This window comes from Delphinus delphis, chromosome 5 (assembly GCF_949987515.2).
Source record: "Delphinus delphis chromosome 5, mDelDel1.2, whole genome shotgun sequence".
NCBI classification, from domain to species: domain Eukaryota; kingdom Metazoa; phylum Chordata; class Mammalia; order Artiodactyla; family Delphinidae; genus Delphinus; species Delphinus delphis.
The window spans coordinates 86,836,562-87,124,919 of NC_082687.1; the positions used below are offsets into that span (position 1 = coordinate 86,836,562).

The 288,358-nt window shown below is 41.0% G+C and overlaps 1 protein-coding gene and 2 pseudogenes across 2 annotated transcripts; all 3 read right to left on the reverse strand.

The window, feature by feature from the left end:
- Positions 1-2,822: 2,822 nt before the first annotated feature.
- LOC132426038 (recombining binding protein suppressor of hairless) lies at positions 2,823-120,185 on the reverse strand. Of its 2 annotated transcripts, XM_060012731.1 has the most exons (12): positions 120,136-120,171; positions 77,704-77,886; positions 47,681-47,719; positions 31,210-31,305; positions 24,102-24,267; positions 19,697-19,871; positions 15,721-15,858; positions 15,453-15,565; positions 9,281-9,421; positions 8,062-8,217; positions 7,572-7,675; positions 2,823-7,411 (listed from the first exon to the last, which is right to left on the reverse strand). In XM_060012731.1, exons 2-12 carry the CDS (start codon positions 77,718-77,720, stop codon positions 7,096-7,098), a joined length of 1,461 nt encoding a protein of 486 aa, XP_059868714.1. In that variant the 5' UTR covers positions 77,721-77,886; positions 120,136-120,171; the 3' UTR covers positions 2,823-7,095. The 2 variants fall into 2 exon arrangements, with proteins under 2 accessions (XP_059868714.1, XP_059868713.1); XM_060012730.1 differs by lacking the exon at positions 77,704-77,886 and having other exon boundaries at positions 120,136-120,185.
- On the reverse strand, positions 39,013-41,987 carry LOC132425656 (large ribosomal subunit protein uL6 pseudogene; annotated as a pseudogene).
- Positions 120,186-120,364: 179 nt separating the features above from the next.
- On the reverse strand, positions 120,365-121,488 carry LOC132426301 (recombining binding protein suppressor of hairless-like; annotated as a pseudogene).
- Positions 121,489-288,358: the final 166,870 nt, after the last annotated feature.

A 288,358-nucleotide genomic window follows, 5' to 3' on the forward strand; every position in this document is an offset into this window, starting at 1 on the left:
TCTACTCTTCCTTGCGGTGCGTGGGCTTCTCATTGCGGTGGCTTCTCTTGTTGTGGATCATGGGATCTAGGCACACAGACTTCAGTAGTTGTGGCACACGGGCTCAGTAGTTGTGGCTCGTGGGCTCTAGAGCGCAGGCTCAGTTGTGGTGCACGGGCTTAGTTGCTCCGCGGCATCATAAATATCTATTTTGAAAGCACCCAGTGAATGTCTAGCATGTGTTTGAAAAAAAAAAGTGTACAGCAACATATATGTCAGTGTACAATTTTAGAAACGAAGGATTGACAAAAATCCTAGGGCTTCCCTGGTGCCGCAGTGGTTGAGAGTCCGCCTGCCGATGCAGGGGACACGGGTTCGTGCCCCGGTCCAGGAAGATCCCACATGCCGCGGAGCGGCTGGGCCCATGAGACGTGGCCGCTGAGCCTGCGCATCCGGAGCCTGTGCTCCGCAACGGGAGAGGCAGCAACAGTGAGAGGCCCGCGTACCGCAAAAAAAAAAAAACAAAAAAAAAACTCAGTTGTGAAGGTTTAAGCAGGGGAAAACCACGATCACCGATTTTGTGTTGTGTTGTGAGCAAGGACAAAGAGCAGCCTTGTGGGGAGAAAACTTCGTTTCACGATAAAAGAACAGCTGCCAAAAACGGCCCAAGAGGCTGCTGGGAATGTCCTCGTCACACTCTTTCCTCCTTTATATGAAGAAGATGGGGCGGGGGCGGCGTTCTGGATTGAGAGTCTGGGATTTCAGCACCAGTGGAAATGATCGACCAGGCAGAGGTGCCAGAAATGGCGGACCTGCATGTTGACTGTACTCAATGCGCAGGGTAGTAGAATACAAGGAGGTGAAAAGCAGGGACTACAATCAATCATGCACACCTAAGCCTCATACTTCCCTTTTAAAAAACTTGTCATAGAATTCCACATTTTCAAGTGCTACTTCCAAGATTGCTCTAGGTCCTGTTGGGATAAGTTCCTGGACTTGGCCCTATTCAGAATTGGCTGGGAGCGGTAGGACACGGAGATCAAGCCGTGGTGGATGGTGCCTGAAAACTTTACCTTTCCTTTAGAATTTTACATAGAAGAGGACCAGGAGGAGCCCCTCTTTGGCCACCTGGACTCGCACCTGGCCCGCGTCGAGGCGCACAACCAGACCCTCATCCAGCTGGAGACGCGCCTCACGGCCACGAGCCTGACGCACGTCCTCACGTGGGGCTGGTTGAGTTGAGGCAGTGGCTGTTCCACATGATCTGGAGCCTTGGGACTGGGACCCCCAAAGCCGGGCTGGAGGGTGCAGGATGCTGCGGCTGGTGTGGCGCCAGCCCCTGACCAGAACCACCTGGCCGAGCCCCCAACCCCATCCATCGTGCTGGACCCGCCTGGCCTGTTTTCATCCCACAGGAAGGGGAGGACCATCCCTCTTCGGCCTTCTCAGGCTTGCCCTTACCGCATGCTTGGTTCTAGATACCTTTAGATTTCACTGTGTCAGTAAAAGGATTTTGCTCTCCCCTGGGCAGTCGAGACTTGAGGGGGGTTTTGGCTCGGGCATATGGGTAAAAACACCTGAAGGGCACTGACACGAGGCTGCATTTGTAGCCCAGTCTTGTCCCTCAAAGGCCTAAGTCCCCTGGGTGTAAGAAAGTGGTCCACCAGCAAAGATCCAGTAAAACAAGTGGCCCAATGTAAAAAAACAATAAGAATAAAAATTTAAAAAATAAAGTGCTACTTCCGCAAAGCAAAACATTCTATAAATTCCATTATAAAACCACCTAGCTGTGTTCATCATGAATGTTTTTTGTTATAGAGTTAAAACCTTGTTCCTTTTCTGTATTAGATAATACTTACCTGCCTTTTCTTTAAACCAAGATGAGTCATGAGTTCTTACATATGTGTGCAGGACACCTTACACTATTTATTGAACATCTGCGTGCCAGGCACACAAAAAACCTTATCCTTAACACAAAGAACTGTGGATAACTGTCCAGTCTTGCAGGTCCTATGGGAGCTGTGGCACCAGTTCTATCCCCCAGCCGTAAGCTTTAGGGTCTAACCTGTAGGTCAGGACGAAGCACCGCATTTGTACTTTACATACATCAACTTAATTTGTCATCCTCATTGCTGTCTAGCGCTAAACTAGGGTTTTTCAGGGGTTTTTGGTACTGTATCTTTCTAGATTTTTGTTTGTTTAAGGAGAGGACTTGCTTCTGTGATCCCTCACCACTAGCACCTGATGCAGCTTGCCCTCTGCATGTTTTTAACTGGCAACCATCTATGGGTTCAAGGACAAAAAATATACACATATATATACTTAATTGGACCTTTCATTAGGTTGCTTAGAAAGTGATCATATACTATTTATAACAAGGGGTAGAAAACATATTATTCCCATCTAAATTCTAAACCAAGAAGCTATTACCCAATCTATACGTAGACTGGGAGTTTGGAACTGACATGCACACACAGCTATATTTAAAACAGATAACTAACAAAGACCTACTGTAAAATAAATAAATAAATTGGTTTTTTTTTTTAAAAAAGAAGCTATTACCAATCCTAGCCATTAAAGCCTCACAACTCAAATTCCAACTATATTGTTTCTAAATTATTTAACGATCACTATTTTTAGATGTATTTAGCAAAAATCCTGATAACTTTGCTTATATTTTTTTCTTCTGGGGGAGATCAGATAAATGAACTTGTTATGACTGAAAAAATACGTAACAACTTCCCCCCTTTACTTTGTTTCCCTATTAAACAAAGTACGCTTTCTCTCCAACGAGGAGCTCCCACCAAAAAGGAAAAAACATTCTATGTTCTTTCATACACCAAACCAAATGACAACCTTACACTGGAAAAGCAAGCTACTGTTAAATAATGCTCTCCAATCTTGTTGAGATTAGCTCGAAAAGTTCCTGAATTGGGAGACAACCCTTGAGTGGCGAAGCCCATTTCCCCGTGAAGAAGAAAGAACCACCCCCCACAAAAAAAACTTTCTCTTTTTAAAGCACTGTGTAGTTTAAAACATTAAAAAAAAAAAATCAGCACAGCCATCACTTTGATGTGATGTAGATTAGACAGCAAGGTAAGACTGTAAATGTACCAACTGTAATATGGAATTTAATTTTATCTCTATGAAGTATTCTGAAATCAAAGACGATAATACATGCATCAGGCACATCCAACAGAAGACTTTTACAATGGTTTACATTTCCTTTTTATTTATTTCTTGAAACTGCCCATATTGCAGGTTTCTCATGGATGAAATATGGAACTGAGCAGATTCTTTTTTCTACAAAATTATGGTATAAACTTGCTCAATTTTCTATCTTATTGCTAATAAACCTTACAGGTGCACAGTTTGTAAAATAAACCCCTTAAGGACTGAATGCATAGAGCATGCTGCAAGGTACAAGAAATAAGCTAAAAATGAGCATATAAACCTACATCTGGACCAACACAGTACTGAATGCTGGCAAACATTTATCACAACACATGGAAAAATTAATAAAAGGAAATACAGTTCAGTCCTGAAAGGGTTAAATAGAAACCCTAATATATTATTGTTTCTAACCATCATCCCACATTACAGTGCTTGAAAACAAAGTCGAAAGTCTGGCACAGAAAATTACACACATTTGTTCAGTACTCATCAGAAACACAGCTGCTTTTGAAATCAAAAATAAGTAACTTGGTTAATAATTGAATAACATTTTGTTTCAAAAAGGAACACCCCCCCACCCCCTGCATGGATTATCTGATTAAACATGACTAGTTAGTTTAGTTCTTAAAACCTGTGTTGGAAATTGAGGGCACAGATGGTACTCGTTTCATTAAAAAAAAACAAAAACAAAAAACCCCCCAAAAACAAAAAACTAACCAGTTACAACTGCAAATAAGTCTGTGCAGTACGAGTGACAAATATTTCACTAATTAATATATATATGAGGATGCCTTTAGTTGCCACAGTTTAAGAAAAGTCAGCAGCAGGGTAAATTTTATACTAGTGTTCAACTCTGAAATCATTTAAAATAAAAAGGGCATTTTATATTTAAAGCCTTTAGCTTGCCATCCCAATCTACGTGATCAAATTCAACAGAATAAAAACATATTGGATAACAGACTCAGCTTCTATGCATATTTTCAGAAACTGCATAGAATCATAAGAGCATAGCCTACACTTCTAATACAGAATTAAAAAAAAAAAAGCTTGGATGTACTATACTTTAACTGAAGTGGTTACCATTCTGAGAGTCTTTATAAGGGATAATGACCAGCATCTCTAACAATGCCACCATTGGAGGAGGGGTCGTGTTCTACCATAACCAGAGGACAAGGCTCCTGAAAATTAAACACTGAAAATAATTCACAAAAAAATTTTAATCAGCTGATAAAAGAACTACTAGTAAACAATAAGCCACAACAGACAAATCATTTCAGTCTTTAGTTTGTGGTATGTAGAATGTCATAAAATAGTGGGGGGGAGAATGCCTGTATAAGCATATTCTTGGACTTTTCAAAAATAAAGAGGAAAAGGGTTTACAGTCTAATATTTCAATTATCTTATTAAAATAAACAAAGAGCCAAAATTAGATATAGCTAAACAGTAAAAAAGCAAAAGTTAATTTTAATAAAGCCATAAACTTGAAAAAATTATTTTGAGTTGCAATGCTGGGTAGGAATAGTTTGTTCTTCAAAAGCATCTCATCTGTTATCAGTTAATTTAATATAATTTGGTAACTAAATACCAAACCTGGGAAGTGGAGGAAACTTGTGGCCCATTCAAAGTAAGGCAGCACTGAAAACATTTCGGCGCTCTGAACAAAAAGCACTGTGTAAAGACTACTTCCAGACTCAACAGAGAGAAGAATAAATACTACTCATAAACAAGCAAGTTTGCAAGAAAAAGCCAGTAAACAGTTAAAACAAAGAAAGATAAGGCCACAATGAATTCTGCCCTTGGTCACTGAAACAGATTTAAAGTGTGAGGCAGGATTAGCTTACAAGAGAAGCTAGTGACGGGAGCAGACTTAAAGAGAGAAAGGCTATATATAGTATAATGCAGCCTGTGAGTAATTAAAAAGGCTTGCAGTAAAGAGAAGACCACAATAACTTTTATTTAACCACTAACATGTTTTACAAATGACTTCCCCCTTGAAAACTGAGGAAAAAGTGATGTAAAGATGTTAGGAATTGTATTTACAATGGCAGAGTCTGAGCAGAAGAATGAGTAATGAAGATATCAAAGCTGGGGGTGGAGGGGAGTGGGGGGAAGCTACTAACAATGATGCTTTAAAAAGTCTACTGACGGAAACTTTTCAAAATAGCCCAGGACACCAGAAAGACAATTTCTGTATGGAAACTGCAGGAAGTTAGTTTTGCATTCTTAAGGTACTTGTGGCTCCTGTTTTATGGGACAGTAAAAGCTTACCACAATCTAGAGGTAGTTTTTACTCAAAGAAAGATGACTGTATTACTAGACCATGTCCTGTAACATCACACACATAGTTCCTGTAGAAAACGTAGCCCAATGAGGCTGCTGCAATTTCTAAGACACCGAACATAGGCGTGCCCAAAGTGCAGGAACAAAACCAACGTGAAACCGGTGAGCCCAGCACACACAGCCAGCACACAACCCTGAATGCAGCCAAATCTTAACTGAATGGAGAAGAAATGCTTTCCGAGTAGGAGACATTTGTGAAGATGCTCAGTACTGGGGAAGAGAAAACAAAAAAAGGCAGGGAGAGAAATGGAAAGATAAAGTACATTTGCATTTTTATAATCTTACAGCTATCTGTTCCTAAAGTACTGTCTTCCAGCTATTTTAGTTGGTCATCTAGTAAAAGCATCTTGTTTCAAGGTTACAATGATATTTTGGCCTAGGCTACCCCCCACAAAAGAAAGTAAGTAAAAACATGCTTTTGCTGAGATTTTCCTCATTATACAATAAGGGCACCATCTACCAACTGGTAGCAAATACTTCTGATGATATTTTTTTGTCATATGCCAACAAGGCAGAAAAACACCCTGCTGAATGAAATCACTGGGAATATTCTAGCTTCAAAATAAAATGTTTAACTTACACATAATACAAGTTATGTACAAGATTAGGAGGAGGGAAAACCTGAACAAATCCTGGACCGCATAGATACATTTCTGCACAGGAAAAGGGAAGGGAACACTGTAAAAACCAACATGTTCCACGCCATTAACTCATTAATGGCTAAATGGCCACATTTAATTCCAGGTAAATGTTAGGACCTCTTGGATTACAACTATAAATACATTTTTTTAAAAAAAGGAACACAGAAATAACTATCAACGGTGTCTGAGAATAGAGACTAAGTCAACGTACGTTGCATGTATTGCAGGCAAGGCAGAGGCATTTTTTTTAAAGCTTTTGCACAGACTTCAAATAATCTTAAAAGAAATATGCAGGCCTTTACAAGATTTGACTTGCTGAAATCAAAACACCTTCCACTCATGAAAAGTCATAAGACTTCAGCTTTTAAAGAAAATAATAAAATAAAAAGAACAGTTCCAGCCTTAGACCAAAAAGACCTGGAGGAGTATGGTAATTAGATTAAACAAGCATGGTCAGGCTTGGAACCTGAATGTACTTAAGAGCAAAAGCTCAAAGGGCGTGGGGAGGAGAACAACCTATTTGGTAACAAAGGTGTACTATATATACTGCGATATAAAAAAGGTATGGTGAAAATGTACCTTTTACTAAAGCTTATACAAGTTCCTTGGTCCATAAAAACTATGTTAGATTTTCGTCTTCTAGTTTGATTACCTTTTACTCCAGCCACATCTCTATTTCTTGCCCATTTAAACAAAACCAAACAAAAACCAACCAAACAAAAATAACAGCTGAAAAAAATCAATTTCCAAAAGTTTGCACATTTTGATGTTTTTTTGTTTGTTTTACTGTGGCTTCTGCACTTCAAATCAGCACTTGCAGGTAATGGGGTTTTTGAATAGTATCACCGGGTACGAAAAGTTTTCCCAAGAAACCACAAAAGATTGTTCATTTTTTTCTTTCTTTTTTTGTCAACATTTTGCCGCACTCAAGTCAGTGTAAGTCCTAGCAAAAAGACGGTAGTTAGGACACAACTGTTGCTGTAGATGACGTGACATTGGTTGAATTTGTGCTGACATTTGTGTAACTCCCCTCGCTGTTTGTGTTTGACTCATTAGGGGGCACTTGGCTAGAGTTGGCTCGAAGGATTGCTCCTGCCGCGCTGCAATGTGGCCGTGGCCCCGGTTCTGGGGTGTAGGTAAAGGTAAGGCTGGTGGAATAAATGATTCCATCATTACGGACCAAAGTTACTGGAACCTGGACTGGCTGCCGGACCCATCTCCAACCTTCTCGGAATGCAGAAATGTCTGGGACAACACAGAGCATACTCTCTCCACATCTGAGGAGGAAATAGAAATCACTTAAAAGCACAGAAAATTTTAGAACTGAAACTTAAAACAAGGTTGCTTAAATACAGGACAACCAATATCAGGAAAGAGTCTCATGTACCCACACCCCCATCCAAAACTCTAGATGATGTAAAAAATTATATTAAGTACCTGTACATAGTTTCAGCTTCTACATCCCCAAACCACACTCGTAAATTTGGAGTGAAATTCTGTCCTGTAAGTTCAAGCATTGCTACGTCCCCACCGCCATTCAACTGCAATTCACAGAAAATCAGAACAATGTTGAGAAAACTTTTCATTTTTCATTAAAGTACAGTTTCTCATTCGACTATCATGTGCAAAAAAATGGATAAATAAAATGCTTCTTTTAAATGACATGATTATAAAGACAAAGTGAACTAAAAATATCGCAAGCTAATATACAAACTGATTTACATTTAAATTTTCTTGCATAAAATTATGTTCCTCTCATTTTCTTTTTTTAAAAAATCAACAAATGATGTGTAACAAAACCTCCAAAAAAAAAACTCCAAATCACAAGATTTGGAGAAAAATCAAATTTATTGTGAAATAAAATTATGCCATGTCATAGCTGAGATCAGCTGCAAAGAGCTAAAAGTCAACTTGTAAGTGGTCTCACCTGAAGACTTTCTACAACAGGCACCGGTGTGACTGGGGCAAGGACAGGGCCCATCCCCTCGTAAAATGTATACTCTGCCTTATCCGTACTAATGATTGTCCAGGAAGCGCCATCATTTATCATCTCTTTATTTGGTTCTTTTGGGCATGGAGTGGCCTTATGAAAAAATTGGTTAGAAATTGAGTTTTATATACACTGCAGTATAAGACACTTTAACAAAGTAACACTCATAGACTGGCATTAACATGAAGAGAATTTAGTACAAATTTATCAACTTCCCAAGCACGATGCTTCGCCAATCCCTAAACAAACAGAATGTTAGCATGGAAACCTCACATATGGCAGGTTTTATTTTAATACAAAATATTTCAGTGACATACTAAAAACTAATAATACCTTCAGAATACCATTTAAGTAAGAGTATACCAGTACCTGTATAATTTCTTTAATAAAAGATCAGTATCTGTGATGTAAATAGCTGTTTAAAACTCTTTAGGGATCCCTGAGAGAGAAAGAATGGGAGCCCCCTCCTGCTCAGAGAACAGCTAGAAACTTATGTACTTTCAGCTGGAAGGAACCGAGATATTGACTGACAATCCCCTACCCCTATCTCGAAACACCTAGGCCAGACCATCAGTGCTGGGTTGAGGAGACTGGCTGTGTGTGCATCTCTCTGGAAAGTCTCCAGATGTTCAGAAATGAGTTTCATGTGAAAGTATAACTATTCTATTAAGTCATCTGTTCATGTCATAATGTCCTCATGAAAGCCTTCTGAGTAAATATGGTTAAAAATTAGCTTTTGAAATGTGTCATCATTACTATCTTAGAAGACCCCAATATAAATCTGATGAGAATTATGAACGCTCCTCCAAAACAGGCATGTACCATATACAATGTTGTCTGCACATAATTTCAGGTGATTTACTGAATACCCAACATCTAGTTTTGGATAATCTGAGGGGCTCTTTGTTCCTCAGAACTAGACGTTAACTGCTTCTCTTAGAACATTTTCATAGTTTTGAGTTCTTCCTTGATGTAAGATGACTGCTATATCCGAGGAACATGTGGGCTAAGGACCCTTGAACTTGAGATAAATATCTGAACACACAGCTTCATGTATTCGGATACAATTAACATTAAGCGAGAGTTTCATGTTTCTAAATGCTGCTAACCTAATGGTTTGCACATTTTAGATTTTACCAGTAATTTAAAAACATACCTGAAACTGAATTATTCTTTCTTGAGAAAGGCACAAGTACATTCTTTCTGTATCCTTAAGGTAAAATGCACATTTATGGAGCTGTGACACAGGATCATCTGCATCCAGTAATGCGGTCTGCTTATCAACTTTCCTAATTATCTGTATTTCAACAATTAAAAAAGAAAAGATCATCACATACGGAGTTTTCATTTCGTACACTGTCAAGAGTACACAGAAAGAATCTGCTATATAATAATACATCACAGGTATTTGTCACATACCTACATACACAAAAGAATTTACAAACAATAAAGCTAGGTATAAGAATACTTTTAGATTGCAAGCATGTTAAGAATGTAGAGATGTTACCTTTTTCCTTGAACTCCTAAAAAAACAGGGCAGACTGGCACCTGTTTTCTAGATCAGTGGTTTTCAAACTTTAATGTCCATACAAATCATCTGGGGTTCCTGTTAAACACACATCTGTTCTGATCCCACAGATCACATATGGGGCCTGATATTCTGCATTCTAGCAAACTTCCAGCTGATGTTAATCCTGACCTTTCCAATAATATACAACGACAAATATTCCAACATCAAAGGGGAAATTATCTCTAAAGGCCACTATGGGTGTGCTAGTCAGTACCTAAGTCCAGTACCATACTTATACGTTGTTTTAATTTTAACCTAAAAGAGGTTATCATTTTGCAGATTAGGAAACAGGCTCAGAGGTCAGGTTAAGTTCCTCAAAATCACTTGGTTAGTAGCTCAGGGACCAGAATATGATTCCAAGGCACGCTGCTTGTCCAGCCTGAACTCTTTCCATTACACACCATGACCTTATAATCCAAATATTCCACAAAACACATATGGATATCTGAAAGATAATCCTATCAAACCTTAGACGTTACTTATCACATGGAAGGTAATCACTAAGTGTTTGAGGACTATGAAAATCACTCCCAACAGCATACAAACATGTTAGAACTATTTCTCATCTAAAATCAGAAGAAACCCCTTCCTTGACTACACATCCCTGTCCTTCCCTCTCACCACCCTGTTTCTCTGCTCTCCTTTACATCAAAACTCCTCTTCCTCACCACCCCAACTCCTGAAATCTCTCCAGCCTTTTGTCTCAAAATTGCTCTTGGTGAGGCCACTAAGGACTTCAAGACTGTTGAATCCCATAAGCACTTCTCTGTCCTCATCTTATTAGCTTTCTCAGAGGCATCCGACCCACACATTCTTCCTTCGGGGATACACCTGCTCTAACCGGCCTTTAGTCTCCACAGCCGAGTCCCCAAATCTCTTCTCTATCCATACTCTATACTTTCTATACTATTTAGAAGTTGGCAACTCCTAAATTTGTATTTCCGGCCATAGCCTTTCTCAGGCACTCGACGTGTATATTTAACTACCTATTCAACAGTTACACTGAAAATGTCTATTAATAGGCATCTCAATCTTAATCAAAAACAGAATTTTTTATTTCTCCCTAAATGTGATCCTCGCTCAACTCATAGCTCAATAAATGACACCACGTTCACTCAATCCTAAAACCGTGGAGTCATCCTTGACTCCTTGCTTTCTCTTATACCCAAGCTGTCAACAAATTGTTAGGTCTACCTTCAAACAAATCGGTCACCTCTCATCACCTTTCCAGTACCATCCTAGTCTAAGGTACCATCATCAACTTCTTGCCCGAATTTTGACAAAAGCCCAACCACCTTTCTCTTTGTTTCCACAGCTATGTCCCTATGCTCTCTTATCCACAAAGCAGCCAGAATTATTCTTCCAAACATAAACCAGCCATCATTCCCTGTTTAAAACTCTCCAGTGGGGATGTCCCTGGTGGCGCAGTGGTTAAGAAGCCGCCTGCCAACGCAGAGGACACGGGTTTGATCCCTGGCCCAGGAAGATGCCACATGCCACAAGCAACTAAGCCTGTGTGCCACAACTACTGAGCCTGGGCTCTACAGCCCACAAGCCACAACTACTGAGCCCGTGCACTGCAACTACTGAAGCCCACACGCTCTAGGGCCTGTGTACCTCAACTACTGAGCCTGCGTGCCGCAACTACTGAAGCCCGCGTGCCGCAACTACTGAAGCCCACACACCTAGAGCCCGTGCTCCACAACAAGAGAAGCCACCGCAACGAGAAGCCCGTGCACCACAATGAAGAGTAGCCCCCACTCGCTACAACTAGAGAAAAGCCCGCACACAGCAATGAAGACCCAATGCAGCCCAAAAAAAAAAAACACACACACACACAAAACCCTCCAGTGGCCTCCTATCTTACACAGATAACAGAAAGTCCATAGTGTAGATAGAGAGAGGGACTTGACAAGATGTTGCCCATGGCTAACCTTGCAGAATCATGTCCTGGCACTTCCCCCCCGCAGCCCGACTTGGCTCTAGCTACAATGGCTTCCTTGCTAGTCCTCACACATTCCTGTCTTAAGTTCTTTTTGCCCTCGTTCTGTCAGCCTGAAATGCTCCTCACCCAGTTTCTGCTTTTCCAACTTCATTCTGGTCTCTGTTCAAATAGCCCCACTTCAAAAAGACTTCTCTGACCACTCTAAGCACTCCCTTTTCCTATCCCTTTATCCTGTTTTAATGTCTTATCACTTACATTAACCTTTTAACACATTATATGGGTATTTCTTTAGCTGGTTTTCGTTGACATCCCTTCCAAAATGTAAGCTCCGGGCTTCCCGGGTGGTGCAGTGGTTAAGAATCTGCCTGCCAATGCAGGGGACACAGGTTCAAACCCTGGTCCGGGAAGATCCCGCATGCCGCGGAGCAACTAAGCCCGTGCAACTACTGAGCCTGTGCTCTAGAGCCCACAAGCCACAACTACTGAGCCCGCATGCCACAACTACTGAAGCCCACGTGCCTCACGTGCCTAGAGCCTGTGCTCTGCCACAAGAGAAGCCACCGCAATGAGAAGCCTGCTCGCCGCAACTAGAGAAAGCCCACACGTAGCAACAAAGACCCAATGTGGCCAAACATAAATAATAAAATAAAATTAATTAATTAAAAAAAAATGTAAGCTCCAAAAGGAAAGAAAGTCTACCTTGTTCACCAATGTATCTCCAGCATCTAGACAGTTCCTGGCCCATGGGTTCAGGGCTATTTGTAGAATGCACGTATGCATGTAGGACTGTAATACTTTGCTCCACAATGAACACCCTTAACAGTAGCTACTCACAAGATATTGTGAGGACTAAATGAATCAATATATGTAAAAGTGCTCAGAACAGTGCTATTAATATTATGCAATATTATTGGGTTTTTATCACTTGATTCACACCAGACATATTCCAAGATGATTTTTCTTTACTTAAGCCACAGCTATTAAAAATCCCAATCTTTTAAAGTCAACATTCTTCATATTTACATATTTTTAGCTCTGCAGTTTATTAGTCAGAATATTTGTCATTCTACTCACATCACCATTAATTTTTGAGTTTAAAGGGAGACACTACACTTTTAGCAATTACAGTTTCTAAGATATTCTGTGAGACTAATTAAACTCAAGCAAAATGTTTCCATTCAATGCTAGTCTTAAAGGTTTATTTAAATTTAATGATGTTTGGATTTTAGGGAAATAAGTGAATTTTGAATGATGTAAGTTTAAAGCTTACTGTAAGTCTACCACACTCAACTATGACTTCACCACGTAAGAGTCAACATTTGCCTATGACACTGTCATTTCTGTAATCCACTGTTTCTCCACTACCTAGTAATAATAAGCATATTGAGAACATGGGCCATGTTTGGTTCAATTTTATTTCCCATAATAGTTCTCTGGACATAGACACTGCTGAATGACCTAGTCTCACCAATAAAGAAACCAAATATGTCCCCTACTATTTGGTATCAAACTTGCTGTGATCATTTCTAATTATTAAGAACAGGAAAGAAATCTGAGAAACCAGATAGTATGAATGTTCTAACAAGCTATGTGTGATGAATTCTACATTCATAAAACACCAGATGTTACTCCAACCAGCTCTCTCTCTTCTACGCTGGCTTTGTAGGTTACTGGTACAGTATTTTCCATATTTCTGAGGTAAACAGGATACAGCTCTTAAGGACAGAAAACATATCTTATTCATATTCCTAGACTATACCTGGTAAATGCCCAGGCTGAATTCATGTCGCTGATTAGTTTACCTAACAGATTTTAGATGTCCCAAACCTCTGGGGCATCTGACAGCCTTGAGGAAGTGGGATAAATACTAACCAGTGTTTCTTGTTAGTTGGCTAGACCTACATAGACTATGCCTGTTTTTAAAGCATCCTAAAAACCAGGATTTCTCATTAGAACATTCATCCCATTGAAACTTGGTCTTGGAGGGAGAGTGTTTTCCAAGCAAAGATCTCCAATAAGGCTAATATTCTAGGAAGCATAGCATGCAATGTTCAGATATTAAGACAGTGTCATCCTTCTTGAAAGCACATGAAAGCCTCCTCTGAAAAACGTGCCTTTGTTGAAAACTGCACGTAAGTGGAGGTATAGGAGGGCCTGAAGTAGTGCAGACCATATAAAGCCTAGCTATGTCTCTGAGGAATCTAATTCCTCAGTCACACAACCTCTAGAAAGAGGTATTTACCGGTACATTGTTAACGATGGTACTGCAACTTTTCCTAAGGCATTCTCTGGATCAGGTTTTTTATTGCAGCATTTTTATAATCAGAGCCCCATACTTTTACATGTTGAAAATATTCAATTAAAGATGATGTTCAAGGGGCTTCCCTGGTGGCGCAGTGGTTGAGAATCCGCCTGCCAATGCAGGGGACACGGTCCAGAAAGATCCCACATGCCGCAAAGCAACTAAACCCATGCGCCACAACTACTGAGCCTGTGCTCTACAGCCCGTGAGCCACAACTACTGAGCCCGTGTGCTGCAACTACTGAAGCCCGTGTGCCTAGAGCCCATGCTCCACGACGAGAGAAGCCACTGCAATGAGAAGCCCGCTCACTGCAACAAAGAGTAGCTCCCGCTCACCACAACTAGAGAAAGCCCACGTGCAGCAGCGAAGACCCAACACAGCCAAAAATAAATAAATAAATTAAATAAATTTATTAAAAAACAACAAAAGAAATATGACCTTCAAGCAAGGCAGACCGGTACTTTACATGAAACTAAGTGAAAACACTATTTTAAGATTTGAGTCTGTCTTCTAAGTGGCCCATATATAAGCTGTTGCTGATCAGAGGCAAAGGCCTCTGAATAGTGATTCTATAGTACAAGCATTTAATACCAAAGCAAATAAACATTATCCTTGGAATACAGTGACACATAATGAATGAAAAGAGAAGAACCTGAGTAAATGTTGATTCAGCTTGTTTTTTGGTGTGTCTTTCTTTCTAATTTATGTACCCTTCTTTCCCTACCTTTCCCCTTTTTATAATTTGCCTCAGGTTCAAGGTTTTGTAAATTTATATTACTATGTTTCACATATTTTGGCTTATGAAGTTGAAATGGGAAATAAAATCACCTTGTACAACCATGACACAGAAAAATATAAAACAATTCAATAATATGATGCATTTACTTAGATAGTTATAGATCAACCCAGCTCCTGCTGAAATAGTCCCAGAAAATATCAGCCAATGAAATACTTCATCAAAGAGATACAAAGCATATTCAGGCAAGTAATACTAAAAGTTCTTCCATTCACTTAACCCCCTCCCCCAACCTGACCTTGAATCAAACCTACTCATAAACCCCCTCCATCTTTAATATAACTAAATTGTGTTCTGCTTCAGAAAAGGAGGGGGAAGATGACAAAGGGTATATGAGGGGCTTTTGCTTCATTCTGCTAAGAAAAGCAGTTTTTTACAGTTTTAAAAAGCCCCAAACACTATGCCTCTCTACCAGAGTAAGAAACACCAATTTTATTTAATTTTTAAATCCATCTTCCTTTGGGAGAATAAAATAATAAAAATTATGCTTGTATTTTTAAAGAAATTTGAAATTCTATGCTTTTGAAAACTTGGTCCTGTGTTGGGATGAAGCAGGTACCACAAAGAATGAATAATGTATCTACATTAGTTAAGAAAATAAATCCTAATGTAACTTTATAGTGCCCTCTATTGAACATATCCAGATATACAACCAAAAAGGGAAAAGGCCACCAACATTTATTAGAAACAGTCATGAAGTCATTAAGGCCATACCAATCTTGGGAGTGCCATGCCAGTAACTGAACACACAAGTTTGACTGTTTGTCCATAATGGATGTATCCATCGCGGACTGTGAATTCTTCTCCTTCTGATTCATCGTCATCCACTGCAGTGCAATGGAAACAGATCAAATTATCATCTTTTAGAACTTATTAATCTGCTTATAAAAATGACAAAACTTAATATATCTGTATGTCTTATTAGTAAAATGAATTTAACAATTTCACACGAAAAAAATCAAATGCATATTTTTATACTCACAGAGATGAATGTAAAATGCTCCCCACTGCTGAGAACTGGCATGGAAATTACCTCCTTCTACATGCAAGTATCTGGTACTAACTGTCTGGGATCGAAGTCGATTAAACAGAGCCACCTTTGTTCCTGAGGCAATGCATACTGCAAAGAAAACACAGCTCCTATTTATGTGAGTGGGGTTTGGGGGCGGGGCAACAGTGGAGAGCAAGAAGGGACCAGTACCCGGTGAATGAGGACTATGCATTACTATCATTTAATAATTAATGGATTCTGCTAACAATTCTTTTAACCCTCTAAGAAAATACAGATGATACCCCCAAAAATCAAGGTAACTCTTTATCAATAATGTCAAGCTAAAGATATACAATATGTCCATAAAAATCTTTTTTTTTTTTTTTTTTGCGGTACTCGGGCCTCTCACTGTCGCGGCCTCTCCTGTTGCGGAGCACAGGCTCCGGATGCGCAGGCTCAGAGGCCATGGCTCACGGGCCTAGCCGCTCCGCGGCGTGTGGGATCTTCCCGGACCGGGGCACGAACCCGTGTCCCCTGCATCGGCAGGCGGACTCTCAACCACTGTGCCACCAGGGAAGCCCCATAAAAATCTTTTTTAAATGAGAGTTACACAGTATGTTTAATGCGGTGCTGTTTTTAAAAAGGAAGTTACTTTTAAAATAATAAGTGTCCAACAGTAGGAAACTGATTAAATAAATTATAATATCATTCACCTATTTGAATGATGTGTATTTAAATGCATTGGTAAGAAAATATCTCCCTGATATATCACTGAATGGAAAGCACACTCTTTATACTGTGGTTCCATTGGGTAAACATATACATTTTTATGTGACAGCATGTGTCTCCATGTGCTCACATCTATTTCTATGGAATACATTCATAGAGAGGGGTGTGGAAGGATGTTTACCAAAGTTGATGGCAACTGCCTCTGGATACTGTGATTTTAGAGATTTTGCTTCCTTCTAAACACCTTACAGTATAGCATTGCATGAAATTTCTTGAAAAAGCAACCACATCTATGTAAGCAAGAAAATACTCTGAAAATGAAATATGTTCTCTGCCATCAAGTAACTTAGAGTCAATAGAAATATAAAATTAAAGAGGTAATCCTGTAATTTGAATTGGAAACAGCCTAAATACATGACATTATACCTCCTGATGCAAGAACACTACATCGCTGTGAAGTAGGCTTGCCCTCTAGTAACAAACAACAAAAAAGAACCAAAGAACAACCACCTTAAATCTGATCAAGTTTCTAAATTTACTGACAAAGACTCTCTCCTTGACCAAACTTTAGACAGGCTCCTCTGAGCCCTTTTTCCACCGGGACTCTTCCTTGGGCCCTGGCATTGGCCTGCCTAGCCCGGTTATTGCCAAGAATCCTGCTAAACCATCCTCCCATCCTTGATATCTGTTCAAGTTCCTCCCCTCCACCTTTATATCTGATCATCTAGGCCTGTCTTCATAAAAATTCTGGTAAGCTAGTTTGTCAAGAATCCCCCTTCCCTTCATGTCTCTCTCCTCTTAGTAACTTTCCATCCACTGATCCCCTCAACTCTGTTCCTTGGCTATAAATCCCCACTTCTCCTTGTTGTATTTGGAGTTGAGCTCAGTTCTTTACTGAAATCTCTTTTCCCTACTGCAACGGTAGTGAATAAAATCTGTTTCTAACCATCTTTAGTGTCCAGCTCTGTTTCTCTCCGACACTACAATTTACAGAAAATACATTAAACTACACCAAGGAAATATAATTAGCAAATTCCAGTATGTGGAAATCTCTCATGGTCAACTGACTCAGTCTCTTGAATAAATAAACTACAAGAAGAGAGAGAGAAACAGAGAGATGTAGAGAAAATCCACAGATTAAAAAAAACTCAAGGACATGTCAACACAATATATAGAATAATATCTGGTGGATCTTATTTGAATTTTGATTCAACCAAAGGGCTAAAAAAAAAACCCCACATTTTAGATAATTTTAAATTTGAGCACTAGCTAGGTATTTAATGATACTAAGAAACTATTTCTTTTTATAGTTGTTTTATGTTTATTTTTATGTGATCATGGTATTGTAATTATATTAGAAAACAAGAGACCCTATCTTTCAGAGATACACAGAAATATTTACAGATGATATAGTGTCTTGGATTTGCATCAAACTAAAATGAGGGCAGAGGAAAGTGTGTGTGGGGGGTAGGGTTACAGATGAAGATAAATCAAGACTGGCTTGAAGTTAAGATCACTGCTCCAAGTTAGAGGATGAACACAAGAGGTTTCATGTCATTAATGCAACTGTCTACTTTAGTATGTTAGAAAATTTCCATAATATAAAGTAAATGATGATGATAATAATGACCAAGCAGACTAAAAACCATCCACTACATAAAATCCCATTAAGTTCATAATAAAACAAAACAAAATAAAAACAAGCAAATAAACCAAAATCCTAAAACCTCACTGGTCACCTTCAAAGAATACTATTGTTATTCTGCAAATTAGTAAATAAGAACCTATCCTGGCTTTTCTCCATAGACTATACTTAAAGCAAACAGCTAACAAATGCAAAAGTTAAGAATAAAAGAATTAGAAAAATCATCATTTTGCAGCCCTTAATGAAATACTAGATTTAAGCAGCCATCATGAAGGGCTACTGAAATCATTAGGTTAAAGGTCGCTGAGGAACTTTTTAACTAGTGGATTAGACTAACAACAGCTCAAATTACTATAACCAATCTTAACATAACAAGAAGTGGGATAACCAGATATTACATGACTTCTGATCTGATAGAAATGAACATACATAGGAGCAGCTAATTCTAAAATAAAAGTTTAACCAACAGTTTGTAGAAAATATGAGAGACAGAGGAACACGTAATCAGCCAGATCCAGAATATGGAAATTCCACAGGAAAAATGACCCAGTTTCAACAAATAAATAACACAGAAGGAAAAACAGGCTGGTGGAAAGAGAAGAAACCATTACAGATTAAAATGTATGAACCTTGTTTGGATCCAAGTTTGAACAACCCAACTGTTAAAAACAACAACACAACTGTAAAAAGATATTTCTGAGACAATGTGATAAATCTGCACACTGACTAGCCATTAGATGGCATTAACGAACTACCATCAACTGTTGTTGGGTATAATGATGTTTAAAAGAAAATGATCTGTTAGAGAGTCACTACTGCAGAAATGGTTGAAAGGATAGGATGTCTGAGATGTACATTAAAAAATTCCAGCAGTTGGAGGAGGAAGGAAGGGGTGGTGGTGATAGAGATGATAAAACAGAATTGGTAAAACCTGTTGAGGCCAGGTGGTCACCTTATACTACTTTCTCCCTTTTATGTAAGTTTGAAAGTTTTCATAATAAAAAGTTAAAATAAAGAAAACTGGGTACAGAGGTTGAAGTGTAAAATTCAAACAGCATTTATCTGCTATAGTCTAAAAATGTGCTGATGAGGCAGCAGTCTCTGCCAGTGCAACTACATCAAAATTTTTGTTCAGGTTCTCAGGACAGCCTTCCAAAGCCCATTTGATATAACAGTGTTTCTCAAAGGGGTGCTTTTGATATTCTAAGTGAATCAATTCTTTATGGAATGGGAACCTTCTTGGGCACTGCAGGACATTTAGACACCCTAATGCTAACCTTACTCCCTCCAGTCACTGTGACAGCAAAAGGAAACTCCCATTTCTCCAAATGACTCTGGGTGGCAGTGATGAACCAATTCTGTTTAAAAACCACTTCCCTACCCCAGGTATTGCCCATTTTTAATTAAAGAAAAAGACAATAAAGCAGCAGTAATAACTGAATATGACTTTTTCAGATAAAGTGAAGACCACAAAAATATTTGAAAAAAAGGAACTGGCTACTGAAAAGCAATTTTTAATTTAAAAAATAGCTGAATTTGTCTTATTAGTTCATGTTGGGAGTTGAGGACAAAAAAGAAAACAAGTATACATACAGTCAGCATTTTTCAATGACTGCTTCTTTTTGGAAGGTTTGGAGATGACTTTTATCCGCTTGCTGAGGAACACACCAATGTCATCACTATTGCCATAGAACATCTTTACAGAGAGCATGAAGTGCTTTCTCTTGTCTGAATCAGATATATACAATGTTTTGGCCGTGCAATAGTTCTGTGAAAGAAAAGGCAAGTTTTAATAGCACCAAAACCCTGTCAGCTATGTACCTACAACTCAGTATGGCCACGTCTAAGTTTGATCAGACTTAAAGGCAGTAACTCCACAGAAGAGCTGATAAAACCAACTGTGAAAAGTACTGATCTCTGAAAACAAAGTACAAAGTCTTCCTTATCAAGTCTACGAAATACTAACACTGTGTTGTTTTCCCCTCTCAAAAAGGCTTTTAAAAAATAGTCTTTTCTTGTTTTATACAGCTCTACATCTATTTCACAGAATTACCAATGTTATAGCAGTAATTTTTTAAAATAAAATTTTACAGTTAAAAAATTCCATGACTGTCTTTCTGCAAATAAGATATAAAGAAGGCTATCAGAACTCAATTAAATTATGTAAAAGATTTTAGCACTGATCCTTCTCAAAATAGTGCATACAACGTTTTTTCTTATATAGCCGAACACTAGAGTAACCACCCATGAGTCTGAGGAAAACAATATTTTTTGAAATAGCTAACACTTTGCCCAATGGGATAATTCCTATTGCATCACCAAAAGAACTGAATTTAAAGGTACTAGAGAAAACAAACGCAGCAAAGTACTATGTCAGTTTATCAGAAATTAAATTCTGGTAACTGAAAGGATAGTATTAAAGAATTATAGCACTTGCAAAACAACAAAGATACTTTGAAATGCTACTATTTCAATTACATATGACAATTCTAAAATCTTTCCTATTCCCTTGATCCCTGTGAATGAGGGAAGAGGCTAAATTATTGATCTATTTTTCCAGATTGGGTAAATAATGCTCAAGTACAGCTTAAGTATTTAAAATTCTGAAATATATATATATATATATATTTTAAAATCATTGCTCTACTTTAAAATTAGGCTAAACAAGTTTCTTGACTACCTCTGCTGTGTGTTCCTTTTAGAAAGTAGTGCAAATGCCACTCATTTAGAAAATAACTAATGGGCTCTAGGTGTTTAATCTTTAAAATATTACTCACAGCCAATTTTAGTACCAGAACAAAAATCATGCCATACTTTATTGCATTTCTCAACAGCAAAGTTATATAAGAAAATTTAGGTGCCGTCTTGAATATTTTACTCAATTAAGTTTTTATAAATTCAAAAGGGAGAGAAAAGCTTTGAGAGGCTTTGTTCTGCACAAGGCAAAGTTAAGATAAAGCTCATAATAGTAATAAGAAAAATTAAAACAACAGCCTTTGCACTCACTCAGCTCCTTTCACTCCAGGATCTCTAAGTGTTCAGGGATGCTGAACCATGGCCCTGCCGTACTTTAAAAAGCTCTGAAAGTCAAATAAAGCCTGCACTATGGAATTATTCTACAACGTAAGACAAAGTCTAGGAAGATAGGTATTGATACACTAAAGAGAGTACTCCCATGTAACAAAAATAAAATGTGTACCTAAATGAAAGCAATTAAATTCTAATGGCAAAACTTAAAAATGATGAGATCACTTAATTTGAGTGTTAACATTAGGGGATATGATCTATATCAGAAAAGAGAAAATACTGAAATCTAGCATAAATGGTAAGGTAGACTGGCAAACAGGAAAGGAAAAAAGAGCAGAGAAAATTGGGTCATAACATAGACACTCAAAGGGCTTTATTTTGTTTGGAAAAAGCAAACATACATATATCTCCTTGGAAGGAAAGGAAATATACCCCTAATTACAAAAGTGAGTAGTTTGAATCCACAAAAAAATTCTAATAAAGCTATCTCAGATACAATTTATTATTTTTTAAAAGCTACAAAGCTACTGACCACAAACTACTCAAATTTCACAAGAAAAAAAAAAAAAGGACAAGTCACTGATTCAGAAAGAGTATTACAGCTTTAAGACGCTAAGTAAATAAAAACTGAAGTTACATTTGCTTCATCATACCAAAAGGCTAAATTAGCTAATAAAATTCTAAAACAGAAAATGGCATATAATAAATCTGTCTATAAACAATGAAGAGTTTAACTTAAAAAACATCTTTCTGAAGACAAGATCTTCAGGAAAGAAAAAAAATCTGCCCTGAAATAAAAAATACCAAATATAATGCTACAAAAGTTTATAGAAATATCTGAATTGTAGAATTTGAATTATATAAACAAAACAATACTAGCAACATAGGTGTAGGGGATGTAATTCTTTAAAATAAAAATACAAGTGTGCTAATTAGGGAAGTAATTCATGTTGCATAGCTTACCTAGTCCCAACTATGTAAGACAAAAACTGAGGAAATGAATAGTTAACAAATTAAAAACATCAGATCCAAAATATTACCAACATATAGTTAAATGTCATGACCATAAGGGCTGCATATACTAGAACTTTGTTGTAATGAAGATTAAAATACGGACAAATACCCAAAAATGCAAAATAAAATCCCTCCTTTTTCAATAATGACTAATTGTACCATTCAATGAACAGGCTGTTGAAAGAAAATAACATTACCTTAAATGAATGGAGGTTAAGTGAGATAGGACCAAAGTGCCTCTTTCTGAAGCTCAGCATCTATCCACTGCTTGGTCCATCTTTGCCTGCCTGGACCCAAACTTACCTTGTTCCTGTACCTTGATGATCCAAGCATATGATTATGCTGTTCTTTCTGCCTGGAATGACTTCTGCTGACTCTCAACCAGTCTTATTCTCTATAGACTTCTCTAATAGCATTTTTCATTATAACTAAATATTAACACATAATTTTGGCATACAGACACTGTACTACCCTGTCAGTAGGTGTTTTAAGCACTATTTAATGCTCAAGCTCTCAGGTATTCTCTTCTGCAAATTTCTAGGGCTTGGGGAAAGGATATAATGGCAGAAGTTGAAGAAAGATGTACTGAGAAAATTATGCTGAGAAAAGCAAGTGGCGGTGCTGTTTGTTTGTTATTACCTCCCTTAAAATTGCTGGAAGCTGGAAGTGTTAAAGCAAGCAATGAAGTTCAATTGACACAATTATATACAATGGTAGCTAGAATCCCTGGCATCTTACTACCTATCTGATCTAATTACCATTCACAGTTCCAAATGTCTAGATGTACAGCTTAGAGACATATCACTAAGACTTTCTATATAACAGAAAAATAGATGAGACATGACTAAGGCCTATTTGTTCAACCCACTACTTAAATATATCTTTTACCTTGGCTCAAGGGTCATAATTCAGAAATATTTTACACTGCTCTATTTTAAGATGAAACAACCCTTACTGTAGTAAGTTTTATCCCAAACCTAATTTAAAATACATAGTTGACAAGCCTTAATGATAAAAATATAAAGATACAAATGACATAAACATACTCAGATTTGAAGGAGGTTGAAGGCTCCTTATTCTCAGTGCTCATTATCTGTAAAATGACTAAAATTGAATGAGAGTACAAATCCACTAGCTCACCACCCTCAACCTTGCCCTCCAAACTCCCATTCTTAGTGTCGGCTACAATACAGCAAACACTAAGACATTCAACAAAGACTTACTGAATGAGAAAACACCTATTTATGCAGTACTTTAAAAGACATTCATGTAGTCACTGAAATCAGAAATAACCATTTTTCAAATTTTAATATCAAGAGAAAACAAAGTAATAACTAATGCTAAGTCGCTGAAGAACTACTTTTGAAAACTAAAGGTACAGACTGAAATAACTGCTTTCTAAATCGATAAAATACAATTAGTAAAACTAACTCATAAATTTTATTCCCTAGTAAAGTAATCAAAGAAAATACCTAAAAGTTTGAGTAAAGGTAATCATGGCTGTTCCTGTCTACACAGCATATTTCTGTTCTACACTGAAGCTAAGTAAAACATTTATGATGTTTATAACCCATAATACTTTGTTTCTAGTGTAAGACTAAGATTAAATGAGTAGAATAAAACATTATTGAACTATGTATTTTCATTGTTGTTTGACTATCATGCCCCTGTCAGATGGATGAGCAATTAGCCTCCTATACTGGCACCCAACAGAAATCTGATTCACAGCCTGCTAAAACTGCTAGCAAGCTGAGGAAGCTTATTGTGTGCCACCTTTAGATGTCAACAGCTCAAGCTCCATCAATCACGACTAAACCACAGCTACTTGAGAAGTTTATTTCTGGTTCTGATTTATATATTCAAAAGAGTGCTACCAATAGCCATAAAAGGAAAAAAAAAAATCACCACTACAAAAACAAGTAAGAAAATTGCATTCTGGTACCATGGTTCTCTTTACCTTTCCTTCCAAGTTCAGCTGCTGCATTTCTTGGTCACTATTTCCTATTCCAATAAATGCACACGGTTGAGACTCTTGTTCAGAACAACCATCGCGTTCCATTTGTTCTTTTTTTTTCTTCCATCCACTGCCCATAAGATATACACAAGGAGGAGGGCAAAAGAACCTGAAACAATGAGGGGGAAAAACACAATGCAATTACATTCAAGAAAGCATTTCCTTTTCTTAAACACATGAATACAAAATCATGCTGAACTGCACAAAGTTAGCTCCTAATGAAACATTTTGGTGAAGTCTTTTGTAATGCAAATAATCATATCCACAGCACAGAAATCAAGACTTACACTTCCATTTGTTCAGGTAAGGTTCATCTATATTGATGTTATGCATTCACTTAGCCTAGATATTTTTTAGAGCAGGGAACGTCTCTTTTCACATAGCTCAGAGTTTTGAACTACTGCAGTTCAACAAATCCAAAGTACTCTAACATATACAAAACATGGTATACCATCACAGAATCTGCAGTTACTGATTAACGTCTACTCAAAATGATGTATCATTAATTAATGACATTCTTGGTATGGATATTACTCTTAACTTCATTTGGTAATTAACCTGGAAAACAGAATTAGAGCAATGCCCAAAGTAGAAAATTTCGAAATACTAATACAACTAAGTAAAAGAATTGAAAGCAAAATGAATCATTGGATTACTATATATCTTACATCCTGAACATCTGCTGTATGTGGATGACTGAAAGAAAAATATACTGTATCCTTTCAACTCACAGACACCAAGAGATTTGTTTCGCTAGTTGCCAAAAACCCATCCTCACAAATTCTTCCCACCTAGAATAATTTCCTTATAATCTTCTCTTAGTAATTACAAAATATCTACTTCAAATCCCAGCTCAGGCAGGCCCCACATTTTACATAGTTCAGACCATCAATCCAGTCCTTGTGTAGGGTGTAATTCCTTTGCTCAATCACACACTGACTTACACATACTTTAAAACATTTATGTCGGGACTTCCCTAGTGGCGCAGTGGTTAAGAATCCACCTGCCAATGCAGGGGACACGGGTTTGATCCCTGGTCCAGGAAGATCCCACATGCCGCGGAGCAATTAAGCCTGTGCGAAGCCCGTGCTCCACAACAAAGAGAAGCCATCTGCAATGAGAAGCCCTCGCACCGCAATGAAGAGTAGCCCCCGCTCACCGCAACTAGGGAAAGCCGCCTGTGCGCAGCAACGAAGAACCAATGCAGCTAAAAATTTAATAAATAAATAAATAAAATAAAGTTAAAAAAACATTTATGTCATGTCTCGTCAAGGGGCCTGAAAACTCAAATACCTACTCAAATAGTAGCCAAGTAAATTCAAATAGCAGCCAGGTAAGCAATATAAATGGGTGGGCCAGCTGTACAATAAATAAATAGAAATATCCCTCAATTACCCAAAGAAGTAGGTTCCCTCCCTTCTTTCTTGAAACACACAGCCCTCATGGTAATTCCAACTTTTTGTACAGCTATAAGCATAGAAATTTCTTTCTTAATCTTTTAAGCCCACTGAAAGAAAAAAAAAAAAGAGCTTAACTGCAAAGAGCATCAGCCAATGCTGTGTGGCTCTGATGACAAGGAAACAATTGGGATCAGCAAGCATGTGAGTATACACTCACCCACCCACTCACAGGGCTGAACTATGGGCGTGGAGGCCTAGTGCTGGCCACATCCTCCAACTTCCCAATAGTTGCCTGAAATCAAGTTTTACATGAAATTCCTAATTTTAAAATTTTGCAAATAATTTATGCCTTTTAACACTTTTTAGGCCAACAATGTACAGACTTAAAAAAATAAAAAACTAAAGAACTGTACACAGGCATGTGTGTGTACATACATACACACAGATACCATCATGCTGGATTTAGCTTTCAGGCCACCCTAAAGGTAGTAAATTGGGAGGCTGGGGTCAACATATATATCCTACTATGTATACTAATGAGAATCTACTGTGTAGCACAGGGAACTCTACTCAGTGACCTGTGGTTACCTAAATGGGAAGGAAATCTAAGAAAGAGTAGATATATGTATACATATAACTGATTCATTTTCCTGTACAGTAGAAACTAACAACACTGTAAAGCAACTATACTCCAATAAAAATTAATTAAAAAATAAATTAAGTAAAGGTAGTAGAGTAGTGTCTACTTGTTTGCTTCCCCCTCAGCACCTACTACAATACTGACTGAATTGTATCAAAATACATGGCACCTACTTTTTGCTCAACTCTACCAAAGACTACTTTAGAGGCAATCTACATACAATTTATAGGAAGTGAGCTGGGTTTATTTAATTTTCATTAATTCACAAAAATTTATTACACCCCTAGTCTATACTAGATACTGGGAATATATTAGTGGTTAAAACAAACAAAAATTCTTGTCCTAATGGAACTCAGAGTCTAATAAGAAAGACAATTTTAAAAAGCTAGATGACTAAAATAACATATATACTCTGTTAGCTGATGGTAAGTACTGAGGGAAAATAATAAAGCAGGGAAGGGGTACTTAAAAATGTAGAAGACCTGGGTGGCCAGAGAAAGCCTATTTAAGAAGATGACTTTAAGTCATGACCTAAAGCCATGGGTTTCTAGGGTAAGAGCATTTCAGAAGAAGGAATAAATAGCAAGTGCAATGGCTCCAAAGTAGAAAGGACTATAATGGACGGCGGAGAAACAACAGACCAGCGTGGCTGGAACAGAGACGAGAACAACAGGAGATGAAGCCGGAGTAATGGGGAAGTAGACCTAGCAGGTCGAAGGGGTCAGGCTGAGTTAGGATGAAAATCTTCTGGGGTCTTCTCATATGTATCTAAACCAACAGAAAGGAATCAGAGCAGCCTTTGTTCCTGTATACTCTCTGTCACCATGGACATAGAGGTCACAGCCGAGGCAGTGGGCTCAGTTCCAGGTCACTCCAAGTTTGGAGGGATGCCTGGATTAGCTGGGCTAGTTCAGGAGTTGGCTCAGTTCAAGTCTGCACCACGGATCTTTCTGGCCTCTAATGCTGGGAACCACCCAATACTTACCATGGCACAGATTCAAATATCTAGCTGGCACACTATCAGGAAGTTGAGAAGGCATCAATTTTGGAAGCTTGTCTACTATTAGTATTTTATTGACAGATGTTAAGCCTCCTTAGTAAGTTGGTATATCAGCTATAAAATTCGAAAAGCTTTGTTTTACTATAGTGTACCAAATGTAGTGCTGGTTTTCTCAAGAGTACTGTGATAAAATGGCATGAAACCAACAGGGCATAAAAATCAGACAGGTTGACAAGAAATTCATTACCACTCAAAACACTGACTTAGGTTCTATATTGAAAGTGCTTTCCAATCTTGTAATAAATGTAAGAAAAATGAAGATTCTTCAACTGCCTCTGAACTAGCCTTATTTTTATATCAACTCTACAACTATTCAAGAAAGCTGTGATGCAAGAAAATTGCAAACCCAATATAAACATTAAGATTATTTCTACCATGTGATGATGAAATCATATTTTAAACATCCCAATATTGTCACTCCCTAAAAATCAGCTAATGAATCAAATCTTCATTTCCAGAAACTTCAGTAGTAATATAATAATCAAATAGAAGATAGCATCAATACAAAAAAATTTACAGACAAATGAAAGAAAATTAAAGGGAGGAGGGTAAGGAAAAAATGCCACCTAATTAACAAAAGAAAAATTAACATACACCTTTATAAGGTGTATGTGAATCGATGATTCTTTGAATTTGGACAGCTGGTCAATATGTACCAAACATTCAGTGAAAGTCTGACCAAGTGGCTAGCTTTTGGAGTTTAACAGCTGCTATAAAAGGACACTTTATGAAACAATGTGCCTTTATTTTCTAATCTAAGCAACTATGACAAACAATGCTTTTATTTGCCACTTGGTGGCGATATGCACACATTTATGATTTCATTCATTTCCTAGCTCAACAGTCAGCCTTTATTTTCAGAGAGTGATTCAACAAGTTTTTCCTCATATCCTGAGATGAGGTCTGGAAAATACCTTACAGATTCAAAGAAACCTTTTTATTTAGCCCAATATATAAGATTAGACAAAATCCAAACACATCATTTACATTTTTTTATTTTGGCAGAATCATTACCCTTTGATGATTATTCATACTTCCCCTAACACAAAGTTGAAGAAATGTTAATATGTCTACTGGCATTTCCATATCTTTAATAGAAATTTGCCTCTAGACAAAATAATTTTTTCTTTAAGTTTATTTTTCAATTTGAAAAGACCTTCTTCGATTAAAAAGTAAAACTAGCCACTAACATACTAAGTGGGATACCAAATATGTTATGCAAATAAATACTCATCATTAGGCACAAAAGTGAATCCTGAGAATGATTTAAGATTTTAGGATAAAACTTCCTACCCCAATATTTCTAGCATCATTCACTGGAGTTATTTTGTAAGCCAAGATGACTGTGGTCATGTCCCCAGGTTACCTCATGCCTAATGCAAGAAAGAAAGCAGATCTTCCTCTTTCCGCTGCACTCCACTAAGGAGTAAGGGAAAAGAACTCTTCCAGTAAGAAGCCCTGCCAGTTATCCAGGAGGCTGACCTGTGTTAGCAGCCCCTGACGACTAATGCCTTTTTAAAATCAGGTAATTTTAATAGGTTTTTACCTTTACTGTGAAACTAGTGTATGTCTCTTCTGGAAATTTTAATAATACAATAAACATAGAAAGTAGTTACTCTGGCTTTTTCATCTTTTTTTTTTTTTTTTCTTCATTCTTTGGAGTCAGAAGCTTAGATTCTTTGAGCTTTCCTCTGACTGGGGTTTTAGACCCACCAGGCTATACCCCAAATAATAGAAAGAAATTGAAAATAAGGGCAACCATAATAACAGTTAACCATTAAATCACCTATTTTAACTTGATAAACCACTATAGCTTTGTATTTTTAACAGTGACTAACAAACAGGAACCTTATCTGGACTAATCTTTTGAGTAGCTCTTCCCCTTCTGTTATCTGCACTGGGCCTCAGTTATCCACCGAAGTATTTAAATGACTTAGTGACTTTTAAAATTCCCATCCAAGATGCTTTTGCACAGTACCTGGAACCTTACAGGTTGTGAGAAATAAAGAATAAATGAGTTAATAAATGAATCCAATTGTATTAAACTGAGCAACACTGCCCAGGTTGGCAGCTTATACAATGAACATATGTTTTCCTATCTTCATTAGATCCAGCCCAATCTCACTCTGCTAATGGTACAAAGAGAATCCCAGACAAAGTGAAGTTTACAAAGTTTGTGTTTTTTAGACGTCTTTAGGTTCTTCAGGTACCTTTTCCATCTGCAAGCCTTGCTGTAGATAATTAACACTCAAACATAAAATGCAAGGCTATGAAAATTAGGGAAATGAAAAAAATATGAAATTTGGAATTACAGACCCAGGAGTTCTAATCCTGGTTTTTATCAACTCCTAACTAAAGTGAATCTGGGCATATTTAAAGTCTCTAATCTTTAGTCTCCTCACTCACAGAATGGGGATTAAAGCATGCCTACTTTACAAGATTATTCTGAGGATTAAAATTTAAAAACATCTGTAGGGCATTTCCAGAACAATGTCTAGCTCGTGACTGGTTAAAGGGAAGCTGTTCCTTCTTCAGATTCACTATGAAATACAAGGCTGACCATTTAGACCCATCTCAAGTAATGAGGGTATTGACTTACGCTGTTTTGCTTGGTTGGGGGGAAGGAGACAATCTCCTATATACACGTGATATCATTATTGGCGGGGGGGGGGGGGGGGGGGGGGGGGAGGGGGGCAGACAGACCACCTGAATTTCCCGTACCAACTTCATGCAAAAAGGGGTCACTATCTCGATTTGGTTTCTTTGTCCCAAACTGCAGGTACCAACTTCTTCACATATTTAACTCTAAATCAGATGATTTAAGTTCCATTAGTAAAGTAATCAGAAATTTAGTAAACTTGAATAACTAAAAAAGAACACTTGGCAGTATGAGTCCTAAATGCTGTTTTCAGCTGTTCATCCTCTTTGAGGATAACATTATCAACTAAACAGTTTCACCTTTTTTTCAGCTCAGATTTAGAGGACTTTGAGAAAGAGACTATTTAAAATTCTTCCAGCCTGTAAATTAATATACTACCTTTCCCTTCTCTTATGCATATGCTAAGATCTCCTTTATCTCACAAATTCTAAGATTCCACTCATTCCTTTCAATCCAACACCCAAACCTGAGTTTTCATTCCTTCTCCCAATTCAGTTTTGGTGCCTTTCTAGCCAATCCAAAAAAATCTTTCATCTTCCCCCATAAGCAGCCTTTGTCTACAAAATGTTTAACACAAAAATGCTGTCTGAAAGACAAAGGCTTGAGAAACTATTAACAAGAAAATTCCAGGAACCAAGTGAAAAAACAAATAACAAAAATCCACAATTATATACCAAAAATGCTGAAATTTTAAAAATACTAAGACAAACACTAAATATTAAAATCCCTATTATAATTTAATTTTGGCTAATCTGATTTATAGGTCATTTCTGTAGTGCCACATTTATGTGGTATGAGTACCAGCTCAGCTTTGCTGGGTTTTTTAACCTGAATAGGCACAGGGTCAGGGTGGAGAGGGCTGGGAGTACTTTTCTTCACAATCACTGCATAATTCAACTTGGGGGTTTGTTTAAGCCTTTTTCTTTTTAAAATGGTACTTTTGGGGTCACATTTCTTTATAAAACTACATTTTCCACCGAAAGGAAAGCTACTTTTTGAATGAGCTAATGTATCACAGAAATACTTAGAGAACACCATGCAGCCCCAAATAAAAACTATGGATTATTTCATTTTGTGAAATCACGGATTTAACCAGAGGATCTTTACTAAATAAGCCACAATTTACTTTGTTTCTCCCTCTTCAATAGAGACAAATCCCCCATTTTTCATTTTGTACTTGCAAATTAACCCAATAGAAACCATCCTCTTACTTGTATATTAATACATCACATGCAAATTCATGATAGCCATTATTAGCCATTAATTATCTACCAGAAAAACAATAATCTTACCTTTTTTCATTTCCATATGACTTCTGTGCAACTTTTGCATGAAGAATAAGTACTGTTTGATCCCCTCGCTCTTTTAAATAATTTCGCATAGCTTCCCTAAAATAAAATATAAATATCACCATTACAGGGGTAAGATTTCGAGTATTACTATGCTCTATAATGAGAATACTTAAGAATATGTTTCAAACAAGCAACTCCAAAAATGAAAGCAATAAAGCAAAACAAACCCATGAACTAAATTTAAAGAATATTATACAATGGGGAAATATATACTGCTCATCTTCAACTCTATTCTTTGTTCTTTGAAAGAAGCTGTCCCTCGCTCTTGGAATTTATGATATAACGCAATTAAACCACAATTACAACTTAGAGAATAACCAGAATCACTATGTACACTGCTAATTAGGCTTTAAACCCTTTATAAAATTAATGCATGCAATACTTTTGTATTTAATAATCTGATTCACTACCACCACTAGCCCCTCTCCTCCAGCTATTAGAATGAGTATTTTTTACTGAATACAAAGCCATAAGAAATCCTTAGGTCATACAAATTTATTATTACATGTTCTTAAAGTAACAACCCTACAAAAGGACTAAGAAAGGGCTACCATTTATATACAGATACATAATTACTCTCAAGGATGTTACTAAACACATAAAGTTAATAAAAGCTAATGCAAATTAGTGAAAAACAATTAAATTTTAGAAAAAATACAATGTTAATTATTTCAAGCACAAAATACTCCAACTATCTATTTACTATGCAAGTGTATAAAAAATTCAATGTCTTAAAAATATTTATTCACCCAATTATTTTGCTAAGCAATATAATAGAGTATGAAGAACACAAGGTCTACACAGATCAAACTTTACATTTCTGAATCAGTAGAATCCCAGTTCTTGAGATGTTTAACACATTACAAAATAAAGCAAAAGTGCTTCAAAGGCAATCATCAAGAAACTTTTAATAAAGTGAATGCTATTTTTATTTATAAGTAAAAGACAAATGTATAGGGGATAGCTACAGAATAGTAGTAAGTTATTAAACGTGGGGAATTCTAGACTTCTGGCACTTTGAAACTAAGTGGTCTGGGGCAAATCTCTTAACCTCATCTAGCTTGAGTTTCTGTATCTGATAATAACAATAATGCTGACATAACATAGAGTGGTTGTGGGGATTAAATGAGATGACAGCGTTTATGTTTAGTGACTGAAAACCTTTTGGCTCAAGGCAGGAATGGTAACACTGGAATCCAACAGATTGCACATTATTCCTTACCACTGTAACAAAGCTCAAAGTCCAGTAAAGACAGCAAAAAATGTTTGGAAAACAAATTGTAATGAGATTCATGTTCCAAATAGAGGTATGACCAAAGAGCTCCAATAGGGAGTGCCTATGTAAAGGAGGGGAGGGGTGATAAAGGACCACTCCTGGGAAAATTTTCTTAGAAGAGCTAACTTCTGAAGGAAAAGGAATAGTCACAGTAAGTGGGAGGAAGAAAGAGTAAGGCATTCCAGGGCCAGGGAGAGAAGTATGGACGAGCAGGAATGACCCTGCAAATTTGGGTACAGCAAGAGATTCAGGCTGAGGAGTAAACCAGCCACAAAAAACAATAGTAGCTAAGATTTCTGGAGTGTTTACTATGTGCCAGGCCCTGAATAAATGCATTATTTCACTTAATCCTCAAAATCCAAAAGGTAAGTATTGTTAATACCATGGTGAATGTCTTGCAATTAATAAATGGTAGTCAGGAAACTGAAACAAATTCTCTAAAATTCTTAAGTGAGCCATGGCAGTGAATAAAATTGAGAAGTTGGGTACAGTCAAATTGTGAAAAGCCTATCAAATCCCTTGAAAATCTGACATTTGTAAACTTAAATACTAAGTATAAAAATTTAAGCTAATTCAAATATCACCCTATGATAAGATGGTGATAAAAGTGGTAGCAGGTAATAAAAATTTTAAGACACCTAGAAAAAACTTAAAATAAAAAAATCCATCTCTTTGAGAGTTAGGAAAAGATCATCATTTAATTTTATCTCCACTCCATTATAGAAAAACACCATGCTGTGGAAAGTGGATTTTCAATCTATACAAAAGGCAATGCAAGATCTTGAGGTTTCTTTTAAACATACAGTTAATTTTCCTTTATAGTTAATTCTAGTGGTGAAATAGAGAAGGGGTTTTAGAAAGCATAGAGAAAAGACAAACTTGAAAAAAGGCTGACACACCAAGAAAGAGGTAATAGAAGACAGTACAGGAGAAGACAGGTTTTAAGTCTTTTGTTTCAGGAGAAGCAAGTGTTAATAGGTTCTACTGGACAAATGTCAACTCTGAAGTGCCCCAGAACTCCAAGCTGGAAGTATTTAATAGGTTGTTGGAAACAACCATCTGTAGTTCCAGAGAGGGATCTGGGCTGGAAAAGTAGGGTTCATTGGTATACACAGTTCATAAATAAAGCCATGGTAGTCAATGAAGTCTCCCAGAAAGAAAACACAGTGATAGGAGAGTCAAGAAGAAAATGTATAAAAGGAAATGAAGAACTGGTAGGGGTAGAACTGAAACTGTCTATTAGATGCTACGGAAGGAGACAACCTCAAAAGAGGGGAACAATCAAAAGGTAAGATGCTGGAGAGGTGAAGGTCACTTTAATTTTAGCAAGAAGTCTAACAGCCACCAGCTAAAGCCTCACAAGTTATTTGTAAAATGAGAGGCCACTGTCATGCCTAACAAGTAAGAAAAGAGCCATAGGTACTATCTGGAAATACCCTCTAGGGAATGGAGAAAGAAGCTGACTATGTACAATGATTGAAAATCGGTATTGAAGGACTGGCTAATGTTGAAATCCATAAATGATAGTGTCAAGTCCCACTAACATTCCAAGAGAATAGAGACAGCACATTCTCAAACCTGCTGGGTACTGGACAAGAGGTGCAGCGTGGAGAGGATAACGATTAATAAGGGATTTGAGGTGTTAATAAGTCACGTGACTGACCATAGCATTCAAGGTAGATAAGAAAACAAAAGCTAAGCCAGGAGAAGGTCAATATCTTGACAAAACTGGCACAGAAGCCCAGTCACTGGCATAAAAAGTGAAAAGTTGCTATATACTTGAAAAACAAAATTTTAAGAAACCATTTTAAATATATTTCCCCACGCTGAATTCTATTTGCATTTACAGTCTCTATTTTATCATTTAGCAATTACTTGATATGTTGGTCATATTTCATGTCTTTTTTCCTTGTCTTCCCAAAGAGTATGCAAAGCCTTTAAGACACACTATTAGGTACATTTTAGAAATGGAGGAGGGGTTAAGTAACTTTCCCAAGATGATACTGAAGTCCCAGGATTCAAATTTAGGCAGTCTGGCTTTGGAGGACAAAATTAATACTATCAGATACTTTTGCACTGGTATTATGAGAACAGCTTTGGTATGAAACAAACAGGGAGAGGTCTGACTCTTGACGCCTGTCAATTACTAAGCCTGAGTTTTCTCACCTGTTTTTTTTTTTTTTTAAAAGACAGTAATAGCTCATATTGTGAAAAATATTTTAAATTAAGTACCCCCACAAACTGACAAATATCCAGTGTCAGTAAACTCTACCTATTATTTTCTGAGAACAATGGCAGGAGGGAGGGGAAGATGGAGGTCGGAAGACTTACACTGAAGTTTAAGGGCAAACTTGAAAATGACCTGGAGGTAAATCATCAGGTGTCTCACCTGACTTGCAAGGCACAAGTTTTTGCAAGCATAATAGGTAAGCTGCACTTTTATACATCTTCCCATTAAAGATTTATTGAGAACCTATTACATCCCAGGCACTGGTTATCGTGCTAGCTGAACTGTTCACAATAATGATTACGACAAAAGATTACAGATCTCAAGGTACTTATGATGAATGCAAGATGACAGCTCTAGTTTTCCTTGTCTTTTCCCTTCATATTTATAATACAAATTCTTGAAAAAAGCAATTAGAACCTTAAGTAACCATTAATAATAGTTGTCCTGTAGTAGTAATTTGCCAAATAGCTTCTTTCAACAAGAAAAAATTTTCCTTTGTTAATAGAATATCAAACGTTAAAATTATGTTATCTGGCAGTTAAAGGTTGACAGTTTTGTTGTGCACCTTAAGGAGCCGTTAAAAAAGATATAGGCAATATACTCAAAAGAAACACAATTAAAAAGTAAAGACCATGGAATGATAGCCCATGTGCTCTTCATTTAGTCTAGGGTTTGGTTAATTGAATAGGGTTTCAATTTCAGCAGTGTTGACATCCTGGGCTAAACAATTCTTTGTCGTGAAGGAGCTGTGCTGTGCATTGGAAGGCGTTTAGCAACATCTCTAACTTCTACCCATTAGAAACCAATAGCACCTTTCCTACAGTTGTGACAACCAAAAATGTCTCCAGATATTGCCAAACGTCAGAGGGGTAAAGGGGGAGGTCACCTGGGTTGAAAACCAGTGGATTAAAGAAAACCAAAAATGTTCCAACAATAAGTTGAGAAAATCACTCAGTCTTTTTAAGAAAGAATGAGGGAAATTTTGTCATTTGAAAACATAATATAGGTGCTGTAAAAACGTTACCAGTAGAATTACTACTTTGTATTACTGAATTGTTAAAAAACAGTAACAACAAAGCTAAAACTCATAATTTGTTGTAACAGTTACTATCTAACAAGTTTTGAAGCTTATGTATTCTTTGTTATTTCATTTAATAATTCCTTATAAAATATTCATTCTGAATGAAAGCCAATTAACAATTATTTGAAGAACACCATGGAGCAACTATTTTTGAAAGAGTTTACTCACTTAAAACACATTAGCTTAAACGTTTAGAAAATCAGAAAATTTTACCAGTATTTTTACTCACATGAAAGCATGGCAAATGCCATTCTAGTTTGACATGTTTAAACTATCACCATCTTCGTCAAACTTCTGGCTCTTTTTTCCTTTATAAACGTCTTTTTTTTTTTTTTAATATCGCAAACAAAATTCACAAAAAAGAAAATCCTTAACAGTGTTAACCCCTATTCTTCTGAAAATAGAACCCTTACTTCCTCACCACATTCATGTATGCCGCCATGATTAGGCCAAGGGGCACATAAGTGATTTAAACCAGATGTACATGTGCGTGCACACGTTGGGGGCTGGGGGGAAAGCATTTGAGCTGGGAGCTAAAGTCCCAACTACTCAAGGAATGAAGTGGCCCACAAACTTGGAAAGTCCAGACAGCCATCCTTACAGATAGGATCAGTCCCTGTATTACTCAAATTGGAATTTTGTCACTTGTAAAATCCAAATAATAAAGGTTCCAATGTGAACTGTCTTCTGGTAAAGAAACCTAGTTTTGTTGTATCAAGTGTGCCCAAAGTAATTCCATACACACACCTCTGTACCTGCAAACATTTTAGAGAGCTGCAGTGTATACTTTGAGTAGTATTCAGTATACTGAATACTACTACAGGCCACAGGTCAGCAAACCACACTAGCAGCCTGTTTTTGTACTCTCTAGGAGCTAAGAATGCCTTTTACATTTTTAAAGGGTTGTAAAAAAGAACAGAAGTCTATGCAACAGAGATAGTATGCAGACCTCAAAGCCTAAAATATGTACTACTTGGCTCTTTACAGAAAACATTTGCTGACCCCTTCATAAGCAATAAAAAATAAAATGATTTTAAAAGAAAAGTTGCAAAACTGGAATTTCCCTGGTGGTGCAGTGGTGAAGAATCCGCCTGCCAATGCATGGGACACAGGTTTGATCCCTGGTCCAGGAAGATCCCACATGCTGCAGGGCAATTAAGCCCGTGTGCCACAGCTACTGAGCCTGCGAGCCACAACTCCTGAAGCCCATGCACCTAGAGCCCATGCTCCACAACAAAGAGAAGCCACCGCAATGAGAAGCCCACGCACCGCAACAAAGAGTAACCCCCGCTCGCCGCAACTACAGAAAGCCCACACACAGCAACAAAGACCCCAAACAGCCAAACATAAATAAATTTATTTTAAAAAATTTTAACTGTGTCAGAAAAACTGTGCTTTTAGAACACTATCTAAAAGATCATCCTCTAAATAACAACACACTTTTTCACTGTTGTTTAAGTTGGAAGATGGGGGTTAGGATAGAATAGGGTAGGTTTAAGAGATTTTTTTTAAGGGAAAGAAACCCTCTCTGAATTGAAGTGTCCAACCTCCATACACCGCAACGAAAAGCGATATAAAATTCCTTATTTATTCATTCATTCATTCATTTATGGCTGTGTTGGGTCTTTGTTGCTGTGCACGGGCTTTGTCTAGTTGTGGACAGTGGGGGCCACTCTCCACTGTGGTGTGCGGGCCTCTCATCGTGGTGGCCTCTCCCGTCGCAGAGCACGGGCTCTAGGCGCCCAGGCTTCAGGAGTTGTGGCTCGCAGGCTCTGGGGCACAGGCTCAGCAGTTGTGGCGCACGGGCTTAGCTGTTTTGCAACATGTGGGATCTTCTCGGACCAGGGCTCGAACCCGTGTCCCCTGCCCTGGCAGGCGGATTCTTAACCACTGCGCCACCAGGGAAGCCCTAAATTATTTTTGATCAAATACAAGACCCTAAAATTTTCCTAAAACGGAAAAGTCTTTAAAGGAGAAATGAGAAAATATGGTGAAAAAGAGCCGATGGGACCTAAACTTGCCATACTGTCAGAAGGGAAAATGTCCTGACTTTTGAAATTAAGGTTAAATTTTTATCACAGAATTGGGAATTGATTTTACATTCCAATTTTCTGTTTTATTCAAACTGTTTTACTAAATTGCTTTATACTAGCTTTGATAATAAAGAGTAAAAAATCTAAGTTTGCCCTCTTTAAGAGATTTAAACAAAAATAAAGCTTACCTAAATTCTCCCCTAGAAGACACACTAATTTCTTTTAAGGTATTTTTAAAGGGTAAAATGCTACTAACATTTTTTACAGCTTTACTGAGGTTTAATTGAAATACAGAAAAATGCATTTATTTTCAAGTGTACAATTTGCTAGGTTTTGGCATACGTATACACCATCAGCACAATCCAGAAAGACAGTCATCATTCCCAGTTTCTGTCTCTCCCCAACCCCAAGAAACCACTGATCTACTGTTATTATAGATTAGTTTGCATTTTCTACAATTTTATATAAAATTGTACTTTCTCCTGACTTCTTTAGAAAATTGGACATAATTATCCTAAGATTCCTCTATGTTGTTGCATGTATCAATAGTTCATTCCTTTTCATTGCTAAATAGAAAGCCATTGGAGAATATACCACGATTTGTTGGTCCATTCACGTGTTGGTGGGTATTTGAGTTATACCTATATGGCTATTATAACTAACACTTCCACAAACATTTGTATTCAGGTCTTTGTATTAATACGTTTCCATTCTTCGTAACTGAATATGTAAGAATGAAATGGCTAGGCCATATGGTAGGGGAGTTTTAACTTCTTAAGTACCATTTTATTGCACTTCACAGATATTGTCTCTTTTTTTTTTTAACAAATTGGAGGTCTGTGGCAACCCTGCATCAAGCAAGTCTTTCAGCACCATTTTCCCAACAGCATTATTTTTTAATTAAGGTAAGTACTTTTTTCCCCCAGACATAATGCTATTGCATTAGACATAATGCTATTACATTATAGCGTAAACATAACTTTTACATGCAACAGAAAACAAAAAAATTTGTGACTTTTTTCCCCCAAATCAAAAGAGCTTTTATTGCATCTTTAAAATACCACAAATGAGTCCGAAGAATCATCTGGCATCTTGCTGTTTCTGTAGCCAGACCACTCAAATATTATTCATCAGCCTGCTGAACTGTTTCTTTTTTCAGAAACATAGATACCATCCAAAAATTTTCTGATATCCTTGTTTTTAACTGTTGGGGCTTGCTGAATCAAAGCAGCTAAATTTGACACAAGTTCAATGTCGTTTCCTTCAAGAATCAACTCATCTTTCTGGACCTGATACTGAACAAGCAACGCCTGGCCTCATCCAAACCCTGAGGATGTATTTTTCACCCCCAAAATTTTGGATTTCAACAAGAGAACCATTCTCCTGAATATCAACATTGATGGGGAACTGAGCATATACAGACCTCATAACATAAGTCCAGTGTAACACCCTTGATCATGTTTTGTATACAACTACAGACAGTGCAAACAGTCGCCAGTTCCCTTCTATTTCCCCACCATTTGTGAAGCCAGAGTGTCTTCTTTTTCTTTCCAAGGAGACTGAGTTCTACATTGATGTGACTGAAGTCCCTCCACAGGGTGCCTCTAGAAAATTTGTGTGTCTTGCCTGTTTTCGTCTAAAAGCTGTATAATTTGACATTTTACATTTAGGTCTATTTTGATCTAATTTTTGTATATGGTTCCAGGTATGAATCATAGTTATTTTATGTTATGTAAGTGGTGGGTGCATATGGTTATCCAACTGTTCCAGAATCCTTTGTTAAAAACCCTTTAGCTGACTAAACTGCCTTTGTACCTTGACTGAAAAACTTATCTCAAGAACAATTTCTGGCCACTATTCTGTCGCAATGATCTACTTGCTATCTTTAAACCAATACCATCCTTGATTACTGTAGCTATCTAACAAGCTTTGAAATCAGGTAGTGTTAAGTTCTTACTGCCCTTTTTCAAGGTTGTTCTGGCTAGTCTAAGACATTTGCATTTGCATCATAAATTTCAAAATCAGCTTGTCAACTGCTATAAAAAAGCCCATTGGGATTTTGATTGGGATTATGTTGAATCCATAGATGAATTTGGGAAGAACTGACACTATTGAGTCTTCTGCTCAAAGAACATTTATTTAGGACTTTTCAGCAATGTTTTGTAGTTTTCAGTACATAGTTTTTGCACATCATGTGTCAGATATTTTCCCCTAAGAATCACATATTTTTTGATGCTACTGTTTTTTAAATTTCAATTTCCCACTGTTCATTACTAGTATAAAAAACGCAATTCATTTTTGTATGCTTTATACGTTGACTGTGTAGCCTACCACCTTGTTAAACTCACCTATTAGTTCTAATAACTTTTTTTTTTTTGGAAGATTCCATAGAGATAATACTGATGTCTACAAATAAAGTCAGTTTTACTTCTTTCCAATTTAGATGCCTTTCTTTTTCTGGCCTTACCCGTACTAATTAGAACCTCAAGTACAATGTTAAATGGAAGTGGTTAAAAGTGGACACCCCTGCATTGTTCCTGATCTTGAGGGAAAACATTCAGTCTTTCACAAGTATGGTGTTAAATGTAGTTTGTTTATAGGTAACCTTTATAATAATGAGGAAATTCTCTTCTATTCCTAGATTGATGAAAATTATGATGAAGAATGAAATGTCAAAAGCTTTTTCTAAATCCCTGAGATGACCAAATGATTTTCCTTTTTTGTTAATGTATTAAAATGACATTGATTGATTTCCATTTCTGAGATAAATCTCATTAGATCACGATGTATCATCCTTTTAATATATTGTTGGGGGACTTCCCTGGTGGTGCAGTGGTTAAGAATCCACCTGCCAATGCAGGGGACACGGGTTCGAGCCCTGGTCCAGGAAGATCCCACATGCCATGGAGCAATTAAGCCCATGCGCCACAACTACTGAACCTGTGCTCTAGAGACCGTGAGCCACAACTACTGAAGCCCACACGCCTAGAGACCCTGCTCCACAACAAGAGAAGCCACCGCAATGAGAAGTCCATGCACCACAACGAAGAGTAGCCCCCGCTCGCCGAAATTAGGGAAATCCTGTGCACAGCAATGAAGACCCAATGCAGCCAAAAATAAAAATAAAATTTAAAAAAGAAATAAACATCAAAAAAAAATACTGTTGGATTCATTTTGAAAAACTGTGAAAACATTTTATATCTGTGCTCATAAGGAATATAAGTCCACAATTTTATTTTATTTTAATGTCTTTGTCTGCTTTTAGTAACAGGGCATCACTGTCCTAACCGAATGAACTGGGAAATGTCCTGCTTTCCAGTTTTCTGGAAGAGTATGTATAGAACTGGCATGATGTATTTCTTAAATGTCTGGTAGAATTCAATAGCAAAATCATCTAAGCCTGGAACTTTCTATGTGGAAAGTTTAGAATTACAAGTTCAATTTCTTTAGATATAGGGTTATTCAGGTTATCTATCTGTTTCTTCCTGAGTAAGCTTTGGTAGCTTGCCTGTTTCAAGGAATTTGTGTATCTCTTCAAAAGTTGTTGAATTTATCGGCAGAAAGTTATTTCTAATATTTGCTTGTTATCCTTTAAATATCTGTAGAATCTATAGTGATATTACCTTTCTCATTCTTGATGCTAGTAATTTATACAGAAACAGATTTCTATTTGATATGATTATCCTTCTGTATGAAGGATTTCTTTAACATTTTTTGTAGCTCAGGCCTGTTTATGATTAATTCCTTTTCAGTTTCTTATGTCTAAAAATGTCTTTATTTTGCCTTTGCTAGGTATAGAATTCTAGGTTGCCATATTTTTCCCCCTTGAGTACTTTCAAGCTCTTGTTCCACTGTCTTCTCCCTAACAAGGTTTCAGATGAGAAACCTCTGTCATCCTTATCTATATCTTTTTTTCCTCTGTATATAATTTATCTTTTTTTCTCTGTTGCGTTTAACATTTTCTCTTTATCACTGACTTCAAGCAATTTGATGATGATGTGGTTTAAAAAAAATGATAGTTTTTGCACTTGGGACTCACTGAGTTTCTTGGAACTGTGGTTTTATAGTTTTCACCAAATTTAGAAAATTTTCAGCCATTATGTCTTCATATATTCTTTTAGTCATACCTTCCCCTTAAATGACTCCAATTACATGTATATTGGTGTATTTGAAAATAAACCACAGCCCATTAATGATCTTTTTTTTTCCAGATATTTTCTCTGTGTGCTTCATTTTGGATAGTTTCTATTGGTATGCCTTCAAGTTTGCTAATCTCTTCTTCAACAGTGTATATCTGTGATTAATCCCACCAAGTGTATTTTTTCATTTAAATACTTTAGTTTTCATCTCTAGAATTTGCTTTTGATCTTCCCTTTTTTATCTTCCAGGTCCTCTATTTAAGTTGTTCAACGTCTCCTCTAGCTCAGGGATCTACAATTACAGCCTGCATGTCGAACACAATCCACCACCTATTTTAGAAATAAAGTTATACTCCAGTATACAGAAATGTCCATTGGTTTACACATTGTCTGAGGCTGCTTTTGTGTTACAACAGAGTTAAGTAGTTACAACAGAGGCTGTTTGGGTCACAAAAATACCTACCATTTTACCCTTTAACAAAAATTTTATACACTCCTGGTCTTAGCTTCTTTTTTTTTTAAACATCTTTATTGGAATATAATTGTTTCACAATGGTGTGTTAGTTTCTGCTTTATAACAAAGTGAATCAGCTATACATACACATATATCCCCATATCCCCTCCCTCTTGCGTCTCCCTCCCACCCTCCCTACCCCACCCCTCTAGGTGGACACAAAGCACTGAGCTGATCTCCCTGTGCTATGCATCTGCTTCCCACTATTTATTTTACATTTGGTAGTGTATATATGTCAATGTCACTCTCTCACTTCGTCCCAGCTTACCCTTCCCCCTCCCCATGTCCTCAAGTCCATTCTCTATGTCTGTGTCTTTATTCCTGTCCTGCCCCTAGGTTCTTCAGAACCACTTTTTTTTTTTCGATTCCATATATATGTGTTAGCATACTGTATTTGTTTTTCTCTCTCTGACTTACTTCACTCTACATGACAGTCTCTAGGTGATCTTAGCTTCTTAAACATAAAGAAGACAAATGTAATAACTGTTTTAATGTCTTTGTCTAATTTTATCATCCGTATCATTTCTGGGATGGTTTTGACTGATTTTTCTTATTATGAATTATATTTTCCCTACTTCTTTTTACAATTGGTTATTTTGATTAGATGTTAAGACACAATGAATTTCATCACCTTTTTGAGTGCTGCATATTTTTTATTCCTTTAAATATTCTTGAGCTTTGTTTTAGGACACAGTTACTTAGAAAAAGTTTTATCCTTTCAACCTTGCTTTTAAGTTTTGTTAGGTGAAACCAGAGCAGCATTTAGTCTAGGCCTAATTTTGTACCACTACTGAAACAAAACCCTTCTGAGTACTCTTGTTGATGCGCTGTGAATTATGAGATTTTTTTCCACTTTGGCTATTGGGAACAGGCACAATTCATAGTATTGAGGGAGCTCTAGGAATTCTTTCCTCTAATTGTTTAGGTTGTTTTTCCTCCCAACCTTCGGTAGTCTCCTCACACAGGTGGTAATCAATACTCAGCTTAAGACTAGAGAGGACCCTCTGTAGATCCCTGGAACTCTGCATAGCTCTTTCCTCTCCAGTTCTCTGCCCTAAGAGTTCTGGCCACCTTAGCCTCCTTATAGTCCCAGCTCTACCTCCACAACTCATGGTGCTTACTAGGCTCCACCTGGATTCCCCTTCCCTACATCATGTACTGGAAACTTTCTCCAGGCACTAAGCTGAGGCAATTGTAGGGCTCACCTCATTTGTCTCCTGTCTCTCAAGGATCACTGTCCTTTCTTGCCTGCCATTCAATATCTTGAAAACCACCGTTTCATATATTTTGTCCAGGTTTTTAGTTGTTTTAGGCCGAAGAGTAATTCTAGTCCCTGTTACTCCATCTTGGCTAGAAGCAGAAGTCCTAAAAGCTACTAAGATTTTCCAAACAGGGAAAACTGCTTAAAGGGTAAATGGAAAATCATGATAAAGTAGATGGGACCTAACTATATTATTGTTTATATTTAAGGAAAGGAAAGGAAATTTTACATATGCAGGTAACTATTCATCAAAATATATTTTATCAGGGACTTCCCTGGTGGTCCAATGGTAAAGAATCCACCTTCCATAGAGTCTGTCATACAGAGTGAAGTAAGTCAGAAAGAGAAAAACAAATACCGTATGCTAACACATATATATGGAATCTAAGAAAAAAAAAAACAAAGTTCATGAAGAACCTAGGGGCAAGACGGGAATAAAGACACAGACCTACTACAGAATGGACTTGAGGATATGGGGAGGGGGAAGGGTAAGCTGGGACAAAGTGAGAGAGTGGCATGGACATATATACACTACCAAACATAAAACAGATAGCTAGTGGGAAGCAGCCGCATAGCACATGGAGATCAGCATAGCACAGGGAGATCAGCTCGGTGCTTTGTGATCACCTAGAGGGGTGGGATAGGGAGGGTGGGAGGGAGGGAGACGCAAGAGGGAAGAGATATGGGAACATATGTGTATGTATAACTGATTCACTCTGTTATAAAGCAGAAATTAACACACCATTGTAAAGCAAAAAAAAAAAAAGAATCCACCTTCCAATGCAGGGGACATGGGTTCAATCCACATGCCGTGGGGCAACTAAGCCCACGTGCCACAACTACTGAGCTCACGCGCCTCAACCAGAGAGCCTGCGTGCCACAAACTACAGAGCCCACATGCTCTAGAACACGTGCACCACAACTACAGAGCCCATGCGCCCTGGAGCCTGTGTGCCACAACTAGAAAAGAGAAGACCTGCACGCCACAACTAGAGAGAAGCCCGTGTGCCACAACAAAAGATCCCGCATGCCTCAACGAAGATCCTGCGTGCCACAACTAAGACCCGACACAGGGCTTCCCTGGTGGCGCAGTGGTTGAGAGTCCGCCTTCCGATGCAGGGGACACGGGGTCGTGCCCCGGTCCAGGAAGATCCCACATGCCACGGAGCGGCTGGGTCCGTGAGCCATGGCCACTGAGCCTGCGCGTCCGGAGTCTGTGCTCCGCAACGGGAGAGGCCACGACAGTGAGAGGCCCGCGTACCACAAAAAAAAAAAAAAAAAAGACCCGACACAGCCTAAATGAATGAATGAATGAATAAATATTTTATCGTTAGGAGTCACATGAACCTATTGCTGCTGGTAATGAAATTAAAATATTTATCTATTAAATTTTAAATTTCAAAATGCCTATATATGTGAATTAAGCAATTCCAGTTAGAATTTCAAGATATATAAAAATAATTGAAAATATATTAACATGGACCTGTGAGATAAGTTATATTTTCCCAGCCCACTTGATCTGAAATACACCTTAAATTTTTTTTTTTATTTTGAATTTCAGGCATTTCGTAACAGAAAAGTTATGAAAGCACAAACAATTCCTAGTCCCCATTTCCCCCAGACTCTCGAATGTTAATATTTTACCATATTTGTATATTATGGGTTTTTGTGGGGTTTTTTTGCGGTACGAGGGCCTCTCACTGTTGTGGCCTCTCCCGTTGCAGAGCACAGGCTCCGGACGCCCAGGCTCAGCGGCCATGGCTCACGGGCCCAGCCGCTCCGCGGCATGTGGGATCTTCCCAGACCGGGGCACGAACCCGTGTCCCCTGCATCGGCAGGCAGACTCTCAACCACTGTGCCACCAGGGAAGCCCTATATATTATGTTTTTAAAACCATTTAAGAGCACATTATAGACATAAAGTCCCTTTTTCCCAAGATACTTGTGTTTATTTCCTAAAAAGACAGTCTCTTATACAATCACAATGCAATTATCACTGGTAATAGATTTTATTCAGATGTCTCCAACTGTCCCTCTAATGTCCTTTATTGGGGGTGGGAGTATGGAGCAGTATTGAGAAACAGCTGTCCTCAGGCCAAATCAGAATAGCCTTCAGTTTGTTTGTTTTTTTAATTAATTTGAGCTGGAACACAGACACACCATTCATTTACATATTGTCTACAGCTGATTTGGGGATGCAAGAACAGAGCTGAAAAGTCAAAACAAACTCAGTGTGCCCCAAAAAGCCTAACACTTTTATTATCTGGTCTATTACAGAAAACGTTTGCCAACTCCAGCTTTAGAGCACAAGAAAAATTTGTTCCTGCTCCAGGTTCAGTTGAATTTGTCATGTTTAACTTAGTTGTCATGTCTTTTTGGTCTCCTTTACTCTGTTACTCCTCAGTCTTAGTTTTTCGTGATTTTGAAAATTTTGAAGAGTAGATGCTGTTTATTTTATAGAAATGTCCTTCCATCTGTGTCTGTCTGATGCTTCCTTATGCTTAGATTTAGCTTATGCATTTTTGGCAAGAACCACTACAAAAGTGATAGTATGTCCTCAGGATGCATATGATACTTAGTTGTCCATTATTAGTGATGTTAATTTAGAATGCTTAATTAAGGTGGCATCTGCCAGGTTTCTTCACTGTCATGTTACTGCTTTTCACTTTATAATTAACCATACTTTGTGAAGATATGCTTAGACACTATAAAAACACTTTGTTTCTCATCAGACTTTAAACCAGTAGTTTAAGAATTCACTGATGATGTTGGCCTGAAACGATTATCACTGTAACGGTTGCCAAAATGTGCTTTCCTAGGTCCATGATTCCTTCTACACTTATTAGGTGGAATTCTTCTGTAAAGAAAAGCTATCTCCTCTCCCCCATTTATCGAATTATTTATTTAACTCAGTGTAGACTTCTAAACTGTCCTTCTATTTTATGGGTTTTAATCTATTACTATCATTATTTATTTTATGACCAAAGTGTCCATGATTTGGCTAAAAGAAGCCTCTTCAAACTGGCTCCCTTTGTGTGTACTTCTGGCATGCCCCTGTCATTCTTTGAGTGAAACAGCTTTTTTAATAATAGTAATAATGTGGAAATAACCCAAATGGCTATCGGTGTGAATTAAATAAGGAGCAGTGGGAAGACAAGGAAAATCTATGGATACACTAAGGAGAACAAGGTAGAAGATCTACAGTTAACAGAACAATGGTAGAGTATGATGCCAGACTTTAAAAAGAAAAAAGACAGGTATATGTTTATACACACATACGATTTTCTTGAAAGATACTAACGACACAGGGTAGCATTAACTCTAGGACTGTAACTGTGGAACTGAATGTCTTATTTTTATTTTACAATCACTGATGGTTAGAAATTTTTAAAATCATTTTCAAGACTAACACTTTTAAATTTAACATGTGTAATTAAAATGCATACCGTAAAAAATTACATAATTAGAATATAATATTTATAGTCTCATTAAAAATGGATAATATCTTTGTTTTAAAATTCTCTTCTAAAAGCATTTAAGTATCTTTCAAGTTCCAGTTGTGATCAACAAATTGTGACTGGCTAATGAAGCTAGATATAGGAAACTATCTTTACATTGTAGCCCTTGTTATAGTAACTATATAATACTCAATATTAATTCTTGAAAGGTTTCATTTTTCCCTTTGAACTGTATCTTCTTACCCTGTTTTTGAAGGGAGAAAAAGGGGAGATGTGGGGAAGGGAGGGTGGAAATACGCTCATGATCTAGATACCATTATGTGAATAACTTCTTGCAAAGAACACCTAATATAGCTTCCAAAATGACAGGATCTAACACTTTTATGAAATGTTTGGGTGAAAGACTAACATAATGCTTACCTAGTAAGTCGTTTAGGTGGAGGCCGCTCACCAAATTTTCTAGAGAAAAAATAAGAAAAAAAAATTAAATAGGCTGTATGACATGCTCCACAGTAAGCTTTTTAGGCACCATGAAATCTCCTTTATGACTTATACTTCAACCCTACTAAAGTCCAGTGTAAAAAGAAATCCTCTAGTAAACACCTATACCCAGTTATAACAAAATACATTCTTTAAAACCATTCCTAAACAAAACAACAAACTCTAACTAGGCCTGACACATCCACTCTAAGCATGTACCATGCTGATTAGATGAGGATGACAGGTACCTTCCAGAGACACCTTGCTAAAAGACATCTAACCAAAGACCCCCCTGCCCCAGTCTCACATAATCTGGAGCACTCAAAAAAATCCTCACAGCCCAAGAGGTGGTATAGAGCTCACAAGTGTTTACCATGTGCCAGGCACTATGTTATACATTTTTTCCCTTTTTAATCATTATAAAATAATTCTGGAAGATACATATTGGCCCATTTTAAAGATGTAGAAAGCAAGTTGCCCAATATCACAGAGTAAATTAAGTGACAGACAGAGTTAAGATTTAAACCTAGATGTTGACTACTTAATTAGTTTATAGCATATGGCCCTTCAAAAATAAATATGCTACATGTACTAGCATAGAAGCATCTCAGTTGTTTGGGAGAGGGCAAAGAGAAAAGCATGAGCAAGGATAAGCACAATTTAGGTTGGAATTAGAAATACATACACCATGCAGGTTAAGAGAAAGACTCAGAGTGAGATTAGCTGAATTCAAATCTATGATTTGGTATTGGGTTGGCCAAAAAGTACCTTTGTTTCTTAAGTAAAAATAAAAGACACATTTTTCATTTTCACCAAGAACTTTATTGAACATATTCACTGTTTTGTTCTACTACCTTCTGCCATTTTTCAGGCAACTTCATAATTCCATTTTCCCAAAACTTTTTATCTTTTTGAGCAAAGAACTGTTCCAGGTCCTTTTACAGTCTTCCAAGGAATTGAAATTTTTTCGGTTAAGAGAATTTTGTAAAGACCAAAATAAATGGAAAACCAAAGGTGCAATGTCTGGTGAATACTCGAATGAATCAGAACTTCCCAGCCAAGCTGTAACAGTTTTTGCCTGGTCATCAGAGAAACGTGCAGCCTTGCGTTATCCTGGTGGAAGATTATGCATTTTCTGTTGACTAATTCTGGATGCTTTTTGTTGAGTGTTGCTATCAGCTGGTCTAATTGGGAGCAGTACTTGTTGGAATTAATCGTTTGGTTTTCCGGAAGGAGCTCATAACAGAGGACTCTCTTCCAACCCCACCATTACACGACATCCCCTTCTTTGGATAAAGACTGGCCTTTGGTGTGGTTGGTGGTGGTTCATTTCGCTTGCCCCACGATCTCTTCCGTTCCACATTGTTGTACAGTATCCACTTTTCATCGCTTGTCATAATTTGTTTTAAAAGTGGAACGTTTTCATTACATTTCAGTAGAGAATCGCATGCGGAAATACAGTCAAGAAGGTTTTTATCGTGCTATGTGGAACCCAAACATGAAAGCGATTAACATAACCAAGCTGGTACAAACTATTTTCAGGGCTTGATTCAGATATATTGAGTATGTCTGCTGTCTCCCACGTGGTAGAACATTGATTGTACTCAGTTAATGTCTCGATTTGATTGCTATCAACTTCAACTGGTCTACCTAACTGTGGAGCATCGTCGAGCGAGAAATCTCCAGCACAAAACCATGCAAACCACTTTTGATGTGTTCGATCAATCACAGCACCTTCTCCATACACTGCCCAAATCTTTTTTTGCATTTCAGTTGCATTTTTGCCTTTCTTGAAATAATAAAGCATAATATGCTGAAAATGTTGTTTTTTCTTCCATCTTCAATATTAAAATGGCTAAACAAAAATTGATCAATTTTTTTTTTTTTTTTTTTTTTTTGCGGTACGTGAGCTTCTCACTGTCGTGGCCTCTCCCGTTGCGGAGCACAGGCTCCGGACGCGCAGGCTCAGTGGCCATGGCTCACGGGCCCAGTTGCTCCGTGGCATGTGGGATCTTCCCGGATCGGGGCACGAACCCGTGTCCCCTGCATCGGCAGGCGGACTCTCAACCACTGCGCCACCAGGGAAGCCCCAAAATTCACCAATTTTGATAAGTCTTTTTTTAAATGCATGCTGATATGACAGCTGTCACATACAATCTAACAAAACTGTCTCAAATGAAGTTTTAGACAACTAAGCGCTACAAAAGCCATCTTACGGACAAAACTGAACGAACCTTTTGGCCAACCCAATATTTACTTCCTGTGTAGCCCTGAAATTATTTGACTCTCTACACCTCAGTTTCCTTCCTCATCTGTAAAAAGGACACAGTGGTTGTACTGACCTCAAGGAGTTGCTGAAGGGATTAAATGTGGTAATTAACATATAGAAGATACATAGAACAATGCCTGGAATACAGTAAATGACGAATAAATGTTAGTAATTGTTACTGTTTTTTAGTTATAAATGGTTATGCCAAAATAACTAAAGATATTAAGTGTGATATTAATAAAGATAAGTATAAGAGGAAGAAACAAATCCCTATGTGATGATCTCCTATTTCCTCTGAAATAAGATCTTCTGAAAGACATGGCGGAGGCACACAGCACTTGAAGAAAAATGATCAATAGAATTTTGTTTTCTTTTTAAAGCAGGATTGCAGTTATAGTTTAAGTGAGTTGTTCATAATCACAGTTATAGGTTTGTGAAACCTAATTTGACTTAAGATTTCTCTACTATATTTGTCATATTTTACATAATTATTAACTTTGATGACTGAAGTCTTAGAATCCCATGTACTTCCTTTTGTTGAGTAATTTAATGCTATATGACATTGTTTATGAACTCCATTTATAAACAATGGGCATCTGTGACTTTGAATATTTTGGTATTTTAGTTAACTCTAAAATATTGAAAAGTGACTTTAATTGAAATAGCACTAAAAATGAGCAAATAATCCAAGTTTCTGTCAGAAGAATTAATAACAAGTAATTCTCATTGATTTTATCCTATAGGATGTTCAATTTTAAATACAATGATTTAGTAGTAATATAAGCAAGGCTGCTGAAGACCGTAGTTTTAAAACACTGAACTATTGGCTAATCCATGATGTGAACTCCAATTATGAAGTTAAAGGCTCTACTCCTGAATCTTTTTCCACAGGAAAGATTTTCTTTTGAACCTTTGAGATTGACTAAATGTACCACTGCAGCATATGATTAAAATAAAACTGCCTCACTAGAATATTTTTACAAAAACCAGGAAGTTTAAGACAATCTTTAAATTACTTCTTCACATATGTATTTAAGAGCAGTTATACTTTATAGAAGAAGCAAATTGAGGTGTGGCCAGAATCTAACTAAGGGCTTAAAATGGTGAAAATTTTAGAGAGAGACACAGTTAACAAATGAAATAAAACTTTTCAGTGAGAATCACGATGCCACTAACCCTTCAAACTAGCTAATAACTCCAACCATTAAGCATCCTTTGGGATCTAACACAGAATTGAACATAAGTTTATTACATGGCTAGTAAGAGATCCACTGCACTCAAAATACAAATGCAAATTGTTTCTTGGTGCTGTGAAATGCTTACAAAATTAGATTAACAACTATATGCTGATTAAAATATGTGTCTACATTCTTTTTTGGAGCTACCCATTAGATGAAGTCAACAATCATATAGCATGCTTGTGCAATATCACTCCTGCCCCAATAAAAAACATGAGCAAGAGAACTCAGCAATTTGCCTGCTAAGCCTAAACAGCATTTCAAAATGATGCAGTGTTCTGTCTAGGTGCTATCCTAAGGCTAGAAAGCTTATAAATGTTAATAAGATTCAACTGGTTCTTCAGTATATAATAAAGCATCTCCAATTGTGTGCAGTCTCAATCCTCTCTTCAATGCATATGCCATCACATTCATATCGATCCCATTAAAAACTAATGGTTGGGGCTTCCCTGGTGGCACAGTGGTTGAGAGTCCGCCTGCCAATGAAGGGGACACGGGTTCGTGCCCCGGTCCAGGAAGATCCCACGTGCCGCGGAGTGGCTGGGCCCATGAGCCATGGCCACTGAGCCTGCGCGTCCGGAGCCTGTGCTCCGCAACGGGAGAGGCCACAACAGTGAGAGGCCCGCATACCGCAAAAAACAAACAAACAAAAAAAGCTAATGGTTACTGCAAATATCATATGATATTGCTTATATATGGAATCTAAAATAAAAGGGTACAAATGAACTTATTTACAAAACAGAAGTAGAGTCACAGATGTAGAAAACAAACTTATGGTTACCAGGGGATGGGGGGGAGGGATAAACTGGGAGATTGGGATTGACATATACACACTACTATATATATATATAAAATAGATAATTAATAAGAACCTGCTGTATAGCACAAGGAACTCTACTCAATACTCTGTAATGGCCTACATGGGAAAAGAATTTTAAAAACAAAACCAAAAAAGAGCAGATATATGTATATGTATAACCGATTCACTCTGCTGTACACCTGAAACTAACACAACACTGTAAATCAACTATACGCCAATAAAAAATTAAAAAAAGAAAACCTAATGGTTACTGTATCTATTAGAATGGGAGAAGGATCAGAAAATGAGGTTTCCGAGAAAATTCATAAAAGTGTTTAGTAGGTTCACAATGCACAATTCTGAAGCTCACAATTGAACTAAATTCTAATTATTCAATAAAATTCATAGGTCTACATATTTAAAACTGTCATTATACCAAGATACTATATGCACCCTATACTTATCAAGATCCATTTTCCTCTACTAATCTGATGTATTGATAGAATATACAAAACTTCAGGAATTATCTACTACAGAAAGAAGGCCCATCTTTAAACATGAGTGACTTAAGAAAATTCATAATGTATATTTACATTATGCAATCAAAATAACCAGTTTTCAGCAGAAATGACAAGTCAGCTAATAATTACTCAGAGACTGATTATGATTTAAAGATTAAGTTCTATCCCGCCCTTTTGCAGTAGGGAATGGTGAGACAGGCCGGTACAAATTTTTTATCTTTACTTGTAATCTATTTTTTGAAATTTTATTTATTTATTTATCTTTGGCTGCTTTGGGTCTTCGTTGCTGCGTGCGGGCTTTCTGTAGTTGCGGCGAGCAGGGGCTACCCTTCATTGTGGTGTGCAGGTCTCTCATTGCAGTGGCTTCTCTTGTTGCGGAGCTCGGGCTCTAGGTGCACGGGCTTCAGTAGTTGTGACTCGTGGGCTCTAAAGCACAGGCTCAGTAGTTGTGGTGCACCGGCTTAGTTGCTCCATGGTACATGGGATTTTCTGGGGCCAGGGCTCGAACCCGTGTGCCCTGCATTGGCAGGTGGATTCTTAACCACGGAGCCACCAGGGAAATCCCTTGTAATCTATTTTTAAAACAAGATATCTATTGACGTGTTGACAACTGAAAACCAGAAATAAATTGGATCAAACAAGTTTAGGCCACTCTTCCATAAAACACTTTCATAATAGGTGCCCACTATATTTAACAATGCAAAAACAAAAAAATCTAAAACCTTAAGTACCCTAGGAACACCTTTGATTTTATGAAGTACTGACTTAATTCCTCATTGTAACAAAGAATCACTGTTATCCAATTTCTCTTTTTGATTATTATAGGTTGTCAATATCTCATTTGCATGAGTAGGTTTCTCAAATTTTTTGCACACTATATAAAGCATAGTTTTGATTAAATGTGATCATCAACCCTGTTATATATTTAAAAGAAAAAAGTTGTAATTCTGGACTTTTTTTAAGTAACAAGCAAAGGTTAGCTTATATAAAGGTGATTACCCTTTTCTTCTATTATGTATGCTTCTCCCTCATATTGGGATTGGTGAACAAAACACAAAAACCTATGTGCTGGATTTCCCTGGTGGTGCAGTGGTTAAGAATCCGCCTGCCAACGCAGGGGACATGGGTTCCAGCCCTGGTCCGGGAAGATCCCATATGCCGCGGAGCAACTAAGCCCGTGTGCCACAACTACTGAGCCTGTGCTCTAGAGCCCGCGAGCCACAACTACTGAGCCCACGTGCCACAACTACTGAAGTCCACGTGCCTAGAGCCTGTGCTCCGCAACAAGAGAAGCCACTGCAACGAGAAGCCCACACACCACAACGAAGAGTAGTCCCCACTCACCACAACTAGAGAAAGGTCGTGCACAGCAACAAAGACGCAATGCAGCCAAACATAAATTGGGGAAAAAAAAAAAAATCTATGTGCCATCATTAGTAATGCTCATATAATACTATGGCTCAAGAAAACTTACACTGCCCAAAGTATCTATGCTGTAAGTATAATTTTAGGTTAGCAAACTCATTTGACTTTAATTTCACTAGCTTTCCCTTTCTAAGATAACAATGATCTTTTATTCAAAATAGAAAGAACTAGGGAGAATATTATTATAGCTAAATCTATTTTCATATACCTGGCAGTGTGAGGATTTTTTTAATTTTGCCATCAATCACTAAACATAGCACTTCCTACCTATAAATAGTATTAAGATTCCCACATATCCTCCAATCCATTTGAATTTTCAAATAAGTAAAAAACCTGCATACACTTTACACACTTCTTTTACTTCTTTTTTGCTCATGGTGGAGATGTAATATTGTTTTCCCCACAACAGATACATTTCCTTCTATATTAACCAATCTGTTAAGGAAGTATATGACTACAAATGTATTGAGGACAAACATGATAATATCAAAACTTCACTATCTTAACACCTTTTCTAGCTAACAGATGATTCACGTGAGAAAAACCAAGTCAAAAATCAAAAGGCGGGGGCTTCCCTGGTGGCGCAGTGGTTGAGAGTCCACCTGCCGATGCAGGGGACATGGGTTCGTGCCCCGGTCCGGGAAGATCCCACATGCCACGGAGCGGCTGGGCCCGTGAGCCAAGGCTACTGAGCCTGCGCGTCCGGAGCCTGTGCTCCGCAACGGGAGAGGCCACAACAGTGAGAGGCCTGCGTACCGCAAAAAAAAAAAAAACAAAAGGCGGGTGTGGAAGGATAAGAAACAACTTTTTTGAATATAGAACAACTTAGTAATTACACTGCTAGAATACTGTCTAGTAACAATATTAGAACTTCCAAGTTTAAAAACATAGAGCTGGATGGAAAAGCAAGCTCAAGTAATGTGGGAAAAACACCTTTTCTAGCTAACAGATGCTTTACACGAGAAAAACCAAGTCAAAAAGCAAAAGGCGGGTGTGGAAGGATAAGAAAAAACCTTTTTGAATATAGAACAACTTAGTAATTACACTGCTAGACTACTGTCTAGTAACGATATTAGAACTTCTGAGTTTAAAAACATAGAGCTAGATGGAAAAGCAAGCTCAAGTAGTGTGGGAAACTATTCTGCCCTTGGGTGTAGAACTAAAAGTAATTTCCTCTATTTTTTTTTTGTATTTCACAAATTTTTTGCTTCATGCAGAAACGATATTACAATAAATTAACTCAAGACACACTGGTGTGGTATTTGCAGGAAAAATGTAGAAAAGAAAGCATGGGGTTTCCCTGGTGGCGCAGTGGTTGAGAGTCCGCCTGCCCATGCAGGGGACGCGGGTTCGTGCCCCGGTCCAGGAAGATCCCACACGCCGCGGAGCGGCTGGGCCGGTGAGCCATGGCCGCTGAGCCTGCGCATCCAGAGCCTGTGCTCCGCAACGGGAGACACCATAACAGTGAGAGGCCCGCGTAACGCAAAAAAAAAAAAAAAAAGAAAAAAAAAAGAAAGCATGAACAATTCAAACTCATAATTAAGCCAAACTCTGCACCAAATCTTCTGTAAACAGTATACAGTTCAAAAAAGTACTAGAATTCTTGAAACATGATTCAAGATACTGAAATTAAACAACATTTGATGGGAAAATTAGGAAACCTGATTCATATACTCAAGAATCCATACCTGATCATTCCACCAGGAGAAAGAAACAAATAGGTGATATACACTATCACTATAATCTATGCTAAAATATAATACGAAAAACAAAGCAAGTGGTACTAGGAAGCTGTTTAGTAATTTACTCGCAAAAATAGAAGATGCTAGTTAGAAAGGACTACACATAACATACCGTCTTTGTCTCTAGATTCATTCATTCACCTAGTATGTACAAAATATAGGTACTTGGTATACATCAGTGAACAAAAGAAACACAAAATCCATGTCCTTATGGAACTTACATGCTACTAAGACAAATGGACAATGGCATATGTTCAAAGATATTATCTATATAGTTTATAAAACAAAAATGTAAGAAACAACTTAAATATTGTACTTATTGAATATGATTTAAAAGATTAATATTAGACTAATCTAAAAAATATATTTAAAGTAAATATGTAACTTATTTTTACTTCTAAAAGCTTATTCATTCTATACGTATGGCAGAAAACAGCCTACGTATTAAGTCACATAACTTTGAGCAAGACATGTCACCCTTTGTCGCATTTCAACTTCTAGCTTTGAAACTACTCTTACTTTAAGAACCATATTTAATGGCAATAATGCTCAAAACCTGTCAGGGTGTAACTAGTGGTCTTGGATACTGTAACAAAGACAATCAAGGCAGGAGACTGGATACTGTAACAAAGACAATCAAGGCATGATGTAGTCTCCGAAACCATCACATTTATTAAGCATGTTTCTATTAGAACAAGTATCCTATGGGGTAGACTTCAAAGACATGCCACACTTGCAGTTGACCCCATCAGGTGGAGAACATGCTCCCCTTCTTACTAGTATACTGGGTAGAGAACATTTGAAAAGCACTGCTTCCTTAATTTTTAAAGTCCCTTTATCCTACCTTTTCTTTTTCAATTAAAACCACAACAACAACAAACTTAACAGTCTGTCAGCAGTTTGTGTAAAGAATCAGGAAGAGTGGAAAGATACAAAGAATGAGTGACTGGGACCATCATTTCCAGCTATTCTCAGCATCTGGCTTTTTAGGTATCTCCAATATTATTATTACCAGGTTAGGGTAAAGATGTCTTTTCTAAAAGCCATACCTGAGGAGGGATTTCTCCCAATTAAATCTGCAACAGCCATAAGCCTCACCACCCAGTTAGCACAACTGAGTTATGAGAACACTGGCATCCATTAACATCACATATAAAGATCTTATATGAAAAGTATATGTCTTAAAACCTATGGCTCAACAAGAGGGAGCAATGAGACACTGAGCAAAGTACTCCAATTTCATGTCAAGAGACTGAATAGGACAAATTGACATCAAATGCCTCCTAACGTGATGCATAAGAGCACAATATCACTTCTGTGATATCACTGACAAAAAAAAAACACAGAACTTGAATCTAAACATGAGGAAACATAATATACCTAAATTGTGGAATAGTCAACAAAGTAAGTAGACTATACTTTTCAGAGCATCAAGGTTGTGAAAAACAAGCAAAAAACTGAGAAACTGGCCCAGATTAGAAGGGACTAAAGATACATGATCACTGAATACAACAGACTATCCAGAATTTACTCTGCTATAAAAGGACATTATTTAGACAAGTAACAAAATCTGCATAAAACGGTAGATTAGAAAATAGGATATCAATTTTAATTTCTGGTTTTGACAGCTGTACAGGGGTTCAATAAGAGAATGTCCTTATTTTTTAGAAACACTGTAGTGTTTAGGGAGAAAAGGGCATGATGCCTAATTACCTTCAAAGGGTTCAGGGAAAATAAGTATATATGTGCATGCGTGTGTGTGTGTGTGCATGCATGTGTAGATACACAAAAGGATGATGCAAATGTGGTAAAATGTTAATGACTGACGTATCTGGCTGAACTTCTCTGTAATATTCTTGCAATTCTTCTGTAAACTGAAATTATATCAAAACAAAAAAGGCCACAATCAGAGAAGCACTAATCTCCTGATCAAGTTGCTGGCCTGACCCTAATTGCCACAGAACCTGGTGGTGACAAACCTATCAAAAAACATTCAATGAAGTTGACACATAAGACACTCTATGGCCAGCTTCCTGGCATAGCTCTTATGTTCTTACGACAATCATTTAAGAATTGTTAGGACTTCCCTGGTGGTGCAGTGGTTAAGAGTCCACCTGCCCATGCAGGGGATACGGGTTCAATCCCTGGTCTGGGAAGATCCCACATGCCGCGGAGCAACTAAGGCCGTGCACCACAACTACTGAGCCCACGTGCCAGCCACAACTACTGAAGCCCACGCGCCTAGAGCCTGTGCTCCGCAACAAGAGAAACCACCACAATGAGAAGCCCGCGCACTGCAAGGAAGAGTAGCCCCTGCTCGCTGTAACTAGAAAAAGCCCACGTGCAGCAACAAAGACCCAACGCAGCCAAAAATAAATAAATAAGTAAATTTATATTAAAAAAAAAGAATCGTTGCTGTAGATTTAAAGTTTGATAATACCCGTTGTTGACGTACAAGTAGAGAAACAGGAATTCTCATGCACTGATGGGAGTTTAAATTTGTAAAATCTTTTGGGAAGACATTTGGCAGTGTCTATTATAATTCAAGATGTGCGTTTCCTTGAATTCCTAGCCATTTCTATTCTGGAAATTTATTATATAGGTACACATAAACTGTTACTATGCAAAAATTTGTATACGAAGATATTCAATAAAACATCATTTGGGGCTGCCCTGGTGGCGCAGTGGTTAAGAATCCACCTGCCAATGCAGAGGACATGGGGTTCGAGCCCTGGTCTGGGAAGATCCCACATGCTGCGGAGCAAATAAGCCCATGCACCACAACTACTGAGCCTGCACTCTAGAGCCCGCAAGCCACAACTACTGAGCCCGCATGCCGCAACGACTGAAGTCCGCGTTCCTAGAGCCCGTGCTCCTCAACAAGAGAAGCCACCGCAAGGAGAAGCCCCTGCACCGCAACAAAGAGTAGCCCCGACTCACCGCAACTAGAGAAAGCCTGTGTGCAGCAATGAAGACCCAAAGCAGCCAATTTATTTTAAAAAAGCATCATTTCTATTAACAAAAAAATTTTTAAATCCATGTGTACAATTAGGAATAGACTGCTGGTTACACATAGCACCTCCCAGTCGTGCCCGCCCCCCCCCCCCGCCACACACACACAAGGAGAGAAAAAAGAGAGAAAGAAAAGGGGGGGGGGAAGCTATCCAATTAGTAGCATTAATCTTTTTCTTCCCCCCACCCCACCCACCCCCGGCCATGCCGTGCAGCATGTGGGATCTTAGTTCCCTGACCAAGGATCGAACCTGTGCACCCTGCAGTGGAAGGAAGGAGTCCTTACCACTGGACCACCAGGGAATTCCGAGTAACATTAATTTTGAATGAGGAAATGAGATCTACATTTTCATCCCCTTTCCCCAAGTGCATATATAAAACAACACACAAATACATACACCCTGCTACGCCCAGTATTAGTGATAATGGTGGGCAGCAGCAAAAATTCCATTTTGCTCTAGAATGTATTATACAATTTGACAGATGTTTTATTCATTACTAATTAAGTTTGGCTTAGGTAAACAGCAAAATAAAATTTCAGTATCTAGACATCAGTTAAAGCCACTCATACACCAAGTCTAGAATACAGATGGCTTAAAATAGAAACAGAGAAAAACATGTAAGTTAAAAATTTACCCCCATGGGGACATATGTATATGTATAACTGATTCACTTTGTTATAAAGCAGAAACTAACACACCATTGTAAAGCTATTATACGCCAATAAAGATGTTAAAAAAAAAATTTACCCCCAAAATGGTCTCAGTAAGCAAATTTCACTAGGGGAAACATTTTAGAAAAAAGTATTCCAGACCCAAATAAAGAACACACCTTTATGGAAAACATACTTCCAAAAAAGGAAAACATAACGCAACATAAAGAATTTTAAAGAGGCTCCAATCTTAACCGTCTGTTTAATTTTTGCTAAGAACTTCTTCAGACACCTCACTTGATCTTATGCACTGCCTTTTAAGACAGTGTTTAAGAGGTGAGAAGCGTCATCTGATGAGAGCACACACACAGTTTCTCACCAATGCAAGTCATGGGACAGGCAGCCACATATTGCGGTAAGGGCATGGACTCAGGAGCTAGATTGCTTAAGCTCACATTCCGCCTTTAAAGCAAACTAGTGGAAGTTACTTAAACTCTCTGTGTCTCATTTTTCTCAACTGAAAACACAGATGAAAGTATGTCCATGTAGGATTCTTGCAAGAATTTTAAAAGTTCGTAAGTGTACAGCACCAAAAAGAGTTCTAGGCCCTGAGTAAGCACTAGACAAAACACCACTACTGCTTCAAGAGTGGATTACTGAATATTTACCCTAAGAAACATGGTAAAACTGAAATAGGCCCTTCAAAACAAATACATATTTATATTGCTTTAAAATATATATAATCATACATCTCACAAAGAGATTAATATCCAGAATACATAAAGAACTATAACTCAACAATATCTGATTTACAAATAGGCAAAGGACTTGAAGAGATAAGAAGATATGTATCTCCAAGAAGATATACAAATAGCCTATAAGCACATAAAAGAAGCTCAACGTTACTAATCATTAGGGAAATGCAAATCAAAACCGTAATGATACCACTTCACACCCATCAGGATGCCTATTATCAAAAAAAACAAAAAATAACAAGTGTTGGTGAGGATGTGGGAAAATCTGAACCCTTGTATGTTGCTGGTGGAAATATAAAATGGTGCAGCCACTGCGGAAAACAGTATGGCAATATCTCCAAAATTAAATGTACAATTACTACATGATCTACCAATTCCACTTCTGGGTATATACCCAAAAGAAGTAAAAGCAGAATTTCAAATAGATACTTGTACACCAATGTTCAGAGCAGCATTATTCACAATAGGCAAAAGGTGGAAATAACCCAAATGCCCACCGATGGATGGACAGATGTGGTATACACATACAATTAAATATTATTCCACCTTAAAAAAAATTCTGACATACGCTACGTACAATATGGATGAACCTTGAATACATTGTGCTAAATAAAATAAGACACACACAAAAGGACAAATATCCTATGATTCCACTTATATGAGGGACCTAGAGTATTCAAATTCAGTAGAATGGTGGTTGCCACGGACTGATGCCAGGGGTGAGGGTAAGGGAGCATGGAGAGTTATTGTCTAATGGGTACAGTTTGGGACGATAAAAAAGTTTTGGAGATGGATGGTGATGGTGGTTGTGCAATAATATGAACGTACTTAATGCAACTGAACTGCACACTTAAAAATGTTTAAAATGGTAAATTTTATGTTTTATATATATTCTACCGCTCAAGTAGTACATTTAGTTTTGCTTAAACTATGGCTTAGTGAGGGATAATAGCTCAGCTTTGAGGGGTATCCTATGTTACTGCCTGGTTAGGTGGCGGCAGCTGTCCAGTAACTTAGAAAAAAACAAACAAGTGGGTGCCACAACAAACAAAAGAAAACCATGAGGAGTATATGTACATATATAAAAATGGTTTCTACTACCATCAAGGCAAAGATACAAAAGGAAAGAGAGAAATCTGTCCTAGAATCTACACCTCCCAAGGTAGCGCAGCCCAGAAAGCATGCAAACAATCCATCGAAGACTGTTTGGGGCTGAACATCTCCCATGGAAAATGCCAAGTGATCATGGTAAGCAGCTTGTACATGAGATGAAATCACATAGTTTTTGTCATTGCACCCCCCCATTACTTCTCACCCCCACCTCAAATTATAAGCAGTGAAGATCTTTTTTCTCCACAAAACTTCTGCCAAATATGTTAAGGGTGTCAGTTCTCTGAAGTCATTTGAAAATTCTTTGCAGGAAGAAAGAAATCTGATATTAATCAGAAGTTATTAATTTTCTCTCATCTTTTGAAATGCTCTTTCCAATCCTAGTGAGACTTTTAAAAAAAAAGGAAGGAAAAAAAAGCCAATAAAAGTAAATGGGGCTTTTTCCCCCCTTATGCCCTTATCTAAAATGAAATTTAGAAAGCCATAGATAATAACTATCCATAATAGGATTTCTTCACCTGTTCTCCTTGGGTCCTATTCTTGAAAAGGTATGCAACATTTAGTGTGTAGTTCATTTATCTAGGAAGGGATCCAGTTACCTATATGCTAACCACTGTTCAGGACAGGTGTTTGGCACTGAGAGATCAGATCCCCAAGAAATGACCATCAATGGTTTCTGGTAGGGAAGCTTGACTATAGCAGAAAGGGCCAAAGAGATTTTTAGTGGGGAAGCATATAAGGAAGATGAATAAGTTACATTTCAGGAGACCTCTCAAAGTAAGTTCTTGACTCCATGGAATAAACAAACTATGGAAAAATAGGTGATTTTCAGTTAAAAAAGAAAGCTACTAAGTCAAAAGACTTTGCAATTTTAAAGCTGGGCTCTATATTGATTCCTAACACCCTAGAAATAAAAATTTCCAAGTAACTGTTGAGGAATCAAAGGATTAAACTTGGTAGAGAGAAACCAGGCATTGTACTACTTAGCTCCCATCACACGGAAAGTATGAGTAGAAAAAAATATTTCCCTGTAAAAGTTAGGTCCAGTGGACCTCTCTCTAAATTAATTGATTCAGCCTGTGGAATGGAATAGCCTCAGAAGCAACATCATGCAATGAGGTGGTACATGAAGGCCCAAGACTTTTCCTTAATGAAAGTACACCTGAGAATATAGTGATACTGATAAACCATTGACAACAGTTTAAAATACATGCTTGTTGACTTGAGATTATTACTGCACATGTTCAAAAGTAGTAAGAACGCTATACCCCCCCAAATGTGTATACATGGGTACCAAAAGACATCTACAACAATGTCCACAGCATCATCAGACATAATAACCACAATCAGAAACTCAAATGACCACTGTCAAAGGATCAAATAAATTATAGAATAATCATACAATAGAGTGCTATTCAGTAATGAAAGTGAACAAATTATCATTACATATGCAATAATGTTGATTACTAGCAAAACAAGTCAGATTCAAAAAGGTACAAGAATTGTATGGTTCTATTTATATGAAATTCAAAACAAAAAAAGCAAAACTAATCTACTGTACTCAAAAGAATACAGGTTACCTTTGAGAGGGAGGTACAGACACTAGGAGGAGCTATAAGAAGGGTCCCTGAAGAGCTAGTAATATTCTGTAACTTCATCTGTGCGATGGTCACCCATGTATATGTACTTTGTGAAAATTTACTTTATTGTACATTTATGATTTGTGTGCTTTGCTTTTCTGTAGGTATATTACTTTAATTGATAAATATATTTCTAGATATATAAATATCTAAGTTTCTTGAATGAATGGATGGTTTTGAAAAAAAGTTCTTTCCTAGACTTTATTCCTATTGTCTTCAAATTGTATTTTAACATCAAAATTTAGAAGCCAGTGATTTCTAGTCCTCGGCTATACCATTCCCGAATGTATGTATTTCATATCAAGAAAGGTTAGTATAAGGGTATAAGTCCTGACAAAATTGGTCTTCTTCTCTCCATCCAAACTGCAGATCAGAATTTACAATCTCCTCTCCTAATTAGTAGGCAAAAAATCAGGATCAACTATGGTCCTCTGTTGGGGCAAACCTATTCCAGAGTAGGCACTTAAAAAAAAAAAAATCACTAATTATGCAGTGTCACAGAAAAAGGTTGAATGTGTACTAGGATTAGAATCTTCCTATTTGTTAATTTTTAAACTGGCTTCCTATGCCTCCCTCAACTAAAACCAAGATGAAGAAAAGGATAGAGAGAGTGGCATAATTAATTGTTTTCCTACAGTCTCACTCCTTTGTTCTTTCATTAACATTTAACATATTAAAGTGCCTACTGTATGTTAGGCACTGTGGTAGACACTTGGAACGTACAACAGCAAATAAGAAACATGATCCCTATGCAGACAGAATACACTACAACAGCAGGATCAGGCTATGCACTGTGCATGCATATCTCACTTCACACACACACGTCAATCTTATTAAGGTAGGTGCTATTATCCGCATTACAAGATCAGCTTAGAAACCACCTTGCCCAAATTGACACAATGATAAATTTGGTTTAAAATGTAACTAGAGAGATAGCCTCATCCACCACAGAGCAGATAGCAGAAGCAAGAACTACAATCCTGCAGCCTGTGGAACAAAAACCACATTCACAGAAAGATAGACAAGATGAAAAGGCAGAGGGCTATGTACCAGATGAAGGAAGAAGATAAAACCCCAGAAATACAACTAAATGAAGTGGAGATAGGAAACCTTCCAGAAAAAGAATTCAGAATAATGATAGTGAAGATGATCCAGGACCTCAGAAAAAGAATGGAGGCAAAGATCGAGAAGATGCAAGAAATGTTTAACAAAGACCTAGAAGAATTAAAGAACAAACAAACAGAGATGAACAATACAATAACTGAAATGAAAAATACACTAGAAGGAATCAATAGCAGAATAACTGAGGCAGAAGAACGGATAAGTGACCTGGAAGACAGATGGTGGAATTAACTGCTGCAGAACAGAATAAAGAAAAAAGAATTAAAAGAAATAAAGACAGCCTAAGAGACCTCTGGGACATTAAACACAACAACATTCACATTATAGGGGTACAAGAAGGGAAGAGAGAGAGAAAGGACCCGAGAAAATATTTGAAGAGATTATAGTCGAAAACTTCCCTAACATGGGAAAGGAAACAGCCACCCAAGTCCAGGAAGTGCAGACTCCCATACAGGATAAACCCAAGAAGAAACATGCCGAGACACACAGTAATCAAATTGGCAAAAATTAAAGACAAAGAAAAATTATTGAAAGCAGCAAGGGAAAAATGACAAATAACATACAAGGGAACTTCCATAAGGTTAACAGCTGATTTCTCAGCAGAAACTCTACAAACCAGAAGGGAGTGGCATGACATATTTAAAGTGATGAAAAGGAAGAACCTACAACCAAGATTACTCTACCCGGCAAGGATCTCATTCAGAGCCGATGGAGAAATCAAAAGCTTTACAGACAAGCAAAAGCTAAGAGAATTCAGCACCAACAAACCAGCTCTACAACAAATGCTAAAGGAACTTCTCTAAGTGGGAAACACAAGAGAAGAAAAGGACCTACAAAAACAAACCCAAAACAATTAAGAAAATGGTAATAGGAACATACATATAGATAATTACCTTAAACGTGAATGGATTAAATGCTCCAACCAAAAGACAAAGGCTTGCTGAATGGATACAAAAACAAGACCCATATATATGCTGTCTACAAGAGACCCACTTCAGACCTAGGGACACATACAGACTGAAAGTGAGGGGATGGAAAAATATATTCCATGCAAAAAGAAATCAAAAGAAAGCTGGAGTAGCAATACTCATATCAGATAAAATAGACTTTAAAATAAAGAATGTTACAAGAGACAAGGAAGGACACTACACAATGATCGAGGGATCAATCCAAGAAGAAGATATAACAATTATAAATATATATGCACCCAACATAGGAGCACCTCAACACATAAGGCAACTGCTAACAGCTCTAAAAGAGGAAATGGACAGTAACACAATAGTGGGGGACCATAACACCTCACTTATACCAATGGACAGATCATCCAAACAGAAAATTAATAAGGAAACACAAGCTTTAAATGCAACAACAGACCAGATAGATTTAATTGATATTTATAGAACATTCTATCCAAAAACCACAGATTACACTTTCTTCTCAAGTGCGCACGGAGCATTCTCCAGGATAGATCACGTCTTGGGTCACAAATCAAGCGTCAGTAAATTTAAGAAAACTGAAATCATATCAAGCGTCTTTTTTGACCACAACGCTATGAGATTAGAAATCAATTACAGGGGAAAAAACCGTAAAAAACACAAACACAAGGAGGCTAAACAATACGTTACTAAATAACTGAAGAAATCCAAGAGGAAATCAAAAAATACCTAGAGACAAATGACAATGAAAACACGACGATCCAAAACCTATGGGATGCAGCAAAAGCAGGTCTAAGAGGGAAGCTTATAGCTATACAAGCCTACCTCAAGAAACAAGAAAAATCTCAAATAAACAATATAACGTTACACTTAAAGGAACTAGAGAAAGAAGAACAATCAAAACCCAAAGTTAGCAGAAGGAAAGAAATCATAAAGATCAGAGCAGAAATAAATGAAACAGAAACAAAGAAAACAATAGCAAAGATCAATAAAACCAAAAGCTGGTTCTTTGAGAAGATAAACAAAATTGATAAACCATTAGCCAGACTCATCAAGAAAAAGAGGGAGAGGACTCAAATCAATAAAATTAGAAATGAAAGAAGAAATCACAACTGATACTGCAGAAATACAAAGGATTTTAAGAGATTACTACAAACAATTATATGCCAATGAAATGGACAACCTGGAAGAAATCAACAAATTCTTAGAAAGGTACAACCTTCCAAGACTGAACGAGGAAGAAAGAGAAAATATGAACAGACCAATCACAAGTAATGAAATTGAAACTGTGATTAGAAATCTTCCAACAGGGCTTCCCTGGTGGCGCAGTGGTTGAGAGTCCGCCTGCCGATGCAGGGGACACGGGTTCGTGCCCCAGTCCGGAAGAATCCCACATGCCGCGGAGCGGCTGGGCCCGTGAGCCATGGCCGCTGAGCCTGCGCGTCCGGAGCCTGTGCTCCGCAACAGGAGAGGCCACAACAGTGAGAAGCCCGCATACTGGAAAAAAAAAAAAATCTTCCCAACAAACAGAAGTCCAGGACCAGATGGCTTCACAGGTGAATTCTATCAAACATTTAGAGAAGGGCTAACACCCATCCTTCTCAAACTCTTCCAAAAAACTGCAGAGGGAGGAAAACTCCCAACTCAACATAATAAAGGTCATATACGACAAATCCACAGCAAACATCATTCTCAATGGTGAAAAACTGAAAGCATTTCCTCTAAGATCAGGAACAAGACAAGGACGTCCACCCTCGCCACTATTATTCAACACAGTTTTGGAAGTCCTAGCCACGGCAATCAGAGAAGAAAAAGAAATAAAAGGAATACAAATTGGAAAAGGAGAAGTAAAATTGTCACTGATTGCAGATGACATGATACTATACAGAGAATCCTAAAGATGCTACCAGAAAACTACTAGAGCTAATGAATGAATTTGGTAAAGCTGCAGGATACAAAATTAATGCACAGAAATCTCTTGCATTCCTATACACTAATGATGAAAAATCTGAAAGAGAAATGAAGGAAACACTCCCATTTACCATTGCAACAAAAAGAATAAAATACCTAGGAATAAATCTACCTAAGGAGGCAAAAGACCTGTAGGCAGAAAACTATAAGACACTGTTGAAAGAAATTAAAGATGATACCAACAGATGGAGAAATATACCATGTTCTTGGATTGGAAGAATCAATATTGTGAAAATGACTATAGTACTCAAAGCAATCTACAGATTCAATGCAATCCCTATCAAATCACCAATGGCATTTTTTACAGAACTAGAACAAAAAATTCTTAAAATTTGTATGGAGACACAAAAGACCCCAAATAGCCAAAGCAGTCTTGAGGGAAAAAAAGGGAGCTGGAGGAATCAGACTCCCTGACATCAGACTATACTACAAAGCTACTGTAATCAAGACAATATGGTACTGGCACAAAAACAAATATAGATCAATGGATCAGGATAGAAAGCCCAGAGATAAATCTATGCACCTATGGTCAACTAATCTATGACAAAGGAGGCAAGGATATATAATGGAGAAAAGACAGTCTCTTCAATAAGTGGTGCTGGGAAAACTGGAGAGCTACATGTAAAAGAATGAAATTAGAACACTCCCTAACACCATACACAAAAACAAACTCAAAATGGATTAGAGACCTAAATGCAAGACCAGACACTATAAAAGTCTTAGAGAAAAACATAGGAAGAACACTCTTTGACTTAAATAACAGCAAGATCTTTTTTGATCCACCTCCTAGAGTAATGGAAATAAAAATAAACAAATGGGACCTAAGGAAACTTAAAAGCTTTTGCAAAGCAAAGGAAACTACAAACAAGACGAAAAGACAACCCTCAGAATGGGAGAAAATATTGGCAAACGAATCAACAGACAAAGGGTTAATCTCCAAAATATACGAACAGCTCATGCAGCTCAATATTAAAAAAACAAACAACCCAATCAAAAAATGGGCAGAAGACCTAAATAGACATTTCTCCAAAGAAGACATACAGATAGCCAAGAAGCACATGAAAAGCTGCTCGACATCACTAATTATTAGAGAAATGCAAATCAAAAGTACAATGAGGTATCACCTCACAACAGTTAGAATAGGCATCATCAGAAAATCTACAAACAACAAATGCTGGAGAGGGTGTGGAGAAAAGGGAACCCTCTTGCAGTGTTGGTGAGAATGTAAATTGATACAGCCACTATGGAGAGCAGTATGGAGGTTCCTTAAAAAACTAAAAACAGAATTACCATATCACCCAGCAATCCCACTACTAGGCATATACCCAGAGAAAACCATAATTCAAAAAGACACATGCACCCCAATGTTCATTGCAGCACTATTTACAATAGCCAGGTCATGGAAGCAACATAAATGCCCATCGACAGATGAATGGATGAACAAGATGTGGTACATATATACAATAGAATATAACTCAGCCATAAAAAGGAACGAAATTGGGTCATTTGTAGAGACTGGATGCATCTAGAGACTGTCATACAGAGTGAAGTAAGTCAGGAAGAAGAAAACAAATATCATATATTAACGCATATATGTGGAACCTAGAAAAATGGTACAGATGAACCAGTTTGCAGGGCAGAAACAGAGACACAGATGTAGAGAACAAACGTATGGACACCAAGGGGGGAAAGCAGGGGGTTGGGGGTGGTGGTGTGATGAACTGGGAGATTGGGATTGGCATGTATACACTGATGTATATAAAATGGATGACTAATAAGAACCTACTGTATAAAAAAATAAAATAAAATTCAAAAAAAAATGTAACTAGAGTATAATGTCCATGATTTTCCATGTAGTCTGCAGTAAGATAGAATTTAATTACACTTCAATTCTGGATACTAACATATGCAGAGGTATGAATATAAAAATTATGAAAAGATTATTAAATGTACTAACTGACCCTAAACGTTTCTATGCTATAGTATAGACCCGTTTTGCTTCAGTGAGGGGTCAACAAAAAACCTGAAAGGAAACCTTTCATTACACTCCCAATACTTCCGCTACTGACTGAATTTTATAATTGTAAAGGATAATTTTTTCTTTGATTACTAGAAAGTGAAAAAATATTTTCTAAAGCTATAAATGCATATAATTGAGGCCGTCTAAAGACATCTGCTGTGGGAGCATACCTTAGCTATTGCATAAACAGACACACATGTTCACGCATATCTGTAGGTCAAATTTTTGATGATTACTCTTTCGTATTCCCTGCACAAAGACAATATGTTATATTGTTCATGTGATAGTGTCTACCCTATCAATCATAATTTCACAAAGTACATTTTTTTTTCTGAGTTGAAAAGGACCAAGAATGCGTAGAAAATTCTATTTTCTGAAAATTATAAAGACAGTACCAGCCCAATCTCTATCAAACCATTTTTTGGCCAATTTCTTAAATAGCCAAACCTCTAGGATACAGTTTGGTATTCTAAAATATTTGAATTCTGCAGTGCATCTGCCTTTTATTATAATTTTTTTTGCTGTACGCAGGCCTCTCACCGTTGTGGCCCCTCCCGTTGCGCAGCACAGGCTCCGGACGCGCAGGCTCAGCGGCCATGGCTCACGGGCCCAGCCGCTCCGCGGCATGTGGGATCCTTCCGGACTGGGGCACGAACCCGTGTCCCCTGCATCGGCAGGCGGACTCTCAGCCACTGCGCCACCAGGGAAGCCCCTATTTCCCTTTTAAATAACACAGACCAGAACATTTATGGATGTGTAACCAAAATAAGGTCTAATTCATACAGGAAAGACTACGATTCAGGTTTACAAGGAGTTAAACCTTTTCAAAGAAGCCTGTCCCTAAGGGAAAAAAATAAAAGATGGCAATTATCATTTTAAAACATGCAAAATAGGACAGTGAAGGGAGACTATTCAATAAACAAAAATAATAAGGTGGTCAAAATTCGTATATTCAGAATAGGGAAGAAAAGATTTCCAGAACGTTTTTTATAACACCACTGCATGAATAAGGAAATGCCTTTCTGCTTGAGTGTTTATACCCAAAACAATACATTTCTTTTGAACCGTAACTTAACTTTCTGTTATCACGTCATGTTATAACGATCAAACCTAATTTTTGTGGTAAAGCCAAAAACCACTCTGAAGAAGTGGTCTTAACCACAATTCAAAGCTTAAAGAATGGCTTTTCTGCCAAACCTTATCTGAGCCATTAACCTGTCGTGCTTTCATACACTGCTAGGACCAAAAAGGCAGGCCCAGCAGCTAGCATCTGCTCAGGCAAGCCTCAGAAGGAGGGGCCATGGGGCTCTGCAAGGGGAATACACAACACGGGCACGGAGGTTGATGGTACCAAATCTGGCAGCAAACTGCTTTGCCTTGGGTGGTACAATAGGCAGCCTAATACTTCAACAACCATCTGAGGATCCTTGGCTCGGCACAGGCAAAAGAAAGATTCTGAATTGAGAATCACCATAAAGTGATTAAAAGTATAGACCATGAGTAAATTATAGTAGTAAAACACTAGAACAGGAGGCAAAAGCCTTGGGATTTGATAGCAGCAATGAGGAAAACAAGTCTATACTCTTAGCAGGTGTAGACTTAACTGTCTCAGTTTGGGCCATTCATGCTATATATTTACTTGGTATTTTGCTGTGCTATGAGTTCAAATTATGTAAAGCTGTTGTGTTACAAATTTACTAGTTAACTGGCTAGTCAACTGCCCCTAACATCAGCTGTCTAACTAGAAAATATGAGGGCACAGTTTTTCTTTAAAGATGAGCTGCTCGGGCTTCCCTGGTGGCGCAGTGGTTGAGAGTCCGCCTGCCGATGCAGGGGACACGGGTTCGTGCCCCGGTCCAGGAAGATCCCACATGCCGCGGAGCGGCTGGGCCCGTGAGCCATGGCCGCTGAGCCTGCGCGTCCGGAGCCTGTGTTCCGCAACGGGAGGGGCCACACAACAGTGAGAGGCCCGCGTACCGGGAAAAAAAAAAAAAAAAAAAAAGATGAGTTGCTCCATTGCAGCAGCTAATTCTTAACATTCCTTTCTAACCAACTTCTACACATGCATGTTCCCTAAAGACACTGTGGTCTCTCTTCTCTACAGTACTAGTATTATTGACCTCTTCCCCTCATTCTTGCCTTCCATCACAAGCAATTCACTGACAAATGCTATCAGCTGCATTCCCAAATTATCTTCTATATCTCCACTCCCTGATTCCATAAGGTTAGATGAAGCTCTTATTACAACTTTTATATCCATAGCATCCTAAACTGGCCTCATGCAGTAAAACAGACAAGCACATAAAAACAAACAGAATATATCCACTTATATATGCTCTCATTTAACTCTCATTAACAATTCTGATAGGCATTATTTCAAACTTAGAAGGGAAAACTGAAGCTTAAAGTCACAAGGTAGGACTTTCCTCTGTTTCTGATTACACACTGACCATACTAGGATTGAAGATTACATATAAATATATAAGGAAGCCATAGCCTAGTCTTTAAACCACTTTACTTTGCCTTCGCAAAATAATTGTTTTTTCCCCAATTTTAACTTCTATTTGCTTTTATCCATTAAACAAACCACCTATCATATGAAAATATATTTAAATGTTTCAGAAAAATCACTTCTTAACTTGTAAACTATTTCTCAGCAAACCAGAACTGCTGATTCTCAAGGATGAAACGCTGTAATAATCCAACTAGGGAAAACGGAACGATGCCACATTTAAATAAACCAGGAAAATCTGACTGTGTTAACAGCTCTAGGAATTAGTCAAATCTAGAGCCTTTAAAGAATTATAAGTATCCCAGTAACGAAGAAAATGCCAACCTGTTTCCATAATAAACTGAAGATGCACAGGGGATTTTTTTAGGCTGTAACTTTTATGCTGGACAAATTTGTTTTAATGGCATTAGTGTACATTAGAGAAATATGCCCAACACTATAAGCATGTATTGTTCATAATTAAAATTGACTCAACTGCATAAAATATTAAGTTTTCAAATGCAATTCTGTACACAGTGTGTGCTCACTAAGCGAATGAACCATAATAATAGCAAGTCATCTTGCTAAAAGGATAACAAAACAGTCATGAAATCGTAGCTCTTAAACTATAATATTATTTAGACCAACTATTTTGAATTAACAAATGATTATGAACAAACTGATCTGAAATGTCTAAGTTATTTTCTACAGTGGAGGAAAAAATTATAAATGGTCCACCAAACGAGTTCATACTAACTTCACAAATTTTATAAGAGAAAAAGGAATTAACTATTTTACCAAGTCCAAAGAGCTAAAACGATGATTAATTTCCTCACCCTAATGAAACTGTCTACTTTTCCCATAAAGAATGCCCTGCAAAGACACCATGCTATAGGTAATTACTGTTACTCGCACTACAACAGCAATGTAGTTTAATGTGGTATGCTGACACTTCAAAAAAGTGATAATCCATGTTGTTGGCAGATTCTATTAGGAAGTGGTATCAAGATCTAAATGGGGCTACAAACAATACAGCCGAAAAGAGGTCCTTAGAAGTTTATGTTCTTTCATGTAATTTTGTTGAGTCTAAAACTAATTGCTAGGAAAACTTACATACACCAGGTGTAAGTCTTCAGCAATTTCATGCAGGCAATTTTTTTATTGTTTTTCTGTGGTACGCGGGGCTCTCACTGTTGTGGCCTCTCCCGTTGCAGAGCACAGGCTCCGGACGCGCAGGCTCAGCGGCCATGGCTCACAGACCCAGCCTCTCCGCAGCATGTGGGATCTTCCTGGACCAAGGCACGAACCCGTGTCCCCTGCATCGTCAGGCGGACTCTCAACCATGCGCCACGAAGGAAGCCCGAAAACATCTTTTTAAATACTCTCAAAGAATCTAACCTTCATTCTTAGAGAGTGTTTTTGACTTGTTTTCAGTAACCGAAAGTATACTGGAGCGATATCTAACAGCTGACCCAGTAATTTATAACATGCTCTTTCTTCTAATCCTAGACCTGCGGTTGGGGTGCTGCCTCTGGTCAGTTCTCTCAGTTCTTGGCCAATTAAACTAGAAGGTAGTTTAGTTTCTTCCTAAACTACACTTCAGGGACTTCCCTGGTGGTCCAGTGGCTAAGACTCCGTGCTCCCAGTGCAGGGGGCCCAGGTTCAATCCCTGGTCAGGGAACTAGATCCCATGTGCCGCAACTAAAGATCCCGCATGCTGCAACTAACAAAAGATCCCACTTGCAACAACTAAGATCCTGCCTACCACAACTAAGACCCGGCACAGCCAAATAAATCAATAAATATTTTTTAAAATAAAAAAAAAACTACGCTTTAGGAGGAAAAATCTTTGAAAGAAAAAGATGACAAGCTGCTCTTGTGCGTTATGATAACCAAAGTAAAAGGAACACAGTTGTGCACAAACAAATGCCACGAAGTGACAACATGAAACCTTGCACTCAACAGGATAAGCAGCATGAGGCAGAAAGTGATGACGTTGGAAGTAAATATGACTGAAATAATGATGAAAAGCTAAGCAATGCTACTGATAAGAGGAGAAAAGGTTGGACAGTCTGGAAGAAGACCAGGTTGGGGTGGGGGTGGGGGGACACTTGGGGAAACAGTAATAGAAAAAAGGGATTCAACTCTCCCATTCTCTGAATCCACAGGTTCTTGTTCCCTGCCCGCATCACTAGCAACAGTATGTCTTTACGCACTGACGCAAAGAAAAGCCACCAACGTGAAGGCAGTTAACCCACGGGGCGGAAGGGAGGTGGGATTTCTTTACCTATCTTCTGTAATTCCAAAAGATAATTTCTAGGTTTAATACATCATACCCAATTCAGAGCAGGAACATATATGTTTTTGACTCAATTTCCAAGAACTTGCAGAGAAACATGAATTGTACTTATTATCTTTTGGCCTCTTATTTTGGCAAAGATTTTTATCCATTGTTCAACTCCCGAGTGTAGAAAACTAATGTACAAATTCCATTGTTGTGAAACAATTTACCAGAAATCTTCATTCTCGTATTGTTTTCTAGGAAGGAGGAAACTGTATTTCAAACACAATCTTAAAACATGAATATGCTGATACTGTACTACTCTGAAGCTTTACTTTTTAAAAAATATTCACCAGAAACTCTGTGATCATCTTCAATATATCTGTAAAGCAAATATCTGCTGTTATGAGGATACTGGAATAGGCAGAGGCACTAATCCAAGAAAAATAAAATTTTAAATATTATCAAAATCCTCACAAAAACAGAAGTTCTAACATTTGACTACCTTAAATATTTGTGACGTATCTAATTTAAGGTTAATTTTTTTGGCAACATTAAACTTTTATATTTACCTTCTGAAGTAAAAAAGTACCTGGTATATGAAGAAGTCCTATGATACAAGGAATGGGAAAATGAAGTGGGTGGATTTTAGTATGTATCATCAGTTTTTTGGTACTTTTTAATTGCATGGGTCATTTTCATCAATGCAAAGAAAGTAAATTCCTTCACAACTAGGAAATATTATAAATTTCTTACCTATGAGCCTTTAAATATTTACGAGGGCAAGCAAGAAAACACACACACATACACACACCCCAAATAACACAACAAAAAACAAGGTTTCATAGCTAACTGTTTCCTACTGTCAGAGAGAAAACTACTGAGCTAACAATCCTGTTTTAGATATCTGAAGTCTTCTCTGGCTGAGGTCAGTTTGGCAATATGGATTTATAAGACTGAGTGCCATACAGTTTCCCAGATGATCATTAACAGAACTTAGGTCTGCAATACAGTACACATACATACCCTCAAAACAAGAGTTTTACAGAACTATACCATATGATCCATTCATGGCATTTCCTATCCTGTTTTTTTCTGCTTCATATAATTTGCAGGGTGGGGGGGAGTAGGGGAGGATAGCAACTTATTGAATTGACTCCAGAATGGGCTACCACTGGCAGTTTGAAAACCACTGATCTATGAGTTGATTAACACATTAACAGAATGCATGCCAAGGGGCAGTTTACTAGATTACTCTACTTGATAAAATATCCTTAGTTAATGCCACTCATCAGCTGCTGCTATTATGTTCCCCTTTTCTCCCTGCTCCTTAGATATTCTCCTGTAACGCAAAGCATGGTAGGAAGATCCTTGAAGATGATATAGAGAATATGGCATACCATTAGAAGCCACAGACTGGAACCTATCCTGGTCGCTTTTTCTCAGCAAGGAAAAACAATATAAACCTAATACCACATCTCAGGGACATCTGTGACTATGGGAGGCATACACTGAGTGGAACCAAAACGATCCAAGCAACATACACATAAATGTGCATATATCTTGTTTATTTCAGCTTTTTTAAAAAAATGAAACAAGTTTTTTTAAAAAATGCTCTTTTCTACATTCACTGCACTGATTTTACTTTCTATTACAATACATGTCTTAATGCTGATCATAACCCCCACTAAATCGAGTTCTTAACCAACTAAATCGAGTTCTTGACCCACTAGTGAATGGGCTGAAACCTGCAATTTGAAAAACACAGCTTTAAAGGACACACAAATCGACCTAGCAGGATAAGAGGACCAGAGATAAATTACCAGTCTCCAGTGGCCACCTTCTTTCACTGATGAGAAAAAAGCTCAAAGAATTGAAAACATTAGTCAAAGAGTGATTGTTTATTTAACTCTAGGAAGATCATAGAAGAAAGTATAAGATTCAAGAAAATAAATAATGTAATAGCATCTCACGCCGCAGAAAAGAGGTTCCTGATCTGGCATTTACTAATCATCATCAGGCTTCCCTGGTGGCGCAGTGGTTGGGAATCCACTTGCCAATGTGAGGGACATGGGTTCGAGCCCTGGTCCAGGAAGATCCCACATGCTGTGGAGCAACTAAGCCCGTGTGCCACAACTACTGAGCCTGTGCTCTAGAGCCCACAAGCCACAACTACTGAAGCCCACGCGCCTAGAGCCCGTGCTCTGCAACAAGAGAAGCCACTGCAATGAGAAGCTCGTGCACCACAACGAAGAGTCACTCGCCGCAACTAGAGAAAGCCCGCAGGCAGCAACAAAGACCTAACGCAGCCAAAAATAAATAAAATAAAATAAATTAAAAAATAAATAAATAAAAATAATCATCAGTGTTAATCTAACACTGGCTTCTTGCATGCTCAATCCTACACTAAATGTGTATGGAATTTATTTATATATATGTGTGTGTATATATACATATAAACACACACATATAATGCAATATATAATTACGGTATTATATTTTTAATACACAAGTTTATTTTTTTTCCAGATCATTCTTTCAACCTGTCAAAACAAAAAAAGTAGTGCCAGATTTGAAACACAGATCAGCTGGCCGCAGAATCTAAGCTCTTAACCACCAAGCTATAAACTCTTCCAAAGAGAAAGGAGTTCCCAAATCTGGCTGTGCATCAAGAATCCTCTGTGGCATTAAAACAAAACAAACAGATGCCCAAGTACTACCCTAAAAAGAGATTTTTTTTTTAAGCTGAAGTAGCAAATATTATGGAGAAATATATTTTGTAAACAATGTATCAAATACCGTCTCTAACCAAAGAAACCATCTTTTTGGAGAGTAGACACTGTTGTATTGGACATAAAATACCTGGTTGAACTTGGTTAACAGGCAGCTGACTTCACCTTGAAACTTGATTCACTGTCATTATAGACCAGAATTTAATATAAAGCAGTTTTGTCTTAGGTTTAATAACTAAATTCCATTAATAATTTAACTGCTGACATGTCAAGAGGATCTTAACATAAGGTAGACTGATAAAAATTACAGGCTGCACCAAAGTATTTCTATTACACTTATATATCCATGATTTAAACATCTATCTTCCCAACATGTTTTCCTTCATTACCTAAAAGATAAAGAATTTTGAACCCGATGTAACTTTACGAACTCAGCATTCTCCCTGGGCTGATTCACTTCCACTACCCCAAGAAAACATCCAGTAGCAAGCAAACAGTACAAAATTAGGTTTCCAAGGTTTCCAATAATTAAGAAATGGTTTTGACTACATCACTCCAATAAAATGTTATGAACACAAAAACTTTAAAGATTTTTGATGGTTAAGTGGGTAATATGAAGCCTAGAATTACCACTACTAGCAACCACAAGTAACAGTGGGACTACATACCACAAACACATGAAAGATTAACTGTATACATATGGTCGAAGAGACAACAATCACAGTATTAGTAAAGAATTACTCATTTTCCTCTCAGTAAAAATTCTTTGTAAAAGACAAAAACAAGCACAAACTATAAATGGTCCAAGTAAAAATTATTTCGTTTGGTCAAATTAATACTCCAACTGAAGAACTGTATCCAATTATTTCCTGTTCAGGCTACCATGAAATGACAGCACTACAGAGAAACTAGTCTATGATGTAAACCAGAAAGATAATTACAGACTAACATATGAATAATCACTAAACTATTTCGTGAAAGAAACTATAGCCCATTACTATTAAAATCTAGCAAAAATATCTACCCTAGTGTCTCCTATAACCATATCTCAAAGGGGGGTGGGGAATCACTCAACAAGCTTGTGATACATGGTTTTTTTACAACAAAAAATACTTTTGCCATAACTCCATAACCACATCTGCAATCTAAATATTAAAATATCTTAAAATATGCAATAATTAAATATAGAACCATGAGTGTTCACTCTACACATGACCTTGGGGCCGCTGGAAGATTTCTAAAGCATACCTTTTAATCCACGCCATGGTACTTCAAGAACATGTTAAGGTAAGCCACAGGCTGGAACACTTCGATGCACCTCAAAACACCTCAGCCAGTTTATCTGTATCATTCTCCTTTCCTTTTGAGATCATAATGGTTCCGAAGAACTATAATGCTTCCATTGGAATGACAGTTTCATAATTTCAATGACTTAAAAACAAAAACAAAAAATAAGAACTTAAGTGTTGGTATGTTAAGCCACTAGTGAGTGCACTGTGTTAATTGCTGCCACGGCTAAGAAAAACAAAGCAGCTACTGCTACTACCACGTAACATTTTTAATATGACCCTGATGTGAATGAGGAGGAGTACATGCTTAGTGGTCAGAGTGACAGCCCTTGCTTTATAGAGATCTATCCAAAGCCCACAAATCTCTTTACCCCAACTGATTCTTCAGTTTTCTTCTCAAGGAATGAAAATAACCTAAAAGACAGGTCTGAATACTTGGTAGGTGCCAGGTTCACCTCTGACCAACTATTCTGTGTTGAATGAGAGCTGGAAATCACCCACACACCTGCATAAAAGGGAACTCATTAATAGACACAACAGGGATTCCTTCAAACAATGCCCCTTCTGGTGTTAATATTACTGAATCATTTTAATTCCATGGAAGTCATTAAACTGTAAAAAGTTACAGTTTCTAAAGCTTACTTCTATGAAGAGCATGCAGATAAATGAACAGATCCATGGCTAACTATCAGGTTTTAGTGTTTCTCTGTGATTGCCTTGACAGGTTACCTGATTCCTCCTTCCTCCTCATCCCACTCCACCTTTCTTACATAAAAACATTAAAAACACTTCATTACTTAAATGATACAGTAAGAAGTCTATGTATCACATTTTAAATCTAAGAATTCATTCTACTTCTGCTTCAAGTTTGGCACTCTATAGTTACAAGAACGAACGAATACTCAACCTACACAAAGGAAGTAAAACTGATAAATCATCAGTAATACACATACATTTATGTCATAAAGCAGTTAACATTACTTTAGGATGACTGATAGGAAACTTTTAATAAAAGCAAGCAATAAAAGGGGCTTCCAAGGGAAGAAAGTAGCTGGGAGAGGTTTGTTATACTCTGGGTTTATGGGGCAGCTCGTGCAAAGGTTAATAGACAAGGAATGGCAGACAACAAAGTTTCCCAGCTAGAGCTAAAAAGTACGTGCTAAAGACAAAGAGAAATTATTTCCTGTTTGAAAGGGTAGATTCAACTGATGAAAACATTTCAGGTCCACTGTCAGGAAAATTACATATTCCTGAGATTTAGATTTATTGCAGGTTGTAGGGAATACAGACTACAAAATGTAGGTCACTCTTCAGAAAGCTGGTAATAGTGGCATAATTGGGAAAATACTAATGAAGAACAGAAACAAGGGCCCTGGTCCAATGAAATCACTGTAGCCACAACCATCTTTAAAACTGATCATTTTACCGCTTTAGTGCAACTCCCCGACCCTTCCCCCTCCAGCTTAAAACCTTTCAAAGGCTCTATATGTGTTACAAGCTCCTGGGAGGAAACACACATTGTTTCCTACACTCTGTTCCTCCATGTTTCCTATACTCTGTTCCTCCAAATAAACTCTGGACTATCAGGTTAATGTTCCTGAAGTACAGTTCCTCCCTTGCACATAAAGAATGATGTTAATCACTGGGAAACAAGGCAGGATATAAATACATTAGATAATAAAGGAAAGAATAAAAGCCTAGGTCTGTAACACTTACTCATTATCTCATTTAATTTTTCATAACGCCATTTTACAGAGGAGAAAACTGACACTCTGTGGTCAAGTGACTGACCAAAGAAAACACGCAATATGAGAAAAGAACTAGGCCTTCACTCTAGACCCTCTAGCTGGAATTTCAACACTTGTTCTATGCAACATTGTTGTAAAATACTGCTGGAGGAAGGAGGTGGTATTGGGGCTAACATTTGTTGACAATATGCCAAGAATCATGCTAGGGACTTAATGGTATTTTATTTCATCCTGATTTACCACTCATAAGACTGACTAGTTGCCTCCTTTTACAGGTGAGGAGATTCAGGCTCATAGACACTTAAGCATTAATCTGTTCAACATAATGCATCTGAGACTGAAAGAGGTTGGTCAGATATTGTCTCATACGTCCAACCCTAAAACTCACACTCACGTTGCTTTGCCAATCTATCTCCCAGAAGCAATCAGAAGAAATCAAATCCAAACTTGTTTTATTTTTCAACCTGGCTGATCTAACAATAATCTAATTTTATAAATGCTGCTGACTCAAAATGTAGTCAGTGTATATAAACAGATTTTTTAGCTATGGTTTAACAAGAGACTATATGCACATTCACTAAAGCCACTAAGAAGGCTTAGAATCATATTTAATAACTCAAATCAGAAAGTTCATTTGATTCTTACAAATGAGATCCAGTTTTTTCATGAAGTTATGCACTTGAAGATCTTTTAAAACTGACTTGTAAATCATGGTAGTTATCAATATAAATTTTAGTTGACAAAACAAAAATAAGCATAGAAGTTATCTTCCTTAAGAGGGTGCACTACCATGTTTCCCATGGACTGCTGTTACCAGTCCTTAGCCTCATGGAAAGCAAACCATTTATTAGGTGAGGGAGGTGAGGCCATTCAGTCAGATTATCAGTAATTAAAAAAAAAAAAGAGAGAGAGAGCAAGCAGATGGTCAGCTCTCTACAATGCTTCAAACCATGTTAAACTAAGAGTAACAAAAAGCACTGGAAAAATTCCCCAAATTAAGGACAGGAAACTCCTAAGTAACTTCAAATTTGAACAGAATCCAGCACTCACGTTGCATTCCAAAACTGCCTGCAGAAGCGATCAACAGAACTACTATACCAGTGTTTTTGGTAACAAGTTAGATGACTCAAAGAAACCATTTTTTAAATTGCTGAAACAGAATTTTGCAGAATTACCATATTTAAGGGTTCAAAACTGTTACAGGAAGAAATTAAATAGTCATTTAACAAATCTTCATCAGGGACTTCCCTGGTGGCGCAGTGGTTAAGAATCCGCCTCACAATGCAGGGGACGTGGGTTTGATCCCTGGTCTGGGAAGATCCCACATGCTGTGGAGCAACTAAACCCGTGCACCACAACTACTGAGCCTGAGCGCCAGAGCCCACAACCCACAACTACTGAAGCCCACACACTGCAACTACTGAAGCCCGCGTGCTGCAACTACTGAAGCCCCGTGCCTAGAGCCCGTGCTCCGCCACAAGAGAAGCCACCGCAATGAGAAGCCCAAGTGCCAAAACGAAGGGTAGCCCCTGTTCGCTGCAACTAGAGAAAGCCCACACGCAGCAACAAAGACCCAATGCGGCCGAAAAAAAAAACGAGAAATTCTGATGCCCAACTACATACCTTTTTTTAATAAATATATTTATTTTTTTATTTACTTATGTTTGGCTGTGTTGAGTCTTCATCGCTGTGCACAGGCTTTCTCTAGTTGCGGCGAGCAGGGGCTACTCTTCGTTGCGGTCTGCAGACTTCTCATTGAGGTGGCTTCTCTTATTGTGGAGCATGGGCTCTAGGCACGCAGGCTTCAGTAGTAATTGTGGTGCCTGGGCTCAGTAGTTGTGGCTCGCGGACTTTAGAGCACAGGCTCATCAGTTGTGGTGCAAGGGCTTAGTCGCTCCGCAGCATGTGGGATCTCCCCGGACCAGGTCTGGAACCCGTGTCCCCTGCATTGGCAGGCGGAGTCTTAACCACCGTACCACCAGGGAAGTCCCCCAACTACATAACTTTAATTTCAAAATTAATGTGTATTAAAACTCTATGCAAAAAAAAAAAACTCTATGCAATTGTCTACAAAACATTTCACTTCTTTTGGAAGAGACAGAAATAATTTTCATGACAGTTGTTACAGCCTCCTTCACTATGTTGTGTCCAAATTGGGTAGCTTTTGTCTTTCATCTCTGTAAAACTATTATCTAACCACCAAAGCCTGGAACACAACTGGCACTCAGGACTTAAGCATGTGAAAATGTTATAAACCCCATTTGGGACACACAACTGACAGCTAAATACAGAACGTTCGTGATGGAGTGCTTGTCTCATGTGCTCTAAAATATGTTAGGCACACAAATATTCGAGTGATTTGAAGAAATTATTTAGAAATGGCTTATACATGCTGCAACAATATCAAGGACAACAGAGACTTTGAAAGAAGATGATTTAACATGGACACCATTTTTTGACTACTGAATTTTGTTTGTTTTGTTTCTGACTACTGAATTTATAATACACAATGATTATTAAGGTATAAGATCAGCACTGCTGCTAAAACATAAGCTTCAGGAATGTAATTAGAAACAAATGCCAGTAACTTCAAACTTCTATGCTTTTATAAACAGTCTCACATAGAAAGCTGAAATGACAATAATGAATGCATTCCAAGGCTCACTGCAATATTACCAAGCAAGGACTGGTAATTTCCAACAACACAGGAATAATTAAATCATGGCACATCCATATGATGGCAATAAGTTAGTAATGTTGACATTTATAACATGGTAATATTCTAATTATAAACATGGTTAGTTAACTATATATAGTGTTGGGACTTCCCTGGTGGTCCAGTGGTTAAGACTCCACGCTCCCAATGCAAGGGGCCTGGGTTCGACCCCCGATCAGGGAACTAGATCCTGCATGCCGCAACTAAAAGATCTCACACGTGGAAATGAAGATCCCACGTGCCGAGACTAAAACCTGGCACAGCCAGATAGATAAGATAGATAGATAGATAAATGGTGTTTTCTCACATTACATGTTGTGTGTGTGTGTATATATATATATATGAAGTATAGAAAATTATAAATATATTTATAAATATAAATATGTTAAGTTCCATAAGATCAAGAACCATTTCAAATGTATCGCCAGCATTTATCACAGTGACTTCACACAGCCGGCAATAAAGCTTGGTGGTTAGAAGAATGGACTCTGAATAGGCTTGGGTTTGAATCCCAGATCCATAACTTACCAATATATAACTCTGAGCAAGTTAATTAATCACTAGGTAACTTAGTTTCTCCTTTTGAGAAATTGGGATAAAAATTTCATGTAATAGGAGACAAGGGATCTAATATATGTAAATCCCTTAGAACAGTATCTGGCACATAGTGATGACTCAATGAATGGGGGTTGGGGAGGTATGGAGGAGAAACAGTAGATTCTCAAATACCCAAGTAAATGAATAGACATTATTTTTAAAACATACACAGAAATGTTAGTAGGCATATGCAAACATTAAACAGGGTTTTTCAAACTTTGCTAACCGCAACCAAAAGTAGATTTTAACGTAACAGCCACACACACATTCTGGTAGATAAAATCTATTCTATTTTATATCATGAATTTACTTAAAATGCTGGTTGTAACCCAATAAATGGATTTCACAATTAGTGAATCACTTTCTAAATGATGGACTCACAAATAATTTCTCCTTTATTTTTATCCTGCCACTTTAACTTTTCTTAACAAGGAGCAAGAAAAATTAACTATTACATCAAAAACCTAAGGTCAGAAAATACTCCAGGTTGGGGAAAGGTGCAGGGGAGGGATAAATTAGGAGTTCAGGATTAACATATACACACTATTATATATACAATAGATAACCAATAAAGACCTACTGTATAGCACAAGGAACTCTGCTCAATGTTATGTGGCAGCCTGGATGGGAGGGGAGTCTGGGAGGGAATGGATACATGTATATGTATGGCTGAGTCACTTTGCTGTGCACCTGAAACTATCACAACATTATTAATTGGCTATATTCCAATATAAAATAAAAAGTAAAATAAATAAATAAGTAAAAATAAAATGGGGAAAAAAAAAAAGAATCTAAGGTCAGAAAATACTCCAGACTGGGGAAAGGTGGAGAGGAGGGATAAATCAGAAGTTTGGGATTAACATATACACACTACTATGTATACAGCAGATAAACAACAAGGACCTGCTATATAGCACAGGGAACTCCACTCAGTATTCTGTAATAAACTAAATGGGAAAAGAATCTGAAAAAGAATAGATACATGTATATGTATAACTGACCCACTTTGCTGTACACCTGAAACTAACACAACATTGTAAATCAACTATACTCCCGTATAAAATAAAAATTTTTAAAATAATAAAAAAAATTTTTAAAAACTCCAGAAAAGGCTTTAATCTGTTATATATTTTTAGTTTTGTTTTATAGTCTTCCAAATTTTATTTTTTTTTTAATTCATTTAATTTATTTATTTTTGGCTGCATTGGGTCTCTGTTGCTGCGCACGGCCTTGCTCTAGTTGTGGTGAGCGGGGGCTACTCTTCGTTGTGGTGTGCGGGCTTCTCATTGTGGTGGCTTCTCTTGTTGCCAAGCACGGGCTCTAGACACGCGGGCTCAGTAGTTGTGGCACACAGGCTTAGTTCCTCTGCGGCATGTGGGATCTTCCCGGACCAGGGCTCGAATCTGTGTCCCCTGCACTGGCAGGCGGATTCCTAACCACTGTGCCATCAGGGAAGCCCTTATTTACTCTTAAACCACCAGAAATCTCAATAGAAAACTTTAAAAGATCATCAAAAGGTGATACAAAAATTTGCCCCCTTTTAAAATATACCTAGGTAGACTTACTCGTGAAGTTCTGACAAAGGGAGAACGCAACATTAAGAGGTATGAAAGAAAAAAGGCTGCTGGGTTTGGTTTAATTGGACAACTGCTGGATCCTTCCTGATCCAGCTTCTGGTCTCCTCCTAGCCATACAAATAAAACATATGTTCTGGCCACACTGGAAATTTGTACATCTCTCAGAGGACACCATGGTGTTTCAGATCTCTGGACCTTCGCCCCACCCTCCCACATGCACAAACTGCAGGAGCAGTGGGTAAAATAGAATTTAACGTCACATGATATTGTTTAAAAGGAGAATATAAGAATAAAGGAGGGGGGCTTCCCTGGTGGCACAGTGGTTGAGAGTTCGCCTGCCGATGCAGGGGACACGGGTTCATTCCGTGGAGCGGCTGGGCCCGTGAGCCATGACCGCTAAGCCTGCGTGTCTGGAGCCTGTGCTCCGCAACGGGAGAGAGGCCACAACAGTGAGAGGCCCGCGTACCGCAAAAAAAAAAAAAAACACCAACAACAAAAAAGAATAAAGAAGGGAAAAAATGAAATAGGTGAGACTAGGAATGAGAAACAAAATTTTTTAATGTTTTTGGTGCCTGCAATAGATGACATTCTACATGCTGAGCTAAGTTAGTGTTTTTCCATAAATTCTCACAGGCTTATTATATAAAGATATTTTTAAGAAGAAAAATACTAAATACTGAATTGATGAAGCAACGTATTTTTAATTAGATACCATAATTTAGGGAATGTGTTCTACAGACACTTTAATTTTAAATGAATTTTGTCAACGAAGTACTTGGAAACAGTCTTGTTAAATAATGACAGAAAATTAACCATTGCTATTATCTAAAGTATGAAAATCACATATTCCAGGTATTTCAATTCTAAACTTGTTTTTGCCAGTGCTAATAAAGGTTTCAAATCTGGTTTGAGTAACTTTCCAAGAATCTTTCTGAGAATCATAAACTATTCTGATTCCATCGTAATAGTAAAGCTGTAACTCCTTTTCCAGCTAAACACTGGGGGCAAGGGAAAGTCAAGCACCTAAGAGGCTAACTGAAGATCAATGAGACCCACTGACTAAAAGACGCTTGACATCTAACAATTCTGGAAGATGGAATATTCAGCTAATTTTATTTCTGAGGAACTCCCAACTGGGGAAGCTCTTTTCTCAAAATGTATATCCTAAAATTTTCAGTAACAGCGTTATAAAAACTATCAAAGTGCCTGATGCTGCTGCTGCTCTTAAAGTGGCAAACATCCAGGGTGTCAATTGGCATATGCCTGAATTTTTTGCTAGAATTCTAGATGGCACAGTATGGACAGGTATAATTTGAATATAAATACACACATGCATACACACACACATATACACACACAACTATCTTTTTTCAAACAGATTAGTGTTAGCAAGTTGACCAAAGCTAGAAGGGTCGGGAACGTGGTAAGGGCGATGGAAGAACTACACTGTTCAAAAGTGCTGAGTAAAGGATGTTAAGGAAGGAAAAGTAGTAATACAGTAAATCAGCTCATAAAAACTACTATACATTTATTCAAAACAAGCAAATCAACAGAAGCTTCTTTCCTTCCTAGGATTTGAGAGGAAACTAAGGAAGAAATGCTAAAGAGTCTGAATCAAATTTACCTCTACTTTCTTTTTTATGTAAATATTTATAAAAATGGTTATGAGTGAATTCAGTTTCTCCATACCATTTTCTTTCTCCTTTGGTTTCACTGCTTAGGTCTCTTTTTCTTTAAAATAAAACGTAAATTTTGGTGGCTTGAAAAATAGTGTGGTCATGAGTATAAAGAATGTGCTGATTGAGTTCTGGGCTTGGGAGTCAGGCGTCATAGGTTAGAAACGCACTGGATATGTAACTTCTGACCAGTCACAACTTCTCTGTAGATAATAAGAGAATAATAAACTACAATATTAATGCTTAAATACTGCTTAAATGTGAAAGTACCTAGAACACTGCCCACCAGAGCAGGCATAAACATTTACTGACTCTGAAGGCACAATCTGATAATCAGTTACTGCTAATGTCACAATTCTAAAGCCAAAATAAAACATTTTCCTAAAAATTTTTTAATTTAATGTTCAATAAATACTTATGTTTAAGTTTTAAATTTTTCACACTTATGTTTATTTCAATTATGTGGATGATGATCCAATCTGTAGCTCTTAATTCATGCCTTCAAGCATTCTTTCTCTTGACAAATTCATTAGTTCAACAAATATTTGAACATCTACAATGTGTCAGCCCTTTTTTAAGTACTAAGGATACCTCACTGTACAGATAAGACCAAAACGCTTGGCAGCACAGTTTACGGTGTAACTAGAATGTCAGATAGTGGCAAATGCTACGGAGAGAAACAGAAGGAAAGGATAAGAAAGACAGGAGGTGAGGTGCAATTTTAAATAAGCCCTCAGTGAGGTAATATTCGAGCAAAGATCTGAAGGAGGTGATGAAAGGAGGAAGATTTCATGCAAAGGTAACAAAAAGTAGGTCCAAGAGCCCTAAAGCAGGAGTGTTTCAGCGAGGAACAGAGACTACAGGAGAGGCGTATCAGGAGACGAGAGGTTATGTGAGTTTGTGTGAGTACGGGTGGCGGTGTGCATGTACATGTTCAAGGGACACCACAGATCACGAAGGTCTTGAGCTTTTTACTCCAAATTTTGAGTCAAGGAAGATCAAGATCTAAGCAGAGGAAGATCAGCATGAATTGGCTGCTGAGCAGGGAAAGAGAAAAGGTATAAAGGGAAAAAGCAGTAGAGACCAGTTAAGAGGCTATGGTGACTATGTAGGTTAAAGATGAAAAAGTCTCACACAGGGTGGAAGCAGTGGGAAGTGTCACAGGTGATGAAACTATGGGCATTTTTTTTTTTTTTTTTTTTTTGCGGTACGCGGGCCTCTCACTGTTGTGGCCTCTCCCGTTGCGGAGCACAGGCTGCGCAGGCTCAGCGGCCATGGCTCACGGGCCCAGCTACTCCGCGGCATGTGGGATCTTCCTGGACCGGGGTACGAACCCGTGTCCCCTGCATCAGCAGGCGGACTCTCAACCACTGTGCCACCAGGGAAGCCCGGGCATATTTTAAAGACAAAACTAACAACATCTGATGACACTCTGGATCGTGGAGTTGAAGAAAAAAGAGGAAGAGAGCAATGGTGACTCCAAGGTTTCTAGCCTAAGCAACCCAAAGGATAAAGTTACTTAATGAGATGGGGAAAACTTAAGGAGAAGATCTGGGGTGGGGAGGGTTCATTTTTTAATTTTGTATCTATATGAGATTGTGGTTGTTCACCAAACTTATTGTGATGTATGTAAGCTATCATTATGCTATACACCATAAACATACAATGCTGTATGTCAATTATATCTCAATAAAACTGGAAGAAAAAATACATTAGGAAAAAAAGAGGGGGTTTCAGTAGCTCAGTTTGGATATAATAAATTGGATATGCTCAGATATTCTAACAGAATTTATTACAGTTTATCAGAACTTTCTGCAAAGAGTAGGGAGGTATGACAAGTCAAGTTAGTCTATTTAGTTCTTGCTTGTAGTTGGAATTTTTAAAAAATGAGGTAAATGTATTATTTACTAAACAAGTGTTCTAATAATCTTAGCATTTTAATTATGCATCCTCTGCCATCTATATCTGTCAGTGTTAAATAAATGATAATGTGGTAAAAATATTTTTTAAAATCTCTAATTACAGAGACTAATTTACGGGAGACAGTCCATATTCAAACACTGTACAGGTAAAATAATAAAGGCAATCTCAGATAAGAACAGGAACCTATTATCTGATGCTCTCTAGTCACCAAAATGCTTCTCAGTCTCAATCCCATAGACTAGAAACAATAAATTTAACAGACAGCACATATGAAGTGCTTTCCACATGCTAAGCATCTCATTTAAATTACCAACTACCTTCTATTAGCTTACCTATTACAATGAGGCTGAAAGAAATTAATAAAGTTAAAGAACTGTCCTATAACTTTAGCCATACTAGAAAGAACTACTTTAAAAGTCTCTAAGGACTTCTTTTGATCTGTTGCTTTAATTTTCCATCACCATGCTTCATCTAGATTTTGTGTTCTCTTCAGGCTTTTCATTTTCCAATGCCAAATGATAGGAAAGGAACATGAAGGAAAATGATGTATTAAAGAGTTCCAACACATGTTCCTGAGATGGAACTGTGTTGAAATGTATTAACAGAAGTCACAATTTCAGGCTGTGGGCTTAGAATTACAACTCTGCTAAATAGAAATGAACTGTAGAGAACCTGGAAAGTGAATATGTGTTTTCTAGGGAGTAATGAATAAAAAGATAAAGGAACCTCTCTGATATACTTATTCTCACCTCACTGTTCTTATTTTAACTTCAATTAGAAAATTACTGCCACAAAGTATCAAGATTTTAGAGACACTTTCAAAATTAACAGGTAACACTTGACAATTCATCCCTATTTTAGAATAACCTTATCACAACTTTTTTCATCAGATGCAGGGGCTGTTTTATTTCACCTATCTAATAGTTGAAGGTCTTCAAGCAGTTCTTCAGTCAGACTAGAACATGTACAACACCATCTCTGTTTTGGGCACTTCAAAGTGTACATAATTTTGTACATTTTACTTAATCCTCACAATAATCCAATGATTATATTAAAAACCGCAAGTCTTCTAAGTCCAGGTAACTTTATACTATACCTCCATTGTGGTGTCTACCACTAGCAGGATAAGCATTTTAGGTCATTTTTCCAAAAGTCATAATATATTTGAGTTGTACAAAGTATTTATATGATCTTCTGTAATCATCCTTGTGGCAGCAAACACTATTTTCGAACAGTGGGTCTCTACAAGACTGTAGTGGTTTGCACAGTTTTATCAAACTCAATTTTATTATATGCAATCTTCAATAACAAAAAACCCAAGATTCCCCCCACCAAAGAAACAAAAACACAAAAACAAACAAACAAAAAACTCAAACAAATGCAACCCAAATGTCCACCAGGAGATGGACAGATTTCTTAAATGTGGTACGTGCATACAATGGAATACTATTCTACCTTAAAAAGGTAGGAATTCTGACATGCTACAACATGGATGAACCTTGAAGACATTATGCTAAGTGAAATAAGCCAGTCACAAAAGGACAATGCTGTATGACTAGGTAACTAGAACAGTCAAATTCATAGAGATAGAAAGGAGAATGGTGGTTACCAAGGGCTCAGGGTAAGGGGGAACAGAGTTATTGCTTAATGAGTTCAGAGTTTCAGGTTAGGAAGATGGAAAAAGTTCTGGAGATGGATGGTGGTGATAGTTGTACAACAACATGAATGCACCTAATACCACTGAACAGTACAGTTAAAAATGGTTAAAATAATAAATCTTACATTACATATATTTTGCTACAATAAAATAACTGAACACACATCATGGAAATACATCAACAGCAGACAGTGAATTATCTTCTTCCTTATATTTTAATAAAGTTTCCCTTATTTTACCCCAAACCTATTTCTCATTCTAGTTTTGTTTTTGTAAATGGTGCCGCCTACCCACTCAGATAGCCACAACATTCAGTTTCTCTCTTGTCATCCTAAGCTTATAAACTGGTTTTAACTCTGTACCACTGCTTGAATCTGATTCTTTAATTTCTAATGTCACGGTCTTCATTACAGCATTTGATTACTATAACAGTCTCATAGCCAATTTCCCATCTCAAAAACCTAGCCTTCACAGTTACTGCTTTTGAAATAAAGCTCATGTGTTAAAACCTTTCCAAAGGCTCCCATTGTCCATTCAAGTTTAAAGTTCTGAGCTACACAGTAAAAATACTTTGCTACTTGATCCAACCTACCTTTCTAGACTTGTCCACAAGCCCCTCTTGCTTCCTATACTCTACACATCAGATTCTTTACTCCCTTTTGTCTCACCGTATTTACTAGGCTGTCCTGCCTCCATGCTTTTTCTCACACTTCTCCATCTGTACAGAAGTCCCTTCTTCTCAATTCCTATTGAAATCCAGTCATCAACTCACACACTGCTATACATATGGGTGTGAGTTAATATAAGGTTCTGGAGCTGGCAGTATCTATCAAAACTACAAATGTACATATCCCTGCCACCAGCAATTCCACTTCTAAGTGTATGTCTTACAAAAATACTCACAGATATGTGGCTACGACACAGCGTTGTTCCTAAAAGAGAAACACAGGTAGTTGTATGCCAAATGCAAACTGGCTAATAAATTCTGTTACATCTATATTATGGATATGGAATACTACACAGTTTTTTTTGTTTTTTGCGGTACGCAGGCCTCTCACTGCTGTGGTGTCTCCCGTCGCGGAGCACAGGCTCCGGACGCGCAGGCTCAGCGGCCATGGCTCACGGGTCCAGTTGCTCAGCGGCATGTGGGATCCTCCTGGACCGGGCACGAACCCGCGTCCCCTGCATCGGCAGGTGGACTCTTAACCACTGCACCACCAGGGAAGCGCTACACAGATTTTTTTAAAGAAAATTTGGGGGGGGGGCGGGGCGGGGGGTACCGCGCCACGCAACTTGCAGCATCTTAGTTCCCCGACCAGGGATGGAACCCAGGCCCATGGCAGGGAAAGCACCAAGTTCTAACCACTGGATCACCGGGGAATTCCCAAGAAAAATAATTCTAAATGCATGCTAAGAACTCAAGAATGATTAACTTTTTAAAGTAAACATAATATATAACATACAAATACAATAATATGAGCCCATCTGCCCTCTAGAAAGCCCAAAGTATATGGAAAATTGTCTGGAAGAATGTATCTCAAAATTTTAAAACTGGTTACCTCTGGGGAAAGAAGTAGAACTGGAGGCTTCTAAACTATCATAATAATGATACAAGAATATATTCCTGTATTAATTGTATAACATTTCAAGGAAGAAATGTTTTCTATATATATATATATATATATATATATATACACATATATATATGTGTGTATATATAATATATATGTGTATATATATATGTGTGTGTATATATATATATACACACATATATATATACACATATACATATATATAAAAGGAAGAGCTTATACAGACAATCTCTCTCACTCCTGATCTATTTGGCCTGATCTGGCTCCTACTCCATTTATCCAATGATACAGAACTTAACTGAATGGCACTGGCTACACAGAACAGAAGCACAAGCAGCCTATCTTGGCACAGATTTATCTTGGCTCAGGCTCCCTAATGACATTCACAGCTGCCAGTGACACACGCCTCAGGTCCAGGGAGAAAACAGCCACATTCTCACTCCGCCACTACTCAGGCTTACTCTTCGACTGACTTTGTTTTCATCCATTTGAAGGATTGTTTACAAACTGAGCACTCATGGTTTTTTAATTAATCCATCTGTCTCCTATGAGAACCACACCCTGACTGGGAGGGACAGAGGACAGAGAGTACCCAGGTATTCTTTTTTTTTTTTTTAACATATTTATTGGAGTATAATTGCTTTACAATGGCGTGTTAGTTTCTGCTGTATAACAAAGTAAATCAGCTACACATATACATATATCCCCATATCTCCTCACTCTTGAGTCTCTCTCCCACTGTCCCTATCCCACCCCTCTAGGTGGTCACAAAGCACCAAGCTGATCTCCCTGTGCTATGCGGCTGCTTCCCACTAGCTATCGATTTTACATTTGGTAGTATATATGTCCATGCCACTCTCTCACTTTGTTCCAGCTTACCCTTCCCCCTCCCTGTGTCCTCAAGTCCATTCTCTATATCTGCGTCTTTATTCCTGTCCTGCCCCTAGGTTCTTCAGAACCACTTTTTTTTTTTTAAGATTCCATATACCCAGGTATTCCTGAACAAAATCTCGTCTCCCGATTTCCAGAACTCACCTTCCTCTAGCATAATTTAAAAGTTTAAGGGGAATTCCCTGGTGGTCCAGTGGTTAGGACTTGGTGCTTTCACTGCTGAGGGCCCGGGTTCAATCCCTGGTCAGGGAACTAAGATCCCACAAGCCACACAGCGCAGTCAAAAAAAAATTTTTTTTAAGTTTAAAAATAAGAAGAGGAATAAGAAATCCTTCATGAAGGCTTTGCTGAAATCCCCAGTCCAAATTAATCACTCCTTCTTCTTCTGTATTTGTGAAATGTCTCTATTACAGGAGTCATTATGTTCATCTTTATATTACAGTAAAAGTTCTGAGCATAGCTGGATTCTGCACTAAGGTACAAACAGCCAAAGACCAAACTGTCTTAACTCATCTTTTATAAAACTTAAGGTGTTCAAAGATCTTGCCTGTAACAGGTTTTCAAGAAATGACTCCTCAATAGAATTTGTTGAAAATAGTTCAGTGCATAGTACTAAGAATAAAAATGTCAATAGGAAATATCAAATCAAATAAGAAGGATCAATGAGAAGTTTTAAATGGAGTTCCTGTTCAACTTATTTGGTTAAATGAAAGCTTTGAGTTGGAAGAGAGAATATAAACCTTAAAAACCACTACATGTCATAGGCAAAAGCAGTATAGAACTTTTAACAGCGTTCAAACAGAAAAAAGTTCATCTCCTTTGAAACCTAAAGGAAAAAACCTGTTTGTATCCCCTTACATCACACGAGCCTAAATACAATTACAGCCTCTTCACTTTCTGATTATTTTACCAGTTTCCTATATAAAATTTTGCCAAAAAATGAAAATACAAATCTCATTTACCACATTTTGTGTCTGTTTTCCTTGTGACCTACATTTGACAGTAAAAACAAAATCCTGCCTTCTCATATTTTATATTAAATAAAATTGATAAGCATCTAAAAATTATTGGAAAAATGTTAAACTTGCTGAAAATATTTCTTGACAGTGGTATATGTTATGCTATGCTCTGAAGAGTACTATGAATTATAAATGACAACTGCAAATTAAGAGCTAACACTTACTATTAGTAAATTCAGTGTGTAAAAAAAATTGTCAGGAATTATCTCCTTTATTTACTACCAAACTCTATGGACAGGTATAATTAATTCCATTTTACAGATACACAAATTGAGGCTTAAAGAAGTCAAGTAACTTGCAGAAAGTGACATTTAAGTGATAGAGCCAGAATTCAAAGCCTGGTCTTCCCGATTCCAAAATTAATACAGTTGATCCTTGAACAACGTGGATTTGAACTAGGCAGGTCCACTTACACACGATGAATTTAAACTATGCAGGTCCACTTACACACGGATTTTTTTTTTCTCCAATAAATACACACTATAATACCATGCAATCCATGGTTGGGTGAATCCAAGGAAGCGGAACTGTGGGTACAGAGGGCCGACTGTAAAGCTACATGAGGATTTTCCACTGCACAGGGGTCTGATGTCCCTAACTGCCAAGTTGTTCAAGCGTCAGCTGAACTCACCTGCCACTCACCCTATGCATTTAACAAATCAAATCAAAACAAGTGTAAAGTCTGTTCTGCTATAATGTATGTTCTTTGCTGTGAATTACTTCTTAGGCAACCAGAAATAGGTGAGTGATGCTAGTGTAAAAGGAAGTTATGTTGCTTCATACACTATTTTTCCTAGCATGTTAATGTTTTGAGGCAAAGGGGAAAGCTTTTCCACAAATAAAGATGAAAGCTTAGTAACAGATGAATATTTTAAGGAAAAAGCCCTGAAAATCTACAAAAGTACTTTTCTTTCTTACGAGTAGTAGCTGGTTTAGCGGCTTCAGGAATTGCTACTCTTTCAGCTAACTGGGTTAAGCTATTTGACAAAGCTGCCTGTGCAGATGAAGAAGCTGCAAAAAATTCACCCTGTATTAACACAATGGATTGGGACTTCCCTGGTGGTGCAGTGGTTAAGACTCCATGAGCCCAATGCAGGGGACCCGGATTCGATCCCTGGTCAGAGAACTAGATCCAAGATGCAGGCCGCAACTAAGAATTCGCATGCCACAACTAAGGAGCCCGCATACCGCAACTAAGAAGCCGGCGAGCCGCAACTAAGACCCAGAACAACCAAATAAACAAATAAATATTTTTTTAAAAAATGGATTAATGAAGAAAGCTACACATAGGATTAGATTTTTAATTTTAATGAAAATAGTCTCTTAGAAGCAATGTCCTTCCAGGACCTACAACTAGAAGAGGCTGAATCCAAGGTTCAAGATTCCAAAGATTGATGGTAACACAAGGTACAAATGCTAGTCCTTTGTTTTTTTAGGATTGCTATTGTTTTTAGTTAGTATCCAAGATCAGTTTCATGGAATTTCAATAGTCTGTCCCAAACCTTTTTTTCCCCACGAGTCTTATTACTTTCACTGCACAATTTTGCAAATCTCAAGTTTTGTCAAGCTACATATTCACCCCTCAGTATTTGCAGGTGATTAGTTCCAGGACCCCCCCGGATACCAAAATCTGCAGATGCCCAAGTCCCTTATATAAAATCACATAGTATTTGCATATAACCTATGCACATCCTCCCATATATATAGTTTTATTATTGTTATTCTTTTTTTTTTTCTTTTTCGGCTGTGTTGGGTCTTAGTTGTGGCATCTGGGATCTTTCATTGCAGTGCACAGGCTTCTCTCTAGTTGTGGCGTGCAGGTTTTCTCTCTTTAGTTGTGGCGCGCGTGAGCTCTGTAGTTCGTGGCATTCAGGCTCTCTAGTTGAGGCACATGGGCTCAGTAGTTGTGGCACGTGGGTTTAGTTGACCTGCGGCATGTGGGATCTTAGTTCCCTGACCAGGGATCGAACCCGCATCCCCTGCATTGGAAGGCAGATTCTTTACCACTGGACCACCAGGGAAGTCCCCCCCCATATACTTTAATTCATCTCTAGATTACTTATAATACTTAATACAATGTAAATGTTCCATAAATGCTATGTAAATAGTTGCCAGCAAGTTGCAAATTCAAATTTTGCTTTTTGGAACTTTCTGGATTTTTTTTCTCCCCAAATATTTTCAAACCACAGTTGGTTGACTTCTCAGATGCAGAATCTACAGATACAAAGGACCAACTGTATATGGCATTATGGCAGAAACCCCTGTGTGCATTAGACAAAACAATCCCTATGAATCTTTAGTACATGGATTTATCAAAATGCCACGGTTAGCTTTTTGTTTGGCTTTGGTTCTGGCTTTTAAAAGTGTGACGTGGCTTCCCTGGTGGCGCAATGGTTGAGAGTTCGCCTGCTGATGCAGGGGACACGGGTTCATGCCCCGGTCCAGGAAGATCCCACATGCCATGGAGCGGCTGGGCCCGTGAGCCATGGCCGCTGAGCCTGTGCGTCCGGAGCCTGTGCTCCACAACGGGAGAGGCCACAGCAGTGAGAGGCCCGCGTACCGCAAAAAAAAAAAAAGTAGAAGTGTGACGTAAATGTCAATGCTACAGAGAAAATAATAAAAGTGTGTTAAAACTGCTACCATTAGGACAAAAATGCAGTAGTAGTGATTAATGATATTTTGATGATTTGCTGTTGATCTTTTTTTTAATATTTATTTACTTATTTATTTGGTTGTGCTGGGTCTTAGTTGCAGCTCGAGGGCTCCTTAGTTGTGGCATTCAAACTCTTAGTTGCAGCACTCAAACTCTGAGTTGCAGCATGCAGGTGGGATCTAGTTCCCTGAACAGGGATCGAACCCGGGCCCCCTACATTGGGAGCACAGAGTCTTAACCACTGCACCACCAGGGAAGTCCCTGTTGTTGATCTTTAAACAAAGATCAACGTCAACCAATTGTGATCCTAAAGTAGACATGAAGTGCGCGCGCGCACACACACACACACACACACACACACACACACACACACACACACACCCCCCCCCCCCCCAAAGCAGCCCTTAATGTACTTCATTTCTTAACATATCAACTAGAGAAGATGATCCTATGGGGAGTGATTCTACTGAATAATCTATTATATAAACTAAGGCAATGGAGCCTACCCAGCATGCATGTATTTCCAAATTTATAAATACAGCATCAAAACAGAAAGCTCATATAGAAAGATAAACATAGTTTGTATAGAAAACAGGCCATATAATGCAGATATTTTGATACACAGTTGCCCAGAATTAATTGTTTATAACATAAAGCATTCTCAGAAAAAGAAATCATTCAAGTGATGCCTTGAGACTGAAGTATGTGGTTAAATGTAGGTTCAGGTTCTGGTACTAATTCCAACATGGAAAGGGGACTTCTCATACCAACAAGCAGTTCCCTGGACAGCAGAAAGGTGTCCTACAATTCAACTCAATTCTGACACTATCTACCGGGAGATAGATCTCCGAGGTTCCAATGACCTCCAACTCGGGTTTCAGAAGCCAGTCTCAAGCCCAACTTATTACGTGTGTTTCTGACCAGCCAGCTATATAGATCAGAGGTTCCCATGACCCCCTCCTTGGGTTCGATTAATTTGCTAGAGTGGCTCACACTTACTACATTACCGGTTTCTTATAAAAGGATATAACTCAGGAATAGCCAACTGGAAGAGATGCAAAGGGCTCGGTATGGGGAAAGGGCCACATGTTACCACATTAACATAACAAAAGACACCTTTATCACTCAGGAAATTCCATGGGTTTTAGGAGCTGTGAGCCAGGAACCGTGGACAACACCAAATACGTATGAGAAATATATTCTGGTCATCTGATGACCAGATTTATAAATCACAACATCACAGTGGTAAAAAATTTGTTTCTTCTTCCCATTAGTCTTAATATTATACCTCCCTATTTCCCTGTTTCTATCTAAACAGTCTCAGAATTATGATCCTCATATGTCAGAGATTACATACCAATCTATACAATATTACCACATGTATTGTTTAAATCAACAGGGTTGGGGGCTTCCCTAGTGGCGCAGTGGTTAAGAACCTGCCTGCCAATGCAGGAGACAGGGGTTCGAGCCCTGGTCTGGGAAGATCCCACATGCCACAGAGAAACTAAGCCCATGCGCCACAACTACTGAGCCTGCACTCTACAGCCCGTGAGCCACAACTACTGAGCCCACGTGCCACAACTACTGAAGCCCACGCGCCTGGAGCCCATGCTCCACAACAAGAGAAAGAAGCCACAGCAATAAGCCCATACACCACAATGAAGAGTAGCCCCTGCTCGCCGCAACTAGAGAAAAGCCCACATGCAGCAACAAAGACCCAATGCAGCCAAAAATAAATTAAATCAATTAATTTTAAAAAAACAGGGTTGGGAGAGACGTTTTGCATTTTAATAGAATAAAGCAAGAAAATTTCAAGTAATCATTTAAGAATTCCAAAATTAGTGTGTAAACACTCATTTACTCCAGGAAAGTTCCCTTCCTTTATTAATTACCTTTGGCTTGAGCAAATAAATTAGTTTATCTTCCCTAAGTGTCATCAATTTAGAGTGAAAGTTATTCAAAATCACATTTCTTGCCTGAGGGACAGTTTTTGATCCATCACCATGCAAAATCCAGAAGCCATGCCAGCAAATTATTCCAGTACATACATCCTCATCTCCCAATCTCACACCCAAAACCTGTTTCCCATATCAAATGATAGCAACCCTGTAATTACCATTGCTCAAACCAGAACATGAGGTTAGCTTTGATTCTTGTCTTTACTTCACATACCATATCTAATCTAGGCACGCTTTGCCTCAGGGTCTTTACATTTGCTGTTCCTGCTTGCTGGAATGTTCTGTCCCCACATAAAACATGCCTCACATTCTCAACTTATCCTTAAGGTCCTTTGCTCAAGTGTCACCACCTCAGAGACCCACTTTATCTTGTTGCAACCTCTTTCTGATACTCCCTATCCTATTTCCAACACTCTTTCTCTTCTGAAGCCCTAATCTCAATAAATATTTAACTTATTTGGTTTTTGTCTCTCTCACTAAAATGCAACCTCTATACACTGGCAGATTATACATATTTTTATATATATATTTTGGTCTGTTTTGTCCACTGGTATATCCTAGTGCCTGGGACATAGTTGGCACTCAAAATCCTTTGAATACATCACTAGGGCTCAGTCTATGTCAGATGATCCCAACCTGAGGGAATAAAAGGTGTTCCACAATGTGAAAGGTTGATAATGGTGCCCTCACTGACTGATCTGTTTCAGCACATCACAAATTTCCTAGTTTAATGACCTGAGCCCTCAAAAAAACAGGTGAAGGACTTAAGATAATTTCTGCAACAAAAGAGGTATTGGAGATAGTACTAATAATTTAAGCACACTAAATAAATAAATGGCAGAAGGGTACCTCTTCCTCCTAGTATTCCCTCTTTACCAAGTAAAAATAATGTTTAATCAGATATAACAAGACAGTCAAAAAGAAGATAATAATAACCAAGATAACTTTTTAAAATATAGATTTACATCTATTATCAACAGTAACTTCACTGTATATATAAATTTTGCCCCAAAATATTAGCAAATGACAGTGCAAAGCAATCACAATTAGTAAAATACTTAAAATTTTAAGTACTTAAAACATAACAGGTCTCTATAGGTTGTGAGTTTTTTCTCTCTGGCAAGGTTTAAAGTCATGATTTTCAATTCAGTACTTTGGAAAATGTCATTGAGTTTACATGCTTCTTTTGTGACTTCTTATAAAACAGTGTAAGATAAAAAGCCACAGGGACTTCCCTGGCAATCCAGTGATTAAGACTTCACACTTCCACTTCAGAGGGCACAGGTTCGATCCCTGGTTGAGGAACTAAAATCCCGCGTGCAGCGGTCAAAAAAAAAAAGGAAGCCACATATCATGGGAAAGACTTATTCTTCCTGTCATGGTAGAAAAGGCTGAAGTATGACTTGGGGAATAACATGAACATAAACCAAAATGTATTTTTCTGTCAGTAAATTACTATATAAATATGCACAGAAAACACTGTTGAAGATTATGGGGGGGGAATTGGTATTAGAAAAAACTACATAGTGCGGGAAATTTGTCATACAGTAGGTAGTTATGTTTTTTCTGATATGCCTCAGTTTATTTAGTCTTTGCTGGCTTCTTAATGAAATGCAAAGTTTTCTAAGAAAATATCTATAGGAAAACATATTCTCAACTGCAAAATCATTCTACAGTTAAATATTTACTGAGTGCCTTTTACATGACAGGAACTCTTATAGGTACAAGGGATAGAAAACTGAACAAAAAGACACAATGTCTTCAGGAGGGAGCTTCTTTGACCTATTTTAATTAAAGCTTTTTATGGAAAATCAGTAAGAGTATTATCTGCTATGAGAGTGGCTGCTTTAAGCAAAATAAAACAAGATTTCTATAAAAAGCTTACTGAGATCCCGTCACACAAGAAACTCATTCATTTAATCTTTCAATTAGGAAGCAAAGAAAATGACAACAGAATGACACAAAGTACTACCAGATGTCATGGATATGGTTAGTTACACTATATCTTCATGAAACAGGGAGTAACCTTGAAAACCTTTTGTACCACGTAGAGGTTTGCTCTTCATCTTGTGGCAAAGCACTTAAAAGGTTTTGAAACTTGACGAGTTACTCATTTTTCTTACACAAAAAGGTCCCCAAATTGATTACTTTTCCTGTGAAGACATGCAGCTTCCTGTAGTATGTGATCTAGCAGTTACTTCTGTAAAATTAAAAACACTTAAGGTAAGCATGGCATTTTAAACAATGGCTTTTCAACTATGAAAATCACCTGATTTGTATAGAACTAACTTAAAACTAGCCCTTTGAATGACTCTCAAAGTATTAACCAAGATTTTTAAAAAATGATGCATATTATATATACCACAATTAAAAAATAACAAAGTAAACTTAAATACACTACTCTCAAAAAATACTTGTGAAGATAAAAAGGGGTTCTACCATTCTATTAAAAGTATCTTCAAAATTTTGTTTACCTCATTTTTATCACAAAATTTTTTAACATTTGAAATTTCTATAGATACTTCAATGTGTATATTAGTAAACTACAACACTTCATTTTAATTTTTTAATACACAATCACATATACTGGGGTACACGTTAATTTCTACTGATATAGGTAAACAACCAAAAGTCTAGAGACTATAGTACAGTACAAAGCAAAACAAAGTGCTGCACAGGCCACATAGCTCTTGTAGTATATGGATCAAGACCCCAAAGACAGGCAATCTTCTTTGGCTTCGTATGAATTAATTAAATCCACCACCTCAGTCACTAGGGACACCAAGCAAAAATATATGAAAGAATCAACGAATAAACATCAACCCTTGAGGAGAAAAATACAGAATATTTTCCCTCATTAAAATGAGATAGTCAGGACTTCCCTGATGGTCCAGTGGTTAAGACTCCACGCTTCCACTGCAGGGGGTACGGGTTCAATTCCTGGTCAGGGAAGTTCTACATGCCACATAGTGTGACCAAAAAAAAAAATTTTTTTTTAAATGAGATAGTCAATGTGGAAAGACTCTGAAAAGTTAAGAAAATCAAGTTCATGAATGTCTTCATTGTCACATTACTGAATGTGTGCCCCTGTCCCCAGCAAAACCCCCTTTAATGTTGACTTTCCATTAATACATGAGAAACTGCACAATGTTACAGAAAAGGCACCAACAGGAGTTCCCATATAAATTTCATCCCCTTCCCTCTTTGTGTTCCTTCCAATAAGCATCTAAACATGTCAAGCCTATTCCTCCATCACAACACCTAGGTTCCATTCCCACCAAGTTCTGAACCACTGCTCTTGAAAGACCTGTCTCCACTTCCTCAACCTATGTCAAACCACATTTTAGCTCCCACCAGTTCTTACCAATTTGAAGTCCTAAAGTCTTACCAACTTGAAGTCCTAAAGTGCTAAACTAGTGAGCATTTGTGTTTATCCCATTTGCCCTCTTTGTAGCATGTGACACAACTGACAAGTTTCCCTCCTCCTAGAAGGACTCTCTTCATTTTTGTGATACTACACTGTCTAGGTTTTTGTCCCACCTCTTCTATTACTAGTTTTCCTTTACTAGTTTTTACACCTCTACCCACTCCTGAAGTATTGATGCTCACCAGTGGTTTGTCTCTGCTTAACTCCACCTCTCCCTGAGATTTTGCCCACTCCCAAGGTTTTAATTAACATCTAACAGTCTTCAAGTATGTGTGTACAACCTTGACCTCTCTCTCCTGAGCTCCAGGAACCACACACAATTTATATATGTAACTGGCCACTGGATATCTTCATCTAACTTTCTCACAATGGCCTCAAACAAAACATGTTCAAAACCAAGAACTCCCCACCAACACTAACTCTACTCTTCTACTATGCCATTTGTCACAGTGCCATCTAATTTTAACAAATGGCACCACCATCCCCCACCCCAACAAAATGTGTAAAGCACCAGAGGTTTTTTTTCCTTCTTTACAATTTTTTTAAATATTTATTTATTTAGTGTTTATTTATTTTGGCTGTGCCAGGTCTTAGTGGCAGCATGCAGACTTCTTAGCTGTGGCATGCATGCAGGATCTAGTTCTCCGACCAGGGATCGAACCCGGGCACCCTTCACTGGGAACTCAGAGTCTTACCCACTGGACTACCAGGTAAGTCCCTTGACAAATTTTTAATAGCTCCGAAATCGAGATATATATGCCAAGACTCTATTCACTCTTACAACTTACCCCAACCAGTTATACTAAAGAAATAAAGCACTACCCTGTCTTTTCAAAAGGCAACCTGTCTTCACAAATTTTGTCACTAGATTCCTTTCATATATTTAAAAATGACCTCAAAAATACAGATAATTCTTGCTACAGAGTAAATATAGCTTACAAATGCAAAGTTTTTAGAATCCTAATAGTTGACTCGTGTTTTTGAAATTTTAGGAGCGTAAGTATACATGTGAATCCCCAATATGTCTTTGTTTTAAAATGTCCAACAGGGGAATTCCCTGGTGGTCCAGTGGTTAGGACCCTGCACTTTCACTGCACAGGTTCAATCGCTGGTCAGGGAACTAAGATCCCGCAAGCCACGCAGCGTGGCAGAGCCAAAAACAAAACAAAACAAAACAAAATGTCCAACAGGAAAAGGAAAACAGACACATTAAAAGGGAGAAGATAATCCTATTAATAGCAAATAAAAGCTCACATTACAGCAGAAAAAATACGTGATTTTGTCATTTTAAGTAATTGTATCACTGTATTCTCTGAAAATCTTCCTTGTACACAACAGAAACCTATCCTTAATCCTAACAAAAACCTACCAATGCCTCAAACCACTGGATGGGCTAGTCATCTGACCAAGCAGAAATGAAAAAAGCACTGATGTCAGAGCTAATGAAAGTCAAAAAGTGGAAGAGATAGCTAAGGAATCCCTGAGAGGATAGCTGAGGCATCAGTATCCATTACTAGGTGATTCCTCTCACAGGAACAGACTATCTTCCCCCAGGAACGTGGGAATTATATATACTCTCAACTTTTGTAAATTCTCAAGTTCACTAAGTCATTTTAATAACTACATCATATTCTATTGTCAGGTGTCATCTTTCAAAAGTATACCAAGTTGGTGTGATTAGGAAATCATCCAACATAAACAGGAACCTCAGTAGCACTGTTAGGGACCAGTGCTGGAAAAGCCATCTGTTTATGGAAATAATACTTCCATTTCCCTAGTGATTACAGCTACTAGTGACAACTGTAAGATCCCAAGAGAAGAAAAGAAAATTTAACTGCCTCGAAACTTTAATTATTCATATAAACTAGCCAAGAAACTAAAGTTAAATGTTACACAAAGTGCTCTCTAACCCCCTAATATTTTTGGCTAATTTTTCCTTTGGTAGCCCACATCTGCTCTGCTAAAATCTGATTATGAATCAGAAATAACTCACTGGGAATGCATTTTTTTTTTAACTTAAAGGAATAAAACACTTTATTTTAAAAATTCGAATACGCTTCAAATGAAAGCTGCCCCTTTATTAAACACCCACAAGTTTCAAGCTTTGTACAGAATATTAGAATACTTGTTCATACTCTTTTGGAGGAAAATTGCCTGTTCTGCCTCACTTGTTTTTTGTTGACATTGACGTTTTAGCTCCACTGTCGTAAAATGACCAGTTCTTTAAGATTTGATCAAGAAACAAGTTTCTGATCCACAGAAGTAGATCATGAGGTTAATGCAGAAGTCAACTGGCGAAGTTTCTGTCAACTGTTACACTTCATGTCCTCTTCCTCCTCCGACCTCCCTGGCCACCGCCTCCTGGAGATCCCTTCTCACCTGAGGCTGAGGTAGAAACCTCTGCAACGGCAGCGGCTTACATGGATCTATATAAAACTTCTGTAGTTTTTTAAAGGAAGATGCCTTCATGTTCTCTGACAATTTAACTGAAAAACAAAATCTCTAAGCTGTCCAAATATTTCATCCACTTTTCCAATTTGTTCTTTGTTTTCTAAATAAACTCGAGCACTGAAATAAGGCACCTTATTCTCATCTATGGAACATTTACAAACTATGTCATCTTCACAGAGATGCATGAACTCTCCTAATAAAACTACTTGCTCTGGAGGTCCTTGGTCCTGGCCTTTGTTAAAACCTCCGCGGCCGCCCCTCGTCCAAATCCTCCTCTGCAGCCGCAACCTCTGCCTCGAAAAGACATGCTCTGCTCTCACCGGAGCCACGTGCACCTCAGGCGCTGGGAATGCTTTTATATCTAAAAGTAATTGTGGATAATAACTACAATTCACAAAAACTTATTTTTAATGTGCATAAAATCCTGTCCCACACAATAAAAGAAGTTACTGTCAAGGTTTAAACTCTCTTAACTACGAGGAAAAATGAGGCAATTTAACAACAAAAAAGTTCATTTTAACAGCATATTCAACCTGTACTTTTTGAATATCTTCAATACTAAGCAATTTGGGCTTCCATGGTGGCACAGTGGTTAAGAACCCGCCTGCCAATGCAGAGGACATGGGTTCGAACCCTGGTCCAGAAGGATCCCACATGCCACGAAGCAACTAAGCCCGTATGCCACAACTACTGAGCCTGCGCACTAGAGCCCACGTGCTACAACTACTGAGCCCGCGTGCCACAACTACTGAGCCCGCATGCCTAGAGCCGGCGTCCCTGCTCTGCAACAAGAGAAGCCACTGCAATGAGAAGCCCGTGCACCATAATGAAGAGGAGCCCCTGCTCGCTGCAACTAGAGAAAGCCTGCAAGCAGCAAGAAAGACCCAATGCATCCAAAAATAAACAAATTTATAAAAATAAATAAATACATAAATAGTTTATAGGTTTGCAAATATATACTCTAATAACTTCCTAAATACTCACTATAATCTCACATATACAGCTATGGGGTTTTTTGGTTTTTGTTTTCTTTGGTCAGGGAGCCTCATTTGTTTCAACTATCGCTCCTACCACTCTTCCCCTTTTTTTTTCTTTTTTTGAAATAAATATTTCCTAGAATTCTTTTCATTGGAGAAATTTATCTTCTAGATATTTTGATAGAAAATACCAAGGCTCACCTTATTTCTTGTAACTCAGCTCCAGGTGTGAGCTTTAGTATCTCAGAGTAAAACTACTTTTAATAATTTATAGTTAACTATTTGGATCTGCTCAACAACGTATTAAAACCATATACTTTTGAAATGAAAACAGGTATACGCACTGTGCCTAAAACTATATGTATGAGCTAATCATACCAAATGGAAAATATTTAGTTCCAAACAATCCAACATTTAAACAGCAGACACAGGTAAAGCATCATCCATAAGTGCTATTACACACAGTAATTGCTGAGGGCAAAAATATTTGATGACAGAAACCATGTCCATAAAACAACTAAAATGACAATTTACCTTTACACATATCCAAGTAATACACTTAAAGATCATCAAAAAGTCAAGCAAAACATTCCAAATTCCTTCAAAGTCATAAGAAATAAAGAGCAGTAGCAGAAATGACTGCTCCAAAGATTCCCAGAATAGAAACACTCTCTCAATTTGTACTATCCTAACTCACTCCCCTCAAAACACATTCACCCTTAGGGAACAAACACAGAATTCATTGCAACTGTGGCTACAATTTGTAAGCAGCCTTTCATTGCTCCATAAAGGCTCATCATTGTAGAAGTTCATCAGTTTTTAAGCCACATCCACAGCCGCTGTCTTAGTTAGAAAAACAACAAAAATTGACAGCAGAAACCTTAAAATAAAAGATTTACATAAAACAAAATTAAAAGTACTTCAGTATAATAAAAAGAATGACTGTATCTAGAGTACCAAAAACATGAGACTTGAGTCATTTTTAATAGTGATACCTTTCATTTACATGGTGTGAGAATTACTCTCTAAGCTCTCTGGCACATATAGTATCATTTCTAACTTAAAGCCTAGATCAAAGATATCATTTACACAGAAAATAAGCAAAGCAGGGATATTACCAAATTAGTTAGCGGTGAAGAGAATCTATTTCATGACCACCGGCCTGTGTTCTTTCCACAACCTTCCTTCCAAAATCATATTCTAAAATTCAGAGGCAAAAATCCCACATAAAACTGTTCTAAAAAAATATCTATTAAAAAAAGTCTATTAAAAACAAAAATCCTGCATAAACCAATTCCCTATTCAACTTTACCCTCCTGCCTCAGATCTATTCTCTGCCTGGACTGAGGGAAGGGGCTCCTCTGGTTAGTGGGCACAGCCAATCATGTGTTGATGGATGACTAAGCAGTAACTACATGTGGGGAAGCATTATCACATATTAGACTGCACAATCACTAGAAGACGTTCATGGCAATGGAACTGGAATCCAGAGACATGAGTTTGAATTTCAACTCTCCCACCAACCAACAGGTAAGCTTGCTTAAGTTTCTGTAAAACAGAGGAACACTACCTTCCTCACTAGAGGATGGCAAGGGCTAAATGCAACAACAGACCTCAAGACTACTGAACACCATATTCAGGTATTGAACACATTAGATGAATCAGTATTTATACCAGGGGGCTTATACAATTTTATAAGTATAACACATAGTAGTAAAAGTAGGACTAAAAGTAGGACTAAAAGTCCTAAAAGTAGGACTTCAAATCAAGGAGAAAACAACAGACCATTCAAAAAGTGATGCTGTTAGAACACTCCGTTCATTCATTCAACAAATACATACTGAGTAGCCACTACATGCCAAGCACTATATTCTAGCAGGGAAGAGAAATAAATAAAAGGCAAATAACATATATTGTTAGAAGCTGACACATGCCAGTGAGAAAAATAAAACAGGGAAGGAGCACATAATGTGGGATAAAAAGTAGGATAAATGTAGTAAAATCAGAAAGCACTAGAAAGGAGACCAAGAAAAAGGTGCCAGTGAGGTGGGAAACTAGAAGTGTGGTATTCTAGAAGGCAAAAAAATGTTTGAACAAGACATCAAATGCCACTGATCAAGTCAAGTCAAATAACATTTGAAAAAAAAAAAAAACTACTACATTCAACTGTGTGAAGGGAACTGGTAACCATGAGAAAAGCAGTTTTGCTGAAGTGGTCCAGACAAAAAGCCTGGTTGGAAAAGGTTTAGGGGAAATGGAGTAAGAGTAACTGGAGATAGAAAGAACTCTTCATACGAAGTTTGTTGCAAAGAGGAATAGAGAAATAGGAACTAGAGGCGAGGGCTGAATCCAGAGAAGAAATAACAGCATGTTTGTATTGTCAAGAATGTTTCACTAGGGCTTCCCTGGTGGCAGCAGTGGTTAAGAATCCGCCTGCCAATGCAGGGGACACGGGTTCGAGCGCTGGTCCAGGAAGATCCCACATGCCTCCGAGCAACTAAGCCCGTGCGCCACAACTACTGAGCCTGCGCTCTAGAGCCCGCGAGCCAAAACTACTGAAGCCCGTGCACCTAGAGCCCATGCTCTGCAACAAGAGAAGCCACCGCAATGAGAAGCCCGAGCACCACAACGAAGAGTAGCCCCCGCTCGCCGCAACTAGAGAAAGTCTGTGCACAGCAGTGAAGACCCAACGCAGCTAAAAATAAAAAATCAATAAATTTATTAAAAAAAAGAAAAGAATGCTTCACTAGAAAGGTAAAAATTGAGACCAGAGGAAAGGCTAGAGGGCTAACCAATGTCCTAGAGTAGCTGAGAAGGGAAGGGATCTAGGGCACAAGTAGAGAGTTTGCCCTAAAGTTTGGAAGTATACTCACCCCACTGTAAGCAGTGCATTATCTCTGGGGGTTGGGATTTAAGTGTGAAGAGGAACTGTCTTATTCACTCTATACTAATTTCAGTTTACAAGTAACATGTATTTGTCTAAATTACTTTTTAAAAAACTCAAGACAGGATTTTAGGATGGTGGTGGCAGCGGCAGGTTTTCAATCTCTCCACATAAAAGAGCACCTAGACAACAAAATCAAAATCTATGGACACCATTTACAACAAAATTAGGTTGCCAAGTAACCCCAAACCTCTAAATACTAACAACTGTACACTAGCAAACCACCAACTGCCATAGACTGAAGAAGGAACTGACAAGGCTATGACAGTGGTCCAACCAGGAGATGAAGCTGACCTGGAGAATAAAGCAATGGCAGTGAACAAGGAGAGGAGAGCCCAGAATATGAGACAAGTAATCTGGAAGCAGAAAGGGAATGATTTGGTCATCAACAAAATAAGAAAATACAAGAGCAGGAGGAAATGAGGAAAATACGGAAGTTCATTTTTACCTGCTGGATAAACAATGGCATTAATAACAGATATCAAGCCTATTTTATAAGATGGTATAACAGGTCTATTCGGTGAAAAAAACATGTTGCTTTGGATAAAACAAGTTTGGTGGGCCTACAAAACAACCAGTAGTAGTTTTAGAAATATGTATCTAAACATCTGAGGTGATGATACACATATCAAGTCAAAGAATAGATAAGACAAAAAGAGAAAGACAAAGATTGCAGACCACAATATTTAAGACTAGAGGAGGAATAGGTAGAAAAGATGGAATGTCCAAGAGATAAAGATAGTGTCTTATTAGTCATGAATAAAGACACCATGGTCAATAAAAACAAAGGAGGCAGAAAAATTAAACAAGGTTTTGGGATCCAGTTGAAGGGTTATTTATTGATGGCCTGGGATGAAAAACCAGATTTTAACATTTAACAAAAAAGATAAGTGGTAAAGAAAAGATCTGGCCCTGGCTTGAATGAGAAATAAGAAAGGAAATCAACAGTAAGCAATTGTTACAGAACAGCCTAGTCTGGCAGCCCCTTGCATACATACATTTGATCCTCACAAGAATTCTGACATATGCTCCCCACTTTACAAATGGAGAAACTTAAGTTACAACACAATTAGGTAACTTGTCCAAAGCCAAACAATGTGTATACAAAATAATTAAATGACCTGAAAATTGGTCTTTAGGAAGAAAAGGAATAAGACATAGGTAAAAACTAAAAACACAAATAGGAGAAAGAGGATTAACTGATTTAACATCAACCCAGGAGTACCTGACAAGATTATTTTTTAAATGATACAAAATTTTACTTAAAGATAAACGATGCTACTTCAGAGAACCTTCTGAGTTCAAACACTAGTCAAGAATATATATTTATTTTTTAAGTAATGTAATAGAGAAGAATATAATAATCTCCTTTTCCTTAAAGCCTTGTGTTAGGCTTACCTATGTCTGGGACTGTCTTGCCACCTAGTAGAGAGCTTGGAAGCTTTCAAATGATTAACATTTAGGTGGAGAGATAAACATAAGCTCTCTGAGTACATGGTAGTGCAATGACAAAGGCAGAAGGGAAGCTGTGTGAACTTGGGTTAAATCACTAAATCCCTGACCCTCGGACACCTATAAAATGGAGATACTATCTCCCTTCACAATGTAGTTGAGGACTCAGTAGATATTCAACAAAATGTCAGTTCCCTAATCCCCTTAAATATTCTGTTTGCTAAACTACTGACATCTTTTAATATATCAATAAAATAGAGTGTTAGCATTTCCATTTAAAACAAAAAAAGTTGAAGAATATGCTCCCAAATTGATAACAGTAGTTAATTTCCTGGTGGAAGACTACAGTGGCTCACTTTACATGACATATTTAAATAACTTTTGAGTTTCTTATAACAAACATTTTTCCAACAAGAAAAATAATCAAGATGAGTGTTTATAGATGACACTAACTAGCCCTTAAGGAAAACTTCCACTCGATAGTCACTTCCCTGAAATAATTTTAGAAACAAGGTAAAATACAATGAAAAAATAAATCAACTGCACACCTAAGCTACCATGTGAACTTAAATTGTAATGTAATTTAAACGATATTTAATGTACCAACTGACAACTTCCAGGACTTACAGCTAAGAAACTAGGATTAAATGAATAACATGCCACTAAATTCTGTATTAAAATGTACCTATGACACGATAGCATAGGGGAAGGCCAGAATGAAAAATACTTGTTACCAATAATTATGAAATCATCTTTGAAAGCTATGGCTCTCCAGGTTTGTTTTTTTAACATTACAACAGTGAAGCAACAACCCCCACTAATTCAGTACAATCCATTTAATCAAATAATGACACTCATTACTGTAAGCTGTAAGTAGAGTACCAAACCAAAACTACCACTACTATCTTTGGAATGCTGAAATGGATTCAATTCACTTCCTTGACATTTGGATAAGCACAGATGACAGACACAACAGATTTAATGAATTCCATAGTCAAGAGTATCATATTGTTTTGACATAAATACACTAAAAAATCACTCTATGAAAATCATAAGGTTCATAAACAAGCCCATCTTTCAGTATATGATTTCAAGTTGTGGCCTCCTTCCCTATATAAGTCTTCTTTTTTCTCAATCTCCCCTCCTGTCCATTTTCTTGGAAATAGCCAGCTGCAATTTAGTGCAGGTGGCAAAACTAAGAAGCTAAGGAGGCAAGAAGCAGAGACTGGAGTGAACCAGGGGTAAGTGAACCCAGGCAGTTCTTGCACAGGGGCAACTAAAGCAGACTGGGTGAGGAGGTGTGCAGTGAGAACAAGTGTGTGGCCACCCTGGTCAGTCATAAGTACAGTACAAGATAAAGAAGGCAAGCAGCATCAAGAACAGGAAAACAGCAAAGGAAGAAAGAACAGGCAGGCTCAGAGCTGACCTCTTATTAAGCAACACTGGCAGCAGTACTCCCGGGTTTGGGGCTGAGAAATTTGTATTCTTGATCTAAGCCCACAAAAATAGGGGGAAGAAAGTATTTTAAACAACAAAGTGCATGTAACATTAAAAGGCAGCTTAGCGGTATAAATACAAAAGAGTGAAAGCCCAGCATAAATCTCTCCCCTTAAAAAACAAACCAGGGGCTTCCCTGGTGGCGCAGTGGATGAGAGTCCGCCTGCCGATGCAGGGGACACGGGTTCGTGCCCTGGTCCGGGAAGATCCCACATGAAGCGGAGCAGCTGGGCCCGTGAGCCATGGCCGCTGAGCCTGCGCGTCCGGAGGCTGTGCTCCGCAACGGGAGAGGCCACAACAGTGGGAGGGCAGCGTACAGCAAAAAAAAAAAAAAAAAAAACAGAACAAGTCTCAGCTCAGGCACTGAATGTGTCTCAGCCATTAACTAATTGTAAATTATTTACTCTGTCTCTGCCTACGTTTAAATGAGTGGTTACTTTAGAACATATGATTAACAAGGTCTTTTCCAGGTCTGAAGTTTCCTGAATCTAACGGATTTAACAACCTGTAACATTTGTCACACAGGATGTAGTTTCTTTCTATGGTATGTTTGTTACTCCACAACAGGGAGAGCACAGTACACCAGAATATAAATAAGAGAATACAGAACCGTGTCCAGTATCCCTACAGACCACACTTCATCATCATCTTTCATTAAATCCAGGAACAAACAAATTCCCAATCTTCTCCTTTAAAGCAATCCACAAAGTCTTAAGAAAAAACAAGGCCTAAAATCTAGGCACCAGGCTTCACTTTAAATACACTCAGAGATGGGTAATTTAGTCACTGTGATGTGAATTTTAACTAAGCTTCACTTCAGCTCCTTTTTACAGGACATATTCTAATGCCATTACACTTTTCTGTTTTTCAATACTCTGAGGTTTCTATTTGCTGTATGTTTCATATCCCACTTCAAAAAGTATAGTCCAGAACTGGCAGAAAGCTAAACAATAATCCAGGGGGTCAGTTTATCAGTGGGCTCTACATACAAAAGCCAATCTATGCTGAATTTCAGCTTTATCACTTAGACTAAGTGCCACCTAGTGGCAAGTATTGTATTTTATTAAATCCATTCAAGCCATGTTCATCCAGCAAGTACAAACTGGCCAATAGCAGTTGCTCCACAATCATGCAACAAAAGTAAAATATTGGCCCAGTCTTTACAAAGCTCGCTGATAGATTAGATAAATGGATATAGACAGAAGAAAAAAAAAAGATAATACAAGTATATTTACACAACTGCAGAAAAACGTTAAATGTTATATCAGAAGCATGCAAAAATATTCAGTATTTATTTAAAAGAAACAAACACTGTTAGGTAGGTTCTCTTACACCTGTTCATCTCACTCAGACTTTCCCACCTGTAAATACTTCATCACCCAGGTTTCAATCGTTCAGTGTCCCCCCACCCGGTCCCACCTTCTCTTCCATGCTTCTCCCCACCCCCATCTAATATCCTTTAAATTCTATTCCAGAAAGGGGGAAGAGGAGAACCTATTTTTTGAGCACCTACTACTCCCAGAATTGAGTTAGGCATTTTATATCCTGTATCTCATTTAATCCTCATATTGATACCATGAAGTATTATTTTCTCCCACTTTTTAGACAAGGGCAAGACTTAGATTAAGTGACATGCTCACAGCCACAGATTTTATCTACTGCATCGATTCCAAAGCTCCCTATTACCACCCTGCCCCCAAAAGTGTTGCTTTGTTCCTTCCATTCCTAGGCTTTCCAAAATCAGACTTTGCTCATATATATTTCTCTTATGTTCTCCATCAACTCCAATCTATTTTACACTACAATTGACCCTCGAGCAGCACTGGTCCACTTACATGAAGATTTTTTTCAGTAATGAATACTAAGTACCACGTGACTCAGGCTCATTGAATCTGAGGATGGAGAACCATGGGTACAGAGGAACCTCAGGTACCTGAAGGTCCTACTACAAGCTATTCGCCCCAACCCCCCCCCCCCACACCTGTGTTATTCAAGTGTCAACTGTATCTACACCCAGCCTCACCTCTTCAAAACTCGGTCAGTGCCCCCCCCATGCCTGTTTGATATTCAAATCCTTGGCTTAGCACTCAAGGTCCTCTAAGAGGCCCCAACCACTTTTCTAGCTTTATTTTCTACCACTCCCTATGACCTCTCCTCTCGAATTAAAAGATAATCATTTGCACCCATGTTCCCATCAACATTATACATCTGTTAAACACATAATCTCCCTTATTATCTGTGTACTTTCCACTAAATCATGAGCTTCACTGGACCATTTTTTAGCCATCTTTAAAAGGTTTTATACAGCGGTCTTATACCTATTAAGTGTTCAATAACTTTAATAAATACATTATTAAAACAATTATAAAGAACCACTAAAGCATGGTTATACTCTTCATTTCCCTTAACCATTCCTTCATGTCTGGGGATCTCAATATTTCTACCTCTTCCACTTGGTGTATGGATCAGGAGCTCTGTACAGAACTACATAATTTTTTCCATGAAAAAGTTCCTCATACTCAAACCGAAAGTTAAATGATTTGAAAAAGTATGCTGGAAACAATGGTGACAATAAAAAATTCAGTGGTTGCAGGATGGGATAAGGCAGGAGAGAGCAATGGACAGGCAGAGCACAGAGGATTTTCTAGGGCAATGAAGCTACTGTTTGATACTACAACGGCACATACATTTGTAGATACGTTATACATTTGTCCAAACCCACAGAATGCACACCAAGAGTGAACCCTAACGTAAACTATGGACCTGGGGAGATAATAATGTGTCAGTGTAAGTTCATCAGTTATAACAAATGTACCACTCTGTTGGGGGATGTTGGTAATACAGGAGGCTATTTGTGGGGGGGCAAGGAGTACACAGGAAATATCTGTACCGTCCCCTCAATTTTGCTGTGAAACTAAAACTGCTCTAAAAAATAAGTTCCAATTAAAAAAAAAAAAAAGGAATTCCCTGGCAGTCCAGTTGCTAGGACTCGGCGCTTTCACTGCTGGGGTCCGGGTTTGATCCCTGGCCGAGGAACTAAGATCCTTGAAGCCGTGTGGCACGGCCAAAAAAAAAAGTATTCTGGATAAAAAAGCAAGATCTTAGTGGATCTGCAGTTTTCCAAAAACGGAATACCACTGTTCCAAAAGAAGTTGTTTAAAGAAAAAATATATAACACTGATTCTCTATTTTATAAGGCAACTGATACTGCAGTTATATAACACAATCTTTACAACACTAGTAAAAAATAACAGGGTTTCATAAAGTGATGAACATTTTTCCTAGTTATATAAACTGTTTATGAGGAACTATTCTTATTCATTTACAACTCTATCATCTAATTAACAAGTGCACAAAAAATGTTAGTTCTAAGGCCAAATTAAAAATATGGAATATAGATGGGACTTCCCTGGTGGTCCAGTGGATAGGATTCCACGCTCCCAATGCAGGGGGCCAGGGTTCGATCCCTGGTCAGGGAACTAGATCCCGCATGCATGCCACAAATAAGAGTCCGCACGCCGCAACTACAGATCCAGCCTGCCGCAACTAAGACCTGGCACAGCCACAATTCATTAATTAATTAAAATACTGAATATAGAAAAGAAAGCATGGGAGGGGAATTAAAAAGGGTCAACTTGATTTTCTAGTGTATTCCATCTTACATCCAATCAGCACAGCATTTTCATTGCAAGGTTTTTTCATTGCAAGGCATTTTCATTGCAAGGCAACTTAGGATACCCAAGATGCAGTGGTTTCTTTCTTTTCGTTTTTGTAAATTTAAATATTCCCAAAACTGCCATGAACTTACCAATGTGACTGAAAAGCTGTCATGCTTATCACTCTTCATTGTCTCAACACAACAAACCTACACAAATATTTATACAGATAAGTAATTACTACCAATTATACAAACCAAGCCAGAGTGCCTCCAATGCTTGCTTTTTCCCCAGTAGTAAGTTGTGTTCAGGAAATGCATTACCCTTTTCACACCATTAGGATATCATTTCACTCCCTGAAGCAGAATCAGGCCTGATGAGACATAAGTGACATCTTGATGTTGTACCAGGCCTAACGGGCATCCAGAACTATGGGCAAGGTGTCCTGAGAGATGGTAGCAGCTGGGCATTCAACATTCCTACATCATTATAGCTGTCCAAGCAGAGAAGAGAGCAGGAAGAAGCAGACCCCAAAAAGTTGGGGGCGACTCAATGACAACATGTGTGGTCAAGCAGTAATGTATCAAATATGTCTGCTCAAAATGCCAAGGCATATATTCAAAGGGCTGCAGTCCTCTGCACCAAATACACTGCTGCCTTCCTAAGACATGAGCCACAAACCACAGGTTGCAATATAAGAAAGTTCATCTTGAATCCTGCCTGTGAAAGGTTACCAAAAGAAACTGATTATTAAAATTAAAGTATTTGTATACAGTGCTTTACTATTTACAAATCACTTACACATCCATTGTTTTGACACACATTTTACCTTACTTGATAGTCACAATGTATCCAGCAGATAAACACAACAAAATTATCATTACTTATTTTATAGAGGTAGAAACTGAAGCTTAAAGAAATTATCTATAAGTAATCTGTCCACAAAACCTGAGCCTTCCTGAAGATTATAAACTTACTTGGTTCAATCGTGTGGATCCCCCCAAAAAAGCAGCCTACAGTGTCTTAAGGTTTAATGCATGTCCCTATGCATCTAAGAAGTACTTAAAACACTTAAAAATAATGAAACCTTTTGAAAAACACTGAATAGTCAACCATACAAAAAAACAAAATATTTAAGCTTGTCAGTTTGTACAAACACACTACTTTCTAAAAATCCAAAGGAACTTTTGCCTAAGAATTTTACTACAATGTTGTCAGGGGCTATAAGACTGTCTTTGACTGAAAATATCAATTCCTTTGGGTACTTCAGCAATTAAATACCCTACAGAATCAATATATTCCCTGTACACATCAAATTCTGCTTACACGAACCATGTTGCATCATGGTTTCAAAGTTCTCTGAGTCCTTTGTTCAAAAAACTTTTTACTGAGTCCCCATCATGTTCTAGACACTCTTCTAAGAATATATAATTTTTTTTTAACGTTATCTGTCATCAAGTGACCAACAGCCTTTGGGTATGACAGACAATTACAATTCAGTATGACACTTCCAAGTGAATTATACCCAGTCCTTTAAGAACACACAGGAGGGGTACTGAACCCAGCCTGGTGGATCAGGGTAGAATATCCTCAGACCAAAATCTTGAATAATAACCTACCTAACACCAGCACTTTTCAAGCACAGGGATACATTAAACTGTGGAGCCCATACAAGGAACTCCAAGTTCTTGAATATGGCTGGAGAACTGAATATGAAGGGAGAGAAAGGCAAAACAGTTCAGCTGGAGAAAAGGTAAATGAAATAGTTATACAGGACCCTATATGCCGTGCTAGCTAACATTTTTTGAGCACTTGCTATATGCCAGGCATCCTCAAATGCTCTCTTGCATTTAATCCTCACAGAGAACCACTGAGCTAAGAATAATTACCTTGCAACTGATGGAGGAGGCAAGGAGAGGTTAGATCGTTTGTCAATCTTATAGAGGTTTTAAGTGGCAGAGACAGAACTGGAACCCAGTTCAGATTAAATCCTAAAAGTGAGCTCATAAACTCTCCACTCCACTGCCTCTCTTAATGAAGGCTGCTAGGGGGAGCCATTGAAAGGTTTTTAAAATAAGGAGTGAAGTGATCGGATTTGCTCTTTAGAACGACTATGTGGAAGTTGGACAAAGGGGGTGAGTCTAGAAGCAGAAAGAGGAAGCTGCCAATGTCTGTAGCAATCCAGGTGAGAAACGATGAGAGCATGAATTGTGGCAGTGAGGATGAAGGAGACAGATTCAAGAGTTTTTCAGGATGGAAAATTATCAGTTCTTAGTGATTAAACATAAAGAGTTAGTGTGAGAGAGAAAACCTGGCTTGGGGAACTATTGGGACATGACATAATCTACCAGGAATAGAGAAGCAACTGGTTTTGTTTTTTCAATAAATATCTACAGAGTATCTCCCAAATGCGAAACACTTTTCTAGGCCAAAGGTCAAGTCTGAAATTATGGTACTGGTTGTTAGAAAATATTGAGAGTAAATGACAAAGCATTAAAAAATATAAGGTATATTGAAAATTAATCACTACTATTAACAGACTTGGCCTAGAGTCTAGTGAAAACATTTTGTGCTACCATTTAAAACAAAAGAGTACCACATGCAGAAAACAAATCAACAGAGGAAAGGCATCCCACAATTTTAAAATGTGTTATTATATTTGAGTTTGACAGATCTTCACTCTCTTACACAACACAAACACACACACACACACACACACCCCCCACCCTGTAATGTGTTTTACTTATCCCTCTCCCTCTTAAAAACAGTACCAATTTTATTACCCTAACTATAATACATATTTGGAGATTTTTCATCCCACTATCACCACTGTGATTTGCCAAGAACTTAGTTCATAACCTCCTACTTGATTTCCTATAAAATATAACCTACTTCACATTGGCTTAATTCAGTAACAATTCCTAGATTTTTTAACCACACCTTTCATCCAAGGATGCTCTGTGCAAATCCTAAGGCACAGCAATCCTGTGCAGATGTGGCAAGTTACTACAATTCCCATTTTACTACATAGTTAGGAAATTGGCCCAGGGGAAGTAGAGTAACTTGGAAATAATCACAAAGCCAGATGCCAAAAATAACAACTTTTAGCCAATCCATGAGAAAATACTGCCCCTAGTTGAAATAACATGAAATTTAGTATTAGGAGGAAACAAAATGTGAATAATGTTTTAAAGCCAAGTCCTGGGTTTTTTAAATATATTTTTTTAAATGACCGAATACTAAAGATTTGTAAGAACTTTCAAACACACCATTTTTTTCCCTAATACTTTATCCATCCAGAGAGCCAAAGATTATTTAATGAATTACATCTGGCAAGAGTAGCTTCCCTCCCACCCCCAAAACGTTTTTTATCTTAGCCACTTAAGACACTGATAGAAATCTGTGGGTATAGAATAGGTAAGTTTTAAACAAACCTATTTAAGAAGCATATATTAGAACAGGAGTCAAAATACCCCAAGTAAGCCTCTTATATTTTTTCCTGAAAGTATACCCTCTGCAGATCCATCTGCAATACGCATGGACAATACATTTAAAGCTTTAATAGTCAATACTCAAAATGAAAGTTTCCCAATTACAACTAATGCTGTATGTTTCTAAATATGCTGCTATTTAATATGATTTAATAAAGGTAGTTTTATTTGGTCATGAAGTAAAGGTCTTACACGATTTATAAACAAAAAAACACAACTTGATTTTTAAAAGTTGCTTTTATGAGGTTTGTGTGATCATTCTTATCTGCACACATCAGAGCAAAATACCTTCCATTATTACAAGGTATTTGCTTACAGTCAGAAACAACAGTGTGTGCTCAAGATTTCACCTTCAAAAAGAATGTTTATGCCCTAGGAACAAGTAAGGCAGACAAATGATTATAGGTGGAATCCACTCATGGAACCCAGACTGCAAATTTTCACAGAAGCCTCACATATCAATCATGAAAGATGATTTTCCATTAAGTAAAAGTCAAACTAATTCATACTAATTCTAATCACAGCCTTACAAAAAAATGCTTTCTTCTCCACCAACATTCCTCACATTTGTATATCCTCTACTAGTAGCACTTCATGTGGTTTACAAATGAAATGACACTCCAAGTGATTTTATGGATAACGTTATGTATCTTCTAAAAGTAGTGATCAGCTAGTTGGGGCGGGGGTGTACCTCCTGAACAGTCTACTCAGCCTAGTAATACTGGTAAATCTAATACCTCTCATTCCAGCACCAGAATATCCAGGCCATTTAAACGCACCATACCACCGTCCCCCAACTCCCACACCAAACTCGAAGCTTTTAACATTTCCATAACAATAAGCACTCTGAACAAATTAAAGCTCCTTTAACACTAGAAGTGCCTTTACCTTACTTAAAGACTATTACTTAAATGTCTTTTAATTGCATTTGATTAATGCATTCCACAAAGATTCCAGAAGCAGTAGTCATCAACCCAAACTGCACTCTTAAGTGCTTTTTCCTCGTTTCAACTTCGAAGATGGGGCAGAAGAGCTGTCATAAATCTACAGAGCAAAAGCACATAACTGTAAACTATCTAAAATTTAAGAAAAAGTAAAATATTTATATCAAATTTCCAAGCAGAATGCCCTCCCTTTTTCCTTGCAAAGCAGCAGTTACTGGTAAAGTAACTGAACTCTTGAAAATGCTGAAATTCTCCACCCCAAACCAACATTCACAAGTTTTTTAACACCAAATACTCAACTGCTATGCACGTACCAAATGAATATCCAACGTAACAATTTAAACTATTCTCGCACGCCAACAGAAAAAAAACACCTTTCGTCTCTACAACACCCTCAGGTAACCCAGATGCAAAGCTACGACAGCTGCCCTTGGCCTAGGCCATCAGAAACCAAGGGGCGGGAGGGCGGGTACTGGGGTGGGGGGGGGCGAATAACCAAGAGACCTTTTTCCAGGGCTACTGTTGCCAAGCAAAACAACCAGGGGCCCAAAGAGACCGCGAAGAAAACTGGAGACACTGTAATCCCGAGAGAAAGGGGTGGTGGGGAGGTGTGCACGCAATCCCGAGAGAAAAGGGTGCGGAGAGGAGGAGCGCTGAGGAGGAAACCAAGTATCCCCACGCATCTTTCAGACGCACAAAAACAACAACAAACCCTAGGGTCTGTCTGTACTTAGGAGCACCAGATGGAGTCCCCGGGGCTGGGACAGTTCAGCCGACAAACACCGTGGATAGTGGATAAACCAACCGATGATGGGAGGTGAAGGGGGTACCAAACGAATAAACCACTGAACGGGGGAGACAAAGCCTCCGGGGGTGATCAAGGGCCAAGCAGAAAGGTGAGAGGGAAACGCAAGAGAGAAATAATGGGAGAAAAATTAGAAGAAAAACAGAAATGTGGTACCTGGGCTGTGGCAGGTCACTGAGCTACCGAATAGAGAGGGGCACAACAAAGGGGCACGGGAGGAAGGACAGCTGAGGGGAGGAGATGAAGAAGGGATGCGGGGCGCGACGGGTCGGACAAAGCGCCCAAGGCGGCGAAACAAAGGGCCGGGGGTAGAGAGTCGCGGGGGGCAGCGGGGAGAGACAAAGCGCCCGGGGCCGGGGGCACCCGCCCGGCGAGAAGGCGACGACGGCCTCAAGGAACAAAGCTGCGCGGGGCCGGGAGGCAGGGCCAGCGAGCGGCAGCGCGGAAGGCGCGCTGCGGGCACGGAGCCCGCGGGCCCCGCGCTCCGGGCCGCACTCACGCCCGCACCCACCGGCCTCGCCGCCGTCGCCACCCGCCCTCACGCGCCGGAGCCCGAGCCACAGCAGCGCAGAGCGGGCAGCGCACGGCCACACGCCGCCGCCGCGCTCGGCGCACGCTACACCGCCCCCGCGGCCCCCGGACGCCAAGCGTGCCGCGGCCCTCGAACCCGCCACCAGCCGCGGGCTGCGAGACGCCCGCAACTTTCCCGGTTCCCAGCGCTCCGATTCCCCCAGACTTACCCTGTCACAACAGGCGCCATCTTCCACAAACTCTCGCCAAAACTCCAACCCTCGCGAGATTCCCCCTGACGCCTTCCCTGGTCCCTCTCCCCCGCCCCTTCCCTTTTTCCTCACTCCTCGATTCCACCCAGCCCCCGCGCTCCCTTTTCCCTCGCAGCAGCCGCGAAGAGCCAGACGCCTCGCGCCGCCAGCGGAGTAAGGGATGCAGCTCACTGCCTTCCCTGGAAACCTACCCAAGAGATGGAGCATGCGCAGGCGGCTCCTCCGCGGGCGAGCCCTCCATCTGGTACATGGGGAGCGCTCCGGTTATCCGGGTTTTGGGACGCGCCCTGAGGGACGTACGTGGAGACTGAGGAAAACCGGAGGGGATTACAACGGGGACGGAGAATGGAGGGGTCAGGAGGCGGAGCCGAGGGGAAGAGCGGAGGGGTCCTGGGAAAATCTGCCGCGTTTCACAGGCCTAGATGAAACACCTCCTCAGATGGGTGTTTTCCAAGTGGCTTCCCGCTCACTCTAGCTCCCAGCCCTTTTCATTCATTCAAACGTTCATTGGACGCCTCCATTACGGTAATGTCAGCGTTAGGTGCTGGAGCTACAAAGATGCCTGGAGTTCGGACGAGTGACATACCAAGAACTATCTTAGTTCATTCGACCCCCTTGCTAACAGAGAGACAGACAACATTACATCGTGGTCCGACCCTCCAGAACTCTGTAAATGAACAACTTTTGCAGTTGAGCTCTATTAGAGCCTTAGCTTTCTTCTCCTTGGGTGTGAAATGAGGTCAGGCCAAGGCCTCTGGCAAAGACACCCCTACTGTGTCCACTTCGCATACACACGCCAGAGCACCGCGAAGCTTTCTCCATAAGTGAAAACTGCGTTGTAATTGAAAGCCACCACTCCCCCACCCCGCACTCAAGCCAAAGGTTTTGCTTGGGCAGAGAGCTGCCTGTCGTGTAAATCTCCCTAGGACCTCATCGCAGCCCCCAGACTTGTGTGAACCCAGATGTATACGGGGACAGACTGACAAGGTCCTCCCGTGGGCCTGGCACAGTCGAGGACGCTGCTCGTTGCCCGAAGTGCATCTCAGACAATCTAAACCTGGAAGCCCCCGAGCAAACTTGGCCCGTCTGGGCACTTACTAGAAAGGTGCAGGACCCGAGCCCTACCTCTTCCTCCCTACCTGCAGCACCACTTTCTTCCCCCCACCCTTGCCCTTTCAATTCCTAGAGATTCCCAGATCCAGCACTGCCTCCCGCAGGGAGTCCCAAAACCCGGAGAACTGGAATCCAGAGCCCGAAACCTGCTGAAGGCGCTGCAGGATTGGCGCGGCACGAGCGAGCGGCACTGCGCATGTGCCCAATGCGGGCAGCCCAGTCTCACGCTACACCTCCTTCCCACCGCCTTCCACTACTCGATTCAGACACAACACGGGCCGTGGGAAATTTCTTAAACCTCGCGAGAACCCTCCCACTGTTGCCTATGCTTTCGCTCCAAATCTCGCGGAGCCCAGGAGGGACAGGTGTTTGTCTACAGCAGCTCCCGGCGCTGTTCGTGCCGCGCGTGCCCGGGCGGCGGGCGCGGGCGGAGTGGGAAGGGAGCGGCTCTTGGAGGAGGCGCGGGAGCGGGCTGGAGGGGTGCGCGTGGCTGGGAGCGCGGGGCGGGGGGCGGAGGGCTGCTGGGAGGGGCCCGACGTCTCGCACACACACGCTGCGTGACGCTTTGTGGAAGGAAAATGGGGGTGGTGGAGAGGCAGCTTCTGAAAGAAGAAGGGGAAGCCTGGAGATTAGAAACTCCTCCTGGTGTGGATGGTAAGAGGTCAGACTCTAGGGCAGGAGGAGCCCCAGGCCGGTCCCCGGGGAGGTTTCCTGTCGCCCTCCACGCGCCTGGTACTTTCCTAAAATGTTTTTGACGCCGCGCCCCCGGCCTCCGGGAGCTGACGGCCCCCAGTGTCGGGTTTGAGTCATGCCTCTGAGTCACCCAGTCTGGCCACCACTTTACTTGCTTTAAGACAAGTTTGGATCCCCTTAGCTACTCTCTTCTAGCGAATGGTTGTTTTCTTTCTGAGGTACCCGCTGGTCTCAAGAGTTGGGTAGGGAAAAAATTGTGCTCTGTGCGCTCTTGCGTTGTAGACTTGAATAGATTCCGCCTCCCACTCGGACACATTTTTTTAATTTCTCCCCCTTAATCTCTTTTTAGCCTTTTGAAGTAATCCGTATATATCAGTTTCTGCGGGGTTTTTTTGTTTTTTTTTTTCCTTTCCCCTAATTTAACTTAAAATACTGGTTTTGCTTTCCTTCACCTTTTTATGTGTTCGTTGAAATATTCATTCCAAATTTTAGGTATTGTTTCATCAGATGCTTTAGTGACAGCTGTTTTAAGTGCATTTCTTCTTGGTTTATTTATCTGTCCAGTGAATTCCGGTTTGCATTCTTCAACCAGGCACATTTCAGATTGCCTTGGTGTGGTTTCTGTAACCAGCCTAGCCTGGCATTGTCTAGGAACTGGTGTCTTGATGACATCGTAGACCCACAAATGTAGAGTTGAATTGAGTTTTTTATTTTCGGAGAACAGTGAGTCCTTTAATAAGGGTTCATGTTCTGCTAGTTATGTAGTGGACAAGAAATCAAGTTTTTTAGTTGTTTCCAAGGTTAGTTGTGTGTGTGTGCGCGTGCATTTGCATATCCCTTTGATTAAGTATTTCACAAAAAGAAGATGCAAGAACATTTAATGCAGTATCTCACTGCAAGGCTGATTTGGAATAGGCTAGCACCAGGAGGAGAATGATGCCCATGGGCACACATTCCTTTGAGCCTTCATGCCAAGAAGGTATTTCAGTCATGGCCTTGTCTAGGCCATTAATTGCATCTGGAACCATGACCATCTGAGAGCCCCAGCCACAGAGAGCCATGGTAACCACAAGTCAAATCACAACTCACCTTCACCCTAATACCTGCTCTACCTGCGTTCTTTCCCCATCCCAGTAAATAATTCCATTCTTCCACTTATTTAAGCCAAGAACCTTGGAATCATTCTCACCTCCTTTCTGTCTCACATCCAACATCCAATCTAACAAAATCTTGCTGGGTCCACCATCAAAATTGACCCACAGTCCAAACACATCCACACCTCCATGGCAACCAGCCCAGCCTAACCCATCTCATTTCTCACCTGGTTTTCAGGAAGTCTCCTAACTCATTCTGCCTTCATCCATTATTGCCTTCCCTCAGTCTGTTCTCAGTAGAGCATTCAGAGTAACCCTCTAGAACGCTCCAGTGGTTTTCCTATGAGGCCTGCCGCCCAGACCTCCTGAACTCCTTGATCTCACCTCTTCCCCTTGCTCACTGAGCCCTAAGCAGCAGCCTTCCTTGCTATTCCTAGGACATACCAGGCACCCCCTCAACTCCTACCTTTGCTCTTTCCCCCAGATGCCTTAAAGATCCTTCCTTCACTGCTTTCAGGTCTTTGCTTAAATGTCACCTTCTCAGCAAGGCCTTCCCTGACCACCCTTCACGAAAGTAACTCCTCATACCCCCTGCTCCCTCCTTCATTTTTCCCACGGCACTTATCGTAAACTAACATACCATATATCATATCTGTGTATTGTGTTTACTCTCTGCCTCCCCCCATTATAATGCAATCTTAATGAGGGCAGGGACTTCTATTTTGTTCATTGTTCACGCCTCAGCCACCAGAACAATGCCTGGTGCAGGATATACGCTCAGTAAGTATTTGTAGAATGAATGGGATGTCTTCCACTTCTAGAACAGAGTAGAAATGATTCTGAAGACTCACTAAGCCTTCTAGGGTTCAGAACAATACCGAGGTTAGACCAGTAATGAATATCCCAATGCCAGCTTGCCTGGAGAGGAGAAATGAGCCTACAAAGCAAACACCTGTGTTGACTTTTTGCAAAAAATATTCTTACTCCTGAGTTAGACCAGTAGATGAACCTATACTTAACTTGAAGGGTTTCCTTTACTCTCCATCCTAGAACCTCAGGAAACAAAACACTATTGGCAGAATATAAAGAAACAGGTATTCTCATGTGTTGCTAATGGAGTGAAAACGTGTATAATCTTTATGAAAACCATTGTGATAAAACTTACCACTACCTGTTAATCCTACAATTCCGTTTCTAGACATCTATCCTACAAATAAACTCATAGTGTGTGAAACAACCTGTACATATATTGTAGCATTATTGATAGTAGAGAATACTGATAACAACCTAAATGTCGATGAAGAGATGTCTTATTAAAAGAAAACCACCAGGCTTCCCTGGTGGCACAGTGGTTAAGAATCCTCCTGCCAATGCAGGGGACACGGGTTTGAGCCCTGGTCCAGGAAGATCCCACATGCCGCGGAGCAACTAAGCCTGTGCACCACAACCACTGAGCCTGCGCTCTAGAGCCCGTGAGCCACAACTACTGAGCCCACATGTTACAACTGCTGAAGCCCACGCACCTACAGCCTGTGCTCTGCAACAAGAGAACCCACCACAGTGAGAAGCACGTGCACCACAACGAAGAGTTGCCCCCGCTCACCACAACTACAGAAAAGCCCTTGCACAGCAATGAAGACCCAATGCAGCCAAAAATAAATTAATTAATTTAATTAAATTAAAAAAAGAAAACCACCCGGATATATTCATAGAATTGAATAGTATGCATCTGTTAATAAGCAGAGGCTGCTTTTTATGTGCTTATGTGGAAGGATCACAAAGTTTAAAAAAACAAGGTGCAAGGGACTTCCCTGGTGGTGCAGTGGATAAGACTCCACACTCCCAATGCAGGGGGCCTGGGTTCGATCCCTGGTCAGGGAACTAGACCCCATATGCATGCTGCAACTAAGAGTTCGCATGCCACAACTAAGAGTTCACAAGCCACAACTAAGGAGCCCACGTGCTGCAACTAAGGACCCTGCCTGCTGCAACTAAGACCCGGTGCAACCAAATAAATAAATATTTTTTTTTAAAAAAAGGTGCAAAATAGTGATAGATAAATGTATACTTATTTGCCTATATGTATCTAAAAGGGTTCTGGAAGTACACAGGAGAAACTGTAACAGTGACTGGTTCACTGTAAGGGACTCAATTGTTGGAGGATGTAGGTGAAGAGGTGGCTTATCTTGGATCCTTTGAATTTTGTACCAAGCACATGTACTGCCTGTTCAAAATTTAAAACATTTTAATTAAAAGGGGGGAAAAAAAGAAAAGGAATAAATGTGCAAGAAGAAAACAATGACCAAAGTGTTCCCTTTTTCCCACCTGCTAAAAAATTATTTTCTAATAGAAGTCATGTACTTGATGTACCGTCTCAATAGAATTAAGAACTGCAGAACTGTCAGGACTTCACCCCAATCATTTGGTAATGCTGAACTCAGTCCATTCAAGCAGCAAGTTCAGAGTCCCTATTACTCTATGTCAGGCATGATCTTTGGTAGTTTACACAGGATAGGTAGTGCAGAGACCTCAGGGGACTGCCCCCCCTGCCCCCGGCCAGCAGAGTACACAGACCAGCTGCAGGATAATTCTAGGGTAGAGGCATGAGTTTAATGGCATTGGGGTACAGTGGAAAAAGCACCTAACTCTTGCTTGATGGGCCCAGGGAAACCTTGCAGAGATGACTTTTGAACTAAATCTTAGTGGAGTGGGAGTTCAGAAGACAATAAGAGGAGGAAGCATAAGAAGCACAGGAAACAGCATGTTCAGGCTCTGAGGTGTGAAACAGCATCTTGTATTCAGGGGAACTCCAGGTGGTGCATGTAGAAGCGGGGGTAGGCAGCATAGGCAGGGTCACAAGAAGGACCTGGTAGAAGGGTGGTCCTCAAAAGTTGGTGGGCCCAATCCCTAAGACTTAAAATGAGTAAATCTGGGCTGAATCCCAGGAATAGGCTTTTCTAGCAGGCTGGTCAGGGATTCTGATGCAAATTGTCCATGAACCAAGCTTTGAATCTTTGTTGTAGGAGTTTGGTGTACTCTTTCTTCGGGAGTTTCACATTAAAGGGGCCAATGGTGTGTAGTTTCTTTGTTAAAACAATAAAGGAAATATTTAGCTACTAAGAGGAATAAGTTTGGAGGCCCCTACGTGTATATCCAATAGACATGTGGAGCAGATAGTGGCAGTGAGATCAGCACATTTGTGATGGGATCACATTTCGCTGTGGTGGTTTAAACACAGCGGCATGTTTCAACATTGCTTTCATTCTAAAGTTAAGTTACACCAACTCATATTAATGAGACACACTAAAATATTGAAAATTTTATTGAATACTAGGCAGCCCCATGATGGAGAACACGGGTTCCAGCATCACATTGCATGGTTCCAGCTGTAAGACCTTAGACCAGTTATTTAACCTGTCAGTGCCTGTTTCCTCACGTATACAATGGAGAAAATAGCAGCTAATTCACAGGGTTGTCATGAGGATTCAACGTGTTTATTCTGTCTAAAGCACATAGAATGATACCTGTAACATAATTGCTATAGTAGTGTTCATTTTTATCATTATTATTTTTATTTAATAAATCCATAAGTTGCCTTCATCCCGTGGAAATTCTTGCAAAGCATGTCAAAATGTCTTTAATGCTTCAACAATCAATGTTAAAATAGCCAAACATAGTGATGATTTTATCCAGATTGATGTTGATTCATTTCTTTATCATACCCATTCAGAAATGGCAATATCATTATTATTATTTAATTTCTAAGAGATTCACGTGGCCAAAAAGGTTAGGAAACCTGCTGTAGATGGCCGACAAGAGCAGGGCTTGATGTGATCAGATTGTGAGGTGGTTGTGTGCCTAAGAAAACCTTACTGATAGCTCACGTTAGAAATTAGGAGCCTTTTACTCCACAGAAGTCTCTTAACTCATGGTTTTCATTCATCCTAATACCTTCCTTTTTTAATAAAAGTATCCCTATCATTTTCTACTGTGTGTTAATTAAAATTAATAAAATGTATAGAAGATTGAAAAAGTGTCAAGAAGGATTCCATAAAGACTATGTGATTCTATAAGGAAAACAAGCTCTAATTCTAGGATTAAAAGAAAGAAAGAGAACATTGAAAGTAAGTCACAGAGTGGGCTTTAGGAGAACTTAAGAAACAAAAATAAATATTCACCCTTTGCTTTCCAATTGCGTTTGATTTTAAACAGGATTCTTTGGCCCTGGGAATTTGATTTCTTTTTTTTTTCTTTCTTTTTTTTTTTTAGGTCCAAGTAAAACAAAGCTTAACATGTGCAGCAGTTCAAGAAGGTGAAACAGGGGACTTCCCTGGTGGTGCAGTGGCTAAGACTCTGAGCTCCCAATGCAGGGGGCCCGGGTTTGATCAGTGGTCAGGGAACTAGATCCCACATACATGCCACAACTACGAGTTCGCATGCCACAACTAAGGAGCCCACATGCAGCAACAAGCAGCTGGTGAGCTGCAACTAAGGAGCCCTGGAGCCGCAGCTAAGGAGCCCGCCTGCCGCAACTAAGACCCAGCACAACCAAATAAGTAAAATAAAATAAAAATTTTAAAACATACGCAACGTAACAATAAAATATATTTTTTTAAAAAAGGTGAAACAAGAAAAAGAATGCGCCATTTACTCTAATGATGTAGAATGCGAATGGAATCAAATGTACCTTTGGTGAGAATGTGTACAAGGTGAATAATCTATCAAAAGTTGTTGCTCATGTAATTGAAAGAAAATGTTTCCATGTGTGATTGATACATCTTGTTCTTTCTATGCCATAAACAAGATAAAGCCAGTTAACACTATCTATGCAATCAATGAAAACAGCGTATGAGTTGTAAAATTCCAGTTATCTGTTTATAAAAGAATACATTTGAGTTTTGATTTTCTAAACGTTCCCCTTTGTCATGTATCATATATTGTGGTTTTTGGTTCTGTGTAGGGTCAAAATTGAACACTCATAATTAACAAAACAGCTGGGGTATAAAGGAAGAAGCATTGGACCAGCTCTCCCATTGAGTCCTACATCCACCACTAGCCAGCTGGCTAACTTTGGGCAAGCTAATATTTCCTCATGTGCAAATGGGGAATGTAAAACCTATGGCTTACGGTCATTTTGAAAATTATTTGAGATATTACACGAAATAACTGGGTACATAGTAAGTACTCAGTAAACGCTGCTGCTTTAGGAAATTGTACCACCCATGCCAATGCTGTTTTCTTTTCTATTAGATGGACTAGGACTCCCTGCCTTAGAGATTTGTTGCACAGATCAAATCAGATAACGACACAGATAATTAAATGGCAAGAATTATCTTTAAATAAGTTTATTGTATTTATTTTTGGTTGGCACATTTATTTGTAAAAATTTGAGTATGGTTTTATAGCAAATGAATAGAACAGACAAAGATCCCTAAATTTTCTCCTCTGCCCCATGTTACTATTAACCTGGGGCGCAAATGACCTTTATCAGTTTTTCAGAGAAAGCCTACCAGAAAGGTTTTACCCTTTGCATCTGTGTTGTTTTGTGTCAGAGATAGTGTAATGATAAGCATCAACTTGCAGTTATGACCTTTGTGGCTAGCATCCTTGTCCAAAATAGACTAAGAACTAAGAAGATCAACTTTGGAACCAGTCTATTCAATCACTGACAAATAGTGAAAGATATCAAACAATTCCTATCTTGTGAAAAACCAAACTCTGTCAAGGACAGCTATCAAAGACAATGGAGAATCCCCTTGAACATCATAATCAAAATTGTACATTGTCACTTTTAAAACAGCCATGATGTCAGTATGTCAATATTTTTTATTTTAATTAATTAAAAAAATTTTAATTGTCATGTCAACAAGGGGAGTTTAAAAATGAAATCTTGTGAAATTACTGCAGGAAAAAATATATAAGATAATTTCTAAGTAAGCTATCAATAAATATTGAGTACAGATTTAGTTTAATGTAATAGGAAAAACAAAAGTTTCATCTCAGTCTCATAATGATGTACTTAATTTGTAAAATGCATTAGAGAAACTCTATTTAAAGGAACTTTTGAAGACTCCGTGTTACATATTATAACTGGTATTGTTTTACATGAACTTTTTTTCTCTTAAATGGTTATTTAACAGAATTCTATCATGATTAGCATTCTGTGGAAGGTAAAATAAATTGTATTAAGGTGTTACTAATATCCCACTAGTGGAAAAAACATTTCTCAAGATCTTAACTGCAAATCTCCTCCCACTTAAGTTCTTTGGGAAGATTTGGAAATTTATGCATGCTTCTTTTTTTTTTTTTTTTTCTTTCTCCCAGCTTTCAAAACACTTGGCTTAAATTCTACCCTCAGAATTACTTCTGACTTCAGTGAGAGTTATAAACTATTGTTTGGGAGAAACAACTGTCTCCTACTTTTCAAGTCTAAAGCTCTCCCGAAATGTTCTTATGAAATGTGAATCTGACTTTCATCATGCAGTTTTACCTACATAGCATCATAGTTTCCTTCACCAGCAAACACTAAGTATTTTATTTTTAACCAGCAAAGCTATATCTGTATTTGCATGGTACTTTCCAAGTTTCCAAAATAGGCAACAAATCACAGAATCTAAGCCAAACAAAAGGACTTAAGAACTGAAAGATAACTTCTGAAAAACAGATTACATACAGAAGTACTCAGTTTTATGAAACAGAGGATTTTTTTAAAGTTGTATGCCAATCTAACATGCAACCGAACCCCTTTCTATTTAAAGGGATACTGTGATACGCAATTTGTGAAATGACAATAAATATGAGTGAGTCTACACCATCCCAAGGCTTCTCACAAATATCATCTTAGTCAGTCCTCAGGACAAAGCTGCAGATAGGTAATTTTATTCCTGTTGTAGCTGAGGCTCAGAGAGCATGATTTGTACAAGTTATAGTTCTGGAAGTGGAATTTATGCTTGTGGGGTTTGTTTGGACTTTTTTGCTATATTAAATTATTTTATTATTACAACCTGATAGAGAATATCTTGTGTCATATACTCAAAGTACCAGATTATAATTTTAAAAATTACTTACAAAAATATAAATGCTTAAGAATGCAAAAGATTTATTTTTAAATAGCAGGTAATATTTTATATACATAAATCAATCGTATGAACTAGTAACAGTGACTAAGGATGGGTAGCCAAAGCAGGGAGAAGACCTAATACCCTTGTGGATTTTTTCCCATGTTTATTATTTTAAAAAATAATTCACCAAAGACATTACAAGAAAAGAAACCTACAAACCAATAAATATAAACACAAAAATTCTCAACAAAATTCCAGCAAATGCTGAACAAACTAGGAAGGGAACTTCCTCAACCTGATAAAAGCATCTGTGAAAAATCAAGATTCAGTGTCATTTTAAAAAATAAAAGACTGATGCTTTCCCACTAACATCAGGAAGAAGACAAAGATTTCCATTTGGACCATTTCTATTCAACATTGCACTGGAGGTGCTACCCAAGTAATTTGGCAAGAAAATTAAATAAAGGCATTCAGATTAGAAAAGAAGAAGAAAAAGTGTCTCTATTTTCAGATGATAGGACTTTATATATACAAAATTCTGAGCACTCCACTAAAAATGTATTAGAACTAATACACAAGTTCAGCAAGTTTGCAGGATACAAGGCCAATATTCAAAACTCAATTGTATTTCTATATATTTGCAAGGGACAATCCAAAAATAAAATTGAGACAATTCCATTAGCATCAAAAAGAATAAAATACTTCGGAATAAATTTAACAAAAGGAATGCAGTTCTTACACTCTGAAAACTATGAAACGTTGTTGAAATGAATTTTTTTAAAGAAATTTTTAAAGATCTAAATAAATAAATGGAAAGATATTCATGTTCATGGATTGAAAAATACTAATAAGATGGCAACGCTCCTCAAATTGACCTACAGAATCAACACAATCACTATCAAAATTTCAACTGTCCACTTGGCAGAAATGGACAAGTTGTTCCTAAAATTCATATGAAGTTTTAAGGAACCCAGAATAGCCAAAACAATCTTGCAAAAAAAAAAAAAAAGCTGGAGCAGCTACACTTCCCCTTTTCAAAACTCACTACAAGCCTTCAGTAACCAAGACTGTGTGGTGCATGCATGAGGTAGACATATAGTTCAATGGTGTAGAATTGAGAGTCCAGACATAACTGTCACATTTATGGTCAATTGATTTCCATCAAGAGTGCAAAAACAAATCAATGGGGAAAAAGTAGTCTTCATAACTGGTGCTGGGACAACTGGATAGCCACATGGAAAATAATAAACTTGGGCCCCAAACTTCACAACATATATTAAAATTACCTTAAAATGGATCATAGACCTAAATGTAAAAACTAAAACCATAAAACGCTTAGAGGAAAGCATAGATCTTCATGAACTTGGATTAGCAATGGTTTGTTAGATATGACACCAAAAGCCCAAGCAACAAAAGAAAAAATAAATAAATTGGGCTTCATTAAAATTAAACTTTTGTGCTTCAAAGCACACTCTGAAGAAAGTGAAAAAGACACCCCACAGAATGGGAGAAAATATTTGCAAATCATATATCTGATAAGGATCTAATATCTAAAATATATAAAGAATTCTTAAAACTGAATAGTAGAATAAACCATAATGGAAAAGAATATTTAAAAAAAGATTTTATGTATGTATAAAACTGAGTCACTTTGCTGCACAGCAGAGATGGCACATTGTAAATCAACTATACTTCAATTTTTAAAAAACTAAAGAAAAAAAGGGAAATAATCCAATTTACAAATGAGTAAAGGCGCTAAATAGACATTTCTCCAAATAAGACATGCACATGGCCAATAAACACTTGGAAAAATATTCAACATCATTAAGCAACAGGAAAATGCAAATCAAAACCACAATGAGATACCATTTCATACCCACTATGATGGCAACAATCAAGAAGACAGATAACGAGACGTTGTCAAGGATGTAGAAAAATTAAAACACTTGTACACTGTTGGTGGGATGTAACATGATGAAGCCATTTTGAAAGACAGTCTGACAGTTCCTCAAAAGGTTAAAATAGAGTTACCATATGACCTGGCAATTCTCCTAGGTATATACCAAAGAGAACTGAAAACATATGTCCAAACAAAAACTTGTACATGAATGGTCATGGAAGCATTATTTGTAACAGCTGAAAAGTAGAAACAAACCAAATGCCCATCAACTGATGAATGGATAAATTAAATGTAGTATATCTATAAAATGGAATATTATTAGGCCACAAAAAGAAATGAAGTACTGATATATACTATAACATGAATAAACCTTGAAAACATGCTATATGAAAGAAACAAGTCACAGAAGGCCCTCTGTGTATATGAAATATCTAAAATAGACAAAATTATAAAGATAGGAAGTAAATTAATGGTTGCCTAGGGCTAGGGAGTATTGGGAGGGGTATGTTATGAGTGACCACTAAAGCATACAGGACTTCTTTTGGAATGATGAAAATGTTCCAAACTTGATTGCGGTGATTGTTGCACAACTTCGTGAATATACTAAAAACCATTGGATGTACACTTTAAGGGGTGAATTATATGGTATGTGAAGTCTATCCCAATAAAGCTGTTAACAAAAAAAGCAGAAAAAAATTAAAATTTAACTTTATTCATTTAGTTGCTTTAAAAGTCAATATGATCTTAACCTTTACCTTAGCCATATGCTGATATAAATGTTCATGTGTGGACAAATAAATAATAAGCTCCATAGAAAATTAGAGAATCGTCATCACTATGTCAACTGATTTACCCTCTAGCATCATAGTAAGTTTGAGATTATATTTCTGGCAAGGATGATATTTCTTAACATTTCGGAAGTGAACTGACCTTGTTTTAAGATAAGATTAATAGCTGCAATTTTTTTTTTTTTTTTTTTTTTTTTGCGGTACGCGGGCCTCTCACTGTTGTGGCCTCTCCTGTTGCGCAGCACAGGCTCCGGACGCACAGGCTCAGCGGCCATGGCTCACGGGCCTAGCCGCTCCGTGGTATGTGGGATCTTCCTGGACCGGGGCGTGAACCCGTGTCCCCTGCATCGGCAGGCGGACTCTCAACCACTGCGCCACCAGGGAAGCCCCAATAGCTGCAATTGTTGAGTACCAACTTAATCCAAGGGACTTCATGTCCAGGATCTCATTTGATGCTCTTACACCCCTGAATAGGACTCCTCCCCCTTTTAATAGCTAAGGAAGCTATGGCCCAGAGAAATCAACTAAATTTCCTTAGCTCACAGTTACAGATATAGCAGAATATGAACATTTCCTGTCTTTTGCCCTATGCTGGACCTACTGGGTCACCTTCTCCCTCCTTACCTTTGATGAATTAAGAACCCAAAGTCCAGGGACTTGTAGGGTAATTACATAATAGGTATGCTAATATTACCTTGAAGACCTAAGAATTGGGACACCACCTCTAGGCTATTCCTGAGAGCTGGTGATGGGGAGTTGGAGGGTGGGGGTGGGATGTAGAGGAGATGGAAATGGAAATTCCTTATTTTCAAATGTGGAGGAAGTGATGAAGAAATTGAAAAGGAAACCCCAAAGTTTCCTTCCCGCTCTAAAGCTCAATCAATTTAAGATTCCACCTTTGTGGAGCTGAAGGTAATTGGAATTCAGATAACTATTTCTTCCTCTCCTGACTTAGTCTTATCCCAGGATTCATGATTGAGAAGGTGTTTCCTTTACGTCTCCAATGTTTACAATTTCATCAGGAAGTGTGTTTTCTGACTTTTTTCCCCCTTAGCTGCACTATTCTGGCAAAATGCATGCCATCAAAATCATCTTTGCAAACTTAGTCTTTTTATACTTATTTTTAAAAATTATCCTTAAGTCTCATATTTAATTTCAATCGATAACGATGTCCACTTCCAATCCTTAGCTAAAATTGCCTTTAAATATGTGACAAACAGCAAAAACTGCCTTATTAAATAAAATTATTTTATTATTTTATTATTTATTTTTAGAACGGGTCTTATGTACACATGAAACAAAATTTTAAATTCACAGAAAGGAATGCACATAGGGTTGCCAGATCTAGCAAATAAAAGTACAGGACACCCAATTACAGCTGAATATCAGATAAACAACAGCAACAAAATTTTAGCATAAGTTTGTCCCATGTAGTATTTGGGACATACTTATCTAAAAACTATTTGTTATTTATCTGAAATTCAAATTTAAGTGGGCGTCCTGTATCTTAGCTGGCAACACTAAATGCAGAGAAATGTAAGACTCCCTTTGGCTGGGGTCTCCCAGGGACCCAGCTGCCCTCTCCAAAGAAAATCCTATCACCAGTTTCTTGAGAATCCTTCCAGGGATATTCCATAATCAACTTTCTTTTACAGGAGTCACCTTATCAAGCCTCAGCACAAAATAGAATCTGAAAAAAAAAGGATCTAAACAATATAATGATGTCCGTATTTTTAATTTGGACTCATAGCAGTTACTAAAGGAACTTAATGGAGGCCATGTAATGCACAGAGGAGGAATTTTAGTTCATACCAACTGGGTATGTTCCTTAACTTCTAGGATCCTTTACAAAAGGAGGTAAATATTAATAATCACCTCATATGTTTGTAGTGAATAATATACGTACAACATACATGCAAAATGCCTGTCATAACAACGTAGGCGTCAGATCAGCAGAGTCCCCTCCCTGTTTGGGTGTTTTGGGATACTCATCTGTAACTTTCTTAAGAAGTTCAACTTGAAGGCCCCTGAATGGAAATACAGGCCAGATTAACTGAGGGTGTCTCAGTATAACCTTCTAAATTTGCAATCAAGTAACTAACTCAATTGCCTCATTATAGCCTCTACTCCATCAAATACGATGGCTCAATTTATCGTATCCTACTTTCACCTTATTGAATCTATCCCTCTGTCATCTGTTGATTGAAAAAGAAATATTTACTGAACACCCACTCTGAGCTGGGAACTCTTGTAAGTGCAGGGGAGACAGGTCTGAGCCAGTAAGACAAGATCACTGCCCTCAGGGGACTTGTGTTCAAAGATAGAGACAGATAATAAAGGGGTAAACAAATAAGTAAGACCATTTTAAATAATGATGAAAGCTAGACAAAATATTAAACAGGAGTGAAAAATGCTAAAAGGGGAAGGAAGCTCATTTTATTTAGATCAACTGCCCTCTTAATGGTAAATTCCTTTCATTGTGCTTAAACTGCTCAGAAGTACTTTAATTGTGTTATTCTTTTAAAAAGATTTTCAAAAAATACAACAACCTTTACAATTTTAAGTTCACTCTTTAGACTCTAGCAGGATGTAGATACCGAGGTCTTTTAAAAGTATAGACTTGGATATTTCTATCTTTCTTTGGTAAAGTTTACATAGGAAAAGGAAAGTGATTAGCATTCAAATTCTGAGCGCCGATTATAAATGGACGAAGCCTCTTACCAGCTATTCACGTTTATAATCCACCTCCCCATACCCCTATCCCACCCTCCCACCCAGTGCTGGGAGTTAGGTGTTTTTATGTTTATTTTATAGGTGCAGGAAGTGAAGCTCCCAAAGTTCAAGTGATTTGACCAAGGACACCCAGGTCAGAAGTGGACAGACCAGATTTGATGCCGTCTTTCTGCCTCCACGTCAAGAACCCTTTCACTTATACCAGGTAACCTGTAATTTGCCATTCCCTCCAAAACCTTGCTACTTCATTTAAAAGGTTTTCATTTAAAAAAATTACTGTGAAGGGAGTTGGGGTATGTTGAGATTTGGCATAAGTGTTTCAGCATCGTTAAAAAAAAAATCACAATATGTTACTTCCCATTTCATTTTTTCTGTTAAGTCACATATTATCAGAGCTAATATTCAGAAATAATTATCCATTTGTAAGGAGAGTGATTACTACACTATTTTAAAAGCAGTCTTAACTATCTTTTCTGAGAAGCAGCTTGTTGTTTGCCAGGATAATACAAGTCCTGTGTGTGTATTATAAAATTAGCAAGGTTTATATGAAGAAAACCTTTTTCCTTTGTTCCATCCAGTGAAATGATGCCTTTTCATGATGATTAAAAGCAAAACAGCCCAAAATGCTATATTAGTTCACCAAAATTTCTCAGAATGGTGTTATTAAAACTGAAACTGAAATATTATGGAGGTGGTAAAATCTCCTCACATTCAATTATCTATGAGCAAAAAAAATTAGATACCGTCAGTATCTGCAGATCTACACTATGTGTTAATAATGATGCTGAAAACAGCATGAAACTTAGGGTGAATCCTCTAGGTAAGGATTCTTCTAAACAGTTATAGAAGAGTTGATAAATTAGTAGACCCTTACAGTTAACTGAGGTGCAAAATTAGACGCACTTAAGATGTTCTATTAAACTTTGCTAAGAAGATAAGAATCATTTTGAAATGTGACTGGTTTCCAGCTTCTTAGTTGACTCTCCCTCCCCTGCCCTGTCCCTAAATAGTGTCTCTTTTGAGGTATAAAGTATTTATTTCATGGCCTCATTCCTATGTTGGAGTTCTTTTCTTTCATTTTTTGGAGCTGGAGGGAAATGTGATGTTTCTAAAGGACAGGTTGCAGATTTTGAGATAATAATACAGCTTTCTCTGTCTTACCTTTTCGCTTAGAAGTCTAGATTTTAAATGCCTCTAAAATGGTTAGACTTAATTCTACTTAAATACACTTGACAGATTTGCTTCTTAAAAGTGCTTTCTGTTTTTACTTTGTATTTCAATAACTTCACTGGTCTTTCCTGCCTCTAAAATGTGGATTTTCCTGATCGGTGACATCATTTTTGGTGTTGTCCAGTGTTCTCCCTGCAATGCCCTCCCACCCTGAAACAGTCTCCACTATTAATAATCACCTAACTAATAAGAACAGGCCCGCCAAGCATACTGCTTTGAACTTGAGTTTTATAGGAATTTATAAGCCAGACTGTTTCCTCAAATTATGGTTATATTGAACAAATATTAGTTATTAAGAAGATCCTTTTAAGGCCTCTTCTTCCTCTTCATTCACTCTAAAATGTTTGGTTCCTTTTGGAGGCACACAACTTGGTCCATCTCGTGTAAATCCCCTGTAGGGTTTGTAAAACTGCAACCCATAATCCCCTCTTGAAAAAATACACTGATTATTTGTGCTTATCCTAGTTCTAAATATTACAATAGTTTCTGGATTTTTGCCACATTCCTCTCTAGATGGTCATTTGGGAGACTTTGTTTATAATATGTGTTTTGAATGAAAGTTAAAAATTCCAAGACCACAGGATGTAAGACTCAATTGTGGGTTAAACTTAATTTTTGTATTTTTTCAAAGAGGCCTTACTTAGATTACAACAATAGCAAACATTGAATAGAAAATGAGAGAAGGTATGTTTTTTCCAAGGATTAGTGTTTGAAAGAATATAAGAAACCACGGTATTTCCAAGGATTAGGGAATGTTTTCAAAGTGGCCTATACCATTCAGTTGGTGGTTTAGGTAAATTAAAACATTAAGCTGTTTTATGTACATCAGGAGAAACATTTTCTTTAGTGATTGTGCTAATTGTGATTTTAAAATCAGAAACAAAACCTTGAATTTAAAATAGCACCCCTCCCCTAGAAAAGTAGTTAAATTCATCAGGATAAACAGTATAATAGCATTTTTTATTTTTTCAATTTAAGGCAATGTTAAAAATATAAAAGCTCCTCTGGGACTTTTTCCTTCTAATAAATTCTGTTTCTTCCCCTCATATTCTTTGTTTATTTTAGAAGCTGATGCTCATTAAAGAACCCTCATAGATTTTTTGACAAAATGAATTGGTTTTTTTAATGTAAATTAAGGCTTTTTGCATCTGATTACGACTTCAGGAAGTTTTTTAACTTTACAAATGATAGACTTCATAAACCGGTGTGTCTGACTTTAGTTGTTTTGTGCTCTGGTTCTTTTGCCTGTTGCCTCTTGAATATATCCTTTTACTCCTCTGCTTAGAAAACAGAAAACAGTGCCCACAATAAGGAACACTTGTAAGTTAAGGCCAGCATCCTCTTTAAACATTCTCAGTCACTATACACTGACGGATTTCTCCTCAAGATGTTTAAGCTTACATTCTCTCTATAAATCAATCTCTCTCTCTCCCTCTCTCTCTCTTTCACACACACATATGCACACATACACACACACACACACACACACACACACACACACACATATGCCAGTGATTTCTATGACATAACCTTTCTGGAATTCTATAAACACAGGATATGCAACATGGGTTAACCACTTGTCTAGAAAAGAAAATAAGCAGACAGTTGCCCACAGAACACATCTTACATTTGAGCTCCGACCTATGCCAAGAAAGTGATCCAATGAAGTGATCACTTGGAGTCCCTGCCTGAATAACAGCAGGACCTTGAAAGCTCTGTTGCTATTTTAGATGGATGTTGCTTGTTAACAGAATGCAGAATGAATTATGGCCTCTGTATTAAGCGCTTTCATTGTTGACCTTAATCTTCACAGAGGGTGAGGTAGGTAGCCAACTGCAAGTATAAAGCTTATATTAGGTACAAAGGAAAAGATTCTACTTAAGAGAAAATAGGATAGAAACATTAAGTCACAGGCTAAAGTAAAATCTTTTGTCATTCATCAAGGTAAAGAATAAGATATTAACCATTCAGGGCTTCTCTGGTGGTGCAGTGGTGCAGTGGTTAAGAATCTGCCTGCCAATGCAGGGGACACGAGTTCGAGCCCTGGTCCGGGAAGATCCCACATGCCGCAGAGCAACTAAGCCCGCAAGCCACAACTATTGAGCCTGTGTGCTACAACTACTGAAGCCCACGCGCCTAGAGCCCGTGCTCTGCAACAAGAGAAGCCACCACAATGAGAAGCCCACATACCACAATGAAGAGTAGCCCCCGCTCGCCGTAACTAGAGAAAGCCCGAGTGCAGCAACAAAGACCCAACGCAGCCAAAAATAAATAAATAAACTTATTAAAAAAAAAGAAAAAAATTAACCGTTCACATTTAGCAGCTTCCTTAGAACATTTATGAAATAGAGTGAAGAATAAATGAGTAAATAAATGCCGTAAGTATTGCCCTTCTTCCCTAAGCTGATAGACTGATATTGAGCCTGATGGATATTGCTCTAACACAGGGACACCATCCACCACTTTAAACTTAGCACCTACATTCAACAGCAGAATTTTAGGTCCAGTTCTACTCCCAACTACGTAGGCATTGTTAGAAGTGGGGTAAGTAGGGATGTGACTAATAGTCTTGTGTCCCTGTAATAATAGTGGGAGATCACCGTGCTAAATGTTTGCAACTTTTCTATTCTACAGAAGCGGTGACATCAGGAAGTGATACTACTAGTGGTGATGACAGAAACTGCCATTTCAGGGAGTCAAATGAGTTCCTCTAAATTCCACTTAAGACAGATTCAAAGGAAGGCTCTTCAGTGGAGGCAGAGGGAACACTCACTCCACTGCACCCTGATGGACTCGGACTCGTTTGGGCTCATTAATTCAGGAGCTATCATAGCAGCTCTAAATGGGAAGAATCTGTTTTCACAATTACTAATATCAAATAAGCATCACAGTGAGGCAGGAGATAGATGAACTCCAGGCTAGACATTTACAACCAGCCTCCTGTTTATATTTCTTTTTCTTTTCTTTTTTTTTTTTTGCGGTACGGGGGCCTCTCCCGTTGCGGAGCACAGGCTGCTCCGGACGCGCAGGCTCAGCGGCCATGGCTCACGGGCACAGCCGCTCCGCGGCATGTGGGATCCTCCCGGACCGGGGCAGGAACCCGCATCCCCTGCATCGGCAGGCGGACTCTCAGCCACTGCGCCACCAGGGAAGCCCATGTTTATATTTCTTGAGGCAAGAAATAGATGGGCTCCAGGTTAGACATTTACAGCCAGCCTCCTGTTTACACTTCCAGATAGAAATAACAACAGGAACAGGGTAAAAAGTTGGACTTTGCCTCCGGTGGACACTTTAAGGTAACAGTAATGGCAGGGGCAGAGAGCAGCTGAGTCCTGTCCAGATAAAAGATAAAGAGACCACATATTCCTCATTCTTCAGGTCAAGGAGACCTCCCCGACTACACATGCTCAGAAGGGCTCTTTAGGGGTCAAAAAGGAGAGGGTGCCACCCCATAATGGGTGTTGTCAACCTTCCCATTGGCCTCTGCGCTGGAATCCATCTTGGCTAAAAGATGCGCACGCATGTCGGGGAGGGACCTAGGACAGGTCAGGTGTGGAAAAAAGTGAGCTAATTGGCCAAAGGTAAACAAAGATCCGGAACTTTAACTGCTTCTTTACCGCGCTCCCCCTCATTAGGGAGGATGCCCACACCCTTTCTCTCTGGGTGTTCTCTCTGCCTTGCTTCTGTCTTAACTAAACAAACTGTTTCTCTGTATGCTCTCCTACATGTTGTGCTATGTCTAATAATAAACTTTGTACCTGTTTTTGCCTCCTTGAAATATTCTTGCTTTCAAACAGGGCAAGAGCCAGGGGAACTTTGTTTTGAGTCTCTAGCCCTTGCTGGTCTGGCGGCTAGGATTTCTGGTTCTCATCCAGGCTACCCAGGTCCAGTTCCTGGACAGGGAACTGAGATCTCCCTTCAAGCCACCACCTACTGCTGTCTCCACAAGATCATCAGGAGTGAAGTGATTTACTATGGTTATACAATTACACAGTTCCTCTAATTTTACCCCTGGGGTAACTCGACAGCATCACAATCTGAATGTGAACCTGGCAGAAGGGCTCCGATTGTGGAGGCAGGGAATTCCTTAGGAGGCTCCTTTCCCTTCAGAGATCCTTGAATTAATAATTACTGGGCGAGCAGGGACCAAGGTGGTGAGGATTCAGCACCATTGCCATTCCTTTGAGCCCCAAATCAGCCCTGTGATTGATCCTTTGGTGCAGCATGGCCAACAAGGATGGAAGGGACCTCCAGCAAACTTGCCTTTTTCACAGGAATGATTCTGAGAATTGGGTGTAGTAGGGTAAAGTGGGCCTTTGGAATCACTACACTTCTTTTACCTCTCCTACCGCTATCAGCATTTTCCTCTCACTCCCATCTCCTCAATGTTCTAGTCCTGCATTCCATCTTGTCATTTTCCTAATATTTAAAAATGTTTTAAATATTTTCAATTATTTACAGCACTTCATCCCCAAGCCCAAAGCTACTTGGTCCAAACAGGGCAACACTCAACTAGGTACTCAATGATTCATCTTTGATTCCTCTCTTTTCATCATCAACCCTACCCAATCCATTGGCAAGTCCTGTTGGTTCTATCCTCAAACTATGCTCCACGTCTAATAATTTTTACCGTCTCCCCATTACATCCTAGCCCAGGGTACCATCACCTCTCTCTAGGTACCTGCACTACCTTCCCACCTTCTCTCTACTTCTACTCTATCCCCTACAATCCATTCTGTGCAGGATATCTGAAGTGATCTCTTAAAAATGTAAATCATGGATCATGTTACTTTCAAATTTAAAACCTTCCATATACAAGTCTACCATTTTTGTTATTCCTCAAGTATTTTGTCATCATCATTAGCATTGAAAATTCTTGAACAACAAAGCTGTGTGCTGTCTTACAGGAAACAAACTGGGAACTGAGGGCACCACCTTCCAGAGTCAGGAGAAAGGGTGGGTGGTGATGGCCATCAAAGGGAGGAAAGCTAGCAGAGCCCTGGGGACCTGCAGTCAAGGAAGAAAGGAGGCTGCTGAGAGCTGACTTGGGCCTGAGGAGGGGTCTAGGCTGAGCAACAGACCCCTAACTGGCCTCTGAGGCTCTATAGGGTGTGGCTTCTGCCCCCTCTCCAGCCTTTCCCCTCACTCTCACTCCCTTCCCTGAGTCTTGTGCTCCAGCTATTTTCAAATGTCTTTCCTTCCTCAATGCAGGAATACAGACTTGCCCTGCCATTCTTTTTCTCTACTTAGAAGGACTTTCACTAGCTTTTCTTCCTGGTAAATATTTATTCAGTTCATACAATTCCCCAATAGATTTCCCCTACCACAATTTTTTTTTTTTTTTTTTTTTTTTTTTTTATATTTTGGCCACACCGTGCAGCATACAGGATCTTAGTTCCTTGACCAGGGATTGAACCCTCACCTTCTGCAGTGGAAGTGCAGAGTCTTAACCGCTGGACCGCCAGGGAAGTCCCAGCTCCCACTACATTTTAACATCTTAATTTTCCCCCTTGCTCTGAAGTTTGTACAGTTGTTAAGCCTATTCTTTTACTCTAAATGACAACTTTGTAATAATATCTTCCAGTAGTTTTCCAACTTTTGAAGTTTTCTACATGCCATGAATATTAATACTTACAATTCTATTTGATTAACAAGAAAAAAAAGATTATGCTGAACAACGGCCTATTGAATTGAAAAGGCAATGCATCTGATGCATTGTTAAGGCTAATGCACATGTTAACCAATGGACCAGACGAGCATCTAAATATACTAGTCATTCTGACAGGTAGCTTCTCTGCTCTGATCGCCTCCTTTTCTGGACTCTGGATCATTGCACAAAGAGTAACACTCATTTCTCTCTACTCTTCCCATGTACATTAATTTTTTTCTCTTTACAACACTTCTCAAACAAGTATTATAGAAATATAGTTAATAAAGAGAAAGCAAAACCTTATAAGTGAATATCTATTTGCTCAGGGCACATAAACAGTGTTCAGGGAGAATGCTTTTTATTTTTTTAATGAAGGATTATTTATTTTATTATCTATCTACTTCCTTGAAGGAAGACCAACTGGTTTAGAACAGAAATAAAGGCTATTAATTTTTATGTATTTCATTCACAATTCTATTCTGGAAGGAGGATTCCCATTAATAATAGAAACATTTATAAGTATTATAATATCTAAATAAAAGTACACTAAGTCATTTACTTTGGGGTTAATATTTAGGGTGTATATTTCAGCTCACTGGAGAGTTCCTGACAGAACCAGAGTACTTGGAAGAAGGCACATTACTGAAGCTAAACTTGAGTTCTTTTATAGCAGGACTGGACAGCTGCTTGCACCTGCCTTAACTTTTTTTTCAGGCTGAAGTTATCTATTCCAGGATCCTATGTCATGCGGTATAAAGCTTTGGTTTCAATCAGTCACTAACACAGGAGCTTGGATATACTTGAAATTCCTTTTGGGGGAAAAAAATTGGCCAAGGCTTTTGGCAGCACTGCTTCTCACACCCAGGCCAAAGTGGGCTGGCTCTCTATGGGGACAGGAATGCGTAATGGTATCTCACCCTTAAAGTCACAGAATCATAGCAATTTGGCCCCAGAAGTGACTTTGGAGTTCATGTGGTCCAACTTACTTATTTGACATTTTTCTATAACATCATGTTAGCATTCCTTGCTCCCTTATAGCAGGTAGCTGAAGCCCTTAAGTTAATTGACAATATAGAACATTTGTACTATAGGTGCCTGGTAGAGGATGTCAAGACAAAGAAATAAGATTAGGCAAGTCATTCAAGCACTCTCACTTAGAATTCCGGATGCTTAAGACAGTCCAGCAGACAGATTAACTATCTATTTATGTATATTCTCCACATTACATTTCTTAGTTTAATAAAGTAATTAGAGGGCAATGAGCCTGGGCCACATTTTCATTAGCCTCTTGCTCAAATATATTCACCAAATTAAAGGTGAGGTATGTTCTCTGTGAATATATACAGGGTTGAAATGAGAATATCTTCCGCACAAGCACAGCTGGAGACATTGACCACAGTGTCAAGTGGCATTGTCTCTACCCAGATCCATGTAATAAATTCCTTCTTGAATTTAGTTTCAGGCAATGATAACTTGTGTGCTTGCGCCTGTCAGAAAGTGAAACCCCTGTAGCCTATCATGTTTCTCCTTTCACCTTCGCTCTCAGAAATATATGAACCAAATTTATTGCCAAGTGTTGTAGTCTGACCAACTCTGGTGCCTAGAGGTATTTACTCCTCCTAAATATTTTATTTGTAAACCACCTCAAGTAATTTTAGAAGTATGTAAGTTGACAATAGATATCAAAATTAATAAGATGGGTAAACAAAATTAGTAGGCAGTAAGGAATAGTCAAACTTGCCAATGACTTGTCTGTGCAAAGGCCTTTTTGCCAATTTTCCCATTTGAAAGGGAGTGAAGAGATCTTTGTGTTTTGTGTCAGAAAACCTGGTTTTAATTCCCGGCTATGTAACTCACTTGCTGAATAACCTTACAAAAGTCACCTAGCCTCCATTTCCTCATTTTTAAATGGGGATATTAATGTTGTCAATCCACTAGGTCACTGTGACAAACAAATGAGAAGACATGGGGAGATGCTTTACAAACAGTGAGTCACTGTAGAAACGTTCGTGGTTGAAATTTCCATACTGTCTTGCGTGACCCACTCTACTTTAACCAGCACATGATGTTAGTGTGGGTTTTAAAAGAAGTTCACGAATTCATAAACAAATTCCCAAATTTGTTGCTACTCTTCCTTTTAAGAGGTCGAGCCTCATTTCTCTCCCCTAAATACAGAGCATGGGCTGTATTTACTAACTTGTTTGTAGCCGATAGAATGCGGCAGATGTGACAGTGTGACTTGTGAGACCAGGTCATTAAAAGCATAATGCCTTCTCCTTGCTCTCATGCTTAGATCACTCATTACGAGTGAAGCCAACACTCAAGTACCCCGACAGGGAGTTCCATGTGATGAGCAAATTTGCCAACAGCCAGCTGAGTGCTCCATCATGGAAACACACCCTCTGGCCCCAGTCAAGTTTTCAGAAAACTGTACCCCCAAACGGCTTAACTACAAACTCCTGAGGGATTCTAAGTCAGGACCACACAGCTAAGCCACTCCTGGGTTCCTGGCCCTCAGAAAGTCAGTAAGAGAATAAATATGTATTCTTGCTTAAAGTCCCTAAATTTGTGGGTAGTTTGTTATACAACAACAGATAACTAATAAAATGTCCACAGTTATGTACCCATCCTCTTGGAGAACACTGATGAGGACCAATAGGGGACCTTGCTCTTCCCAGATGTTTTTTTTTGCTTGTTTGTTTTTTTGCGGTTCGCGGGCCTCTCACTGTTGTGGCCTCTCCCGTTGCGGAGCACAGGCTCTTGAGGCGCAGGCCCAGCGGCCATGGCTCACAGGCCCAGCCACTCCGCGGCATGTGGGATCGTCCCAGACCGTGGTACGAACCCGTGTCCCCTGCATCGGCAGGCGGACTCTCAACCACTGCGCCACCAGGGAAGCCCCGAGATGTTTTTATTCAAGGAAATTCTTAGTGCCCCAGCACCTTAGATCATTGTATTGGAAATCACCTCAGAGCCATGTGGTGCAGTTCTCTCATTTTGCAGAGGGAAAATTGAAGCAGAGAGGTAAAATGAGATGTTCAAGGACATTTATTTAAATGAATGGAAAAATTGGGGCTAGACCCTTCTCTTTTCTTCTTCTATTTTATGTCATCTTTTCTTTTTTTAATTTAAATCTATTTATTTATTTATGGCTACATTGGGTCTTCATTGCTGCGTGCAGGCTTTCTCTAGTTGCAGCGAGCGGGGACTACCCTTCGTTGTGGTGCGCAGGCTTCACATTGAGGTGGCTTCTCTTGTTGCAGAGCACAGGCTTCGAGGAGCGCAGGCTTCAGTAGTTGCAGCATGTGGGCTCAGTAGTTGTGGCTCGCAGGCTCTAGAGCGCAGGCTCAGTAGTTGTGGTGCACAGGCTTAGTTGCTCCACGGCATGTGGGATCTTCCCAGACCAGATCCCTTCCCAGGGATCAAACCTGTGTTCCCTGCATTGGCAGGCAGATTCTTAACCACTGTGCCACTAGGGAAGTCCTTTTCTTTTCTGTTCTTTTTTTTGTATATATAAATTTTTTTTATCCCTGTGTTCTGAATTCACAGCATTTTTAAAGTTTATTTTATTTTATTTACTTTTGGCTGCATTGGGTCTTTGCTGCTGCATGCGGGCTTTCCCTAGTTGCGGAGAGATGGGGCTACTGTTCGTTGTGGTGTGCACTTCTCATTGCGGTGGCCTTTCTTGTTGCTGAGCATGGGCTCTAGGCGCACGGGCTTCAGTAGTTGTGGCACACGGGCTCTACAGCGCAGGCTCAGTAGTCGTGGCACATGGACTTAGTTGCTGCGCGGCATGTGGGATCTTCCCAGACCAGGGATCGAACCCATGTCCCCGGGATTGGCAGGCAGATTCTTAACCACTGCACCAACAGGGAAGTCCCTCTTTTCTGTTCTTAATGATCTAAAAAGCTCCTTCATTTTTGAGCAGAGATCTAAGAACAATGGGATAGTTCAAAATTGATACTCTTTTCCCCTGATATACCATGCTACTTTTCCTTTGCAGTTTTTCACCCAAAAACATGCCAACTAGTAGTTTTTAGTTTACACCATAATTTTACAAAAGAAAGGGTGCCCCCCCCCAGATAAGGAAATTGCAAACCAAATAAATGTCTGTGTGAACACTTGCTGTTTGTAAAATACTGTACAGAATCAAAGAAGATTGAGCCCAAATTCCAGCCCCTAAGGTCCTCACAATTTGGTAGAATGGGATGTTCTAAGCACAATCAGAACAGTGAATTATGGGATATTGGAGGACAGAGAGATCACATGTGAGACAGAAAAATATATTTAGCCAGGAGCCCATGGTACATATTCTACAATCACATTCCCACAGTGATGTCTAAAGTCAGTCTTTGATCAACATCGTGAAAATGACTCTACTACCCAAAGCAATCTACAGATTTAATGCAATCCCTATCAAACTACCAATGGCATTTTTCACAGAACTAGAACAAAAAATTTCACAATTTGTATGGAAACACAAAAGACTCCAAAGAGCCAAAGCAATCTTGAGAAAGAAAAGAGCTGGAGGAATCAGGCTCCTGGACTTCAGACTATACTACAAAGCTACAGTAATCAAGACAGTATGGTACTGGCACAAAAACAGAAATATAGATCAATGGAACACGATAGAAAGCCCAGAGATAAACCCACACACATGTGGTCACCTTATTTTTGATAAAAGAGTCAAGAATATACAATGGAGAAAAGACAGCCTCTTCAATAAGTGGTGCTGGGAAAACTGGACAGCTACATGTAAAAGAATGAAATTAGAACATTCCCTAACACCATACACAAAAATAAACTCAAAATGGATTAAAGACCTAAATGTAAGGCCAGACACTATCAAACTCTTAGAGGAAAACATAGGCAGAACTCTCTATGACATAAATCACAGCAAGGTCCTTTTTGACCTACCTCCTAGAGAAATGGAACTAAACACAAAAATAAACAAATGGGACCTAATGAAACTTAAAACCTTTTGCACAGCAAAGGAAACTATAAACAAGATGAAAAGACAACCCTCAGAATGGGAGAAAATATTTGCAAATGAAGCAACTGACAAAGGATTAATCTCCAAAATTTATAAGCAGCTCATGCAGCTCAATATCAAAAACACAAACAACCCAAACCAAAAATGGGCAGAAGACCTAAATAGACATTTCTGCAAAGAAGATATACAGATTGCCAACAAACACATGAAAGGATGCTCAACATCACTAATCATTAGAGAAATGCAAATCAAAACTACAATGAGGTATCATCTCACACCAGTCAGAATAGCCATCATAAAAAAGCTACAGGGCTTCCCTGGTGGCGCAGTGGTTGAGAGTTCGCCTGCCGATGCAGGGGACACGGGTTTCGTGCCCCGGTCCGGGAGGATCTCACATGCCGCAGAGCGGCTGGGCCCGTGAGCCATGGCCACTGGGCCTGTGCGTCTGGAGCCTGTGCTCCGCAACGGGAGAGGCCACGACAGTGAGAAGCCCGCGTACTGCAAAAAAAAAAAAAAAGCTACAAACAATAAATGCTAGAGAGGGTGTGAAGAAAAGGGAACCAGCTTGCACTGTTGGTGTGAATGTAAATTGATACAGCCACTATGGAGAACAGTATGGAGGTTCCTTAAAAAACTTAAAACAGAACTACCATGTGACCCAGTAATCCCACTACTGGCATACCATAATTCACAAAGAGTCATGTACCACAATGTTCATTGCAGCTCTATTTACAATAGCCAGGACATGGAAGCAACCTAAGTGTCCATCGACAGATGAATAGATAAAGAAGATGTGGCATATATATATAATGGAATGTTACTCAGCCATAAAAAAAATGAAATTGAGTTATTTGTAGTGAGGTAGATGGACCTAGAGTGTGTCACACAGAGTGAAGTAAGTCAGAAAGAGAAAAACAAATACCGTATGCTAACACATATGTATGGAATCTAAAAAAAAAAAAAAAAGGTTATGAAGAACCTAGGGGTAGGACAGGAATAAAGACACAGACGTAGAGAATGGACTTGAGGACAGGGGGAAGGGGAAGGGTAAGCTGGGACGAAGTGAGAGAGTGGCATGGACTTATATACACTACCAAATGTAAAATAGACAGCTAGTGGGAAGAAGCTGCAGAGCACAGGGAGATCAGCTCAGTGCTTTGTGACCACCTAGAGGGGTTGAATAGGGAGGGTGGGAGGGAGATGCAAGAGGGAGGAGAGGGGCTTCCCTGGTGGCGCAGTGGTTGAGAGTCCGGCTGTTGACCGGTTCGTGCCCCGGTCCGGGAAGATCCCACGTGCCGCGGAGTGGCTGGGCTCGTGAGCCATGGCCGCTGAGCCTGCACGTCTGGAGCCTGTGCTCCGCAACGTGAGAGGCCGCAACGGTGAGAGGCCTGTGTACCGCAAAAAAAAAAAAAAAAAAAAAAAAGAGGGAGTAGATATGGGGATATATGTATATGTATAGCTGATTCACTTTGTTATAAAGCAGAAACTAACACACCATTGTAAAGCAATTATACTCCCATAAAGATGTTTTTAAAAAAGAAAAATAAAGTCAGTCTTTGAAAATAATATGCTAGGATGAAAAAAAATCTTAAGGTTTCTTAGAATAAACTCTTCTTTAACTTTTTTAAAAAATTGAAGTATAGTTGACTTACAATGTTGCATTAGTTTCTGCTGTACAGCAAAATAAGTAAGTTATACGTATGCATAAGTTCTTTTTTATATTCTTTTACATTATGGTTTATCACAGGATATTGAATATAGTTTTCTGTGCTATACAGTAGGAACTTGTTGTTTATCCATTCTATATATGAGTTTGCATCTGCTAATGCCAAACTCCAAATCCATCCCTCCCCCACTCCCCTCCCCCTTGCCAACCACAAGTCTGTTCTGTCTGTTTCTGTATTGTAGATAGTTTCATTTGTGTTATATTTTAGATTCCACAAATCAGTGATATCATATGGTATTTGTTTTCTCTTTCTGAGTTACTTCATTTAGTATGATAATCTCTAGGTCCATCCATGCTGCTGCAAATGGCATTATTTCATTCTTTTTTATTGCTGCATAGTATTCCATGGTGTGTTTGTGTGTGTGTGTGTGTGTGTGTGTGTGTGTGTGTATCACATCTTCTTTATCCATTCATCTGTTCATGGACATTTATGTTGTTTCCACATCTTGGCTATTGTGAATAGTGCTGCTATGCACATAGGGGTGCATGTATCTTTTTGAATCATAGTTTTGTGCAGATATATGTCCAGGAGTGGGATTGCTGGATCATATGACAACTGTATTCTTGGTTTTCTGAGGAACCTCCATACTGTTTTACATAGTGGCTGTAAAAAAAAGAACTTCCCAGTTTGAGAGGTGCTTTTAATAATTATTACCATATTTAATCTTGTAATTTGGATATATTGATTAATTTGGATATTATGAGAAAATGAAGACTTGGGGTTAGGTGACCTGCTCAATATCATTTGCCTCTAACTTGAATCTTCTGGACATCTTAGCAAACCACAAAAATCACTGTATTTGAGCGGGGCCCCCTCACTGCCCCTTGCCTACGGCATGTGCATTCCAGCCTTGCTGCCTTTGCTCCCTCAATCCCTCTTTCCCCCCACTCTCACCCAAAGAAATGTGTCACTCAATTTGGACCTATTGAACAAGGAAACGAATCCAATCTTTACCAAAACTTCTTCTCCGAGCCCCCAGCCCCTCACTGATCTTCCATCCCCCAGGTCTCATGCCATTGTGGTCAATACTGTGGTAATCTCTAACTGTAATGATTGTATAAGTGTGCATTAGTTGTGTCTCCCTGGCTAGACTGTAAGCTCCTGGAGGACAGAGACTGCCTCTACAAAAAAATAAAAAAGTGCCTCCTGCGTCTTATACAGTGTCCCAGGACCCTGCTGGGCAGTGGCGGTGCACCAAAAAAAAAACCCCACTGTATTTAAAAGCTCATTTACATGCATTCAGTAGGAAAGAAGAGAAAATAGCTTATGACCCCTTTTGCTTTAGAAAATCCTATAAGAGATGTTTATTTTAAAACTCAGAGTCTACGTTTAAAAAACAAAGGGGTGGGGGCTTCCCTGGTGGTGCTGTGGTTGAGAGTCCGCCTGCCGATGCAGGGGACGCGGGTTCGTGCCCCAGTCCGGGAAGATCCCACATGCCGCGGAGCGGCTGGGCCCTTGAGCCATGGCCGCTGAGCCTGGGCGTCCGGAGCCTGTGCTCCACGACGGGAGAGGCCACAACAGTGAGAGGCCCGCGTACCGCAAAAAAAACCCAAAACAAAACAAAAAAAACCCCAAAGGGGTGGCATTTCCGTGGTCTCAACTAAATATTTCCTTTTATTATATCAAACTATTAAGAAATAGATCAAGCTCATTTGATATGTTCTCATTTAAATTTCTTAGATGCTTATTTGCATATGAAATCTATCACTCAACTCTCTTGCACCCATTTATTTATTTATTTTTGTCAGGTGATTTCAGTTCATGTTTTCATACTTAATTCGAAATTGGAAATTAAAATTCAAGCGCAATCTCATAGTAGCATGGGATTTTAACATGGTGTTGGCAGTTTTTCCCAAAAGAAAGAAACGCATGGGACATGGACATGTTGTTTTTCAAGGAGTTATTTATCTTGGTGACCATGAGGATATGGACCTACTGTCCATAGCAGAATTCTTTTTTACATGATTCATAGGCAAGATTTACATTAGCAAAAAGAAAAGGAGGATTAAGGATGAAGGCAATTATTTACGTCTCATAAATCCCTTGAGAATTTGATAAAACTTAGACCTTCTCCCTAGATAAACACGTATATACGTGAGGTTTGCATGAAAATTGCGGTGGGGATGGTCCTCCCCAATCTAAATAATTTGGAAAGGATGAAGCACTTTCTTTGAAAGAGCTCTGTAACTCAGAAAAGGAGGATTAAATTAAAACAAAAGGATTTTAAGAAATAACTTTATAAGACCAAGACTAAGAACTGTTAAATTAGCGTAACTCTTCTGTTCAGACATTAAGAAATTAGAAGTCTAGTGTCTATTATTTACATGTAGCCAGTTGAAGATGGGAATAGACTTACTGGATATTTCCATCTTTGGGATTTGCCTGTTCTGAAAGTAAATATACATCTTAACTTATGTTTTCATTGCCTGCTAAAAGCAACTCATAGAGTATGTCTTTTTCAAATACTAAATGTTTTACAATTGTAACAATAAACAAGTCAGAGACAATTTTAAAGATGATGCAGTAGAGTGGTTCCAAAAATTTTTTTTTAAGCAATGGAACTCTCAACAGTATTTTAAAATACAATAGATTAAAATGGCATTTTTAGCATAAATTGCTTTTTTATATGCTAAAATTAAAACTCCTCACTATAATGTCATTCCAAGAAGCTGTTTTTGTTTAACACAAACAGTTAGAAATAGGACCTAATGGAAAATCGTTACAGCCTCATCATCCAATGTGTTTCTGTGTTTAGTCTTAGCTACTCAATAAATATCAAAAAAATTCTAATTTGGATATAGATGTAGTTACAAACGGCAACAGTTTTAATAAACAGTTACCTTTGACCTCAGGATATTCTTCAAATAAAGATGGAAGGAAAGGCTTTATTCAAAGTCTACCTAAAAACTGGAGAGCATATGGGAAGTCCATATTTTATGAAAATTTAGTATATAACTAATCTGAGTGTACATTTGTTTTAAAATTTAATTGTGATAAAATATATATCACATAAAATTTACCACTTTAATCATTAAGTGTATAATTCAGTGGCTTTAAGAATATTCACAAGTTGTGCAACCATTACTACTATCCATTTCCAGAACTTTTTCATTATTTAAAACCATTTGCTTTTGTTTTTTGTAAAGGTTTTCCAGTTCACTTTTTAAATTAGTTTATTCTGTTGCCCTCTTGTAGGAAGATTCACATTAGGAAGATGGGTGAATTATCAGTCATCTAATTCACATCATTAATGGGAAAGCGCTGTTTGCCGAGCATTGGAAATATTAAGACCATAAGACCAGGAACTCCTCGCATGGGTTTTTCATCCCCCTCCCCTCCCTGAGCCACCCGTGTATGACAGCTGGCCCAGAGCAGAACCTTCCAGGGGGACTCTACCCGGACTGCGGGGCGACTCTGACCGCACTCTCCTGACTAGAGGGTGGCTGAAGCAGTGAGCTGGGCCTCGGGAAAATGCCTTGTCTGGCATTAATCATACCATTTGCTTTTAATAACCAATTTTTAAACAGTGAAAACAAATTTGAATCAAATGTTTGCAAAGCTACTAAAGCATTTTCTTCACAGAACAGTTTAAAAAGTATGGTCCACTCAGTTTGAGGCGCAGAGGATGTATGGGTCTGGACAGACTGGTCTGGTTTGCCACAATCGAAGGTTAAACCAGGGCAAGAATGGTGCTCTCCTGGCTACCCAACTGTGCTGATTTTTCTCTTCTACCCTTCCATCCCGAGGAGCAACAATCTCTTTATCATTCTATCCTTGAAAGACAATTACAACTCCATTCCTCAGAAGCCTTTCATCTCTCTCTACTTGAAAATGAGAAGTTCAATTGTGGCATGCAAAAACCTGCTATCTTCTTGGGAGGTTTTACTGAAATTCATCACAGCTGGTCTTAGAATCATCCTAAATTAAAAGCAAGTCTAAGCAACTCCAGGAATTGGTATAAACATTTCAAATATCTTGCAGAACAGCCTGCTATGCAAGACTTGTCTTCTGTAAGTGGCCCCTCTGTTCATGGCTAGGCTCAGACCACCATCCTCCTCTACCCCACCTGCCCTTCTATTCAATCAGGTTTAATTTAGTGAAGTTTATTAAGAACTACCAGGTAGGACAGACGTTCACCACAAAGAGTTAACATTTATTGAGTACCTACTGTGTGCCAGGAGATTTTGCATCTATCTGTAAATTCCTCTTGGCATTCCAGATCACCTACATGTATTTGTTCTTCAGATTGTCCTTTGAACCGGTTTTAACATCTTTCTGGTTCCCTCATGAATGAATTAATGAGTTAAAGTCTTTAGCACGTATTCATTTTGTATTGTATGGGAGTCATGGTTTCATCTTTTTGAAAATTATATTTTAGTGCCTTATCTTTAGACAAAAATTGGAGATGAATTTGAAGCACATAGGATAAAGTAACTAGAAAGCAAAGGCAGCAAAGAGAGGATAAAGGGGCAAAATCATTGAAGAGGTCCTAATCAGAATGTCAAAATCTTGGCATTCTCGATCACAATGCTATAAACACTGCTTAGTACATAGTAGGTGCTCAAGAAATATTCAGCAAAGAAGCTAGCTTGGAAAACAAGATATATATATGTATAGGAAATATGTATAGGAAATAAGCACATATATAGGAAATAAGCTGCAACTAGGAAAAAGAACATGAAGATATCACGTACAAATAACTTGTAAAGATGACATGGACCCTGAGTCCAATTTTTAATAGCATGACAGAAGCCTATGGGGAAAAGTAATACATTTAAAAACCCTAATCCTGCCAGCCAAATGCTTCCTCTGGGCCTTTGTGGCTAGAGAGGGTCAAGAGAACATTTCTCTGAGGGAAAAATGTGAACCCGCACGTACAAGCCAAGTCTCTCCCTTCTGCTAACATTTGCCATCTTTTCCTCCATCACTACCACCCTACATAGTTTTAAATCCTGCAAAAGAGATGAACTGGTGCCCTCCACCCCTGTAAGGCTATGTGCCCATCACATCATGTCTCTCACAGATCAGATTTTCTGTAGTTCTGCCCCTGCTTTCTTGGACACCTAAAGCTCGGCCAGACTGGCACTCATCTACAAGACTTACAAAGGTAACCCACAAGGGCCATGCACTGGAGAATCCAATCCTCCATGGCCCTTGGGCTTGTAACCTAGTTCCAGACCCAAGAGAGGAGAGAGGCTCCTATCTGGTGGTGCAGGGGGTAGAGTGGAGATTCCTAAATCATTAACTAAGGAATTCCGTAAACATTGGATTTTTCATGAGTGCTAGTGTTACAGAGGGGGATCAGAGCCCAATTTTCACAAGTTTGTCTTTTTTACTTAGAGAAAATCATGTGGCCCAATGATTCTGTTCCAGCCAATATATGGAATACCATCTAGCCAAAAGAAAACAAAATAATTTCAAAACTGACTTCACAGGTTGAAGAAGGAAGATATCATTTGACCCTGCCCTTGCCTCAAAGGACACAAAGATTTCTCTGCTAAACAGTCTTCTCAAAGATATAGGGACACTAAACCTAACACTTGAAGTTCGCCTGTTTAAAGTTTTTTCTTTAACACAGTAGGTACTCAGTTAAACATCAAACAATTAAAGCCACTACGCTAGGTCTGGTATCTTGGTGAAGTAAAGACTTGTTTGTGTTTCTCTCTCCCATTTAAATGATTCAAAGGGTTTCACATACAGCATTTAACCAGCAAACCCAGGAAAATGGAAAAGTAATCAACAGAGTCGAGCGTTCCAATGTGTTAACAACAAAGCAAGTACAAGCCTGGAGCCCGAGGTCACTTTGGCTTTTCCATAGATTGCATGTTAATTGACTTCTGTGGATTCACCAGAACATGTAGCATCCAAGCTCACAGCCAGCCTTCCTCGCCCAAGCAAGATCCCTCAGCCCCAAGAGCTCATCTAGCGTGCTACAATTTCCAAAGCTTTGCTTTAGTCACCTTATGGAAAGAGCTTTGCAAGTAGGACTTTAAATTCACTACAGCTTCAGAGTTAGCATGTCATTCTTAATCTCTCTTGAGCCATTAAAACTATGTGGTTTGGAGAAGAGGCGACAATTGTGACTTGTCAAGACACCTCCTGCCCCGGTGGTTTGTCTTCAGACCACTGACTTGACATGTTACTTAACCACACAGTGACTCACGTAGTCTTCCTGGCTTTTAATTTCTTTTTCCTATCCCACCGGGCTTTTGGGAGGTGTAAACAGAATTATAAAATGCCAGGTCCCACCTTTTTTTTTTTATAGGGAAACAGGTACACACAGAGATTCAGAGCCTTGCCTAAAGTTACCGAGGTGGGATTTGAAATCTTATCGTAGTGCATTTTAACTGAATCTGCTTAGGATGCCAAATTACCAGCCTTTGTCCTGAACTGGAGTCAGGGAACCAATGGCACCACATGGGAAAAGGCACCCTATAGAGTCAGACACTCCTGCCATTTTCTCTTGCTGTCACCTTGGGTAAGCATGGAAACTTTCTGTGCCGCCAGTTCTTCATTTGTGTCTTATCAACAATGACACCTCACCACTAGTAGTTATTGTAAACATCAAGGACGAAGCAGGCAACACTCCTTCACTTAAATGCTATCTTCCTCCATGCCTTCTCATGCTGGCCCTCCTGCCTTGGTATTTTAGATTCTCCCTGATCCAAAAGTATACCTTCCCGTATCTTCTATCTGGTTTCAGAAATTCCTCAAATTCATTCACTCTTCAACAAATACTTATTAAGCACCTACTATGTACCGGGCGCTATTCTAGGTTCTGGGGGTGGAGCAGTGAACAAAGTAGCCCAAATTCCTGCTCCCCAGAGTTTCCATCCCAGAGGCTGAGGGTGGAGCGGGTGGGGTGGGGTGGGGGGTGGAGCAGGTGGCAGAAGAAAAAAATAAAGAAGTAAAATGGGGCTTCCCTGGTGGCGCAGTGGTTAAGAATCACCTGCCAATGCAGGGGATACGGGTTCGAGCCCTGGTCCGGGAAGATCCCACATGCCGCGGAGCAACTAAGCCTGTGTGCCACAATTACTGAGCCTACACTCTAGAGCCTGCGAGCCACAACTACTGAAGCCTGCGCGCCTAGAGCCTGGGCTCCGCAGCAAGAGAAGCCACCGCAATGAGAAGCCCGCGCACCGCAACGGAGAGTAGCCCCTGCTCACCGCAACTAGAGAAAGCCCGCACCCAGCAACGAAGACCCAACTCAGCCAAAAATAAATAAATAAAATAAATAAATTTATAAATAAATAATTTTTTTAAAAAAAGAAGTAAAATGGAATGCATGGACAAAGCATGTTAGGAGGTGACAAGTGTGATGTAGGAAAATAAACAGAGAAGAGGGCAGCAAAGGCTCCCTCGGGGTAGGGGGCTACACCTGTGGTCTGGAAAGCCCACATCTGAGCAAAGACCCGTAGCCGCAGGGGAGTGGATCAAAATTAAACTCTTTTCCCCCAAACCAGAGATGACACAGATACCACCAGGAGAGGCAAATATCCCCAGGAAGGTGCCGATGGAGATGACTGAGTCTTGACCATTCAAACTTTTAAGAAGAGAGAAGAACATCTGGAGTCCTGAGCTCTGAGACTCAGACATGCAAGAGTGGCTGCAAAGGGCCCCGGGGAAGGCTGTGGTCACCGTGGATGACAACGACAGCCCACTTCCCCACTTCTCCCTGGAAGCTGACCAGGGGATAGAGGCAATTGCGTGACCAGCTCCCTGACCCAGGTCTTTCAGGCTTTTCTGAAGGAGGAGGTGCATCTTTGAGTAAAAAGAGTCAATGGAGTGGTTCTTCCCTGGTCTTGTCATGTGTGCCCTCCTTGCCTTGGATTCCAGAACGGCCCTGGAGGTCTACAGCCCTCTCTGCTGCCAGCCTTTCAGCCGGCGAGCTCTGGAAAAGCTTTCACCCTTGCTGCCTGCCAAGGCCAGGGGACGGGTGTGGCATCCCACCCTCCTGGAGGTCACCAGCCAGCCAGCTTTGGAAAACAGGGAGCTTGGAAAAAAGTCACTTGAATTTTATAAAGTGGTAACTACTGCGAGGCTTTAGGTGATTAAACCTAAATGCCATTTTCCTGCTAAAGCTCTCGGGTGAGGTTAACAGTTTTCTTTAAGGTCAACTCAGGAAGTTTTACCCAAGAAAAAGGAGGTGGGGGGAGCACTGTTTGCCAAATCAGGAAATGTGAATTAACTGACAAGGAGCTGAAAATAAAGAGACAGAGGCGACGGAGAAGAAGGGAAGTTGGACAAATGAGTAAACTTGGGAAACGCAGGTCAGTGGTCATTGCAAGTAAATTCTGCTGGGCGAACCTTCCTTTTTTATTGTGGGTTGCTCTGAAAAACTTGGGAGGAAAGAAAACCCCAAACTTAATGCTGTCCTCGTGGAAGGAAAACCTAAGGCATTAACAGGGATTCCAGCCTCGGTAATGTCAACATTCACCTTGGGCATGGAAACTCTGGCTCTGAGAGCTTGCTCCAAGTTTCCTCTTTCACACCACAAATGTCACCAATGCTTTCTGCACAATGTATGATTTTAAACAATGAATACACTATGTAGATCAAGTCGGACTTTCCTCCACCCCACTACCCCTCCCCTGGTATTAGACCTACCTCATGGTTTCAGACCTGGTTGGCACTCCCTAAGGACAGAGAGAAGAAAGCCATGTTTTTAAGCAGGTGTTCAGGAACCAAGAAGAATGAATCACTTTGGAAAAAATGAAGCCGAAATGCAAGTTCATCTGTCACCAAATCTGTAGTGAGTTTCAGAAAACAGAATTGGCCTTTTTTGCATTTTCTCTTTCCTTGCAAATATCTTTTGGTTTTATCTAGACGCAGAAGCCAAAGGTCTGCAATACAAGGAACTTTGTCCAAAGAGGTTTTGCCCTAAACAGCTCTTTTTTCCCCTACCTAATTTTCAGACTTTTAGTTAGGGCTGTCCTGGACAGAAGGCCTTTAAAGGGATGAGGTAAGTGACCCCAGGCACTGGCCCTGAAGAGATCTGGAATCTATTGGAAGCGTGTGTGCACATTGCATGCACGCATGTCTGTCTGTGTGTGTGTGTGTGTGTGTGTGTGTGTGTGTGTGTGAGAGAGAGAGAGAGAGAGAGAAAGACTGGGCAGAATGAATGAAAGGACAAAGGACATCATAGTTTATATTTTGGAGTCTCCTGGTCTCTCCACATTGACAAAGCTGGCTTTCCCATATAAGGCTAGGTCTTCAATGAAAAACACTCCACACTAATTGGACCTCGGTGGGCTGGAGGGGAATGAAATGCTTTCCGGAAAGACCACATCAATGCTTTTCAAACTCTAGTACCCTGGGTACTTGTTAAAAAATCTCCAAGGTCCCACCCCCAAGAATTCTATGTTCTAGTCCAGGGTGGAGCCAGGAATAGGTCTTTTAAACTATCAGACCAGCAATTTCACTGGTTGAGGAACACCCGTTGACTTTATGAGCCAGAGTCTGTTTCCACGCAATTTTTCTCTTAACTCTTTAGTAAGTGTGTTGCTTCCTTCTGAGGGCCTAGATCCTTTTTTTTTTTTTTGAGGCAGGGCTGCACCATACAAGGAGCTGGTTTATTTATTTATTTATTTTTGCTGTGTTGGGTCTTCGTTTCTGTGCGACGGCTTTCTCTAGTTGTGGCAAGCGGGGCCCACTCTTCATCGCGGTGCACGGCCCTCTCACTGTCACGGCCTCTCTTGTTGCGAAGCACAGGCTCCAGACACGCAGGCTCAGTAGTTGTGGCTCACGGGCCTAGTTGCTCCGCGGCCTGTGGGATCCTCCCAGACCAGGGCTCGAACCCGCGTCCCCTGCATCGGCAGGCGGACTCTCAACCACTGCACCACTAGATCCTTCTTAAAAATAGATATTTGCTGCCTCAAAGAAATTTAGGATTCCAGCTTGAACTCTCTGCTCTTCTTTCCCTCAGGCATTCCCCTCCCTTCTCTCCCCCTTCACTTCCCTCCCTTGAATTCTCCTCACCCCTCACCTAGTTCTCCTTTTCCTTAGTTTAGTTCCAGAAGCTATTTCATGAGTTTCCTCTAAAGTTTAAGGTGCTGGGGTTATCAGAATGAATTAACAAGCTGAAGTCTGGTTGAGGAGACAGACAGATTGAACAGATCATTTCCACAGGGAGAGAGCCACGTGTTAAAATAACAGCAAGTCCTGGGGCTCAGAGGGAAGGGTAGTTGAGAAAATGCTTTGAACCGCCCCAAGTGCTATGGTTTTCCAGTAGCTGAAGTCGGGGTACGGGTCCAAGCTTCCCAGTTCCTCCCCCCATCAAATTAAAGTACATGCATTTTCCAATTGCTAATTTTTACCAGGCGAATAACCCAAGAAGCCAAGTATCAGAAAAAGAGCAAAATTAATTCAAAGTTATAATTAGAAAATGATATGGTATCCGAAGTGCCCAGGAATTGAGCACACGTTTATCGAATTAATATATGAAGTCTGTTCTAAACAGGTTTTCTAAATTTAGGTTGTTGCTTTCTTCATTTGCATAGAAAGGGCTTTGCTTGGGGGATGGAGCAGAGGAATTGGGAGATTATATTTACCTCCGCCCCTCCCACCAACCCGCTCCACTGCCCCTCCCTCTCCTTCGGGCAATGCTTGACCTTGGCTATGACACTTTCTGTTTTTTGGTTTCCAGCTAGTAAAGTAGGCAGAACAAAATACCTTTGCTTTCAGCTGCTTGACAATGACACTGGGAAGATTTATGCACTAATTCTGTAAAAATCACCTGAGCTCCCTGAAGGAGCAAATAGTGTGTGTGCCTCTAGTGAGGAGAAGGGAGAGACAGAAGACGCATATTTTTTTTTTTCACTGTACTTCTTGCTAGCTAATTAGAAAACAGATTCATTAAGGCTCAGGCCCAAAGAAAAAGCCCAAAGCGTGAAAGAGACTAGAGAGAATTACATCATTTCCTCTGTATCTTCCCTGAGGGCATCCTGGTTTTGGAGAGAATGACTCAGGCCACAGACATGAAGCAAAAACAGCGCAACTTCCAATGCTGATTATTTTGGACCAGAACCTTACACAAAAGAGAATACTTTTTTGGAAAAACAAAGGAGTGAGGCAAGCAAAGAGCATGGTTTTCTGACTGGGCTGAAAATAAAACAGAGGGAAGTTGACACTAAGTCAGAGCATGTGCTGTACTTTTCCTTCTTCCCTCTGTATAAAAATCAAAACAGCTTTCAGACTTACTCAACTAAGTTTTAGGAAATTTAGATCAGTAAAATTCTTGGAATAGAAGCACTGGTTTAGAAGTTTACTCTTATTTTTTTTCATGCATTTTTTATTTTCACAGGAATGTCAGATGTAATTGGGCAGATAAATTAAGTAGGAAGATCTTTCTTTCCACCTCCTACAAGTAGCTGTTGCTCTTAAAATGAAATTGTAAAGTTTCCTGTCCTGTGAATGCCTCATTAAATTCATTCCTTCGCCTCTAGCAATAACCAGCATTTTGAAATCTATTGTCCTTGGGCTTCTCTGGTGGCGCAGTGTTTGGGAGTCCACCTGCCAATGCAGGGAACACGGGGTTCGTAGCCCTCGTCTGGGAAGATCCCACATGCCGTGGGGCAACTAAGCCCGTGCACCACAACGACTGAGTCTGCACTCTAGAGCCCGCGAGCCACAACTACTGAAGCCGGCGTGCCTAGAGCCCGCGCCCCGCAATGAAGAGTAGCCCCCGCTCTCTGCAACTAGAGAAAGCCCGGGCACAGCAACAGAGACCCAACTTACCCATAAATAAATAAATAAATCTATTTATTTAAAATAAATGAAATCTGTTGTTCTTTCTCAGGTGATGATAGACTGCTGATATTTACATATGAATACGAGTTGTTTCTTTTTTTTTTTTTAAGTTAGTCCAGAGGAACCCAGGAATGATCTTTGGGCAGCGTCCATGGCAAATTCCTAAATTGGGAGTTCATTATTCTGGCTGCTGAGTTGCGTATACACTGGGAGGCTGGACCCAGGACAAGCTTTGTCCTATCTCCAAGCCCCACCCCTCCAGTCTCCAAGACTCTGGAGCACACACAAGCAAATATGCTTGGGGAAAATCGGGTCCTTTTTTTTTAAAAATTACTTAGGTACAGATAACTTGTCTAATTTTTTAAATAAAAATTTATTTTATTTATTTATTTTTGGCTGCGTTGGGTCTTCGTTGCTGCGCGGGCTTTCTCTAGTTGTGAGTGGGGGCTACTCTTCGTTGCAGTGCGTGGGCTTCTCATTGCGGTGGCTTCTCTTGTGGAGCACGGGCTCTAGGCACGCAGCTTCAGTAATTGTGGCACATGGGCTCAGTAGTTGTGGCTCTCAGGCTCTAGAGCACAGGCTCAGTAGTTGTGGCACACGGGCTTAGCTGCTCCGCAGCATGTGGTATCTTCCAGACCAGGGATAGAACCCGTGTCCCCTGCATTGTCAGGTGGATTCTTAACCACTGTGCCACCAGGCAAGTCCCTCAGGTCCTCTTATATTTACCCATTTAGAGATCCATCATGCTCCATGAGTCCCAGGAAAGACAGATAGAGTAAATGTTAGGCTTCTGTGTAACCCCATGTCCTACTCTATCTTGAAATCAAGAGAAAAGACAACTTATTAACCATTTGCGTCATCAGAAAGTGCAAGTTTAAGACCATTTGGGTTTTAAAAGTTAATGTACGAAAGAGAAGAAAAACACCTCTTTGGAACTTTTGCAATAAGACGATGATTAAGAGGTTCAGATTATGGAAAGATATTTGCAAAACATTTTTGATTATTAATGTTTCTACCTTTAATTCAATTTTACCTAGGAATTGTGGAGTTTCCACCACTGAAGGTTTTTTGTTTTTGTTTTTTTTGGCCATGCATGATCCTAGTTTCCCCGGCCAGGGATCAAACCTGCGCCCCCTGCAGTGGAAGGGCAGAGTCTTAACCACCGGACCACCAGGGAAGTCCCTACCTGATCTTGTTTAAAGCTGAACTCAGTGGCTCAATGGCTCCTCCTAAATGTCATCCATCTATCCATCCGTCCATCCGTCCTCTATTTCCAGGATGTAGACTATGTGCTAAGCAATGTGTTAAGTGCTGGGAGCACCACAGGGAATAAGATGTGGCAGGGCAGTCTGCTGGGGGAGAAGCACTTGATAATTTCAGGCAAATCATAAAATAACCCCTACAGTAGTAGAGGGCCATGGGAGCACAGGGTAAGGGCACCAACACCATCTTGAGAGCTAAGGGATATCCTCAACAAAGTGACAGACTAAACTGAGACTTGAGGGCAATGAGCAGTTAGCTCGGGGAGGGGCACGGTGCTTTGGGGGGAAGTGTCAATGTTTGAGTGTGGCTAGATTGGAAAGGGAGTGAGTATGTGTGTGAGAGTGTGAGTGAGGGTGTGTGCATCTGTGATGGGAAGGAATGTAGAAAGAGAGCAATGGTGAGAAGGAAGGCTGGGAAGATGAACAGGAAGGGAATTTACATGGCAAAATAAAGAGTCCCGAGGGCAATGAAGAACGATTGAAGAGTTTTAAAGTAGAGGAAATGGCAGGATCAAGTGTATAGTTTAGGAAGATACCTATGGAGGGGCTCTGCTATGGAGGGGCTAGGAAGGAAGACAGGGAGTTCAGTTAAGAGGCTGCTGTAGTGCTCCAGGCTAATATGCTAGAGCAGCGGTCCCAACCTTTTTGGCACCCGGGACCAGATTCATGGAAGACAATTTTTCCATGGACAGGGTGGCAGAGGGGATGGTTCAGGCTGTCATGCGAGTGATGGGGAGCGATGGGGAGGGATGGGGAGGGATGGGAGGGATGGGGGGCGATGGGGAGGGATGGGGAGCGATGGGGAGGGATGGGGGGCGATGGGGAGGGATGGGGAGCGATGGGGAGGGATGGGGTGCGATGGGGAGCGATGGGGAGCAATGGGGAATGGCAGATGAAGCTTCCCTTGCCCACAGCTCACCTCCTGCTGTGCGACCCGGTTCCTAACAGGCTGCAGACCGGTACCAGTCAGCAGCCAGGGGTTGGGGACCCCTGTGCTAGATCTAGATTAACAAGAATTTACTGATTAATTCAACACATAATTTTAGAGGCTTATTGAGACTGGGTTGTGAACAAAAATGCATCTGCCCTAACATAGGTTAAAAATCTGGTGGAAGAATTGGACATTAATGATGTAATTGTACAAATAAATATAAAATGGCAACTGTGATAGGTGATATTGTGGCAGAGACTGCTTTCCCCCCAGATCTGTTGTTTGCTTCTTTGCCCAGGTAGACAGCTAACTACATTTCCCAGCCTCTCTTGCAGTGGGGTATGGTCATGTGACTGAAGTCTAGACAATGACATCTAAGCAGAAGTGAAGGAGTGTGGTAGAGAAGTAAACAGAGAGGAGCCAGCCCACTAAATGTGTGGAGGAAAGTTACACTGACAACCTGAATACTAGGCCAGGAGTGTTACGTGAGTAGGAAAATAGTTCCTGATGATTGAGCAATTACTTATTTGGGTCTATTTGGTATATCAGCTTAGTCTACCATAAACTAATATCTATTGTAAGAGAGAGGCACAGAGTAAAATGAAAGAGTAAAATTGGAAGACCTGACAATCCAGCAAAGGAAAGTCAGGAAGATTTCATTGTAGAGTTCTGAGGATGAGTAGGAGTTAACTGAGATCGATGGAGCTGACTGTTCAAGAAATAGTCAACAGGTAGACTCCAGGGGACCAGATAACTGGATGTGTAGCTGAAGGAGAAATTAAAGATAACATCCATTATTTTGCTTTGGGAAACTTGACAGATGACTGTGCTGGCATAAGAGCACACAGGAAGAACATGTTTGAGGGGGAAAATAAGATCATTTTTGGACATGTGAAGTTTGCAGTGCCTGAGGACCACACTAGAGGCGTCCAGACTATTTGAATTATGGTTCTGAAGCTTTGTAGAGGGGGATTAGGTAGCAGTTAGAGTATGTTGGGGTGTCATCTGTTTCTGAATAATAATTGAAACAATGGAAATAGAGCAGACATTCCAAGGAGATGGTGTAATGTTAGAAAAGCAGAGAGTCAAAGATGGACTCTCAAGGAATGCCAACATAAGGGAGGAATCTATAATAGAAGAGAAGGCTTCAATGAAAACTCAAGAGCAGCGGTCAGAGTGGAAAGAGGAAAACTGATGAGAAAGCTATCCTAAAAGCCAACAGAGAAGATATTACACATCTATCTTTAGTTTCTAATTTAAACAAAATTAGAACTAAGTTTTCTCTGATACTTTTCATAATGGGCAGGATTCTGGTGTCAAACTTAGGATGGTCATAAGACATGCTACATTAGACAGTCATTTGAAAGTTCTGGTTTAAAGTGGTTGAAAAGTTCTTATTTGATGACAAAGAATTTAAACATATGTTTTAGAAGTGTTACCTACACTTATCCAAACTGCACAGAATTTCTGACTCAAAGCATCACATACTTGGTCACATTTGTGGTCCTGATAAATCATTCAATATCTCAGGGTGCTGTTTGGGTTACATCATCGTCAGATTAAAGCAGAAGGTGGAAGTCACTTTAAAAGTATAGTAAAATATTCCATTGTAACAAGTAAAGTATAATCTAGACCTAAGTTCCTTTCATTGCAGTTTTCTTTTTTCCCTTTGATTTTGCAAAGTTGTCAAAAACTGATTTTGTGTGGAATAATTTTAATAACCAAAAAAAGGACCAACCACTTCCCTCTCTTCTTCCCCTTTATCCTCTATGTACTTTTCTCAGTTCTCTTACCTTTGACCAAGGGATAGAGCCTTCCTCATTTTTTTCCTACTTCCCAAAGCCCAAATTAGCTCTTCTGGTTGACATAAAGCATTTTCCTAAGGAGATTATAAAAATGCTTTTCTGCCTTTATCTCCCACTTCACTTAAAAAAAAAAAAATCTCCTCTTTGCTTCTTGTCCATTCATCTCAGCCCTCTAGTGATGCATCTCTTCCTTTCCTGTCTCTTCTCATTCTTTCTCTTCTTCCTCATTTTAGTCTTTGCCAGTCTCCTCTACTTCTACTTTTAAATTGTCTCTTTCTTTGCTTCTGCACCTTGGTTTAGGGCCACCATGAGTCAGTGCAATATTTTCCTCAGTTCCCAAATGGTGTGTTTTTTCTTCCTCATCTATAAAGTGGGCATAATCATGCCTTTCCCATGTATTCCCCTCATTTATTGTTTGATACCTTTTTTAAAATTAATTTTTATTGGAGTATAGTCATTTACAATGTTGTGTTAGTTTCTGCTGTTTTTCATACCTTGCATATGCAAGATACTGTTTTAGGTGGCTCATTTTCTCTGCCTTCAAGGAATTTACTGTAAAAAAGTAAAAATTTATGGTTTTCTAAAAGTAATTATAGCGACATATGTCATGCCTGAACAGCATAGCCAACGAGTACTGGTGAGGTCAGAGAAATGAGGGATCGGGTGGATTTAGGAAACAAGGATGGGCTCATGGAAAAGGAGAGGATCCTTGAATGGGACTGTGAATGATTTTCATTTTATCATTTGGCAAAGTCAAGGCCCCAGGGAAGTACAAAGGAGTAAGAGAGTAGCATTTCAATGAGGAGCACTTCAAAAATACAAAATGGTCTGCAACTGCAAGGTACTATTATTTCCATCCCCTTGTAGGTCATCAACATCAACAAAACAACTTCAGAAACCTCCATTATTTGGCCATTCAAAAATGTCAGATTTATCAGAGCCTCTGGGTTACAAAAGAAGAAAACAGGTAACAGCTGCTTTTTTGTATCCTGAGTCAACTAAAATTGTTCACTATAGATTCAGCAGGTAAGAGAGTTGAGGATCAAGAGCATTAAGAGAGTTTATGGTGTCCAATTCTGAGTATGCCACAGCTAATAATGGAGCTATAGCTGAAGTCTACAATGAGAGAATTGTTAGCAATGACACTTTATTTTTTGGTTTCTACCCTTAAGTTTAATAATTTTTTTTCAGCAAAAGCTTTCAAACTGATTAGCACCATCAGTACATGAAAGAGGATTTGTATTTGTATCAGACAAGCCATACAAATTGTTTGCCATGCTCAAAGTTCCCTTCTAAACGTATGGGTCATGCTTTGTTCTATATGATCCTGCTACTTTGGCTGCAGCTAATGGACACAAAGATGTTTCTTTGGGGAGGAGGGTTGGTGAGTGGGAAGGCAGCCATCTATAGACTTTGAGATGGCTTGATGTGAGCACTCTACCCAGTAGGAGTACCATCTCCTAGATGCACTAGTAGATCTAGGCATGCACCTGCTCAGATTCTCTCTTTCTCATGGAGTTTGATTGTGAGCCCTACAGGAAAAAAAATGGGTGATAAATAAAGAAGTAATAATTTAAAATAAAGAAAGAAAGAAGAGAGATCAGAGCAGAGAGAGACAGGAGAGAGAGGTAGGAGAGGTGAATACAGAAAAGTCAGTCAGTACTGAGTAGGTTGAGAGACAGGAGACCAGCAGAGAAGTGAAGTAAGTCATGAATATGGTGGACAACTAGAACTGCTGTTGAATGACTAGAGCTACTACTGCAACCTGAAGAAAACTGAATGATGTTTCCTGAGGCCTGACTGCAGCCACTGAGACTGTTTCCTGTGCTTTCTCACCTTTCTATGTGTTCTTACCACAAATTTCCCCACTAACTGACATAACAAGAGCATGTCTCTGCTCCTTCTTACAAGGAGCTCACTTAGTAATTTACAAATTATGTTTTTATACCAGGTCACCATGTGCAGAAAACATACTTTCATGGGCCATAGCTATACCTGTTGAAGTTTAAGCATTGCTGATACTATAATAAAATCCTGGATTGTCCAACTTATTCAGGTTGCAAATGGTCTTCTCTATTTTTAAGCTCCTATATCTTTAAATGTCTCTACCACCAGCTAATATTGAGAAGCTAGGTGAATGCAGGGAGAAGCAGCTCAAGTTAAGCTGTTGGGTTGGCCAAAAAGTTCGTTCAGGTTTTTCTGTAACATCTTATGGAAAAACCCAAATGAACTTTTTGGCCAACCCAATACTTGTTATTTCTTCTAATGTTTGGTGATGGGAAAGTAGAAACTAATGAGTAGGTGGTATAGCATAGAGAGGTTGCATATGTATTGGTTTAAGGGTATGTTTGAACTTGAGCATGACTCAACCACTTTAAGACTCAGTTTCTTCACCTATAAAATAGGAGTAATACTACTACTTTATAAGATAATTTAGAGGATTAAATGATTTATTAGATGTAAAAGGCTTAGAAAAGTGACTATTCCCCCCCGAATCCCCACCCACAGGGCTAGTTGGGGATTAAATCAGATAATACAGGGACTTTCCTGGTGGCGCACTGGTTAAGAATCCGCCTGCTAATGCAGAGGACACGGGTTTGAGCCCTGGCCCGGGAAGATCCCACATGCCACAGAGCAGCTAAGCCCGTGCATAGCAGCTACTGAGCCTGTGCACCTAGAGCCTGTGCTCCACAGCAAGAGAATCCACCGCAATGAGAAGCCTGCTCATCACAACGAAGAGTAGCCCCCGCTCACCGCAACTAGAGAGAAAGCGTGCGTGCAGCAACGAAGACCCAACGCAGCCAAAAAAAAAAAAAAAAACCACTTAGAAAAAAAGAAAAGGATAATACAAGTAGCACATAGTAGAGAACCTGACACATAAACTCAAACGAATATTAGCAAGTACTATAACAACAGTATATCAATGAATACTATAATTCCTCAACTGGTTTCGCAGTTAATGGACTGATAATTTTATATTCCAATCCACCATGTTCTGTGAGGGGTTGGCACATACGATTGAACTCTGCAAGTCACTACAGCTTGGTGTGATGAGAAAAGCGTGGAACCAGGAGAACAGAGATTTTGTTCCAGCTCCAGCCCTAATGGGGTCTATGACCTTGGCCTAGTCATTTGAACTCTCTGAGTTTCAGTCTCCTCATGTGTTAAATGAAGGTCGCAATGTTCTTCTGGTTCATGAATGCTGTGATTCTAAGCCTTCATGTGGTTTTAAATTTTAAAAACTTGGTTTGTAGGTATGCATTTACAAGCATATGAACATCTGTCTTTGCAGCTGATATTGACTTTGGTTCTAGACATGGAAGAAATTCGCTTTTTCATTTCCTGAGATCATTTTTCACAGGATCTGAAAGAAGGAATGGTGTTAAGTTCTAGTGTATATCATTGCTATCTAATCATCACTACATTGTTTTTTAATGTATATTTCTAGCTTATTGTAATTAAGTGGCTAAAAATTAAGCATGTACAAAGAAGTCACTGTAATTAGGTATGGTCTAGAAAAAGTAATTTAGGAATTGTCTCTGGCAATATCTAAAATTTGATATCGGTCTCCTATTATCTTCATGAAGTTTACTACATTAAAAAATTTATAAAGTTGTAATCAATCCTGTCAGTTGCACCCTGATTTCTCCAGAAACACCATACTAGTAAAAATTTGTGCAGCATTTTGTTTTTGTTTTTTTCAGAAGCTGGGGATCCTTCAATTCCATTTTTATTTCCAAAGCCAGGATGGGGCTGTGGGTTGGCAGTGGAGGTGTGGTTTTGATGGGATTGGCTAGGCAAGAGAAAATGAACACTACAACAATTGTGATGACAATTCACTGTCTGGAGACCATACATCCTTGAGATGTCTGTGCTTATGCATAAAATATCTCCAACCGGTTTACAACCATCCATGAATCCAAGGAGTGCTGCTGACAGAGGAAGGGAGGGGTGGAAGGAGGGAGAGAGGAAAGAGGAAAGAGAAAGAGAAGGAAAGGAAGGGAAGGGGGAAATAATATTTGAATATGAACCATGGAAATATAAAACAAGAAGTACCCTTAATGATCATCTAGTCCAGCTTACTAATTATTCATAGGGGAAACTGATGTTCAAAGAGGTTCAGTACTTGCCAGAGGTTACTCCGTTATTCAGAAGCCAGGACTAGAACTTGGTAATTTCTGAAGCTGGGTATTCATTCATTCATTCATTCATTTATTCAAGCAACGTTATTGAAAGACTTCTATGTATAGACGTCATATTAGGCATTGAGTGACAAGGCACTCCTGCAGCTTACATTCTATGGGAAGAAATGCTATAGCATAAGCTAGTTACCCAATAAATGGTAAAGATGAAATCAGAGTGTTGAGTGCTTTAAAGAAAATAAAAGAGGACGTTGGACACAGGGTGATGGCATGCATGGGGAGCGAAGACTTCTCTGAGGAGTTAGAGAAGGAAGGAACTGTGCAAAGATTGTGGAACATAGCATTCTAGGCAAAGGCCTAGGCAGAGAACTTCCCTTTCTTCTCTCTTCTCCCTCTCCCCCCACTTCCTCCTCCTTCCTCTTCCTTCTCCTCCTCCTTCTTCCTGTCTCTCTCTCTCAACCCCCCCCAATACTTTAAATATGTTAAATATAATCTTTATAGCAAACATGCAAGTTCTGGATTCTTCTCAGTCTCTAGTGTAGAGAAGGGACAACTGAGGCTCAAATGAGGTAGTGCCAAAGTCAGGGAGTGTTAGGCCCCTAAAGTGGGAATGCATTTGGAGGATTTGAAGAAAGAAAGCCCATGAAGCTGCAGCACAGTGAGCAAGGAGAATAGTGGTATGAGTAGAGGTGAAAGAAGGAAGCCTGGGACAGATCGGGAGAGTCTTAGGCAGGTAGTGACAGGATTTGATCTGTAGTTAAGGAAGGCCAATCTGATATATTGTATGGAGAGTGGATTGGAAGGGGCTGGAGTGGAAGCAAGGAAACCAGCCAGGATGCTATTGCTCTTGTCTGGGTGCAGTATGATGTGCACCAAGATGGTTGCAGTAGAAGTGGAGAGAAGTGGACAGATTCTGATGCTCAGAGGACACAATTAGGCGTATCCCCCAACCTTGTTACTCAATGTTCTTTTTACTGATAAGGGGCAAAATGGAATTTATAAGTAAAGCAAAATTCCAAAACCTTTCAACAAGATTACCATCATTTTGCACCAATATTGTTTCAGACCACGTAACTATTTCAAATATGATTACTATATCTAAACTCAGAGGGACAAGAATCTTCCCCCCATTATATTCCAATTATAGAATAAAAATAATCCATCACAAGAAAGCAAACAGGTGTCAAGATTTTCATAAATAGAGAAATAAACTTCCAGTTTATGATTTGAAGTCAATGTAGATTTAGCTCAATTTCATGTATGCCTTATACATTTATACCCACATAGACATTCACATGTCAATGATTTTAGCCTGACCAGCAATGCTGAGGCAAATCCACAAAATTTTACTGTATAAAAGTGGATTGGCAGGGACTTCCCTGGCTGTCCAGTGGTTAAGACTTCGCCTTCCAACGCAGGGGGTGCGGGTTCGATCCCTGGTCGCGGAGCTAAGATCCCACATGCCTCGTAGCCAGAAAACCAAAACATAAAACAGAAGCAATATTGTAACAAATTCAATAAAAGACTTAAAAAAAAAAGTGGATTGGCAGACTTCGGAAATATTTTCAGTGTTGAGGGTTAAAATACCTGCTTTAAAAAATTCAACTAACTAGGAGAAGTTGATAAAAATTCAATTAATTAGACTTTAAGAGTTTTTACTTTGTTTTGTTTGTAGTTTTGTATCCTATAATAGCATTGGCAAATATTACTTTGGCTATATGTATAATATTGGGTTACTCAGTTTAGAATATTTTCCCAAGCGTGGAAAGAACTTAAGCATGACATAAAGCTCATGGAACATGCCCAAAACCTACAGGTCAAATGTCCCTGTAATATCAGTAGCTGTCATTGAACACCAGTAATATTCCTCAGATGCCTTAAATGTGTTAAATATAATCCTTATAGCAAACATTCGAGTTTCATATTATTATCAATCTCTAGTTTAGAGAAGGGACAAGTCAAGTTCAAATGTGGTAGAGGAAGCAAAACCAGCCTAGTCTTTCTGATATGCCCAATTTTATGAATCATTCAGTCTGACTTTGGATTACAGAAACACTGATTCTTAAATCCACATTCAGGTTCAAAAGCTGATGTTCTCCAGCCAAAGGCCTGTTTGGTTGTTTGTGCTATTTTCCCATCATGACGGCCCTGGACTACACATTCTGCATCAAGTTAACTGCTAGGTTAGTGTTTTTCAGACTTGAGCAATGTATGCAACTCTTTGATAGAGAATATAAATTTATTATTGATTTAAATTAGTTTTCAAAGAATATGACTTTAAAATGTACGAACAGAAAACTAGTTGTAAGCTCCTTGCACTTGTAGTTTTTACATATGCCATGATAGAACCCAAGGCAAATTTAAGAATTATATTAAAACAATACTGTTTAAATCTGTAGAAATTTTGTGATCTACATCCTTGCAGCCTTTTCCCCCTCATTGTGAGAGAGATCGTAGTTCCCCGACCAGAGATGGAACCCTGGCCCCGGCGGTGAAAGTGCCGAGTCCTAACCACTGGACCACCAGGGAATTCCCTCATTAGATTCTTTTTATTTGGCTTCTCACTATTGTGATGATCCTGTTCTTCCACCACTTTTCTCTATTCAAACTACTTAAAAACCTTGATTCCTGGGCTTCCCTGGTGGCGCAGTGTTTGAGAGTCCTCCTGCCGATGCAGGGGACACAGGTTCGTGCCCCGGTCCGGGAAGATTCCACATGCCGCGGAGCAGCTGGGCCCGTAAGCCATGGCCGCTGAGCCTGCGCGTCTGGAGCCTGTGCTCCGCAACGGGAGAGGCCACAACTGTGAGAGGCCCGCGTACGGCAAAAAAAAAAAAAAAAAATGAAGACCTTTCAAAAGTCATCCTCAAAAAAATGTCATCTCTCTTGGTATTAGGTATTGACGCTTTTTCTTTGGCTTTTGAAGTGCAATTGTTTTTCTCTCTCCTTGTCTACTAATGCAACAACAACAAAATTTTTTTGACGACCAACTGTATTCAAGGCATTGTGCTAGGCAAAGAACTCTACTACACCAATAGGAAGATGACAAGTTACATTTAGAAAGCTTGAAAAACTCTGTTCTAGAAGCTGCTTGTCAAGACTTTCTATTAATCTTCAAGATTCTTTCCAATCAGAGCTTCATATTCCCTCTTTGGCTTCTGTATTAAACTGTTTTGACTTAGTGGTCACCTCCCAGCTGGTGTTTTTGGCTTTTGCCCAAGAAAATCCTGCTTTCTGATCTCTGGTCTCTTGTTCTCCCCAGCTGTTCCTAATCTTTGAACTCTTACCCTGCCATCTTGGCTATATCAGATTCTTCCTGGCTCCTCTCTCCGCTCAATTCTTTTAAGAATTTAAGGGATGAAAAATTCCTCCAAGTCTCTATTTGTATCCCATGGAGACTCAAGCTTACTCTGCATTCAGGGAATTATTCACTATTATATGTCCTTATATATTTTAATATATTATTATATTATATTCATATCTACTTTATATATATAGTTGTTGCTATATCCCAAAAATGATATAGTTTACTTTCCTGTTTGGTATTAAAGCTCATATTGGCTGCGAAAGTTTCAAAAGCAAATACTCTTGGCTTCAGTAATAGGTTAACAAATGTCATCACTATTACTTAGTATTATTTGGGAGGATCTACTATGTAATAAGACAGGAAAAGCAAATGAGAATTTTAGATATTGAAAAAGAAAAGGCAAAGGTATTTCTGTTTGCATGTAATATATTTTTATGCCTAGAAATCCCAAATGACCCATTTAAAAATATTAAAACCAATGAGATAATTGGTATAATGACTGCATATAAGATAAATTTTTAAAAATTACAATATAGTTGATTTACAATATTGTGTTAGTTTCAGGTGTACCACATAGTGATTTAGTTTTTTTTTTTCAGATTATATTCTATTATAGGTTATTACAAGATATTGAATATAACTCACTGTGCTATACAGTAAATCCTTGCTGCTTATCTGTTTTATGTATAGTAACTTATATCTGTTAAGCTCATACTCCAAATTTGTCCCCCCCACTTTGGTAACCATAAGTTTATTTTCTATGTCTGTGAGTCTGTTTCTGTTTTGTATATAGATTCATTTATATTATTTTTTAGATTCCACATTTAAGTGCTATCATGTAGTTTTTATCTTTCTCTGTCTGACTTACTTCACTAAGCATAATATTCTCTAGGTCCATCCATGTTGCTGCAAATGGCAATATTTCTTTTTATTCTAAGACCAAGTAATATTCCATTGGATATATATATATATATCACATCTTCTCAAGCCAATCATCTGTTAATGGGCACTTGGGTGGTTTCCATGTCTTGGCTATTGTAAATAGTGCTGCTATGAACATTAGAGTACATGTATCTTTTCGAATTAGAGCTGTTGTTTTTTTCCATATACATACCCAGGAGTGGGATTGCTGGGTCATACAGTAGCTCTAGTTTAGTTTTTTAAGGAACCTCCATACTGCTTTCAATAGTGGCTGCTAGGATAAATATTATTAAAACAAATAACTTTTCTGTATATTAGTAATAATGAATTATATACAGAAATTACAAAATAAATTCCTTAAAAATAGTGTCATAAATAAATTTAACAAGGGAAGTCTAGAACCTATATAAAGTATTAAAATTTAATTGAAGGAAATAAAGCATGTCTTAAATAAATGGAGAGACATACCAAAATCTTGGATTAGAAAAAAAATCATGAAAATAAAATCCTTTCCAAGTTAATATAAAAATGTTATTGATTGAATACTGGGTCCACTAAGGACCCAGTAATGAAAAGGATATTAAAAAATAAAAATTCAAAAATTGTCAAGAGAATCTTGAACAAGAACAATAAAGGACAGTTTGCTATACCACATATTTTAAAAAGATACTATAAAGTGACTGCAGTAAAAATATTACAGTATGTCCTATAGATAATACTTTTACAGCTCTACAGACCTTTCTTTTTATGAACAGGGTGATTATAAATGAGCCACATCTGACAATAGGCTGTGAGGCCACTCAGCAAGATAAGATCCCATTAAGCTCTGTCCCCTGGCTAGTTCCATTTTTTCCCCCTCCACTTAGTCAGTGAGTCAGGCAAAACACTTAAAGCAGGGACCAGGCTGGGCTTTAGAGAGAAAATTGTGCAGAAGACCCTATTACTGCTCTCAGAGAGCTTGAAGTCCAGTGAGAGAGCCTGGCAGTTACAATACTGAAGGACAGAATACCTGCCTGTAGGGTTCTTGCCTCTTCTACTTCCATGTACCTGAGCCCACAGTCTGACAGGTTGCACGTTTATGGTCCCTTAGCCAATGCCAGCAGCATTTTTCCAAGGAGCCAAGCTAATGAAATTCCCAGAAAAGTTACTGTCCTGGTAGCACACAATCAGAATGCAAATTATATCTCACTAGAACAGTGGGTTTTCAAACTTAAACACTCTTAAATATTATAGCAATCAGTATACCAAAATCAATTTTATTTATATATACTAGAAATGAAAATCTGAAACTGAAATTAAGAAAATTCTATTTATAATAGCATTGAAAAGAATAAAAAACTTAGGAATAAGTTTAACAAATAACTATAAGACTTGTACACTGGCAACTACAAATCATGAAATAAATGAAGACCTAAATTAATAAAAAGCCTATGTTCATGAATTGGAACATTTAATACGATTAAGATGGTAGTACCCATTGAGCTGATCCACAGATTCGAGGCAATCTCTATGAATATGACAACTGACTTTTCTGTAGAAATTGACAAGCCGGTCCTAAAATTCATGAAGAAATAGAAAGGGCCCAGATAGCCAAAACAATCTTTAACAAGAACAACAAATTTGGAAGACTCAGACTTGACCATTTCAAAACTTATTACAAAGCTATAGTAATCCCTGGACTGTGTAGTATGGGTGTGAAGATAGATACAGAGATCAAGAGAACAGAATTGAGAGTCCAGAAGTAAACGCATACATCTACAGTCAAAGGGAATGGTGTGGTCAAATGAAATACAGGATCCCCAGTTAAATCTGAATGTCAGACAAACAACAAATAATTTTATAGTAGGTCCTGAGCAATGTTCGGAACATACTTATACTAAAAAATTGTTCGTAGTTTATCTGAAATTCATATTTAACTCGGCATCCTGTATTTTTATTTGCTATATTTGGCAACCCTAAACAGGGAGGCAGGACAGACAAATTTTGCCCACATTGTCCTCTGCCAAAGGCTCTGGGAAGGGGATGCTGGGAGTCCTAAGTATTTAGTTACTTAAATTTCTGATAAAAGGATTCTATTTTCTGTATAATAACATCCTTTACAAGAAAAATATTGCAAAGTGGTAAAATGCATTTTACATCCCGTTAAAAAAATCTCTTGGCTTTGAGTGGAACCATGATTAAAAGGATTAAAATGGCTAATGAAACAGAGTGTAGCTGGATTTACCGTAATAACTGAAGTAATGAAGGAACATTCCCCATTTCCCCCTAAACAAACTTTCATTCTATCAGGCTCTTCTCCCTCCCTCCCTCCCTCCCTCCCTCTCTCTCTCTCTCTCTCTCTCTCTCTCTCTCTCTCTCTCTCTCTATCTATCTCTATCTCTATCTCTATCTCTATCTCTGTCTCTCCAATGCACTGTGCCTGGTCTAGAAACGTACCCTGGGATGTTGGGTTGGCATTTCCTTTCAGTACCTTCTGAGGTCACTCTGTGCAAAGTTTACAGTTTTTTCCTTGATTACATTGTGCCTAAAGTGTTAACCCTGTTAGCAGTCACTGCACAGATTTCCTCAATGAGACTCTTGTGCGCCTGACAATGTAACTATTTATTTGAAAGTCACTACCATTGACATTTGTGCTGCTCAAAGGGAAGTGTTACCAGTGCTTTCTTTATGTCACTGTTTCTCTTCAGTAACCAAGAAAAGCAAAACAAAGTACAAATAACTGCTTATTCAGAAAGAAATCTCAGATTGTTCCTTAAACCTGCTCCAGGCAGCACATACAGACTTTTGAGTATCTGGAAAATATGAAAAGCCCTTGGCTGGGAGACAAAACCCAAACTGATCTGCCGTGATGGCAAAAGCAGAAATAGGAGCTCAATAATAAAAATAAATTTCTGTACAGCTGATAGTGGCTTCGGGAGGGTGGAGGAGCTCTCAGAAGTTCAACTATGATCTGTGCGGCCAATGCTTGGGGGCCTGCATGGGGGCAGGGAGGGAGACGGGGCTTTGATTCAGGGATGGTCCCTCAATTGTTGGCTGATTGATTGAAAAAGGCAAATGGGGCTGCCGTCTCCCTGCCAAGGGTTTTATTTGGCCTCGGCCCTCCTTGGGTGCCTGGAGTGTGGACTCTCTGTGGCCCTCACCTGCTGCTTTGTTCCGAAAAAGCTGGCGTCTGGCAGCCGCTGCCACTCACTCCTCTGAGCTGTTGTCCCGGCTGTCCTGAGTGTGTAAACCCTGCCATCCCCATCTGCCCAGCCACCTGCCTCCTTTAAATATCTTCCTGCAGCCCCACCGCTTCTGGAAGCTCTCTGGAATCATCGCCACCCACTTGTTTCTAACTGCCCACACAATCCTCTCTCAGAGCCACCCTGAAAATGACTGTGTCTCATTTCTGTTGATTGTATGTGCCAACAGAGGGCAAAGCACATGCAATCTGAGGCAGGTGGGCTAGGGTTCATTAACTGATTTTTGTCCCTTGCCAGCTCTGTGACCTCCGGCCACACAGTCATGATGATACCTAGACGGCTAGCGAGCTCTCACAGTGTGCCCGGCAAGCGTTCAGCAGGTCACATGCTCCCTTTTATTTTCTCCCCCTGTAAAACTATGAGTTAGGTGCAATTATTCACCTTGTTTTATACACCGGAGAGCTGATAGAGAAGTAAAAGAACTTGGTCAGGGTCAAATAGTGCCTTCATGGTGGAGCTCGGTTTGGAACCCAAAGCGTCAAGCCGTTACTGGGACCCAAATATCAGGCGAGGTACCTTTATTATTTAATTTTCTCAATAGCCCTATGAAGTGTGTATTATCCACATTATACTGATGGGGCAACTGAAGGCCAAAAAATTTTAGTGGCTCATCCGTGATCATGCCTCTAGGAAGTAGGCAATGCTTCCAAATAGGAAGCTTACACCTGCAGTGGGGAAAAAAAGAAAATACGTGTTTTGCTCTAATGAGTTTGCAAAATGCTGGGTCAAATCTAACTAACAAGGTTTTTGTTTTTTGTTTTCCTTTTAATGTTTAAATTGTTTAACCGTAGAACTTCCTAGGGTTTTGAACACTGCACAAAATGCACACTCTAAGTCTCCAAAAAAGGATTTCATAGGCAGCCTTTTCAAATGAAGCTTTTTTTGAGGTCTACCTATTAACGTTCTTTTGCAGTAATGCTTCCCTGAATACAAGTTTGGAAAACACTGCACTACACTACTGAAGTGATAACATCTGCAAAATAAGGATGTAGCTAGAGATTCATTAGTTGTTGCTGTTGCTGTTTAGGTGGTAATGACAAGGTACTTCAGGTGCTTCCCAGCCTGCTGAGCCTGCCAGGGCTAACCAGCTACCCCTGGTCCTCAGAAGCCTGGCACCCAGGTGCCACTTGTTTTATTCGTTCATTGAACTGATATTAATCCTCCTCATAACCTATGGGGTGGATACTAGTGTAGAAGCCTCCAAGATGGCCCTGTATGGTCCCCTCCCACACTGAATTAGGGGCTGCCTTGGGTGACCAATAGAACATGGCAGAGGCTGTCGTATGTGACTTCCAAGTCATAGAGGTATAACGTCACTGCAACTTCCATCTTGGTCTCTTGGATTGCTTGCTCTGGGTGAATCCAGCTGCCATTTTGTGAAGACACTCAAGCCACACTGTGGAGAGGCCCATATGGAGAGGAACCAACTTGCCAGCAATGTGAGTAAGCCTTTTGGGAAATGAATTTTCCATCCTCAGTCAGAGTTTCAGATGACTGCAACCCCCAGTTGACATCTGACTGCCACCTCATGAGAGACCCTGAGCCACTCCCAAATTTCTGACCCATAGGGATGACTATTGTTGTTTTAGGCAACTACATTTTGGAGTGGTTTGTCATAAGCAGAAAATAACGAATAACAGGTACTTTTACTGTCCCCCATTTTTCAGTTGAGGGAATGGAAAGGATAAGAGAGGTTAAGTTACTTACTCAAGGTCACAGGACTTACTCAAGGTCACAGCCAGAGTTTATGTAGCTGAGGTGGGATGGAGCAAAGGACTCTTCCCCTCACACCTCAAAATATTGCCCCAGAAGTCTGCTACAGAATCCAAAATTCTATTACTAGGCTCGTTTATTCAGTGCAGTGATGTGATAACACAGAAAATTTTGGATTCTGTCCATTCTTTACCTCTCATGAACTTTAGGTCCTCAGAGAGTAATATCATTTACCTGGTTGCGGATGAAATAATTTAATATACTGAAAGCTCAGGCAGAGTCTAGGCACTGGATATTTTAAGTTTTCTTCCCTTCCAATTCCTCCTTTAGCATCAGGCCTCACTTTGGTGGTGAGGAAAAAAAGTTAGCCCAGCCAACAATCTGTCATTCCCACCCTAGAGGGAATTAGCTCATCAGGATCCAGTCCTAACTGGCAGGAGACTGAGGGGGCAGACTTTTCGCTTGGAGAGCAGAGGACAGGAAGACGTAATTCTTGAGTATGGTTTACTTCGGGAGCAGGCAAGCTTGGATGGGTGCCCCAGAAGGCTTTTGGAACACCTAGAGGGCATCAGAAGAGGCCAGAGAAGCCACTGTAAGCGGGAGGGAACTTTTCTTCACAAATTGACTTAAGGCCTGCCCTAGGCAAGTCAAATCAATAAAGACGATTGTTGTACAAAGCATCCCTTGAATATCTGCTGCTTCAGTTTCAGCCAGGAGAGGCTAGGAAAAGAATGTGCAGTGATTCTGTCTTCAAAGTTTTTTTGTTTGCTTTGTTTTGTTTCGAAGTCCTTGGCCCCAGGTAGAAGATATTTATCCACAAAAACCAAAATTAAGTGCCTTGGTTTAGGTCACAGATTTTGGTCTAGAACCCAAAAACCTGTGTTGTAATTACTATGTTTAATTAAATCCATTTGTTTGGGGTTGAGGGGCACATATTACTTCTTCCAAGAAACCTCTCCTCATTAACACTGCCAAAGGTCACTTATTTTGAAAAATTTAACACCAATATGTAGTCTGGTGTACACTATTAAACACTTTATTAGGCAAGTTTTTGGAACACTTACTCTGTGCCAGGTATTCTATTACCTGCTAGGGATTTGGCAATGAACAAAATGCAGCCCCTCATACTGTTATGAAGGTGACACTTAGAGGTCGGGACATTGTAGGATAGATGATAAATTATGTAATAAGCTAAAAGGTGACTGAGAAAAATAAAAGGGAAAAGGAATAGAAACAGCGCTTGTGGGGTGGGTAGTGCAATTTGTATAGAGATTGGTTAGGGAAGTTCTTGCGGAAAAGGTGACATTTGGGCAAGACTTGAAGGAGGTAAGGAAGTAAGCCATGTGGCTATCTAGGGGAAGAGCATACCGCTAATTTATATGTTACTAGGGAATTACTCTTGGGTTCCTTCATGCTTGCAATTTTATTATTCTTCTGTCCCCTAGTAAATCCTCAGGAGCGTGTGTTTCATCTGCTTCCTTGGGTCTAATGTAAGTGCCTTCTGCAGAATGTTATTTGTACCGCAGGCTTTTAATAAATGCTTGTTGAATATTTTGGTTAAAGTCATTTTCTCACTATTGCCCTTTTTAGGCAAGAAATGAAGGGAAAACTACAGTAGTTCAGTACTCTGTCCAATAGTCTAAATTACTTACAATGTCCAAACCAACATTTAACTGCACTGTCCAACATTCTGGGTTGGTATCCTTTGCCTTCCATAAACATTACATCTAAAAAGATTTGCGAAAGTCTTGGCTTCTCCTAAATTCAAAACAGGAAGCCTCTGTAATCTCTAAGCTGTCTTTATTCACCTCCAAACCCCAAACTGGAATCCACCATTACTATTTTGTAATTATAATCTTTTTGTAAAATGAGCTCTGACATTTTTTGAAAATGATTTCCTGCCTAAGCTAGAGACATCCTGTTATTCTTAATAATATTCTATGCCACCTAAATATTAAGGTACCTTGAATTCATAAGGACAGAACCATACATGGCTGGTAACTTACGTGTTCCTCTTTGATTTTTGCAAAAAGAGCCACTTCGCAGAAACTCTTTCCAATTTCTTTTTGAACAAGATTCTCAGTTTTCATATCAATGAGACCCTGACGTTTTTGATTCAGTGCTTTCCGCAAAGGTACATAACCTGTGCTTATTTTATTCGCTCTTGATTTTGTTTTGAAAAGACAAATTGAAAATGCAAAGAATTATAACAATGTTGAAGATCCCAATGACGCGAACAATAACGGTGTTGGGGAAAATTTAACAGAAAATCAAAGTCAGAAGACAGAGTCAGCAGCTGAGTAATGAGCTAACATTACACATAGGAAATGGAGACAAGGAAACATCTTAACGAAGCTGAAGGGACTGGGGAGTCAGGGGGTATAATTCTCTAAAGGATAAATTGGTTAAAAACCCAAATGGGGAAGACGAACTCATTGTAAGAGACAGGTCAGATGGTGGTAGGTAATAAGAAAGTCAAATGTGTCAAGACGAGCTTGCTACTTTGACACCCGTGGTCATGTAAATGCCTCTAAGGAAGAATATTAGGATAATATGGATGTAATCATTCAGGGTTTTTTCCTCAGTATTTCTTTTTTTTGAATTTTATTTTATTTTTTTTTATACAGCAGGTTCTTATTAGTTATCCATTTTATACATATTAGTGTATACATGTCAATCCCAATCTCCCAATTCATCACACCACCCCAGCCCCCTACTACTTTCCCCCCTTGGTGTCCATATGTTTGTTCTCTACATCTGTGTCTCTATTTCTGCCCTGCAAACCAGTTCATCTGTACCATTTTTCTATCCACATATGCATTAATATACAATATTTGTTTTTCTCTTTCTAACTTAACTTCACTCCTTATGACAGTCTCTAGATCCATCCACGTCTCTACAAATGACCCAATTTTGTTCCTTTTTATGGCTGAGTAATATTCCATTGTATGTATCTATCACATCTTCTTTATCTGTTCGTCTGTTGGTGGGCATTTAGGTTGCTTCCGTGACCTGGCCATTGTAAATAGTGCTGCAATGAACTTTCCCAGTATTTCAATTTCTAGCACATATTCTTTCAGTCAGTCCTCAGATGTATTCAGTAATGCTTTACTCACCATCTGGGGTAATAAACATCCAATCAAGCACCAACTGTCCCGAATCTTAATCATTTCAGGATGTCAGATATAGAAAAAGAGGGACTGCCTTAGTTCTTTCTACAGTGCAAATGATACTACTTGGACATCTGGAGAGGGAAAGACAGCTGCTCGCTCTGTATGTGAGACCTTGGGCAAATTACTTACCATTCTGAACTTCACTTTCTTTAACTGTAATATAGGGATAAGAATACAAAACTTAGATGGTGCTTAGGAACATGAAAACAATAGCCAACTTATACAAGTTTCCAGGCATGCTTTCAAACACTTTACGTGTATGAATGTATTTAATCCTAATAACAATCCTATGACATAGATATCATGATTTACGGACGCGAAAACCAAGTGCAGAAAGACCCAAGCCATTTGCTTGCAGCCACGCAATGGTGAAACTGGCTGCAGAGACCACGTACTCAACTGCCACTCCGAAATCTCTCTCTAATGATGGATGTAAAGCACATAGTGCTCAATAAGTGGCTATTATTGTTGTCATAGGGAGAAGATACAATATTTCTTACCTAAGCAGATTCAAAGTGATTGCTTTCCTGAGACTCCCAAACTCATTCAGGTGAGAAGAAAATCGGAACTGATAAAAGCAGACACTTTAAAAATAAGTGGATCATGCACAACTTTTCGTTTTGGACCACATGTCATGTCATAGATTTACAATTGGGCTGAACTGACTGCTCATCTCAGCAAAAAAAAAAGAAAAAAAAAAGGCTCTGTTAAATGAAAATAGCAGTTCAAGCTAATTGCTTGACTAAATTGTTTCATTTTATTTAAAATAATCAACCTGTCAGTTCAGTGAGGCTCCAGCCTTATTCCTATGGTTTTGTGGTTTTTGGGGGGTATAAAATGGAGTTAAAATATCGATCTCATTCCTTCAATCAATTAATTTGTAAACAGGTCACATCACTGAAATGGCCAGTCTTGCCACCTACACATTTTTATGTTCAGAATCCATCACTTGTGCTGATGTGTATAAAGCCCACTTACATGTTTCTTTGTTGGATGTTGTCGGAGAGCCTGGGGGAGGGATTTATTCTTGCCAAGATCTCAGTGAGGTGATAAAAATGACAGTCAAGTGGAGGCTTTCCTCAAGGTGTCAAAATATATCAGTGGAGATATTTTATCAGGCTTCATTACAAGGTGGCAGAATGCAAAAGCTATGCTTGTCATTTTTATTTTATTATGAATATATTTTGTGGGCCATTCTGATGTTAGGACAAAAGTGGAAAGCTAATGACTGGGGAAAAAAAATAGAAGAGAAATGAACTGAACTTATTTGCAAGGACATGAAAATAAAACATCAGTTGCATCAGAAACAAAGAGCATCTAGAGAAACAAAAGAACCTTTATAACAGACCAATTATTTGTGGGGAGTAGGTCTAGAGGTTAGAACAAGGACTTATCTGAATGAATCTTTCATATTCAAATGCTGACTGCCACTTACTTGCTATATACTGCATAAGTGTTAAATATTATTATTGTTATTATTATTGGTACATTTGTATGAGTTATAATAAAAATGTAAGTTTGCCTAAATTATGGTACCTAGTAACGTAAGAATGAGGCAAAAAGCCAGTCAACCTGGTTGTTTCCACCTTTTGGCTACTGTGAATAGCGCTGCAACGAACGTGAACCACACTGACTTTTTTTTTTTTTTTTTGCGGCACGCGGGCCTCTCACTGTTGTGGCCTCTCCAGCTGCGGAGCACAGGCTCCGGACGCGCAGGCCCAGCGGCCATGGCTCACGGGACCAGCCGCTCCGCGGCATGCGGGACCCTCCCGGACCGGGGCACGAACCCGCGTCCCCTGCATCGGCAGGCGGACTCTCAACCACTGCGCCACCAGGGAAGCCACACGCTGACTTTTTAAAATCCATTTTACAAGTAGTGGTATAGCACAGTCATCAAGCACGTGGTCCCTTCACTCAGACTGCGCTGCGTTCTAATCTTGGCTCAGTCGTTTACATGTGTTATCTCATTTTATCCTACTGTTCTTTTCCTACTATTATCCTACTGGTCTTATACTACTATTATTATCTTATAATAATGTCCATACATTATTGGCACTATTATTAATCCACATTTTATAGTTGAAGGAAATGGAAGCTTAGAGTGGTGAGGCCCGTCTGAACAAGGACATACAGCTAGTAAGTGGCAGAGGTGGGATCTGAACCCAGATCTAGCTACACCTAAGCTTGTGCCCATCATGATTACTTTATCCTGCTCCCAGTGAGGGGAACTTTTTGATGCAGTGGAGTGAGATGGGAAAGTTAAGATGGCAAATACTCCCAGATAGGAAGAGACACTGGAGATGGGGTGCAATTTCTTCAAGGAGCCAAGTTTAGAGCAGTCCGGGCCAGTGGGTGCTCTTGAGTGCCCAACAGAAGGAAGAAGACACATAAATGGAGGCCAGCTCTGGAACTCGTCACTCATTCCTTAATTGTGCCAGGGTTCAGCCCTAGAGGTCCAAGCACACTGATCCACTCCTGAGGGGTTCCTCTCATTTCCCTCAGCTATCTTTGGTTTTGTTTTTTAAATTTTTAAATGCACCACACGGCATGTGGGATCTTAGTTCCCCAGCCAGGGATCAAACCCAGGCCCCCTGCATTGGAAGCGCGGCGTCTTAACAATGGGTCCACCAGGGAAGTCACAACCTTTGGTTTTTTAACTGCAGCCCAACTCAGCTGAAGAGGTGATTTGTTTCACCACACCCATAGAACTTTCCACCCTATTCTGGAAAACATACCCCCCGAAAAAGGAGAAGAAAGGCACAGAGTTTATTAAATTTCTTTTAGGCTCCCTGCCTGATTCTCCACCCCGCAGCCTAACTTGTTTTAATTTCTCCCAAGGAAGCCCATGGGTATATGCTGATTTGCTTGGCTATAGTCATGGGTACTTTTTAGGAAAACAAAGCCAAGAAGAGCCCTAAAGCCTCCCGTGACTTGAACCATCTGCCAATAGCTGTTTTATTAAGTGCTGATTCTGCCTGTGGAGCTGACTTAATGGAGGTGGGAAAAAAAAGTCAGGGCCAAAACAAGGCACCATTCAGATGTGGTATTGAAAATATCAAGGTAACAGAGAGTTTCTGTACCCAGCCCTGCAGGGCCAAGTACTATATGAATGAAAGGGAAGCGGCTGTTCCACATACAGCTGGTCGAACTATTCATAGAGACCCAGCAAGAGGGAAAGACCTATTACTCACTACCTCCACTCCTAGCCAGCTCGAGATTCTTCCCGATGGGACAGTTCCTTCCATTTTGTCCAATTTCATTGAAAAATTTGAGTTTTACCTAGAATTTTGTTGATTAGTCACATGTGTTCTTGGGTGTTGTTTTTCTTCCCCTGCTTTTCAAAAGAGGGGGATTGCAGAGACTTGCAGGTGCAAGTCAGAAAACAGAGGCTCGAATTAAAGAACCCTGCAAAATGCGAAACGTGGAAAAAATACGAATTGGAAGGGGAAATGAAAGCGATATAAATCATGGCTATCAGAATAAAACATCACTATTAATGACAAATCCTGTGGCAATGAAATCTAGACAGGCGCCTCGCTAGAATTCTTCCCCTGGACAGTATGCCTACATGTGGCTGTGAGCTCGAGTGTGCGCATGCGTGTAATTGTGTGTATGAGTGTATGTTTTAGAAGGAATAACCCAAACAGAGACGGTCTGCAAAGCAGCAACTGAGGAAAATGGCAAAATGAGGAGGGATGGATAAAGTAGCCAAACCAAGAGTCTGCTGCTGAAATTACAACCAGATTGCCTCTGAAAAGCAAAAAGCAAATGAGCTCGAACAAATAAACCCGTGGCTAAACCTCTGTGGCAGATTCGCTTTCACAAGGGTACCTGCGAGACAATGTCCAGGTCCCTCCTTCCAGATGAGAGGCCGAGGGCTAAGGGGAGGAAGAGGGGTGATGCTGGCTGCAGAATTGGGGAAGCCCTGAGTGGTCCCAGTGGCCTGCTCGTCACGGTGGGATCGACACAGCGGTGAGACCTGCTGGGGAGGCCTGGAGACAAGTAGCAGTTCAGGAAACGCAGAAAGCAGAGATGTTAAGAAGCTTTGGGAATGAGAACGTAGAAGCAGCAGGAAAAGGGATAGGCCGGCAGAAAGACGTGGAGCAAATGTGCTGACATCTGACATCTATCAACAGCACCCAGACGATCCGTGACTAAAGCGAAGGCTGCTGTGTGTTTCTGGATTTCCACATCACAAGCGGCAGATTCTGGGAGAGCGTTCTTGGAATGAGGTGGACATATGGTCATGCACCCTGGGCCTGCTGCCTCGGATGTTCTGAAACGGCAGCAACTCCAAGTGAAAAAGAATAAATGAATACAAGATGGTGCAAAACTCCACTCCACTCGGGGGGTGGGAGGGATGGTATTAATTCACTTAGATCCCAATATAGAGTCTCATCGTGGGCCCTTTCCATGCACTAGATGAATATTAATGATGATCATTGCTAATATTTATTATTGCTTACTGTGCCAAGCTCATTATTTGGATTTTCTTATTGACTTTTCACAGCTACCCTACGAGGTGGCCATCGTTAACATCCATCTGCATTTTACGTAGTTGTTGGGTAACTAGCCAAGTCGCCATATATAGGCAGAACTGAGGTCTAAACAGCAGGTCCTGCTCACTCCAGAGTCAGCTGACCACCCTGCTTGTAGGACTGAGGTCCTGAGCTCAGTTGAGAAATTACCCAGGTCTTTACAATGGCAAAGGTTACAGGAAAGGATTCAAATCTAATTACATGGCTGCCAGTCGTGCAGGCTCCAGCCATCAGCTGACTCAAATGAGAGATTATTTTATTCTTCTAATGTTGCTGCATAAACATTCTCTACTCTGCTTTCCTGAGACAGAGACACAGGGGAATATCTGGGAGTTATGGAAAAGAGCTACCTCCAGGGCTCTTCCTCATGGTCAGTGAGGATTCACCCACCTCTCCCAGCCCCTATGTCTCTGCAGTTCTGAAAACAGAAGTGACATTTAGAATGACACCGTGAAGCCCTGCTGGATTCTGGAGTGCCTTCCTTATCACTAAGGACTCATCATTGAATAAACTTAAATTTTGTTTGGCCTAGTTTTCTCCTTAAACCAGTTTTATTGCACGCATTCTAATTCTGAGAAAATTGGATGGCTATGTATGGTATCCACGGCAACCTTCACTTAAACAGAATATGAAATTAACCAGGCCACTCTGTGCCTCTGACATTCCAGAAAAATGGAATTAACCGCAGACAGAGCATGTTGGCAGTCTTTTCAAGGCAATTTCAGGAATTCTATGCCCATGGGGTCCTAGAAGTGTCAGATTGGGTCCTGTCTAACCCCACTCGGGTAGACGAAGTTAATCAGAGCCTCAGTTTCCCCATTTCAGAATTGTAGAATTTTGGTGGTCAGCTCCTTTAATTGTTCCCCCATCCCCTATTTTCATTGGATTGACCGCAATTTTTATTTTTTTCCCCTCCTTTCGTGGCGTGGCAGTTGCATATATCCTACTTCTATTTTGCTACTGTTTGCCCTTGATTAAAAAAAAAAATGAATAGGCTCATTTTTTACAGCTGTTTTAGGTTTACAGAAAAGTTGATCAGAAACTACAGAGTTCCCATATATCCTCTCCCAATCCCCAGTTTCTCCTGTTATTAACATTTTGCGTTGGTGTTGTACATTTGTTATAATTGATAAACCTACATCAATGCCTTATTATTCACTAAAGTCCATAGTTTGCATTTGGCTTCCCCCTTGCTGCTGTATGTTCTATGGGTTTTGACCAAGGTATAAGGACAAGTATCCATATTCCACCATCATACAGAATAGTTTCATCGTTATAAAAATCCCCTGTGCTCCCCTCTAAATCCCTGGCAAACGCTGATCTTTTTACTGTCACTATAGTTTTGGCTTTTCCATGTCATGTACCAGGAAGTTATAGCCTTTTCATACTGGCCTCTTTCACTTAGCCGTATGCAATTACGTTTTCTCCATGTCTTTTCATTGCCTTTAATTTTTCTTTTTTTAACAAACATGTAAACCTATATTTTTCTGCCAAAATAAAGAATCAGTATCTACTGGGATTTCCTACCACAAAGCAATGCAAAATCTTACTTCTGTTTTTCTTCATATCAGCTACCTCCAACACAGGTTTTGTTGAAATTTTGGTTCCAGACAGGTATTAAATTTTTTTTATATTATACCTCTTATATTGGATAAATCTTTCCTTAACGTACGAAGCCTCACTACTCCATTGTCATCAATTGGTTAGACTTAACTCTATGTGTCCCTGTTTTTTTACTTCTTGCTTTATTGGATTCTTGGTCTTGGCTCTAGTTTCTAGGGCTCTCTTTGGGGCTGGGTAAGCAGAGGTAAATCAGGTGGGGCAGGAACTCATATGACTGTTGGAGTTCCATTGGAGATGTAGCTAGACTTCCAACTCCAGCCCTCCTGGACTGCCTCTGGGAAATTGGACTGCCCTGCTTGGCATAAATTTAGCAAGCATGTATTAAGCAACTGCTACATGCTAGCACTGGGCTTCAGGAGAAACATATGTCACTTGGATTCTGTTGTCAAGAATGTTCTATCCTCACTGCTGTGGATGAAACATCAGGGGGAAGGGACAGGATGGTGGTACTTGGTGTCCGAGACATACTCTCTGAGTCAGAAAATAATGGAGAGCAAGTCAAGATAATTAACCAATATTAATACAAAAAATATTAATGGCTAATATCTATTGAGAACGGCAGAGATTCTCCTAGACTCATTAAATTCTTATAACAACTCTGTGAGGTGAGTAATATTATTCCCATTTAGGAAACTAAAGCACAGAGAAATCAAGTAACTGTCCAAAGGTCAGAGAATTAGTAAGTTGTAGAGCATGGATTTCAACTTGGGCAATTGCCCCCAGTACTGGGCTAAAGTGGGGGATTAAAGAGAGTTTCTCAGCGCTGAGTCTCTCCTGGCCCCAATCTGTCCTCTGATGCCACTCTTGCTATATCCCTAAGAAAAATTCTGCTCCTGTCTCTTCTGATGGCTTTGCTTCCGAGGGGCAAAGCTGGGAGCACAAAACCCTTTACCACCTGGTCCAAGGCCCTTTACCATCCTTTAGTTCTGGCTCCTCTTTTGCCCTCACTTCAGCCCCCCTGAGTCTTCACTCTTCTCTGCCTCTGTCTTGCCATATTAGGACTCTGTCTCTGCTCCTTATCTTTCCTTTATCTTGCCTTTCCTTTATCTTGCCTTTCCTCTCCTTTATTACCTGGAAAGCTCCTACTACTTATATTTCAAGACCACTCGCAGCCATAACCTCCTTTGTGAAGATTTTCCCCAGATTCCTAGGCAAAGTTAGTAATTCCATTCTCCAAGCATCCATACATCTACTCATATCTCTGTTATAGTCCATGGCAAAGTGGGATGTACATTGCTATCTGTTTACTTGTCTGTGACCTCCTCAGTGTCAGAGAATGTGTCTTATTCATCTTTGTGTGCTCAGCCTTTCATGGAACATATCACATGGTTGTCTCTCAACGTGTAACTCATATAAGAGCAAGCAAGTGCTGTGGTCCCCATCTCATGGAGTGCCCTTCAAAGAAGCATATTCACCATCAACAATTAATGAAAGTATTATAATTCTTACTCAGTTGCTCGAGGAAACTTCCAAGGATTGTATTTTTTTTCCATATAAGAAGAATTTTTGTTTTTATTGTTGGTTGTATTCATTTTAGTAGTAGTACTTCCTTTATTTTCTCAGTTGAAGTTCCTTCTAGAGTTTTTATCTCACATTCTGATTTCATATAGAGTCCTTGATTACATGTGCCACTGGTATTCATTATGCCATTTAGATTTTGTTCAGAAATGGTAATTGAATTACTTTACTAAACTGCCTTGTGATTGCGTGGTTAAAGACCTTGATTGGATCCTAGGTACCGAGTTTGCCAACTGATTTTTTTTTCTAATTAATTAATTAATTTTTGGCTGCGTTGGGTCTTCGTTGCTGCATGCAGGCTTTCTCTAGCTGCGGCGAGCGGGGGCCACTCTTTGTTGTGGTGCACAGGCTTCTCACTGAGGTGGCTTCTTTTGTTGCGGAGCACGAGCTCTAGGTGCACAGGCTTCAGTACTTGTGGCACGCGGGCTCAGTAGTTGTGGCTCATGGGCTCTAGAGCGCAGGCTCAGTAGTTGTGGCACAAGGGCTTAGTTGCTGGAATAGTACGTTTCATGCACAGTAAAGCCTTTAGAAAACTCACCTCCTTGTCTCTGCCACTTTCAGTTGCCTCCATAGACATGGCAGCTCCTCATTCATTCACTCATTCACTTGTTTGTTCATCTATTCAATCCGGAAACATTTATTGAGAACCTACTAGGTGCCAGGTACTCTTCTTGGCACTGTTTCTCTCTCCTCTATTCTCACTTTTCAAATCTCAAAATTCTCTCTAGATATCTAATCCAAGGGCTTTGCTATCCCTTTCCTCTCATACTCCCTCTTGTCTTTATTCTGAAGATCAGCTAAACATTTCTGGCCTCTTTATTTTCTCTGTTGGTCCATTAACAAGATTCCCCTTGATAAATCATAGCCTAGAAACTGACCCAGAAAACTAGAATCCTTGCTCCTTAGAATCTATCTAAAAGGAAGGGGAAAGATTTTGAAAATTAATGGTGGGAATGTAAATTGGTGCAGCCACTGTGGAAAACAGTATGGAGGTTCCTCAAAAAACTAAAAAATAGAACTACCATATGATCCAGCAGTTCCACTCATGAGTATATATCCAAAGCAAATGAAAAGACTAATTCAAAAAGATACATGGACCCCAATGTTCATAGCAGCATTATTTACAATAGCCAAGATATGGAAGTATCTATCAACAGATGAATGTATAAACCTAAGTATCCATCAACAGGTGAATGTATAAAGAAGATGTAGTATATATATATATATATATATATATATATATATATATACACAATGGAATATTACTCAGCCATTAAAAAGAATGAAGTCCTGCCATTTGCAATAACATGAATGGCCCTAGACGGTATTATGCTTAGTGAAATAAGTCAGACACAGAAAGACAAATACTCTCTGTTATCACTTATATGTGGATTATAAAACACAAAACAAATGAAAGTATATAACAAAACAGATGTATAGAACAAACTGATGGTTACCAGTGGGGAGAGGGAAGCAGGCAGGGGCAAGATAGGGGTAGGGGATTAAGACATACAAGCTACTATGTCTAAAATAAATAAGCAACAAGGGTATAAAGTACAGCACAAGGAATTATATCCATTATTTTGCAATAACTTTAAATGGAGTATAATCTATAAAAATGTTGAATCACTATGTTGTACACCTGTAACTAATATAATATTGTAAATCAACTATACTTTGATAAAAAACAAAATAAACAAATATATTTAACATCAACCTTGAACAAAAAGAAAAGCAATACATTAGTAATATTGGTCCTTGTTACGGGTTAATGTGTATATATGCAAATTAAAAAGTAAGGATCCATGCAAAAATATTCTAAGTTCCAAATGAATGATACAATCAGTAGATGCTATAGGATTAAGGGCCAAAATATGTGTTTGGGCCCCAGATGAATTTCCTCAGAGTGATGTAACTACTGTAGTGCAGTGAAATCAACCCTGGACCTGGGGCCAGGAGACTTCAGCTCCTGGCTCTGGCGCTTAGCACGGGTGGGAGGTGGGGCATCTGGAATAAGCACCTTAACTCCTTTTGATCCTCTAGTTTGTCATCTCTAAGATGGGGCTGTTTATACCAGCAATCCTCCTCTCTGAGGCACTCAGGGGCTCTAGGACATAACAGATGACTGGTCCTTTGGAGCTCAGGGAATGGTTGTTCAATCTGAACCCTTTGGTTCTGAATTCTTTACGTGTGGGACCCAGTGAGAGGTAGAAAATACTGGGACCAGAGTTCAAGGTCTGTGTCACAACAAAATAATGGAAACCCACCAGCATATAAGCTCTGTCAGGGCAGAAATTTTTGTCTCTTTTGCTCACTGATCTATCCTAAGTGTCTGCAACAGTGGCTGGACACTCACTAAATATTGTAAGAGCTTACTAAACATTGGTTGATTTTTTAAAAAAGTTCCTATAGCAATATGAAGATGTATTTCAGTGCCTTTGAAACCTAGGTCTCAAACACTGTTACTGAGAGTGACTATTGGTACAGCCTTTTGAGGGGCAATGAGGTGGAATCTTTCCAAGTTTAAAATGCACACCTTTGCAGGTGGAATATAAACGCCTACCCTCTGGTTATTCAATTAGATATTATTGCAACTCATCTGCATATTTTCTAGGCCTGCATGTATCATTTATGGAGCACGTGAAGAGTGTAAAGTAGTGGCTGAGGGCACAAACTCTGAAGCAGAGTGCCTGGATTTAAACCCTGGCTCTGCCAGATACCAGCCAGTGTGCCCTTCATCAAGTTACTTAGCCTTCTGCATCCTTGTCTGTGGAATATGGATGATAACAGCACCTACCTCCCTTATGGGGTTTTTCCAGAGCGTTAAAGGGATTCAGATGTGTAAACGTGTGGAGTAGCACCTGCTCTGCGAAAGTACATGCTCACTTTTTATTCCTGGGGATTTTGGAAGCTCACCACAGCCCTTTTATAGCCAAAGTCTCGGAAAGTTAAAAATGAAGGCCAGGAGCCGCCAGTCAGCTACAGAAGCAGCACATGAGCTTTGGTGTGTCTACCCCAGCACCCACGGGCTTGCCCATCTCTCTCCCCAGCAACCACAGGCAGTACCAACATAGATTCCTTGACTCACAAAGTGTTTTTGTCCTGATCCATATTTTCCAAGTGCTCTGCTCTGATTCTGGTCACAATCACCCTGCCTGTGGTCAAGAAAACACATACATCATCTGCTCCGGGTAATCTTGCTTTCCTCAATAATCTTGCAGGCTGAATGGGCAGACTCTCATCTGGTGACATATCAGGGTATCTGGAGGGTCTTCTTTTTTTTTTTTTTTTTTTTGATGTGGACCATATTTGAAGTCTTTACTGAATTTGTTTTACATTTTGGATTTTTGGCCACGAGGCGTGTGGGATCTTAGTTCCCCAACCAGGGATCGAACCCACACCCCCTGCACTGGAAGGCGAAGTCTTAACCACTGGACCTCCAGGGAAGTCCCGGAGGGTCTTCTTAAAAACCAGCCCTCTCTCAGCCTGACCCCCAAACCTGAATTTCTTCATTAGATAATCCTATTCTTATTTGTCCTTGACTTGGTTTTCTTTTAATTTTACTTCATTAATGGTATCATTTCCATTTTTAAAAAATCCTTGGCATCTAGGGCTTGAGGGCTGGCCCCGAAAGGGGCCTCGGCCCGGCCTTGGCTTCAGTGCCGGGTCTGAAGCTCTCTGGTGGCTGGCTCTGGAGAGAGGCTGGAGGGGAGAGGCAGGCTAATCCAGTTCTCCTCGGTGCTAAGGCCTGTTTCTCGTTAGAGCTCTGACTCCACGCAGCTCCATGCAGCTTCCTGCCCTCCCCACATCGCCCCACACCAGTCATACTCTTTCAGGCTCTTAGCATCCTGACAGGGCTTATTTTTAGGGTTAATCAACAAGTGGTATTGAGTGCCTGCTGTGTGCAGAGATGGGGCTGGAGACCCTGGTGGAGAAGGGGAGGGCCCGTGGCAGAAACCAAAGGCGAGGGCCCGCTCTCAGGGGTTTGCATTTCTGGCACAGACAGCACAGCGTGGTCAGAGGGCCATCTGTGAACCAGTAAGCTGTTGGGTCCCAGAGTGGTGGCCCTGTTTGAACCCATGAGCTCGCGCTGGTAGGAGTGCTTATACTTCAGTGCTTTTCGAAAGGAGCATCCTTCTGTGGGGAGAGAGGACTGGGTGGGAGCAGAACCAAACATTTCTGCCCTCAGGTCCGTCTGGGTGCTTCAAGGGGAATTTTCTCAGGCAGCCACAGTTCTGGGATGGACTTTCACGTCTGTCATTAGAGCCATCTGCTTGGTTGCCTCGGTTACATCACTGAAAAGCTGTCTGCACTCCCTTCCCTCTCAGCAGCAGAGAGGCCGTGGATGCCCGTGGCCACAGGCCACAGCTTGGGGGAGGCTGTGGGGCGGGATTACCATTGCCTGGGGTCTCCTAACCCAACTCCTCACTGGAGCCAAGGTGAAACTGTGTCCCACACAGGGCTCTGGGCTTGCTCAAGGTCATACAACTAGAAAGACCCTGAGTGGACCTGAGTCTTCTCATTGCCTGTGCAGACCTGGTGGTAAATCAACACTGCTTCCACCAAGATGATCTTACTGTGCTTTAATAAGGTGGAAATGCCCTGTTCTCTTCGGTTTTATTCTTCCTCCTTTCCAAGAGCACAGGTCTACCCCTCCGTGAGGATCTCCTGAGCACGTCTATGTGCCCAGCACTTGTGAGACCTGTAGGAGCCACAAAGACTTGGGCTTTGTCCCCATGGAGGACCGTAGAGACAGACAGGGCCAGTCACGAGACAAGGACCATGCAAACCCAAGTCGACCTTGAAAACAGCCCCAGCTACAGAGTAGGCTGGGTCTTAGGGGGGAATTTAGAAGTTTTGTGTCAGAGTGGAAGGAATTGGGTGAAAATACCAGATACCGGTTCGCATTTTTGTTGGTTTTTTTCCAACTGGGCAAATTCTCCATCTACTTCTGGTTTTACGTTGATTGCCAGCGATGCTGCCAAGAGCGGAAGGATGTTCTCCTTTCAAGTCAGGAGGCCCACTGCACGGTTCTGAGTGGAGGGAGGGTGCACAGCCCTGAATCCCGGGGCTGCTGCTTCTCACAGCCTTTCGAGTTACAGGGCACTCAGATTCCTGGAGACAATAATTGGGCTTCTGGGGTCTGCTTGGGTCCTCTTGACACTGGGATGCTGGCTAAAATATCTCGGGCCATAAAAATACCAGCATGAAAATACTTGTAGCAAACCACACATCCACATGTTCTAGGCAGAGGCTATAAAACTCCCAATGACACCAGTATTGCTCTTCGAGGACACAAGAGTGCACAGCTGAATGGAAAAAGAAGGGATATTTTCAGGGTGAAAATGGTGAGTTCAGTACCATTATAAGCTTTCATTTGTCCTCCTAAGAATGTCTTCCTCAAGCCTTTAAAATTAATTTATAAAGGTTGATTCCCTTTTTAAACAGTTTTGCCAGGCCACAGTAAGGCACGGTCTTTACATATTGCCTTCCTCAATGTGACTAATCAAAGCTCTGGTGGGGAGAGACAGGGTCCAGTAAAATCTAGTGGTTCTGACCTACCCTTTCTACCCTAAAATTCTTCTGCCTCTCTCCTAGCCCACATCCATTCTCCACGAGCCACAAGACTTAGTTTCCTCAAATGCACACCTGGCTGTGACCCTCCCTTGCTTAAAATCTCAGCCGTTCCCCTTTGCCTCCAAGTCCAAACATTTTCCCAGAGCTTAGCAGGCCCTTAATGATCTGGCCCTGCCTAACTTCTCTGACCTCATCCCGCACCATTTCTAACTTGGTTCATATCCTCAAGATGCTCCACGCTCTCTCTTCAAGGTCTTCAAACCTGCCAGGTCCCCTGCCTGGATGCTTTCTCTCTCTCCTTCACTCAGCTAGCTCATGCTCACATTCAGGTCTCAGTTAATATCCTGTGGGAGGCTGGAGCAAGTCTCTCATTCATTGCTTATAGTTGGTTGAATGATATGCCCTCCCCACCACACCCCCCTCCCAAGATATGTCCATCTAGTGCCTGTGACTGTAACCTTGTTTGGAAAAAGTGTCCTTGCAGATGTAACTACGGGTCTGGAGATGAGATTGTCTTGGATCATGTGAGTAGGACTTAAATCCAATCATAAGTGATCTTATCAAAGAAAGGCAGAGGGAGATTGGAGACCCACGAAGTGAAGGCCATGTGTAGATGGAGGCAGGGACTGAGTGATGCAGCCACAAGGCAAGAAGCACTTGGAGCCCCCAGAAGCTGGAAGCAGCAAGGAAGGATTCTCCCCTGGGGCCTTAGGAGGGGATGCAGCCTTGCTGGTTGGTTTCAGACTCCTGGCCTCCAGTATCAGAGAATGAATTTCTGTTGTTTTAAGCCACCCAGTTGGTGGTAATTTGTTGTGACAGTCCGAGGAAACACATACCCGGCTGTACCACTCACACTCAACACACTGCCCAGCACTGAGGGCCCCAATCAATTTCTTGAATGAACTAAGTCCAGGAGACTGGCAGGGAGATGAGAGGGTCTGGGGAGAGTCGGGGTGGGGAGATGTGCTGAGAGGTGCTAACAGGTAGCAATTTCTGGATACACCTCCCGTACAAGGGGTCACTCTGCTCTTAGATGCGGGGCCCTGGAGCGTGTGGTTTGCAGTCTTATTTACGCAGCACTCCAATGGGCCTCCTGTTACCTCAGGAGGTTCTGCAAAATCTCAGAAATGTTCTCTTGGCAAAATGAGTTTCATTCACTTTTAATAGGTAGTTGTTTATTTGAAACATATTTCAATTAATTAGCAAGTATATCTGAGTAGCTATGAGTCTCTTCAAACTTTACATGAGTTGAGTAGACTCTTGATTTTTCCCCTGAAATCTGTACCTTTTCAGGCCTCTTGTCTTGGTAAATGGTACCACCCTCCACTTAGCTGTGCACGCCCCAGACTTGAGCGACACCTTATTTTCCCTCTTGCCCTCACCTCCACCAGCCAGAGCTGTTAACTCCGTGTTCAGAACACATCTCCTGGTACTCTGCCTCTCACCTCCTCCAAACCTCCCCTCTAGTCCAAGGCACCATCCTCTCACTCCTGGACTTCCACAACGGCCTCCCCACGGATTCACAGCAGGCTCGTTTGCCTTCTTACCATGTAGTCTCTACCCAGTAGCCAGAGTCACCTTCCAAAGGTGACTGATAAATCTGATCTCCACAATCCCCTGATTGAAATCTTTCAATTGCTTTTCATTGCATTTAGAAAAACTCCAAACTTACTACCATGGCCTCCTGAGCCACTGTGGGTCTAGCCCCCACCTACCTTTCCATTCTCATCTGGTATAGCTCTCACCTCGGACCACCATGCCACAGCCTCACCTGTCAACCTTCTGTTCTTCCAACAGTCTAATCTCTTTCCTACCTCAGGGCATTTGCATTTTCTCTATCCTCTGTTGGGAACGCTCTTTTACGATTTTCATAAAAGTAGCTCCTCATTTTCCCACGCCAGGCTTCTTCTCAATGAGGGTTTCCAGTACGACCCACTGTACAAAGTAAAAAGTAGCCCCCTTCTGCAACCATCCCATGGCTCCCTTATAATTGCCTCCACAGGCAGGCTACAAGCTAAACGATGGAATTCGTTTGCTAGGGCTGATGTAACAGAGTACCACATACCGGGTGCCTAGATGAGATCAAGATGTTGGCAGGGTTGGTTCCTTCCGAGGACAGTGGAAGAGAATCTGTTCCTTGCCCCTCCCCCAGCTTCTGGTAGTCTGCTGGCAATCGTTGGTGTTCCTTGGCTTCTGCTGCCATCACCCTGATCTCTGCATTCAGCTTCACATGGTGTTCTGTCTGTGGATGTATCTGTTTCCAAATTTCCCGTTTTTTATAAAGGGGATAGGGGGCCCACCCTATTCCAGTATGACCTCATTTTAACTAATTACATCTGCAGGAACCCTATTTTCAAATAAAGTCCCATTCTGAAATGCTGAGGGTTAGGACTTCAACATATGAATTATTTTGGGGGGGTGGGTGGGGGACACAACTCAACCCATAACAGAATTGTTCACTTGTTTGATTACTTATTTATTGTCTGCTCCAATAGAAGTTTCTTGAGGGCAGAGATGTCCTTCATCTTGTTCCCACTGCTGTATCCATTGTACTAAGAACAGTGCTTAGCACAAAGGTTCTCAATAAGTAATCCTTAGTATATAGTGGGAACAGTCACACAACTCTGTTTATACTAAAAACCACTGCACTGTACACTTTAAAGGGGTGAATCTACAGTATGTGAAATATATCTCACAAAAAATTTCCTCATGAATGTATAGATGAAGTGATTATGCATTGTATAAATATCTCTTCTTTCTGGGACTCACTTTCTCTCTCCGTCATACGTCCTAATTCCTTGGAGGTTTAAGGACATTAACCTTTTTGAGAATCTGATGAACATTCCTCCCCAGTAAAATGCCAACAGGCACATGCATATATCTGTGTATCTGCAGACAGCTTCTGCGTACAATACTTTTTATATAACTTCGGAGAGTTCATGGACACCTTAAGTAAGACTGCTTCTGTGGACTGAAGTCACAATGCTTAGGTTAGAGGATCTCACCAAAGACCTTTTAGCTCTGAAAATTATGGGATTGCACACACCTGTGCTCTGCAATGCACAGGTGCTCTAGGTAGAAAGTGAAATACTTTGCCACTGTTTACAGGGAGTTTATGGTCAACTTGGAGAGAAAAAAAAAGCATATAATCCAAAACCGTGTGGATAAATGTTTCATGCAGTTTCTTGGGTTGAAAGCACCCATGACTAGGCTTTCCTTTGGCACACTGACAAAAGAACCAGGCATATGTAGAAAAAAGAAAGAGAATGCAAGCTTGCTTCAGGGTTTGAGAACCAGTGTCACCAATAAAAATGGGGTTGACACAATAAGTTTAACAGAAGTCTTACTGATAATTGAAATAAAAGGGATTTTTCTTACTTTCCTTTAAAAACCTGTTAATGTCATATAGCATCTGTTTAAAAAAAAGATATTAACAATGTTTTTTGATGCAACGAGAATGATTGTGAAGCAACGTAATCACATTCTGCTGCTCTCTGCACCGGGACAGGCCCATCAGGCAAGCTGTCGCGGAGCCACTTTCTCCACGTGGATATGCCTAACTCTCCCTCCCTTCACTCACATGCCAAGTAGAAATTCTCATAACAAGACGTTTAATAAAGAGGAAGGGGTGGGCTAGTGGAGGAGGGGAGAAAACTGGCAGTTAGAACCTTTATAAATTCAGCGAAGACAACATTCCCAACTGTAAAACGTTGTAAAACTCTCCCAACTGTCTTGAGGGTTATCTCTTTGCCTCTGAAATGACTGTGGCCAGTACATATCTCATTAAGAACACATTAGGAACCCCAAATAAAAAGCTGAATTAGAAGAAAGAGTTTCTGGAAAATTGGCTAGAAGGAAAACCAATCCAACAGTTGTTTTAAGTTCTACAGCGGTTATCACATGGGTTTAGGTTGGCAAGATCACTGGCCTCAAAAGTGTTTTCCTATCCCACCAACGTCATCGTTAAATCAACAGCAAAACCTACACTCAAAACGAAAATGGCATGAGAAGTTAGGGAGGTGAAGTGATGGAAGAAGGAACAGAGGGAGGGAAGAAGGCTGGAGACAGAATGGAGCTTGGTTGTTTGGTTGGCTTAAGATAAGATTTTCATTTTTTAGGTCCATCAATACAGAACGTTTTCCACAACCTGACTCTGGAATGACTAGGTGAGTGATTGCTACATTGCTAAGGCTGGTATTTCAAATTAGCATATATTCGAACGAAAAGCCTTTGTTGAGATGGAAAACCAAAGTCACATATCCAGCAAAGATCATATTTTCGGGGAGAGCCACTTGTACCAGCTTAATAGAATCCCTTGTTAAATATTCAGGAATTTTGCAAGCTAGTTGACATCATGCTGGTAAAGTGAAATAGGCCACGGTGAGAGTATTTATATCACGGGAAATGTTAGAGACCAGGGCCTTTTTTTTCTTGGAGAGCTGGCTGCTAAACATTTACCAGCACACTGTCTCTATACTTGAATAGTTACCATTTTAACTGCAAGAAAACAAAGAAAAACAAATACCTCTAGCCAACCATTTGGAACAAGCACAAACACCTCTGAAGAGGCAACTTAGAATTCATCTTAAAGATAGTCATTCAAGCAGTCAGCAAACATTGAGTACCTAGGTTAATCCTGAAGGGACAATGAAAGCATCCACTATAGATCTCAGTCTCTGAGTATCTTATAAATTGTTTGGGGAGACAGGATGGGCATACATGGAATAATTATGTAAGAGTACAAAGTATAATTACATGTAATATTGTCTTGTAAAAATTGGGTGCTGCAAGAATTCAGAGAAGAGGAAGATCACAGGGTGGTTAAAATAAGCAAAAAAACCATGCAAATCATGGTCTTCTGTTAATTCAAAGCAGTAACAGATAAACCAGCTTCATCCTAATGGGATGTTTGGCTTGCAGCAAAGGGATCTTCAGACAATTAAAAAAATCCTTTGAGTTTCTCTCCCTCTTACTTAATATAACAATCATTCTTGAAATATATTATTAACACAGAGACTATTGTGCTTTGTAATAGATGGTGACATCTCTGGCGTGGGGCTATTCATGTTTTCCTGGGTCAGTTGGTCAATGGGCCGACCTTCTTTTCTGCACTTGAGAGAGTGTACTGCCCTTGGGCCCAGAGTTGCAGCTACCATTTGAGGAGGCTGCTTAAGTTTGAATGACCAGAGTTTGAATCCACCCTCTGTCACTTTTTAGCTGTGTGACCTTAGGCAAATGATTCAACCTCTCTGTGCCTCAATGATCTCATCTGTAAGATGGGGAAAATACACACATTTATCTCATTGAGGTGTTTTAAGAATTCAAATGGGTTAACTCATATAAAGAACTTAGAACAGTGCTGAGCATGTAGTAAGCATTATATTTATTATTATTGATATTATTCTTCTGAGCTTGAAGCCCAGCCCTGCTATGTGGGTTTCGTGCCTTGTGCAAGTCACTCTTGGTCTTGAAACTGGGGTTTCCTCATCTATAGGACGGGAGTGATCATTTCTGTCCACCCTGCAGGGGTATTGTGAAGACTATAGTAAGTAGTATATGTGAAAGCTCTTGGCAGACTGGAACGTTCTGGACAAATATGAACTGTTGGGGCTGGTGGGAGATATCTGTGCTCAAAATTAGCCCCTGGGTTCTCGGCCTCGTGATGGCTTGGTGTGTTTGGTGTGCTGTCATGGTTTCCAGAATCCCATCGCTGTGTCCCAGAGCACAGAGTCATGGCTTGCTGGCTTTCAATTGTTTCCTCTTCCTGTGTTTTGTCAAAGTATCATGTAAATGTACTCAAAGCGTCTGCCCTAAATGATTAGTTCATTGTTCATAATCTACATGTTCCCCTCCCATTAGAGCATCAGCTCCCTGAGGGCAGGGCTTGCTTGTCTGTTTTATTCCTGGCTGGACCCCAACAGTATGGACCAGCGTCTGGTACGTGATAGGCACTCAATACACATTTGTGGCAGGAATGGAGGTTCACTGTTCTCAGCCCACATTTCTCCAAACCAGAAAAGGGAACTGAGCGGCGTCTCCATAGAAAGGAATCAGTATCCTGTAGACATCCACAAAGGATCACTCGGTCCATCAGTCAGCTAATTTTCAGCTGTATGTGTGTACAAGCCTCTGCTGCATCCTTTGGGGGAAGGCAGGCATGGAGGGGAAGGTACAGCCTCTGTTAAAACTCTTTTTTCAGATGAAGAAGATGCCCAACTTGAGATCTCACAGATCTATCTATTACCCCACCCTAGTTCCACATCCTAAAGCTGACCTGCTTGTCGCTGACACCAGCTCCCAGAAATGGACACTTGTCTGGATCTAGAATAACCACGAGGAACTGGTTTCTAAAGCACCATCTGCTTACCATTTACTCGCTAAGGTTTTCCATTTCAGAATCAGACGTGAGCCACAGAACCCTTTGCCTTCTCCAAGGGGCTTAGAAAAGACTCTGTCATTTCCACATTAAAAAAGATGGGTGGGAAGGGAGAGGGCTGCTTGAATCTAAACTGGAAAAAGCTGAATTGATTTATGGAATTCTGCAGGTGGGTAGCCCTGGAGCAGGAAAGCAGACCTTAGTCACCTGTGCAGCTGACATGCCATGATTTTCAGAAGAGGCACAAAGGTTTAAGGGATTTTATGTAGATATTTAGCACTATCGTCCTTTAAAAAGCTACCAGAGTTCAGAGAAAAAAAGACCCAAAAATGTTTTCTTGGCTATCTTTCTTTTAGTGACTGTGAAAACCCATGAAGGAGGAAAACTGGCCAGGAATTTTTTTTTTTTTTTGAGGGTATGAAAGCCTCTCATTTTTATAGATTTGAAAATCCTTGGAGTTTAACTTTGAACTTTAACCAAGAAAAATTATATCGTATAAACAATGGCATTTGTTGATTGGATGAAGGACTAGATCAATATTGGTCTTGGCAACCCCTTTTGGCCGCAGCTGCCTCCAGAAATATGCTGGTTGTGGTGTTAAAAAATTATGTCAGTTCCTCACCATGTGCCTCTTTTTCTTGGAGTTTGCCTGAGCATTAGTTTCCAAAGATACTTCCAGAAGTTAACCTAGAGCCTGGCCTCAGTAGTGAAGGAAGTCACACATAAACTCTCAGAAAGCAGCCACCACGGTGAGCTTCTGGGAGGGACAGAGGAAGAAATCTCAACTTTTGGAGAAAGAGGATAACCTAGGGCAGCTTTGAATTCCCGGAGGATGGCCGCATTCTCTCTCACTGCTGAATTTTTCACTTAGACTCATCACACTGAGAAGGGAAAAACCCCAAACTAAACAAAAATAAATCAGTGTTGGTAAGTGAAAACCATTGCTTTGAAAGAAAATAATCGTATTGCAGACACGATGGAGCTGTCTACTTTAGAATGTCTTAAATCTTTCCATTTTGGGTTGCGGGGGAGAGTGGTGGTGGCTGGGATGTTTAAGGAGGGAAGTAGTAAAGGTTTTAGTGTTTTATTTTAGACTATTGTATTATCAATTTATTTGGGGCATAAGACTTTATGCCACATGTTTACTTATGCACATATTTATAAAGAAATGACACGTATATTGATTTTACTCAACTCAGCAGATTGGTTTGGGTTATTTATCCTTATTCTCTGTAACTTTGGTCTGGATTTTCACTTTAAGTATAATAAGTAGAGCGATGCCTGACTGTGAAAGGGGCAGCAATAAGAAAAGTTAAAAAGGAATCCTGCATATCACTCCTGAGTCTGCCAGCCTCTTTTGCCCTGCGTGGTCTGCCCTGGTTCTCCTGCGCTGTGAAGAGCGTGGGGCAGTGTCCTTTACACTAAAAGCTGGCAATGAAAAATGGCACAAGGCTGGAGCTGCCACCGTGTCCCTGCTCCTGGTGAAAGATGAGTGTAAGCCTGCCACTGCCTGGGAAAGACTGAGCCAAGAGCAGCTGCGTGCCCCCTCTTGAGGACCTGCTGGCTGAGCCCGCCCTGTGCTCCTAGTGGCCAATGGGCACCCTTGGTCCTCCTAAGCCCCACCCCCCATGTAACTCTGCTACCAGAGACATCTCCTTTCAGCCACGTGGCCCCTGGCACCAAGGCCGGGACCTTGGCATGTCCCTTGGAAAGGTGGCCAACTCTGCACTTGCCAGATTCTCACAGTTTTCTGACCCGTGTCTCGGCTGAAATGAGTGCGGGGGGGGGGGGGGTGGGATTATTTTCAGCCCAACTCAGGGAGGTTGTGCTGGCCATAGACTAACAATCATAAAACAAGGCTACTGTGAACGTTTATTGAGCGCTTACTGTCTACCACGCATTGTGCTAAGCACTTTGCACACTTTATTTTATTGAGTGGTAACAACCATTTTATGAGAGTAGCACTATTTTCCAGATGAGAAGGTTGAGGCTGGGCATCTCACGGCTAGCAACAGTGCTGGGATTTCCTCTGGGGCTGTCTCCTTGAGGAGCCATGGCGCTTCCAACTTGGACTGACACCAGGTCATTTTGCCCCACTGTGCCACCTCTTTGCAAAGCCACATCTATGAGGGTCTCCACCAGTTGCCCTCACTCATAAATACATTGGGTGACTGGCGATGGCGATGGCGGAGCTGCACCTACGTGCCCCAAGGACCCGGCCAGCCTGTGAATCATTTCCAGAACTCTCACAGCCTTACTGAACAGAGCACTCAGGGAACCCTTCCTTATGTCCTGTCTTCAAAGATCATCACTTCTTTCACTGGCATGAGAACAATTTGCTCAGCTAGATTCAGTATTCCCTGAGTGCAAGAACTGTGTCTTCTATTTCTTCCAAATTAAAAAAAAAAAAAAAAAATCACTGACTCTTAGGATTAGAAAGGATCCTTAGAGATCACCTGCCCAGTTCTGTCATTTTCAGGAGATGGATGGAGGCCCAGTGAGGTTCGACAACATGGCTGAGGTCCCGCAGCTGGAGAGGCAGCCTCAGGACCAGAAGAACCTCTGGCTCCTGACTGTATCGCGCAAGAAATCCTCTGGTTGACCTGAATTGACCTATTCAGCTACAGCGGGGAAGAGAAGAGGGGCCGTGAAGCAATCACCGACAGGTCAACCTCAGTGGTCATCCCTGGTGCATGTCACCTCCCTCACTCCAACCTACTCCTCAGGCGCGCGGTCAGCGATGCCTGTGATGGAGAGAGAACCCCGGGCTGTGCCTTAGAGGAAAAATACATCAAAGCGTCTTCCCCATCGGGTGAAGCGTCTTCCCACAGGACCCCTCGGACACACAGCCGCGGGCCTGATCTGGGCGCAGGTCTCCCGCAGCCCCTCTCCGAGCCCCCCTCGTGTGGCCTCGCCGGACTCGCCGGTCCGCAAACAAACCGGGGTGGAAACCGTTCGCCGCAGCCCGGGAGCGCTCCCCGCAGGGCTCCTTGCCTGTCTGGTCCCGCGCCCTGCATATCTCGGTGGAGCCCCGGATGCTTTGTGCGCCCTCCAGGAGGCCACAGCGGCCGCCAGGGCGGTGCGCCGGCGGCGACGGGAAGCAGGAGTCCCCACGGGGTTGTGCGGCGGAGCCCCAGTGATGGTTGCGCGCTCTCAAAGTCACCTCGGCCACAGGGATCAGGCAGCCCTTTGCCTGCCCGGGCCACCTTCTCCAGCGTCCTTAGGCCTGGACCGAGCCGACTTCTGGTAGGGCAGGTCGCTGGAAGAAGTAGGATTGTGTGCAGAAATCTTGACAGGTTAGAATGGGCGTGTATTTAGGAAATAATTCAGTGAATACTATTGATTTTAGTCCCCCCCCTACCCTTCCCAGGCTAAAACGACTTTACATCAAGAGTAATAGATAACATTCATTAAGCATGGACTTCTAGCTTGAAATTGTGCTTGGTCATGTGAACTTTGTATTATTTCGTGTTTACTGTCCTGGCATATGGCAAGCATTAGTGAATATTTGATGAAGGAATGAATTTATTCCCCACAGCAATCCTACCGTTATCTCATCTGCAACTGACGGAAGCTCTAAGATTTGTACAGCCCACCTCTCTCCAATCATGAATTCCTTTGATGTGAAATTTTACTCCACCTGCATAACAGGGGCTCTCTGCCCTTCCCTCCCTCTACCCCCTTCTTCTGCCAAAAAAATCCCTAAGGAAGAAAAAACCCATCTCTTCCTCCATAGCTCACCTCTCTTATGAAAGAGACCAACATTTTACAAAAATAGTAGTGAACACGTATCATGACTCCAAGCACTTAACATGAGTTAACTAATTTAATCCGTACAACAAACTTACAAGGGAGAGACTCATTATTATCTCGATTTTGCAGATAAGGAAAGTAAATCACAGAGAGGTTAGAAACTTGCCCCAAGCCACACAACTGTTAAGTGACCAGGATTTGGATAAAAGAGGTTGGTCTCCAAAGTCTATTAAGTATTATGTGACATGTACTGCCTCTCAGGGTTCTCCTTTTCTCCAGGAGGAAAGTAAGCAGTTTGTGTGTGTATTTGAAAGGTGGTGGTGAAGTTATAGTCTGCAAGACAGGAAGGAGGTGTGTGGGGGGGGGGGGGGCAGAGAACTATGCCCCGTGCCAATGCTGAACCCCTAAAGCACAAGGTTACCTGAAGATGGCTGTCTGGAATGCTCTGAGGGCTGAGCACGAAGGGCAATGAGTGTGGGAACCTTGGCAAAGATCAGAGAGGGAGAAGCTGCTGGCAGCCATCCCCTTCACAAGGGTTCCACAGGTGGCCGCAGCAGTGGCCAATCATTTACTCAACTCAACACACTGAGCCTTTAGTCTGAGCCAGATCCTGTGCAAGAGTGGAGCACAGAGGGGTGACGAAAACAGACAAAAGTCCCTTCTCTCAATGAGCTTACATTTTAGAGGATGGAGGAAGACAATTCAGAGCTAAATACATCTATGACAAATCATGTTAAGGGCTATGAAGAAGAATAAAGCTGGTAAGGGGACAAAGAGAGACAGGGGTAGGGGATGCATATACAGGCTGGTCAGGGAAGGCTCCATTTAGAAGGTTGCATTTGAATACAGATATAAAGGAGGTGAGGGAATGAGCTGGGTGAGTATTTGGGAAAAGGTATTCCCAGCAGAGAGAACCACATCATGCAAGAACTTGCAGATCATTGTAAAGTCTTTGGATTTTCCTCTGATAGTGATGAGAAACTATTGGAAAGTTTTGAGGATAGAAGTGATATAATCTGACTTTTAACTTTAAAGCAGGGGTCCCCAACCCCTGGGCCATGGACTGGTACCGGTATGTGGCCTGTTAGGAACCGGGCAGCAGAGCAGGAGGTGAGTGGCGGGCGGGAGAGCAAAGCTTCGTCTGCCGCTCCCCATTGCTCCCCATGGCTTGCATTACCCCCCAAACTCCGCCTCCTGTCAGATCAGTGGTGGCATTAGATTCTTATAGGAGCGCGAATCCTGCTGTGAACTGCACATGGGAGGGATCGAGGTTGCACGCTCCTTATGAGAATCTAATGCCTGATGATCTGAGGTGGAGCTGAGGCAGTGATGCTAGTGCTGGGGAGCGGCTGCAAATGCAGATTATCATTAGCAGAGAGGTTTGCCTGACCAGAAACCATAATAAATCAATTGCTTGCAGACTCATATCAAAACCCTATCAGCGAGTAGCAAGTGAAAACAAGCTCAGGGCTCCCACTGATTCTGCATTATGGTGAGTTGTATAATTATTTCATTATATATTACAATGTAATAATAATAGAAGTACAGTGCACAATAAATGTAATGAGCTTGAATCATCCCGAAACCATCCACCCCCCGCCCCCAGTCTGTGGAAAAATTGTCTTCCAAGAAACCGGTCCCTGGCGCCAAAAAGGTTGGGGACCGCTGTTTTAAAAGATTACTTTGGCTGCTCTGTGAAGAACAGATTTAGGGGATAAGGATGGGTGTGAAGCAGGTAGACACTTTATGGCAATAATCCAGGCAAAAATATGCTGGTGACTTAGACTAGGATGGTAAAAGTGGAGGAGGTGAGAAACTATATGACAATCACATTTGCTGATGGGATGGAATCAGTCTATCTATCTGTCATCTATCTATCTATCTATCTATCTATCTATCTATCTATCTATCTAGAGGTGAGGGAGTCAAGAACGACTGCAAGGTTTTTAGCCTGAGCAAACAGTACGATGAAGTAGTCTTTACGGAGGTAGGGAAGAATGAGGATGGAGCTGAACTGGCAGGGAGGGGGTGATCAGGTTTTGGCCATGTTAAATTTGGTCATTGGCAACTAAGTGGAGATGTCAAGTGGGCAGTCAGCTACAGGGGTCTAGAGTTGATGGGACCAGTTGGAGTTGAAGGTCACTTTGGAAATCATCAGTGCAGAATGATGATATTTAGAACCACGGGGCTAGAGGAACTCACTTAGGCAAGGAGTGAAGAGACAGAAGGAGTCTAAAGATGGTACCCCAATTTTAGAGTTAGAGGAGAGGAGGAGGAACCAACAAAGTCACTGCCAGAGAAGGGGAAAGAGAAAGTTGTTTGGGAAGAGGCAGAAATAAACCATGTCAAGTGCTGTAAGATGAAGACTGAAAAAATTACCATGACATATTGTACTAGCAGCTCCTGGGTATCATTGAAAAGATGGATGGAGGACCAGGGACCTTCCCTCTATTTCTGTTCTGAGTAAGCCCCGAGTTTCTTGTGTGGTGTAGGGGGCAAGGATAAATCATGGAAAATTTCTGGGATTTGGCAAGTCTTGATCCTTTTGCATGCAGGGCATGATAAAGGTTTAATTTGATTGAGAACATTAAAGAAATGTGGCATTTTTTTGTACTCCAGGGTGTCACAGAACCATCTACACCTGTTGCTTTGAGGTTTACTTCAACGTCGGTTTTGTTCCCAGAGACCATGAATTGTGAGTCATGCCTGTTGGGGGTGGAAATGCGAGGCAGAGGTAAAGGCAGGGAAGGGTGGAGGTTTTTGCAATGAAGCTGTGGGTGTAATACATGGAAAACGAGGGCAAAGCCCGTGTGGTCCTTGGAGTCACACTGATGCCCTCTTGGGGAGGGGGATGGAGGCACCTGTAATGGGAGGTCCCTGACATGTTTTTTGGCACAAAGCTCTCATAACAGAGCTCAAGCTCTTGAACCTTGAGTACCAGAGAGGGAATTAAGAAATACCTACTCAGCTGTGTCACCCAGCTAAGTAAAAGTTACACCATTCTTTTTCCACCTCCAACATCCCAATTACATCACAAGTTTGGGATCACAATTAAAACCAGGAGGACAGACCCCAGAGGCAAAAAATAGTCAACAAGTCTGAGTTACAAAATATAAAAAGCATCGAACATTTGGAAAGAGAACCCACTGGGGGGAGAGGAGCTTTATATTATGTTCATTATCCATAACAGATAAAAATGAATTTCCAAAGTTTTTGGAAATTACAGAGTAGGGAGATCCTGAAAAGTCTCTTAAGAGTAAAAGATGGTAAATGGAATTCATTCACTCATTCATTTTCACTTTGGAAAACCATCCATATGCCCTGAGGATAGATCAGAGAACAAGGTGGATGTGATTCCTGCCCTCACACCACTTACAATTGGTACAGCTGAAATAGGCAGTTATGGCCTAGGGTGATCAAGAATGCAAGTGGAGAAATACAGGCACTAGAGAGCCATAGAGGAGGGGCACTTAATCAAGGGGTTAAGGAGACTTCTGAGATGAAACAAGGTCTAAGCTGAGACCCGAAGATGAGCAGAATGAAGTGATTTCTGGGCGCCTATCATATGAGAGGAAACAGTACAATGGGCACTGGAATCCTTTGCCTGGGTTCAACTCTGGGCTCTGCCGTTAGCTGTGGAGCTTGGTGAAGCTAGTCATTTGTCTATGCCTCAGTTTCCTCATGGTATGATATACTACCTTTTTCTTTTAATTTAACTTTATTTAAAAAAAATTTATTTTAGGGCTTCCCTGGTGGCGCAGAGGTTGAGAGTCTGCCTGCCGATGCAGTGGAAATGGGTTCGTGCCCCGGTCTGGGAAGATCCCACATGCCGCAGAGTGGCTGGGCCGGTGAGCCATGGCCGCTGAGCCTGCGCGTCCGGAGCCTGTGCTCCGCAGCGGGAGAGGCCACAGCAGTGAGAGGCCCGCGTACCGCAAAAAAAAATTATTTTATTTTATTTTACTTTTTTGGCCATGCCGCGCAGCATGCAGGATCTTAGTTCCCCAACCAGGGATTGAACCTGTGTCCCCTGCAGTGGAAGCGTGGAGTCCTAACCACTGGACCGCCAGGGAAGTCCCCATACTACCTATTTCAAGGAGTTGCTATGATGATTCAAGTAGGTCTGTAAAGCATTAAGTACAGCACCTAAAAATAGCTACGGAGATAAGTTGAGTAAAATGTCAATAATATCTTCTTCATTTGAAATCTTGTTTCATAGCTTTGAATGTAAAAATATATTTCTAAGGGCTTTACTAACTTCATTCAACACCCTACTTTCCTTACAATGTTTTAAATTCCTCAATAGCAAATGCACCTACTGCCAGGTCTCCAGGCTCTGTCCTTGAGGCGGAGGAGGGGAAATGAGAACCATCAGGACTTGAGGTGGAAAGGCTACTGGAGGGTGGCTGGCACCGCCCTCAGTCACTGAAAGAGTAAATCACAGGGCACTGCTCCAACCAGAGACACAAAAGAAAAGAGCACAGTCGCTGTGACTGAATGATACTGGCCAGGATTTGTGTGTTTGTTTTTTTTTTAATATGAAGAATTCTTTTTGTTGAGATATCATCCATATACCATAAAATACACCTCTGAAAGTGCACATTTCAGTGGTTTTTAGTATGTTCCCAAGGTTGTGTGATCATCACCACTATCTGATTCCAGAACATTTTCATCACCCCAAAGAGAAACCACTTGCTGGGTTTTTGAATGGTTCGAATCTGTGCCAGAGTTGCTGATGCAGAAATAAAGTATGTGTGATCAAGAAATGTATAGGGCTTCCCTGGTGGCGCAGTGGTTGAGAGTCCACCTGCCGATGCAGGGGACACGGGTTCGCGCCCCGGTTCGGGAAGATCCCACATGCTGCGGAGCGGCTGGGCCCGTGAGCCATGGCCGCTGAGCCTGCGCATCCGGAGCCTGTGCTCCGCAACGGGAGAGGCCACAGCAGTGAGAGGCCCGCGTACCGCAATAAAAAAAAAAAAGAAATGTATAAACAGCAGCAGATTGGAACTGTACAGCTCATTCCTGGGATTTTCTGCGTCCTGCCTCCTAATCCCCTGAAGATTCACTCTAGACCTAGATGAATTGTCTCACAGCAACACTGTCTGGTGTTCCATTCTGACTGTGTGTACATTATATATACATGTATATATATAGGGAGTGTGTGCACGAGTGCGTGCGCGCGCGCGTGTGTGTGTGTGTGTGTGTGTGTGTGTGTTAGTGGGTACCTGTTAGTTAGCAGCTGACCTGTTCTTTTAGCATCCTTCCTCACCCTGTCTGACCCTGGTGTACACAGGAGGGGCGAATCACACCAGCAGGACCTCTTGGTTCCTTTCCCCGGTACTCCTTGACATCTTCCCTTGAGTGTTTCACAAGACTCTCAGTTGAACTTGTCCAAAATGGAACTGATTAACTTCCCCCGCAAACCAGCCCCTTTATCTCAGTGAATGGCTGCATGTAACCACCACCCATTCAGCTATCCACCCTAGAAACCCAGGCATCATTTGTGACACCTCTCTCCGCCCCCCATCTCCCTGCAATCGCTGAGTCCTGATAATTCTGCTCCCACAGTTACTCTTTTTTTTTTTTTTGCGGTACGCGGGCCTCTCACTGTTGTGGCCTCTCCCGTTGCGGGGCACAGGCTCCGGACGCGCAGGCTCAGCGGCCATGGTTCACAGGCCCAGCCGCTCCGCGGCATGTGGGATCTTCCCAGACCAGGGCATGAACCCGTGTCCCCTGCATCGGCAGGCGGACTCTCAACCACTGCGCCACCAGGGAAGCCCTCACAGTTACTCTTGAACCCGTCCACCATCTGGATCTCTGCCATGGTCACTCTCCTGGTTCAGAGAACACTCATCTCTGGCCTGATTTACACAATCACCTCCTACCTGGGTCTCCCTGTTCTCAGTTCTGTCCCTCCTTCCTTTCCATCTTCCACATTTTCTGATATGCAAACCGGATTATGCCACCTTCCAGCTTAAAATCCTTCTGCAGCTCCAAGTTGCTGTCAGGACAAAGTCCATATTCCTTCATTGGAATTACAAGGCCCTGCCCACCACCTGAGCCTTCTTTCTCTCTATGCTCTTCCCACGTCATACCTCACCCCACCTCCTTCATCACTGGGCGCTTCCTCACGTAGGTATCTGGCATTCTGGTCTTACACAGACTGTTCCCTTTTCCCTGGAATACTCTCCCTGCCCTCTCTCCACTTTTCCCCAGCCTCCTTCATCCAGCTAAGCCTTACTCAGACTTGAGGTCTCTGCTTGGATGTTGCTTCTCCTAGAAAGCCTTGAACGCCTCCTGTGTGTTCCCAGAGTTCGAGCACCTCTTCTTCCAGAGCATGGAGGGTGACACTGCTTACTCTTCAGTGGCCCCCATGGTAATGCTCACCGGCGTATCCCCGGGACTTCAGCAGTGCTTGGAACCTGGCGGGCACTCCTCCATACTTGATGAGTGAATGAAAGAAGGCAGCTCCCAGGCCCAGAGAAGCTAGCGGGGAAGATAGTTTCTTGGTGCCAGTCTTCCAATCTTCCCTTTGAGCCTTCCCTGGATCCCTTCACATACTTCTGTTGACAGTAGCTCGATGGCCTAACCCCCTCTTTGTGCTCTCAAAGGCCTCAAAATCTTTAAAAACTGCAAGAACGAATGACTCCTTAGTGGTAGAATGTTCAAATTTATAATTGTTAACAGGAAAGCAAATTTCAAGGATAGGAATTCTTTTCTGTTCCTCTCTAATCATTCCACACAGCTGATTTCCCAGTCCAGCATCTAACCCTGGCCGAATTCTTCCCTTGTGAAGAATTTTATAGGAAAGGGGAGTTCGTGTTTAATGGGTACAGAGTTTCAGTTGGGGAAGATGCAAAAGTTCTGGAGATGGACGGTGATGATGGTCACACTACAATGTGAATATACTTAATGCCACAGAACCATAACTTAAAAATGCTTACAACACAATGCAATTTTATGTTATGTATATCTTACCATAATTTTTTTAAAAAAGAATTTTACAGGCTATGGTTGTAGTAGTTTGTGATCAGACAGTTCTTGGTTTGAAACCTAACTGGTCCTACAAGCTGTGGAACTTTAGTAAGAGGCTGAGTTTATGCATCTGTAAAATGGGTATGATCATTCATTCAACAAATATTTATTGAATATCCATCAGGAGAGAGGCAGAATAGCATCATGGTTGAAATCAAAGGCTGGTGGCCTAGATTTGAATCCTGGTTCCATAGCTCTTTTTGTTTTTAATTTTAAAATTTTATTTATTTATTTATTTATTATTATTTCCGGTTCCATAACTCTTTAGCTGTAGGGAAACAGGCAAGACAATTTTTTTTCCCCCTCTGTGTCAGTTTCATCATCTGGAAAGTGGAGAGAGTAGTTTTTCCATCACAGGGTTGTTATGAGAAATAATTGAGTTATTGTAGGAAAATAGAAGTGTCTGGCACAAGATAAGTGGTACTTATTACTATTATTATTACTATTTGCTTCAGTTGTGTGAAAGCACTTAGAACAGTATCTGGTATAAGTGTTACCTATAATTATTTTATGTTATTATGTCCTAGTTCTTGAAACTGGACATATAGCCATGAACCAAATAAAGTCTTTGCCTTCCTGGAGCTTATAATTTAGTGAGGGAAACAGACAATGAATAAGTAAATGTACAGTATAGCAGGGAGCATCTAATGTCTGCCTCACAGTATGAGCGCAATTACGTGAGACTCTATATGTAAGGTGGCTGATGGGGCCAGACCTGGCTCATGATGGGCACTTAATAAATGTTAACTCCTCTCTCTTCTCCTCTCGTCTTTCTCTCTCTCTCTCTCTTTGGAGAGAAGCCAGTTAAAGCCAGGCAGCCTCTGGACCCATCAGCCGAGGAAGTGGAGGGAGCAGCTCAGGCCAGGGCTTTGAAAGGTTGGTAGCAATTTCTGCACCAGGTAGTTTCTCTCTTGCTCCGTCAGAGGAAATATGAATCATCTGCCGTTTGGCTTCCATTTCCTCGGAGGCTGCAGGCCCAGGAAATCTGTGGCTTGAGCATCAACGCGGAGATCAAATGAAACAGCTATTGGCGGTGGAGTGTGTGCTAGGACCACTGACAATCATCTCTTGAGCCAAATGACATCCTGAGCTGGCTCCTCAGCCCTCTGATTGCATTCAACTCACCTAATGAGTTGCATTTCCAGGCATGGGGTGATTCTTCCTTAACTGTGCTGGCTGGTGGAGCACACCCAGACCAGGCTGGGGCAGGACTAACCTAAGTGTCCATTGACAGATGAATGGATAAAGAAGATGTGGTGTATATACACAATGGAATATTACTCAACCATGAAAAGAAACGAAATTGAGTTATTTGTAGCGAGGTGAATGGACCTAGAGCCTGTCATACAGAGTGAAGTCAGAAAGAGAAAAACAAATACCCTATGCTAACACATATATATGGAATCTGAAAAAAAAAATGGTGCTGAAGAACCTAGGGGCAGGACAGGAATAAAGACGCAGATGTAGAGAATGGACTTGAGGACACGGGGAGGGGGAAGGGTAAGCTGGGACGAAGTGAGAGAGTGGCATGGACATATATACACTACCAAATGTAAAATAGATAGCTAGTGGGAAGCAGCCGCATAGCACAGGGAGATCAGCTTGGTGTTTTGTGACCACCTAGAGGGGTGGGATAGGGTGGGAGGGAGGGAGACACAAGAGGGAGGGGATATGGGGATATATGTATATGTATAGCTGATTCACTTTGTTATAAAGCAGAAACTAACACACCATTGTAAAGCAATTATACTCCAATAAAGATCTTAAAAAAAGAAAGAGAGCTGATAAGTGTACAGGAACCGGGATTGAGCGGGTCAGTAGGAGACTGGAATTTAGTGTACCTTGCTCCCTGGTAGGTGCATGCATAAATGTGGTTTGGAGGAAGTGCAACGCTAGGCCTTTTGTTGTGCTTCCTTTGTGTTCTCAAGTTTGAAAGACATGCGCCGGACTCTGAGGAGCTCCCGTCTCTTAGGGAGACACATAGGTCCACACAGTTAGAATCCAGTGGACTAAGTGCAAAGATAACTTTGGTTACTCAGAGAAGTATTCTGAAGTGTGGTGGTGGTGGCTGGGAGTCCAGAAGGATCAGAAAAAATGTCCTGGGGTCGACTGATCGACTGAGCTCTTTGAAGTCATGTGCCCTAGCAGCTCCATCACCAAGAGGCTGTCTGGCTTTGGATAAGTCGTTTCATGTTAATGGAATTAGTTTCCTCATCTGTCAATGGGGACAAAATAGTACCTGCTTTACAGGTGATTTTCCTTTTTTTAATTAAAGAAACAAAGTGCTTAGCATAATGCCAGGTATGCTGGATGTGCTCAGTAGTATCACCTATTGTCATTATATCAGTCTCCCTTAGTGTTTCGTCATCTGGAGTAAACGTGTGTGTGTGAGTGTGTGTGTGTGTGTGTGTGTGCGCGCGCGTGCGTGTGTGTGTATAGTGGGGGATGGTTATAAGCTGAGGCTGAAACCTCTGGGAGCACCTCTTACCTGGGGCTGCAAATGGTAGCTGGTTCATGGGAGTGAGTATCATAGTGTCAGCTGTCCAGCGGGGAAGGCCAAGCTCAGAAAACCAGAAAGCAGGTTAGGAGGTCAGTACGCAGCCAGGAAATTCGAGATAGATGACATAGGAAACCACAGCTCAAAAATAAGCAGGAAAGATGTTCTGGACCCACACCTGTGTGTCTATCAAGTGCTGCTACCTGCGTCTTTGCAGGTGATGCGGGGACAGTTGGAGGTATCATTGAGCTGGAGAAGGAGAGGACAGAATTAGTCCGATGGAAAAGGGAGCGACTATTGACCTAGGTAAAGGAAGCAGAAGGTGCAGGGTACAGAGGCTTGAGAGAACCTGCTGGGTTTCAGAGCGCTGAACAGATTGGTAGGGCTGGAGCACAGGAGAGTGTAGGAGAGAGATGCCAGGTGAGGTCGTAGGGCAATGGGGCGGGGAGGGGTGGATGTATCACAAGGGGCTCTGGGTATCAGACTTAGCAGTCTGCTCTCCATCCTGAGCGTTATGGGGATCAGGGAAAGAATTTGAGGACAGGAATGACACTGTCAGATTTCTGGAGTAAAAAGCTCCCTCTGGCTGCTGTGTGGAGCCGAGCTCCAGGAGGACCATCTGACGGCAGAAATAACAATTATGTAAGAGCTGAAAAGGTGCTTACTTTGAACACAGGGTAATAGTTACACGATTGATTGTACTAGCAATTGTAATGATGCCAGTGTTCTGGAGCGATTTAAATAGCAGAGTTAGGGCTCAAACCCAGTGGAAAAACGCTCAGGAAGGGAAAGTTTAAAAAAAAACTTCAAGCGAAAAATTGACACTGAAACAAAGAAAAGGGGGAAAATTTCAAAGAACTACCAGAGTCAATTTTGTAAAAGTAAAAATGAGAAAGTGTCTCCGTGGATAATCTTCACTTATTCCAAAACTGAGATAAGGGGCACCTTCATTTTCAATATGGAAGCAAGAATTTGTTTGTTGCTTCTTAGCTGCTCAAATGTATTTCCTGGTTTTATCTGGGCAGCAGACATGCTGCTGCTATCAGCTTGTATAATATGGTTTTGAATGTTCACACCCTCCTCTTATGAGTGCCTTTTAATAGTGCATTGGTGATTGTATCAGTCTCCTATTGCTACTGTAGTAACTTACCACAAATTTAGAGGCTTAGAACAACACAAAGTTTTAATTTTACCTTTCAAGAGTTCAGAAGTCTGCTGGGTCTCATGTAGGTAAAATCAAAATGTTGGCAGGGCTGTGCTCCTCTCTGAGCGCTCTAGGGGAGAATGCGTTCTTGCCTTTTCCAGTTTCTAGGGGGTGCCTGCATTCCTTGGCGCGTGGCCCTTTCCTCCATTTTCAAAGCCAGCAGTCACATCCCTCTGACCTCTGATTCCACCGTCACATCTGCTCTGACTCTCTTCCGCCTCTCCTGTTCACTTATAAGGCCCCTTGTGATGATGTTTTGCCCACCTGGATAATCTGGGGTATTCTTGTCATCTCAGGATCCTTAGCTTAATCACATCTGCAGAGTCCCTTCTGCCATCTATTCATGGCTTCTGGAGCCTAGGACATGGACATCTTTGGGGAGCTGTTATTCTGCCTACCACTGTGGTTAGTTATGGAATGGAAGTAATGAGAAATGGACTCATGTGCCAGAGAGGCAGTGTGTGTGATGGATAACCTGAGCTCTAGGAACAGGCATCCTGAGTCTGCACACTGCCTCCCCCAACTGCCAGTCCTGTGGGCTCTGAGTGTCCATTTCCTCATCTGGTAATGGGAGTGTTAATCAGACCCAACTCACAAAGTTGTTGTAAGGACCAATTAAGTGCTAGTATATGTCCATAACTTTGAATAGTGACTGGCACATAGTTAGTGCTCATTAAAATAGTGGCCATTACTATCTGATGGATGGGTATTCTATAGTCCTTTTTTTTTTACTGTGGTTGAATTTAATTATTATTGTCAACATCTGTGTGTGTGTGTGTGTGTGTGTGTGTGTGTGTGTGTGTGTTGGGAGAATTCGTGTGTTTAAGGAAAGTCTGATTTCTCATCCTTAGGACTTGTCATTAGCTGGAAAAGAAAGTGCCTGACAACAGTTGAGCAGTCCAGGCCAGTTAATGATGCTAACTCTTAATAGATGTAACTGGAATATTTTCTGGAACTACTAAGATTTCTCTGATATATTGCATAAAACCTGCAGATAGAAATTTTAGGTTGTGTTTTTCAGATATTGTGTGTGCTATTCCATGAGGTAGATAGAACTGATTTTATAAAATCGTATATGAATTTCCTACCTCATAGGAATACTTAGGATTGTGATACAGGCTGACCTGATTAGTTTTAGTAGTATACAGATACGTATAGTTTTCCTATTAAATAACTTCATTAAACAGAAAAGTTTGAGCATGAGGGCTAATTAAATTAATGAAATTACTTCTGATTTTTAAACATAATTATTATTTAAGTCTTCCCCAAACCACACATCAGAGTCAGGTGTACACATTCACACTGCTTCAGGAAAGGGTATTATACCCTCTATCATATTTTTGACTCCATAAATAACATAATTTTAGCAAAATAGTATGTCATTTTATTGCAGATAAAGTAATGAGAAACAGCATTATTATCCTGTTTTACACTTGTTGTAAAATTAAGCATATCTAATCTACATCCATGTAAACTGGGCTGCTTTTTAGGAAGCTATTTTATATGATGCATTCCATAATTTATTTCTCAGTAGTTTTTATAATATTCTCTAAAATGAAAATTAAGACAGTTTGGTTGAAAAATAAAGTCACACTTTTAAAGACAAGAAATACATCGAATCTGGCTGATTGGTTTGACACTTAGGCTTGATGACGGAACATTTTTCATCAGTTGAATGAGCCGAGATTTTGACCAAATTTTATCTCGGGCACACAACAAGATAAAAGCATTAAAGTGGTTCTATTCTAAAAGATGTATGGAAAGAAATATTTTGCTTTTCTCAACTCTTACTGAGACAAATTGAACAAAGTACCTCTGAGGGAAAGGATAACAGGTAAAATAATAATAATTTCAAAGTCTTGCCCTTTTTGGTATACAACACAGAATGAGACCTTAATGACTGAATAATGAATCCTTTCTCAAGTCAGATGGTTTCCGATTATTTACTTTCAACGAAATTGAAGGAGGACCTAATCAAAGTGATAGATGCTTAAGAATTATTATACTGTGTTTTGGGCGTGCAATTCAGAGGGAGTTCAGAGAGTTGAATGTCAGTGCTTTGGGAAGACTTCCTTCCCTTCCCATCTCCTTTTTTATGTGAATAAAAGTTCTCAGTGGTCACATCTATGAAACAGAAAAACAGGAATAGAAATGATTCTAAACTCTGTCTCTCTCTAATTGTAAGTAATCATCATTCCTGAATATATGAGCTAGTGGGGGAACATATCTCCACCCATCTCACTGCGATGCATTCAAAATTACTTTTAATATTATAATTATATACCAAAAGTTAAAATCTATTGATGTTTTGATCAATTGTATACTACTAATAACTCGTAATGCTTAAATCTGGAAGGATTAAAAAAAAATTTTTTTAGAGCTTGGTGGCTAGAGGAAAAAATATTCATATATGTGTTGTAGATGCAGAACATAACATAAAAAATACATTAAGATAAAATTCTGAGAAGGAAGAGAAATAGAAATAGCAGTTCAAGGGGGTAAAAGAACAATGTAGAATTTCTGAGTGTGAAAGAAAAGCTTGTTTGTGCCTTTTTAAATGGGTGATAGCACAGCAAATTGCTAGGGTATTGCTGGGGTGATAACTCCAAGGGATTCGTTTAACATAGCGATACAACTATTTTCTTTTCAGACATCCATTTTATAATATACTATAGGGATTTTGGGCAATCATTTAATCTTAAACTGAAATGATAAATTAAAATTAGGGGGCTTCCCTGGTGGCGCAGTGGTTGAGAGTCCGCCTGCCGAAGCAGGGGACACGGGTTCGTGCCCCTGTCTGGAAAGATCCCACATGCTGCGGAGAGGCTAGGCCTGTGAGCCATGGCCGCTGAGCCTGCACGTTCGGAGCCTGTGCCCCGCAACGGGAGAGGCCACAACAGCGAGAGGCCCGTGTACCAAAAAAAAAAAAGAAAAAAAAAAATTAAGTAAGTTAAGAATGTGTGCAGAGGTGTAGTTTTCAAAATTCATTTTTTGGGAGTATTAGAGTGAAAAAATTTGAAGTCTGCTGACAGTTTCTGAGTGGACGTTAGCAGGTCTGTGAAAGCAAGTGGGCATGCTTGGACCCGTGTGTCCCAGTGGCCCACTTCTTGGTTTGCTTTTGAAGGGCTGTTCAGCCCTGACCTCAGTGTGTCCCACTCAGCCTCATTCAGCAGGAAAGAGAGGGTCAGATCTGCAGGGCACAGTCAGCCAGCATCGCCCTTCAGATTACTTCACTTGATTTGGTTAAATACAATTTTCTCCAAGTGTATTTATGAAACACATATAGTACGCACTATGTACCAGGCACTATTCTAATTGCTTAACTCATTTCAGCCTTGTAAAAACCCTATTATGTAGGTATTGTGATTATCCCCATATTATTGATGAGGAAACTGAGGCACAGAAAGATTAAATAACTTGCTAAAGGTCACACAGCCAGTGAATGGTGGAGCCAGGACTTTTTTTGCGGGCCTCTCACTGCTGTGGCCTCTCCCGTTGCGGAGCACAGGCTCCGGACACGCAGGCTCAGTGGCCATGGCTCACGGGCCCAGCCGCTCCGCGGCATGTGGGATCTTCCCAGACCGGGGCACGAACCCGTGTCCCCTGCTTCGGCAGGCAGACTCTCAACCACTGCGCCACCAGGGAACCCAGGACTTCTTATACATTGATTTTTTTTAAGGGAGCAGAAAGAAATGATTCTTTTCTCTGTACCCAGGATGGACTACCATCAGACTCCTTTCTCCCCAACATGCCTGGTACTTCATGCTCTTTTTTCTATACCCAACACTTGTCTGGATTACAGGTACGCTCGATTTGCCTGTGAGGAGCCAAAGGATCCAGTTTTGAGATGCAACAGAGTTGAATTTCAATGGCCTGTTCACTGACGCTGGCTTCCACACTGTGAATCATCATATAAATGTCTTATTCAGACAGAAAGGCTGGGTAATTAGTATTGCAGGTCACTAGTAAAAGGCCTCAGAAAGTATCAAACCATCCCCCAAAACTATTTTTCCTGGCCTCCTTCATACGACCTCATAACTCCAGTTTCAGAGGTTTGGAGTGGGCAAAGCCCTCTTACAGTTTCCTTTACATCAGTGAGGAAAATGAATTACCCTGGCAGAGCAGTTGAGGGGAGAAATCACTTTTCGGCCATCTGCCCCTGCCTTCCAAATGACTTCCGTTGGGTTTGCCACTTGACATAGGCAGAGGGGTCAAAAAAGATTGCCAGAACTTTGAGGATGAAAAACACCTTAGGAAGTTTGCCACTTTGCAAAAAGAAAACCACTTAAAAAATACAACCCTCTCCTGAAAAAAAACCAATCCCTCCTCTCCCCCAGACGATATAACTATCTTTAAAAAAAAGTCCTGCATTTGGAGATAGATTGGTATCTATTACCAATAGATACCCAGCAAGCGAAAATTACTTTGGGGCAACTCTGGGACATTTTAATATCCTTAATATTATATAGGGCACTGCAGAGCTGGAAGCCAATCCCCACTCCAGCTTGTTATGGGGATAAAGCATCATGGGCTATGAGTCCTGGTAAGAAAGATGCCAGGATCAGCCAGTGCCTACCGCCACCTATCAGCCTTAAATCTGTTAGAAAAATTTCCCAAAACCTCATTTATTTTTTCCCTGCAAAGATTAAATTGCCTTCTAGTTGTCTGAGTTGTTGGGAACATCAAGAGATAGAAGTGAAGTGAAAAATTAGCTTTGCTTTAAAAAGAGCTATGCCAGGGTCAGGCTCTATATGCAGTGCTGTAGAGACATCTGTGTGTGATGGGATAGACGATTATTAATATGACCCTGTGCCCTCATTCTTCCCTGTCCACTGTCCTGTGAAAAGGAATTAAATAATAAAAAAAATGGGAGACTGAGAGAAGTGTCAGAAGAGAAGATCATCTTTGTGGTCTAAGGGTACAAAGAAAAGCCTGGAAGGAGCAGCATTGGGTTTGGGAGAATTTAGGAATTATCAGAGTTGCCGTGGGGGTTAGGAATTGGATCCTCTTTAATTTCGTTTTGAGAGATGCAAATCAGAGGTTAAACATATACTTAAAAAATTTCCTATGGCTATTTTGACTGTGCTTCTTTGGATATGTCCTTATGCTGATATCGCATTGGCCACATGGAGTTAGAGCTGCAGGAAAATCAGGAGAGGAATCAGCAACAATTAATAACACATTTTCCACTGGTAAGTTTTTAGGGTTCCAGAGCAGAGATGGTTACTGCTTATGTTGGGCTGTTTTTGTTCTGAAGAAAATGGGGGGGAAATAGATGACATCATTGCTATGGTCTGAATATGTAGCCCCCCTGCGCCCCACCCCACCCCGATTCATATGTTACATCCTAACCCTCAGGGTGATTGTATTAGGAGGTGGTCTGTTTCCAGACCAGTGGAGTTTTGAGAATTAAGTGAGATCTGGGAAACACATCCATTCCAGCATGTTCCACATTATAGATATTCAACAAATGTTCATTAATTCAGAATTACAGATTAAAATTCAAATGTAAACGCATTTTTGTTGCAGTAGGGGCCCTAAATGTTTAAAATGGGCAGTGGAAAACATGAAAAATACATTAACTATTTCATTTGAACCTTACCAAAACCCTGTAGTGTAGATAAGCTACATCAGCTACTTTTTTTTACGAAGGAGGGGCAAAGTGCTTTAATGTGTTTTCTAAGGTCCCACACCTAATAAGTGATGTTGGCAGCATTCAGCCTCAGGGCTTCTGACTCTCCAAGTCCAGTGCTTTTTTCTGCAACACCATTTGTTATGGGCTGAGTTGGGTACCCCCCCGCACCACCACCGCCCCCCCACGCCCCGCCAAATTCATGAGTTGAAGTTCCAACCTCCGGTGCCTCAGAATGTAACTTTGTTTGGAGACAGGGCCTTTACAGAGGAAATAAGTTTAAACGAGGCTGTTAGGGTGGGCTCTAATCCAATCTGACTGATGTCCTTGTAAGAAGAGGAAGGTGAGACACCAGAGGAAAGATCATATGAGGACACAGTGAGAAGGTGGCCACCTGCAAACCAAGCCGAGAGGCCTCAGGAGAAACCAAACCTGCTGACACCTTGATCTTGGACTTCAGCCTCCAGAACTGTGAGAAATTTAATTTCTGTTGCATAAACCACCCAGTCTGTGCAATTTTGTTAATGGCAGCCCTAGCATGACACCTGTCTTATTCCTGTACTAGAAATGTCAGTGGATCCCACTGACTATAAATAAGGTCTAATTCCTTAGCCCAGCGTTTAGTATAATACGTAGGACTATCCTGACTGTCTCTAGCCTACTAAACTCACTTGATTAGGACTAAAAGCTTTTACACCCTGGTATCATCTCTCCTTTTTTGGTGATTTTGTTTCCTTTCTATACCTAGGGGTTGAACTATTTCTGGGTCTTCAAGGCCCAGACCAAATACCACTATCTTCCTGGCCTTCCTCATTCACTTTGCTTCTAGGGATCTCTTACTTCAGGTTAGGTGAACACAGCCTCTGGAGGCAGATGACCTGGGTTTTGAATTCTCCCTCTGCTACTGATGCTTTGTGACCTTGGGCAAGTTACTTAACCTCTCTAAGCCTCATCCTTTCCCCTGTGCATGGGAACACCAATAGTACCATTACATAGAAGTTGTGAAGAATAAGATAATGCCTGTAAAGCCCATTGTGAGTATCCCTCCTCCTGCAGCATTGTAAATGTCCAATGTACATAATTTATTGCCTTATTACACAGGTTTTATTATTCTTAATATTTTCATTAATTCTTATTCTTATTTAATTCTTTTTCTTAGTTTTTAAAGCTTTCATTTTATATATATATATATATATATATATATTTTTTTTTTTTTTTTTTTTTTTTTTTTTTTGCGATACGCGGGCCTCTCACTGTTGTGGCCTCTCCCGTTGCGGAGCACAGGCTCCGGATGCGCAGGCCCAGCGGCCATGGCTCACAGGCCCAGCCTTTTCGCGGTATGTGGGATCTTCCCAGACCAGGGACACGAACCCGTGTCCCCTGCATCAGCAGGTGGACTCTCAACCACTGCGCCACCAGTGGCCCTTTCCATAATATTTTATCTGTACTAATCTAAAAGCGCTTGGGCCTTTTAAAAACTTTAAAAATTTTGTTGAAAATTCTGATTATTGAAGTCATGCACGCTCATCGCAAAAATTTCACTAAAAACAGAAAAACAAAGGGAAAAATCACTTATAATCTTGCCATCCAGAATATCTACTCTCAACATTTAATATATCACCTTCCGTCTTTTTTCTATGTGTGAATGCATGGTTTTAAAACAAAAACTGTGATCATATTAAATATATTACTTGTATAAAGTGCTTTTTTCCATAAAGGTAGGTTTATGTCCATATTAGCAAATGCAGTCTGCATCAGAGGTCCACCTGATCTGTCCTGATCTAGCTTATAGGTACGTTTAGTTTAGTTTGCATAGTTTAAAAAATTTAGCCAACTTCAAAAAAATCACGGTATTTACCAGAAAAGTCACATTCTCTTGCTCTGGAAAATCTGAAGTTCCAGCCGCACTGGGACTGGGTTCCAGGAGGCCAGTCACTGGCTAGAACTGAGCAGTGCTTTCACATTGTGTTCCTGGCCCACGGTCGATCCCTGGTCTCCATCGTTACTGGTAGTGGGTATGTAGCATTTTCTGGCTATGTGTGGACACATTTATTCTCCTCAACTAGAATAGGAAAGTTGAGGGTAGGCCCTATTCTCCTTTATCTTTTAACCCTTGGACTCTCAGTGCCTCCCACTTACTTATCTCTTAATAATTATGTGACATAAATATGTGAATGAATGGACTCAGTTGTGACATCTCACATATTCACATCACTCACTCAAGGAGTGCAAGGAGGATCTGGACCCCATCAGAGCATTGGGCTTCTTCTGTCCCTTGCAGTGGCTCCCACAGCTGGACTCAAAGCGGGGCTCCATCCACATTGGTAACTTTGGGGGAATCTGACATCTTTCTTCCAGGAGGAGCCTTAAAAACTTTCAAAAGGCAAACCATCGTAACCACTTCACTTCCCACCCAGAAGCAGCCAACTCTCAAGCGGGAGATGACAGCTCCTGAATCGCACAAAGAAGCCTTTCAAAACATCTAACATTGGAAGAGAGTAAAGGAAACGAAGTTTGTCATCATCTACCAGTGGTTGTGCTTGCTTTTTTGTTTCTCTTCACTGTCTTTTAAGCACCGTGAATGTCTCTGAGGAGCCATAGGGTACATTGTGCATGAGTTCCTGTGGGTGTTGGTGCTCAAATTAGAAGCTGGATTTCGGGGACAGCTGGAATGCTTCCTTGCTGCTCCACCCTGCAGGCTGCACGTGAGGCCCAACCGCAAGATGTGAGGCGGGCCCCTTTAATCCTACACCAGAGTCTTGACTTCCAAAACCTGATCCTCCAACATTTGGACTTATATAACTTATTTGTTTATTTTTAAGCCAGCCCTGTCCAAGTTGAGAACACTTAAGACTCCCTTTTAGAGGAAATTTGGAACCCAACATTATCATTAACTGAATCAGCAAGCAACGGTTCTGTAAAAACACCAAGTGGCACAGTTCTAAGGACTTTTATCGTCATGTTCCTGGTGGAATTACATCGTGTGGTAGTTTGTCTGAAAATTGTCCTTGGGATTCTTTCCCTCTCTCTCTGTCTCTTCCTCTGTCTGTCTCTTGCTCCCTTTCTGTCTCTCTCTTGTAAACCATGGTCTGAGTTTAAGGGAGGCGGGGTTGGGGAGAGCTGAGCCTCCCTGCTGTGTAGGAACCCCTTTCATTTGACAAGGGACCAGGTCATTCTTATTCTGTAATTGACCACAGTGGTTCTCCAACGAGTTCAGCTGGTGGGGCCTCTGGAAGACATTGTGCTCTTTGTAGAGCATGGTAAAGCAGAGAACATGATAAGACACATATCTTTGGGTCAGATCGGGTGCCATTTTACAGTAGATTCTAGACGAGAGGGAACAGGTGCAAAGAGTCTGATAAAAATGTATGTGAAACCAACAGGGACCTACTGTCCAGAACAGGGAACTATACTCAATATCGTGTAATAACCTATAATGGAAAAGAATCTGAAAAAGAATATGTATACATACATCTATATAACTGAATCGCTTTGCTGTACACCAGAAACTAACACAACATTGTAAATTAACTATACTCCAATAAAAATTAAAAAAAAAAGTATGTGAAGTTGTTGACTGCTATGCTATTTCTATTAGGGACAACACTAGAAACGCTCTAAATGTTTAGCAAGACGAGAATAATTAAATTACCTATGGCCATTTTCAATGCGCCCATTAAGGATTCATCAAAAGTTACAAAGATTCTTTGGAGAGTCTTTAACAATGTTGAGAGAAGTGTCTATGATTTGTCAGGTTAAAAAAAGTGGAAATAAAGTCATATATGAAGTATGAGACCAATTACATTTATTGTATGGACAGAGATCCTTAGGAAATACACCATAAATTTAGGACAGGTTATAGCTCTGCATGATGGAATTATGGGTAGTTTTTATTGTTTATTTATCCTTTTCAGCATCTTCAAATGTTTCCATGATGAGCATTTATTGCTTTGATTGTCAGAAAATAAAATGATTATAAGGTAGTCAACTTCCCTGGTGGCTGCAGATTTGGGTCCAAGTTTTCTTTCAATACCATTTTTTTTTTTTTTGGCCCTTACTACCCTCTGTCCTCCTAAGGCTCCTCCAGTGAGGATCTGGAAGAAAAGGCTGGGGTTTAAGTTGAGGAGGGTGAGACGTGCCCCTGTGCGCAGAGCCACAGCAATTTCCCTGGTGACCCGGAGGTTTGTGGGCACCTATGAGCTACATGCATTCTGTCTGGATTCCTGTCTGCAGATTCATAGAGCTTTACTAATTTAAGAAAGAAATGAGGCTGAAGGAACTTGGAATCGGCTGATCAACCTCATCTTTGGGTGAGAAAGAGTTCTAGCAGGACCCCTGCTTCCCTCTTCTTATCCCCACAGCCTCTGCTTCCTTAAAACAACCCTGAGGGACATGCAGACAGATATTTTCAAGTTCGGGTGAGGCAGCTTGGTTCAAGCAAGGCTACTGGACTGCACACGCTGAGCTTTCAAGGTTGTCCGGCCAAGAGGGGACTGGTTTATTCCTTGGGCCAGGCAATTCCTTCAGGCCTGTGAGTTTCCTCCACGTGTGAAATGGATGTAACGCGACTCAAAGCTTCTCTTGGAGCTGTGTCCCATGACCTCATCTACCACTGCCTGTGCACATGGGGTGAAGTGCTCCCTCCAGGCGCTGAAGGGTAATGTGGAAGGACTTGAGCTGGGACTCAGGAACAAGTCTTAGGAGGAGTTTTAGGAAAGGAGCCAAGTCTTTTAGCTACCAAGCATGGCAATAATTCAGTTTATTATATCCACCCACTGTTTATTGAGTAATTGTCTACATTTTGAGCCAGAATCCAAGAATCCTCTGGACTCCTTAGAGAAGCCACAGTTTCCTCCATTAGCATCCCATCTATCCCTTTCGGTTAAGGCCTGGATCCGTGGTATGGAACCGGCAAGGGTCCTGAAATTGATGGGTCTGGGTTGAAATCTCATCTCTACTCTTGTCACCTTGCAAGCACTGTGGCTTTGGGCAAGTTGCTTAGTCTCTCGAAAGTTTATTTTCCCCACGTTTAAAATAAGAATAATAATGCCAGCCTCATGGGGTTGTTTTTGAGTAGAGTTGCTAAATTTAGCAAATGAAAATATAGACACCCAGTTAAATTGGAAGGTCAGACAAACAACAAATATTTTCTTAGTATTATTAGTATGTCCTAAATATTGCACAGGACATACTAATTGCTAAAAAATTATTTGTTTATTATCTGACCTTCCAATTAACTGGGTGTCCTGCATTGTACCTGACAACCCTATTCTTGTGGCCAAAATAGAGGGATTTATCTGAAAGCCCCTGACCATGGCTCAATGAGTACTCTTTCCTCTGTACCTTCCTCTCCCAGGGAGGGCTGCATGATTCGTTGCTTCCCATCTTCATGGCAGGGGAAATAAAGACTCTGTGACCAGGTTGGTGGAAGAACGGTGAGGATGCTCAGTTAGAGGGGAGACATCTCCACGGGAAGAGTAAGAGAAGGCAGAAGACATGAAGGCTGGCATGAGCTAAACCTCTAGCAAATAGTGTCCCTTGGTCCTGTGTGCCTTTAACACACTCTGCTTGCTCTTTGCAAGCCTGTCAGAGGAGGTGACACCTTGGGGCCATGAGGCGCCCAGATGGGGATGCTGACCCCAGGGAAACCCCAGCTAGGCATGACCATTCATAGGCTTCAAAGGCCAGCTGTTGTGTTAGACAGAGGGACTTTCCTGGAGGTGATTTTTACAAAGAAGGGGTAAAGGGGACTGCGTGCCCCAGGGGCCTTACTGGGACTCGGGGGAAACCCGGGGTAGAGCTGACAGTGGCCCGTCCTTCTGCTCCTTTCTGTGGCTCCACCCCCAAACTCGAATCCCCTCTGACTTCAGCTCCCCCGGCTCATGGGGTGGAGATGGACAGGTGGCAGGTCACACTCTGGCCTTTGTGTGCATCGCAGGCTGCTCCAGTGCCCCCACAACCTCAGGGTGTCATTTTCCTTTTCTGATCATCCGAATTCCGGGTGAGGAGCTCAGCTGTCGTCGGCTTCAGGGAATTTTTCCACCAGGATTGAAATCGGGGCCAAGAAAGTGTGGGCATGCAGAAGGCATTCTTTCTACTATTCAGATGTGCTTTCTCTTTAGTTTGGGCACTAGAAAAGGCTGCCTTTACCCAGAGTCCCAGAAGAAAGTTTTCAATTTCATTATGGTGAAAAAAACACACGAAGAGAGGTCCTAACCTCTGCCACATTTTCCCCATCCCTCCTTTAAAAAATTTAGACAACACTTTAACAAATATTATTTAAAGTTAAGAAAAATAAAATTAATTCAAGCCATGCCCAGTGCAAAAGGAAAAAGAAAAAGGAAAAGGAAAAGAAAAATTTGAAGGGAGACCTCTATCTCTAGTCTCTACTTAAGGATCACAGTCAGCTTGTTATTTTTATTTTGGAAGAGGTGATGTAACAATTGACTATTACTTACTAAATCGTTTTCTTTAACTTAATATACTTTCTAAAATTTTTAATTCATCCTAAGAAAGAATATATTTAAATGTAGGATTTGATGTGCTATATATATTTCCCCCTTAACATATGAAGATAAACATATGCTATTAAAAATTTAAAATGCTCATCTGTGTATCATTTAAAACTCTTTCAGAAACACAGTTCTTGAATAACTTCATGAAGTTATTTGAAGCCAGAAATTCCTATCTATCACCCAGTTAACAATAGGCAGATTTAGTGAGACGTTTACTCCATTCTGGAACATGCACTTTGCACGTATTAGCTCATTAGTCCTCCCAGGAACTCTATAAAGAGGGTGTTTTTATTGGCCCCATTTTACAGATAAGGAAACTAAGACTGAGAGAGGTAAAGTCAAGGTCATATCGCTGGTAAGTGAAAGTCAGATTTAAAACAGAGCAGGCTGAGGTCAGAGTCCACGCAACCCCCCTCCCTCCCTTTCTAACCTCTTAGGAAAAACAAAACGAATAAAACAACAGGTATTGATACCACCACTTGCCAGGAGAACAGCAGGCAACAGTTCTGTTGAAGAAAGAGCGCGTTCAGAATGAAATGGTAAGAGCGTCCTTCCCATAACTTCTAATGCATTGCATGCAGTTCCCAACTTGCAGGGGGGTTGGATTCTAAAAGTTGATTTAAAAGCAATTTCGCTGTCGCCTTGCTCTGTGCTCCAAGGCGCTTTGTACACACCTCTCCTATTACACTCAGCACGTTGTCCCTTGGTTGCTTACACATCTCTCCCCTCCAGGGCTCCAGCTTACTCAAAGTCAAGGGCCTTGCCTTATATTTCCTTTGGTATTCCCAGCACCCAGCACAGCGCCCAGCCCGCGAAGACCCGAAGTGTACACGTATTGTATTAAATTACGAGTCATTTGTTTGGAACTCAGCACACATTTCCCTAAAGAAATGCATTACAAATGGGAGTGGAAGCCTTGTGTTTCCAACCAGCCCACATGAGTTTATTTAACCTTTCTCCTAGTCTACCAAGAGTACTAATAGGTTATGCATAGCCGTGGGTGGAGCGAGAGGTGCATGCGGAGATAGAAATCTTTCCCTCTCTTTCCTGGGTCAGACCTAGATGAAATTTCACATGAGTCATAGTTCATCTTTGACTCCCCACAAACTGCTCTTTTTTTCTATATCTCCCATCTATGGTCATCACTGTCTCCAGGCTTCCTACTCAATGTCAAGCTGTGGTCCCTTGCCCAAGTCTTCTCCGTTCTTTCCCCAAATAACCTACTTGACACCCTTGCCGATCAAAATTCCTGTTTCCTGAATGCAGGAGAGCACAGTTGATGTCCAGGAGGAAATTCACAGATCAGCAAGAATTAACTCAATTCTTGCTGATCTGTGAATGATATCCTCTAATATCCCTCCACCGCCACCCCACCCCCACCCCCAGTGCTAAGCACGTGACAGTTTATAGCACAGTCGTTAAAATTGTAGGATTTGGAGACAGATCTAGGTTTGAATACTGATTCTACTTCTAAGTTATGTGGCCTAGGGAAAGTAATTTAACTTCTCTAAGCCTCCGTTGTCTCATCTGCAAAATGGGAATAACTGTAGTTATAAAGAGAGCTAATACCCTGTTTTTTGTTTTTAAACATTTTTTAAGAATTTGTTTATTTATTTATTTTTGGAGCGTTGGGTCTTCGTTGCTGAGCGCGGGCCTTCTCTAGTTGCGGCGAGTGGGGGCTACTCTTCGTTGCCGTGTGCAGGCTTCTCACTGCTGTGGCTTCTCTTGTTGCGGAGCACGGGCTCTAGAGCACAGGCTCAGTAGTTGTGGCGCACGGGATTAGTTGCTCCTCGGCACGTGGGATCTTCCCGGACCAGGGCTTGAACCCGTGTCCCCTGCATTGGCAGGTGGATTCTTAACTGTTGTGCCACCAGGGAAGTCCGTGTTTTTTTTTTGTTGTTGTTGTTCTTTTGGTTTTTTTGGCCGTACCAGGCGGCTTGAGGGAATCTTAGTTCCCTAACCAGGGATTGAACCAGCGCCCTCCGCAGTGTAAGTGTGGAGTCCTAATCACTGGACCGCCAGGGAATTCCTGAGAGCTAATAGTTTAAAAACACTTAGTGTTATGTCACAGTGCTAAGGACTTGATTGACTTTATCTTTGCAGCAATCCCATGAGGTAGATACTTTTATTATTAACTGTTATAAAGGCAAGTGATTCTTGAAAGAGAATTTAATGGTAAATTAATTATTATTTATTACCTGCCTTCCTTCTTCCAAAAAGGCTTTGAGGCAAAATGCTACATTGATAAAATTTCTGACAGCATGGATGGGAGAGGACAGTCATTCCCGGGAGGAGATTTTTTCAGGGCAAAGGGAGCAGGGACTGCTGCTAGATCACCCATGGCTGAAAATTTATCCTGAGAGTCCATTCCCTTACGTGGTTCCTGTTTCCACAGCTTCTTCCCTTCCTCTGCCTCTGAATGTGCCGAATCTGCAAGTGGTCCAAGTTTTTTTCTATTCCCTTTCTTTCTTTTTTAATTTTTTCACACAGCCCGTGGCAGCTGCAAGGTGGAGGGGACCAGGCGGGTGGCAGCAGCTGTTTGTATGTATGGGATCTCTGTAGTCTTTCTTTGTGAGTCAGGGGCTGTCTGTATATATCACAAGCTACCACCTGGCAAGATATTTCGTTCCATCTATGTTGTTTAAATGTTTCCTGGATGATGTCATGAATGCATACGGATGGGAGGAACTTCAAGATGTTAATTTTCAGCCCCTCATTGCCCTACACGGGGACATCCTAGGGCGATTTTCTCCTCTAGTTTAGGAGACAGCTTGAAATTTGCTTCCCGGTCCTTCCCATTTACCAGATGCGGAGATTTTAAAGCCAGTGGGGTAGGCATCTGAACAGAAGCCACAGTGTAGTCCTGGAAAACACTGAGCAGAAGCTAAGGGCAGAGGCAGGTGGCAGGCTCATCCCCTCGGGCCCCCTCAGTGATGTCCTGTTGATTGAGTAACTTCACTTCGCTGGGTCTCAGTTTCCTCTTCAGTCAAATAAGGAGGGTGGGCTGAATTATCTCTGGTCTCTCTGGAGCTTTAGGACTCTGATTCTCTGATAAATTACTCAGGACAGATGGCTGTTCATCCTTTGTGATGCCACCCTAGGGATGGACAGTCCATGGTGACCCATGTACGCCTGTTCAAATGTTTCCTTATCCTTAAAACTGAGAAATTTCCCTTTATGCTAATAAAAATTTCTTGCGATTTGAGCGTTCTCTTTTTTTTTTTTTTTTTGGTTGTTGTTGTCATCCGGACTTCTAAAAACATAGGTAGAATTCTACCTGTATTCCTATTTTATGGTGATACCTTTGTTATACATACAGTGACATGTCTGTTTTAACCTAGATGATGAGTTTTCGAAGACTTGATAGCAATGAAATTCTATTTTTATATGACATTTATATTTAAAAACTATTTCACATGTATCATTTCATTTGAACCTCAAACTAAAAATAAGAAGAGAAATTATACTCATTTTTATAAGAGGGATTTCCCCAGTGGTCCAGTGGTTAAGGCTGTGTGCTCCCAATGCAGAGGGCCTGGGTTCGATCCCTGGTCAGGAAACTAGATCCTGCGTGCCGCAACTAAAACTCGGCACAGCCAAATAAATATTAAAAAGAAAAAAAAGAATTTAAATGTTTATAAGTGAAGAGATTCAGGATGAATAAACCTAAATTCCTTGAACAATATTTCATCTTACAATTACTAAGTGAAAGAGTCAGGACCCAAACCCAGGTCTTTACTCAGAGTCTAGTACTCAGGCCATGAGAACTCATTAATTTAAGGCAGCACCACCAGCCGACATACCAGCTCCCCCTGCTTGAGTTTCTGCTGTGTCCTGGGTACACTACTAGGTGCTTTGCATACAATATCTCGAATCCTTGAAACAGCTATGCAATTGAAGTATTATCACACTCATTGAGAGATGACAAAAATTGAAGTTCACAGAGATTAAGTATTAAGTAACCGCCTGCTGGCTAATGTGCGCTGAGAGCAAAATTCAAACCTAAACCCATTCTTTTGACAGTGCTGCCTTTCACTTAAATACGCATTGCCTAAAATGAGACCCAATATAGTTTAATCTTCAGGATTTTTTTTAAGGCCACATGAATTATGGTTCCCTGAAAGTACAGTTAACAGAAATGACACACTGATTGAATCCCATTCAGCCAGCTGGAATCTCACTCGGTTGCCCTTGATTTTTCCTGTCGTACATCACTCTGCTTCTTGGGCTTTCTTTTCTAGACTTTTTTCCCATTTTTTCAAAAATATTTTTTGTTCCTTTTTTTTCCTGCATCCTCTTAAAGTGTCTCTACTTTAATTTTAAGAGATTGGCATTTAAAGTGAGTGTGGCATTCTTAGTTAGAACTCGGATGATGACCAGTAGAAGAATGAGATTTTAGTTTGCCCCCTCCTTCCCATATTCTGAATTACATGTCCCAAGATCATTTTTTTGTCTTTTATAAATTTATTTATTTATTTTTGGCTGCATTGGGTTTTCGTTGCTGCACAAGGGCTTTCTCTAGTTGCGGCGAGGGGGGGCTACTCTTCATTGCAGTGTGCAGGCTTCTCATTGCTGTGCCTTCTCTTGTTGCAGAGCTCAGGCTCTAGGAGTGCGGGCTTCAGTAGTTGTGGCACACGAGCTTAGTAGTTGTGGCTAGAGGGCTCTAGAGTGCAGGCTCAGTAGTAGCGGCGCACGGTCTTAGTTGCTCTGCGGCATGTGGGATCTTCGCGGACCAGGGCTCGAACCCGTGTCCCCTGCATTGGCAGAAGGATTCTCAACCTTGCAGCCACCAGGGAGGTCCCTGTCCCAAGATCATTTTAAGTTTATTCGTAATCTATTTTCCTGACATTTTACCTAGCTAACCCTTGCCCATTTTGTATCTACATAACTCTTTGCCTATTCTTAAACACTCTAACTTCATCTGTGAAATGGGGATAATGTGTACAGTGCGGGGAATATGGTCAATAATTATGTTGCATCCTTGTATGGTGACAGATGGTAACTAGACTAATTATGGTGATCATTTTGAAATGTATAGAAGTATCGAATCACTATGTTGTACGAATAGGAACTAACATAGTGCTGTAGGTCAGTTAAACTTCAAAAACAAACAAACAAGCAAACTCATAGAAAAAGAGATTAGGTTTGTGGTTACTAAAGGTGGGAAGTGGGGTGGGGAGGGGGAACTGGATGAAGGTAGTCAAAAGCTGCAAACTTCCAGTGAGAAGATAAATGAGTCCTAGGGATGTAACGTACAACATGATAAATACGGTCAACACTGCTGTACGTTAGGTATGAAAGTTGTTAAGAGAGTAGACCCTCAGAGATCTCATCACAAGGAGAAACATTTTTTTTCTATTTCTTTAACGTGGCATCTGAATGAGAAGACGGATGTTCACTAAACTTATTGTGATAATCATTTCACGACGTATGTGAGTCAAATCATCATGCTGTACAGTGTAAACTCACACAGTGCTACATATCAGTTATATCTCAATAAAACTGGAAGGAAAAACAAAGGAATGAGAATAATGATTTCTGTCCTGTCCACATTTCACAGACTTGATGATGTCCCATCAAACAATATGTAGGGAAAGCACTTGGAAAAGTATAAAGAACCATGGGCATAGAGAATTATAGTATATTTTGCTTTTGAAAAACTTAAACTGTAGAAATGGAGCTAAATAATCAGGATTGTTCAGTGAGGCAAAGATTTGGATGTTCTGGGTTTATTTATTAGTTATGTATAATATATACTAATTATATAAAATAATTAAATCATTTTAAAAGGACTATATGCATTATTTAGAGTACTGTCCTTGTCAGGCCACACACTGACATGGTTCAGGGTTGCTTAAACAGAGGATTGATGTCTTCTCTGTTTCTCCCCACATCTCCCTGGTTTTTTGCCTGTAGACTCTTGGCTGATCTCCTACAAACCCCGCACCTGGTATTACTATGTACCCTGTGTTAGCCTTCCCTTTCAGAAGTCCCCACCTTTTCTGGTATAAGGAAACATTTTTTAAATGTTAACTCTTTCTGTGCAGTTCCACGATAATAATGAACTTCTGGCAACCATTGACTGAGAAAATACTCAATGACAAAAGGATATTACAAATTCAGAAAACCCTTTAAATGGGTTTATACTTAATCCATTACAACTGCATCCAAATGCTTTTAGAAAATACACAGACATATCTGAGTCATTATTCCACCAGGCATGTATACAAGCACTCAGTAGATATTTGTCAAATAAAGGCATGGATAAGAAGAGAATGAAAATGTGCAGGCGATGCTTGTGGTATCTGTGGATTTGTGACCCTTTTGTCATAACTCCATCCCCAACCCCTGCCCTGGGGGGAGAGCTCAGAGCTTGAAAACCCCTTGAATGTTTTCCCAAATACCCAGTATACAGTAGGCACTCAATTGTTGTGTCCTGAATGTATGTATGAATGAATGCTACTCTTGTCTCTTAATTAGATTACAATTTTGAGGATAGCAAGTACATTGCAGGCCCTTCTGTATCGTCAGCAGAACCCAACCTTGTACTGAGAGAAAGCTGCAGCTTTCAAATAAACCAGGAACTCGATTAGTATCACCTTCCGACAGATGCATTTCTGAAGGACCTTATTAAAAAGGAAACATCTAAAATTTAAACTACCAAGAGGGAATAGAGATGTCTTTGATTCCAGAAAACTTGTGTTTCTCTGCTAGGTAAGTGAAAGAAAGTACGGAGTTAGAAAATCACGAGGAGATGGGACAGGGCCTACGAAGCAGTGCTGTTGGCTTGAAGGCAGGAAAAGCATAGAAACCTCACCCTTTGAAGCCTGCCTCAGTCTCTGCTGAGTAATTTAAGGCCGCATCAGAGAGGAGGCAATGTGACCAGAACATTGCCTGGGTGGAGACTGAACTGGCAGAAGAAATGGTTAGTTTACCACGTCTTGAAGTGGCAGTGGCAAAAAGCAATTTACTGATTCATAAATCACGAACTAAACCATATTACATATTTTTATGGCCAATGTGACATCAAGAATTCATTAGAGGATTCACTCACCTCAACAACGCTGGATGGAGCAGACCAATCATGTTAAAGAGAAACTCTTAATACAGGTTCTTCTTGGAGGCTTGAGTGAAATCAAACACTGCAGAGAGAGCCTTGTGCACCCTGAATCTGGTGCCCGCTTCACCTTGCAGCAAAGGAAGTGAAAGTGTCAAAACAAACAGAAGAAAGTCAACATTCTGTCTGAGGGGAAAAATGCAGACACAAGCATTTTTTTTTTTTTTTTTTTATGGGGTGGAGGGTTCGGAAGTGCTTTGATTATAGAGGATCGCTGTAAAGGGAAACAAGAAATCATCTTTCCTAGTTCTTGTTTTTCCTGGGCTTATCCTGAAATCTGAAGCCTGGTTTTTATATATAAATGCAACCTGCAAAACAAATTACCAAAGGGAAAAAGGAGAGAAGTGATGCTACAGCTGCCTTAGGTTAATTTGATGTTCTTTCATGTTTCGGAGCTGCCTTGGTATTCCTGGCCTCGGTTCTTTCTGTTGAATTGAAATCGTTGGGTGAATTGGATTCCCCAATCCTAGACAGAGCCTTAACCATAGAATTGTAAGAAAAACAATCACAGAATTGTAAAACGTAATTGACATTGAATGTGTGACTAACTGAAGAAAAAGAATGAATGAATTAGCAGTGTGATCTCGGTCAAGGCACTCGACCTCTCTGGTCCTTTCTAACTCTGCTTAAGTAACTTCATGCAGATCTTGGACCAGTGGCCCTTGCCACAGGGTGACCAACCTGTCCCAGGCTTTGTCGGCTTTAGCACGGAAAGTCCCACATCTTGGGAAACCCCTGATACAGGTAGGCTGGGACAGTGGTTACCCTGGGCCTCTGTGACCCTTGCTATGTTCCAGGGTACACGAATGATCCAACTCTTGGGCCTTGAGCTGCCCTGTCCTGCATCTGTCACTCCACCTTATCAATGAGGAGTGGATCGTGGTGTGTCACAGACACTAATAATTGTTTTTGCCAATTCATCTTCCCTTCTCACCTCCTTCCTTGTTGGCAGAGTCCTGATTTTATTCTTTTGTTCACCTACTGAGTGGCCCAGAAAAGGGGACCGTAACCCCACTTCTCCAAGATGGGGGTGGATCTTGATTAATCTAATCCAAGCATGCAATTCTAGTCTCCTTGCCAGAGACTGAGTTAGCAGGGGAATGTGGTATGCACTGGGATGGCATTACTAGTTGTTAAAACTTCGAATGCTTTGTAATGGTTGGTAAAGAGATGTTGCCCAAGGGCCCTGGCTCCTGCCCCAGGATTTCTGTGCTAAACCTCTCCCTTTCAGCTACTAAAGGGTTAATGTCTAGCAGCACTGGGGGCTTCCTGGACTCTAGCTCCAGGTTTCTTGCTTTGTTGGTTCACTGCCCTTTCCTTTGTGTGTTATATATTTTATAGAATATCTTGCCTGTATGTGAGCTAATTCTGGGGACGGGTGGCAGCAATAAGAGCTCCATCCAGGGCTTCCCTGGTGGCGCAGTGGTTGAGAGTCCACCTGACGATGCGGGGGACGCGGGTTCGTGCCCCGGTCCGGGAGGATCCCACATGCCGCGGAGCGGCTGGGCCCGTGAGCCATGGCCGCTGAGCCTGTGCGTCCAGAGACTGTGCTCCGCAACGGGAGAGGCCACAACAGTGAGAGGCCCGCGTACCGCAAAAAAAAAAAAACAAAAAAAGAGCTCCATCCACTTTCCTGAGGACAGTGGTCCCAGTGGCCGCTACCAGGGTCCCGGGTCCTGGGTCACGGTATGGTCTCAGTGCTGGTGTCCACAGCAGCAGGTACAGTGGTTCTGTGCCAGCCCAGTTCTACTGTGTCATTCTGGGCACAGCCTTTAAGCCTCGCAGTGCCCTGTTTTTTCAGGGGATACAACCTTTTGATCAATTCCTTTTCTGCTTAAATCACTATGTCAGTTAGCTTTCATATGCCCCACGCTACCCCAAACTTAGTGATGTAAAACAATAACCATTTATCTAGCTGTGGGTCATCAATCTGAACTTGGCTCAGCTGGGCTCAGCCATGTATCTGCAGACAGCTGCTGGGGTGGCTGGAATGGGCCTATCTGGAGTGACCTCAGCTGGGATGGCTCGTTTCTACTCCATGTGACTGTCATCCTCCAGCAGATGACTCCTCCAGGGACTTGATCACACAATGATCATATACTGATCCCATAGTGAAGGCAGCCTTCCGAGAGAAAGGGAGCGGAAGTGTCCAAGTGCTCCTGAGGCCCAGAACTGGCATGGTGTCACTTCTGCCTCATCCCATTGGTCAAAGCAAGTCACAGCCCAGACCAGATTCAAGGGCTGGAGAAACAGTCTCTGCCTCTTGAGACTGTGAGTGTAGATATAGGAAGAGTAGGATATGGAGACATTTTTGCCAGTTACCACAATCATCCAGAGCTTGTATTTGGTGCTCCAACTGGCACAGCATGCTGGAAGATCGGGGCAAAGGAGACAGAAGGGGACCCCTTTCTCCTCAATAGACTCAGGAACACTGCGGGGGAACCAGGTGGATCTGTCTAAGCCTGCTCAATTCTAGGAGTAAAGGCCTGGCTTGAGAGAGAAGCATGTGAGGAACGCTACAAGAAACCATCAGGCGCTACATCGATTTCCTCAGGTTTAGATGTGGTGGTGTATGATTCATCCACACTCTTTGCCCTTCTGCCCTGGCAATCAGGACTGTTCTAGATGACAGCTCCTCCAGCAACCTTCTCACAGAGAAGAACAGACCCTCTCTTCTTATCCCTAAACCCACTACGGACACTTGGTCGAATGAGAACTAAACTGATGTTCTTTGAAACTCCTGAGGTTTGAGGTTGGTTTTTCCTGCACCATTAACTATCCTATCCTGACAGACAAAGTATTTAATGAAGTACCAGTCCTGAGGAACATTGCATAAAAGAAGAGTTTTGTGAGTAAATGAATTTGGGGACAATGAGAAACTGTTAATTTTCCTTTGGTGTTTATTCTCTTTTTGCATTTTGGTGATAGAACGCTCTGAGTTTTGGCCTGATGCTTGAGTACCTAACCAGAGACTGCATCTCTTAGCTTCCTTTATATCTGTGTCCATATGGCTGAGTTCAGGCCAGTGGGATGTAAGCGCAAACGATGGTGTAATTCCATGTTATCTCCTTAAAGGGAAAACCTCTTGCCCTAAACTCTCTCTTTCGATTTCCCCTGCCTGAGAAATGGTAACCACTGGTGCCATCTTGGAAGCCATGTGTTGAGACTGGAAGAGACTTGGGCCACTCTGTATTGATAAATCAAAGAGAAATTAACTTCTACTTTGGCCCTTGTATGTTAGAGTCTCTTTGTTATGGCAGCCTAAGGTGGACCACAGCTAATATCACACTATATCTTCCCCTTGGAGATTCATTTGAAATATACTAAAGATTCAGAGATGTGCAGTAGTAAAGAAATTAGTTCGAATCTTATTTACTGAGGGAATGCCTCTTTTTTTGTGGAACATTTATTGATTTCACAGAGACAACTTTAAAGTAAATTTGCTTTGGGAGAAGTATTGAAATAGGCTCATCTTGGTAGCCATGGAAGACCGTGGAGTTATCATTTCTAATGACTGTAAATAAAGGGCATGACACCACCCACCCCCAACTCCTCAACTCAGCTTCCATCGGTTTCTTCTTGGAAAAGCAGGCATGTAGTAGAAAAAGCAGGAGAGTGAATGACAACAAGCCTGGACTGGAATTAAGGCTCTGTGACCTTGGGCATCCTCCTTCACCTCTCCAGGCCTCTGTGTCCTCATTTGTAAAATGAGAATACCTATGTCTACTTCACAGGGTTGTTTGAATCCTGAATTTAAAAGCAGCTGGCATGCAAGTGTCTCTATCCCTCTTCCTATTCCCCTCTGCTTTACCATGAAATATCTTTCAGGGTCTCATAATCCTTCTAAAAAAGAAGTTCACTCTCAGGTCTCCTGTAAACCCTCCCCTCCCAAGTAAAAGTAAAAGTGAAAGTGAAAGACACGATCAGTAAGATGAATGTTTTTTCTTATATTACCTGAATTCTAAAAGGGGTTAAAGAGAGAGAGAGAGAGAGAGAGAGAGAAAGAGAATGAATAAGTAAGTCTTAAAAGTCACAGGGAAGGAAAAGCATTAGATCCCTTTTGGGCTGTAGGATACTCAGAAAGAGAAGTGACTTTTAGGTCCTTATCTTTCAAGGATATGAATGACCTTAGGCAAGTAGTGAAGAATCATATCTCCTTGTGGGTTTTCCCGGTAAAGCCAAGGATGACACATGGTCTTAGAATTCAAGTTAATTAGGAGTAATTCAAAGTGTATTGACTTGGCAGAATTCTCTTTAGTTACCAGTCTACAAATCAAGGGAAAATGGAGGCAGCAAATTGAGCCAGGAGGACTCTTACATTGGAAACTTCATGAGGGTGAGCTTGGTGCCTTCCCCTCACTCTTTCCTCCTCTGCAGAGGCCAGCATGGTGTTCTGTGTACAAGGAACATTCAAGCATCCTCACCGACTACCTTTTCCTCAGGAATATGGAGGGTCAAGCTCTTCAAAGGGGACTTTTATTTTAAGAATTTTGGGGTTGTGGGATTAAGAGATACAAACTACTATGTATAAAATAGACAAGCAACAAGGATATACTGTATAGCACAGGGAATTATGCCCATTATCTTGTAATAACTTTTAATGGATTATAATCTGTAAAAATATTGAATCACTATGCTGTATACCTGAAACTAATATGACATTGTAAATCAACTATATTTCAATAAAAATTTTTTAAAAAATTTGGGGGAGGGGACTTCCCTGGTGGCGCACTGGTTAAGAAGCCACCTGCCAATGCAGGGGACACGGGTTCGAGCCCTGGTCCGGGAAGATCTCACCTTGCCGTGGAGCAACTAAGCCCATTCACCACAACTACTGTGCCTGTGCTCTAGAGCCCGTGAGCCACAGCTACTGAGCCCGTGTGCCACAACTACTGAAGCCCACGAGCCGAGAGCCCGTGCTCTGCAACAAGAGAAGCCACCAAGATGAGAAGCTCACGCACCGCAACGAATAGTAGCTCCCGCTCACTGCAACTATAGATTGCTTTGGGTAGTAGAGTCATTTTCAAATTGTTGATTCTTCAAATCCAAGAACATGGTATATCTCTCCATCTATTTGTGTCATCTTTAATGTCTTTCATCAGTGTCTTATAATTTTCTGCATACAAGTCTTTTGTCTCCTTAGGTAGGTTTATTCCTATTTTATTCTTTTTGTTGCAATGGTAAATGGGAGTGTTTTCTTGATTTCACTTTCAGATTTTTCATCATTAGTGTATAGGAATGCCAGAGATTTCTGTGCATTAATTTTGTATCTTGCTACTTTACCAAATTCATTGATTAGCTCTAGTAGTTTTCTGGTAGCATCTTTAGGATTCTCTATGTATACTATCATGTCATCTGCAAACAGTGACAGCTTTACTTCTTCTTTTCCAATTTGGATTCCTTTTATTTCCTTTTCTTCTCTGATTGCTGTGGCTAAAACTTCCAAAACTATGTTGAATAAGAGTGGTGAGAGTGGGCAACCTTGTCTTGTTCCTGATCTTAGTGTAAATGCTTTCAGTTTTTCACCATTGAGGACAATGTTGGCTGTGGGTTTGTCATATATGACCTTTATTATGTTGAGGAAAGTTCCCTCTATGCCTACTTTCCGCAGGGTTTTTGTCATAAATGGGTGTTGAATTTTGTCAAAAGCTTTCTCTGAATCTATTGAGATGCTCATATGCTTCTTCTTAAGGTAGGATTGTATTGCTATAAACTTCCCTCTTAGAACTGCTTTTGCTGCATCCCATAGGTTTTGGGTCATTGTGTTTTCATTGTCACTTGTTTCTATGTATTTTTTGTTTTCCTCTTTGATTTCTTCAGTGATCTCTTCGTTATTAAGTAGTGTATTGTTTAGCCTCCATGTGTTTGTATTTTTTACAGATTTTTTCCTGTAATTGATATCTAGTCTCATAGTTTTGTGGTCGGAAAAGATACTTGATACAATTTCAATTTTTTAAAATTTACCAAGGCTTGTTTGTGACCCAAGATATGATCTATCTTGGAGAGTGTTCCATAAGCACTTGAGAAAAATGTGTATTCTGTTGTTTTTGGATGGAATGTCCTATAAATATCAATTAAGTCCATCTTGTTTAATGTATCATTTAAAGCTTGTGTTTCCTTATTTAGTTTCATTTTGGATGATCTGTCCATTGGTGAAAGTGGGGTGTTAGAGTCCCCTACTATGAATGTGTTACTGTCGATTTCCCCTTTTATGGCTGTTAGTATTTGCCTTATGTATTGAGGTGCTCCTATGTTGGGTGCATAAATATTTACAATTGTTATATCTTCTTCTTCGATCGATTCCTTGATCATTATGTAGTGTCCTTCTTGGTCTCTTGTCATAGTCTTTATTTTAAAGTCTATTTTGTCTGATATGAGAATTGCTACTCCAGCTTTCTTTTGGTTTCCATTTGCATGAAATATCTTTTTCCATCCCCTTACTTTCAGTCTGTATGTGTCTCTAGGTCTGAAGTGGGTCTCTTGTAGACAGCAAATATATGGGTCTTGTTTTTGAATCCATTTAGCCAATCTGTGTCTTTCGGTGGGAGCATTTAGTCCATTTACATTTAAGGTAATTATCGATATGTATGTTCCTATTCCCATTTTCTTAATTGTTTTGGGTTCGTTACTGTAGGTCTTTTCCTTCTCTTGTGTTTCTTGCCTAGAGAAGTTCCTTTAGCAGTTATTGTAAAGCTGGTTTGGTGGTGCTGAACTCTCTTAGCTTTTGCTTGTCTGTAAAGGTTTTAATTTCTCCATCAAATCTGAATGAGATCCTTGCTGGGTAGAGTAATCTTGGTTCATCACTTTAAATATGGCCTGCCAGTCCCTTCTGGCTTGCAGAGTTTCTGCTGAAAGATCAGCTGTTAACCTTATGGGAATTCCCTTGTGTGTTATTTGTTGTTTTTCCCTTGCTGCTTTTGATATGTTTTCTTTGTATTTAATTTTTGACAGTTTGATTAATATGTGTCTTGGCGTATTTCTCCTTGGATTTATCCTGTATGGGACTCTCTGTGCTTCGTGGACTTGATTAACTCTTTCCTTTCCCATATTAGGGAAGTTTTCAACTATAATCTCTTCAAATATTTTCTCAGTCCTTTCTTTTTCTCTTCTTCTTCTGGAACCCCTATAATTTGAATGTTGGTGCATTTAATGTTGTCCCAGAGGTCTCTGAGACTGTTCTCAGTTCTTTTCATTCTTTTTTCTTTATTCTGCTCTGCAGTATTTATTTCCACTATTTTACCTTCCAGGTCACTTATCCGTTCTTTTGTCTCAGTTATTCTGCTATTGATCCCTTCTAGAGTATTTTTAATTTCTTTTATTGTGTTGTTCATCATTGTTTGTTTCATCTTTAGTTCTTCTAGGTCCTTGTTAAATGTTTCTTGCATTTTGTCTATTCTGTTTCCAAGATTTTGGATCATCTTTACTAGCATTATTCTGAATTCTTTTTCAGGTAGACTGCCTATTTCATCTTCATTTGTTAGGTCTGGTGGGTTTTTATCTTGCTCCTTCATCTGCTGTGTGTTTTTCTGTCTTCTCATTTTGCTTATCTTACTGTGTTTGGGGTCTCCTTTTTGCAGGCTGTAGGTTTGTAGTTCCTGTTGTTTTTGGTGTCTGTCCCCAGTGGCTAAGGTTGGTTCAGTGGGTTGTGTAGGCTTCCTGGTGGAGGGGACTAGTGCCTGTGTTCTGGTGGATGAGGCTGGATCTTGTCTTTCTGGTGGGCAGGTCCACATCTGGTGGTGTGTTTTGGGGTGTCTGTGGACTTATTATGATTTTAGGCAGCCTCTCTGCTAATGGCTGGGGTTGTGTTCCTGTCCTGCTAGTTGTTTGGCATAGGATGTCCAGCACTGTAGCTTGCTGGTCATTGAGTGAAGCTGGGTGCTGGTGTTGAGATGGAGATCTCTGGGAGATTTTCGCTGTTTGATATCATGTGGAGCTGGGAGGTCTCTTGTGGACCAGTTTCCTGAAGTTGTCTCTCCCACCTCAGAGGCACAGCACTGACTCCTGGCTGCAGCACCAAGAGCCTTTCATCCACACAGCTCAGAATAAAAGGGAGAAAAAGTGGAAGGAAAGAATTAGTAGAAGTAGAAAGAAAAGAAAGAAAGGAAGAAAGAAAGAAAGAAAGGAGGAAGGGAGGAAGGAAGGAAGGAAGGAAGGAGGGAAGGAAGGAAAAAAGAAAGAAATAAGGTAAAGTAAAATAAAATAAGATAAAATATAATAAAGTTATTAAAATAAAAAAATAATTAAGAGAAAAAAATTAAAAAAACAAACAAAAAAACAAAGAAAAAAAACCAGACGGATAGAACCCTTGGACAAAGGGTGGAAGCAAAGCTATACAGACAAAATCTCACACAGAAGCATACACATACACACTCACAAAAAGAGGAAAAGGGGAAAAAATCATAAATCTTGCTCTCAAAGTCCACCTCCTTAATTTGGGATGATTCGTTGTCTATTCATGTATTCCACAGATGCAGCGTACATCAAGTTGATTGTGGAGCTTTAATCCACTGCTTCTGAGGCTGCTGGGAGAGATTTCCCTTTCTCTTCTTTGGTCTCACAACTCCCGGAGCTCAGCTTTGGATTTGGCCCCACCTCTGCGTGTAGGTCGCCGGAGGGCGTCTGTTCTTCGCTCAGACAGGACGGGGTTAAAGGAGCCGGTGAGTCGGGGGCTCTGGCTCACTAGGCCGGTGGGAGGGAGGGGCACGGAGTGCGGGGCGGGCCTGCGGTGGCAGAGGCCGGCGTGACGTTGCAGCAGCCTGAGGCGCGCCGTGCGTTCTTCCGGGGGAGTTATCCCTGGATTCCTGGACCCTGGCAGTGGCGGGCTGCACAGGCTCCCCGGAAGGGGGTTGTGGAGAGTGACCTGTGCTCGAGCGCACACAGGCTTCTTGGTGGCGGCAGCAGCAGCCTTAGCATCTCATGCCCGTTTCTGGGGTCCGCGCTTTTAGCCGCAGCTCACGCCCGCCTCTGGAGCTCCTTTAAGCAGCGCTCTTAATCCTCTCTCCTCGCGCACCAGGAAACAAAGAGGGAAGAAAAAGTCTCTTGCCTCTTCGGCAGGTCCAGACTTTTCCCCGGACTGCCTCCCGGCTAGCCGTGGCGCACTAACCCCCTGCAGGCTGTGTTCACGCCGCCAACCCCAGTCCTCTCCCGGCGCTCCGACCGAAGCCCGAGCCTCAGCTCCCAGCCCCGCCCGCCCCGGCGGGTGAGCAGACAAGCCTCTAGGTCTGGTAAGTGCCGGTCGGCCCTGATCCTCCGTGCGGGAATCTTTCCGCTTTGCCCTCTGCACCCCTGTTGCTGTGCTCTCCGCCGCGGCTCTGAAGCTTTCCCCCTCCGCCACCCGCAGTCCTCGCCCGCGAAGGGGCTTCTAGTGTGTGGAAACTTTTCCTCCTTCACAGCTCCCTCCCACTGCTGCAGGTGCCGTCCCTATCATTCTGTCTCTGTTTATTCTTTTTTCTTTTGCCCTACCCAGGTACGCGGGGGATTTCTTGCCTTTTTGGAGGTCTGAGGTCTTCTGCCAGTGTTCAGTAGGTGTTCTGTAGTAGTTGTTCCACGTGTAGATGTATTTCTGGTGTATCTGTGGGGAGGAAGGCAATCTCCGCCTCTTACTCTTCCGCCATCTTCCCGGAAGCCCAGGATTTACTCTTGGTCAAGAAACTATGACCAAGGCAATGTGACTTAGGGGATAGTGCCTAGAGATTGAGGATTTACTGTGAACCTTGCAGCCACCCACAGAACTGCCTGTGAAAGACTTTGTGCATGCGTTATCTTTTGTGCATAACAAACTGTCTCAAAACTGTTTAAAACAACAACTATTTTACTTGCCCTTGATTCCATGGGTCAGCAATTTGGACTGGGCTTAGCTGGATGGTTCATCTGTTGGTTTCACTTGCAGTCAGTCTCATGGCTGCAGGTATCTGGTAGCTTACCTGAGGCTGGATGGTCCAAACTGGTTTCACTCACATGTCTGGAAGTTAGTGTTTGTTACCAGCAGGGAAAGCCTACTGTTATTCCATGTGACTTCTCATCGTCTAGTATGCTACTCTGAGCTGTTTCACCTGGTGTTCTCAGGGAAGCAAGAGAGGGCAGACCCCAGTGTGCCTCTGTCTACATCACATTTGCTATTGACCTATTGGTCAAAGTGAATCACACAGCTAAGCCTAGAGGCAAAGGAGTCAAGAAATAAATTCTTATCTCATGATGGGAGGAGGAGCAAAATCGTATTACAGTGAAGAATGCATACAGGGATTACAGACATTTATGGCCACTTTTTGCACTCCACTCCACTTTATATTGACCTCTACATATTCCCTAAAGCATTAATTAATTTAAAAAATAATTAATTTAAAATTATAATTAATTTAAAAAATAATTTAAATAATTTATTTTAAAATAATTAATTTAAAAATCTTTTCATTTTTACTTAAAAAGTAATTAATTTAAAAATAATTAATTTTAATTAATTAAAATTAATCAAATTAATTAATTTAAAATTAATCAATTAATTAAAATATAATTAATTTAAAAATTAATATAATAATTAAGTAAAAATCTTTTCTTTTTTTTACTTAAAAAGTATAACAGGCTTCTTAAAGTAATAAATTTAATCTATAGGAAGATTTCGTTTTGATCAGAAATCCCAACTCCATAATTTTCTGAGTAAATCTGAAACGTGAGAATAGTAAAAGAGACTGGATAAATCCTTAGTCTGATGTTTGCAATTCATTCTCATGCGTTTTTGAAAAGCAGTTCTTTTTCACCTGATATTCCTAACACCAGATTGCCAACTTGACCTTAGATTCTATTAAAGACAACAGTAGTCATTCCTTGAATACTTATTGTGCACAGATGCTTTTGTACAACATTTTTAAGTCTCGCAATGGTCTGTGAAGTAGGAATTCTTATTCCCATTTTACGGCTGAGGAACTGCAGCCCACAGGCTTACCTCCTGCTTCCATTACAGAAGTTGTTCATATCAGAAACGGGATTTGAACTCAGGTCTATCTGAGTCCTTGGGCCCTGTCTCTGTCCTTCTTGGCCTCTCAGTAATATTTGTCTGTGTCCAGGAGAGACTCTGAATTACATGGATGACATGGTGAAGAAACACCCACCATGCTGTCTTTTCAATTTGGTCAATTTTGTGAATGGAGAGAAAATGTCAGTGTGCCAAAGGTCAAATGGAACTTCTTTTCTCCACACCTTCATTGAAGAAACCTCTGGGCTTTCCAGCCCTGACCTTCAACCTTCACTATGGAAGGAGTTATATGCTTAAAAAGCGTTCCTTACTCTGACCCTCTTTAAAAAAAGGTGAGGAGCTCAATGACTCAGAGGGCACATGGGCCTCAGGTTGACTTTTGGGTCGCTTGCTCCGCATTTCACCTTGAGGGCTGAAGGGCTGAGCAAAAAATGGAAATAGTATTTTATTGGTCACTGTTTGGTAACTGTAGGAGTTAGTTGAAAATGGTCAAAATGTATAATTTTTGTTTAATGATTGGAATAAATACATTTGAGGAAATGATTGGTACAAATACATACACGCATGTGTATTTATCTCTCATTTCCAACGGATTCAGATCCATATGTTTGCTGGGAGGTATTTGGAACATGGTTTGCATTTTCCCCTGTAAATGATATTCCACAAAATAATTAGTTTCCAAACCTGTCTGTGGTTTAACTCAATGTTCTTTAAGCTCAGCCTGCTTTTCAAGACATCCAGGCTCCATTTCCAAACCACATTCTCAGGGCAAAGACGTGTGTTCAGGTCCAAATCAAATCAGGAAACATACCCATCTGGGAACCAGAAGCTCCTTTGGCTTCAGCTGGAAGGGGTGTGTTGTGGGTGTGGTTAGGGGTAAAGGGCAAAGGGCAGACAGGAAAACAGAGGGTCCACACAATGCTTTTTGGGTAAATTCCTAAGGGAACTAACATCCATCAAGTACCTGTGATATGCCAGGTCCCGCCCAAGGTATTTGTCAAATGACCCCGTTTTCTCCTCCCAATAGTCCAGTGAGGTAGGCATAATTATCGCATTTATTCCATTTTACAGGTGCAGACTTACCTAAACAACTTGCCTAAGGTCCCTAATCCGGTAAGCAGCAAAGTCAGAACTTGAACTCTGATCTGTTTCCTTCCCAAGTCTTTGTTGTTTCTGTTCCCCATGCACGGTTGGTCTATGGTCAGAGTGGAAGGTAGCTCTTAAATGTTTTGTGCACTGACAAGAGAGAAGGTATGAACTCTGGGTCAGTATCTGAGCAGGATTTCTGAACTGAGGAAGGAGTTAGCAGGAATGGCGGAGTGTCAAGGAAGCGCTGACTACTTCCACCTCCTTTGTTCACTCACAAGGTGTTCCTTCGGTAATTGTTCGTAAGTTGGGGCAGTTCACATTACTCTCTTGACTTAATAAGTGCGTGAGTACCAATCTGACGGTCTGACGGTGGTCAGCACATTCATTCTACTCTTTTCAATTTCTCAAGCTCTGTGTCGTGAAGAAGTGAACAAAGATAAAGCATGAATTAGTAATTATGAAACTGGAACATGAATTCAGAGCAGTCTGGGTTCAAGTCCCAGATATAGTCCTTACAAGCTGTGTGAGCCAAAATGTCCTTGATTGAAATATTGGGATAAGAACTCTATAGAGAGGTTATGGGGTCATTGCAAGGATTAATTAAGATAATATATGGCAAGCACTTAGCATAACTTAGTAAGCATTCATTCAATGCTGGAGAACCATTTGGGCTCAATCATTTACTAGCTGTGGGATCTCATGCAAATTTACCAGTTGGGAGAGACTAGATCCTGCTGCTGTAACAACAGTCTGGAGACATCAGTGGTTTACCACACAGCAGAGAAACAGGGCTTGGTCACACTACGTGGCTGTTATGGATGGGCTAAGCTCGGCTTCTCCACCCGTCTCTGGGACCCAGGGCAGCCCCCATCTGGAACATCGCCTGTCTATGTGGCACGTGGAAGGGAGAAGCCCAACACGAGTTAGGAGATGTGTGTCGCCTCTGTGTACTTTTTTGTTGGCTGATACAAGTCATACAGCCACTCCTGAGTTCAGCAGTGCAAGGGTGGAAAATCCTCCTGCAAGAGGGGAAACTGAAAGGAAGAAAATTGTAATTGTTTATCATATAATCATGTAATTTACCAGCTAGTCATCCTGAGTCCCAGCTCTCTGTAGAGTGTCTGCACATAGTAAGCAATCTTGAATAAGAATATTATCACTACTCTCCCAAGTGCACTTGGGGCTCCCTTTCCCCCCTGTTTGGCTTAAAGAGGTGTCAGACCCAAAAAGTCCAGTTGTGCCTTATTTAGCTCAACATCTGGAGAGACTCAGCTGTACCACATATTTGTTCCTAAATCACTGAATTGCTCACTGAATTGGCCGCCGAGCCACCTTTTCCAGACAGAAGAGGAAAAATTTACTTGCAAAGAGAAAGAGAAGGTTCCTCTTGGCCGGGCTGAGGCCTGTTTTGGAGATCGGCCATAATAAACAGAGAAGATTTATAACAATGAAGACGCCCCAAACAGAGAGTAAAATGGAATTCCAGGGGATCGGCAGGGAGGAGTGGAAGGAAGGGCTGGTGTACCATCAGAAGGCTGTCATCTGCTGGCAGTGTGATCTCAGACAAGCTCCTCACTTCTTTGTGCCTCAGTTTCTTCATCTGTAAAAAGGGGTGGTTGTGGTGGGGATACTGAGTACCTCTCATTGAGATGAGAGGGGATGAGAAGAAAAGGAAATAATATATATGACGAGTTTTACGGACTATAAAAACCATTCCACCATGATTTAACAAAATCATTAAATTTAACAAAAAAGTTAAATTTAACAAAAAATACGGCCGTGTATGAAATATATCTGATTATAACAATAATTTGGTAATAAACATGAAGATGGTTGTTGAGTTCCAAAAGCACCGAACAAACTCCCAGTTCTTAAAGCTCTTTCAAAGGGTTGCAAAGAAGAGAAAGTTATATTATTTAGGTGTTCAGTTGCTGACAATCATCTGATTCTCTAATTCAGCATTAGTCCCGGTTGACTAACTTTTTCTCTAGAAAATTAGGTGGAGCTTGCAAACACAGAGACACAGCATGGCTTCCTGGAACAAAGCAAGATATACCAAGTCTTGGGGCAAGACTGAGAGATCAAAGGCCAGGTGGGCTGCTTGCTTGGCTGCTTGGGCCATTTGGTATCATTTCCGTATTTCACCCAGTTGGTGTTGCTCAACTTCCACTCTCTCCATCATCAAAAAGTATTTTTAGTCCCTTTCATTACAGGAAACCTTTGGCATTGTTCTCAGGGTTGGTCAGATGGAACATGAGTTGTCCAATGTTAGTATGCCTGTAAATAAGGACTAGCAAAATCATCTTTATGTCTTGGAAGGAGTATTTACTCTCACCCGAAGCTGCGTTTTGTATTTGACCGTTGGAGGGGACTAGACCAAATGTCCCCTCTAGTCCCCTAGCATGAAGGTGGCTTAGCTCTTTGCCAAGTAGGTGGCTTCCTAGGAAATTTTCTCTCACCTGCTAAGACTGGGGTAGGGCTCCGTCTTCCTCCTCCGTGTTCCTGCATCTATCACTGTCCTTGTCCCATTATTTACACCACAGATACTTAATCAAGTAGCACTTGCTCTGTGCCAGGTACTTTTCTAAGTGCTTGAAGTGTGTTAACTCAGGAGGCTGTCACACCAAACCCTATTTTTGGAATCCCCCTTTTCAAATGGAGAAATGGAGACACAGAGAGGTTAAGTAGATTCCCTCAGCTTGCACACCTCAGGCTGTTATGAAGAGTAAATAAGGTAATGTCTGTAAAGTGTTTCATACTGTACCTGGTACGTAGAAGGTGCTCTACAAGTGTTTATAAGCAAATATGCAGAGTCTGAGACCGAGCCAGCCTTCAAGGGGTTTGACACATCTGCACCAGCTGGGGGCCAGAGGCATGCTTTACCTACCCTAGTCTCAGCAGGCGGGAAGAAACTTCCTAGGATGCCGCCTCCTTAGCCTCTCTCTTGCAGTGGGATCTTGGCCATGTGAGTCCCTCCAGAACCTGTGGTCCTCAGCTGTAGGAGGCATCTGATGATTGGGCAGACCTTGTCCAGGTTGAGTAACACATGACAGTAAGTGCGGTTGTAGAAAATATGGCTAGAGAATTTGTCAACATCTAACTTTTAGGAAGAGCTCTGGGGTTGCAGGCTTGCTTGTGCTGTGGGAGACTTTTCTCTGCTGAATTCAGAGCTGCATCTGATAAAAAGGGGGCTCATATATACACTACTATATATAAAATAGATAAATGATAAGGACCTACTGTATAGCATAGGGAACTGTACCCAATACTCTGTAATGACCTATATGGGAAAAGAATCTAAAAAAGAGTGGCTCTATGTGTATGTATAACTGATTCGCTCTGCTGTACACCTGAAACTAACACAACATTGTAAATCAACGCTACTCCAATAAAAATTTTAAAAAGGGGGGGCTCATTTCTGAGACATGCGAATTCCTAGAACCTCAGAATCAGAGGCGGTGATAGCATCAGAAGCATGGTTGAAGGGCGTAGAGTGTACGGTTAGTGTGGGAGAATTCTTAAGTGTTAACTGCAATAGCATTTGAGGGGCCAGGAAACATAAGTTCAGTCTCTTGGGGTCCTGGGGCAGCGTTGATGCTGGAGGAAGTTGGTGAGGTGGGTAGACGTGGCAGGAAAGTGGGGAAGGGAGTCAGTGAGGGAGGACCAGCCACCAGATGGCAGAGGTGTGGATTCCCCAGTCACCCATTTCTTGAGTGGGACACTGGTTATTACTGTTACCCAAGACAATAGGTAATATTGAGTCCACCCAGCCCTTCTGCCATCTTCTCACCCTGCCAGGGTCATGACAGATGTTTGATGGATGGCTGAAGGGGGGGTCTAGAGAGATTAAACACTTCCCCACCTTCTCACAGCCTTGCTGAAGTTGGGGAGTATTTGAACTTTGGATTCTGAGTCTCATACAAGATCCTTCTCAGCCTTCCACAGATTCACGCGATATGAGCTTTTCCGTTTCCCTTCTGACTTTGGAAAAACTGCATCTCACTTCCTTCTTAAACCCGACTCTACAAATATCAGCCCTTCTTGAAGCACTTCCTCATGGGGGTCAGTGAGGGGAGTGTGTCCCCCACTCCCCATGCTTCCACTTTCCCTCCACTCCCAGGAGAGAAGTATGAGGGGGAAGCCCATCTGCCTCTCTTTGCTCTTCTTTCCTCCCCCCTAGAAAGAGAAGTGACTTTCTTTGGCTGGTGAGATTGGGGAAGGGCCTTCTCACCACTCTCCCTCAGAGCAGTCTGGCCTCTGGAAGCAGGCCTCCTCGACTTCCCTATGGAAGCAGACCAGGGGTTAAGGCTCCATCCCATCTTCTGGAAGATGGTTTGTCCCAAGATCGCGGTCAGGGGAAGATGTTCAGAAAGCCAACCATGTCTTAGATAGAAACCTCCACATTTTCCAAGCCTCACTGCCATAAATAAGGGGATCTGGTGGGGAGGCGAACATGCAAATAAGCAAATATAAAACTAAAATGGTTATTGCAGTGGAAACACACAGTGTGCAGCAGAAGCGTAAAGAGTGTCGACAAGGGGTGAGGAGGTGGGAGGCCTTCAGGGAAGAAGGAGGTTTGAGCTGGGAGGTGAAAGATGCGGAGTTGGTCAGGTGGCCCAGGAAAAGAGAGGGCATCCTTTCATACAGAGAGGCATATGCCAAGTCAGGGGGGCACAAGAGGGAATGGGGTACTCTGGAGCCATAAATAATTCCCCACGGCTGGAGTTGGAGTGCTGGGGGGGCGGTGGGGAATGGGGCGCAGGGGGAGAGGGAGTGGCAGGAAGCTGGAGAGAAAAGACAGGGCCAGTTTACCGAGCCATATTTGTGCTTTGCTAAGGATCTTGAAATTTATCATGAGGGGCAGGGTTTCTCAAACTGTGTGATACGCATCACTTGATTGACACGATAAAATTTTGGATGTCCCAGACTCACCCCAGAACTGTAAGGAGGGGCTTGATTTAACAAGCACCCTGATGATTCTTAGAACCAGGAACATTTTGGAAACAGTTCCGAGCTATGGGGTTTGGGGCAAAGGAGTGGCATGGGGGGAATTGCCTTTTCATGAAATCAGTCTGGTGCGTGGAAAACGCATTGGAGGCAGGGTGGCAACATCGGAGGTCTGGGGACAGGTGAGGATGCTGTTTGTCTGTCTGATGAGACTCTGATGAGGGGAGGGGTGGAAGGCATGGGGGTTGAGGAGAAGTGTTTGAAAGTACTAATGTAGCAATGTCACAGATTCACGTACCCCACACTCACATGAGCAAAGAAAAGTATCTTCTTAATATTACATGTCTACTGTGGACTGAATCATGTCCCCCTCCCCAGTTCATACATTGAAGCTTTCACTCCAATGCAATGGGAGTATTTGGTTCTCAAACTTTAGCAGGCATCATCATCATCTGGGAGGTTTGTTAAAACCAAATTGCTGAGCCTCACTCACCCTTGGAGTTTCGGATTTAGTAAGTTTGGGGTGGGGCCTGAAATTTGCATTTCTAACAGAGTTTTCAGAAGGTGCTGATGTGGTGGGTCATGGGCCCTACTTTGAGAACCACTGTCCTATAATATGGTATCAGCCTATCACATCTCCCATTATCCCTCACTGGAAATACTGTACCAGCCCCCTCATTTGGATTCATATTTTTATTCTCATTCCATTTAATGGATTTTATTGTTTTCTGACTTCCTAGTAAGTTTTTAAAAAACAAATTTATTTATTTATATCTTTGGCTGTATTGGGTCTTCGTTGCTGCATGCGGGCTTTCTCTAGTTGCGGCGAGCGGGGGCTACTCTTCATTGCAGTGTGCAGGCTTCTCATTGCTGTGCCTTCTCTTGTTGCAGAGCACGGGTTCTCGGCTCGTGGGCTTAAGTAGTTGTGGCACACGGGCTCAGTAGCTGTGGCTCGTGGGCTCTAGCGCTCAGGCTCAGTAGTTGTGGAGCACAGGCTTAGCTGCTCCGTGGCATGTGGGATCTTCCTGGGCCAGGGTTCGAACCTGTGTCCTCTGCATTGGCAGGTGGATTCTTAACCACTGTGCCACTAGGGAAGCCCCCTCCTAGTAATTTTAAAAGCATCCTTCTTATATTTGGGAAAATCCCCACCTTGCAAGTTTTAATCCCTGAATTTAAAACCTAGAAATCTCAAATTCCTAGCTTCCCACCAGGATGTAATCTGGTGACCAGGCTCTAACAATCAGCATGCTTAAGGGACTTTGATTCAGCAGTGAGCAGCTTGAGAAAGGAAAGTCTGTGCAGAACTTTTTTTTGGTTTTTGTTTTTGAAACAGTAAAGGCGAGAGCTTTGGGGGCAGCAAGGATGCCAAAGTGAAATTCCACACACAGAAGTATCACCAATGGGGCGTCAGCAGTGGGGGCTTCTCCCTTGTGGCTTTAGGAATTGTCCCTGGTTGCTCGATCCTGAGTCTTGTTTTTCAGGTCCTCCAAAAAAAATCTATGAGTTGCCCAATATTCTTTTAAAATAAAATCCTTAAAAAAAAAATTAAAATAAGTTTCTTTTTGCTAAACCAGCCAGAGTCAGCTTTGTTATTTGGAACTAAGAACTCTGAGTGATACACACTTTTGGAATCCATTCTCTGTTGAGTAGAGATCATACTCTGATCTGATACAATCACATTTGAGGACACACCCCCGCCCACACACACACTTCGCACCTTAGTTCACAAAGCCCTCTGGGACCAGGCATCCTCCTAAGACTCCCACCCCATCTGGTATCACTCTCCTCCTTGCCCACATTGACAGAGCCTCGCCTACCATCATTCATTGACTCAAACATGACAATCTTGTATCCACCGTAGGGCCTTTGCACAGGCTGCTGCTTCTGCCTGGTGGTACTTCCTTTGGCTCTTCTCATGATTGACTTTTTGCTTGTTAGTCAGAGCTCAGATTGCTCAGTATAAATGACTTCCCAGCAGAGAACTATTTCCTAAGTAGACAATCTAACATGGCCAATATCCAACATATCACAGGCGTTTTGTCTTCTGCAGAGCACTAATCATGATTTGATGTTTTGTTATTTGTTCATTTGTTTCTGTGTGCCCTCTAAAGGAGATAAACTCTGTGAGAACAGGAGTCCTGTTTGCAGAGATTTTCTCCCAGACTGCTGCTTGTCTTTGCATTTTCTTACTGGTGTCTTGTGAAGCACAAAAGTTAAGTTTGATGAAGTTCAATTTATCAATGTGTTCTTTTATGGGTCGTACTTGCGGTGTCATATGGATGAAATCTTTGCCTAACACAAGGTCTTGAAGATTTTTCTCCTATGCTATCTTCTAAATGTGTTATTGTTTTAGCTCTTATATGTAAGTCTACAATCCAATTTGAGTTAAAGTTTGTGTATAACATGGCGGTAAGGGTCTTTTTGCCTCTGATTATCCAGTTGTCCCAGCACTAATTGTTACAAAGGCTGTCCTTTCACCAGTGAATTGTGTTGGTACCTTTGTTGAAAATCAATCGACCATAAATGTAACAATAAATAGAAGCATTTATTTCTGGACCCTCAGCCTTACATGTCTGTTTAGTGATCTGCTTTTGCATCATATGTCTCTTTAATCTTTCTAGAATTTATTTTGATTCAGGGCATGAATTTAAGGCTGAAATAGAGTTTTTCCTCCTCTTCAAGATGTCTAATGAATATCCTGCCATTGTTTATTGAATAATCCTTTCCTTCTCCATTGATTTGTTATGTTTATTAAATGTTTAAAAGGCATTTTTATAGAAACATCCTGCATGTTACTGTGACTCATCCCATTTTTTCCCCATCCAGCATTTGAGAAGCCCCTAATCCTGTGTTCTGTTTAACCAAATAACAACAATTGTCCCTGCCTCAAAAGAACTTACATCGGCAAATAGGAAGAGGACGTTGACATATTAGAATAATAAACACAGAACAGATATTTGCATTGGACCTCAAAAAGGGTTAGTACATTTGTGGAACGGTCACTGAAATGAAGGGATTCTCAGGGGGGTTTCATGTTTACTTTGGGTGTGGCTGTGGACGCTTCATCTTTAAGTCACCTAATTCCTGCTCGGATACTTCCCACCTTTTCGTCTGACACTAGTTTTTTTTTTTTTTAGTATTACCATTTATTGGTGACAAACACTAAGTTTGACTTACACTGCACGGGGAGAAAAAACTTCCTGTGTAAACGATAAATCAGAGCAGTCGTTAACTCGCGAGGCTGCCGCGCTTTTCATCTGGATCATACGCAGGACCTTGCTGGACACATTTCTGTGCACAGCGGCACGACCTCAAAAACAACACAGTTTAGAGACAAACATGGTGTCTGACACTATTTTAATCTTCTGGTGGTGTTTGTGAGATTTTTAAACACTAAATGACTATGAAATTCTGCAGGAAGACTCCACCCACTCCAACAGAGTTTAAAAGTTCATTTTTCTCAATGAAGGCACCAAAGACACATTTGTAAAATTTCCAAAGGACCTGAGGCAGAGAGGAGCAGCTTGTTTGTTTTTGTTTTATAAATTTATGTATTTATTTTTGGCAGCGTTGGGTCTTTGTTGCTGCACACGGGCTTTCTCTAGTTGCGGCGAGGGGGGGCTACTCTTCGTTGTGGTGCGCGGGCTTCTCATTGCAGTGGCTTGTCTTGTGGAGCATGGGTTCTAGACGCGCGGCTTTAGTAGTTGTGGCCCTCGGGCTCTGGAGCACAGGCTCAGTAGGTGTGGCACACAGGCTTAGTTGCTCTGCGGCATGTAGGATCTTCCTGAGCCAGGGCTCAAACCCGTGTCCCTGCATTGGCAGGCGGATTCTTAACCACTGCGCCACCAGGGAAGTCCCAGAGAGGAGCAGCTTGTATAAGTGTTGATCCAACTAAGGTTCAATTGGACTTGACAGGCTGGAAGCACTGTTGAAAACAAGAAGATGAAATAAAACTCTGAAAAATGTAAACGACTGCACTTTGTTTCAAAAAAAAAAAAAATCAATGTCAGGGTGAGGGAGGCTTCATAAAAAGAATGAAATTTTAGCCGCCTGAAAACTCAGTGTGGTTGTATTGACTTAGGCTTATTCTATTTGCAAGGAGCAGTGACACACACTGGACTAGAGACACTAGACACTAGGGAAGACACAGAGGGAAGACACTAGACACTAGGGAAGACACTAGGGAAGACACAGAGAAGGAACACAGGGTATCAATTTCACCTGCCCCGTAGCCAGGCTAGTCTCTCCAGCAGTACAATGGAACTGCATCTAGCTTGGCGCTGGGTTGAAGGCACCACCACTACCACTGCCGCCAACAACTACGTGAAACAAAACATATTTAAAAACACCCGGGGAGGGCTTCCTTGGTGGTACAGTGGTTAAGAACCTGCCTGCCAATGCAGGAGACACAGGTTCGAGCCCTGGTCCGGGAAGATCCCACATGCCATGGAGCAACTAAGCCCGTGCGCCACAATTACTGAGCCTGCGCTCTAGAACCCGCGAGCCACAACTACTGAAGCCCGTGTGCCTAGAGCCCGTGCTCCACAACAGGAGAAGCCACCGTAACGAGAAGCCCGTGCACCGCAACAAAGAGTAGCCCCCGCTCACCGCAACTAGAGAAAGCCCGCGCTCAGCAACGAAGACCCAGCGCAGCCAAAAATAAAATAAATAAATTAATTAAAAAAATAAAAATAAAAACACCCAAAACTTGTCCAAATTTCCCAAGTCATCAGGAACTGGGTTCTTGGTAGCTCATCCTAAGAATTAACTTATTCTATTTCTTTTTGCCTTTCCCTTCCTGGGATTTTGAGGACAATGTCTAATTTAGATAGTAAGTGGTTTAGAAATAAATGAAAATTTGTTTTCTTTCCCTCTTGCTCACTTTCCCTCTATAAAGAAATTAGAGCAAACAAATCACTGGCAGTTTTGTTAAAATCTTGAGTTGCATTTTGCAAGTTGTTTATACCGATTATAGAAGTGAATTTATTAAAAATTCAAGCTACGTGAGAACTTTATACTTTGTATACTGAAAATGTTTTTTAGTTTTACACATACTATTTTGTAACCTTTTGAAATTTAATGCGTAATGAAGCGTTTATCTTTTCATTAAATATTTTTCTATAATAGTGGTTTTTGAATCTTTTTAGCAGTGAACTTTAAAAAGAATATGAAATCTTAATGACTATTGCTGCGTAACAAAGCATTTTAAACTTAGCGGCTCACAAAAGTTATGATTGTTTATCCTTCACGATTCTGCAAATTCTAGAGGCTCTGCAAGGAAAAACTCGTCTCTGCTGCACGTGATGTCAGATATGGAGGCTCTGGCAGCCACTTTCACATGCCTCCACTCACATGGGGGCACACACCACCTAGGGCCCTGAAAGCCATTCATTGGAAGAACTTTGGCTTTAGCCCTTTGTGAGATGGGAAAAAACTGGAGGCTTTTTTTTTTTTTAAACCATTCCCTAGGTAACCTCTGGGAACCATGCCTCCTGTTTCCAATTATTTAATTAATTAATTTGTTTATTTATTTTTGGCCGCGTTAGGTCTTTGTTGCTGTGTGCGGGCTTTCTCTAGTTGCAGTGAGCGGGGGCTACTCTTCCTTGCGGTGCGCGGGCTTCTCATTGCGGTGGCTTCTCTTGTTGCAGAGCACGGGATCTAGGTGCGCGGGCTTCAGTAGTTGTGGCGCACGGGCTCAGTAGTTGTGGTGCACGGGCTCAGTAGTTGTGGCGCACGGGCTTAGCTGCTCCATGGCATGTGGGATCTTCCTGGGCCAGGGCTTGAACCCGTGTCCCCTGCATTGGCCGGCGGCTTCTTAACCACTGCGCCACCAGGGAAGTCCAAAACTGGAGGCTTTTGAGCACAAGAGCGACATGATACAACTTAGTGTTCACAGGATTACCTTGGCTGCTGTGTTGAGAATAAACTCAAAAAGGGGTGGGCTAGCAAAGGTGGAAGAAGGGGGACCAGTTAGGAAGCAAATACCATAACCCAGGTGAGAGACCATGGTGGCTTGGACCAATGAGGCAGCAAGGGGAGGTGAACACATGTGACTGGATTTGGATTAGTATTCACTTGTGCTTTCTCCTACCTATTTCATGGACTTATTGTGCTACGTGAAGTTAATTTGGGTGTAAGTTTGAGGTAGTCATCAACTAGACAAATATTTCTCGACCGTCTAGTCTTCATCTTGTGCGTTCACAGTGTGGGAAACCCACTGGCTACTCAAGAAGTATCTGTCGTTTTGACAATTAGCTTAGCTCAGATAATATTTGAGCACCTGCTCATAAATCCACTGGTCCTCTCCTCTGGTAGGGATGTGACACTAATTAACACCTTGTAATTTAGCCCCTTTCGCAGTAAAGCCAGCTCTTCCCCAGCCAGGAGTGTCCTCCCACGGTGGGCAGAAACTGCATCTACATGGTCCTTTTGAGCCACCATCTTCCCTTCACAGCTGCCCCGTGAGGGCTCAACAGACATGGGTTGAACTAAATTGCTTCCCATCTGCCTCCATGAAGGTTGGAGTGATGCGGAGTGAGATTCCTAAGAATAGATCCAGTTCTTGGAAGCCTCTGAGCGCTGGCATATTCTCCTGGGCTACGTTTGCCTTTTTTCTTTTCTCTCTTTCCCCCTTCGGGGACCCCCAGTGTTCTGCAGCTGTTACATCAGCCGGCTGCCACGGCTGCCAGATGAGCAGAACAAAAGATGCAACTTGGAGACTATTCACATCTGTACTTCTCATAAGCAAACAGAACAGATGCCCTTAGCAACGGGGCTCTCCCGCTCAGGGCAGGGGAAATGTACCCTGAAGGGGGAAGTTTCCCTTCGAAGAGCTGACAGAGCCACTTAGGATGACAAGGAACTTCATGAAACAGAACATTAAACTTTCCTGAACTACAAAGCCTGGGAAGTTTAAGCTGAGAGTCAACAGAGAGGTCCTAATCTATATAAACACTCTGTATGCAAATGCTGGCATAGCTTTGGGTCTTGTTTGGATCGAGGTTTTCACTGCTTCCCTCAGCAGAGAGGGCTAGGAAGGCAAAAAGAGATGCTGTGTTTTTCTTCTGAACTCAGGAGTAGCGAGTACTTCCTAGGAATTCCTTGGTGCTGGCCGGTTCCCACCCTCGGGCCTGTGCTCCAGCCTGGCCTTCCTGGGTCCTATACTTCTTGCCCTCGGAGGGGAGCCGGTCACACAAGGAGGGCCCGCCCTGCCCCCTTCTCTCTCTTGAAGGCTGTCGGCCCAGAGCCCAGCGCTGAGTGAGACAGAGCAGAGCTGGGTAGGAACACCCACGCACTAATAACAACTACAAGTACAAATTCATTATTTACTGTGGGCCAGACAGGCATTATTCTTTTATTTAATTCTTAACAACACCCCTGTGACGTAGGTAGGATTATTGCTCTTGTTTTATAGACAAGCAGACTGAGGCCCAAGGCGGAACAGTCAGTTGTCCTGGGTCACAGAGGCGGTCAGCCACAAAGCCAGAATTTGGTCCAGTCGTATTCCCAAGCATGGTTTCTTCGCTGTCAAGCTACAACTTGCCCTGACTCTCATTTTTGGAATGGAAAAAGGCGATGAACTGCTTAGAGATGTTAAGGAAAGAGAAAGCAGAAAATTTCCTTCTTATAGGATCATCCTCTTCTGCCTTCCTCAAATGTTGCAAACCTTTTTTTTTTTTTTTTTTTTGTGGAGAGGAGTCGTGGACAACTTCTGTTTGGACATCCATTTCTCTACATGGCTCTATTTCTGCCTCTGGGGGGTGGCCCTTGACCCAGACCTTGCTAATCCCAGCACTGGTGACTATTATGTAGCAAGGAGATTGGATTGAGGGCTTTTGTTTGAGCCTGTAGGGAAGTAGTTCCATTGTTTTCTCACTAATTTCGAACCAGGGAGGAGGCAGCTCCTGAAGCTATTGGCAGCCATTTTGTGAGAATGAGTAGAGATCAGTCTGAGAATGGAGTTAACACATCAAGCAGAGAAAGTTGACAGAGCGACACTAGAGCCTGACCTCACTCTTTGAGCATCTGAACCGAGCCAGGCACTCTTCAGTTATATGCACTCATAACATCTCATTTTTGGTGAGATTTGGTGCTCCAAATCTGAGTTTGGGGCAGGTTTACTGCTACTTGTAACCAAGGGAATCCCAGTGGCTACATTAAACCTGTAAATGTGTGGTTGGTGCCACACTCTGGGCTGTAACTGGGCAATTAAAAAGGCCCTTGGAGGTTTCCCTGGTGGCACAGTGGTTAAGTCTCCAACATTCCCAATGCAGGGGGCCCGGGTTCTATCCCTGGTCAGGGAACTAGATCCCACATGCGTGCCGCAGCTGGGAGTTTGCATGCCACAACTAAGGAGCCCACCTGCCGCAGCTAAGACCCAGTGCAACCAAATAAATAAAAAAGTAAAATATTTACAAAAAAAAAAAAAAAGGGCCCTGGGTCTCAGCTGGGAGCTCAGAGGCTTGGGGAGAGCTGCAGGGCTTGGGGAGAGCTGCAGGGCTTGGGGGAAATATGGATTAGGGCCACAGGAGCAGTATTAGCAAATACTCTACCAAGCTTTTACCAAGCACCAAGTAGTGTTTTGAGTGCTTTTATACATACTAGCCAGTTTAAGTTACCATTGTCACCATTTTTTAAAAAGATGGAAACCAAGGCACAGAGAGGTTAGCGAACATGTCCAGGATCACACAGCTCTCATATTGGGGGTGTAGTGGTGCTGGGTTCCAAATGCAGCCACCTTGCTCTGGGCGTGCCCTCTGCATTCTGCCCCACCACCTCTCCTGACCTCCACTGAGGGAGCGGAGGCTCCAAGTGCATTCACGGGACACAGGGATATTCTTGTGGAATAGAGTCTTTTTAAAAAAGAATTATTTTCTTTAACTTTTAACAATAAAATACAGAAACATGGGTGAAAATTCAAGGGCATTGGTTAAGGAAATTCTGAACCACACGAGTAGAGACAAAGACTCGCATCCCTTTGGTTTTCCCTCGGACTTGCTGATCAACCCACGACACCAAGGAGAACAGGAAACAGGGGGCCATGGACAGGCACCCACTTGGCCAACTCTGTGCAGTGACCCTGCTCTCCAGGCCCCATTTACCTCTGTCTGTTCCTGCCTGTTTCTCCAGGCTCTACCCTTCCTAGACCTCAGAGGCAGCCCACTGAGAGCTCCCCAGTGAGGCCTGCCCATCCCCATTTCAGAGGGGCCTCACTTAGGGCTGGAGGGAAGGCCTTGGTCCAGCCCTTGTGGGGACTCGGCTTCCCTGAGGCTCTCGGAGCTGGAGGGTGAGCTCTGGCTCTCGTCCGCCTCTGCATCTGCAGCTGGGAGCCTGGCCCACTGTAGATGCGAAGTGTTGAGCGATTAGAGACGGGTGAGCGTTGGTCTCCTGCCGCTTCCCCATTGGATCTTAGCTCCCGGTCGCCCCAGTAGCCAAGGAGCTGCCTTGTGTTGAGTTCAACTGTGTGCCAGGCATTGTCCTAAGCATTTAACATGCATTTATTCATCATAACAATCTTATAAGGGAGGAATTATTGTTATTCCTGTTTTCCAGGTGAGGAACCTGAACCTCTTAAGAGATTCTTTGAGGGAACACAGCTAGTATGTGTTGGAGCTAGAGACTGGGGGTTGGGACTCTGCCCCTCATGGACTCACCCCTTGGGGAGGGACCGTCTCCCTAAAACCCTGCTGCTGTGATGTGTTCCCTTCTCTTGGAACTTTAGGTGCTGGCAGTCGCCTGATTTGCCCCTGAGCTGGCCCAGCCCGTTGGCTGTCCTGGCTTGTGGACTGTTACTCTGTTGTCCCCCAGGCCCACCTCTCTCCCCCACCTTGGGTGCAGAGCAATCTCAGGTGGTCCTAGCGTCTCCAGCTTCTCGCCTGGCACGTCAAGGAACCACTAAGCCTCATGCCTTGTCTCAAATCCTGCTCCCAGGAGGGGCTGTGTTGTGACCTTGAGTTCTTGTACTGACTCACTGGTCGTGAGATTGGCCCTCAGGCCTCATCGCATCTTGTCCTCCGGGTCAGGATAGAAGTGCAGAGGAGGAGCCAGCGGGACTGCTTACAGGCAGCCCTCCCAGCGTCTATGAAATGGCTTGAGGTGTCCCAGATGGGTCACTAACACGAGGTGGCCTCTGCCCCCAGCCCTGGAACTCCCTCTGAACATGATGGTTTGTACCTCTGGAAAGACTCAGGATTCCAGAGCGGTGATATTTCCTTGGCTGTACTTGGTGGGGATTATCACTCTTAGCCAACTCTTGATTATCTGTGGGAGAAGGGAGAGGATGGACACTGACATTTCCAAATAATTTTGGAACATATTCTGGCCAACAGCTCTGAGTGTCCCCTGTCGGACCTCTTTCCAGAGCAACTACCAAGAAGTCAAATTCCCAGACTTGGCTTTCAAATCCTTTCTTCTTTTCTTCTCTCCTCTTTTTTCCCCTGTGAGAAAGAGGCCTCCAGCAATGGACAAGGAACGAGAACAGCAAGAGGACTAATATAGCAGAGTACTCTGTTGTAATTAACAGAAAATCCAACTCCAACTGGCTTAACTAGTGGAAGACATTCATTTAGTTAGAAGAATAAAAAGTCTGGTGGTTGGGATGATATCAGGTAAGGTTTGCTCCAGCAATGGAGGGAACCAGGGCTCCATTTCTCTCCTTCTGCATCCCACAGCATGGAGTCTATCCTTAGATTTCACCTGGTGGTCCCCTGGCCGTTCCAGGCTCTTGCTTCATGCGAGCCAATAGCTATGAAGTGTCAGACCTCACACTCTCTGAAGGAAGATATCATGTCTTCTTTAGTTCCTGTTATTACCCTTTTGAGTTGGGCCCCAATAAGGGTCCTCCTGCCCGGTATTGCTTGTACCAGTAGAATGAAGTGGAGTCTGGTTCGGAAGCAAAGGAAAGCTTTCATTCTTGGATCAGAGAATGGAAAGGTGCGAGCTCACACCCTATAGCACACGCTTTCCCTGACAGGCGGTGGACAGGGCTGCTTTATAGGGGTCTGGGCTGGGGGGGAGGGGCCAGAGTTAAGTGCGGGCACAGCCTCTCTGCATGCAGCCTACTGCTGCTGCCATCTTGGGTTGAGATGCACGTGCAGCGCTTCTGCACATGGCTGGCTGAGCTGCAGTGTGTCAGCGCGGCAATTTGGCACTGGGAAATCTAACCCAATGGGACGCCTCTGCACACGGCCCCCTACAGGCAAGCGAAACTAGACTAAGCACAAAGGAAGAGGTTAGACCTTATCACCTGGATTCCGTCTTATTTTTCCCTGGGGACCCCAGGGGGTTTTGCTGATGACAAATCCCTCCTCTGTCTTTCTTCTTGCTTCTCATTTTTTTTTTCTAACATCTTTATTGGAGTATAATTGCTTTACAATGGTGTGTTAGTTGCTGCTGTATAACAAAGTGAATCAGCTATACATATACATATATCCCCTCCCTCTTCTACCTCTCTCCCTCCCACCCTCCCTATCCCACCCCTCTAGGTGGTCACAAAGCACCAAGCTGATCTCCCTGTGCTATGCGGCTGCTTCCCACTAGCTATCTGTTTTACATTTGGTAGTGTATATATGTCCATGCCACTCTCTTACTTTGTCCCAGCTTACCCTTCCCCCTCCCCGTGTTCTCAAGTCCATTCTCTAGTAGGTCTGCGTCTTTATTCCTGTCCTGACCCTAGGTTCTTCATGACCTTTTTTTTTTTTTTTTTTTAGATTCCATATATATGTGTTAGCATACGGTATTTGTTTTTCTCTTTCTGACTTATTTCACTCTGTATGACAGACTCTAGGTCCATCCACCTCACTACAAATAACTCAATTTCGTTTCTTTTTATGGCTGAGTAATATTCCATTGTATATATGTGCCACATCTTCTTTATCCATTCTTCTGTCAATGGACACTTAGGTTGCTTCCATGTCCTGGCTATTGTAAATAGAGCTGCAATGAACATTGTGGTACATGACTCTTTTTGAATTATGATTTTCTCAGGGTATAGGCCCAGTAGTGGGATTGCTGGGTCGTATAGTAGTTCTATTTTTAGTTTTGTAAGGAACCTCCATACTGTTCTCCATAGTGGCTGTATCAACTTACATTCCCACCAACAGTGCAAGAGGGTTCCCTTTTCTCCACACCCTCTCCAGCATTTATTGTTTGTAGATTTTTTGATGATGGCCATTCTGACTGGTGTTTGCTTCTCATTTTTGAGGGATGCTGACTGCCTGCTGAGTTTGGGTATCACTGTCATAACCCCAGGGAGCGTAGCAGAACTTCTTCACTGCTGCCTTGAGATCTGTTTGCTGTCCCCAGGCCTCAGCCCTAACTGTTTGTAGCTCTAAGTGACCAGCATTTGACGTTTTATAGATTCTAACCTTTTGGAGGCAAAGGACGTCAGACAATTTAAGATATGTGGCCCACATATCAACAAGAGAACAATGGTGGTGAAAGGGCCCAGGAAAGGAGAAACCAAGATCCTGGGGAGGCCTGTGTTACCCTGCTCCGCATTTGTTCGGCCCAATGAGGCTGAAGGCCTCCTGTTAGTCAAGTTGCTTTTTCCAGTAGCCTGTCTGCACTTCTGCAGTGGGGCCACTTGCAATGACATAAAAACAGCACAGTGTATTGGACAGAGCACAGAGCCCTCCCTGCTAATCTAGGGAGAGGTTCACAAGAGTAGTCAGGGGGGTCTGTTGCCCCAGGTTTTCTCTCCAGAGGTTTGGGCTGGGGGTCTTTCACTGGAGTGTGATGTGCCCACGGAGTGATGCCCTGCAACTTCAGGGCAGAACGAGTGGTTAGGATCACCAGGCAGAGTGTGTTCCACTTAGGAGGGAGCTGATCTTGTGAGGTGCCGGTTCTCCAGGTTTTTAGGCGCACCGGTTTCTTGGCTGGCAGTGGGTGGAGAGCCAGTCGCTGGGTGGGGGCAGCATGTGGTTACCATGTTTCCTGAGAGCTTCCATGGTTTCTCCTACCTGGGGGACACACTTGAGTTGTTCCATTTCAAGGAGGTTAAAGTGTCCCTCCTCTGGGGCTTGGGGAATGGGTCTACCATACAAGTGTTCAAATGCACTTAACTTGAACTTATCCCTTGGGGCTAACTGCAGGCGGAGCGGGGCAACTGGAGTTGACTGATATAGTTTAGCTAAGGCTGTTTCAAGGTCTGATTGGATCTCTCCTACTTTCCCCCCTTGGGGTCTCCAGGCTGAGTGCAAGGTCTGTTTTATGCCCAGGGCACTCGTTATTCCCTCTGTCACTTGAGAGGCAAATGCTGGACCGTTATCATTTTGTAAGGATCCTGGGAGCCCAAACCTGGGGATTATTTCTTTTAGTAGTGCCTTAACCACTTCAGCTGCCCTTCTAGTTCTAGTGGAGAATGCTTCTATCTACCCAGAAAATGTGTCTACTAGCACCAAGAGATACCTAAAATTGCTTGGTACTCTTGTCATGACGGTGAAATCAGTCTGCCAAATTTTCTCCAGGATATGTCCCCTGGTCTGAATGGGCCTTATCTGGGGACCTCTGGGGGGTCTGGTGTTGGGGTTATTTGTTGTGCATACGGGGCAGGTCTCAACTACCCAACCACTTATGTTTTTCATTCCCAGGGTCACCGTGTTTTCAACCAGCCAATTATATAGGGCTTCCCTCCCATAGTTAGTCCCTTGATGGACCTGCTTGAAGGTTGGACAAGCTACAGTTTGGGGAAAGAACTGTCCTCCATGTTCATTAAGTAGCCACCCATGGCCTCCCAAATCCCCATTGAAGACACATTTTCGGGTTTTGTCTAATTCTACCTTTGTGTAGATTGGGGAATAATTGGATGGATTTGGCCTTCGAGGTATGAGGGGTAGTTGCCAAGGTTACTGATTCTAGGGCCACCCTTTTGACAGTTGCATCCACCTTGTTGTTTCCCTTATTACCTCTACATCCCTCTTTTGGTGACCCCTATACTGAATCGCTGCTACCTCTTTTGGAAGCTATACTACTTCTAAGAGTTTCAGTATGCTTAAGCCATGTTTCATCTGTTTTGTCTAGTTCTAGAAGTGACTCTGGAAGATATTTACATAATACAGAGATCATGAATACCAGCTTCAGGGCCAGGAGTACTTGGATTTGAGTTTGAGGTCCACCACTTACTGTGTGACCCTGAGCAAATGACTTTAGATTTCCAAGCTTGAACTTTCTCATCTATAAAATGAGTGAGCCCCTTAGGGTCACTGGGACAAGACAAGTAAAGAAATTAGACATGCTAAATGCTCAGTGAATAGATTACTATGCAAAGAGTAATGCCTGGCACAAAAAAAATGTGGTAAAAGTAAAGTTACCAATAATGACGATGAGGGCGATGATTATGATGTTTCTAAGTGCCCATTATGACGGATTTTTTTTTTCCCATCTACATCATCTAAATTTTTGACAGGCCTGAGTACCGCAGAATGCTGCCAGTGGCAATCTAGGGTGGAAGCATGCCCTGGGGCTCCAACAGCAGGCTGTTTTCCTGCAACGTCTGCCACCATCTGGGTCCATTACTTCCCCTGCAGCTCTTTGCTTCTGGGTCACTCGAGGGGGACTGCCCTCCAATTTCCTATCCATGGCAGCAGGTGTGGAGGCTGGGGGTATGGGAGTCAACAAGGAAGGACTTGTGGGACAGCCTGTGTGGCAGTGAGTGTGGTTGGAAGAACAGGAGGCTGGTTATGGCATCTCGGGAAAGAAGGGATCCTTTCAGCTTCCTAGATTGTGAAGCTGGATCCACCTCTGACCTTGCTCCCCAAATAGAGCTGACAGGTATGGCCCAGGAAGCCAGACACCCACCACACCTGGGATCATCCTCCTTAGGTCCCATTTCTTGCCAGAGGTGCTTCTCCAACAGAGGCTGATGCATCCTTTGTGTGTGGGCTGCCAAGGTCAGGATGCCATGACCCTCACTAGGCTGAGGCTCCCTCCTTCCAGCTGAATTCAGTGCCTCTTTCTTAAGTAAGCAGCAGGGCCTCTTAGGTTTCTGACGAAGAGGACTGCTATAAACTCAATGTGTCCCCCTCCCAAAATTCATACTTTGAAACTTAATCACCAGTGTGATGGTTTGGAGGTGAGGCCTTTGAGAAGTGATTAGGGCATGAGGGTGCAGCCCTCAAAAATAGGATTAGTGCCCTTTTAAAAGAGACCCTAGAGATTGCCCTTGCCCTTTCTGCCATGTGAGGACACAGGGAAAGGCTCTATGAACCAGAAAGCAGGCCTTCACTAGACACTATATCTGTTGGCACCTTGATCTTGGACTTCCCAGCCTCCAGAACTATGAGAAATAACTTTCTGTTGTTTACAAGCCACCCAGTCTATGGTATTCTAACAGTCCAAACAGACTAAGACAAGGATGGAAGGAAGAAAATTTGGAAAAGCACAGAGAAAGTGAGCTGGGAAGAGCATGGGACCTGAGGTCAGGTCATCTGGGTTCAATTCTCAGCTCTTCTGCTTGTAGCATTTATGTTTGGAGAACTGCCTAACCCATTTGGGCCTTGGTTTCCTTAGCTCTAAAATAAGAATTGCTAATATATGTGTTATCTGTCTTGCAGGGTTGTTGTGTTTAAATCCCATGTCCACCACTTCCTATGAAGGAAGGTCACAAATTGTCCTCAGCTTCCTCATCTGTAAAATGGGGTTACAGACCTCCCTCAGAGGGTTGTGGTAAGGCTTAAATGAAGTGAGGGATACAAATTGCTCACCTCAAGGAGGCTATCAGGATGTCTAAACTCCAAGGTGCTTTCATATCCCATGTTAGGGAAGAAGCCCCATTTTCCTTTGGGAATTGAGAGGGCCTTAGATGTAAACTGGGGTCTACCTGTGGGGCACAATGAGGGTACTGAGGGGAGAGCAGGTACTTCTGCAGCACCCACGTGGCTCCTGGGGGCAGAATTCAGGACGCCGGAGGAGTGCTTGAGGATCTCAGGTGGAAAGGCAGCGAGGAATGAGGCAGGCAAAGGCTGTCCCAAGGCCAGCCACTGTCTGGGTTGCTGTTCCTCACAGGGAGTTTTGTTCAGCTGACGATGCTTCACGCCATAGCACACCAGGGATCCCAAATGTTAAATCTCCTGGTGGCTGGCTCTTTCAGTTCACAGACCAGTGGCTCTTTCCTCCAGGGCACACATAGGGCACCAGGGTCACTGGGTCAGCTATATACTGGGGTTTATAAAACCAACATTTTCAGGGAGTTAACTGCTAGTTAAAGCACTAACTGTCTAAGTTCTTCAGAGAGAGATTGACATTTTCGTTAGAATCTCTGGAGATTCTTGTTAAAACACACATGTCTGGGCCCTACCCCGGAATCAGAATAGGCTAGGAAAGCACTGGGAAACTGCATTTGCAGAGAGCCCGCCAGATGGGCTCCATCCATAGCTGGACAACCATAGACTGATCGGAAAGGAATGGAACATTTCATTAAGAACTAAATTCTCCTAACGCTCTTCCCAAAAAACAATCCTCCACTCTCAGGGCTGGCTTCATGGATGGAAACTCCCATGCTTAGAAGGGCCCCACCTTTGGTTTAATGCTCTTGCTGTCGCCATCTGAGGAGGCCCTGAATTTTCATTTGCATTGGGCTTCACAAATTATGTAGTGGGTCCTGTCCACTATGCAGATGAGAACTGCAGAAAGGATAGACTTGCCCAAGACCACACAACTAAGGAGTGGAAATGGGTTTGGAATCGTAATGTGTCTGACCCCAAAGTTCTGCTACCCCATGACTTTGAGATTCAAAAAGAGTGGACTCTAATAGTGGAGTTCCGATTTCAGCCACCTTGTCAGGTTTCACGGTGAGGGGAGGGCCTTCCCCAGGCATCTCAAACTATAGCAGGTAGGTTTTCATCTGTGCTGCTACTTATAAGGGTAAGATCAATGTTTAAACTCATTCAACTTCAAGGTAGGGAAGATTCTGTGTAATTCCAGGCTGGCAGCCCCTGTTGGAGGGAGATGGTGAAGAATTCCTCTCTTCCCTTTCCCTGATTTTAGCTTTACTATACACAGAGGATAAGGCAAAGAGGTGCAGTGGGCAGTAGACAGGAGCAAGAGCCAAAAGGTGGGCCAGGTCTGCCACTTACTAGATGAATAGCATAGAGTGATGGGTCTCTTGAACTTGAAGTCCCAGTTTTTTCATTTGTAAAATGAAGTGATGCAAACACAACCAATATTCAAGCTTGTGGTGAGGGTCGGATGGCCAAATGTACGTGAAAATAGTATGTCAAGGTCAATACAAGCTCTAGTAACATTCAAGACTCATAGGGTCGGTTGGTGCGTGAATAAGGAAATGGTTTGGCAAGAGAGAAGGGCACCTGGGTCATGCAGAGGGAGGTTTCACCTCAGGGCAGGACCTCTGGTGTCCCTAAGATGGAACTGGAGTCTGAGGTGACCTGGGGTGGGAAAGAGGTGGGAGCGGGAGGGTCGGGTGCCACAGAGATGGGAACTCCATGTACCGGTTGCTCAAAACTTTTTTGCGGGGCTTCCCTGGTGGCGCAGTGGTTGAGAATCTGCCTGCTAATGCAGGGGACATGGGTTCGAGCCCTGGTCTGGGAGGATCCCACATGCCGCGGAGCAGCTAGGCCCGTGAGCCACAACTACTGAGCCTGCGTGTCTGGAGCCTGTGCTCCGCAGCAAGAGAGGCCGCGATAGTGAGAGGCCCGTGCACCACGACGAAGAGTGGCCCCCGCTTGCCACAACTAGAGAAAGCCCTCGCACAGAAACGAAGACCCAACACAGCAAAAATAAATAAATAAATTAGTAAACTCCTACCCCCAACATCTTCCAAAAAAAACAAAAACAAAAAACTTTTCTGCTACAAAGGAAAGCAGAACTACCAATTCTACTACTACTACTGCTCCTACTAATAGTAAAATCCCCTACTATGGGGCAGGACAGAGAGGACTCAGGAGTGCAGAAACAGGTTCTTCAGTTGAGATAGGGGTGTTTGGGGTGCAAGCAGAATTTTTACTTGTTAGGTAAGGACCCCACCTCTTACCAAGATTAGTAAGGACCCCAATCTTGTGTCAGAGCCAGGCATGAGGGATAGTGGTTTGAGAGTCAAGGAGAAGCAGAAAACAAGCCCCAGAAAAAGAAGCTTGTTATACCTTAGAGGTAGTGTTTTTATTTTGTTTTGCTTTTAAAGCAGCATTTTATTCAAAATCTTTGCTTCTAAGACCGTGGGGCTAAGATAAGTCAGTGCTCTGAGACTACAGACAGCAAAGAGCCCAGGGCTCACAGGAACCAAAAGACTCTGAGGTCCTGAGGCTGAGCCAGGTGGAGGACAGGTGAGGTCAGAAGGTCAGAGTGGTTCCCAGCCTGCACAGCCAAGGGCAGGTCCACTGAGGCCTGAGGCCTGCAGGTGGGTAGGTCTGAGAGCAGGTGGGTACAGCGTGTGGGTGGATGAGCCCACACAAATTAGGCTTAAGGTTCAAGAGATGTAGAAAGATAAATACTTGCCTGATGCTACAGGGAAGTTGATTTTACTGAGTTTCTCAAACTGGGGTCTGAGGGTCTTTCAGAGCCTGCAGATGAGTCTTGGGAGTCCATAGATTCTCTATGAGGATATTTAAATTTTGTATTTTGGGGACTTCCCTGGTGGCGCAGTGGATAGCACTCCACGCTCTCAATGCGGGGGCCCTGGGTTCGATCCCTGGTCAGGGAACTAGATCCCACACGCTGCTACAACTAAGAGTTTGCATGCCACAACTAAGGAGCCCGTGAGCTGCAACTAGGGAGCCCACGTGCCTTAGCTCAGGAGCCGGTGAGCCGCAACTAAGGAGCTCTCCTGCCACAACTAAGACCCAGTGCAACCAACTAAATAAATAAATATTTTAAAAAATCTCAGTGATTTTAAATAAATACATAATTAAATAAATTTTGTATTTTCACATTGATGGCTACCTGAAAAAATAAGTTACTCAGTCTAAGCATATTCTGGGTCGTCTGGATTAGTGGCCCTCAATCTTTTTTTTTTTGACATCCACCCACAGAAGGAATCCATTTTACTGGTGACCCAGTTTCCCATACACTGATATTCACGCACACATAAGTAGGGCTGACAAGCAGCCCATCCAGACCAGGACAGCTGTACCACTTGTGAAAATATGAAAATACTGTAAGCTAGTTAGTAAACAGCTCTGGGTCTCCTGAGTGTCACCATCCCCACCTCCCTGATAGTCTTGGTGCCTCCTCTGGGATCGCCCCGAACCACCCCAGGATGCAGGAACCAGCAGAGGTGACGGGAGAGGGCACGTGTAGTAGCTTCCTGTTACTGCTGTAACAAATAACCACAAACTGGGTTAAAATAGCAGATATGTATTCTCCTGCAGTTCCTGATGCCAGAAGTCTGAAATCAGTTTCGCTGGATCAAAACCAAGGTGCTAGCAGGGCTGTGCTTCTATCTGTGTCAAATCTCCCTCTGCCTTTCTTTTTTAAGAACACTTAGGATTGTGCAATTGTGGCCCACACAGATAATCCAGGATAATCTATCCATCTCAAGGTCCTTAACTCAATCACTTCTGCAAAAACCCCTTTTCCTTATAAAGTAACATTTACAGATTCCAGGGATCAGGACCTGATATTGTCAGGAGCCATGATTAGGCAACAACAGTGGGCCGGCAGGGCCCTGCTCCAGAGGTGATGCAGTATCTCTTTGGATTGGTCACCCCTGTGTGTGTGTCTGTGTGTGTGTGTGTGTGTGTGTGTGTGTGTGCGCGTTTGAAACAATTTCCTGTATACAATACTTATTCTGACACCATGTGATACACTTTGATGTTTTTTCTTTTCTATCATTTAAAAAAAGTCAGTTTTTAATCAATCTAACTTTATTTACTTATTTAATTTTCTTCCAGTTTTATTGATATATAATAATTGACATATAGCACTGTGTAAGTTTAAGTTATACAGCACGATGGTCTGACTTACATACATCATGAAATGATTACCACAGTAAGTTTAGTGAATGTCCATCATCTCATATAGGTGCAAAATTAAAGAAACAGAAAAAATTTTTTTCCTTGTGATGAGAGCTCACCCATGAGAGGATTTACTCTCTTTCATATATAACATACAGTGGTGTTCATTATATTTATCATGTTGTACATTATCTTCCTAGTACTTATTTATTTCTGCCTGGAAGTTTGTATCTTTTGACTGCCTTTGTACCCTCCCTGAACCCCCTGCCTATAGTAACCACAAATCTGATCTCTCTATCTAGGAGTTTGTTTGTTTTATTTTTATTTATTTATTATTTTTGGCTGTGTTGGGTCTTCGTTGCTGTGCGTGGGCTTTCTCTAGTTGCTGTGAGCAGGGGCTACTCTGTTGCCGTGCGCGGGTGTTGCGGTGTGCGGGCTTCTCATTGCGGTGGCTTCTCTTTTTGCGGAGCACGGGCTTTAGTCACGTGGGCTCAGTAGTTGTGGCGCACAGGCTTAGTTGCTCTGCGGCATGTGGGATCTTCCCGGACCAGGGCTCGAACCTGTGTCCCCTGCATTGGCAGGCGGATTCTTAACCACTGCGCCACCAGGGAAGCCCCGTTTGTTTGTTTTTGAAGTATAATTGACCTACAACACTATGTTAGTTCATGTTACACAGCATAGTGGTTCAATATTTCTATACGTTTCAAAATGATCACCATGAGGGCTGGTGGAACTGTAATATGATCCAGCAATTCCTGTTCTGAGTATATACTGAAAGGAAGTAAAATCAGTACTCCTCAAAGAGATGTCTGTGCTACTGTACTCATTGCATCATTATTCACAATAGCCGAGATATGGAAGCAACCTAAGTATCCATTGATGGATGAATGAATAAAGAAATTATGGTGTATATATGCACAGTGGAACATTATTCAGCCTTGAAAAAGGAGATCCTGCCATTTGCAACAACATGGATGAACCTGGAAGACATTATGCTAAGCCAAGTAGGCCATACACAGGAAGAAAAAATGGCATGATCTCGCTTATATGTGGAATTTACAAAAGTCGGATGTATAGAAGCAGAGAGGAGAATGGTGGTTACCAAGGGTGGGGGCTGTGTGGGAAATAAGGACATGTCAGTTAAAGATACAAGGTTAGAGTTAAGTAGGATGCATAGGCCTAGAGGTCTAAGGTACAGCGTGATGACTGTCGCTAAAAATACTGTATTGAATGCCGGAAATTTGCTGACAGTAGATTTCAGATACTCTCATCACACACACAGCAAGGTAACTATGTGAGAAGATATGTTATACATATATATACAGCTTTATTTAAAAATATGGAAATGATGCATTTATGATAAGCAAAGGCCAGTTGATGTGTTGAACAAATGAAGACTTGCCAGTAGTTTGGATGGCAGAAAAAGATGGCAGGATTGAGTGGCCCATAATGGCGCAGGCATGCCAAACTCTGACAGCCCATACCACAGTCACATCCTGTGCAGACATTTCATTTCAGCAGTTTAAGACAGCATTGTCTGCCACAGTAAATTAATACAGTTAGTTAAGATTTTGCAGTGTTATTTGTACTTCATTTGTAAGGTTGTTTTGGTCTTATATATCATATGAAGGCTGTAAACCTAAGGATTTTTAAAAACCCATTTTTAGATTTGCACATGTTCAGGTGATATAAAAAGAAACACAAGTTAAGTCAATTTTAGCAGAGTGGTGGTGGTGGGGAAAGCCACAAGAATTTTTTTCTTCTGATACATTGAGTAGCTCATCATACATGTTTAAGAAATACTAGTCTACTACAGGAAATGTAATGAGAGACATGAATGTGAAAGTACAGAGATAAAAACGGTGAAAAAAAGAAAAGGAACAGCAGCAGGCCCTTAAGCTTGAACAATCAGGATTGAATCAAGGCAGAGGGAAAACTCGAGGAAGAGCCTCAGCCAGCACCCTTCTAGAATATCTAGAGACGACCCTACCAACAGAAGATGACAAATCTAGGTGGACAAGAATGTCGTCCAAATAGGAGGATGACACGAAACAGACCAACAGGGAGACTTTGCCTCCAGTTACTCATAGCTAGAAGATTTAACCACTCCCTAGGAAGAAGGATAGGCAGCAAGCGCACAGCACCTGTTCTCATCTAATGAGGTGAGATACGTGGGGCTAACTTACCTGTTCAAGAAGGCGGAAGTGTAGATTTACTTGGATTCTTTTAAACCTGTAGATTTGCTTTGCTTCTTTTAAAAGAGTTCTTCTGCCTCCGCTGTTAAAGAAAAAAAAAATTTCATGTGGTGCCCCAAAGTAGAAACACTCCATGTCCATTGGACCATCTTGTGGCCAGGTAGGGAACCCCTGGGAGTGAATGGGTAGGTTGCCACTACACAGATGCTGGTTTCCTCATCAGCTCCATTTCGAGACTATGCTGACGTGAGTATTTCTAGGTAACTCAGTCTTACAATGCCATCAGCATAGCTGAAATAGTTGGAAGGAAACATGAGTTCATAAAACCCAACCAGCTGGTTTTTCAGAAGAGAAAAATGAGGCCCTAGAAGGTAAGTTAATCGAGGTCACCAGCATTCATGATGGAGCAGACCAGAGCCCAGGAGTCCTGATCCCCAACTCAGGTCTCTTTGCACGTAATCTTTACTCCCATGTTACCTAATGCTTATTCTTTAGGAAATGCCCACTATGTAAAATACAAGCACAAAACCCATGTGTAGTTATTCTGAGTACATTTAGGGTACATACATTCATTATGTATATTTGGATACAAATATTCCTAGGCCCCTTTGAGATGACTCACAACAGGGTAAACTGGGAAGGAAGACACTTATCTGAGGTCCTAATGCAGCCACTCATTGGTTTTGCATTCACTTTATTTTCTCTGAGCCTCCCTTTCTTCATCTGTAAAATGGGATGACTCCCTCATTGGACTAATATGAAGAGGAATTGAGACAGTGCACACGAAAGAACTTTGTGTTAATAAATTGTAGAGCATTTTCAGACGTCACTCCATAAGATGCCAGTTAAATCCCTCAAACACTGGCTAATAGTGTGCTTGAGATGGAGGGTGTACTTGGGCTCTACTCCACTTACAAGATGGGTAATTTCAGGCAGAGCTACTTAATCCCTTCTGTGCCTCTATTTCCTCATGAGAAATAGGAACATTGGTGGCATATAGCTTATAGGGTTTTTATGGGGACGCTATGGATTAATTCTTATAAACTTTTGTTTGGCACTTAAGTGCTCAATAAATGTTAGCTATTATTATTATCTTGCCAACTTGCTGATGGTGATACCTTTTTCATTGTTGTAAACGTCTTCCTCACTGTTGTACTTGTGTGATGCTTTAGAAATCAGCAAACCTTAGCGCTTCTGAAAACCATAGGGGGAACCTTTACACCTCTCCTGGGAATCCTTCCATTCTTAGTGCTGAAATAAGAGCAGCAGATGCCTTCCAGAGCCAAACTGGCACCTAAACCCACCTGCTGGCCCCCTTCCCAAGGCCCAGCTGCCATCAGTGGGAGCCTCACGGTATGCAGATTCGCGTGGACCAGTATTTGCATCGACCTGGTTGCTGCCCTTGTCTAAAGGGCAGCAGGGGCCCCGGGCCAGGCCACCCCTTGCGGGGGTCCTGGCAGAGCACACAAGTCAAACAGGATCAGGGTGGGGCATGACTTGGCCTAGGAACTCACTGGCACCAGCTCAAGAAAGGTGGGAACAGGGAGTGCCCCAGATGATTCAATGAGTGGCATGTTTCCCTGGGAGCAACTGCCCAAAATGCCTCCCAGGCACCTGGTTAAAAGGCAGTGAGTACAGGGGTTGATGAAAGGCAACCCCTCGGGGCCACTCAAATTTCTCTCACACTTCTGTGCCTGTGTACCTATGGTTCTCTCTGCTTGGAATGTCTTCCTCTACCTACCTGCTGGGCAAAACCCTGCTCCTAGCTCATCCTTCAAGTCCTAATTCAACTGTGGGGAACCTTTCTGGGCTCCACTAGGCAGACCTAGGTGTTTGGGCGGTACATGAACTATACTTATATATATCTTCCACCCACTAGATACTTAAATACTTTATCTTATATATTTACATGCTCCATCCACTATAGCACATTACAATTGTCTGCTGGTATATGGTCATGCCATTGGGATGCCCACCAACAGGATTTCCTCCAGCCCTGCCCACAGACCCTGTCAAAGGGGTAAGTCTAGAAGGGCGTGTTTCTACCTTATGATCCTGCTTCCAATCATAGAGAAGTGGACAAGTCATCACGTTGACTATGACCTCCTGCCATAACCAAGGTTCTTACAACACTATCGAGATGCCACGTCCTGGGAGAGCATCTGATTGGCTGGGCCAATTCATGTGCCCACCCCATGGCTGCACGAAGAATGGAAAGGGGAGAAGGAAAAGAGCATCTAGCAACTTTGGCTTTTGTGGTGTGAGAGTACGGCCCATCCCAAACACACAGTACCGGGGATTTCCCAAAAGAGCAAGTGATATGCTAAGAGGAAGTTGGGGTTGGGGGCTGGAAGCCAAAAAACAACAGATGTCCATTTCAGCGTCCATCTCCTCCGTAGGCTAAAAGTGTTTATGACAGGGACTTTGAATTTCCATCTTTGTATCTCAGATGTCCCGTGACTGGCTCTCCATAGGTGTTTAATAGACGTTTTTAAAGAAATTGCACATTAGATGATCTCTTTCGTTCAAAGAGCCAACACATATGGAAAGGCTGGTGCTTGCTTCTTCTGGAATGTAAAGATGGATACACAAAACACTGATTCTTTACAGGCTTTAAAACCTAGAAGCGGGATTGGAGCTTACAGGCAGTGATCTATCCATATACACACGTACTGTTTGAGACATACCATAGCAAACAGGTATGTCTCTGTCCTTGCACTGGGCGGGGGCACATGGAGTTCTGTCATTTTGCTCCTCTAGTTGTGTTGCTGTCATGCGTGGAATCTTCAATCACCCTTTAATCCACCAAGAGGGTGTTTGCTGATAACGAAGGAGGAGGGATTATTTTTCTCTCTGTTCCATTTACAACTTTGGCTGCCCTCTTCAAAACAATTGCATGAAAACCTGTCTTCCAGGGAAAGTTTAAATAGCATTTTATTCAGAGATTGCAGGGATATATTACAACTTTCCTGAGCCGTGGGTGTAGCAAAATCAACCACTGCATCCCCAGGCTGGCTCCATCCCCTTCCCACCAAAGTGGGTGAGGGGTACTGACTGCCCAGATCTCAGGATTCCTCACATGGGGCTCCAGATTGTGCCACCCTACAGATGCTCTGTCTTGTCCTAATGCTCCCTTTTCTATCTTCCTTTATTCTCTCTCTACTTAAGCCTTCCCTCTCAAACTAAGTCCTGGCTTGCTTACCCAACCCCATTTTCTGGGACATTCTGTGCTTCTCTCAGTATTATTCACCAAGTCCCATATCCTCTTTTGTGTCTTGTAGTTGTCCAGCTTCTAAAACCTGCTTGCAAGTCAAAGGCATAGTCTAGGTTATCATTTCTGGTGCTGGTGGAAAAACTTGAACTTAGAGTCTAAAGAAGAAGGGTTGGGAGTGTTTCCCATCCTAATGACACTTGACTTTGTTCCAAGCATCAACATCAAAAACATATATGTCTTTCACCACTAAAACTAGTCTCTTGCTGAAAAACCTCAAGTTTAGACAAGATAGTCATGTCACTCCTGGTAATATAACTTTAATTTACTATCCTTAAAGGGCATTTATCCACCTTCCGACTCTGAGTTATATCACAAACCTATTTTACCAATTTGACAATGAAACCACCTGTTCCAGTCACTCCTTTTTCCTGGATTTCTTCCCAGGCTGTGGGATGGGGGCGGGGGGGGTGAGAAGACTGTCCTAACATGCATATGTGCGTTGAAGAGAAAGGAGGAAAACTGTGGCAGAGGTAGCTATTTTTCTCCTAATATCTGTTCTTTTTCTTTTCTATAGGAAAAACAAACAAACAAACCCTAGTGTTTAGCTACCTACATGCAGCCCAGAATATAGCCTACATTTCCCAGCCTCCTTTGCAGTTAGATGACTAAGTTCTGGCCGATGGGATATGGTGGGAGTTATATATGCAATTTCTGCCTGGCACCCTTAAAGGGAAAGAATGTGCTTTTCCTTTTCCCTTTTCCTTTCTTCCCTTCTCGCTTCCCTACTGGCTGGATCGTGGACATGATAGTAGGTCATCTCAGACAATGTATATGAGGGCAACATCCTAGCAGTGGCAGAGCAACAAGACGGAAAGAGTCTGGGTCTCTGACACATTGCAGTTGCCATTGTGCCCCTGAACTGTTTATGTCCAAACTGTTCCTGAGAGAAGAATGAATTTCTAGTTTATTTTTATGACTATCATTTTGGAACTTTGCTACAGCAGCTGATCCTATATCTCAGGGGTCAGGAAACTATGGCTTGCAGGTCAAATCTGGCCCATCACCTGTTTTTATAAATAAAGTTTTATTGGGACAAAGCCATCCCCATTCATTTTGGTGTTGTCTATGGCTACAATGGCAGGGTGCAATAGGGACCATATGGCTCACAAGGCTTAAAATATTCGCTGTCTGGACCTTTACAGCAAAAGTTTGACGGCCCCTGCTATATCCTATTAATTCAAATGTGTACCAAAATATTAATGATGGCTACCTCAGGATATTTTACTGTCTTCTTATGTTTCTCTCATTTGATTACTAAATCCTTCTCAAAAAAACAAAAAAGCTCTGCATGAAATGAATGAAGTTACTCTAGACATCACCCTATATGAACCTGCAAAACCCACATTTTTATTGTCACTCTCTTCCCTGTCAGAAACAGTTGAGCAACTTCCCAGCTCTTACAAGAATCCTGGATCTGGTATTGTATCTGGAAGGATCATTTTGATTGCTTGTAGCCAAAATTTGACTTAATGAGGGTAATTTATTGGCTCTCTCTTTCTCTCCATCTCTTGGCCCTGCTTATCTATAATAATCTGTTTAAATGGGCCATTTGTGCTCTGAAAATATGGCTGCTGGAAGGCTGGAGCTTGCATCCTTCTGGCTAATAGTCCATAAATATATCCACATAACAAATTTCAGAGACAGTTCTGACTGGCTTTGTTTGAGTCAAAGTTTATGCCTGAAGTCATTGTGTCTAGAGGAAGGGAGTGATTTGATTAGCCAGATGAGAAGGCTTAAGGTCAACAACAGAATGGATTTCTGTCAAGAAAGACTGGTTTTATTACCGAGAAGAGAAAAAAGGGAGCCTGGGAGATAACAAAAAAAAACAATTGCTGCTCATTCCAGGCAACTTAAGTATCTCAGTCTGCAGTTTTGATTGCTTCTGGGTATGTGATGTTACATTTATTTGAAGGGTAATGTGCAGCTCTGTTGTCTGATTTGGAGGCTAATTGATTATTTAAAAAATTACTAGACCAAGCTCAGCACATCACAATGCCTGTGTGAACTCTGAGTAATTCTTTTATTTTATTTTTTTCACTATTTTTTTTTTTTTTTTTTGCGATACGCGGGCCTCCCACTGTTGTGGCCTCTCCCATTGCGGAGCACAGGATCCGGACGCGCAGGCTCAGCGGCCATGGCTCACGGGCCCAGCTGCTCCGCGGCACGCGGGATCCTCCCGGACCGGGGCACGAAGCCGTGTCCCCTGCATCGGCAGGCGGACTCTCAACCACTGCGCCACCAGGGAAGCCCTTTTATTTTATTTTAATTAATTTTAGCCAAGCCTATATATTCAGAGTTTAAATGTCTGGTTGAAAACTGAAATGTAGGCAACACCCAAATTTCTCCAAATAGCAGGACGTAGAAGGCCGAATCTTGCAGTGGTAGACAAAGGGGGGTACAAGGCAGCGGTCCCCAACCTTTTTGGCACCAGGGACCGGTTTCGTGGAAGGCAGTTGTTCCACGGACGGGGGCAGGGTGGGGATGGTTCAAGTGGTCATGCGAGCCATGGGGAGCGGCAGATAAAGCTTCGCTCTTGCCTGCCACTCACCTCCCGCTGTGTGGCCCGCTTCTCCTAACAGGCCGAGGACCGGCACTGGTCCGAGGCCTGGGGTTTGGGGACCCTTGGTATAAGGAGTTAGATAATGTGGAGTTGAAGCTCTGATCTTCTATTTTTTGGGTGGTCGTGACAACTTATTTAGTGTCTTTGAGACTCAGTTTACTCTTCTCTAAAATCAGGATGATAGGATTGACCTCTTATGCTTGTTTTGAGGATTCTCTTTCCTGACAGTTGGTTCCATTCTGGGCTTTCAGTTATTTGGGCACAAATCAGTCTCTGCCAGTTTGGCTCTTACGTTATTGACAGTACACAGAGAAGCATTTGGCAAGAGAAAATTTGTTGATGAAGTAAAATTCAGAGGTGAAAAAAGCAGGGCAGCCAACTGGCTTCAGATCCATGCATTATCAGATTAAATCTTTGCTTGTGCCCACAGAGCTTGATGCTGCAGGTAAGTGTTGAAATCTATCATTTTTCTGGAGGTTTTGAAAGGCTCCCAGGAGGAAGTCAATCATTTGGTTAAATTGCTGCTTCAGTCACTATCCACTTTTGAAGATGTTAGATTTTTTTTTCTTCTCTTTTCATTTTTTTTTTAAAAATTCATGTTCATTCATTTCAGTCTAATCACATAGGGACTAGGGGAGAATAATAGCTAAGGCATCTCAGGAATTATAAATTATATTCTTGCTTCTAAACCACAGTACCCTTGCCAGACTTCAATCATCTATGCCCCAGCTACCTCATCTATAAAGTTAAGATAATGGTCTTGAGTAACCTATTGGGTTAAGAAGCTCACATATGGCCATTAGGAGAGAAAGGGCTGAGCCAGAATTTTCAAACAAGATGGTATCAAGCAATAAGATGCCAAGGCCAGGATGAAAGCAATCAGATCTAAGAAACTTAAGACATTTACTGTCCAAAGAGTCTGAAAAGCCAGAAGCATTTATGCGTGTCACTAATGTGTTACGTGGCAAGACAGAGAGAACTAAGTCTGTCTCTGAAAAGGAAACAGAGGCACCGAGAACTATTTCACGTCTGGTGTCCTATGGGAGGTTCTTCTAAACTCTTAAGAACAAATATTTACTCAGTTGCCCAAGGTGATGGGGGTTTGCTGTATGGGTGTTGAGCTAGTAAGAAAGCACAGACAGTCAGCATCAGCTGAAGAGCCCACCCAGTGGAGGTCTGGAAGGTTGCTTAGGACATCGAATCATTCCAGGTCCCAGTGGCAATCTAGTGGTTCATCTCTCCTGTGACTCAGTGTTCCTCTTGTTACTTCTGCTGGGCTGAGTCTGCATCTACTCCTCCTGCTGACTTCTCGCTTCCTTTACTTTCTGCTCAACTTCACGCTTCTTGTTCACTCTCGGCTTCTGCTCCATGATGCCTGCTTATTGGAATCACTCGTGGCTTCTTGGGTTCTCTCAAAGCCTGGTTCTTCCAACTATTTTCTTTCTACGTGGCTCAAATTCAAACTTTCCTAGAAGGAGAACCTGCCTATAAACAGATTCCTTTGGCTCCGGCACAAAGCCCTATTCAATCGTTTGTAGCCAGGGTAGTTGTGTCTTAGTATCCAAAACATGGTGTTTTATATAAAAGTTATGAAGAAAGAGGGGTCTGTGTAACTTTCAGGCATTTTAAGGGTTCATACCATGTCTAATACTTGAATATATTTATTTAATCTCTGCTTTGTACCACAAACAGTTGAGGCTGGTACACTGATAGTACCACTGTAAAATAGAAGATGACCTATATGATGCAAGGTGCTTAAATGTTCTGTGGAAGTTCAGACAGAAAATTGATTAAAAACTGGTGATTCAGGGCTTCCCTGGTGGCGCAGTGGTTGAGAGTCCGCCTGCTGATGCAGGGGACACGGGTTCGTGCCCCGGTCTGGGAAGATCCCACATTGCCGCGGAGCGGCTGGGCCCGTGAGCCATGGCCACTGAGCCTGCGCGTCCGGAGCCTGCGCTCCGCAACTGGAGAGGCCACAGCAGTGAGAGGCCCGCGTACCGAAAAGAAACCCAAAAAAACCAAAAAAAAATCTGGTGATTCAGAAAGGCTTCATGGGTGAGGCAAAGTAAAATGGAGCACTGAAGGATGGTTAGAATTTTGATAGAAAGGAATAAAAAGGACAGTGCATTCTAGGCAGGGAGAACAGTGTTAAGAAAGGACAGGCATGGAAAATTAGGGGGGAATTGGTGACTCATCCAGTCTGAGTAGGTCAGAGGCTTTCTTGGGAGGGAGCAAAGGGAGCTAAATCTGAAAAATTTAAATGCCAAGCTAGAGAGTCTAAACTTTATTGGGTTGACATTGGAGGAGTCATTAAAGATTTCCAATCTGGGCAATGAAGGGATTGGAGTTGTTTTTAGGAAGAGTCTTCTGACTGGGTATATATATAATGGGTTGGGGAGGGACACAATGGAAAACAAGAAAGTTATTGTCATGCTAGAGTGTGTCAGAGAAAACAAGATGAGACAATAGGTGTGAAATACCTGTCAGAGGTAGCAAATATGAACTTACGGTTACTGAGAATTCACTATTCGCAGCCCATGTGAGGAGCTTTCCTTACAATATTTTATTTAATGTAACCATGGTATAAGGTAGGTGTTATTAGTCTGATTTTACAGATCATGAAGCGGAGACTCAGATCAATGCAGTAACTTGTTAAAGAGCTCATGTTGGTGCCTGATAGAGCTAGGATCTGTACTCAAGTCTGGAAGACTCCAAAAGTCTTGCTGTTTGGACTACTCCGGACTGCCTCCCAAAGTCATTGGCAATTGACTTAATGAAAGGGGCAAGAAAAAGAGTGGTGTCAAAGGGAGTGTCAAGTTTTCAAGAGTGGGTGATGGGGAGTGCTGTGGACAAAAGTCAGATAAAGGAGTACCTTTGTCTTGGGAGTTGGGAGTTCAAAAGGAAATTGTGGAAGATGAATAAGGTTATGAGCTTATTTTGACCCTTCCTTAAGATAAAAATATATGAGTCAACCTAAGCATAAAGAGGTCAGAAACTCACTGTTACAAAGGTAGACCAATCGAACCGAAGGACCCCATCTTTTCTCCTGTATTTGGACTGGCGTGAATGACCACTCTGTGCCCTGTACCTTGGCCACATTGCTCTACACCCCTGACCGATCTTCCACACCTGCCTGCTGATGTTAAACAATGTACACGTGGGCCCGCTCCAGCCACTCTTCTAGAGGAGAGCCTTGGCTACAGCCCTAGGGAGAAGGTGGCAGCCTTGTTTTGCACCATTGATCCCACCCACTTGGCCACAGCTGGCTGGGGAGTAACCAAACCATGGATTGACCAGTAACCTATGCCCCGCCATGATTGATGTTGAAGGATAAACTTTTTTCATAAGCATTTCCTCAGTTCTTCACACAAATAAACATCTCATAGACCCGTGTCTCTAATTCTCCAGAACTTTCTCACCACTGAACAGTCAGTGTTTTTTTGGTTTGTTTGTTTTTCTGCGGTACGCGGGCCTCTCACTGTTGTGGCCTCTCCTGTTGCGGAGCACAGGCTCCGGACGCGCAGGCTCAGCGGCTACGGCTCACGGGCTCAGCTGCTCCGCGGCACGTGGGATCTTCCCGGACCGGGGCACGAACACGTGTCCCCTGCATCGGCAGGCGGACTCGCAACCACTGCGCCACCAGGGAAGCCCAACAGTCAGTGTTTTAAGGGCGGCTGAGTCCTTATGAGCCCTGCTTATCACTCTGTCTTCCCAGTCCAGCACAATGTCTGGCACATTGTAGGGTATCAGTAAATATATCTGTACATATATATTTACATATGAATGTACATTTAAATCTTAGCTGTGGACACAGCTTTGCCTTAAATAACAATATAGAATTGTGTATAGTTGTTTGTACTTTTACTACACTACTAAATAATTTATTCTATTATATCGTAGGCAGTTATGTCTATGCCTATTTTCCCTAATATTGTTATAAATGCTAATAATGTGGGGTGCTTTTCTGGGTGTTAAATGTATATTGACTTGTTACTTCTTCATAGCAATACCAAGCATTAGACACTCTTCTTATCTCCATTTTTAAGGATAAATAAGTGTATACAGGAAAGTTAATTCTTTTGTCTAAGGGTTACAATATTAATTAATTAGAGGAGCCCAGCTTTTTTTCCCAAAATCTATGCCCTTTTGGAATAGATGGTAAACTCTGAAGTCAGTCTGATTCATCTCCATTATTTAATACTCGTCATCTGGCAAGTGGTCAGTGTGTATGTGCAATGTTGAATTAAGTTATCTTTTCCAACTTGGCCAACACGGGTTATAATATTTCATATTATGTATATGTATATTACACAATATAGAGTGTAGCAAGGCCTGGTCTTTTTAGGTATAGTGAGAGTTCAGATCATATTGGGAAGATGGTCAGAATTTGGGGGGACCCAAGGGGAGGTAAAGTAAGATATCTGGGGCCAGAAAAACCAGAGCAGGATGGTGGGGCTCTGGGGATCTGCATCCTCTGTTTTGTGATCACTGAGGACGTTTGAGAGGATGGGGCAGGAGTGCCAAGGGCTGAATTTCACTGCTGGCTCTCTCCATTTTGGAAGCCCACTTCATTCTGTAGAGCAACATCAACAGTCTTCCACTTTAAGAAATCAACTTTTCTGCCTCAAATGACACTAAGTGGGTGTTGCAAATTCACTAGTTAATTTTGACTATTTGATTTTTCCTCTGAGAATACATGACTTTTCCTCTGAAAAATGGTTGTGGTGTTCAATACTTGGGAGACCGTTCTTAGTGAGAAACAGAAGTATTTTCAGCATAGGGTGTACCCAGGCCTGGGTTTATCCAAATGTATCTTTGTAGTGCATTCTCCTGGCATGTCCTGGGACAGAACTCATCGTCAGAGAAGAGAACACAGGCCCCACATGTGGTCCACAGCAGGTGTCTAGGAGTCAGAATCTAGCAGCCTGCCTCTCAGATTTCCCTCTGGTTCAGCCACAGGACACGGCAAGTCTATTCAGGAGCAGTTTATCTAGAACCTGTATGAGACTTGGAAGCCCAGGTCACATCAGCACTGGGACCTACACTGCAGAGTGCCACCCCAGGAGGGGCAGAAGTGTCTCCCTAGTGGTGGAGAAGGTGAAGTGCCCTGGTACCATTTTGGGTTGTTTTGGGCAGGTTTGGCAGCCTGTGACTTCAGTGGCAGTGGCCACGGGGAAAGGGTGGCATTGGCAATAGCAGAAAGTCAGGCATACAGTGGCTTTATGGAACCCTGTGTGGATTGATCATACCTTTGCAGTTTGTTCAATGCACTTTATGGGCATGAGAATCTTCTGCTCTAGTTCTTTCTAGGAATCAAGGGCTGTAGAGGAAAACGTTGGTGTGTGCCCAGGGTAGCTGAGAGGATGGTCCAATGAGTACACACCTGATGCCTCCAAGGGACCCCGGAAACGGTTGGGAGGACCTTGAAGATGGAGAAGGCTAAGGGTCCTGCAATAGCAGGCTGGAAAAAAAATGACAGAAATAGTGTGTAAACCTAGTCTCCCCAGGCCAATGCTCCCTGAGAGACTTGACTTACACGCAGATTAAGAACAGGAAAGGTTTTCCTTTCCTAGCCTTTCACAGCATACCTGACATTCCATATAACGAGCACCAGCCAGAGGCAGCAATTGCAACAGTTTCCTGACATCATCCTTGTCTATTTATCGGTCTGACAACCTGTCAGCTCAGCGCGGCCTGTTGATGCTTCCACGTGAGTCAGTCTGTGAGAGGCTGTCAACATGAGTGGCTGTGTGTTTTCAGTGCTGATAGCACAAACAGGAAGTGTTGGCTTGGTTAATATTATTGAATGAGAACCTGATGAAAGTTTGGACTCTTGGAACTAAACGTTAATTTGGGGATGGTTTTATTTTGAAAACTTCAATTCATGGTGCCTGCTTCTTTTTAACAGGGTGTTCAAAAGGGACTCTCTCTATCTTAGGGTTTTTCAGAAGCCTCAAAAGCTGAGAACAGTATAAGAGTTGCCCAGTACTGCCTCATCTGTAGCAAGGGGCTAGACCCCTATGCGCAGCGTGCTAAGAAATGACAAGCTCGTTCTGTCAGCTGGAGCCCAAGAGCCTTGCCTGGGTTATAGAAGAAGAGAAGAAAGACGTGAGGAGACCAGTGGAGAAAAAGAATCCCATGGGGTGCATCGTGGGATTCTGGGCATTTCAGTGCCCAACTCTATGTGAGGAGAGGAGTGCCTTCCCTTCACCTTAAGCCAAGGGAGGAGGTTTTGGAAAGCTGCTTGCAGAGACAGTAAGAGTCTCCTGGAGCTTAAGGGGACAGGGACTGGTGTCTGACTCCCACAAGAAGAGTCTGAGGGCCGCAGGGTGGGCCTTCTCTCTGGCAGCAAGGTGGAGGACGGGCGGTGGGACCTGAGCAAGCTGCACCGTTAGTGATCGTGAATCCTTGGGATGTGGCCCCTGGAAGGGAGTTGGAAGGAAGCTGGTCTGGGGTCATCTCCACAGAGAGCTGGACCAATGACCTTTAATTAATTAATTAATTAATGGCTGTGTTGGGTCTTTGCTGCTGCACACAGGCTTTCTCTAGTTGCGTTGAGCGGGGGCTACTCTTCATTGTGGTGTTTGGGCCTCTCATTGTGGTGGCTTCTCTTGTTGTGGAGCACGGGCTCTAGGCTCATGGGCTTCAGTACTTGTGGCACGTGGGCTCAGTAGTTGTGGCTCGCGGGCTCTAGAGCACAGGCTCAGTAGTTGTGGCGCACGGGCTTAGTTGCTCCGCGGCATGTGGGATCTTCCAGGACCAGGGCTCGAACTCATGTCCCCTGAATTGGCAGGCGGATTCTTAACCACTGGGCCACCAGGGAAGCCCGACCAATGACCTTTAGAGGCTCTTATCTTGTGGGAGTTCTTAGTTACAGATGACAGAACCCCCTCCAGTCAGTGTAAGTAGGGAGGGATTTAGGAGGGAACATTAGCAGTGGGCAGGCTATTTGGGACAAGCTTTAAGTCTGGCCTCCTGGGAAGAAGTCTCAGAACCTCACCCCAGGAAGAGAGCTGCTGCTGGGCTTCCGCTGACTCCAGGACCGAGCTGCCCCTGTCGTCACCCACGTCAGTGCCAGGGAAGCCATGCCCACCTGCCTGCTCCCTCCCATGACTAACTCCAGCATGAAAGCCTTACGTGGTGCCTCTGATCAGCAGAATCTTTGTCACGTGTCCATGCCCTAGCACCAAGGGAACTGGGCATTGTTGTGCTGTGGCTTCTTCCCTGGGAAGCTGGGATTCGTGCTGTGGGGAAGCGTAAAAATAAAAATGTGAGTGGGTGTGTAAATGACAGTTGTCCACTTACCTGGATGGTAGGGTTGGCTCCTGGAAATCAACATTGTGGGGAGAGTTCTAAGTAGCCAACTGGAGGTCAGGCATTGCCTATAATGAAAGAGCTGGATTTGGAGGGTGCCTAGCGAGAAGTTTTCCAAAGAGATAGCAACAGTTCCAGGAGATCATCAGTTAGCTGTGGCCGTCTGCCGGGCCACAGGGCACCAGTGTCCTTTTTCAACTGTTGCACTCAAGTAAGTCTTTTCTTCCACCACCTCTTCCTCCTGTCGCCCTGGACTGGACCGCAAAGGTTCATAATCAGCAACTAGTGAGTTGGGAAGACGTGGAGTAAGCCGTATTGAGAAATTGAGAGCAATCCCTTGCCGGCTGCAAGCCTGTGAGGGGGGATGGGCAAAGTTATAACCAAGTGAAAACTTGTAGTTTCCCCCTACCCCCAGGTTTGTTAAGATATAATTGACACATGGCATACGTATTGCATACGTTTAAGGTGTACAAGGTGTTGATTTGATACATTTATCAATTGCAAAGCTATTATCACCATAGTATTAGCTACCACTTCCATTCCATCACGTAGTTACCAATTTCTGTTTTGCGGTGAGAACATTTTAAGATCTACTCTCTTAGCAACTTTCAAATATATGATACAGTGTTATTAGATATAATATCATGCTGTACATTAGATCCCCAAACTTGTAAATCTCGTAATTGGAAGTTTGCACCCTTTGACCAGCATCTCCCCATGTCCTCTACCCCTCCAACCCCTGGTAACCACCACTCTATAACTCTGAGTTTAGCTTTTTTAGCTTCCACGTATAAGTGAGATCATACAATACTTGTCTTTTTCTGTCTGACTTATTTCACTTGGCATCATGTCCTCAAGGGCCATTCACTTTGTGAAAGCATATAGTTTTGATTATTTGACTCTTGCATTGGATTGGTCTCTCTAATGGTTGAAAATGACCTAAGGACTTTTTAGTATCTAAGAATAATGGAGAAAGCTATGGGACCACATCGGAGATTTCGCCCCAGAGTAGGGAAAGAAGAGGGCTAACGAGCACGTTGAACGGGTAATGAGAGAAAGAATAAGATGGGTTCTGTCTGCCCTCTGGCAAGTCTGCTTCATGCGGTGATGAGCATCGTTATTATGACGGTATATTTATTGTTGCTTCAATTTTATTTTATTCCACTTTCTTTGGTTCGTAAAGTCTACTGAGAATACAGGAGGAAATGTAGGAAAAAAGAGGAAGGCAAGAGAGACATTTACGGCTTATTGTTGCTGGTGTTTTTAATCTTCAGAGGTTGGTTGGGGAAGATCAAGCGTGAGAGATCAGCTTGGCAGTGGAGACAAC

What these genes read in the sequence shown, in the direction of transcription:
- LOC132426038 (XM_060012730.1), bottom strand. Translation starts at nt 120,155, where the DNA reads ATGGCGCCTGTTGTGACAGG. An exon ending in AGCATTTTACATTCATCTCT is followed by an intron (nt 15,566 to 15,720) that starts GTGAGTATAAAA and finishes ATTGCACTGCAG; the next exon opens with TGGATGACGATGAATCAGAA. An exon ending in CTGTTGTAGAAAGTCTTCAG is followed by an intron (nt 7,676 to 8,061) that starts GTGAGACCACTT and finishes TGTGAATTGCAG; the next exon opens with TTGAATGGCGGTGGGGACGT.